Genomic DNA, 288,358 nt, shown 5'->3' on the forward strand with positions numbered 1-288,358 from the left:
TGGATCCATTTTAGGTCATAGAATTGGATATTTCAAAATGAAACAAAATTTAATACAAATCAAATGAATCATCAAACACAAATTATGATATGAATCGAATGCTGGTTAAAATGAATCGTTGGCTGACGTGTTTATAAAGTTTATAACGTTTATAAAGTCCGATTGACTGATGGACTTATCCCTGACTCTTTTGTCTTGCTTAATGCGCCTTAGAAATCAGAGCACCATGTATTAGACAAAAGTTTGAAAATAGACCATTAACATATCCAGTGCGGCCTACGCATAAGAAACCTGAATACGGACCAGAACATGACAATTGAAGATGGTGAAGATCTGACAAAACAGGTGGAAACAGGCAAGGATCTGACAAACAGAAGACCTGAAATTCAGCAACAAAGACAAAGCTGATGATGATTATCAGCGTGACATGCTGTGACAGAGAAAGACAGGAAACAGGACCCAATACAAAACATGAGTGAAGGTAAGGAGACTGAAGGTCAAACAGCAGCTCCTTCACAGTCAGATCAAGAACCCAGAATGTTCATCTGACCTTCAGTTAAACTGTGTGCCTATTCGACTCAACTTCAACCACCCCATCTATGCACTGAAGTCAGAGGGAGATATCACAAATGTTAGAAAAAGAATCCTCCTGGTTTTTTATTATGCGCTGCTGATTAAATTGTTAAGATAAAGTAAAAAGGGCAAACACTGAGTCCTTGGAATTCAAAGCACGTGATCACAATCACAGCAGAATTTATTCCTTTTACTTGCCTTCAGCACAGACGTTATTGTAATTTTTGCTATTAATAAATCTCTCTATCAATAAATAAAAGACTACTGGATTAGAAACAGCCTTGTGATGCAAAAATTTGACAATCTTCTGTTCATGAAATTCTATTAACCTTTCAAAAACACTGGACTCTAACACATTTAGGTTTGAACAAAGTGAAAAGCTCCTTTCATCTGAATCATCTAAGCTGGAAAATGATAAATATTTGTTTTTTTTAATTAAAGTAACACATTTTTCCATCTCGAGGGATGGATACATGTGTTGGACTTAAGTCGAGGTCAACTCACTTGTATTAAACTCATTTTTGTCAACCTGTAATCAGAAACTTTAAAAATTTTGGGTGGAATTAGGATGTGGATGATTTTAGTAACTGTCACCATGATCTCTTTACCTGTTTTAGTTTATCTTTATCATTGTTCACTTTAAGACTTGTTTTGGGAAAAATGGAAAACTGTAAGTTAATTATAAAAGACATACTGTCATAAATATATATGAAGGACCAAAATGCCATCATTTGTTCAGTGAAAAAAAACACATCTTCTTTTATTGCTACAGTTTAGTTTGTTGATCAAATGATTGTGTATTCTACAGCCTTGTGCAGCATGAAAACTTTCTTTTAGAGGTGGGGTTTTAGAGTTTGTTTACCGACCACCGACCACTTTAGCCACACCTGTCCAACATATTGTTGACACAACTTTCTAATCAGCCAATCAGATGGCAGCAACTCACTGCATTTATGCATCTAGACATGGTTAAGACGATCTGCTGCAGTTCAAACTGAGCATCAGAATGGAGAAGAAAGGTGATTGAAGTGACTTTGAATGGTTGTTGGTTCCAGACAGGCTGGTCTAAGGATTTCAGAAACTGCTGATCTGGGATTTTCACCCACAACCATCTCTAGAGTTTACAGAGAATGGTCTGGAAAACAGAAAACATCCAGTGAGCAGCAGTTCTGTGGGCACAAATGCCTTGTTGATGCCAGAGGTCAGAGGACACTGACCAGACTGGTTCCAGCTGATAGAAAGCCAACAGGAACTCAAATAACCACTGGTTCCAACCATCATCTCTGAATACACATCACATCCAACCTTTAAGGCCTGTTCACACCGGGACGAATTTCGCCGGCGATTTTCGCCGACGTTTAACGCCTCGTGACTAAACAAAGGGCACCAATGAGAGTGTGCACACCGACGCGAAAAAACGCCACGCGCCAAAGCGTCAAAAAAAACAAACGCCTCGGGCTCGTTTTTTTTTTTTCGACGCGTCGCGTCGAAATCTATACGACCAATGAGAATGGCGCTTTTGCACACGTGCCTGGAGCTTCTGAAGTTACAGTAAAACACAACTTGGGGGCGCTCAAACACAAAACTGCCTTGCTGAGCACACATACCAGCGAAGAAGTTAGACGCCAAGTAGCGTCTACACTGCCGCGAAGAAATAATGACGGACATTCTTAAATATCCCCTTACCAAGTACCAGTTGGAGCTACTGATGCTTGAAATATTCATGTTTTCTTTGTATGATTCTGACAAGTGCGTAAATACTTGCTCTCTTCTTCTGAGTGAAAAGCGACTTTAAGAATCGTAAAGTTGCGCAGCGCCACCTTGTGTACAGGAGTATTTCTGTTTACATTAAGCGCCATCTAATGTCAGGGAAGGAAATTGCATGTTCGCTCGGCTCATCGTCAGCGAAAATCGCCTGGGTGTGAACACAAAAGACGTGGCGAAAAACGCTGGCGAATAACGCCTGGCGAATATTCGTCCCGGTGTGTACGGGCCTTTAGGCAGATGGACTACAGCAGCAGAAGACCTCCTGTCAGCTAAGAACAGGAAACTGAGGCTACAAGTCATTTGCACATGAAGAGAAAGGTTGTATTGAATTGTACTGACTAACCTTCAGGGTTTAGAGGCTAATGAATCAGAGTGAATGCTTCCATTTTTGACTGTTTAAAATAGTTGAAACCTTTTGTGTTTTTAAAGACCCAGTCTGATGAAAATTGAGTTTTTGGTGTTTTTAAAACATTCTTGTTGTATTTTTCTGACGATGGAAGACATATATGAAGAAAATCCATCTGAATATTGCATTTTTAAGTGTTTCTTTATTCAAATCATTGAGAATCTGGAGCAGACGAAAGAATTCAGTTTAGAAAAAGAGCTCATTTGCGAGCAGAAAAAACTCTGCACTACAGTCCCGCCCACAACTCAGAGGAGAATTTCTAATAAACTCCTGTCGCTCTGCAGAAACTATGTCATAGAAAACGACACAGGTTGTAAAACTTAGGCTAAAAACATCATAATCCTAATTAAAAAACCACTGGGAACGCTTTGAGAATAGTTTAAAATATGATTGGAGGGGGACTTTAAGATGCTGTCATGATAACAAAGGCATTCTGGATCTCAGCATCTGTTTGGAGGTTTTTGTTTTTTCTGGGCTTGATGAATCTGTTTGTTCCAAACTCTGAATGTTGCCTTCGCAGAATCATGGGGGAATTCTTCATCACGTGTTTTCATGATGGCTCACACGTCTGTCCTTACACTGTCAAGTACTCTAAGTGCTAGAGGGTAAGAGTGCTCCTTATCCTCCTGTAAAAAGATGAAATGGGAGAGAGAACCACCACCAGAGGAACCAAGAGGACGGTGTCCTTTGAGATGCTGCTTCCACGTATTGGCTGTTTTCTTTGAAAGCTGCAGTTTAGTGTCTGAGTGCCGTTTGCATCAGAGCAGCTGGACTCTTTGCCCTTAAGTGGGGGGCCATGAAAACTGTACTCCCACCTTTGACCTCAGGCTCTCAGGGAGCCGCTGTAACTGTTCACATTCTTGTCTGTAAATGGAGGAGTCGGCTCACGGGACCAGCTGAATTTCAGACAGTTGATCATCGCATATTCACATCATAAACTAAAATATCACATCAGCAGAAACACACCACAGCAGCTGTGAAGCATGGAAGGTGATGGGGGGCTCATCATTTGAATGTTTTCAGAGGTCAGAGGGATTTTTGTTGCCATTGTCAGTGAAGTGAACAAAACTGTTTCACGGACTAAGAATTTGCTGCAGTGCCAATGTGCCAATACAACACTTAATAATAATAATAAACTAAAATAATAAAAATAAACAGTAATGAGCCAAAAAAATTGACACAGAACAATAGAAATAAAGTCTGAATAGAAAAAGATTAAAAATAAATTCTGAAATAAATAGAAATAAATTCTGCAGTTGCATCATCGTCGTGTGCAAAGGATCCAGTGGGATTGTTGACCATCGAAGCTTTTCTTTCAGGGCAGTGGCCCAAAAAGCATGTGGAAGGCAGAGAATCGTCTTTCTTCCAGACTTCATCGACATTCACGCTTAAACTTGATACGTTGACAGTTGAAGGTCTGTCTGGAGACAGATGTCAGCATTCAATGCCTTTTCTCCATCCGGCACCAGCAGGACACATATTTGCTTTAGCGAGGCTGAACTTTCTGTGGCTTCTTTCTATTTTAGCTGCAGTGTTTTGACCATTTGCACTTATCGACTCGTCTGCTTTTTCTGCACTGGCCTGGTTCTTCTTTTCCATCCTCCATGACAAAAGTCTACACTTCCAACACCAACAACTCTGAGATACACCAGTCCAGCAGATCCAAGAAAGCCTGTTGTCTCCTACAAGACAGCCGGCAGGTGAATGTCACCTGAATCTGTCGTAAATTCATTGAAATGTTTTCAGTTTTATGTTAGTTTTCAGGTCACCAAAGATTCCCATTTATGGTATTTAATGATAATTTTATTGTGTCATGTGTTGTGAGGGAAACCTGTTTCCTGCAGGAGTTTGACATTCTGCTAATTTGAGATCAGAAGGACAAATGTTACTCGAATTAAAAAAGTAAAATCTTTGTTAGAATTGGTCAAAAATCCAGATGACGTTGATTTTCTCCAAAGTTCCTCTTATTTTCTGAGGACAGCCTGCCTTGTGACTCAAAGAACGAGAAAGTCGGTTGATGAGTTTGGGAATCAACCAACTCACCATTTTAGAACAATGTCTCCTTAATAACCTGAAAGTAACAGTGCAATCATTCATTCTGAAACCCCAGGAATGTATACCAGGGGTCAGTGGATGATCTGTAACACAGAAAGTCCTGGAACAGAAAGACTTTATGAGGTGGGAACTGTGAGAAACTGCATGCCTGCTGGCGGCGATGAAGTCACGCTCGACAAAGCAGGAGTCTTTCATTTCATCGGACCAAAAATGAGACACATTGGCTCTTGTGTGCTTTTTAATTTCCCAGCTGTAACCCCAGTCATTTTCATATTTGACCTACTTGTACATGAACTTGAATAGCTTCTGACATATGGAAGAAAATGACATATTTGAGATGAGATCTATCACCGTCAAACAGCCTCTAATGGTAACCCACCTCTGGACTATTTGCTCATCATTTCTTTCCCTCCTGTCATTTTTCTGTGGCTGTCCATCACAGAAAATGAACTCGGTTAAATCCACAATGACGTCCATTGGGAAATTGAAAGGCAAGTTTCTGAATTTTGGTGCTTCTGATATGTATTTCTGATAGATGCTGCATGAATTTTCCTGCTCTGTAACATTTTCCTTTCAACTTGTCTAAACAAGTTTTAGTTTGTGTGAGAAAAAGACTTGAAGGTTAACGGGAATCAAAAGACGAGCTGATTCTTGATCCAATATATTATAAGCATTTAGGCTCAAATTTAAAACTGCATGTTGATGTGGATAATGATACATAAATAAATGGTATATAAAGAAAAATCAACTGTCAAACCCTTATTAATGGAATAAACAAAAGCACATTTTCTTTAAATTTCATCCACAGCTGTGAGAAAGTGTGAAATATGTTTGTGTGTTTTGCAAACGATCAACCCTTTAACCGTTTGACATTCTTTGAAGTACTGTGACTCTCCAGCGGAGAAAAGCAGGTTTGCTGCTCTCTGAGAATGCTCAGAAATGAGCAGAAATTAAAATACCGCTTTGCGGTTGTTTATAGGGAGGAACATTATAAAGCTTAAAAAGTTGATTTTGCACGAAACACCCGTTAAAAAGATCAATAAAACCAAAGAACTAATATAAGCTACTAGGTGAACATCATAAAACACAATTAAACATGTTCTAACATGATGAGAAAACACAAGTAAAATACATTTAAAAGATAAGAAATGCCAGCTCAAAGCGTCTTAACTTGATTTTTACAACATTTTACAGAGTTGATCTGATGCAGAGACAGAGGGATGGCGTTCCAGAGTTTGGGAGTAACTTCCTCTAGTTTTAAAGCCAGTGTTTGGAGCTCCTAAAAAAGACTGCAGTTATAAAGACAAAATCTTTTTAAGGTTCTCCATGGTTTTTTGGAGATGATACTAAATAACCTCTTGGCTTTTGGGGCCTTCAGCACTGACTCCTCCACAGTGATGGGCTTCATGAAGGTTCTTATCTGACAAAGTGAACCTGCAGACTTCATTCGATACAAGATCCATTTAATGCAGTATTGTCGAACAAGAACACTGCGAATTTATTTATCAACTTGGCAGCGGTCCGTAAAGAGGCTAACAGCAGGTTGCTGATGAAGTCAGCTGAAGCTTCAGAACTTCAGATGCCAAAAGGGCCAGCGGTTCAAGAGCTGCTTCACTGAACCAAACTACCTGTTGACCCACAGCAGGAGAGTTGAAAGCTCAACTACGTGCCAGCAAGACGTCTGCTGAATATGTGCCTGGCTGCTTAGTGTCAAATGAAAATTAATAGACCCAGATGTATTCCACAAGTTAGGATAATTAGGAAGGCCTGAGGGCAGCGGGGAAAGAAAACCACAGTCCATCTCCTTAATTCAAATTCAGAGAGGTCACTCAGAGGTTCTGCCTTCACATCGGCAAGATTTTAATCGGAAGTCTGCTCAAGTCTGCATTAATAGGATAATGGGGGCTGTGACGGCAGGCGTTGGATATTAATATGGCACCTCACTTGGAGATAGACTTGTTGCTTTCCTGGGTAAAGCTGGTGAAGAGACCTGCTCTGCTGTGAAGCTGAGGGAGGAAGCAGCAACGTTTGACTTTCACATCCCCACACATCGTCTCCATCAGCAGCAGGGCTGTTAATATCATGCGCCGCAACACAAAGCACGAGGGAGATGTGAAAAGTCTTTAGTGAGCTTGAGGTATTAATTTGTAGCAACTTCAGTTCATGATTAATCTCATAGTTTCAGAGCTAATTAGGAAGGTCTGCATAATAACAGCAACAATCTGGTGAGACTCAGCGTGTGGTTGCATCTGAAGTACAAACGCTCTGAAGCTCACGCCCCACTTCACACCTCCAGCACTGTGAGTGTGCACGTGTGTGTACGTGTCACGAGCACGTTACCGCCTCCGCGTGCACAAATAGGAAACTTTCTGTTGCTGCAAAGACAGGGATGTTACTCTGAAAAATGAACTGTTGCCTCACGAAGTCATTGTGATGACATGAAATGATATTGTTTGTTTTTGCGGGTTTTTCCTCGCGCCCCAAAACGGGCTCCGGTTTTCAGCCCAGACTTGCCCTGACAAGGCAGCCTTCAAACAAGGGCGCCGTTCCAGCAGCTGTACTGAATAACGGATCAACTAAAAACTGTTTTGGAAACCTAACATCTATTGAATTAACAATACGCTCAAGATCAGGAGGACCAAGCACAGACAGATCTCAAAAACTCACAGGAATGCATATGAAGGAATTCAAAGGCGTTCATTAGGAAATGCCGCCGCTTTGCTCACTGTTCTATAGTGTGTCAGTGGTGTGTTTTGATTATTTTATCCATCAATTCATTTGTTTGCTTTTATAGCTGTAAGCTCTTAGGAAGCTAAAGTCCCCCCCCACCCCCACCTACACACACACAGAACCTGATGAGAATGCCGGGATACAAATTTAATTTAGCTTTGAATTCATTATTTCATATTTCTGTTTTTGTTGTTTAAGGTTTTTATTTGATCAAAGATACTGAAATCTTTCACGTCTTCTCTCTCCTCATCTCTCAGTGCATCTTCATTAATTATGCTTTCATGTTTTTTCTGGTTTATCTTTACAGAGTGCTTGTGTTTGTATGTATTAATGGGAGGGTGGGATGGTAAGTCTCAGATTTTATTATTGTCAGCTGCAGTTTATAAAGTGAATGTAAGAAATGTCATATAAAGGAATTTCTTTGGTGATAGAACTTCTTCTTGATTTTAGGTTTTAAAGTTCCACTTTGATCATCTTTTGGTCTTTTAGTTATAATGATTATGTTGTTTTAAGCCCCCCCCCAAAAAACTGTGTTATATTCTAGGACATAGTTTCTGCAGACCGGGAGGAGTTCATTGGAAATTTGCCACTGAGTTTTGGGCGCAACTGCTGGAGTGGAGCAACCCCGCCCCCCTTCCCCTCTCTGTCAAGGAGAGCCTAGAACAGGGAGCTTGGGGCCCGCTCAGTTTATTTTCTACATCACAAATACGATTTTTTTATAATTTTATCATTTGCTTGTGATCCACAAAAATGTCAGTATAAAAATACTGATAAACTCAATTTTAAGCTTAATTTTCTTTATATCTGTCCGCCATCATTGCACATTTTGGAATTTTGCTAAGTTTTAACGTTTTAACAACAGTTTTTGGCCTCTTCTTCCGTTGCCAGTCAAACTTTGACCAATCAGGGACTCCGATTTGGTAATGACGTATGGATTTGGTTTATCTGGTGAACCCAGACACGGCAATGAGCCTAATGATGTCTGCTTTTGTTTTTCTGTCAAGATTATTTCTGAAAACACAAGACAGTGGTAACAAACAGAATCACAAGTCAAAGTAGGATTTCTCGCAAGTAGAGCAAAAGACAGACAAATACTTAGTTACATCTGCCTAACTACTCTGAGGTTTGTGTGGTCGCCCTCCTCCTTTTATTCAGTTTGTGTCGCCCTGTTTTACATGAGAGGGGTTAGTCTAAGGATCAATAATTATTAGTACATACATTGCTTCAAAGCTTGGGTGAAACCATGTTTGCCTCTTCTTGCTGCAGACACAGGTGGGGTCAGTTTAGGGTCAATGCAAAGGTCTTGTCTTGTTCAGTTATGTTTTTAATCGTCAATAGCTGCACTGCAGACGTTTCCTGTTGTCAGGCGATGAGTTTCTCCCTTTTTGCACACAAAGTAGAACTTCAAGCACTTTAGGTCAAATTCGATATAAAAGTAAAATAAAATCAAATCACAGGTTTAATCAGCAGTTAGAATGATAATAAAGGAATGAAGTAAATACATTCCTTTAACATTTTTAAGTAAAGATAATCCAAGGCCACTCGCCTGACATGGTGGTTATCCATATCTGCCATTGCAAAGACGCTACCAATGAACCAAACTGTTTCTGTTTTGTGCTCAAATTGGGAGATTTGTATCCCCATGGCATTTCACACCAAGCCTCTTCCAACTGTAGGTGGGGGACATGCGCTAGTAAACAGGAGAAGAAGGTCCTTCCTGCTCTCCAGTGTGAACACCACAGGCTATAATGACTATCGCCCAGTGGCCCTCACACCAGTCATAATGAAGTGCTTTGAAAGGCTGATGCTCCAGCACATCAGAGACCACCTCCCCACTGACTTGGACACCCACCAGTTCGCATACCGCAAGAACAGATCCACAGAGGACGCCGTAGCCGTGGCTCTCCACTCCGCACTGAACCACCTGGAGCAGCAGCAGAGCTACGTCAGGATGCTCTTTGTGGATTACAGTTCTGCTTTTAACACAATAATCCCGGACAGACTCTGCAATAAACTGCTCACTCTCGGCCTCCCACCCCTCACATGCAACTGGATTAAAAACTTCCTCACAAACCGAACACAAACTGTGAGACTTGGCCCCCACCACTCCTCCACCCGCACACTGAACATTGGGGCCCCACAGGGCTGTGTGCTAAGCCCCCTGCTGTACTGCCTCTACACTTACGACTGCAGTCCAGCCCACAACAACAACTGCATCATAAAGTTTGCTGACGACACCACGGTGGTCTGACTCATTCCCAGGGGGGAGGAGTCTGCCTACAGAGAGGAGGTCCTGAAGTTGACAACCTGGTCCTCAGAGAACAACCTCACCCTGAACACCAACAAAACCAGGGAGATCATAGTCAACTTCAGGAAACATGGCGCGGACCCAGCCCCCCTCCTTATTAATGGGGAGCATGTGGAGAGGGTCCACACTTTCAAGTTCCTCGGCATCATCATCTCTGCAGACCTTTCCTGGACAGACAACACCACTGCCATCATCAAGAAGGCTCAGCAGCGTCTGCACTTCCTGAGGGTCCTCAGGAAGAACAAAATTAAAACCAACCTGCTGCTGACCTTCTACCAGTCATCCATCCAGAGCCTGCTCACTTACTGCATGACTGTTTGGTTCGGCAGCTGCACGGCCGCGGATAAAAAGAGACTGCAGAGAGTCGTAGAGACAGCTGAGAAAATCATTGGGTGCCCTCTCCCCACCCTGACGGACATCTACTCCGCGCGCTGTCTCACTAGGGCTCAGAACATCATTAAGGACAGCTCACACCCCGGCTCAGACCTGTTCAACCTGATGCCCTCCGGGAGGCGCTACAGAGGCATCAGAAGCAAAACGAACAGACTAAAAAACAGCTTCTTTCCAAAGGCAATAACAATCCTCAATTCCCGAATGCACAGATAAGAAACAAAAAAAAAAAAAAAAACATAAAAACATTCCTGTTAACTCTGTCCACAATCTGTCCACAGTGTCATCTATCTACCTCATTGCCACCTCTGCACTTTGACATGTCTTTGCACAGTTTTTTCATACGCAATTTTTGCACAATTATCTCGGCACTCTCCAATACAGTTTACAGCTTATATTGCACACTTGTATATACTGTTTGTTTGCTTGTTTGATTTTATTATATTACAATGTTATCTTTACTACTTTTCCCTTCCTTACTGTTCTTGCACTGATGGTGATGCTTAAATCTCATTGTACTATGCACAATGACAATAAAGCCATTCTATTCTATTCTATTATTCTAAATGTGCGTTCAAAAATGCGCATCAAATGCCTGGTGTGTATGTAGCTCCACAGTCAGGCTATGTGAAAGGAGCCAACAGAAATGTTCTTATCACATCAACAGCACTAACGGGCTCCTTGTGCAGTCCACAGGATTTAGGGGGGTTAAAAAAGAAATCTGCCCGGTATGGCGGAGCGCGCCCGTCCTGTGGCCTGGGGGTCCTGACATTGGGCTCGCCTATGCCTCCCAGTGTCGGAGTGGCCCCTGTAGGGGGGCCTCCTCTGCACCTGGCTGGGTGGGTGGTGCCCCCCCCCCGCTCAGGCTGCGTGGGTCCTGTTGCTGGGAACTCTCCAGGCCCGGGGGTCTCCCCCTGTCTCCTGGTCTAGCTGGTCTGGCTGGGGAGGACCTGCTTCCCCTTATGATCACATGGTTCACTTTGGCAGTGTGCATGTAGCTCCACCCCCACGTGCACGTGCACACTGGCACACTGCTCCCTGTCTGCTTCATCCCTGCTCCTAACCCACAGTGTATCGATGGACAGATGTCTTCTGCTTATCTTAGTGTCAGAATTTCACGTTTGGATGTAATATTTGTCTGTTTCTGCAGCTCTAGCATAAACGTTTCACAACTTAAAATCCTAATGGATTCAAATTAGCAACTTGGCACTTGTAGCCCCTCGGTTTCTCCCCCTCCCTCTTTATTTCTTTTTCTTCTACTCCCACACACACACACACACACACACTTTCCCCCTCTTCCTCCCCTTTAATAAAGAGAAAATGTAACTAATGAAAAAATAATAATAAAAAAAATAAAAAAACAGGAAGAGGTTTATACAAACGTACATCCTGGCTATCCGAAGATTCATAACCCCTTTTTGTAATATTAAAGCATGTCCAACACAAAAGGCCTTCAGCTCTCATCTGTTCGCTCAGTTGTTTGACAAAACAGGCTAAAAAAAATATTTTAAAAAATCTGCATTTCAGGCATGTGTCTCATATTAACTTAACCTACCTGCAGACAGCCCATATCCACCTGTAAGGACAGATGTGACTAAGGCTTTAGAAATAGACAAAACTCTGAAGAACTGATGGGTAGAAACCCCAAACCAAGAAGGCAGCAGTCTCAGTGGACGGAAAGGACTAAACACGTTTGATGGCCTCCCCAACATATTTGTTTGTTAACGTTGTGGGCTTTGAACCCAAAATCCTGATGTTTAACACCCAAACAACAAGGGTTTTTCTCTGTCTGATTTGACAGATCATAATTTATATCAATATTTACCTCTGCAAGCAAACCAAAAGAAGTTCAGGACCTTAGAGGAGAAGCCTCAGATGACCTCACAGAAGAGGATTTTATGTGGAGCGGGCTCATGTTTTAATTACTTACTTAAAGCATCCTGCTGCTTCCTCTGTAAACTGACTCTGGTGCATAGAGGAAATAAAATGTCTTTCGTCAGCTTAGACAGAGTCGGTGCAGATAAGAAGATTAGAATAAAATTCCTCGCGTTATCTTGGATGGAGTAATCCCAGCAGGAGCCTTGGGCATTGATATTTTTCCCTTGGACCCACTTCCTGATCTATAACCATTGGACCTCCTGAAACAAACAAAGACGCTACTAATGAACCAAATCTGGTCCTTCTGCATGTTGTATACGCCTATGTGTATGTGTGTGCTTGTGTGTGTGTGTGTGTGTGTGTAAGCATACTGATGAACCTATAGGAGGATAAACCCATGCAGCCAGATGAAGGTCTGAACCCCTCTGAACCATTTCCAGCCAAAGGACACTGACCTCTTTGACTCCAGCCAACTCTCCTCAGAAAGCCCCCCAGAGGCCCCCTCCCCCCCTACAACAAAGCCCTTTATGTTCATAAAAAGGTGATTTAGAGATAAGTTATTTATAATAAAACCATAATAAGAGTTTTGTTTCTGCTTTCACCAGCCAGGTCTTATAATAAAACTCAGAAAACTTAGTATTTTGATCACATTAGTCAATATCAAAAATGCTGAAAGGAAACACATTTATACATTTTCTGCCTCAACAGACATACACTTCTTCATTCCAAAAATCCCTGCTGTGGACTCTGGTGTCTCTGTAATAAGGTATCATCCAGGCAGAAAAACAGGATTTTTGTGTTCCCTGCTCTCCTCAGGATTGCAAAGTGATGTGTTTAAATAAACAGCTTATTGTGGAGTGAAGCCAATGAGGATGTTGAACATGTAAACACTGATCAGGACTGCTCCATGGAAGTCACAGACACCTCGCTTCAGACAGACAGGTCACACTTTTATTTCTCTCTGCTTCAGGCGCAAGTGCAAATCTTCAAAGCTGATCATAAATGAAGCGTAACAATGAAACTAGAACGAATAATTGGAAACTCATCTGTGAGTTTTTCAGGCAGGATCCAAAATGAGTAATTTCAAAAGTTTGACTCGGTCATACATTCCACTAAAAACCCTGCTGCTAAAATGAAAAGAACAGAAATAGCCATGAGAGATGATCTGCCTGTTTCTATTCACGGAGATAAAATCTGCAAGGGGTCGACATTTTGAAAAATAGGGGCTGTAATAGCTACCAAACTGAGAAGTCTGTAAAATTAGCTCATGAAAACGGTAAATCATTGATATAGTGTGGTAAAAAGTAATTTAACATTCAGAGATCTGCGTTGACTAGTTTCAAACAAAAGTCCATTAAAGGTAATTCGTAGAGATGTTTCCTAAATTTAGAAAGTTCACTTTGTGTTTTTGTATTGTGAATTAGGCATCCAGAGGTGGGACACACAGCTGCAGTTTACCAGAAGACAACACACTGACTTTCACAGTGACGCACATTAAAACACTGAAAAAACTGAAAGCAGCTGAGTTTCTAACACAACATGTGGTTGTTGTCTAGACTTGATAACAAAACTTAAGGTTGAAAAGGGAGTGGTTTCAGATCAGCCCCATGCAAACCAATGGCTTTGTTTAGCTCATATACAGTCAGGTTTACCTGAGACCAAGTCTGCAAGACTAAACCTTGTGTTGCTGTGATATAACTGGAACCATTCAAGTCATCATCAACAATGGCATAAAGTGCTGCAGATTCTAGTCAAAGAGGGATGCATATTATGCAACTATATATACAGAATATGAATAAAATGAATACATGCTGACAGACAGACACAATAAAATGATGAGGATTATTTATTTTTATTTGATTTTTTTTTTAGAACAGGTGCCAGTGCTAGCTATTAGCTAATTTTCAACTGTATTCCCTGAGAAGGTTGTAGGTTTGCCAACAACAAACACCAAAAGCACATAAAATCGACAATAAGAATGATTAATAATAGTTTATTCAGAAAAAGTTTACAGATTTAGTTCTACACAGTTAATCAATAAAGACATTTCTATTGATAAATTCTAACAATGAAACCCCTTGCACTGTCAAAATTTGATATGCACCCAACGGTGACATGCAATATATACATAGAGGTTCATGCAGTTGTTTGACATAGCCTCTTCAAGAGAGTGAGCATTGTTGTTTGAACTTAAGCCAAATTTTAAGTTGCTTTTTAAATGCAGTAAAAGTTAGAAAGTTAGGGTGAGGAGTACACTGTTTCAGATGTTACAGCCCTTAACACACAGAGTACTGTAGATCGTCCAAAATACACAGTCACCCTTCACCGCAGACTTAGTGGGTGCACCAGCACTAGATTTCTACTGCATATATTCCCTTAATGGACCAGGTGCAAGTCCATGAAGGATTTTGTTTATTGTACATGCAAATTTGAAGTATTTCTAATTTTCATAATTAAACAGAACGTAGGTTTTTAAGATAAAGCAGTGGTGATACGAAATTGGTTTCGTAGCAAATATTGTCAAAACCCTTTTGTACAAAGATTCTCTCTGTTTGAGAGTTATGTCACTAGTGAGTGTCCAGATTGTGAGAGCACCATGGCATGCTCCTAGATGGTCTGATGTGTCTGACATTTTGCAAACTACGTTTGATTGTTTTTGAGATTTTCTGGACTTTGTTTTTGAAAATATAGTAGTAGGAACATTTTGTTTTATTTAAATTCTTGATCCAGTTCAAGCTCCTCGTTTCCTAGAAAACATTTGAGTTGGTGAAAGAAAAATGTGTCAGGAAAAGAAAAAAACATGGATAGAATCATCTCGAAGTGCAGACATTGAGTCAGCATCTTAAATTTAACTCAGCAATACAAACACAATTGAAAGGATTAGGAAGAAATACAAAGTTTTTCTGTCGGTCACAAAAACACACTTCCAAAACATCACCAAAGTATCGTATCGCAGAGATGCTGTTGGTATCGCAGAGATGCTGTAGTATCGCGAGACCCAGCGAGACGAGTGTGGTGAGTCGACTTGGCGGCGCGTAAGCATTTGAACAAACATTTTCGATCTTGTTTCATTTTTCCGCCATATTAAAATATTTCCTGCTAACTAACACAACCTGTTAAGAGTATTAAGCTTCTGTCAGCCTGGAGGACCTGGAGAATTTCATTGACGAGTGTTTTAATACCTGCAACATGGTGAAGCCCAGAACCGCCACCACCACCCCCTCCGCCAAGCGTGAACGGCCAGAGGACTCTCCCGGGGCTGTGTCCTCTCCAGGCAGCGGAATGAGCGATATCCTGGATTCGATTGACAAAAAGCTCTCCAGCTTTGATGGCCGCCTCAATTTGCTGGAGATCCTCCATAGAGAATTTCAAGGTCTGCGGGAGTCTCTGGAATTCAGCCAGCAGCAGGTGCGGGAGCTCGCAGCGGAGAACCAGGCCCTCAGAGAGACCGTGAAGACCCTGAGCAATGACACCGCCCGTCTCTCCGAGGAGAACCGATCCATAAAGGAAACCCTCCTGGATCTTCAGTCGAGGAGCATGAGGGACAATCTAGTGGTCGCGGGGGTTCCAGAGGAGGTAGGAGAAGACCCCGAGGCCACCGTTAGATCCTTTTTACAGGTCCACCTGAAGCTCCCCAAGGAGGAGGTGCAGAAGATCTCCTTCCACAGGGTTCACCGCCTCGGAGGAAGAAGGTCCGACCACCAGCGCCCGCGTCCTATTGTGGCTAAATTCGAACATTTCAAACAGAAGGAGTTGGTGAAGGGCCGCGGACGGGAACTGAGAGGCACGCATTACAGCGTTAATGACCAGTTCCCGGCAGAAATCCTCCGCAGAAGGAAGATCCTGTTCCCGCTGAGGAGGAAGCATCTTGCTGCTGGTTCGAGAGCGATTGTGGCCGTTGACAAACTTTACGTGGACGGCCGGCTGTTCCGGGACCCGGAGATCACCCCCTGGCTGTGCTGAAGGCTTTCAGATCCGCGCTGAGAACATCTGCGCTGCCCAGAAGAAACCCGCTAAACTTACTTCAATGAATGGAAAACCAAATCATCAATAATCCACACCTCGATCTCAGGAAAACAGTCTTTTTTTTTTCTTCGTCACCTCAGTCCCACTGATGTTTCTATTGTTGTTTTGTTGTTGTTTTCGTTTTCCCTTCTATCTCTTTTTTTCTTTCCTTTACTCTCCTCCCCCCCTCTCCCCCCTCATTATATGTAAATCACCTGGAAGCAACTCATCCTCGGTAAGTATTTATTTATGCACGGAGCGGGCGCGCGCACACACAAGCGCACACAGGGGCGTGCACATGCGATCCCGCACACACACGCCGACATACTGCAAACACCTCACACAGGCTCTCATAGGACGCACGCGACACGCAGCTCACGTAGCCAGAAAACGTTCACGCGCACAGCGCTTCTCAATGCGGGCACGCGCACACGGACTGGTACACAAGCACTACTTAGCTTTACACCTTTTCAGTCAGAGCAGTTATGAACAGTCTTAACATCGTTAGCTGGAATGTGCGTGGACTTGGCTCTGAGCCAAAGAGACTGAAAGTGTTAAATCACCTGGATGGTCTAAAAGCAGATATAGCTCTACTGCAGGAGACCCATTTATCAAATTCTTTGGATCACCTTATGTGCTGCTTACAATTTCCAGTTATATACTCTGCCAGTTACAACTCCAAACAACGAGGAGTTGCTGTTTTAATTAATAAAAATCTTAATTTTACTCATAAGGATACAGTTACTGACCCAGAAGGCAGATTTGTAATCATTAATATATCCATTCAGAATAAGGACTATTGTATAGCGAGTGTTTACGGCCCTAATGTTGACGACTCTTCCTTCTTTCACAGATTCTTCACCTCACTCTCAGTTCACTCTGACTCCACAATCATTATAGGAGGAGACTTCAACCTTGTTTTGGACCCTGAACTTGACAGACTCAGCACAGCAGCAAATCAGCGTACATGGCGATCTGCAAGTATTCTAAAGCAGTACATGAATGATCTGGGTCTCTGCGACGCGTGGCGCTCATGTCACCCAAACACTAAAGGGTTCACCTTTTTTTTCTCCAGTTCACTATTCACACTCCCGTTTGGACTATTTATTAATCAGTAACTCTCTTTTAAAAAATATTCAAAGCTCCAATATCCATCCAATTATTATCAGTGATCATGCACCAGTCTCTGTAAACATTTCTAGGGAAAAATCCACACCCTCTGGTACAACCTGGAGGTTTAATACGTCTCTGTTAAAGGACCAGGAATTTCTTGAATTCTTTAAAAAAGAGTGGGCAACCTTCTTAGACTTCAACAATACTCCAGACATCCCACCGTGCGTTCTTTGGGATACAGCAAAGGCAGTCATGAGAGGGAAAATCATTTCTTATTCAACGCACAAAAAACGCAAAGAGAAAGCAGATTTATTAGAATTAGAAAATAAAATCAAAACCCTGGAGACTGCTTATGCTGCTTCTGCACAGGAACGCATTCTGGGAGATCTGAAAAATTTAAAGCTGCAGTTAAATGACATCATTAATAAACAAACACAATTTCAAATACAAAGGCTACGACTTGAAAGATTTGAAAACTCTAATAAATCTGGCAAACTTCTGGCTAATCAGCTTAAAATTAACAGAGAAAAATCATCAATCACCTCTATTATGGACCAAACAGGAAATGTCACCCATGACCCGGTCAAAATTAATAACGCATTTGAAAACTTTTATAAAAACCTGTACACACCGCAGATCAATCCGTCAGAGCAAAGTATTGACTCATTTCTTAATAATGTAAACCTACCCAGGCTAAATGAGGATCAAATCACAAACTTAGATTCTCCGCTCTCGCCGTCTGAACTTCATGAAGCTCTGTTACTTATGCCCAATGGTAAAGCACCAGGGCCTGACGGCTTTCCTGCTGAGTTTTATAAAGAATTCTGGGAACAACTGGCACCAACATTTTATAAAACTGTCACATCTATTAATGAGAGCCAATCAATGCCACCTAACATGAACTCAGCCAACATAATTCTTCTTCTAAAACCAGACAAAGATCCCACTAGTCCTTCAAGCTATCGCCCTATTTCTCTAATCAATGCAGATGTAAAAATTATCTGCAAAGCACTAGCACAGAGAATAGAAAAAATCACTCCTCACATAATTCACTTCGACCAGACTGGATTCATCAAAGGCAGACACTCGGATGATAATGTCCGTAGACTAGTTAATATAATAGACTTTGCCACCATTAAAAACCAGGAAATGACGGTACTATCGCTGGATGCTGAAAAAGCCTTTGACAGAGTTAATTGGAAGTTCCTTATTGCTGCCCTCCAGAAGTTTGGTTTTGGAGAAGCGTTCATCAATTGGATCAAAATATTATATCACAACCCCAATGCATCAGTTAGAACTAATAAACAGACTTCAAACAGGTTTTTTCTTGGAAGAGGAACCAGACAGGGCTGCCCACTCTCTCCTTCTCTTTTTGCTATATTCATTGAGCCTTTAGCTGCAGCAATAAGACAGAATGAGAGCATTATAGGAATAAAAACCAAACACAGCCATCATAAAATTAGTCTTTATGCGGATGACATATTACTGTTTTTAAGGAATTTACATTCTGTAAATGAAACAGCAATGATCATAAATGAATTCTCCTCCATATCAGACTATTCCATTAATTGGAATAAGTCTGTTTTATTACCACTCAACAGGAATATGGAACAAAGACTCACAATTCCAGTTAAAACAGGAAATATCAAATATCTGGGTATCTACTTTTCCCCCAAACTATCAGAACTGGTGCAGCTAAACCACACCCCATTACTGAAAAGCATACAGGACGATCTAACACGCTGGACCAACCTGCCTTTGTCCCTTATGGGTAAGGTAGCCACGGTTAAAATGAAAATCTTACCCAAGGTTAATTATCTCTTCTCAATGATTCCCACACAACCGCCATTAAAATGGTTCAAAGCATTAGACTCATCCATATCAAGCTTTCTATGGAACAACAAACCTGCAAGAATTAGTCTAAAAACTTTAAAATCTGCAAAAAACTGTGGAGGATTAGAATTACCTAACTTCCACAAATACTTTCTTGCAAATAGATTACAATACATCTTAAAATGGTTAAAAAATAATCCAGAAACCAACTCATGGTTAGACTTGGAACAGGCGTTATGTGGAAAGATCAACCTGTCACAGCTACCATTTATTAGCCAAACAGTTAAAAAACAGGATTGTTTCAAAAGCATTAATATAAATGCCACCTTAACAGCCTGGTGGGAATTTCTCAAAATATCAAAATCATCAATTCAACCGTGCAAAATGACACCCATCTGGAACAACCCGGACATCCTTATTAACAAAAAAATGATTCACTTCCCAGCTTGGCAAGCAGGGGGCATAAAACAACTAGAGCACGTAATTATTGATAGAAGATTCATAACCCCCCAGGAACTTCAAGACAAACATGGAATAAATAACTTCTTGGAATATCAGCAACTTAAATCAAGTATTACTAAAAAGTATAAAATTAAAGACGACGATTTAAAGCTACCAGATGTAGTTACCACTCTGATTAATTTTTCAATGAATAGAACTCTCTCCAAAATATACAAACTTTTATGTAATTTAGATAACAATATTGCCCTTCCAACAAAAAAATGGGATGCAGATTTGAGCATCAGCACAGATGAAAGCTTCTGGTCAGAACTTTGTCTAAACACCTTTAAACTGACAAAAAGTCCAAATCTGCAGCTAATCCATCTCAAAACTCTTCACAGAATTTACTACACTGGACAGAGGATGTTCAAGATGGGTCTCAGTAACTCAGACATTTGCGAGCACTGTGATAATAATCTACCCGACAGCTACATGCACGCACTGTGGTTCTGCACTCCTGTCCAGGCTCTCTGGCAGCAGGTATGTGCCGATTTATCAGTCTGGCTTAAGGTTTCAATCACTGCCTCACCGTCACTTTGTGTGCTTGGTGACATGAGTGCCATCGATATAGAAGAAGGATTAGCTTCTATCATTTTCATAACTCTTTGTATTGCCAAAAAAACTATTTTAATAAATTGGAAAAACAAGAAAAATATAAACATAAGTCAACACAGAAATCTGCTGTTTGATCATATCAGCTTGGAAAAAATGTCAGCCCAAAGCTCAAGTAACTTTGAAAGAATTCAGTCTCTCTGGTCTCCTGTGGTTGACTCCGTGACTTAGGGGGTGGGGGGCTTGGTCGTCGCTGCTCCTTGCCCTTCTGCCGTGGTTTGGGGTGGGGGTCGGGGCTTCCGGTGCCTGGCGGGGGCGGTGGGGGGCTCCGTTGGTCGGGGGGTCGGGTCCGGTGCCTGGGTGGGGCGGGCTGGGGCGCTGCGTGGTCCTCTGGGCTTGGGTGTGGGGGTGCGTGGTGGGGGGGTGGGGTGGTGGTCTGGCTTGGCTTGGGGGGGTGGTCCCTTTGCCTGTGCTGGGGGGGGTTGGCGGGGGGCCCTGCTCGGGTGGGGGGGGCCCAGCGGCGCCGGATGGGCTGCCCATCTGCACCTGGGGCTGGGATCGGCCCTTCCCTGGCTCTGGGGCGGGACGGGACAACCCTCTCGGGGCCCCCGGTCGCTCTGGGTGTCACCCGCTTCGGCTGCGGGGTCTGGGGTGGGGTGGGGTGGGGGGCTTGTCGGCCCTGTCCTGTGGGGGGGCGTTCTGGGGGGGAGGGGGGGGCCATTATTAGTACGGGTCGGGGGGGCTAGCGGGTCGGGGTCTCCGCTGAGGCAATCAGTGGTTGCCTCGGCTGGTTGGCCTCCTCGGTCCCGTCGAGGCCTGACCAGAGCTCTTCTAGGGCCGGCGTCTGGGGGTGGGGGCCTGGGCTTGCTCCGGGGGGGGGCGACGCTTTCTGGCTCCTCTCTCTCTGTGTGGGGTGGGTGGTGCCGGGCCTGGGGTGTCGGCGCCTCCGGGGGTGGGCCCCTGGGCTGGGTGGCCCTGGCCCCTTTGCTGGGGGTGGGCTGGGGGACGGCTGTTTGACCACCGGGGGACAGTCTACCAGCTGTCCCCAACTTACCCCCTTCCTTATATAACCTCATATTAGGGTGAGGGGGTGGGGGGTCTAGCCTGCGATGCGCCTTGGACATGTAGGGTCCTTGGTAGGGGGGGTGCTTGGACATCACTGCAAGCAAGCAGCAGATGTCCTCCTGGCACCCTACCCGCCAATTTTAACCGCACCTTAGACATTTAGGGCCCCTTGGTGTGGAGGGTGAGGGGACATCACTGTGAGTAATCAGGAGATGTCCCCTTAGTGCCCTACTCGCCAATTTTAACTGCACCCCCCTTAGTACACACACCCCTCCCCCTTCAATATATACATTCAAACATAAACACACACACATGCACACAAACACCCTCTCAAACACCCATACACGCACACACATTTTACAAGGAAGGTGGGACCTGGGTCCATCTGTCCCCTACCCCTTCCCTGGTGGGGGGTGCGGGCCCCTTGGCGATGGCGGCCGTGTCCCTTGGGTGCCGGCTCCCTGGGCCCGGCGGTGCTCTCTCCGCACGGTGGGGGGGTTCATATTACACCTGAGCCGGGGGTGTTCGTGTCCCTGGGGGGTGGGTCCTGGTCCTTGCCCCTGGGCGCTGGGCCCCGCCAAACTTCCAACATGGCCGAGCCTGGTCGGGCCATATTTATAACATCCCTTGTGGGCCGCCCTTTTTTCCCCGGGGTTCCCCCCTCCTGGGCGGGGGCGGCGGGCCCCTGCCTTGCTCCTACCTGGACCAACCGTGGGCCGGGTGGGTGGCTGCCTGGAGTGCGGAGCGGGTCTCCCTTGGGGGGTCCTGGCTCGTACCTGGGGTCGGGGCGGGGGGATGCCCGGAACTCCTGGGTGGTGGTGGGGTGCTCGTCTGGGGCTGTGGGCGTCCCTCTCCGGTGGGGCCCTGCGTTGGGCTCTTCCGGCGCGGCGGGGGGCTGCTTTCCTGGCTGGGCTGGGGCGGCGCTCTCTTTCCCTCTGCGCCTCCCTGCTCTCTGGCTCTGGGGGCCTCGCGGCGGTCCGGCTGGCCCTGGCCTGGGTGGCGGTCTTGGTCGCCCGGGGGGCGGTTGTTCCCTGCCTGTTCCCGTGTGGCGTTGAGGGAATTCCGGCTGCCGCTGCTGCTGCGGCGGGGGTATGGGTGTGGGGGTGGCTGGGCGCTCCTCCTCCTTCTTTTCACATTCCACCATCCATTTTAGAAGAACATAAACACTCACCTGAGCACAGGTGTTAGCTCACCTTTGCACTAATAGTTTGCATGATTGAATGAATGAAAGATTTCACACTAGTTGGTTTAAAGGCATAGGTATGCGTTCGTGAACACTATCTGTTTTGTGTGCATGTTGACATGTGGACATTTTTGCGGCTAGCAGGTGTGTTGATAATATTTGAGTGTGTGTGAACAGGCCCCGCCCTTTTTGTACTACATTTGAACCGTACCGTAACGATAAACAACCAGTAAACCTGCCTGCTCTATGCTGCTTCATGGTCTTACCCCCCTTCCCCTCCTATTATCACCCTCCTACCCCCCCCTCTCTCTAACGTCCCTCTCTCTTCTTCCCCTCTTTCCTTTTCCGTCCGGTCCAACACCAAAGATTTTCAAACATGATTGAAATTAATAAATTTTGGCCTCAATTACAAAAGGGGTTTATTCAGACATACCTTTGGTTTGTCTGAAGATGAATAACCCCTCTTGTTAAAATAAAATATGTCCAACACAAGAGGCCCTCAGCTCTCATCTGTTTGCCTAGCTGTTGGACAGGACAAGTTAAAAAAAAAAAAAAAAAAAAAAAAAAAAAAAAAAGAAAAATGTGTCAGGAAAAGAAAAAAACATGGATAGAATCATCTCGAAGTGCAGACATTGAGTCAGCATCTTAAATTTAACTCAGCAATACAAACACAATTGAAAGGATTAGGAAGAAATACAAAGTTTTTCTGTCGGTCACAAAAACACACTTCCAAAACATCACCAAAGTAATGTACCATGCACCCCTTTCAGTTTCTGAATACATTTGTTGACTTCTTATGAGGCTGTTTACGTGTTTATTTTTCCATGCAAAATAACTCCAGAAGTCAGCAGCAGGTCATTCTGCTCGCTGGAAACGAAGGTGTGAAGTGAAAGCTGTTGAAACAGCTTTTCTCTGAGCAGGGGACATATTTTGATATTGATTGCAGACTATTGTTGCATTTAAAGTAGATTAGTTAAATTACTTTGCCCATAATTGGGACTTGCACTTAAGTAGAGCTCCACAGTGAGAGAAGATTTAAAATTCCATTAGTGTCAGTGACAGCCACGGAGAGGCTTTAAGACGACTCTCGTCTGATCAGCGTCCAAACGTTCAAGGTAATTGATGATGGAAAAATTAGCCGCCACTGCAGGGTGATTGATACCAGTGACTTCTAATTACAGAGCAGAGCCTGTGTAAGAGGCCCTGGCACCTCCTCGCAGTTGGAAGGTTTTTACCCCATTTCTTTGAACTAAACGATGACAATTTTCATTTACAGTGCAGGTATGTGGTGTAATCACGTAATGACTTCTGAGTCACTGACTGACTTTTTACCGCTTCTCTCCCCCACCTGCTTAGCCTAACCATTTGTATTGGAAATAAAGTAATGTGTCTTTTGTCTAAAGTAATGTGTCTCATGTAAAGACAATGTCAAGTGACAGAAACACCTTTTTTCACTTTTAGATGAGAACACCTGTTGTACTGCATACCAGTCTCTGTCTGCACACCTTCCTGTTCATGAAGGCCCATATCTAACAAGTCTCTGACATGTCTCTTTTGTTTAACCCTTGTGCTATCCTAGGCACTTTAACGTTGGGAGTTGGGTCATCTAGACCCACTAAACAGTGCGCTGAACCTTTTTTCTTCAATGATTTGTGATCTTCACTGGTGTCCATGGATTACATGAATTCTTTCCACCTTTATCCACCTTTGTCATGGTAGGAAGAACACGTCAATAAGAGGGCGGAGTCATAGGATAGCACAAGTGTTTATAGCAGATGTTGCAGTGTTTCTTTGTTTATCCCTTTCCTGTCTTCTAAAATATTAGCTGGTGGCAGCAGAAGGTTCTACTGAAGGTTTCTTCCTAAGTTTTCAAAATAGAGTAAGTTTTTCTATCCACTGCTGCCTTTTTCTTTCTTCTTCCCTGTTCTGCTCATTGCTTATATGGGTTGCTATCACACAATGAAGACAATCTGGACTCAATTAGATTTCTACCACTTGAACCATTGTGCTATCTTGTGGGGTCCAGATGACCCCACCCTTACATTGACGTGTTCTCCCTACCATGTCAAAGGTGGATCAAGGTGGAAAGATTTCATGTAATCCATGGACACCAGTGAAGATCACAAATCATTGAAGAAAAAAGTTTTTGTCTTGTGGGGTCCAGATGACGTGCCTCCAAGGCGCATTAACCTGGGAGTGGGGTCATCTGGACCCCACAAGATAGCACAAGGGTTAACTCCACTGCAAAAACAGAATCTTAAGAAGGTAAAATTACCTTAGTTTTAAGGAAAATTGTCTTATTTTCTGTTTGACAAACAGACACAACACAATTTTTAATAGTAGATTAATCATAACATAGGAAAACATTTTTTTTGTGACAGATTTCTTTTTCTCAAAATAAGAACTTTTCTCACCCCATTGGCATATTTAAAGAAAATTTTCAAAATGTAAGATTTTTCTATTTCTAGGAGGCTTGTTTTAGCATTGTGAGGCTTGGTTTGTTGTTTTTTTGTTTTGAGAGGACCTTGGTTGTAAACTGATACTATAAAAATAAGCTTATTGCATTTTAGACTGAATTCTACACATTTCCTGGACAAACTTGTGAGTTGCTGGATGAGATAAAGAACACTATGAACTAAGTGCTTTTAGCGCTTCTCCCTTATAACATCTATGAAACTTTGAAATCATGTTCTCATTTTTATTTAAAATTAGTTTTTTTAAATACATTTTTAGAAAGTCCTTGTTAAATCTGATTTTAAGCCAGTCAATTTCTCTCTTTTGGTTGCTATTTGTCAAAAATTCCAACCTATGCTCAGTTCAGTCTGTGAATATTAATTGAGCTTCAAGTATTATTTTTTAGTAATAAACACCAGAACAGGAAATGAACACAGGCAGTTTAAACTAGCAGTTACGCATTTTATTTTTTATCTTAATTTTTTATCTTAATCTTTTCATTCTCTCCCATTCTCTCTGCTTAGTCAGTTAATTGGCTGATCATATCAGAGTGGAAGTTTTTAATAGTTTCACACTCACGTTTCCCTTTTTATGGGTTCACCTGAAATATTGAAGATAACTTAACAATTAATGGAGACTCTAAAAAAAAGCATGTTTTTACTCCTCTCTACATTCAACCTGTCAGAGGTTGAGTGGATTGGATCCAGCAAACCTCAAGGCATTTCTTAGGATAAAGTGGATGTAGCTGATGAATGGCCACAAAACCAGGTTGTGGGGTTAAAAAGAGGAGTAAAGTTCTTTAAAACTGCAACAAATTTTATTCTGTCAACTGCTGTCTTTTTCATGTTAATGGCTGGAGACCAGTTTTGCATGAGTACTACAGTCTGTGGGAGGGGCTAAACTTGTTTCAGCATCATCTGTCCCTGCTGGTGGTTGCTTCACAGCAGAGTTCATCACAAAAACAGAGGACAATGATGGCTGTCCCTTAGGGGTTGAGGTGGCTCGGGCATCTAGTCCGGATGCCTCCTGGATGCCTCCCTGGGGAGATGTTCCGGGCATGTCACTGGGCCGAGGCCCCGTGGAAGACCCAGGACACGCTGGAGAGACTATGTCTCCTGGCTGGCCTGGGAAAGCCTCAGGGTCCCCCCAGAGGAGCTGGAGGAAGTGGCTGGGGCGAAGGAAGTCTGGGCATCTTTGCTTAGACTGCTGCCCCCGCAACCCGGTTCCGGATAAGCAGAGGAAGATGGATGGAACTACTACTGTGAGAAACGGCCAATCTTCTATACCTGCAGGTTCAGCTTTGGTTTGGCACAGCAGCTTACAGAAACCTTATAGCACCTCATTGAAAGTTATGGGGAAAGAAAACATGTTTTAGAAAAGCTAAACAAATGTCACATTACCCGGGTTTGTACTTCTGGTATCTTGGTTAAGACATCAACAACCAAACACTATTCTTCTCTAACCACTGCAGGAGAACAAGGTCCTATATGCTGCTTGATTTCACACTTCACTTACCACAGTTTTCAGTCCGCAGGACCTCCAAGTCATCGGAGCCCCAAACGGCATTGAAAAATATGCTGATGCTCTTGTGATCTCTGAAAAGTGGCGAGGAGGGAGCACACTCACACCGTTATGCACCAGTTTTCTTTTTAAAGGCCAAACTATTTCCCAAATGAGACGTGGCTGAAACATCTTTAGCAAAGTGGGTATGAATTTCTCGAGAGGAAAATACCAGCAGGGCAACAAGGTGAGGTGAAAAACAAAGAAGTGGAATCAAGCATAGCGGTGGGATTTCAGAGGTGTAAAAGCCTGGCTGCACGACCGTGTAAAGCGGCAGATGAGAAATAAGGCATTCCATAAATAATGGAAGCATTTTCCAGAAAACTCACTTTTTTTACAGTTGCTGAACTCAGTTTTACCTCAGGGTCACATAGGGCCCCATTTTACCATTATGTATCCCCACACACCTTTAACCACTTTGGCAACAATTAAATATTGATAAGAAGAGCAGACATCATGGTGAAATATTTACAGATGGAGTGTTTCGGACATGGTGTGATGTTAACAAACCTCAGGGACATGAAGTTAACTTCAGGTCAGTTTGTCTACAGCTTTTGTGGAACATCCTCATCTCTGGTGATATGATACAGTCCGTGCAGAAATGCCACGCCTGCCATGTATTATTAGCTCGTGTCATACAAATGGTGACAGTTTGCATTTGTCTTTGTTCCCAGTTGATAATGTGAGTTTTCCAGGCTCCTTTTAAGCTACGAAGTCTTTTCTGTTGGACTGATGTGATCCCTTTTGTTGCCTGTGGCATCCAGACAGCGGGAAATGAGAGCAAATTGAAACGGTGCTGTGAGTGACAGAGGCATTATAGTCCAAAGGGTCGGCCGTCAGGAGCCAAGCTGTCGTCAGCAAAGAAGAAAAAAGACGAATAGCAGGGGTTCAACTGCTCTGAGCCATTACGATAAGCACTTAGTGCAGATGTAAACAAGTATGAATATATTACATGCAGAAGCCCATTTTGCCTTTGAGTCAGCCGACTGACTTTGAAAGCCCAATTTGGTGTAGCACACCCCTTTGAGGTGGATCTACTCCATAAGAGGAGGAAATTTCTACGCAAGTTCACCAGAAAAGTGTGGCTACAGGGGAAAGTACAGCGAAGAGGTGTAAGATCATAACTACCACTCTGACATGAGGAATGGCTCCCACTTCACCCCTGAAAGAGTGCTGTGGTCTCTGGCACAAAGATGTTTGCAGCACGTCCTTTAGGGCAGGGATGCAAAACCAGCTTCCACAACAGATTTCAGTCAGAAAACACCTGATCCAGATATTCATCAGCAGGTAGAGGTGGGGGGCTCTGAAGCTCTTTTGCTGAAGGCCCGATGACAGACAGACAGGGGCTGGGATGTTTAGAATCCATATAAAAAGGCTGGTTAGTTGGGTGTGAGGGAAAAAGACTGTGACTAGCTGCAGATATCAAAATCTGATGTGTGTCCAACAGATGTGAGAATCTGAGATATTAGTTCTGTTTTCATAGTTTTGTCTTCTTTGCTCAGGTCATCTAAATTCCTTTAGTTCAAATTCTGTTTCTGCTCATCCCCTGTGTTACACCTGGCTTCACTTTGTAATCAGCACAGCTGCCTTTCTTTTTGTTAATTACTTTCTCCAGATTCTCTTTGAAGACTGCATTGTAGATGACGAGACGTTCCAGTTTGATGTGTAGAAACGTGTTTTTTATTCTTTTACAGACTGTAGAGCACATGTATCAAAGTCACACAAGTTATATTATTGTTATTAATGGTCTGTCTATTTTTATTCATATTTATGTAAAAAAGAAAGAAAGTTTTAAAAGTTTAGTTTTATTGTGTTAAACAAAATGTCATCCTTTCGGCATGTGACCTTCGGCGTGTTTTGCATTTTGGCCCCCCGAGCAAAAACGCCAACACAAAAAGGACAACTGAAGCCATAAAGTTGAGTTCATGGAGAAATCTCTGTGTGTCAAAGACAAGGCTGTAGTCATTGGGCCCTTAGAGGACGCTGCATCAGTACTGAATGAATAAGGCCATTACTTCATGATCCAGTAATACTTCCAGAAATCTCAATACTCCACGTTCTTTCATCAGAAAGCCAAGTTTACTCAAATGTAGCTTGCTGGTGAAAGAAGTTTGGTGGACTAGGAGTCATTTTTAGGGTTCTGACCAGAAGTCCAAATGTGATGTTCTCATTGGTAATTACAGTTCATCAAGCTACGTTCACACCAGGCATGATTCATGCGTCAAGTTTATGTCGGCCGCTTCTCTTTCGACGTGCAGTGACATCGCTGCTCGATGCCTGTCAAAAATGTGTTCATAGGCTTGACAGCCCAGCCGTGTGTGGGAGGAGCTACCGCCAAATGTTTTCAGCCTGATCAATAAATGGAGCGGTGCCTGTCTATTTCTCATTTACATTGCTGCAAGAGCTGAGTCTGAATGACTGTCGGCTTCCGTGGTGTTTCCATGTCTCTGTGATCCAGTTTGAATACTTGCCGTCCCACTTTAGTCCAAGAGGAGAAAAATTAAAATTAGAAAGAAATTTGAGACCCTTTTCTATGATTGTCTCAATGAAATTAAGAAAGGTATCATAAGGTTCAGGAGACCCGAGCAGGCTACCTCCCCATGCTGCAGCAGCTCTCTGTCTGCCCGCCAGTCAGCCTCCTGGGGTCTGCCATAGCGGGCACAATTACACCATCCCCATGACCATGCAACAGGCTGGCGATCCGGCCTGGGTGTACCCCGCCTTAGAACAACAGTAGCCAAAATAGGCTCCAACAACCCCATGACACCAAAAAGGAAAATAGCGGATTGAAAAAACTGATGGAAGTTCAGGACGAGATTGGTCGGATCGATCGTCCATATTGGATTTCGACTCCACTCACTGATCAAGTTACTGAAGATTTCACGGACAAAGCTGAGTTACTGATTTGTTGATGCAATGCGTCGACCTCCCCAAAATATGAACTCTGGATGCCCAAATCGCACCACAGGACCTCTGATTACATTATGTACATAGACTTTACTATGAAGCTGGATGCCTTGACCGTGTGAATCACGTTCGGTGTGAACACAACTTCATACTTCATACAGACTGGTTATGTTTTGACGTTTTTGTGGTGTTTTTACTTTTTTTTGTTAGTTTTGTTTTTATTTTTGGTGGACCCCAATCTGTGGACAACTACTGAGTTCTTCTGCAGCTCGCACGTTCCTCACTGTTCCTGGCCAGGCTCCGCCCTTCTTTTTGTCCAGGTACTGTCTGCTTGTATTTGTCTTCAGCTGAGGTGTGACTGCCGACCTTTGGAGGCTTCCTGCTGTTTCTCTGTTTGTTTGACATGGTGGGAGGAGCCACCCTGTGTTTCCCTTTTAGGGTAGGCTGCATTTGCTGGAATATGGAGGTGTACAGCTTCCTCAGTGACCTGGTCTTCACTTCATCCAATGTCTATATGTTCTTCTTTATGGTTTTTTTTTTAGCATTTGGGTTTTTTTCTGCCAGCTTTACAAAAGAAAATGGCATCAATATAACCTTATTATGTTATATTATAAGCTCAGTCTTATTTGTAAGGTTCCTCAGCTCCTCTGTGTCTATAAATTCTTATGATTCTTCACATTCGCTTACTTTCAAACTGAAAGTCCAGGCAGTTCCTCCAGCATTCCAGCAGTGACTGGATGGGTGCCCATGACATTTCGTGAAGGCCGTCATCATTCTCACAGAAGTGGCTTTAATGATGCTAACATTGCTTTAATGTCAGACTTGACAGCTTTCATTCATCGTGTAAAGAATGTCAGCCTCCTACTGATTGGCTGAAACAGTCAGCTCTCATGAATGAATTCTTTGGCTAAATACCTTCTGAGAGTTTCACAGCTGTGACGTAGTACTTGAACAATTCCATGAAGATGTGCTGACGCCAGCTGCTTGTTTTTTAAGACAGGTGTGTATGTCAGCACCTCAGTCACGTTTAGTTTCAGTTGAGAGGCTTACTCTGTCCCATGTGGACTTACATACATGTCTTTGTGTTACCTGTTGATGTTGGGCTCTGGTGGTGAAATAGCACTCATTCAGTTAACTTGAACTGAACTTGAATGCCTTTTCCAAATCTACAGGACACACATGGACTGGATGAGCGAACTCCCATGAACCCTCCAGCACTCTAAAGAGAGTGTAGAGCTGGTCCATTGTTCCACAACCGGTGTTGTTCCTTAATCTGAGTTTCGACTATCTGACGGACTCTCCTCTCCAGTAGGTACCTGTCACTTGCTTGATTGGTAGGACACCTTCTACTGCTGGTGTCCACCACCGGGTTCAGGGGTTACCGCTGCAACAAGCACTAGATACCTTGCGTCCACAGCTCCGAGCAGCAGCAGAGACAATAGAGGTGGAAAACTTGGTCCACTCTGATTCAATGTCTCCAGCCTCTCTCTGTACCCGTTCAAACCTCTCCCGGATGTGGGAGTCAAAGACCCTCAAAGTACGTTTGGGTCTCCCAAGTCTTTCCGGCCTCCTTCACTGCCAGCAAATCCAACTTACCACCAGGTAGTGATCGGTGGAGAGCTCTGCGCCTCTCTTTGCCCGAGTGTCCAAGACCCAAGGCTGAAGATCCCCTAAAATGACTACAAAGTTGATTATCAAAATCCTGCCTAGGCTGTCCTGATGCCACGTGTATTGATGGAGTCCCTTGTGCTCGAGCATGTTGTTCGTCATGGGCAAACCATGACGAGCCCAGAAGTCAAACAACAAAACACCACTCGGGTCCAGATCAAGGAGGCCATGCCTGCAAATCGTGCCCTCCAGGTACTACATTCATTGTCTACGTTGGCATTGACACAGAAGTGTCAAGGAGGACAATGGAATCCCCCGTTGGGGCACTTTACCTTTGATAGACACCAAGAAGGCCGGAAGAGCTGTTTGGCCCGTAAGCCTAAGCCACAGTCAGAGACTTGTCCCCCACACGAAGGCAGAGGGACGTAGCCCTCTCGTCTATCGGGGTTAACTCCAACACTTGGCTACTAAGCTGAAGGCTCAGGAGTAAGCCCACGCCAGCCTGCCGCCTCTCAGCATGAGCAACTCCAGAATGGTAGTGATTCCAACCTCTCTTGAGGGACTGAGTTTCAGAGCCCAGGCTGTGTGTGGAGGTGAGCCCAACTATATCTAGCCAATACCTTTCAATCTCCCACACAAGCTCAGGCTCCTTCTCTAGAGAGTTGACCAGAGAGGTGATGTCCCAAAAGCTAAGTTCCATGACCGGAATTTGGGCTGCTGAGGGAGCCACCTTCGACTGGCACCCAAGCAACATTGCACTGGCCCCTTTTGAGCTCTCCTACAGGTGGTAGGCCCATGGGAGAGTGATCCCACGTCATTACTTCGGGCTGATCCTGGCCGTGAACTGCCACCATAACGTGGTGGAGGGGTTTGAGAACTTGTGTGATCCCAGGAGCTAAGCTTTCTGGGGATTTTACCTCTGGTAGGGTCTCCCGTGACAGACAAGTCCTTGGTGACGAGTCAGACAAAGAGCGATTTAGAACCCCCTATATGAGAAGAAGAACAAACAATGATCCCTTTACTTCGCCCAGATTGGAGCCAGGCTTCGGGTTGGGGTTTGCAGGCAAGCGCCTGGTGACCGGGGCTCCTCCCACAGGCTCCTGACTTTAATCCACGTTCAAAACAAACTCAGATAATTGTTGATGGCGGTTTTTCTTGGAAAAGAAAGCAGATTCTTGCCTGACAAAAGGATGAAGCGAAGGACAGAAGGAAGAGTTCAACCTAAAGGTCAGCTATTAATTCACTTCTCCCTGAGGACAAAACTGCCAGCATCATGCAGCACCAGGGTCCTGGATGCTTCTCACCTCTGAAGCAAATGAGGACTGTGTCATTTTACATCAGGACAAGCTGATTTTCATTTTCTTTAAATCTCTACTTTCACTGAATTTTGCAGGATCTGCTATAGGACAAACCTCTTCATGGAATTTAGTGTCCAGTTTTTTCTTTTTAATCCTTTTATTTGTTAGTATAAACTTTTCTTTTGCTGGATGGAGGTCTGAACCAGCCTCTGCAACGTTAGCCCCATACATGTGCTGAAGCTTTGGACTTCATTCTGAATGTCATTAGTATTTATATTTAATATTCACAAATACATACATAAATAGTGTTCTGTCATTCATCACACATGTTTTACCATTTTCCTTTTTGATTACAAAAAGTATTACAAAGGAAAAAATTACTGTAATTGAATAACTTTTGTCGGTAACATAACGGATTACAATTCAAATTTTGGTGATAAATTACAAGTGCTGGACTGCAGAAACCCTCATTACTTTGTTACTTAGGTTTTCTAGGCTTTGACATTTTCTCTTGGTTAAATGAAACAAAAGGAGATTAAATATAAAAAACAGAATAACTAGCGCAGAGACACGCTAATCCAGATGGATATCGGTCAAAGTACAGACAAGCCCTCATTGCAGCAGTCATCGCTTAAATTCAAAGTCTGATGGCTCAAAGATGAGATGAAGAGAGATGCTGTGAGGAGCTGGGTGCAACACTTTGCAGGAGGGAGAGAGAGCGGTGAATCAAGAAGAATCAACATCCACACTGAAACGTGAAGTATATGATTGACAGCAGGAAAAGGAGCTAAATCTGAACCATTTCACTTTTATACAGAATACAAAGGCAGAATAATTTAATCTAGAATAGGCTCCAGAAACAAACCTGAGAACTAAAAGAAAATCTTTTCCAAAACAGGATCATTACTGACTGAAGAAAGCAGAAGAGCTTTACAAAGCTGAGACACTTTTTAAAGCCTTTACCATGATTCATTCAAACCCTTCTGTTAGTTTTTTCTCTTTGTTTTTCTACATTTTAATTTCTATTTTGTGTTGTTTATGTTTAACTTTGTTTCAATTTATAAAGTAAAAAGTTAAATTGTAAACAGTTATTTTTTAGATTTTAGCATTCGCTGTTGACCTTTTATTTGGTTCTAGCCCCGTGCCCTGTACAGTTTTTGCATTAGTTTGTGTTTTCAAAAGTTTCAGATTTGATAGTTATGAATGTAACTTTATAGGCGTTTTTTTTTCCACATCGCACTTTCAGCAGTGGCATAGACCACAGGTGTTGTAACTTCTTTATGTGTGATCTTCACATTGCTGTCTGATTTCTAATGAAGCCAGGTTATGTCTTAAACCAGGTTCATACTGCCACAAAACAAGCAGACAGCTGGTTTCAATTGGTTTTATGAGCTCAGCTAAAAGTCCACAAAGCGGAATCAGGGTCAGGCAGGAGGAGCCAATCAGCAGTATGAGAGCATCAGAGAAGAAACAGGAGAAGTCAGGATCCAGGCGAGATTTGGGGCAGGCAGAACACTCGATAATGCAGGCAGAGTGTGGCTCAGTCCGGTGTTTAATTATACTGTGAGTGACTGTACATGAGAGTCAGGTGTGTGGCATCCAGGTAGTGTGCGCTGGGGTTGCTGGGAGATGTAGTGAGGTTAGAACTCTGGAGATGGATCCTGCCAATAACCAGAGGGGGAGACAGAGTTCTGACTTCGGACACGTACTTTGCACAAGGTCACTGCTTCAAAAATAAAGTTAAATGAAAGACAAGGGGATCTTACTTGTGCTGTTTTTCCCTTGAGAATTTGTAAGAGTGAAAAAAAAAATTAAAGTATTGAGTAGTGAATTACTTTTTCAAATGAGTAATGAGGAAAATAATTTAATTACAATTTCACCCAGTTAATAAATTACTTCTTAAAAGTAATTTACTGTTTAAAAGTAATTTACCCGACACTGAAAATGACCAGCAATAGGTGAAATTGCAAAGTAGGACTATTTTGCAGTTTTAAAGTAGGTTCACAAATGTTTTAAGGCTGTAAACTCCTCACTCCACACTTTTGACACTTTTAGGGCCACCGTACAAACGCACATTCCTGCCCATCCACATGAGTCCACGGAACTGTCCCGCAGAGGAAGTCCGTTTATTCTTCTTTTAAACTTGGCCTGACTTTAATAAAGGTGTTTCTTCAGCGTGCAGAAGTGTTTGGTTTCTTCTAGTATTCCCACAAAGATGCTTCATAAATGGATGCTTGGTTTTCTTGTGTAACACTATTATTTCTTCTGTTGTCATGTTGTTGTGACCCATTAGGCTCTGATGAGTTGATTTGTCAACACATTGTAATGTGCCAAGTGAAACTGGTGGCCGGGCATGACGTTTATGAGGATAATGGAAGACCGAGGGGGACGTGAAGTCACCCATCTAATAGCAGCACTGACAGTTTTCTGCAGCCTGGAATCATGAAAGAGGCGCAGCTCGGTGACGCAAACTGAATGTGGCTTAACAGAAAACCCCTTTGAAACCATTAAAGTTGATGCCACGACCTCTCACAGTTGTGTAGCATCACTCAAAAGAATTCAAGGTTATTTAAAGTATTGTTTTTTTTTTCATCAGCAGAGGAGAGTTATGAGAACTAAATGCAGAACTGGATCTGTTCCTCACTATTTACATAATAAATAGGATTGCCTGTGAACTGTTTTATAGAAAGTGGCAGGTCTTGCCCGAAGACGAAGCTAGCTTATTCAGATTTAATGCTGCTGAGTTCCCATTGCTGCCACCATTTCCATGCATCATTGTAAAAGTGTGAGAGTGCGGCCTGTGCAGGACCGCCGAGCCCCCCCTTACAGCATGACAGATTTCCTGACGGCATCAACGGCTTTGCTTCATGTTTGATCTTCACCTCCCGTACCGATGGAGACTTTTGCCGATAGCAAAGAGACACGTGCAAACTCGCCGTGACAGCAGCGATGAAACTGAACCGGTGTTAGCTGCTGCTGGAAAAGGAGGCCTTTGATGGCTAATTAGTGCAGGCAGCTGTCAGAACACTGATGCCTGAGATTGGAAAGTTTGGATGCTATAGTTGTGTGGATGCGTTCACAGCTCCGTGCTCTCCCGGGGATTATTGGGTTGCAGAGGATTGCTGTAAAAGGGGAAGGAGAAGAGGGGAACATCATATTTCCTCCTCCTCTGCTAGATGTGACCGCATTAATTATAGATCCTGTGAAGCTGCAGCTACGTTCCTTCAGCATATTTTAGGAGTATGAGAGGCTGATTTATGTCTTTAATCAAGACGACAGGTGTCAGGGTGCTTCAGAAAACAGCAGCTGAAAGCTGTTTAAAGTTGTCTGATGGTGACATTTTAAGAAGCTGAGGTGCAAAGTGTCTGTTTGTGAATATTTTCCTCAAGCGCAGGTGAAGGCCTCCCATGATCCAGGTGGAATCCTTGATGATGTTGTAAACACTTGTATCATAACCAGTGCCAGAGCTGCAGTGTAACCCTTGTGCTATCCTAGGCACTTTAACATTGGGAGTTGGGTCATCTAGACCCACTAGACAGTGCTCTGAACCCTTTTTCTTCAATGATTTGTGATCTTCACTGGTGTCCATGGATTACATGAAATCTTTCCACCTTTATCCACCTTTGTCATGGTAAGGAGAACACGTCAATGTAAGGGTGGGGTCATCTAAGATAGCACAAGGGTTAAACTGCTGTTGGACCAAAGCGTGTGCAGGAGAGATGCCAAGTTGTGAAGAAACAGGGATCATGGGAAATGGAGTTTGCACACCAAGCCCCAGTCCTGCAGTAGCTGTGAAGAATAAACAGAGACACCTGAGGACCGTGGAACCAGAACTCAATCAAACGTCTTTAACCCTTATGCTATCCTATGGGGTCAAGATGACCATTGACGTGTTCTCCCTACCATGACAAAGGTGGATAAAGGTGAAAAGATTTCATGTAATCCATGGACACCAGTGAAGATCACAAATCATTGAAGAAAAAAGGTTCAGCGCACTGTCTTGGGGGGTCTAGATGACCCCACTCCCAATGTTAAAGACCTAGGATAGCACAAGGGTTAAAAGAGCCAGCAAGCGTGTGCACAATGTTTGCAGTGTGCTGATAACAAACTTGAACCCTTTGGTCAGTAAAAGAGAATCCTGGGCTTGCTCCAGGGGGGGGATGCTTTCTGGCTCCTCTCTCTCTGTGTGGGGTGGGTGGTGCCTGGCCTGGGGTGTCGGCGCCTCCGGGGGTGGGGCCCCTGGGCTGGGTGGCCTTGGCCCCTTTGCTCGGTTTTATTTGCACCTTAGACATGTAGGGCCCTTGGTAGGGGGGGTGCTTGGACATCACTGCCAGCAAGCAGCAGATGTCCTCCTAGCACCCTACCCGCCAATTTTAACCGCACCTTAGACATTTAGGGCCCCTTGGTGGGGAGGGTGAGGGGACATCACTGTGAGTAATCAGGAGATGTCCCCTTAGTGCCCTACTCGCCAATTTTAACTGCACCCCCCTTAGTACACACACCCCTCCCCCTTCAATATATACATTCCAACATAAACACACACACATGCACACACACACCCTCTCAAACACACATACACGCACACACATTTTGCAAGAAAGGTGGGACCTGGGTCCATCTGTCCCCTTCCCCTTCCCTGGTGGGGGGTGCGGGCCCCTTGGCGATGGCGGCCGTGTCCCTTGGGTAACGGCTCCCTGGGCCCGGCGGTGCTCTCTCCGCACGGTGGGGGGGTTCATATTACACCTGAGCCGGGGGTGTTCGTGTCCTTGGGGGGTGGGTCCTGGTCCTTGCCCCTGAGCGCTGGGCCCCGCCAAACTTCCAACATGGCCGAGCCTGGTCGGGCCATATTTATAACACCCCTTGTGGGCCGCCCTTTTTTCCCCGGGGTTCCCCCCTCCTGGGCGGGGGCGGCGGGCCCCTTCCTTGCTCCTCCCTGGACCAACCGTGGGCCGGGTGGGTGGCTGCCTGGAGTGCGGAGCGGGTCTCCCTTGGGGGGTCCTGGCCTGGGGTTGGGGAGGGGGGATGCCCGGAACTCCTGGGTGGTGGTGGGGTGCTCGTCTGGGGCTGTGGGCGTCCTTCTCCGGTGGGGCCCTGCGTTGGGCTCTTCCGGCGCGGCGGGGGGGCTGCTTTCCTGGCTGGGCTGGGGCGGCGCTCTCTTTCCCTCCGCGCCTCCCTGCTCTCTGGCTCTGGGGGCCTCGCGGCGGTCCTGCTGGCCCTGGCCTGGGTGGCGGTCTTGGTCGCCCGGGGGGCGGTTGTTCCCTGCCTGTTCCCGTGTGGCGTTGGGGGAATTCTGGCTGCCGCTGCTGCTGCGGCGGGGGTCTGGGTGTGGGGGTGGCTGGGCGCTCCTCCTCCTTCTTTTCACATTCCACCATCCATTTTAGAAGAACATAAACACTCACCTGAGCACAGGTGTTAGCTCACCTTTGCACTAATAGTTTGCATGATTGAATAAATGAAAGATTTCACACTAGTTGGTTTAAAGGCATAGGTATGCGTTCGTGAACACTATCTGTTTTGTGTACATGTTGACATGTGAACATTTTTTGCAGCTAGCAGGTGTGTTGATAATATTTGAGTGTGTGAACAGGCCCCGCCCTTTTTGTACTACATTTGAACCGTACCGTAACGATAAACAACCAGTAAACCTGTCTGCTCTATGCTGCTTCATGGTCTTACCCCCCCCTCTCACTATCACCCCCCCCTCCCTAACATCCCTCTCTCTTCTTCCCTTCTTTCCTTTTCCGTCCGGTCCAACACCAAAGATTTTCAATCATGGTTGAAATGAATAAAGTTTGGCCTCAATTACAAAAGGGGTTTATTCAGTCATACCTTTGGTTTGTCTGAAGATTAATAACCCCTCTTGTTAAAGTAAAATATGTCCAACACAAGAGGCCCTCAGCTCTCATCTGCCTGCCTAGCTGTTGGACAGGACAAGTTAAAAAAAAAAAAAAGAAAAGATTTCATGTAATCCATGGACACCAGTGAAGATCACAAATCATTGAAGAAAAAAGGTTCAGCGCACTGTCTTGGGGGGTCTAGATGACCCCACTCCCAATGTTAAAGTACCTAGGATAGCACAAGGGTTAAAAGAGCCAGCAAGCATGTGCACAATGTTTGCAGTGTGCTGATAACAAACTTGAACCCTTTGGTCAGTAAAAGAGAATCAAAACCACAAAAGTTGAACAAGCTGTATGCAATGTTTGATGACATCACTAATCCTCCATATCTAGTCAATAGTCCATAAATCCAAATGAATAAATCCATGCAATGATGGATTAATACACCTGCAGGCTATGACGCGCATTTCCAGCTCATGTTTGAGTGAAACCTTTAAATTGCTAGCATAAAGCAAGAAGAGTCACTTCTCCAAAGCGAGTGTAAAAGTTATGAAAATCCTGCAAATAAGTGCACCAACCTGCAAAACAATAGAATAAATGACGTGCAGTGTTCCCTCACTGTACTGGGGTTCATCTTTGGCAGTCACACTATTGGCTAATTATTATTCAGTAAACTTTTTTTTTTTAGTAAACATTGAGTTTTGGGTTCTGATTGGCTTTAAACCATTGTCAATCTCCTGCGTGCCGTGTCTTCTGTAAGGAATGTGTTCAGCTTGTCAGAGTTACGTAAATATCGAATCGTGATCAGATCTTTGTTTTCATTCTATAATACTGGACTTATTTCTCTATGAAGGTTTAAACTTTGAGAGTTTAAACAATAGACAAGTGGGAAAATGTTCATGTCTGTCTGAGAATAGTGAATAAAGTGTGTAGTGAGGAGTTTTACAGCCCTAAAACAGCTATAATCCACCTGTAAGGTTTTTTTTTATAGAACGCAAGGGAACACTGTACAACACATTCCTCTGCCAAAAAAAATCAAAGGCTACTGAACATGTCTGGCCCATGTCTTTCAAATGTCTGTCACAAAGGGTCAGATATATTGCACATTAGTCAACCCAGTTATTAGCATTGGGGTTGCTGCTTACATGTCTTTTGGTTTTTGCTGCTGCTTGAACATTTTACTTCCTCACAAAGCTGACATTCTTCACATTTTGAACTGTTTTGTAAACTTTACTGTTCTTAAATAAGACAAAGATTTTTTAAAAATGCACCATTGTGATATTTTTTTTAAATTTTAGCATAAGCCTGTTACAAAACCCACCAAAGCAGTCACAATTTAAATGAGCTGATTAACAGGGATTATACAGAAAACATAGACTGAAAAAAATCAACCGTGTAAAATACAAGTTCAAATTCTTGATTGGAGGAAAGGAATGAAAAACATCCATCCATGTTCTAAACCTGAACCCCTTTTTGGGGTCACACGGTTGCTGGAGCCTTAATTGGTTGTCAAATAAAGGCAAGGTTTACCCTGGGCAGGTTACCACTATGCTGCAGGGCCACACAGTCACACACCTAAAGGACAGTTCACCGATGAACCTTTGAATGCTTTTGGACTGTAGGAGGAAGCTGGAGTGCTCTGTGAAATCCCACACATGGGGAGAACATGCTCCCCACAGAAAGGTCCCAGCTGGGATTCAAACCAGGGCCTTTAGCTGTAAGGTGAGAGGGCGAACCTCTACCCCACATGTGGTCAGCAATAAAAACACCATAGTTTGTTTTACAGAAGTAACAAAGGCTGACCAGGAAAGGCGATTATTCAAAGGAGTTTGTGACAGCCAAGGTGAAATGTGACTCTGATGTGCATTAGAACCGTCACTGGAGGTTGGTCCTGACGCGTGCTTTCAAAAATGTGCTGTGCATCAAAAGTCTCTTTGTGTGGATTTTCTTCCCAGATGGATCGGATGACGTTATGCCGATTCCCCGTGCCGTGTCTCTTTGTCTGTAGTTGATCCATTAAAGTGATTAATGGGCAAGAAATCAACTTTTCCGTTTCTGCAGACACAGAGGGACCCTTGCATTCTCACATGGCACCTCAGAAACGATGAGGCCATTAAGACTTGGCGGGAACATGATACATGGCAGCGTGTTTAGTCCAGGGATTCAATAAACTCATCTAAGAACTCATTTGCAAAAGAAAAGGATTAAGCCCCGGCCTTTTTCCTGGTGTTTAAGTGTCACCTTCAGTGGTCTCCTCTAAATTTGGTGCAAAAGGATCAATACTGTGAGCAGAGTAAAATGGCAGGTGACATCCTCTAAAGAGTGATAATGGATGCCGCAGCAACCCTGAGCCCAGCAGCATGTCGGCGGTCCCTTCCCCTGATCCGTCCTGCGGTCTGAGCATGGTGTTTCATATCAGCTGATTGTTTTCAATGTGACTTTGATGGATATCAGATCCATGCTGTTGTCTGGTTCACCAACCAGAAACTGGCTAACAAGGGCTATCAGTTACCCTCAAGTCCCCACACTACCTGCACTACAACCACGTGACGGCACCGCAATCCCCACGTCTGTTCAATCGCACCATCAGGGAGAAGTCAGATCGTAAAGATCAGAGCGACTGAATGGATTCACTCACTTCTGACAGATCAATATCCCCTTTTAGGACTTTATCCTGCAGTCTGACAGCTCAGCTATTAGCTTTTTGTATCTCCATCAGACAGTTGTTTTTTTCTGCCTTTTAGTCCAGAGATGGAAGAAAACAGGCTCCGCTGTTTGTTTGTTTGTCTTAGGGACTGGAAAGGGACGTTAAAAAGGGATATTTGTGAGGATGTGTGGGTAATGGCTGCAGGAATGTTTGAGTACAACACGATGCAGGCAGGAGTGGAGCATAAGTGCAGTAAAAGATACGGTATGAGACATGGTGGCACTTTCACTGAGTGAAAAGTTGTGTTTGGTTTCAGGAATGCAGTTGTTTGGTGTTTTAAAGTTGTATTAACTCAGCGTCGCTGCTTCCCACCCATGATTCAGGCCCATCACCGACACTCCAGCAGCTCGGTCACTGCGTGCACATAACATGAAGACAGTGTCATGAAGAGTTTTCAGCTCATTCAGGATCAGAAAACTTTGCTTTGGTCTTTTAACCCTTGTGCTATCCGAGGCACTTTAACATTGGGAGTAGGGTCATCTAGACCCACTAGACAGTGCTCTGAACCTTTTTTCTTCAATGATTTGTGATCTTCACTGGTGTCCATGGATTACATGAAATCTTTCCACCTTTATCCACCTTTGTCATGGTAGGGAGAACACGTCAATATAAGGGTGGGGTCATCTAAGATAGCACAAGGGTTAAGGCCTTCCACCAAAGCGGGCACCACTGTTCAACATCTACTTGTCACCGCTCTCATTCAAGACAACTCCAGAGAAGAACAAAGTTCAACCCCTCCAGGGATGATGGTTCCAAACCCAAGCTTAGGGTCAAAGCTTGGGTTTGTCACTTGGATCATATCCAGGAGGTGTTTTCAATTTTATTCACAGTATTTTATCAGTTTGTGTGCAACCACAGGATCACAGCTGTGATTTCAGTTTTGTTTGTCACAGCAGGGACTTCGGTTTCAAACTGGTGGCGCTTGACGGAATCTGTAGGCCTGGATCCTTCTGAGACACCTTCACCGTAACATACATTCATGGAAACAAGACGGAGTATTTGGACCTCATTCACAGTGTGGATTAGTATAGAAATCTTATGGAGATGCTGGAGGTGAAACCTTTGAAAAACTTCACACTCAGTCTTTTCTGCTCACTAGTTGTCTTGTTAAGCTAAGCAGAGTCCCATGATGCAACGGTTTTGCTGTTTATAGCTGTGCACACGAGGAGAATTTGACAACCCGGAGCACGCTGACCAAGCCTTATATTTTTCTGAGGGGAGTGTGTGTGTGTGTGTGTGTGTGTATGTGTATAGGGGTGGGGGTGTTCAGATTGTATGAATGAACAAAAATGCTGTGATTCCTATCAGTGCAAACGCCTGCAGATTGGAGGAAAGCTGCATCATCCCTTTGTTTGTAAGGATTCCCTTACAATTCCCCCCCCCCCCCCCACACACACACACACACAGCCTACCCCCGACATCGTCCAGCAGGAAATAGGCTTTCAATGCTTTCGAGATGACTTCCTGAAAGAAGCGAACGTCGTACAGGAGGGGGGCAATGAATAATGAGACGCTGGAAGGATGTGTGTGACCCTCAGCTGCTCACTACTGGTTCACAGTTGAAGACTGTAATCACACCAGGGGGAGAGTGACGGCTCAGAGCGTTTTTCCTGAAAGGAAACAAATTAGTTTTTCCTGGATGCACATATATCCATGGGATAAAGGTGGACCGCAGTCAGGAAATATGGAGAATTGTTCTTCATCCCTGGACAGACCATGCATTTTGCATTCATGCATACTGCAACAGCCCGCTCTTATTTTCAATTACAGCCTTTAAACAAGTGTTCCAGCATGTGCAGTTGTGGGAAATTAAACTAAAGAAAACTGGTTTGCCCCCACTCAACATAATACACCTCGACTGTAATTAAATGCAGATCTCCTCATGAAACAACAATACAACAAGAATGGAGTGCACCATTTTCTCCCCGTGCAGCCACTCTGCTGAAGGGGAAGCATCTCAGCCCCGTGGAGCAAATAATCCACAGTTGACAGCAAATCCAGCTGCACGTTTCCAGAGGAACATAAAGGCAGGAGTTTTGAAACGCTGCTTATGTGAGTCACATTAGCCTCAGCAGGAAGGCTGGGGATAGAGGCCAAAAAAACCATTAAACGCGCCATAAAAAATCCTACAGAAGAAGAAGAGGACGGAGCCCTCAAGCTGCTGCTGCAATTCTGACATGAAGGACTGTGCTGGTGCTTTTTAAAATCGCTCTAATCCCTTTCAGCGTGTAGCAGCCTCTCCCAGGCCTCCAGCCCTGCAGGCTCTCAGAGAGTCAGAGTCTGCACAGGTCTGTCAGGGAGGAAGAGGACTGTTTCAGAGTCATCACAGCGGCAGAAAGCAACAGGATGAAACCACACACTGTGCTGCAGGGCTACACTTACCCTCTGGGTGTCGGGACGCCACCAGCAGCAGGATCCTGTAATCACTGAGCTCTGCCTAATCCCTGGACTGTATTTTATGTCAGAGTTTTTCATCGAGGAGCTTTGAAGTTCATTTGGATGCATATGATCACAGCCAGTGTGGTGATATCGCTGAATGCGGGGTCAGTGACCCGCATTTACGCACCATTGATTTTGTTGTACGACAGAAGAAGACACAAGGCGTGGCTTTGCCTCATCTCCAACAATCCCACTGAGGCACTGCAATCCAGGGGGGAGGGGGGCACAGCGAGGTGTGGAGCAGCCCAATTATGTCTTGATAATAAAGTATTGTTGTCAGAGCAGCTGCGGGGGCCCTGGGGAAAACTCCAATACCGGATCATGTTGTGGGAGTCGCCGATTCTGGTCTAGAGTTTGTCTCAAACTGTTGGGAGGAGCAGCAGATGTTTGATTGAAGGGAGGCAGTGATCTAACAGGAGACCAACACGGACACTGTCCTATGGGACTGCCCCATGATGCAGCAGAACCCGCTCTCAGGACAATGCAGAAGCTGTAATATTGATTTAATAATAATCTTAATCTTTAATCTTAATTATCCTATCCTTATTTTTAGACAATAGTCATTTTAAAGTGAGACCAGAATTAAACATAAGATTAAATTCGGGCTCCACAGTACTGCAGGGGTCAAGTCCTGATTGAAATCCCAGCTTGGTCTTTCAGAGTGGACTTTGCGTGTTCTCGTTCATGTGTGGGTTTCCTCCCTCACTCCAAAATCATGCTTCGTGGGGTCATGGATGATTCTAAATGGCCCTCAGGTGTTACTGTTGATTGTGTGGCCCTGCAATAGACTGGTGACCTGTTGAGGGTCTGCCCCGCCTTCATGCAACAGTAGCCGGACAAAGCTCCAGTAAAGCTGTTACCCCCTAAGCAGCTCAGGAGATGGATACATAAATAGATACATTTGTCCTAAAAATTGAGCGTAAATGTTGACTTTTAAATGTGTTGTTAGTTGTTTTAGAGCTGTTTACACTTAGTTTCCCAAAATCATGCAAGTCTGTTTCTTGAAATAAGACCACACATCATTTAGAAATAAAATTTCAGCTTAAAAATATGATGTAAAGCAGAAAAAAAAATAGTTTAGAGATTTTGATTGAAATACGATGTTTTCAAGTTCAAACATATATTCAGGACTCATTGTCTTAACCCTTGAGCTATCTTAGATGACCCCACCCCCCCTTCCATTGACGTGTTCTCCCTACCATGACAAAGGTGGATAAAGGTGGAAAGATTTCATGGAATCCATGGACACCAGTGAAGATCACAAATCATTGAAGAAAAAAGGTTCAGAGCACTGTCTAGTGGGTCTAGATGACCCAACTCCCAATGTTAAAGTGCCTAGGATAGCACAAGGGTTTAAATAACTTGTTCCATCATAGTGAAAAGTCACTATAGTTTTGCCTTAAGTCAGATGTAATAAGACATTTATTTATTTATTTATTTATTTATTTATTTATTTTCTTCCTGTTTTCATGTCTGACACTTTCCTCATGCTGTTCCATGAATGCCGGTAGTTTCAGCTCCTCTTCTCTCCTTCAGTATTGAACATTCATTACAGCAGCAGAATCTGCAGTGACAATAAAAGGTAATGAAATTAGACCGCAGCTAATGTCATAAAATCATGTAAATGATGATAATGTGGAGCTCAGGATGAAAGTCATCTAAACAAAGCAACGTATAAAAAACCATCAGTCTCATTCCCAATCCCAAGGAGGAAAAACATCGATTGATCAGAGTGTCTTCATCATGTTCATCGATTACGCTTTTGTTTGCTGAAGATTAAAGTCGTATGTTCGTCCTCTCGCATTTAGAGAGGAAGGGAAATGAAATATGTGGATTATTATTGAGCTGGGAAAAAAACAAGTATTTGAAAATATTGGCCTGTAGCCGATAGACTTCTGAAACCATCATTATTTATGGAGCAGGGACAAGCTGCAGAAGATGACCCGGCTCCTGCTGCTCAGCAGTTTTCATGCAACAGGACACCAGTCGATGGGTCCAGTCTCCCCGTACGGGCTGCACCGGGAGGAAAAGTGCATGCGGCATAATGCGTACAGAAAGTGGGATCAATAACCAATCTACGGAGGGAACAGTGAGGGTCAGGTATGAGGAGGTTACTGTACGCTCTACCTCCAAACATACAATGAAGAACCGCAAGTAGTTCCTTTTTTCTGCAGCGCAGTCATTGCAAAAATGCATGGACTCATTACATTGTTGTTTAAAGCAAACATTGCAAATCTTAAGCAGATTTTTGAGGTAATTAAGCTCCACTGATGCTGCACCTGCACTGCAGTGAGGATAGAAACATGTTCTTGCTATTCTGCTTTAAAGCAATATTACATTTCATCTATATTGAGGGAATTGTACTTTTTTTTTTGTTTTTTTTTAATCAATCCATTTTCTAAAACGGCAACTACAAATTAAGTTTCCATATAAAATATGTTGTCTGAAATGTTTTCATGAATCCTAAATTTGAAGTGAAAGTTTTGGATCAATTTTGTTTCATGGAAAGCAGCTCAACTGACTTTGACATGGACTGATTTATAAATGAAAACTGATTGATCCCAAATCCAAAACTTCACCTTTGAGCTGCAAAACATGACACAATACAAAATACATGTGAAACAAATGAACAACATGACATGACAAAAGCTTTCTCCACAGCTGAACCACTTCACTTTACTCAGGTTCCAATCGGAATATCACATTTTTGGGAAGAAATATGACAAAAAGTTTAAAATAGTGTGCTGCAAACAACAAATAAAACCATATTGTTTTAAAGCTTTCAGTTTCTGATTTCCCTGGTTTAGCTCTGCACCATCATCACATCAAATGTTCATCTGTGATGACTTCAATGCTGACACGAGTCTGAGCTAAACTGAAATCAGTATGAGATGTAAATGTAACAGAGCAGCACAAAGAACTCATTCAGTTAATTAAAGCAGGAGAAAGATCAATAAAGTTTTGGTCCCTCTTTCCCGGCTCCTCAGTATTAATTAAAGATCCTGGCTTTGAAGTTAGCTCCTTTTTCTCTATTGTGTATCTGCTTAATTAGAAACTTTGAAGCATTAATTGCTCTAAACTAGGAAGAATCGGCAACTCTTTAACCACTTTGTCCTGGAATCCACCCGGATCGGAGTCATGTAAGTGGATCTGTCAGTTTGGTACCACGAGGATGTGGCGTCGGCCGTGGATTTGAAGTTTTTGACTGATCTGGTTTTGCGGTCAGAATCTAAATGACGTGTTTGGGGTCTGGGACAAAGCAGCGCTGCCCTGAAATCACTGGACATTTGCCTCCAGTGCAGGGATAAGAGGCGAATGGCTTCCACTGTGTCATAACCTTGACCGGAGCGACCGCTCCGCTCTGAGGTTTCTGCCGTTGATGCTCTGGAGGGCCACTTTGTGCCAGCATGAGCTCTCCACGTCGCCCTGCCATCACAGCGCAGAGAGCCCGGCGGCAAGGCATTATAAAAGGAGACGTCAAATCAGAGGCAGAACAGAGAATGGACTTCACCGCGGGGCCCCCGTTTTGAGTGAAATGGAAAAGTGGATTTACTGCTGCTGGTCTTTGTACTGAGCGGATATGCAGCAAATTGAGTCCATGAAATATGAAATGAACTAAAGTCATGCTTCTGATGGAGAGGTTTGCCGGCACTAATTCCTATTGTTATAGGATGCAAAAGGAGAGTTTAGGCTAAAAGAAGAAGCGCTTGGAGTTGCTGCAAAAAATTCATCAAAACCTTGTAAATTATGGATAAACATAAAAAATAATTGGAAACAGAAATATTCATAAAGCGGTTTTAATGCTAATTGCATAAAATAAAAGTGGTCAAACCTTCCTAACCAAACATTCCTGTGAACTTCACTGGATTGACTAAGAATATCGACAACCCAACGGAAGACTGAACAGCCCCGAACTGCCAAAAAAATCATGTCGTTTCAACAGCTGCTCATCTGTTGGTGGTGTTGTCTGAAAGCAGGGAGAGGAAAAGCTGCTCATCCTCTGAGTAACGTCTCTGAAGAAGCTCCTCACTGCACCACAACCACTCAGCAGACATTTCCAAACTTCTGTACCATTCCTGCTTCTTCAGATTCCCTCAGAGACTGTTTTCTTTCCCTTCTAACACATGAAGGTCATCGCCTCCCTTACGTTCTCCTCCTCACTTTGGTTCTCCTCCTCACTTTGGTCTGTGGAAGGTCTGTTTGCATTCACACTGAAGTGAACTGCACCAGAGATCACCTGAGCTTTCACACCTGGCAAACCCAGAAGACCACCAGAGGACACCACATCTGGATCAGTCCAAAACAGCCAGAGAGAACGGAGAATTCCTTTTGCCTCCAGGTTTAAACTAATTAATGATCTTTTCTTGAAAGGTTTAAGGCTCACTTAAAGATTAAGAAAACATTTCCTCACCTTTGACCCTGAGGGAATCCTCTGGGAGAGCTGTAGTTGTCATGGCTAGAGAGACAAAACAGACCCAGGCGCTGGAACCAGGAAGGAGACACAGGTGACTTCTGAGGTGAGTAAGAAAAGGTTTTAATGTCAGTTCTTGATGTTGTAGGCTGCAGGCGGAGCAGGAGTATCCGAGGAGGACCCACGACGAGGATAGATGGTAAGCTGCGGCTCGTGGTGGATATGACCGTGGCTCGTGTCGTGACTGGAGAATTAGCAGAGGCTCTTGGTGTGACTGGAGGAATGCAGAGGCTTGGATCCGGGAACGTAGATGACTCAGGCGACCACTCCTACTAATTGAATCCTGAAGACAAGGTAGAAAGCGAGACTTAAACAAAGGCTTAGTAACTATGGCTATGTACGTGACGACCATACTATGCACCATCAGGGGCAACGAACTGGCGATGAATACTGGTCCTAGAGCTCCTTATGAAGGCAGGCGGGTGATGAGGTAAGTGGTCGCAGCTGTGTCGCATCAGGAGCCGAGCAGAGAGGGGAGGGGGGGAGAACTGACAGAGGCACCATGACAGTCAAAGACCTCAAACAAATTACCAGTTACAGAAGAGTCAGAGATTCTTCATTTTATTCCTTTCTTTAATTTTATAATTTAAAGAAAGGTAAGCCATCTCTATTTTCAGAATCCTTCTCTACCCCAGAATGACAACAGACAACCAAAACATTCAGGAGCAACACCAGCACGAGTTTCCATTGTCTCTACATCCTCACAGATACTAAAGGACTCGCTGCCAGTTATCACAAATGGATTGCAGTAGTTGTTTCTAACTGTGATACAAAGCTGCCACCTTTTCTACATCACCGTTTCATGTTTCATCATTTCAGGGATTGGACACTGAACACATCTGTGCTTTGAATGGAGCCCACTTTCTTCTTCACCGTGCGGATAAAAGGCAGCACGGTGGCTTTTCTGAAGGGAACAAAACAATGGAATTCATGATTCATGTCTGACTGCGAGGCTGATGGAGACGTCACACGATGGAGGCCGTTTCTGCCTGCTGCTGCTGTCATTGCAGTGATGGAGCGCCGCTCAGATCCTGATGAGAAAACTGTCCTGACTGAGGTCTAATATTTGCGCTTTAAGTCTCAGGACACTGTGACCTTAGACTCCTGTTATAACCCTCCCATCATTCAACCGCTTTTAAATGACCAATATATCTTATGTGTATTGACGTTTTTCTAAAAAACTATTTGCTTTGTTTTCTAACATCGAAGTGCTTAGTGAGGACAGCCAAGTTAGCGGTGTTAGCTGTGATTGGCTAAATGTTAAAAGCTGCCTTAACACCATACACAATTCACACATTAAATTTGCCTGAAACGCTTCTTTTATGACGCGCATCAAATTTGTTGCTTGCCGCCTGTCCAAAAAATGCGCCTGATGCCTCAGACACCTGCGGGGGGAGCTACCACCAAATGATTTTGTTACATGTCACGGTGTGTGTGTATAACTAATGGAGGAGGTATAGAGATAGGGTTTGTATGATGAGCTTCATTTCAGCGGCCGGAGCTGTGTCTGAATGTTGGCCGCATTCTGTCCCACATGAGTTTGAGAGGGGAAAAATAGAAACAAGAATCAAACTAGAGGATCGTGCAGTGCTTGATAGAAAGCGGATGCAAGACCTGAGAAAAAAACTTTGGACATAAAGTGTGTGCCTTGGTCTTTTTGACTTACCCATGGGAGTCCAAACAGTGTGAAGAACTTGACTAGGGCCTTAGACACTGCAGTGGCTGTTGTTGTCCATAACCCTTGTGCTATCCTAAAGGAGTTCAAGATGACCACTGACGTGTTCTCCCTACCATGACAAAGGTGGATAAAGGTGGAAATATTTCATGTAATCCATGGACACCAGTGAAGATCACAAATCATTGAAGAAAAAAGGTTCAGAGCACTGTCTAGTGGGTCTAGATGACCCAACTCCCAATGTCAAAGTGCCTAGGATAGCACAAGGGTTATCGGAAAAGCCTCATGGAAACGTAATGCTGTGCACATAGTCAGGAGAAATTGATTCCCAGACTTGGTGTGAGGAAGTGGACCCACACAATCATCAACCAAGACATACTCGAAGGGCTCCCCAACAGCAGGAATGGGATTCAAAGGAGACCTAGGAATGGTCTGATTAGGTTTCCCAACAATCTGGCAAACATGGCAGATTTTACAGTACTGTGTCACATCAGATTTAACATCCGGCCAATAGAAAGTGCCGTGTCACCCTGTCTAAAGTCTTCCTCATACCCATTGGCTAGGCAAAGAACCTTGGTACGAACAATGACTGGAACAACAACCCGAAACAAACCACCACAGCTGTCTTCACAGGTTATCTCAGGGGGCAGCCATTTCCTCATCAATACACCATTGCTAATGAAATAAGCACGGAGGAGTTTCTCCACTTTGCCCTCTGAGACAACGTTGTTAAACAAAGAGGATAAATGTCCGTACCCAGCTTTAAGATCCTCATGAAAGGGAAAACCGTCACCGCATAACACCTATCACTCACTGCATATAGAAAAGATGTACAAGAACTTTTCCACTCTATGAACTCACTGAATGGTCTAAACCGTGGTACTTCATAAGGGCCACATGCGTGTCCCATACAGGTTTGCCCATTTTGCAAAAATGGTATCCACCCTTAAGGGCAGCTGTAGCAAAGGCCTCTAACATGACCTTCCTGCAGATGTTTTTAATATTCGTTCATAACAAACGCTTTTAGCCCCCCCAAACACACTTTTCTCATACAACTTTGAAGCATGAAACGAGGCTCATGACATTTGTTTGTTATGAAGAGAGCAACTTTTTGAGTCTGTATGAACATTTTGGATGAAAGGTGGAAACGTTTTTACTGCAGACAAACTGAGAGAAATTCCTGTGTTTTATTCTGAAAATAACTTTTTTTTAAATGTAGATTACTTATTTTGAAAATGTTGGTTTGCTTTAGAAAGTGGAACTTCTATGCTCAGAGGTACTGCTAGGCCTTCAGCAGGAAAATATCCACTGAGACCTATGGAATAATCATAAACATGTGTTGTGACAGTGGCGTTCCTCCCTGCGCTCCTCTTTATTACCCGTGCCCCCCACCCACCCCCTCCATGTCTTCAGCTCCAGTTTCCAGGACTTCTGAAGCTGCTGCTGACCTCCTGCAGACCTGGGATCAGTGCGCTGTGGGTCTCTAATGATCATCCCTGTGCTCCTCCAGAGAAGGTGATCATAACAGCGAGGTTTGTGTCTCTGAAGGATGAATCAATGTGGCATGAAGAAGAGAATTTCCACCCCATTTCCCCCCCGATTACCCTTCTACATGCAGCTCCTCAATAGCTAGTTGTGGCATAAATCTCAACATCACAGATGTCTCCTGCTGGACGTCTCATGTGTTGAAGTGAAGCTGTTTTATGTTTGTGGGGGTGTCAGTATTGTGGAACTGGCTCACTCCTCTTTAAATCATAAGATGTGGTTGATGTTCAGGTAAATTGAGTCAATTTGGATGCTGTTTAAGAAGACCCCCTCCTATGAAAATTGTGTTTTTTTTCTGATGATAAAGGACATTTTTTAAAGAAAATTAGAATCAAAACAGCATTTCTGATTATTTGTATTTTCAAATAGTTGTGAATCAAGAGGAGCTGAAAAAATGCTGTTGGAAAAAGAACTTATTTGTGGGGTAGAATATATGCTGGGCGAGCCACAAGCTCACTTCTCCGAGCTCTCAGCGACGGGGATGGGGGGACTTTGCGCCAACAGCCGAGGCTTCGCAGAAACTATTTCCTAGAAAACAACAAGGCACCATTTTAATTAGAAGACTACCGGCAACACTTTGACAAAAGATGAAAATATGATCGCTGTGGGACTTCAAATCAAGCAGAAGCTGAATTATAAATCAGAGGTAAAGGTGGGTTTACATCAACCCTGTGGGCCTTCAGCTAAATGTTAAATGTGCTTTGACACAACCTCTGCTCTGCCTTTACATTTGCTGCATTAGATATTTCGCACCTGTTCATTTCTGCGTGTTCACATCCAGCAGCTCCTGTCTCCACGCCGCTGCCCCGTTTCTGTTGCTTCCCAGGGAAAACGCCGTCTGTGCTGCACTCACACCACTCTAACTGGATTCACAGGCGCCGAGATTTTCCTCCGCCGCCAGTGCTGCATATGCAAATGTGACAGCAATGTACCAACTGGTCATAAAGAGCAGTGGGAGAGCTGCGTGCATTAGTCATCCCCGCAGAATGAACCGCACTGACACAACCACTAATTAATGGTTAAAAAAAGATTTAAGAGAGATTTCCATCCAGCTCTCCTCCACCTAATCAGTTTATAATAGCGCCTTCGTCCTCTGGGGTGATAATATCTTCTCTCAGATGTCTCCTTGCACTGTTATTAAGCTCTAGTCGGAGATAAAGTAGTTTTTTTTGTGTAGATACCTTCACTTGAAAGAACACGGTAAATAATGCAGGAAAGGGAAAAGGTTTGGATAAATAACACCCAGCAGAAGCTTGTGTTTGTCCCACATTTGTTACAGTCTTGGTGCCATTAAAAGTGTTTACAGGAGAACTTCATCTTCAGGCTTTTAGCTTCTCTGTGTGACTCCGAGTCCAAATTAGTCCCACCGTTTCAAAATGGGACAGTTATTTTCTGTCCAAACTCATCAACAAGAGGAGTTTTCAGTAAAAACCCAGAGTCCAAACAAAACTCACGAAACTTTGAAAACATTTTTTAGATCCAAACTGTTCCCATAAGAAGAAAACTGGACTACTCTCCAGAGAAGACGTATTTTTTCAGACATTGAGCTGTAAAGAAATCCACAAAGACTGCGGTTTGATGTCCTAAACCCAAGTTGGGAGTCAACCCCTTTTTCAAATGACTCATCAGCCACGATCTGCACATTGACAATTGGGACTTTTCCTCGGTTTTATGCAAATTTGAGATGGCTAAATTAGCATTCTGCTTTTCCCCAGGCTTCGACATGTTTATTTTGGATGATTTAATTTAAACCAAATCCAAAAATTAATGAAACATCTCAAATCTGGAACATTTTCTCTGAATAAGTGAGAAAAGCTTTCACTCTGAAAACCTTCAGGTCCAGAATCAAAATGTTCTATTAGCTCAAAGGTCTGCAGCGGAACGTTTTTGGTCTTTTTCATTCATATTTTTAAGTGATTTCAGAATTTACTGTTGCTGTCTATATGCCTTTAATTTCTTTCTTTCTCCCTCTCTCTCTAAATGACCTTGTGCATAAATTCTGATCCATAAAAACGCCAGCCTTGCCTTCATCATGTAGTTCTGCAGGAAACACGATCTGCACTGTAAAAAATGTTTTTTTTAGTTTTGGTTCTGTGAGGAAAGGTCGCTTCTTTTTTTTCTGGAGGAGTGCTGTGATAAACCATCCAGGGTGTTACCCTACCTCTGTCTGACAATGGCTGGGATAGGCTCCAACATCATTGCGACATTAAAGGGGATCAGGTAGATGCATGATGGGTGGATGGATAGAATGCTGTGATTGTCCAGTCTTCAGCTGTTCAGGACTTCAGGTTCTCCCATCTCCTAACAGCAGGAGAGTCTGGGCTCCTCTCCTCAGGACGGGCTTCTCCTGCTGCCTCCTGCTCGCAGAGGATTTGGTTTTTGGAGGCGGTTCTGATGGTACAGATCTTTACCAACACAGAGGAGTTTCAGTTCCACTCAAACAAGTATTTTCAGTTTTCAGTGAGCAGTCAATCAAAGTCTGGGAAAAGCCAAACTGTTTCAGGCTCCTGTAGTCTGATTTGAGTTCAGCAGTTAGCAGTTTAGTTGGACATCAGAGAAAGGCATGAGTCAGAGACATGACTCAGTTCACATCCACAAGATATTTTGGTGAACTCTCTGGACAGCAGGGTTGTAGCCCACCCATCCTTAGTGTTTTTCAGACCTGAAAGTGATTCTTTCTGATTTCATCATTAACTTTAAGAAATACTGCTGCATTGACTGCAGTGTAAATGGCAACTTCGTCATGCAGCCACAGCCTCACCGTTGACACAACTGTGACAGTCGAGAGAAATAAAGGCCATTGGTTTAAACATTTCAGTGTTTAGGCTGATGCCCCCCTGAAAAGAGTGAAAGAGTCAGGAAGCGTCAGGAAGATCTCTTTCAGCTTCTTTTTTTCCTCTGATTTAGTGGATCCACAAAGTCCGATGTTTCTGTTCTGATCATCTCCTGTATTTTTATGATCATTCATAAGTGCTTCATTTTCCATCAGCAGAGTAAAAACATTGTTTTTCATCACGTTGTGTGATAAATTCCTGTTTTTAGGCTGTTCTTTCTGCTTTTTCAAGTATTTTTACTAAACACGGAGCAATGCATACACACAAACCCCTTGATGGCTGTTTTTGAGATCATTTCTCTGAATCTTCTCCATCTATTTGAGGGGAAACCAAGAAAAAATGAATGACAGCTAACGACTCATACCCCACAAGCATAGAGTTGTCCCTGTTGAGAATTAAAACATGTAAAACGGATTCTGGTGTTAATATTAATAGAATTGAAACTAATAAAGTCTGTTGCATTTTAAACTTGTAAAGCAGAGGCAGAGAAAGCCGCAGAGCCGTCACACACTATAAATAAAAGGGCAGGAGCGTGCGATCATTCACTGTGAGTATCATTAACCTCAATAAATCACACATTAATTAACTTTATGTTTGTATGACATGAATTAGAATGAATTGCTGAGGCAGAAAGAGAAATGTGCTCGATTAGGACATGAAATGCAGAGCTGCTTCTGCTTTGTTTGCATGCACATGAGCACACGCAGGACTGACAAAATCAATAATGATAACAATATCCACGTCACTTAACAGGATTTGTTCCTCGAATTACTGTCAAAAAAGTTTACCGAGCTTTTCCAGTTTGGGAAAACCAGAGAATACCGGGTTTGTTTGATGAACTTAAACATAAAGGAGGTTTTTCATGATGGACTGTATGAAGATCTGCTTTATAGACATTTACTGTGACAGTTATAAACCACAAAATCTACTACAGAGGCTTCACTTAAAGCTTTATAGTCTTACGGAAATAAAAAACAAAGATAGATAGATATTTTTCATAATGTCCAGCTGAACAACGTTGCTGCCCTCCCAATTCATTCAAGCACTGATGAGTTTCCTGCTTTTTAAGCGTTGATGAAAAGTCACAGAAATCCATTGTTCTCATCAAACTTGATGTTATTTTTCACCAAAGGTATCTAGCACAATGAAGCAGCTGTTCATATCCTAAAAGATCTATATTTTGTCTTTCTGAGTAAAGCAGCCTGTCTGGGTCTCGCCCATGAAAATAAACAACATGGCAGTACAGACTCTTCCTGGAAGGGGCTGTTCTTCACTTTTTAATGTCACAGCGTCAGAGCCACCTTGTTTTCGTGGGTTGGGAGGGGCTGGTCCTCAAAGATGAGGTTTTTAGAGGAATTCTCAGAAATGCATGAATGGATCAAAATCTGACTTCGGGGTTGTTCTTTGTGAGGATGAACATAATAACACACGGAAAAGCTCAAAAAAAGGATTTAGCATGATAATCAAATGAGAATGATGGATTTGTAAATGGAATGTTTTCAGATGCAGCAGAGTTGGTGAGCCTGAGCCATATCTATGGAATGTTTCCATGGAACAGCCGTGTCCTCTCCTCTGGCTTCTCCAACAACGGAGCCGTTTGCTTCTCCTTTTACCTCCCACCTCCCTGCTCCTCCTCCTGGATGGGCAATGAAGTTTAGACAGTCAGTTCCATAGTCTCTCTGTGATGCTTTGGGTTTCTGATGGCAGGCGGATGAAAGCATGTGATGATAAAACCTTTGAAAACTATTTCATTTGATGAAGAATTTAATGTATGTCTGACTCCAAAGGGGAAAAAAAAACCTTCTGAGGAAGCATGGTGTCTGCAAGCCTCCTTAGCGTTGCAGGAGAACCTAGGCAGATGGTCAGAAATGGTAGAAGATATTTGCACTCTTTGATCATCCACCAAATAAACTCCTGTGGATAAGGCTGGACACCACATCACCCCAAAAATGACTTTATTTTGCTCTGGGATTGTTCTCATAGAGGACATTTGGTTCCCCTGAATGTCAGGAAGCTTGTTACTATGATGACGCAAGCAGCCTCGGAGGAGGGGGAGGGGGGCAGTACAAGCACAGTAGGGTTGGGTGTATCAGCATTCACTTTGGAAAAGCTAATGTTTCAACTGAGCTGTGTAACCCTTGTGCTATCTTAGATGACCCCCCCCCCTTACATTGACGTGTTCTCCCTACCATGACAAAGGTGGATAAAGGTGGAAAGATTTCATGTAATCCATGGACACCAGTGAAGATCACAAATCATTGAAGAAAAAAGGTTCAGAGCACTGTCTAGTGGGTCTAGATGACCCAACTCCCAATGTTAAAGTGCCTAGGATAGCACAAGGGTTAAGAGGGAAGCCACAGTGTCTTGCTCTCATCAAAATACTAAAAGATAGTTTCTAAAGATTAGATATAGCGGGCAGCAGTGGATGCAGTTTATTTTTCACTGATGGAAATGTTGCTGTGGAAGATTTTTATGACTTTCCTCCCTCATAGAAAAAGACTACAGCTGCAGTGCTTGAACTGGCCAGGAGTTTGCTGGAAAGAAGTCCACCGTACTTCATACTCTGAGTGACCAAACACTAAAACGAGAAAGTTCTCATTGATGTGCCCCGCCCCCCCTTACTGAGACAGAAAATGGTGGTGAACCTATTGTTAGTTTTAGATAGTATAAGAACTACCACTGCTGATTGGTGAGAATGGTTGCTTTAGAAACGTTGACTAAGACAAACTCGTGCCAAACGCTGCTTACTGACGATTTGTGGAAAAATGGCGACTGAATTGACGTCATTTGGTTGGAGCCAGAAGTAAACAGTTTTCTCTGGGTGACGACACACTCCAGTTCTCATGATCAGTCAATGGGTGAACCCTGCTGCTAACTAGTGCATCAAGCAATGCAAAACATCAAATGTATGTCTCTATTAAGCTGGATGGGACAAACAGCAGACAGCCGTGTGCTGCTTGGTTTTGGCTCCTTTAAGCCAGTGAAGGTGTTGTCTCCCTTGGGTGGTCAGTAAGTGGGTTTGGATGGACTGAAGCGAATCTCCAGTGGATCCGGCTCTTTCTTCATAGAGAGAGAAGGGCATAAAATGTTGACTTGGCTGCACAGCATCACCATTTGAGCTGGAGGCGCTAATCTAGTAACATTTTTCATTGTTAAGTAACCTTTTCCCCAAATGATTTTAACTCTAGCACTTAAAGTGAGACGTCCTCATGCCTCTGGCAGTAATTTTACACTTTTTAACGCTGAATCCTCCCATGTGGTTTAATCTCACTTGCATTAAAGCCGGAGACACACAAAAAAGTCTAATTGACAGCAATTTGTGTTAGAAAAAGGTTTAGTCCAAATGTCAAATGTGATGTGAACGGGAAACGTTTCTCTTCAGGTTGTTTCCATGAAGAAGTGAAGCCAAGTGAAAAAAGCTCACCTTTAATGGTTGCAAACAATAGTTTGTCTTTTCAGAGCGTGGCTTCCTCTGACACTTCAGCGTTTGTGTTTTCAGATGGGTGGCAGACTGAGCAGCTGAGGGCATCAGTTAGAGTTCATGCAGACTGACGGACAGTGATGGCTGAGCTGCCCGCCATCACAGGCTGCTTACCTCTGGCTCTGTGTGCTGAACAGCCACCCGCGCCCCCTGACCTCCGGCTCGTCACGGGGTTTTGATCCAGCAGTCAGCCAGTGGCAGGACAGCTGTAGCAGCACAGGGAGCTCTCCTCGGGCCCCAATTAGGCTCCCAAGAAGCAGCCGGTCCGCCGTGGAAGCCCTCCTCCAGGGAGCTGCAGGCTTGACACTGATGTGGCTTAACAGCAGCTGAAGGGGAGGGCAGCAGGAGGTGCCACCTTTGAGGCAATGCCAATGAGTGGTTTAAAAATGTATGGCACCCTTGTCAAACTTTCATATCGTGGTACCATGGCAACAGACTTCATCTTATGGCCTAGTGGAGGTGAGGAAAGAAAAAGAGAAAAAGTGAGATAAAGGAGGTCACATTTCTTTTTCCTAACACACTGACAGACATTTTCCTTTAATATCCACATGAACTGCATGTACAAAGCTGAACTTTAAACTAAAGGAATGGATGATGTGTAGTTTTTCCTTCTTTTCGGCTCACGCATGAAGATTTGGAGATGAGGATCAAGCATTGTGGTTTTCGTGTCACAGCCCACCAGACTCTTGTTGGTGTAAGGAGTCAGTTACCTTCCTGAAATGTCAGAAGCTGGTTTCAGATTCACATCCATCCCAACTAAAAGCCCTTTTCCACCGGTCCGTCTGCTGGGCGTCTCTGTTGCGTTGACACAAAAAAAGAGAAAGTTCATTATTCAATCAGAATGTTTCCATCGCCTCCATCATGTCTGCTTCCCACGTCTGTCACCGCAAAGCAAGCTTAAGCTTCAAACAGGAGTTCTATTTCTGGTCCATGGACGCGGAACAGCTACGGATTTCAAAATAAAACCTTTTGTCATACTTTCAAAATAAAACGTTATCACGTTATTTTTATATAAATGGTGACATTAACTCTGCAGATAACAGCAGCATCCAGTAATTGCTATGGAAGTTCAAAAGCATAACACCATTTATGACACAAAACATTCATTTTACAAGGACTCAGTGAGGAGGAAGAGGGCCTGGGGCCTGATTGCTTGTGTTTTAGATGAGTGAAAAGAACAGGACGAGCTACCCAACACAGAGGTGGCAGGGCAACGCTTTCGGGAGAGGGGGAACCGGAGTTGCAACGGAGACAAAGTAAACTAACAGAACGTTGTGAGATTGACTCACCATGCAACGAAACAGAGATGCACCAAAGAGTTTAAATTTGGGGTTAGCCAAAAAAATCAAACTCCCACACTGCAAAAGGAGGTCCTCTAGATCAGTGTCTTTCAACCTTTTTTGAGCCAAGGCACACTTTATCCTTGACAAAAATTCTGCGGCACACCAGTCTGTTGTGGTATTAAGACGTTTAACAGGGAAAACCCATTGTGCATGGAGACGCTGTCACTTTAACACAATGCATCATGGGAGATGTAGTGATGCCAGAAAGACTCTCTTCTCTGAGCTTCATGGTTTTGTTCACTTGTTCCACAGTCTGATACCGGATTCTGTGGAAAGCTACACCACTAAAGAAGAGCTTTAGCTGGAATTTTTGTTGGAACTGAGAGACTTTATGAGCTAAAGCGGAACAAGGAAGTGAAGACTTTAACCACTTCTGATTGGTCAGACTGATGACGTGTGATTAAGACTCCAAGAATGATTAGTGGAGACAGCTAAAGGGGCGGGACTTTTCCAAAAACAGAGCTGAAGCTGCAGCCAAATCGCGGTACCGTCATTCATATCAAAATGTCTTTAATAGAATCAAATTAACACGAAGAAAAACGTATTTTCCACTCTCTCATATTCTAACTACTCAGTGTTTTATCCAGCCTGTTTGGATGAACACAGAGCTGATATCCTGTAGGTGCGTTTTTAAAAGTTGGTGCTGAAGCTAAATCTAATTTAAAGCCAGTTTTGGCCAAAGGAAGTTGAACTCCAGATATTTGGCATCATGTAGCAGCTGTTCATCTGTTAACCAAATGGTAACATTTAACACATTCTTCTTCAAATCCTGAGGTTTCACTGATTTGTGCTCCTCCTTTTGGTCACAGTGGCAGAAACGCGGTCCTCCTCCTGCATGAGCGAATGCTGCAGAAACGGCGAGTCTGAGCTTAACTCCTGCAAAACTCATTGGAAAAATGATCAGTGATGTAATTTTTTTTTTTCAGAGTCAACATTTCTTCTCCAGGCAGGTGAGGATCTGCTAGGATTGTAACCCTGAACATTTTGGTGATCTAACAGTTGGGATGAGCCGTAGCACATTCCAGACTGGAAAAACGACTGAATTCACAGATTTTCAACGTCCACTCTGACACACATTAGGAAATGATTACTTCAACCTCTTAGAGGAATCTGGTAAAAATAGTAGCGTTTATGGTGTCTCTGCTCTTTATCCATGCATGGTGTGCACATGCAGGTACATGACTATTTTGCAATGCTATAATGTGATGCTCATGGAAATGAATGCGGCTGACAGCAACCACCAAGCTTATGTTAATGAGCGTCTCCCAAGCTGAATTCTGGCCAACAGGCTGGCAGTAAGAAGGAGTGAGAATCCGTGCTGTCAATTATCCAGTGTGAAAGTAGCCTGCTAGGACAGCTTGTGGCCTCATCGCTCAGCCACTAAAAATAGTGCTCCTCTCCACCAGCCCCTTTAGGACACTTGTTAATGCACACGGGCTTATTTAAATCAGGCCTGAGCTCGGCAATCGGGGACACAACTCTTCACAGCGACATTCGGTTGGACTTTTGAGGCGACAGTGGTGTCCCGGGGACGTTTCAGATCAATGCAATATGATTCAGTAATTGTTTGGCCCGGAGCTAAAGTGTCAGGCTTCCCATGCACCACCCTGCAGCTCACACACCAACACACACCTGACAAAACCCACATGTCAGAGCATCAGTGATGGAGGACTTCACTGGAAATCCCGCAGATGTCACCTAACTGAACCACAGAGGTCAAAGGTGAAGCCAAAGAAGTTGGATTGCTATTTGTGTATTTCCCACTGATGTCTATTCTTCAGTTGCAGGAGTGGAGACCTGCTTTAATGAACTTGCATGCTGCTCTGCAATGTCAAACTGGGAAAAGGAGGAAGTCCTGGCACCTTTGTGCGGACTTCAGCTACCTTTGAACACATCCATTCAAGTCTCTTTATGTAGTGGTTGTAAACCTTTAACAACCTCCTGGTTGTTTTCTGGGTTTAACCGCAAAGGGAATATTGAATTTGAGCTTCTTCGAAGCCCATTTTTCCAAACACAGCCCGCCTGTGAAGACATCAAGGCTCTCGTCAAGGGTTGAGAGTTTGGTCATGGTGGTCTTATCGAACTCCTGCAGTCCAACTGCTGTTCAGCTGGGAAGCACGCTCCTCTGGACGGACCCTCAGTGGGTTCAACCCCCTTTGTCAGATTTACCAGTGCTTTGTTCGTTTGCAATTTAGCTCTTTTTGTAATGTATAATTGCATCAGAGGAAAGTCAATTGTTTCTCTGGGATTAAAATAATTGCCTTTTCAGAAAATCCTTCTTGAGTGTTTTGGAGGACAAACGAGGAGGGGGTCACCGATTCTATGCTGGATCCAGAGTTTTAAAGGTGCAGGCTGCAGTTCCAGGAGGAATCTTCCCCCCCAGAAAACCATGAAAGGACAACAGAACAAGAAAATATCAAGTGGACACAACCTGTTCAAAAACAGCTAAACATAAACAGGACAACTGAAGTGAATAAGAGGTGGCCATGCAGATGTCTGACACTGAAACACTGTTGTGGGTGGGTGAGAGTGGGGGGGGGGGGTTATGATGTGAACTGAAATGACACCTGAGTGAAGAAGAAACAAGACTAAGCTTATGGGTGTGTGGGGAATTGGATGTGGACAGACAGCAGTGATCTGCTGCAGTTTCTGAATGTTGTTTTGATAAAGGGGCGGGGCTATAGCCGGCTCAAATCCCGGCTGGTTCTCTCTGTGGGGAGTTCGTTCTCCCAGTTTCCCTCCACAGTCCTAACACAGCTTTCCCATAGGTGACTGTGTGTGGCCCTGCAACAGACTGGTGACCTATTTAGGGTGTACCCCACCTTGAGATAGGCTCCAGCAACCCCATGACCCTAAAAGGGATTCAGAAAGAATGGATAGTTAAAATCTTCAATTGAAATTAGGTTATAGCAAAGACTGAACTTCAGTAAACTCAAGCTTCATGTAACTTAACTGAAAAGATGGATTGAAAACATTGTCAATAAATTACAGACTTCCTGTCGGTTATTCTTATTTTTCACACGTTTAATCAAGATTTTTAGATTTGCACTTCCTTGGTTTGACTGAACAGGACTGGTCAGCTCCAAACCTCCTTCATCTACCAAAAGCTACAAGAAAAGGTTTCCGTGAACCCAACTGTTTTAGGTGTCATTATTGTTCCTGTTAGTGTCATGAGACTTTGTGTTTTACAGGAGGAGGCAGCAGCTGGACCTTCAGCCTGTTTGCTGGTTCCTTGGCTTTGGTTTGTGTCGTGCTTTCCTCCATAGTCGTTCAGTTCACTGAAGAACAGAAGGTTATTCTAAGCTCTTGGTTTATATGAAGGTTATCTCTGATGTTAACATGAGAACATGAGATCTACAACCTAAGGTGGCATCCATTAACATTTCCTTGATGAACCATAGCGACACAGACTCAGGCTTTAACGACTGTGCTGTTCCTTTTAGTTTTTGCTTCTTTGGTTTTATGGTAAAGTTCCCACATCTGTTTTTCTCTCTAAAACTGCAGAAAACCAAACCTGATTGCTGTTGGAAATGTGATGTGGATGTAGGAGTTGCTGAGTGGAAGATTTCAATGTGGTTTCACAGGCAGACGAGGGAAATGAAAAGTTAAAGAACTTTAATATTTTAATGTAAAAACAAACATGAGGCCTAGATGAGGCAGACAGTTTAAAAATGGAGCAAGAAGCTTCCAGCGCCCCAGAAGAGTCCAGATGTTGTCTCACACTAGAGCAGAACACCTTTTCTGTTCCCAAAACATGTACAACTACAAGAAAAAAAGTAATAAGGTTGGTTAAGCAAATGGAAGAATAAGCAAAAAAAAAAAAAAAAGACATTGAAATGTCCATGAAAAATACTAAAAACATGAAACCATGGACTCCAAAGCAAAACAGAAAAAAACAAAACACGATGTTTGTCGTGCACTGAACAGTCAAAGCTGTCAAACACAAAATGGCGTCTGTGATGCTGATTTTAAATCTGAGAAAGTGTCAGATAACGTGCAGTGCTCAAAGACAAAGCTGCTCGCTGTAGCCTTTGTCAGCTTTATCTGATGCCTTTGATGGCGGTCGGATTGGCGGTGACACCGTCAGGTGTGTGAACTGCCTCCTGTCTGTGTTTAACCTTTGTTTGGCAGCGTTCACATCTGCCTTGTCTCCTGCTGAAAATGTTACGCAGATTGCTGCCATGTAACAGGAGTCGAACTCCAACGCATGCATCTTTATCGTACTTCTGCAGCCAGAATCTGCAGCCTTACTGTTGACTGTCAGGGTGATGACTGAGGCGCAGGAACACCCAGATTCTGGTAATTGAGTTATTTTAGGAGCAGACTGGATGTCTTCCCTCACAGTTTGAGCCTCTGTTAACATTTAAAACCACACCTTCTACATTTGCTTTTGATGATTCCTTACATTTTGTTCAAATTGGTATTTTTTTCTGAGAGATGGAGGAAATCTACATTAATGCATTCAAATGAAAGTTGAAGACGGTCTTTGGTTCTGTTTTCAGTAGAAGGATGAAGAGCCTGATCTCTGCAGCAGCTGTGTTTTTGGAATTCTGCTTTCCGAGCCCCTTTGGTATCTCTCTGACTGTTTATGTAATTAACCTAACTCCAACGGACTCTGAAGCAGACGAAAGCACTTTTTCTCCACGTCAAAGTAAGTTGGTTTACGTTAATTGCCTAAAAACGTCCCTATTGTAAAGTCTTGAACATCAGCACAAAACAGTTTAACAAACATCAACACCTCAAGCCAAGCTAAAGCTCCAGCGTTCAATGGTTAAAATGACCGTGGTTAACCCTTGAGCTATCTTAGATGACCCCCCCCGTACATTGACGTGTTCTCCCTACCATGACAAAGGTGGATAAAGGTGGAAAGATTTCATGTAATCCATGGACACCAAAGAAGATCACAAATCATTGAAGAAAAAAGGTTTAGAGCACTGTCTAGTGGGTCTAGATGACCCAACTCCCAATGGTAAAGTGCCTAGGATAGCACAAGGGTTACAGTAAAAAAAGATCACTTTCTTTCATGAAAACAGAATGACAGTGAAGCCAGTTTCACTCTCAGAGAAGGAATATTTTTCCTTTGAGTTTCAAATCTGTTTCAAGGAGAACATCACGTAAAGCCTTGAGCTCCAGTGGGTCTGTGTGCTGTGCTCTGTGTGGGCTGAAACCGCAAAACATTCATAATCCCACATTCTGCAGCCCAACAAATCTCTTTTGGAGAACAAGAGCTACAACTGGGACAGCAAATGTAAAGAACCACCTTGAAAACCTTTAGGTAGGTCATTAAGAAGAAACCCACTTCTGTTCCCGTGAACATTGTCAGGGCGGAAAAAAAAACAAAAAACCTTCATTTCACCGACTCCTGTGTAAGTGGGACCGCTCTGGAAGTCCAGGAGAACTTTTTTTTTTTTTTGCCTAACATACCCCTGAGATGTTGTTATTTTTCCCCAAGTGATTTATTAAATGGGGACGGTTGTAGAACAGCGTAGGGGGGACCTGCTACCAGCTTCCCCGGAGACCTGAGTGCAGACAGCTCAGAGACAAATTAACATGAGGAAGTTGTTTCAGAGGCATCATGCGGAGGAGGGGGCCGACTCCTCTCAGCCGATTAAAGTCATTTCCCCGCCTCCACCAATGGATGCTCAGCTGACCATTTAGCAGCTCAAATGGGGGCAGTTTAATTAAAGAGAAAACTGAATCACCAGGTTGTACCTGCTCTGAATCTGGCCTGCTATGCAGCATTTCTGAGCGACAAATGAAGTTTCTCCACTGGTGAGGAGAAATGAAAGAGTCATCACCTGGTTGATGATTAAAACCATCACCCTGTGATTAAAACACGAGCCAACCAAAAGACCTGCAGAATAAGCTTCTATTCTAGTGTGTGCGTTTGGATCAATGGAGCAAAAACATGTGAACTAAACTAATCTGTTGTGGATCTGTTTTTTCAGAATTTCTTCCTTTCTTTGCACAGTTATTTATTTATTTATTTATTTATTTATTTATTTATTTATTTATTTATTTATTTATTTATTTATTTATTAGATGCAATGGCGAGTCTCTGCCACCATTCTAAATACTCCAAGAAGTGTCTGCATATGATCTGCAGACACAAAAGTGTCCAAGTTATCATTCTGGAACTACAGCAGACAATGTGGAAAGCTGCAGAGCTTCACGGATCACACCAACTGTGGTCAGATCCTAATAGAACCAGGACTTTCCAACAAACGTACGTACCTCGGCTCTACCTGCAGAATGTGCAGACTGCGATCAAAAGTGAAAGCAGGCACATTTTGACTAATCAGGGACCGGCCCCTTCCTCAGGGACTTGGGAGTGACGTATGGGTGGCGTCCTTTCCAAAACACAGAAGTACTGACTGTTTGAAAATTGATCATTGATTTTTCTTTTTTTTAAACATGAAAACATGAGATCAAAGAACAACCTTTTTTAATTTTCAATGAATGCTATATACACTTACATAGATTTCTATGACTTACTGAAACGCTCAGACCAGAACTTTGCTTCAATAAAACCTCTACAAGTGACGGTCAGGATCATGTCTTCACTCTGTCCTTCAGCACAAAACAGGAGGCCCGTTTTCCAGCTACTGCTGGGGATTTCTGATACCATCTGCTCACTATTCAGAGGTTGTTTTAGAAAATACATTCTGAAAGCTGGAACGCTGCATGAGAGCGTCTGCAGCTCAGGTGCAGCTTCGCTTTACTTACATGCAATCGATTCGTCAAACACGCGACCTTTCTGAAAGAGCGTGTTCGACAGGAGAGTTTTCAACGTCGTACACACTGAGAGGTCAGAGTGCTCGCAAACGGAATCATTTTCAAATCTTGTGTCCAATCAGGAATGTCAAAACCAAGCAAAACGCAACAAAAGAGGAACGCTGGAAATAAAAGCAGGCCTGAGCCAGAAGCAGAAGGTCAGCCTGAAGAGGAGGACGGAAGCCGGCCAAATCCTCGCCGCGAACAAAAGGATGGACGGACACACAGCGAGGGGGCCAGGAGGTCTCTGTCCTTTTATTCGGGGGAAACCAGGAGAGAAGAGCATCGACAGTTAAATCAGCGACGAACACCGTGGTGAAATGCTAACGCTCAGACGTGCTCGGACTGGGGATCATCATGACGCCTCTGAAAAGGCAGAACGCAGACTAATTCTAGACTTTTATACGAACCAGTAATAAGGAAAAGTTCTAACAAGAGAAACAAAGAGGAATTCTTGGTAAAAATGTCAAATCTTTAGTTCCATTTAGTGACTTTGGGCCTAGAAGGATTTTTTGTTTGAAAACTGCGCTCCAGCAACACCACAGATCCTTCCTGCTCAACATTTAGTCTCCTTTATTGTTCCTTTGAAAACCTTTATAACCCTTGTGCTATCTTAGAATGACCCCCCCTCCCCCTTCCATTGAGGTGTTCTTCCTACCATGACAAAGGTGGATAAAGGTGGAAAGATTTCATGTAATCCATGGACACCAGGGAAGATCACAAATCATTGAAGAAAAAAGGTTCAGAGCACTGTCTAGTGGGTCTAGATGACCCAACTCCCAATGTTAAAGTGCCTAGGACAGCACAAGGGTTAAACTTTACACATATTCCAGCCTGTTCCCAACATTCCCAGCTATCCAGACTGTTTGTTAAAAGATTTGAAAAGCCTTTGTCAACAAATTTCAACATTTTAGACACCAAGACAGCTGCAAACTTGAATGGTTGTCATAGAGACGTTAACTACAGGTTCATTTGTCCTGCATTGGATTTCACAGATTTTTCGTTTTTTAATTTAAGCAAAGATAATTTATTCAGTGCAGTTTTATTCTGAAACTTGGGCCAAAACAAACATGACAAAAGTGACTGTTTGACACCTGCAGTGGAATATAAAGATATCTGTCATCATAGATGAAAATATTGTTCATCATAGTTTACCGACTTTTCCTGTCAGATACAGAATGTAAATAAATAACAAATCCAGGAAAGCACATTGTTTCATTTTAAAAACTTTTTTTGTAACGTAGCAGAAAATCAGGATTTATCTCCAACAAACAAGTATGATTTCAGTTCTTCAAAGACCGGTTAATTCTTCTTTAGAAGATTCTCCACTCATTACCAGTTTTATTATCACCTGTTTAAACTGGTCATCTGTATTAAAAACACCTGTCTACCCCCTTAAACAGTCAGACTGCAGCCTCTCCACCATGACCAAGACCAAAGAGCTGTCAAAGGCCACCGGGGGCGAGATTGTAGACCTGAACAAGTGTTTTCAACGTCACAAACAGGATCTTTTTCCAACAGCATTTTGTCGTCTGCTCCTGCTTCACAACGATTTGAATAAAGAAATAGTTAAAGTGTAATTTTTCTTAATACCTGTCCATCATGTTCCAAAAACATGTTAAAAACACCAAAACCATTTTCTTAAGAGTGGTCTGTAATAGAAACAACATGCCCGTCGTGTCCCTGGTGATGATGTAACGTTTGTGCTTTTGGCCTGTTGAACTGATCAGGCCTGAGAGGGAAAATGAATGTGACCAGTTTTGACGGGCCGGTTGAAAAACAGCTGAGCATCTCTTGAAGAAACCCGTGACTTTTTGTTTATTCCATTGGAGGCGTCTGGGACGCACAAAACTGCGTCTGTGCTGCAGCAGGACCTGCAGCCACCTGCAGCTGCTGAAAGCACTCTGTCATTATGTTGATGTCGCTGTAAGTGGCAAGAACATGCCACTGTGAATTCCTAAGTGCGGTATTTCTCTGAAGCAAACATGCAATCACAGGTAAAATGGATTTGAAGCAGTACGACGCTTGTTCTTCCCCGACACAAATGCTTATCATTTTCTGTTTCAGCAAAGGTGCAGAGACTGAAGGATGAAGCTTGAAAGGGCAAACTCATCCCCTGTGCTTCCAGGTGCTCCCAAACAGCCAGGAGACTTGGTTCCTCCAGCGTGTTCTGGCTCTTTAGTGGGTCATTGTTGTAAATTCACCACCCTGTGCCCGTAACGCTCAAGTTATAGTTATAATCTTAAACACTGCAGCTGGAAGAAAAATGGGCTTCAGAGTCCTGGTGGGACTGCTTCTTCCTCACAGCTCACAGGTCTGTCAGGGAGCATGACCCCTGCAGGGAAAATTTAAACTCTTAATATAATCGGAAGAATCTGGGTTTAAAGTTTTAAAGCAGACGAACGGAGAAGCCCTGGAACGACTGCATGAAGAGATCATTGATTCTGAGCGGAAGGATAAATTTAGAGGAGCCGTTGGTTCATGTGGAGACGCTGAAGGAGTTCCTTCACGGCCTTCGACCTGTTCAAAAACAACAAGCCCGTCTGATTGTGTTCATCTGTGCATGGATCCACAGCGGGGGCACAAACAGATGGGCTTTAATCTCACACATCACACGGCAGAGAAACGGCTTCAAAGTGGAACGGCCTGAAGGATGGAGGAGGAGAAAAAAAGAGCGGCGGCGTTTACATGAGGAGGAAGACGCAGCCGGAGCAGCCGTGCAGCAAACACTATGCAGCAATGTGCAGAAGGTTCCAGACACAAACATGTCTGATCTACAACCAGTATTTTAAGGGCGGATCGAGGTGTCGTCCTGTTAGCGGGTTCTGAAAACGGAGGAATTGGATTCATTCGTGACTTTGTCTTTGATCAAACAGACACTTTTGAAAAGTGTTTGTGGCATGAAAATATAATTCCCAATAATGAGGGTATTTGTTGACTTCCTGGTCTCCGTGGACCCAGCATCCCCTTGGAACCCACGGAACCAGGCAGACTTTAGACCAGAACAGCTTAAAGATGTTTTTGTTCAAACAAAATGATACAAGACCTGATTATCAAAATTAGGATCAACTAAGGTCAAGAAATTGTGGCTCATTTTCTGTTTGTGTGTGAGGTTTGGACTGGAGAAAAACTGGGCAGAACACATCAGTCCGTCCTTCATCAGTCCGTGCCTCATCTTCCTTTTCCTGCACATTATGTAATTCAAAATCTGTTTCTCTGCTCAGTTTCTCACCTAAACTTGTAGACCCCCCCCCAAAAAAAACAACAACAACAACAACAAACAAAACACTTGGAAAAATACAAGCTGGCATATAGAAAAAATCTGTCCCTGCAGATCCACAGCCCCAGCAGTGATCGATCTTGATCAATATCAGCACAGCTTGGGGGGGGGTTGGGGGTCAGACAGACCTGTGGATGGTACGTTGATGGCTGCTTCCAGTGGAGACACAGCAACACTTCAGCATCGATCTGGTCCTCTTCATCTGAGCCAGATTAGGACCCTTCTAGTTAATTACAGAGCCGGCGGCAGGAAGCAGCTCGTTAGGATCCTCGACGTTATTGAGAGGAGCCATGGATTTTACACCACAACTGCATTAGGCAATTTGAGCACAGGTGGGGGCAAAGCCGGTCACCAGATGCTGTCACACCCATTTTTAAGCCTCTACTCCTCAGAAAGGTGGATCCCACCAGCCTGAGGGGCTTTAGGTTTGCTGCCGTGCTTCTGTCAGGAATAGTGGTGGAGGAGTGAGACTGGAACTGAGAAGAACCTGACCCTGAAAACCCACAACCATCAGGTTCAACGAGCTGAGGGAGCAAAGGAGAACCGCCTGTGGACGAGCATCCAATGAAACCTGGTGACTTTGCTGGAATTCTGTTTGAATTTAGGTTTATATGTTTGTTACATTAATAAAAAACATCATTTGGTCATTTCTAAAGTAATGGACAACGTTGAAATTGTTCTTTCCTTGCTGGAAACTGCTCTTTTGTGTGTAAAAGCAGTACAGTAGTCACAAACATCAACCAGAACCACTGAAGCAATAACCCGCGGAAGAACGACACGCTCGTGATCAGGCCTCAGGAGACGTTTTCAGCAATGCAGCTTTTTTATTTTATTTTTTTATTTTCTGTGGAATGTATTCCCTGGGATTAAGATTTATCCTTCATGTTGTGATTGTTTTTTACAAATATTTCTGGACCAAATTAAAAAACGAACGTTTTAAAAAAATGAACATAAACTGTTTAAAGACCCACTCTGATTAAAATGTTGTTTTCGGTATTTTTAACATGTTCTTGTAGCATTTCTTTGTGATGATAGAGGACATGTTTAAAGAAAATTTGGTTTAAAATTGCATGTCTAAGCATTTCATAATTCAATCTATTGAGAATTAATTTATTTTCTGAGCTCTTGGCAACAGGAAAGAGTTTGCTTCGCACAATTGCTCCGGCCTAAAAGTCATAGGTGAATTTTTCAAAATTTCCAGCCGCTCTGCAGAAACTATGTCCTAGAAAACGACACGTTTTTTTTTTGATTGTGTGTGAAAACAGCATCATCAAAATTAAAAGACCACTGGGAACTCTTTGACAATAGATCAAAAGATGATTGGAGTGGATTTTAATCAGGCACCAGACCACTACACTCACACTGCCATGTTTGTGGAAATGTAATGCTTGCCTTATGTGTTTGGATGTGACGGGACACCCACCTATCTGTGTAAAAAGGATGCTGAGGAGGTTGTTTCCATGGGAACAGGAGGGTTTGACAGTTGTTCATTGTTTGGTTTCAAACAAAACTTTCTTTTCTTGATACACTAAACTGTTATTCCTGTGTGTGAAAATAATCCTTATGACATTAGCATGCAAAAGAAGAGGCGAGGAGGGAGGGGCTTTTTCACAGAACTTTATTTCAAAGTTTTTACTGCAAAAGCAACATTCTGCTCAAAAATCGAATCATTTGATTCCGGAAAAAGCTGCAGGGGCCGGCCTTCAGCTGTCTGGGATGCACACAAACATGTATCTGCAGTAAGTCAAGCGTTGCTGGCCTCAGAACATGAAGCAGAAGCTCCACATTCTGCTGCACACCAGAGGAGCGGTCGGTGTTGTTCCGATGAAATTGACTCGTCTAGCTCTCAAAGATCACTACACCCTCTTTGTATGCATTCCTAATCAAATAGGCGGCGCTGGCTTTATTAACTTGGACAAGCTCGCTTCAGATAAGCCTGTCGCTTTAAGCCACTTCAGAGCGGGAATGAGCCCCCAGAGGTGATGAGAGGTGACTTGGAGGGGGGGCTAGGATCTGAGCTTTAGGTTGCCGCATTATTGTCTGAGGCTTGGCCTGCAGCTCCGCAGAGAATCACTTCCTCTAATGGAAAACTATTGTCTGCCACTGAGAACATACAGGCGTGCAGAATACAGATCAGCCTATCTGGACTTATGCACAGGACTGTGTGGCAGGAAGCTATTTCAGAGCTGCTACATCCACTGACGCCCTTTGTTATTAAGCAATACATCTGAAATGGAGTCCTCCTGTGTGCGCCTTGGAAGGGGGGGGGGGGGGGGGTGTCCTGGCAGGAAGAATAATGCTTTTATATCTTAACACCAACAAGGAGACTAAACATCAAGCTGCAACAATGAGGCACTGGAGGTTTTCGTGAGAACAGAGGTGTCCTTGCAGGAATTCTGATGTCTTTCCTTTGATGTGCTGCATTATTTATGCCCCACCCGCCCTGCCCTCCCTGCCAGCTGACAGTTGAACATATCAGGCACACTCTTGCCCCCCCCCCCCCCCCCCCCCTGTCCCCCCCCCCCTGTCCCCCCCCCTTGCCCCAGCAGAAATCACAACAGGCACTTCGGGTTCACTGCCGGTTCATCCTGTGTGGAACGCAGTCAGAAGCTCTGAGGGAAGTTTTCTTCCAGCATCCCCGAGGAAGAGGAAGTCCCCCCCCCCCCCATTCTCTTCTTTCTCCGGACACTGATTAAGTGGGATGTATGTAACAACTATTCCACCCTTCCTCTGGATCTCCATCCTGGTGAGTTGGACTCGTCCCACTGCAGGATTCACCTCAGTCCAAACTGTGGGAGATCGAAGGCTCTTTGTTTTTCTTGTAGGGGGGGGGGCTGCTTTGCATCCAGTCTGTTTGGGCTCAAATGTCTGGACTGAGCTTTAGTGTCTTTCCTGACGCCTGTTGGAAAAATGAAAAAGAGAAAGGAAGATATAAGAAATGGAGAATGTGTTTATTTACATTCATGCTTCAATCAGACGGACATTGGATTTGCTCTCTTCTAATAGGCTGGGGGGGGGGCGGGGTTGCGCTCAGACGGTAAACAGTGTTTTTGGACAAAAGGAGGAAGAAGTCCTGATCCCCTTCAGGGGATGGGGAGGATTTGAGGGTTCAGAAAAACGGCTTCTTCCTAAACATCTATCATGAGGAGATCAAGCTGCTTCAAAGTGCTGTAAATATTTGATGAATCGTGATAAAGCTGCATCCCCTGCAGAACTTCTCACTTTGTGGCTTTTTGGATCAAACCTGTTGACCATCGTTTCTCTGCAGGGTCAGACGTTCACCTTGTGACCCCACCACAAAGTTAAAAAACATTTGAATACCAAAAACCAACGAATGCGTCTCCAACACATAGAAGACGGATCAAGCATGGAGATATGTTAAGCCTTTCCTTTCTAGAGCAGTGATAGTTTCCTTCAGTGAGAGATGCTGGTTGTTGTTGGTAATTAACTTTGCTTTAAGAAACACAAATGTACCAACTGTCCAAGGACAACACTAGGAAATTAACCTTTTGGTGAACTCTGGTGTTTTTATAGAGATGCTTTTTAATGTGCAATATAAACGTCATTTAACTATTAAAATACCAATAAAATAGGTGAGGTCAGTAAACGTTGAATCTCACAACAAGTTGAGGACACATTGTAGTAGAATTGTATCAAAACTGTTGCTTTTTCATTTCATTCAGACTGACTATGTCAGCATTCCTTCACTACATTATTTACATAATGGTTACTCAGAGGTGACATCACGGGCTGCTGTAGGCGCTTTAGCCGTGAATAACGTGTCAGTAATTGTCGCTGTATCCTCTTATCTTGGGGAGTAAACTACCAATAAATAAAACAGAAGAAGAAAACATTTGTAGTCATTTGCAGGACCGAGCATTCCTGAACTGTTACTTTTCTTTTTTCCTTCGTTTTTTCTGTCAACATTAAGAAAAAAATAATAATCCAATAAGCGTTTTCATAACTTATATTGTCGTTAACATTTGAAGACATACTCTGACTGTAAAACGCTTCAGCGGAAGGGGCGTAATATTTGCACATGTGCAGACTGATCAGGTAGCTGTAACAAATCAGTTAGCAACAGTTAGCATCAGCCAACAGTTAGCATCTTCCAATAGTAAGTACCATGCAAAGCCACTTTTGTCCACTTCAGAGGTGCATGAATGGTTGAAGCGTTACGGTAATTCAAAGAACATCAACACTGGAAAAGCTCTGGTGTTACAGGGTCAACTTATATTTAAATGGTACTTTATGTTGGCATGTGCGTGCATGACCTTGCTTAGCCACCAGAATGTTCTGCCTGACCAGCTATTAACCCTTGTGCTATCCTAGGCACTTTACCGTTGGGAGTTGGGTCATCTAGACCCACTAGACAGTGCTCTGAACCTTTTTTCTTCAATGATTTGTGATCTTCACTGGTGTCCATGGATTACATGAAATCTTTCCACCTTTATCCACCTTTGTCATGGTAGGGAGAACACGTCAATGTAAGGGGGGGGGTCATCTAAGATAGCACAAGGGTTAAATCTGCGCACGAGGCTGCAGCAATCTCAGATTCCTTCGTAGATCACTAAATCAGTGTGTAGTATCCATGCAAACAAATCCAGTGTTTAAATAGTCCACAATTTTGTCTTTAACCTGCTTCTTGAATTTGTTCTATCCGTGCAGTACAAGTTGGGATATTTTCCGGGTAAAATGTGCAATTCCTCAAACCACTCGTCAGTTTTCTACGGTAAGTTAGTCGGTGTCTCATTTTGACACTAGTCAAATTTTTGTTACTGTATTCTTCACCTCCTGCAAATTTCAGGCTAACTAAAATGCGGTGGGAGGATGTGAGGAAAAGGATTCCCAACCCCCTCCCCCCGTCTTGGCCTTTTTTGCCGTGTTTCATACACACTGACTAATGCTAAGGCTAATGTGCGATACAACACCCCAACCCGCCGAACAGACGACAGCAAACATACCGCCTTGATGTGGCACGTCGGGGGACAGACGGCGCTGAGCAGCCGGGTCCTCAGCCTGGGGAGGAACACCAACAGAGCCGTGAGCATTCAGGTTCACCGTGGGACACCTGTTCAGCATCATCATGAAACACAACGTGGGCACAGCTGATCCTTTTATCAGTGTCTTAGAACAGAGTTTACTGCTGAAATATTACTGCTATTTATCTGTCTGCTTTAGCTGCTTTTGATTCCACACGTCTAATTATGGATGTGGCTGAAACATGACATTACACTACGGTTTAGAGGGTTTATGAACATCTGTGTTAGGGGAGGGTTAACTGGGTCGGCTTGTTTACCTGGTGGGACGGAGGTCTGTTAAAACAGCTACTGCCATCCTGCCTGCGGAGGTCAGCTGGGGGTCAATTTAACGGACCGGCAGGGTCGCATGACCAGAGGACAGCAGAGAGATCAAAACAGAGAAGGAAGAGAGAGAGAAGCCCCACCCTCCTGCCCTTCACCTCCCCCAGTCACCCCGCCTTTCACGCAGGTGAACGCTCAGAGGTTGGGGGTTTTCCGCTGATGGGGGTTTTCCGGGGATGAAGGTTCGAGACGCCGTTAACCCCCCCAGACCTCAGGCGGAGAGGTTTCCGGTCAAAATGAAGCCAGAATGGAGTCTAGCCAAAAACAGACGTTTGAGGATGGATGCTGCTGCTGCTCCGCCTGTGTCCACTCTGGGATCGACGCTACAACTATCAGGACCGCTTCTCCACACATATTTATGTTAGTTTAAATTATGAAGCTTTTTAAGAGACCATAATTATTCTCGTCAACACAGGAGCTTTGTTTGAAAAATGTTTATTCAGCATCAACAAAGAAGGAAATATTAAAGGGCTTACATAAGCTCAAAGCTCAACTAATCCACAGACGGACGGATGTTTAGGATCCTAAAAATTAATATTAGGCCGTCAAAAGTTAGAAAGGTTTGCTATTTAAAAGTTTGGAAAACAGAATAACATTAAAGTACTTATTTAGACAACCTAAGGAATGAAAGCACAGACATGAGGAGGCTGGGACTGCGCCGCAGCTCAGAGGACGAGCAGCACTTCTGCACAGCTGGATGTTTGGGGAGGATGGATGGATGGATGGATGGACACAACTACAACAGGCTGCTTAGAAGAAAACATTAGTCAATATCCACAGTGGCACACCATGCTTTTATAAGCCCCTTAACAGACTACTATTTTACAAAAGAGGAGGATACAGCAATACAATATGTGTACAGACAGACGGGTTTCTCTTTTCCAGTTTGCAGATATCTCATTTACAGGGGACACAAGTTTCACCAGTTACTGAAGTGTAGTTCTGCGAAGAGTCTACCCAGAACCGCACTGTCCTAAGCTAAGCTACTACATTTCAGAGGTCTAAAGGACAGAGGAGGAAGAGTTCTGCTGCGCAGAGACTTTCCTTCATCAGCCGACTGCTGCTAGCCGGGAAACATTCCTCAACATTTACAGAGCTGAGAGGAAACGTAACCTACTGTGGGCTTTTCTTTCTTATTCTTCTGATCCAGTCATATCTCCTGGAGGGGATGGGGGGGGGAGTGAGGGTTTGATGTATTTAATTATTCAGGGGGATTCCAGTTTAGTCTTTTTTATTTATTTTTTTTACTAAATTATTTTCATTTTAATTCTAAAAAGGTGGGAGCGTCCATAAAAAAAAATCCATTACTTGGGAGGGGGGGGGGAGCTCAGGTGCGGCTCGTATAAACAGTTCAATATCTGGAGTACGGCTGGTCTCTGTAGACTCCCTTGGTTGTTCTTGCTGGTGGGGCCTTGCTGCGAGAATTTGCCCACTCTTCCTGACCTGATTAAGAAGAAAAGAAAATAAACAGATGGGGACCGATTACAGAGGCGCTTCATTTAAATCATTCAGTCACAACAAGCCTGGAGGCTTGACACACAGGACGTTCTCCTCCGCTGGAGTGGAGGACGCTCTGTCTGGGTATGGATGTTGCTGGCGAAAAAACAAAAGCGCTCTTTCACCAGACGCCTCGCTCTCACCTGGAAGGATTCATCTCAGATAATTGAATCAGAGGATCAAATAGCTACTTGAAAAGGACCCATTTAGTGGCTCCCAGCAAAAAGGTCACAATTACCATTAGCCCGAATCAGGCCTGTTCACCCGCTGCTCCTGTCAGTGTGAAAGTGCCAGTATTGACGGGCCCTTTGTCTGATCTTCAGCCAGTGCTGAGACTTCCCCACAGCTCAGGCGCACAAAGCCTGCTTTCTTTCCTCTCTGCTGGCAACACACAGCCAATCGGCCTTAATTAAAGCTGTCACCATTCCTGCGACAGTCACTTTGAAGAAACACACCAAGGTAACCTTGTGTTTGGAGAACAAGAATGCTCATCAGCGCTGTTTATCTGTTGCCTTTGAACTGTCCGCTCTCCTGCAAGAACCTCACAGCATCCTTAGAAGGCTTTTTACTTGGGCTGATCCAGACTCTAATGAGCGTCAGGAAAGTTTGAAAAGCTTTGCACTTTCTACTGGGTGAGGTGGAGGGGGCAGTTTCAGAGCTGCTTTCCTGAAATGTTCATCACTTTCTGACCAGGATCAAGCCTCAGCCCCTCCTCTGTAGTCTGAGGAGCAATGGGTTCAAAGAACATTCAGTCAAACAGCTGCAGCGGTTTGGATTTGTTCAGGTGTCCCACAGGGCCCTGTGCTCAAACCCTTTCACTTCTTGAAGTTCTATTGACTACAAAGAACAGGAAGTAAGCATATTTTCTGATGTCACTAAATTATTTTTTATCCATCAAATCCAATAGAACATTGGTGGGGAAACATACAGGTTTACTTTGATTTTTCTGCCAATACTTTTACCCTAAAGCTGTTTTCATCGTCTTTTGTCTGCTTTGGTCTACACGTAAAATATTTCAGACTTTGAATCAAGTTTCCATGAGTATCTGATGGTTCCTACAGATCATTTAGATGATGCAACATCTGATGTTATTTCAGCTTTTCCGTATGGGGAGGGGCAGTCCAGTGAATGCTTTAAACAAAGACTGAAACCGTAGAACAAATCAAAAATAAACAGGAAGGAAGAATTACAGTCACGTGTTGATGGTTTCAGTAAAAGGCTGAGCAGGAAAACTGAAATGGTTTCAATGATCACCCTTTGTTCAAACAGGAATTTTAAAAGCTAAACTGTGAAAACGTGCAGACAAACAGGTGTAGTCAGAGACACAAAGCAGCAGAGAAAAGTAATGGTAAAATACCCAGAGAAGCAAACTTCACACTGATTTCTTTGTCTCATTAAGAGCTAGGATCTAGTAATCAGGCAATTACTAATAACATGAGTTAAACTCTCCACAGTAGAAACATTGATTCAAGAATAACAAAACCTCAAGTTTCACTGTAGTTTTTGCTTCAATTTTAACATCGATCGTCATTATTTTGGACACAAAAACGTGGCTTCATGTTCTGTGAATAAATGCTACTTTTAGATTTTATGAGGATTTATTTTAGTAAGATTCTCATTTTGTTCACTTTTTGTTGTAAAATAAGTCATTTCCATATAATACACTAGTTTTTGATCACTGTCATCGAAATGAACTACAGTTAGCCACATACTGTAAAAACTCACAAAATTAAATAGAAATTGCTAAAAACTAAAAAACAATACTTATTACTTTTAATTTAAAGTAATTCTATCTTTTTATCTTAATTTTTTTACTTTTGGAATGCTTTTGAGGAACTCCTTAATTTAATCTCAGATTTCTTTTTAGGTCAAATTCCTCGCTGCATTCATTTTCCTACTTTCTAGTGATTCTTCTTCTTAGGATTAGTGTTCTTTTCCTATTTTCAGGCTTCCGTGATAATCTGGTCTGAGCGGTTCTCCTGTTCTCCTTTTCTCTGACCTCAGTTAGACCCTACTAACATTTTTTCATTTTTCATTTCCACATCTTCTCATCACACATCAGCTGTGAATACGCATCTGTCCTTCCCTCCATGACACCCTGCTTTCCTCTAAAATGAATTATACATTTCAGTAATTCAGTGGGAGAGTCTGACTGTCAGCTCGGCATTCTTGTCTTTGCAGGCACACCGGGATAATTTTAGAAAACCACAAGCAAACAGCGACTGACTGAAGTTCACCTAAAGGCCACAGACTCTAAAAGGAGAAGCCACCTTGAGCTGCAGAGCAGCGGCGTGCCGGAGCGGCGGGCAGGAGAGCGCCTCTGCAGCAGCTCTGACCTTGGCCCACTTCTCACTGTGTCCTGTCAAACGCTGACACAGGTCTGCTGAACGCTGTCTCCGTGGTTAGTCTTATCTGAACCGCACCGAGGCTCCTTTCAAACATGATAAACCACTTCTAAACTGGGGGGCAGCTATTTAAAATGACCCCAAAAAAGCTGTTATTTGATTTACTGATACAAACCAAATCCCTTCCTGCTGTAACCTGTGAGCTGCTGGCATCAGGGAATTTCAATGAGTGAGAAAGAAAAGGCATAAATGTCAAACAGGCTGTCGCTTCGGATCCATTTTCATCTTTGCTTCACAAATTCCAGAGCAGCTCAAACAACACAACATTTTTCAATCTGACTTTAACATTTACAGTTTTACTTTGGTGGAGAAACTTGCAGACTCGGGTGTTCATGCAGAGGTCGTCGGTTTCCTATTGTTCCACTCAGGCACATTCTCATAGTGCTGTGATCCTGGCCGGTTTCCATGCGGGGAACCTTGGCCTCCTCCATCCTCCTTCCAGAAAACCAGCTTTCTAAAGCCTGTTCAAAGTCTGCCTGACTGCCTGCTGCTCCTCAGCCATATGCAAAGACAGCCCAATACAATCATCATCATGGAGTTTGAATGATTCTCTTTAGCATTTTTATCACCACTTGCTTTACATCCAGTTAGTTCAATGATTTCAGTTGGTTTTAAACAAAGAAGAAATCTGACACTGATAAAAACATGTCTAATTTGACAGTTTGAGTAAGAAAAATCTCCAAGAACATTTAGCAATTAAGGGAAATGCTTAATAACTCAGTTTTCATCCAATTATCCAAAAATCTAGGGGAAAAAAGAATTTAAGTTTTTCTTTTAGTTTCTCTGAGTGCGTCTGAAAGTCCACTATGGCTGAGAATTTGTGATTTTGAGTGCTGCTGCTCCCTCCTAATTATACAAATGAGCTGAAGAGTTTCTAATTTGCAAGAAATTACTTTTTAACTTATTCATTCAGAATGTTTCTACACCAAAACTCCATTAGCCGGGCGCCATGGCAACTGAGAGGAAGCCTGAAAAACCCCAGCAGAGCCAGGAAATGGAAAAAGATCTAATTGAAGCTTTAAACACTGGAGGAGGAAGGTCTGCGACTCACCGTACGACTCATACGACTCCCCGCTGGGCCCGTATTCATAGTAGTCATCTGAGCTGCAAGGAGACAGAACATTTGGGTAAATATATCTGCACGCAGAGACAACTACAAGAAACACTGAAGAGTGAGAAGTGTGTTTGTTATTCTCTTTGAAAGTGAAGCATGTGAATGCAGCTCTCAGTCATTTAAAAGTTCACCACATTTGCAGAAACGCGATGTGATGCTTTCCTCCTTTCTCTTTCCACGGCTGCGAATGGAAACGCGTGAGAGGTGGCAGCTTTAATGAGAAACCAAAAGATGGGGAGGCAGGCGGCGCGGCGTTTCATCTCCCCTGTTTATTTTTTTATCTAGCGGTCACCGGTGAGATGCTGACAGAACAATCCGCCGTCGCTATCACTCCGTTACAGCGCTATCATTCAGGAGAGGCAATTCATCATAAGGCTGCCACGGAGCCGTCACAGCTGGGCCCTTCCTGTCAGCCTGTCAGCCACTCTCTGCTCCGCAGATTAGAGCGCTGAAACCCAACCCCACCTGACAAACGCCGCGCAACCCCACCTGAGCGCCCGGGGCAGAGGGGTGACAGCCATGACACCGCTGGGACAAATACCAAAAGTATGTTGAGCTTGTGCTAACTTCATGTTTTTTCCTTGTAGAAAATGTCTCTTTATGAAGAAAGAAAACCACACCTTTTCCAGGAGATCCGTTCCTCCTGTTCAGTCAGCGTTCACTCTCAGAGGCTACAGCAAAGCTGCTGTTTTTAAATGTCTGTTCAGAACCTGATCTGGATTTGTCCAAAAGTGAGATCTTCTTCCACTTTCGGCTTCTCCCATCAGGGGTCGCCACAGCGAACGAGTCGCATGGTAAATTTGGCAATGTTTTACGCCGGATGCCCTTCCTGACGCAACCTTCTCAAACCGGGCTTGGAACCGGCAGAGGTAGAGAAGGGAACAGGGAGCAGCCCGGAGTCGAACCCGGGTTTCACGGACGGAAGGCGCCGCAAACCAGCACGAGCTAAACTGGCTCCCTTACTGAAATGTTTAAACCAATGGCCTTTATTTCTCTCGACTGTCACAGTTGTGTCAACGGTGAGGCTGTGGCTGCATGACGAAGTTGCCATTTACACTGCAGTCAATGCAGCAGTATTTCTTAAAGTTAATGATGAAATCAGAAAGAATCACTTTCAGGTCTGAAAAACACTAAGGATGGGTGGGCTACAACCCTGCTGTCCAGAGAGTTCACCAAAATATCTTGTGGATGTGAACTGAGTCATGTCTCTGACTCATGCCTTTCTCTGATGTCCAACTAAACTGCTAACTGCTGAACTCAAATCAGACTACAGGAGCCTGAAACAGTTTGGCTTTTCCCAGACTTTGATTGACTGCTCACTGAAAACTGAAAATACTTGTTTGAGTGGAACTGAAACTCCTCTGTGTTGGTAAAGATCTGTACCATCAGAACCGCCTCCAAAAACCAAATCCTCTGCGAGCAGGAGGCAGCAGGAGAAGCCCGTCCTGAGGAGAGGAGCCCAGACTCTCCTGCTGTTAGGAGATGGGAGAACCTGAAGTCCTGAACAGCTGAAGACTGGACAATCACAGCATTCTATCCATCCACCCATCATGCATCTACCTGATCCCCTTTAATGTCGCAATGATGTTGGAGCCTATCCCAGCCATTGTCAGACAGAGGTAGGGTAACACCCTGGATGGTTTATCACAGCACTCCTCCAGAAAAAAAAGAAGCGACCTTTCCTCACAGAACCAAAACTAAAAAAAACATTTTTTACAGTGCAGATCGTGTTTCCTGCAGAACTACATGATGAAGGCAAGGCTGGCGTTTTTATGGATCAGAATTTATGCACAAGGTCATTTAGAGAGAGAGGGAGAAAGAAAGAAATTAAAGGCATATAGACAGCAACAGTAAATTCTGAAATCACTTAAAAATATGAATGAAAAAGACCAAAAACGTTCCGCTGCAGACCTTTGAGCTAATAGAACATTTTGATTCTGGACCTGAAGGTTTTCAGAGTGAAAGCTTTTCTCACTTATTCAGAGAAAATGTTCCAGATTTGAGATGTTTCATTAATTTTTGGATTTGGTTTAAATTAAATCATCCAAAATAAACATGTCGAAGCCTGGGGAAAAGCAGAATGCTAATTTAGCCATCTCAAATTTGCATAAAACCGAGGACATTATTTTGACAACGAAAGACATACTGAAATTCAGGTAGAGTTTTTTTTTTCAGTCATACTTTAAAATAAAGAAAGAAAATGTGTTCCGGTAGAATATGGAGATACGTATCGTACTGCCAGATTCTTGCTAATACACACCCCTAGTAAATAGAGGAGAACGTGAATTGCAAAATCTTTTTTTTCTAAATGTCAGTGTCTCCTTAAAGAGGCCTCCAACTCCAGACTTCTTACTGTTTCACACATGCAGAATGAAAGCCAACTTTGTTTAGTTGTTCTGATTTTAACCCATCTGCTGAGGACCCTTCTGCGGAGGGGCCCCCATGCTCCTCCCAAAGAAACAGCTGACTCCGCCTCCAACATCTGTCCGGTATATACTTGCTGGGTCATTTGTTTTTTTATGCGCTGCCTCTTCCTCCAAAATCACTGAAGTCTGAATTCTTTAGTAGATAAAAGGCTGAGACGAATAACAAAACTTTCATTTTCCTGGTTTTGCAAAACACAGAAAATTCCTCAGTTCTTCTCAGGTTAGAGCAGCACTGATGCAGTCCGGGGCGACGCCTTCAGAGCACCAACAAGAAGAATGCAGCCTAGGCTGTTAGGCGCCTCTGATCTCTGCCTGACATTTCGTCAATAAAACTACACAACTTCTCCCCACAGGTATTTTCTCCCTTCAATTAGACGGACCGGGGGTGCAACCTGAAGGTCACGCATTCCAGGGAAAAGCAGAGCGAGCAGCAGGATGAGGCGTTAAGTCGGCTCCGATATTTGTTGTACAAAAAAGTTCTTTCCGTTTGATGCTAAACATTCGATTTAGTGTTTTTTAGAGGATTATTTAAGTTTGCTTCGTTCCTGTTTGCTGAAGGATAACAGCAAGGAGAAAGGAGTGAGAGCCAAAGTCCTGACCAATCAGATGATATACAGTAAACCCTTGTTTTTCGCAGGGTTACGTTCCAGAAAGAACCCGTGATAGGCAAAATCCGTGAAGTAGAAACCTTTATTTTTTTTTACAATTATTATACAATTAAATACTCTATTATACATAGAACAGAAAGAACAAACCATTTTACAGGCTCTAGCATTTGTTTCACAAATAAAAGTACTTTAAAAACGTTTTTTTCAACAAATAACTTCTGTACTTTACTGTCAAATAATAATTTGAATCATCAATGTGAACAGAAGGCTTCAAATTACGGAGATTAGCCCCGCCCACCGCGACCCGAGTAATTGGATTAAACGGGAGAAAATTTAAAATGATTCTGAAAAAAATACAAAGTACAGTGGGACAAATAGTGACTCAGGTGTATTTCACTGCTCTACAGACTGAGCCGCTGCATCCTGACTCCGCTCTGCAGTGTTTTCTTCTTGAAGCCCGCGGTGCAGCTGTGTTTGTACAGGAGAAGAACATAGTGATAGGCAGTTGTTGCTATTTTTTCTATGGGTTTTAGAGAAACTCGAAATTGCAAGAGAATTTGCATTTACGTGTTGTAAATTTGGCAAGCTGATTTACGTACGTGTACATATTAAACTGCAACGTTATTGACGCACAGGTAGAGAAGAAGCGGAGGGACTTTTTAGCCAATCAGAATGCAGAACACAATGCACGATGCAAATCCGTGAAGTAGCGAAACCGTGAAAAGTAAACCGCATAGCGAGGGATCACTGTACAAGCAGTTCAAGTGAAATGGAAAACAAGGGGAGGGGCTGTTTCAGACCCGAAGGCCGTCTGAACAAAGTGTTGCTTTAGAAAAAAGAGAAACAGGACAATGGTTGTTTGATCAGAACAAAGAGGAGATCTGCTGTTTTGAATCTAAAGCAGGTAGGCGGTGTGGGTGGAGCTTGTTTTCAGCGTCATCCATAAGCTTCACAGTCAGAACTTTTTCAGGACAGAAACCACCGTATCTTTCATCATCCTGATAAGACGCTGGTCTGGTGCTGAGCTGCAGTCCTATGAGCTCCCTCCTCCTCTTCCTCAGCAGTGTCTGTTGCATGTCCTGATTGGGGTGGAGCCTAAGCTTTTCTGGGCGGGGCTGGTCCATCCCCCAGAAAGTTTAAAAGTGTCTGCTTTCCACCTCTATGCACACCTGTCGTGTTCTGGTTCTGAATTCAACCCTTTAACACTGGAGCTTATGTGTCGTCTGCAGGGTGAGACGTCTCCTTCTCAAAAGCTGTCACATAAACTTGGCTTACATATGTCATATTTTAATTGGACAGTCACAAACAGAAGATCTTCTGCTTCCCGTCTTCTAAAGTCCAGAAATAAGCATGGAAAGGAAATCATTTTGGAATAAAGCAGTGGAAGAAACCCGTGTTACAGAAGTGTCTCTGACCCCATCGTCCCAAAGCGTCCCGTCTCAGTCGTTGGTGTAAATGCTTCATCTTAAACACTGACACTGCTGTAGCAGATGGCAGAGTTAAATCTGAATGATGTAGTACACGTCCCATGTGGATTTTGTTTTCCGTACATCGCCATTATTCTTCCCGTCCTCTGTGATGAATACGAGGGGATGGAGCAGGGCATTATGGGGGGGCAGCAGTGGTCTGAATCCACTTTTTCTCCCTTCCTGGTCTCGCTGCAAACCCTGGATGCTCCTGGTGAAATGTTCCATTGATTTGCCAGACAAGGCTAGAAAGTGAAATGCAGATGAAAAGTGCCCCACATCGAATGCTCTGATTACAGCGGCTCTGTGATTTCCACCACAGACAACACAACAATGAAAATAGATGGGGAGAAAGGAGGCCAACCCCCCCATACACACACACACACACACCCCAACCTCACAATTGTGTGAAATGAAGCCCACATAATTTCCAGTGAATAGCTTCGTTATGGATGGTGATTGCCAGATGATTGCAAAGCTATTGCTGACCCCCCCCCATGGAGAAACACAATAAGGGACAAAATGGCCCATGAAAAAAAATGGACTTTTGAAGTCTTCTTTCCAAATTGGTCGAACGTTTCTGAAACTTTGTTTCCTTTAAGAAAAAGCTAAGTGGAAAGAGGTTTGGAGGAACATCTGCTGGGGGGATGTGTGTGTGTGTGTGTGTGTGTGGGGGGGGGGTCAGTTTTCCATCAAATCCATCATCTAGAGGCTGTGACTCTGTGAGACACAAGGTCACCACATTTATGAGGGATGCCTCGTCTCCAGGCGGAGTTCTGTCCCCCCATCCCTTAATTTCTGCAGCTCTGCCTCTCAGTCATTTTGACGAGCTGTCTGCTTTGAAAGCGGCATCTTGGAACAAACGCGCGTGAAGCCACCGCGGGGGTTTGCAAGCAGACAGCTAACACGGCTTACCTGCGCCGGGAGGAAAAACACTCCTGTCTGCCTGAGGGCCTCGACAAGGTAAACGGCCCTCTGTGTCAGCCCTGACAAAGGCCTCTGAGTCACTCAGTGTTGTTGAAAAGACTGTAACTGCCGTCCCCAGTGACCGCTGACAACAAGGAGACTCGATGCAGCTGGAGTCATCAGCCAGGTAAATATGAGGAGCAGAAGAAAACCAAAACAGAAATATTTTCTATTTTATTTTATATATTTTAAAATATATTTTAAATATTTTCCCCTAGAAGGATTCTATTTCCTGCAGGAATTTTATTGAGTCATGGCTGAAACCTGTAGCTGCTATCGCTAAAATGCTAACATTTCAGCTAAAAATCTGGAGATTCAAAAAAAGCTCGAGCCTAAAAGAGGCTTAATGCCAAATCAGCTTAACGTTTCTGCAAATATTGACATTAGCTTATGTGAAAACTAATCCATATCATATTACCTGAACAAGGTGTGAAAATACTGAATTGTGCTGGCTAAGCATTACTATCTCCATCCTTTTCTGAAATAACAGGTCTCAGAGTCAGATGACTAAGTGGATGTAACAGTGTAGCGTGTGTGAAGCCATTCCCTGCTGTATAGAGTCCAAAAAAAGAAATCGTACTTTGAAAAGCTGCAGGTTAAGAACCCTGAAGGCGTCCAAAAACTAAATGGAAGGTTCAGATTCCTGCACCTCAACTGTACCTCGAAGATTAAACAATGTCTCTCCCTCAAATCTCATTGAGGACTATTATAAAACACTCCAGGTGTGTTCAGACTAGAAACATCTTTTGGTCCTGACCGAGTCCACGTAATTTGGACTGGATCAAGTCCTGAACCTTGCATTTGGTCTGTATTCAGACTGTCATCACGGGGACTCCCATGTTCTAGACCAAAGCTTGTAGACAAAACCATTTAAATAAAGATCTTTTCACTCATTGGCCAGGAAATTACGATAATGGAATTCATAATGGAATTACCGCGCTTTGCAATCCTTGGATAATTTGCTTATTCAAATGTTATATTTCGTCTGTATCAATGTCAGGTACAACACTTTGTACTTTAGTCCGGTGAAGACATTCTGCAAGGCGGTTACTGAGGAAACGCTGGCTGTGACGGTACGCTAAGAAGTCTTTATGACGGGAAAACAGTGCAATGTGTATCACGGTAAAAGTTGATTTGATCACCTGAGCCATGTGAGACCCTCTGTGGGGGGGTTGATTGGACATCACTGCCAGCCGGCAAGAGAATCTAGTGCCCTACACACCCTTTAAACCACAACAAAATACACTTACACATACACACATGAATTAAGAAAGGAAGGTTGGACCTCTGATCTTTCTGTCCCCCACCACATCCCTGTTTGGGGGGCCAGAGTCTAAGCAGTGGTGGCCATGCTGGTTTCCTGTGCCCAGCTCTCTGTGCTCCTGTGCCCCCCTGCTCTCTGGCGTTGGGGGCCCCTATGGCTAATAATGAATGAATAAAGTTAACTCAGCAAATATTTAAAGATTGATGCATATTAGAAAACAAACTGAAGGAATGGCAAAATTTGCTCAACAGGCTCAATACAATTTGAATTAAAAGGGTTACTCATGACCGACAGTGATTTATTTTACTGTATGCTGCAAAAATAAATTCATTTTTTACAGTTATTCAGAGAAAGCCATCATTGCAGCATCCACTGCTCTGCGGCTGTCAGGGGAGAGTGTGCTAAAGGGAGAAAGGACAGACGAGACTGACAGTAGTTGGAACACGCCCCAAAAAAGCATCACTGAGCCAAGGCATCAGCCGTCACCTGTCAGTCCAAGTCCAAATCATTCGGAAATAGTTTTTAAAATGTTTGAATATAGAATTTTTAACTTTAATATATATAAAAAAATCTACAAAACAGAGATTCTTCAGACCACCGAAACCACTGCACTGTTGTAGAAACTGAATATTAATGACACATAACTAACCTTTGTAACAAACATAAACATTTACTATTTCGAATGTTTCTTAACTAACTGTTTCCAGTTAGAGAACATTAGTGAATGTCACATTAGGGATGAAAAAAAACTTTAAGCAACTCAGCAAACAAAGAACACACTGTCCCTGTAACTGTCACATTAATAAAGTTCTTCATTCCTTCAATAGGCCACGCCCTCCATCCATGCTGGAGCCTATCACAGCCACTGGAAGCAGACAGTAAAACAGTGTTCACTTATTATTAGTTAGGGTTACGTTCTAAAAATAAGCTGTGGTAGGGCTAGGATAAGGCTGTGAAACTCCTCACTGCACAATTTCTACACTTTTCTCAGACAGACATGAACATTTTCACACTTTTCTCTCATGTTAAACTCTCAAAGTTCAAGCCTACATAGAAACAGAGGAGTGTCATGGAATGAAAACAAAGATCTGGATCATGATAGAAATTTATGCATCTGGCAAACTGAACACATTCTGTACGAAGACGCGGCACGGAGGAGATTGACTGACAAGGTCAGTCGGGACACAGAATTCAATGCACTGTTACTCAATAAACTCAATAAAGCATCTAAAAATGTGATGAAACAAATCTGCAAACAGCAAGACCACAAAAGGTGAACTGCTTTGATTATCTCCCTGACTAATTTCCCTGTTGTGGGATCAATACAATTTTATTCTATTGTACTCTACAGTCTGCAAAATATGGAAGTTTTTCTGTAGCATAATTCAAAATAAAAGTCAATACCAGAAATGCTTTTTTCATTTTCAAAATGAAGCTGCTCAAAATTAAAATGAATAAGCAATCCTTCCAAATGCTTTTTCCTTTTTCCTTTTCTTTCTTCAACACAGCTTTTTCTGTCACTTAATGAAAATAATAATGAAAATGGCATTTGACATTTCAATTTCAAAACATTCTTTAGTAAAGTAGTTCCAAAAATCATTTAGAAATGTCTAATTTTGTCAGGTTGGGAGGGCTGGTCACCATGAAGGACCTGAAATGCAGAGACGGGAGGCACACGGTTCCAGGGCAAGGGGTTTATTTAACAAAAGGCGCTGCAGAGAAGGGTAACAAACCAAAACTAACTGTGGGCATAGCATGTTATGGAAGAGACGTTAATGGACCAGCACAAGAGGAAGGCAGAGACAAGACTTAAATACAGACACAGGTGAAGATGATCAGGAGAGATTGGAACCAGGGAAGTAAAACTCAAAAACATGACATGTGGGGAACCTTTCAAAATAAAACAGGAAACAGAACTCAACCATGACAAAAAACAAAACGGAAAGCAAAAACCAATACAAGGAAACCCAAACCATGACAAATTTGATCATTAAAATGAATTAAGAGAAATGCTTTTTCATTTTCACAATGTAACTCACGGTGGCCCAGAAGGGTCACAACACAACACATCAACTTTACACACAAGTGTGTTAAGTTAATGGGTTGTGTGTAAAGTTAATGTGTTGTGTGTAAAGTTAATGTGTTGTGTGTAAAGTTAATGTGTTGTGTTGTGACCCCTCTGGGCCACCGTAGTAACTGCATCAATTGACTCAAAATTCAAATGAAATGTCAGTCCGTTGAAAAGGCTTTTTCATTTTCTACTTCGACATTGCTCATTCAAATCACCCAAACTATGCCCACCCGCCTGAAGCCTTTTTTACCCGCAAATTTAGAACCAAAACCGCCCAATCTGGCAACACTCCCGGGAGGGTGAAGAGCGCAGATGAACAGTGAGCACTGATGTCATCCTCCCCCCCCCTGGAAATGCACACTGGTATTGACTTATGCTACACATTTTGTGGGGTTAATTTGAAACCAAAAATGCAATCTCCTCTTTACATTTTTGCTTTAATTATGTCACAGAATGAGAGATGTTAAAGAAGAAAATAAAAAGTATTTTCAAGGAGTGACATTTAATTTTAATTTTGAGTCATTTGATGCAGTTACATTTTGAACATTAAAAAGAATTTCTGTTAATCCATTTTAATTGTCAGATTAGACATTTCTAAATAATTTTGCTAAAATTTTTCAGAGAACTTTTTGAAAATGAAATGTCCAATACCATTTTCTTTATCATTTTAATTAAGTGACAGAAAAAGAAAAAAGCATTTGGAAGGATTGCTTTTTCATTTTGAGTCATTTGATGCAGCTTCATTTTGAAAATGAAAAAGCATTTCTGGTTTTGACTTTTATTTTTAATTATGCTACAAATAAGCGTCCATAGTAAAACCCCCTGCTGTCATTACCTGGTGAATTGAGTCCCGGGTAGTTTGGTTATTACATCACCTTCAAACAGGAAGTGAGAGCTGCTGTTTGGTTCACAGTCAGTGAACGTTTTTTTTCCAGTTTCCATCCGACACACAAACACAAATGTTCATGCAGTTTCTATGTTAGAGGGAAGTTCATGGTCATTTGTTCTCCTTAACCTTCTTGAAGGTGTCTGCTTCAGATTCATCAGTGTTTGTGGGCTGGGGGGGTTGGGGGGCCTCCTCCATGTTCATAGAGCATCACTCAGAGTGCTTGCTCTGGCAGAAACGCCTGCTTCGAGGCTTTTCAGATGAAAGAGTGTGAAGTGCTGCTCCATGCAGCTTTGAATCGTTGCCACTTCTCTGGGTTTCCCTCCACGAGTCCCTGTTGCTTCTCAGCTGGTGCGGCCGCTGCCGCACAGCCGTCCTCACAACTGCAGACCTAGGATCCAGCAAGGAGGACTCTCAGGTGTCAAATAAGATATCAAGTCTGAAAAAATGCTTTGATCAACAGCTGAGCTGGGAGGGCTCACCTCACTGCGACCCCTCCAAACGTCCAACATGCTGTGCTGGAGCTGTCAGTCCTCTCATTTCCCTACAGAGACCTCCCCTCCTCTTTCCAGTGGAATCAAAGAGCCTCTCCACATAAGTGCCCCCCCTCCAGCCTGCTTGACCTTAGAACTAGATTGATAGCTAAGTGCTGCAGCTCTCTACAGCTGAAGTGATAAAACCCTCAACAGCCTCTCCAGAGAAGATGATAGCTCTGTGCTGGATGAAGAGCGGACTGTTATGGTGGAGTCTGAGGGCCGACTGACCCCCCCCCCCTCCAGGTATCAGCTCCCTGCTCTCAACCAATGGAAGCTGCAAAGCCCACAAAGACTTCAGAGGATTTCTCATGATGTTTACTCTCCAGGAATGCTAGCAGTAAGGAAAATGGGGACTTGAACCTGTGACGTGGACTTGAATGATAAGTCTTTTTCTCCAGAGAACTGAGTTTCACATTTTATGAAATGTGATTGTTTATTTTCTTTGTTCTGATTTTAAAAGATCCTTCCTGAAATTATCAAACAGCTTTCATGTTTCTATTTGAACACAGGGCCTTCGGACATTACCTGTTGGTTGACTTCAAGCAGCTGCTGAAGTCACTCTAAGTGTGTTCTGACTGTTTTCTGCTCGGACAAAGTTCGCTCTTTTATTCTAGAGATACACACGTTTTTCTAAATTTGAATCTCCTCTTTATTTTGCAAAGATAAAAAGGAGTTAAGGCAGCGAGCGGCGCTGCAAGAGCTGCCAGCCCCCACCCTCGCAGCCCCCACCTGACAGGGGCTGAGGGGCCGCCAGACGCCTCACATTCTCCCCTCTGCTGAACGTGACAAATTCCCCAAAAAAATAATAAAAGAAACTCTTTCAGAATGGGAACTTTTCTGTAGGTTTCATCTCCATAGCAACCGTTTTATGGTTTGGTTGGTCTTTGTAATTTTTAGAAGAGTTGACAAAAGTAAATGATTGGATTTCCTTTTCAACAGAGGTTGATGGCCACGCCCACATATCGTATGTCATTGCGTTCAGCTTGGACCGAAGATTGATGTATTCTGGTGAAAAGTGTGCAAGCAGCTGGGAGACACCACTTTTGCAAGCTCGCCACGCTAACGCTGTTCAAAATCTGCCAACAAGTGATGCCGAGGTCAAGGTCAAAGGTCACTGGTTTTGTTTGTAGACTTAACCTGGTGGTGTGTGGGGAATTTCATGTAAATCTCTCCAGCAAAAGTTTTCTTTTACCGTATTGTGTGAAAATGTCACACTATGCCGTAGGTCCTGCAGTCATCCCAACCCAATCATTTCTGAACTTCCTTTGGACACCCCCGACAAATTTTGGCCCCCTAGATTTTTTGGGGGATGTGGTGGGTGTAATGCCCCAAATCATTCTTTGTGTGTGCAACTTTTGGTGAGTTTTTAGTAGGAATGGGCCAATATATTTTTTTCTGACCGATACAAATAACCGCTATTTCTTTTCAACTGTGGCTGATATTTGCCGATACAGATACCAAAGCATCTACGGTAACACAAAGTTTAGATTTCCGTTTTATCAGACGGCACTCCAACGGCACCTGACACTTTGATACTACAAGATTTATCAGAAATGAAATGCACAACTTTTCTTTTACTGGACAATCACGTTGTCCTTGACCTGTTTAACATACAGCAAAGGATCTCATAGGAACAAGTATCACTTTAATACTTTTATATAAATGTATCTGAAAGCATTCAGAGCATTTATTGAATATTGGACATAACTGCAAACCATATTAGGAACATGTATCTCCATTAAAAAATAACATTTACCTGAAAACAGTCCATTACTGACATGACTGTTAACAGAAGATTCCCAATCAATTGGGAACAAGTAAACATTTAAAAAATAAAGTGTTTCTGAAAACAGTAACAGGAATATCGGTAGATTTTCTAACACCGCACCAATAAACTCAAATTATGCAAATATCGGCTGATGGCACCGATGTACCGCCCATCTCTAGTTTTGAGCATGTGGAGGGGGCAAAAAATTAAAGATGTGTGAAAACAATCAGGTCCCTCCAATCACGTTTTTTTATTAGTTATTTTCATGATGGCGCTCAGACCCCAGAAGAAATAAACATTTAAGCAACAGAAACCTGAAATATTGACTGTCTTTATATACAGAAACAAAGCATCCTGATGAAACTCCAACGGCAACCGGACACTTTTGAGACTACAAGAAGATTGATCAGAAAATTCATTGATGGTTTAATGATGATGGTGACGACACCTGCTTCTCCTCGGGGAAACGTCTCCAAAGGCAGGTCAGACAAAAACAGATTAGGACTGAAATCATCTTTCATTAAACAGTTTGGATTTACTTTAGATTAGATTTGAACATTTCTGTGTGTGGTTTAAACAAAAAGATTTTCATTGAATGAACCTTGTACTACAGCCCACTCTGAGGAGGGAACTGGAGCTCTGAGTCTCTGAAAATACCATATATTATAAATATTAGACAGATCCATTTCAGGAGTCAATCCAGCCAATTCTGTGTCTGATATAGGAATATATCTAGTCTATAATGGAGGTGTAAATAAAAAGTGTGATAAAAGTGCATTCCCATGGGTTTCTCGTGAGGATGACGCCTTAAAGGAGGCAGATAAATTCCATTGATCACCTGCAGCTGCTTTCCTAGTGTTTGTAATGGGATTTATTAACAGTTCATTCACATGTATGATCTCTGGTTCAGGAGCTGCAGACCGGCTTCCTGTGTGAGCCTCCGGGGTAAACGTGTGACAGGGAGGCAGTAAATTGTTGTGCTTGTTATCCAGCGGCAGCTGAAAGCCTGCCAAGCAGCTGCAGCTCAGCCGGGCGACGGAGCTCTGCAGGCAGCAGAAACGTCATTAGACTGTCTGTCCGTCAGCTCAGGCAGACAGACGTCCTCTTTAGGGCGCTGCTGCAGCTGGGACCTGCTGGGATTCTCCTCAGGCTGGATGAGAAAGTAATGCACCTTTGTCCATGACAGTTAAATCCAGCTGAAGGAAGAGGTCTTGGAGTAAAAAGGCAGAAGCACGCCTTAGATCAGGGGTCAGCAACCAAAATGTTGACAGAGCCAAATTGGATGAACAAAACAAAAAACAAATATGTCTGGAGCCGCAAAATATTAAAAGCCCTATTTAAGCCTTATAATGAAGGCAACACATGCAATATGTATCTATATTAGCTATATTAGCCTACTATCAAAATGACTAAGTTACTACAAATACATAATGAGCATTAGCAATTGAATGTTTATTTGCCCTGCAGTGCATTCTGCGGAGAACAACGCGTCACGTGACTACTATGCTGTGCAAGTTTAACTTCATTACAATATTGAAACAACCCAGCCGGGACATCACTTTAACGGCGAAGATGAAGCCAAACTGCAAGCATAGTGGCTTCATTGGAAAACTCTGTGTTCCCCATACAACGAGCGACCCCGGATAGCCTCACGCAGAAATCAACAGGAAGCACACCAAAATTCCTTTTCAGCATTAAGCTCATATAGTCTAGCACACATTAACAGCCGAAAAAGCATGGAAGTCACTTCAATTCACAACACGCTCACTCAAGGTTTTACTCCAAAACTCCCCACTTCCCATGAGCCTTAGGGGCTGAAGGCGGGGCTTACCCCCGGGTCGCTTCAATATTAATGAATTATGTTTCATTGCTTTGATAAAATTAAAGAAATGTAATAAAGAAATCCGATTTTTGATGTCATTTTTATTTTGAGGATTCGAACAGGGCTGCACGGTGGCGCAGTGGTTAGCGCTCTTGACTCACAGCAAGAATGCCCCTGGTTCAAGTCCCGGCTGGGGGACATGAAAAATACATCAATTTCTGTGTGGAGTTTGCATGTTCTCCGGGTTTTCTCCGGGATCTCCGGCTTCCTCCCACTGTCCAAAACATGCTTCATAGGTTAATTGGCAACTCTAAATTGTCCATAGGTGTGACTGTGAGAGTGCATGGGTGTGTGATTGTGGACATTCTACCCTGCGACAGACTGGCGACCTGTCCAGGGCATCCCCTGCCTACGCCCAAGTAGCCGGGATAGGCTCCGGCAGCCCCGTGACCCCGAAAGGGACAAAGCGGTACAGAAAATGAATGAATGAATGAATGAAAAAGGAGTTGAACAAAAGAATGCTCCCCTGGCATTTCTGAAGTTTAATTTGTGTTTTGTATTGTACTTTCGTTTTGTACAATAAAGTTGAAAAAAAAAGTAATATTGTAGTGGCGGTCATGTGCATTTTAGGTCTATTGGCAGCAGGGGATTGTGGGATGCGGTCTCTTGATCTAATTAGGGCTCAGCATGAGCGTTTCTGTTTGCCCACGTTTCTTTTCATGTGGCAGTTTTGTTGTTCCACCTTAGTTCATTCTTCCTGTTATGTTGTTTCTTTATGTTGCACCATAAGTGTGGAAGGGGGAGAGGTTGATGACTCCTGTGCAATGTTCGCTGTGGTGCGTGCTTTTAGTAAAGGGGCTTGTGAGGCCAGAAAGGAGATTATGCCCTCAGCTAAGCTTTCTGCCTGCTCCTCTCTGAAACTGCTCTGAGACACACCTTACATGCGACACGGAAATTTCTCCAGCGCAGTCTTTTGACTGACTGCTCAACCTCCAGATACCTTGGCTCCCATTTTGCCCTCTGCAAGTGACGTACCTGCTTTGCGTTACAAAGTATTTTCTACACATTCTTACAGCATTAGAAAATGTTAATCTTTGTGTCTTGTTTTTCCCTCCTGCAGAAACCTTATTAAATCAAAAAAAATATTTCTCTCCCCCATCTTTTTACATTTTCAAACATTTTTGAAAATGCTCCAGGGAGCCACTAGGGCAGCGCTAAAGAGCCGCATGCGGCTCCTGAGCCGCGGGTTGCCGACCCCCACCTTAGATCATCAGGTCTGGATTTGGATGGACGTTAGTCAGTCAGGTTTCTTTCTTTCTTTTCCAGCTCTGAGGGTCAGAACAAACAGAAAATAAATGTGGAGTTCATCAAAGCTCAGGTTTGGACCCTCTACTGCTTTTAAAACTCTATATTTTGAAAAGAAACAAACATCAGAACCCAAATGTATATGAAATGTAGAGTTCTACAACGGCAGACAAACAATGGCAGTGCCCAAATTCAATGGCCGCAGCCTTCCCTGTAGGTAGGCCGCATATTAACGGCTGTGAATTTGGACGAGTCTTGCCTTTAGATAATTCCAGCCGTTACAGTGGCGAATGTCTTGTCGCCTAGCAACCGTGAGTCCCAAACAGAGAGGAGTAGTGATGCATGGAACTCAACATTTTCTTGGCTTATTTGATCCAACTTTTAATCTAGGAGGAGTAATTTTAAAAAGTAAAGACAAAGGTGTAATTATTTGGTTTGGCTGCAATGCATCTTGGGATATGGACAGCATAGAAGGACACACAAGACCAATAATTGAAATCGGGAAAAAGAAGGCCGTTCTCGTTGGTTTCTTTGCTTGAACAGCAAAGAAGCTTGAAGCTAAATGAGGAGATTTTGTTTTTGTTACAGTAAAAAGAATCAGAATCGTTTTCCTCCCCTTGCTGCATTTAGCCGTTCTTTCTGCTCAGATTTCCTCCTTCTTTCATCTATTTTTAGTCGTGCGTGTGAAGACGTCTTAGGATTGCTTCTTTCATTATCCAGCAGGAAAAGTGCTCTTATTTCTCTTGTTGCTAAATTGTACAACAGAAAATGTCTAAACAGACTACTTGGTCTTGATGAATGTAATAAGTTAACTGTTTTAATTGGTTAAATATTTAGAGTTTTCTCTTTGGTTCTGAACTTTGGAAAAAAACTTCATGCATAACCAGGAAGTGCCTTAAGAAAGAGGCTTCCTTAAATAATGGCTGGAGAAAAAGTCACTTTAGGCTCGATTTAGGAATACAAATACATTCATTAGCCCTACATTGTGGGAATTGCTTTGCTTTAGAAATTACAGTAAAAGTCATTAAAGAGAGAAAACAGTATAAAGACAAATTAAATAGAATTTCAAACTACAAACATGCTTGGGTTAGCACTAGGGGGTGACTGTGTTTGGGAGAAAGAGGGGCCCTGGGGCCAGAGGATTGAATCATGTGGGGTTTCACTGTATATAGTTCCCAAAAAGAAGTATTCAACCTTACTATTGAAAACACCACAAAAACACAAAACCTCATCACATTTTTTTGTCTAGTTTGAATATCTGACACTAAAGACAAAACTAACTTACTAGTAACTTTTAACTGAGATGTAACGACATTGTAATTCTTAATTACTTGGCTGGTCATTGGTTCTGAAAGCAAATTTTCTCTTGTAAGGAGTTTTTTGTTTTAGCGTTGTATAATAGTTTTACGTTTGATGTTCTTTGTGAATCCCACATTGCAAATGTATGTTACCACAGCAGGACAGATGTCTAAAGGGGACATACTTTCCCATAAAACTTAAGACTAAGTGATCCTAAAATGTGTTATTTTGGTCTCACTTGAAGATGATTATGGTCTGGACGTAAGAGTTGCTGGACTGTTGTAACCCCTAACATAGGATATATCTGGGGAAAATGTATAGGTATATTTACATTACAGATATAAAAACAATAATGTTCATCTTCTTATAACAATAGATTGGATTTTCTGCACTTTTCCAGACGCTCAAAGTGCTACAATGTGCATCACATTAAAAGCATCAGTGCAATGATTCAGATTTAGCCCAGTGGTTATTTTTCATCTGTAGTGCAGACAAATGTTTGAGTTGTCGACCTAAAAAACGATCAACAATTAAAAATATCAATAATATCAATATCAATGTACAGTGAAAATACAATCATAACACAACCAATTAAAATACCCACGAGTTATTGATGACAATGAACAGAAAATTGCATAGACAAACAGGGAGAGGCGCACATCGATTTCTTTAAATTCCTTTGATCTTTTTATCATCTGCATTATTTCTAGGGGTGTGTATTGGCAAGAGTCTGGCGATACTATACATATCCTGATGTTGTACTGGAACACATTTTTTCTCTTTTTCATTTTTTTAAATATGACTTAGGAAAACTCTACCTGATTTTTAATATATCTTTCATTGAAATACAATTGTAAAATTCAGTTTATTTAATGATCACAATATTAAGCACTGCAACTGGATCTCATACATAAGTTGCGTTTACCAAAGCAAATTCATAGTGCATTTATTTTGGTAACTTAAATTATATAAAGGGACAGTCAACATTGTCTGATTTTCATAACAAAATATTTTTCAGTTTAAGAAAAAAAAAGGAATGAATGTTCCTTAACCAATAAGGTTCTAAAGTATGATTGATGAAATAAAGTACTGTAACTGTTACAGTACAGTACTGTAGCTTCCTCAGTACTTTTAAACGGAGCATGAAACAGGAGCCTGAATGGCGCTTCAAAAGTAAAGAGGGAAAAAATACTAATTCTTTGCAGAAACATTAAAGTGTGATGATGAGGCAGCATGACAGGATGAAGGAGACGCTTTAATGTGGCAGAGATGCTTTGTTTACATATCAGTCTGCACTGCAGCCACGCTTTCTCACACACGGAGTAAAACAGTATCAGTCATCGCCACGACGTTGGCCCTTTTTCAGAGCGTTGTACACATCAGTCTGATCCATCAGGTCTCTAAACTAGAATCTATTGCTGTGAGGTTCTGCAGAACTTTGGCCCGCATTGCTGATAGCATTGTCGCTGATGCTAAATGCATCAGACGCTGTGAAGCTGCACTGCTTCCCTCGTTCTTATCTGATGGACACTCAGAAATAATGAAATAAATATCGTCCTGACAGCATTTTGAATCGATGTCGCCAACAGAACTATCGCAATATATTGCAGAATGGATCTTTTCTAACACCCCTAATTGTTTCTGCGAGTGTTTCTGGGCTTTCTGTTTTTTTATCTTTTGTTTTTGTAGCAGTGCCCTTTTATGTACCCAGTTTTACTCGATAAAAGGCAGATGGAAGCCCTCAGACTAACCTGAACTCTTTGCTTTTCTGTTTCTGTCAGACACAGCTTAAGCAGAGGATCCAGATAACGGGACAGAGAATGAAGATTTTAGCAGAGACTTTACCGTTTCACCTGTAATCAACCCAAAGTGCTTTGGTGCCTCATTAATGTTTTCCTGGAACCCCCTCCCACCCCCACCCCCACCTCAGCCTTTCCATATCCTGTGATGAGATGATGCGCCCCTCTCTCATCTTCTGCATTCATTTGCTCAGGACAGTTTTTCGAAGTGAAACGACATGTACTGGATTAAATTAACTTCAATATTACAGCTGGTGTTACTATTTTCTTTCCTTTTTGAGACATTTTTAGAAGTTTCCCACTCTTCCTTTTTCTTTTGAATGACAGTAATAAGATTTGAAAACATGTCCGGGTTTGAAACATAAGGCAGCTTCAGCTGGACATGTGTTTGCTGTCAGGCTGTAGAAGCTGCAGATTTTCAGCCGAATCCTGGACACAAATAAGGGGAGAAGTAAGTGAATCAGCTGTCTCTGGAGGCGGGGGCTTGTGAGTCTGGGCCCTATTAGCTGCTTCGTTCCCCTCCAGACAGCAGACATGAAAATCTCTTTGAGTCCCTGCAGCTCTCCTGCGAAGGACGCTTTTTCTCCTGTGCAGTCAACAAAGGCGGCACCAAAAACACACTTATTTACAGAAAAGAGCTGCGGGTTCCCGAGGCGAACCTCCACAGCGAGCGCCTGCACACCCGACACGCTCCAAGACAAAAACCCCTTCATGCTACAGGAGCAGAGGAGCCGTCTAGACCAGAAAAAAAATAACCACGGATGAGGCCTGAGTGATGTACAACCTGACACCTCCACAAAGGAAAACATCAGCTAACACAAGCCTCAGACGGAATTATGCGGCTTTTCTCCTCTCCAGAAGGTTTTTGTGCCTCCAGTTCAAAGTGGCAGCGAGCCTTTTCTGGAAGATGAGCAGGCGAATTCCACATCACTCCACACGCTTGAGAGTTGTGATGAAAACAGTGGAAGACAAAAAGCCTTTGACCTTGTGCAGCATGGCTGGTGTGATAGCTGCATGGACAGAAGAAAATCAATATTCTGCATTAATCTCCTCATGACCCTCTGTGAAATGGACCGCCACGGTTCTGAGACGGGCCCGACATCAAGAAGAAGGCCAGGGAAACTTCAAATGGGAGAAATGATTAAAGCAGAACAAGCAGCAGGTAATTCCCTGCAGGAAAGCCTCACTGCTCGTTTGCTGGGAAGCTCAAACTTCCTACAACACCATCGTATGTTCCAGTGTTCTTTGCTGATCTTAGAGGAACACTAAAAGGTCAGATGGAACATTTCATGCTTCACGAAACGCCTCGTCACGGCGTGCGTCCTCTCGCTTCAGAGCGAGCAGCAAAGCAGCGTAGAGACTCCATAAAGCAGCTCTGTGCATCTTCCTCTGCTTCACCACAAAGTTCTGCTGTCCTTCACTTTGGAGAAAAGCATTTTTTTTCTCCTTCAGTATTAACCTTTTAAAGTCCCACTCTGATTACCTTTTGGTACATTTTCCCAGCGGTCTTTTAATTATAAATGTAAATTTGAGAAAACTTAAAAACAGATACCAGCAAGAGCAACAACGAATGAGCTGGATATAGCTAATGATGACTCTGTTTTATTAATTTAATAACTGAAGGGGAAACACACACACACACACACACACAAAAGCTCAAATGTTGCCAAGTTGATGAAGCAAAAAAGTGTGCATTACTAGCTCAGGCGGTAGAGCAGGTCGTCTAATAACCGAAGGGTTGGTGGGTCGATCCCCACTCTCCCCAGCCAGCTGTAGCCCCCCGAGCGCGGCTAGTCTGCAGCTCACCGCTCCCCCTAGGGGATGGGTTAAAGTGCGGAGAACAATTTCCCCATTGTGGGATGAATAAAAGTAAATAAAAATATATTTTTTTAAAACGTTGGTGAAAAACTTCAAATTGCTGAAGATGACAATAATGTCTTCAACTCCTGAAGATTTTATTTTTTCTAATCGACTCAAAGTTATAGCTATAGATGTGTAACGCCTAAAAAGAACCACAAGCTAAATGTAAAAAGCCATCCACCATCCACATGTATCAAATACCTGACGTTTTCTAGGACATAGTTTCTGCAGAGGGGCAGGAGTTCAATAGAAATTCACCTCTGATGAACTCTTGCTGTGTGGGCAGGACTGTTGGCAGGGACTAACCCCGCCTCATTTCCCATCATCCCTTTGTTTGCGTTCTCTCCTGCTATCTTACAGCCCCTCTCACCCTCAATTAAACATGAGCGGTGCAACAAAAATGGCGAGCAATTATGGAGCCATCCAGCCGTCCAGTTTGGAGCCACCAATTTGTCTGAGTGGATGCATCAGAATGGAGCGGAGCAGGAAGCTGACTGATTGTAGCACCTATATCACTGCCAAGAGTATTTTTCGTCTGCTCTTGATTCACAACCATCTGAAGAAAGAAAGACTTTACTTTTTTTTATAAATGTCCTCCATCATGTCACAAAAATGTCACAAAAACATGTTACAGACCCTCTGCAATGAAACTTGTATTGTAATTAAAAAGATTCAAACTGCATTCTTTTCATCCACTTGCAGACTAATCAAAGAGCGTGTTAGTTAGGTGTTGCCGGCAACATGTCTGGTTAAACTGTGTGTTTTTAAGAGTCGGTGGAGATGAAACGTTGTCCTGCATGCACACATCCCACTGCAGGACTGTGAGCAGAACACTTACTTTTGTCCTTGATTACTGTAGTTGTTGTCGTACGACTCATATCCCTGGTCGTCATAGGTGGTTCCATAGCCGTCGTCGTATTCCTGAGGTAACAGAAAGAACCCAGTTAGAACAAAAGAAGAGTCATAAATGTAGAACCCCCCCCCTCATCGATGCTGGACCCCAGCTTTTTTCTGCTTCTTGTCTCCTCCCCGCTCTGAAACCATCTGAGGACGGCCACCTTCATCATCAACACCTCTGCCCCTTTCACCTCGGTTGGTGCTCTGACGATCTGCCCCCACCCACGGCATCTGACGCTCCACCAGAAGGAACATCAAAGCTGAGAGGAGCCACGCCCGTTCTAATGTAGGATAAATGGCACTCATGCCCCACAGAAGCGCCAAGCCCTCGTGACACTGTTGTCATCGCTCACACGCTTCCCGGATAATTCCAGCTGTTGTTTGTGAGTCTGAAAGGCACAGCAGAAGAAACGCTCATCCCATCGTTGTTAGCGCTCTAATTCCTGGTTAGAAATGTGCATTAGCCCAATAGTTGACTTTTATCTTTAATCCTGCAGAGACTGTGAAAGGCTTCTGGGTAAAAAGCAACAATCCTCCTGTCTGTATCGGGAGAGGTGTCTGCTGCGTTCAGGAAAGCAGCATGTTTGTTACGGAGAGTTTGTTGATTGTGTATGAGAACAGCAGCATAGGTTTTTACATCAGATCTCTTTTTTTTTTTTTTTTTTTACATAAAATCAGATGAAGGAACCAAAAGCCTCTGCAGCCGCGTGACTTTGGCAAAGATTCTCTTACTTTTATTGGTTAACAGAAGTCTGTTCCCTGCTCAGTCGTGTTTAGGAAACTATGAAATTGAATTTTATTTAGTGATCGTTGGTAGCTCAGGTTGATTGGGGGGTGGGTGGGGGGAGTCAGGCAGTCAGTTCTGAGTTTTTGCTTTCATTTACCTTCCGGTTCTTATTTGTGTTTCTGTCCTTCTGTCGTTGTTAGTTTGGTGGCATGGCCGTCCGCGGCAGACCCCTCAGTGTCTGCTTTCTACTTTGACTGACAGCTGTCGTAATCAGGGTTGATGGATCTGTTAGTTTGGAAGATTCCAGAGCATTTACATAAAGGTTCTGACCCAATGGCTCCTAATTCTCCTAAAAACACAAACGAATCAGCATCATTAAATCTGCTTCCTTGAAATGATCCTTAACTTCTGGCATGTTTATTTGTAATTAAAAGAATAAAATCCATATTTTCCATCCACTCAGGTCTCTAAGCCAAAGTTATTGTCTCGTCTTGTTGTTTTATCAATACAATCTTGTGTGGCAAAACCCTGAAAATGACTGTTATTTTGTGTGTCTGTGGACACATTGCAGGACATTGGAGGAACACCTTTTAAAGGTACCCAATCTGACTGACGGCACGGGCTGCTCTATGTGGATGGATGGAGGAATTCAGGGGAAAAGGCGATGGAACCAGGAACTTCTTTTGCATTTCAAGAGTCTTGTTCTTCCTGCTCTGCTGACAGAGGGTTAGTGTTACCTGAGAAAAGATCTGAGGGACTATTAGAGACATCTCCAGCTGTTCTGTCATTTCAGCTCCATACAAACTCTGAAGAGCAAAGTTTTGTTGAAGCTACTGAGTCCAGAAGAAAACTCAAGTCACAGCAAATAAAATTGTGATGACCAGAGATTAAAAACAACTACAGAGGATTCCCACAAAAAATTCAATCTCCAGTGAAGGATCTCAGCAGTAACAACATCTACTGTGATTCAGATCAGCTCTGCTTTCTGAGACCAAAGGAGGAGATTCTTACTGAGCAAAAGTGGACCACAGAGACACTGGTGGCTTCTGTTCTTATGGTGAAAATGTCTAATTCTAAATGGTGTAATGTGAGAAACTTTCAGAGAAGAGGGTAGATTCATCCAAAAAACCCTATTCAACAGCATCAACCATCTCTATGTGAGCCAAACAGCATTTCCAGTCCAATGTCAGAAGATGGAGAGAAGTGTCAAATATCAAAGGAAAACTCTGACGCAGGGAAATCTGAATGCAGGAGTGATGAACATGCAAACAACGCACTGATGGCTGAGACCTTTAATATCCTGCATCCTTTCACAGAGAGGGGCTGGGGCTTGGTTAAGCAGGCTGGAGTGCATGCTGAGACCTCCACTACAAACAAACAGAATCAATAAAGTTGATCTATACATCATGCATCCTCACCAAGACCAAAATGGCACAGAAAACTGGATCAAAGGCTGAGAAGGTGAAGCTTTGGTGCCGTAAGAGCCGTTTCTGCCTTTGTCACAGTGATCTGCAGAGATTTGCCCCAAAATAGTTTTTACTGAAGCAGGAATCTGGAGACCAAAAGGAAGGTCCAGTCTTTGGGAGGATTGGTGCCTTTGTAAGGATAGCATGGTTTTCTTGGACTGTTTACCAGGTTCCAGCTGCTGATAGTTAAACACCCTCAGTCCTCCTGAAGGTCTTCAGTCTGATCCAGATCTTTTACGTTCCGTCACGTTAAGGTTTTACGTTTGTGACACACAGATCAGTAACGGATTCTTTTCTCTTTGACTTCTACGTTTGTTCTCCTCAAAGTATAACAGGAGGGGTACAAACTGCACTTGCTAGGAAAAAATGATCCTATTTTAGAGCTTTTGAGGTAATTAAATGTAAATACCTCCAATCATTTCCAGCAGAGAGATGGAAACAGAGATCATGGCAGTTAAATTCACAAATGAGGTGTTTAGCCGAGCTCCGACTCTGAACTCCCAATGAACAGTGAATTGAGGAAAAAAAGAAGTTTCATTACAGTCTCACTTGGCTGCAGAGCAAACGGATGTGGAAAAGTCAACATCAAACATCTGATTGTGTTTGAAGCCAAGCATTCAGCAGTTAATGACACAGGATCAGGAAATGTTTGCTCTGAAAAGGCGGGTCTAATTAAAAATAATGAGCTGTGTGGGTTACAGCCGACCGGCGGCAAACCTGCAGCGCCGTTTCAATCCGACTGCGCAACAAACCCAAGGTGCACCCGGGTCAGAGTTCCGGGGGGGTCCGGCGACAAAGCTGGCGTCTCTCATGAAACCCCAAAAGGAAAAGGGATTTCAAATGAGCTGCTTTGAAGTCAAAGAGATGTGTCTGTGCTTTCAGCTCCTGCGTGTCTGCGGCTGACAATGTTCTCATGACAAACTGGAGGATTTGATTTGCTCATCATCAATAAACTGAAGAAAAAGTTCAGGAAAGTTACGGCCACAGCGGTGAACAAAGGTGATGCCAGACTCATGTAGCTGCACTTCCAAACATCCACACAAACACAAAGAATCAACCTTATCACTGTGAGAACGCAGGCCTGTAAGCAAAACCACGTGACTAACGAGCTCTTCCGTCATTGGCCAGGAATTTTGGGGCGGGCAAAAGAACAAGGGAAGAAAAACATGGAACTCCTGCGCTTTGCAATCCCTGTCGATAAAGTTCACTGATTCAAACTTTATATTTCGCAGATTAATTCTGACCGTCTGTATCAGGTACCACAATGACTTTTTCTACTTTTGCACGGCGAAGGCATGATGCAAGGCCGTTGCTGAGGAGACGTCGGCTAAGGAGGTACGCCGTTAAATGTTTACAGCATATCGATTGTGGGGAAATTAGTGAGAAGTACGTTGGATTTCCAGTGTTTGACTGAAACGAAGCAGCAGCCCAAAGACTTTTCTCAAATCAGTGATTCGTGGTGAGAGTTAGAAAGTCCTACATGACTCCGTTCCTGAATTCACCACGTTAAACCTTTCAGGATCCACTCTTACTAATCCTACCACCATCTTACCAGGTCAAACAGATCTTTGGACTCCAGTGTGTCATCAAATGTAATCCAAACAGGAGACTTCAACACCAGTCCAGACAATTCCAGTCTTCCCTTTGCCAGCCACTTTGCCCTGTGACTCCAGCAGTAAGTGAAAATACACTCCAGGTTAAAGGACACTCTTTGGATTTGGGCTGTCGCTCTGGTGTTGCCTCCTCAAAGCGTGCAGCTGATAATTTCATATTTCACACCATCTTCTTCTTCTTCACTCTGCCTCTCTGTACTAAAACTCATCAGGTCATCTCATTTTGGACTAGGAGCATTAATATTGATCCTCACCTGCATTTTCAATATTTATTTCCTTGATTCTGTGACTTCTCTTGATGAACTGGTTCCTCTGCATAATCATGCTTTAAGCTCTTTGGACTCCACTGTAAAAGACAAATGTCATCAGCTGCAATGTTTATGGAGAAGTACTTTGGATACAGAAATGTAATGACACCTCAGCCTCCAGATCAGCGTTTTTCAACCATCTTCCACGAGATGGGAAATGAGGGAAATTGCTCTCATTAACTGATCTAAAAACATTTCCCATCTCCAGGACATCAGCTCTTTGTTCATCCAAACAGGTCCTGATAAAACACTGAGAAATTAGGAATATGAATGATCATAAAATACTTTTTTCTTTGTGTTTATTTGATTAAATTAAAGACATTTTGATAAGAATGACGGTACTGCGATTTAGCCGTAACGCCAGCTGTTTTCTGAAAAGTCCCGCCCCTTTAACTGTCTCCACCAATCATTCTTGGAGTCTTAATCACATGTCATCAGTCTGACCAATCAGAAGTGGTTAAAGTCCTCACTTCATTTAGCTCGTAAAGTCGCTCAGTTCTAACAAAAATACCAGCTAAAGCTCGTCTTTAGCGGTGTAGCTTTCCACAGAATCCGGTTTCAGACTGTGGAACAAGTGAACAAAACAATGAAGCTCAGAGAAGAGAGTCTGTCTGGGCTTTACTGAATTTGCCACTTTGCCTAGTGGGAGATGCACTACATCTCCCACGAGGCAAAGTGACAGCGTCTCAGCGCACAATGAGTCTTCCTTTGACGTCTTGAAACAACAACGAACACACATCAAACAGTTTTTAAATCTTCTAACTGAACTTTTATTACATCTTTTAGAAAAAACAGCTGCAGCTTCCAGCTTTTTCTGCCACAATTATCACAAAAATGCATGTGAGATCATGGAAGGACTGTAGATCAATACAGACTATGAGTTTCCCCTTTTTTATTTTTGGATGCTGGTGTGCCGCGGGATTTTTATCAAGGTTAAAGTGTGCCGTGGCTCAAAAAGGTTGAAAAACACTGCTCTAGAAGCATCACACAAACCAAATCCAGTAACTTCTCTGGTGTCCTTAACTCCAAGAAAATAATATTAAGACCTTCTAGCATTCTGCTGCTCTGCCCCCTGGCTCTGGAATTTACTGCCTCCTGACCTCCGAATCATTGGCGCTCTCTCACAATTCACCAAGACACTAAAAACACAACTTATCCAGCTTGCATAAAATGCATTTCCTACTGTACATTTTATTACTTTTCACTTTCACTATTATATACAGCAACCTTGGGTTCCTAGAAAGGCGCCTAACAAATAAAATTCAGTATTTTTATTGTTTCTATGATCTAGTAAAGTTTACAACAAAACTTTCAGATGACGGTTGCAATACCCTTTTACTGTTTCTTTATGTCAAATTTCATAGAAATGATGAAGAACTTTGTTTTGTCCCCACACCATTCTGCATCTGAAACTGGTCCAATCCTGCCTCCTCAATCTCATTTCTTTAATTTTATCCTTTATCCACACTTCACTCATCACTAGTCTTGTTTCCTCCACTTAGAAAACAGCCACTGTCTCTCCTTTATCTGCTTCAGATTCCACAAATTTAAAATCCTTCAACCTTCAAGTAAACTCAAGAATACTTGAAATTTTGGACTTACTACCACCTCACCAAAATCTTTTTAATGAGCAATTCCAGTGTATTTCCATCCTAACCACTGCACAGAAACCACCAATGACCTCCTCAAAACCTCCTTTCTGTGCCATTTGACTGTTTCAGGACCACGGAGAGCGGAGCTTTCCGCCGCTCTGCTAACCCTAACTCTTTCAAAACCCTCAAAATGATATCCCTTTAAAGAAATTCTACGAAAAAAAAAAAAAAAAAAAAAAAAAAAAAGAAATTCCCAAACTCATCTGTTTAGAAAAGATTTACTGTAAAAGTGAAACTCTTAAATTCTTTCTACATTTCACCTGGTTGTTCAATTTCAAATCTCATGCTCATGATTTGGTTGAAATGAATTGAAAATGATTTAACATGGTTTGACTCTGATAATCAAGTTTAACTGTGGAGTCGTTTGTGTTCAATCAATAATGTAAACAAATGAGCAGTTTATCAAGAATCAATTATAGTGAGGTTTAGGTAAAAATCCTCAAAAAGTGTTTTTAAAAGGAAGCAATATGACTCCCATTGTCCCATTTTTAAACACAATCCAGAACCTAAAAGGATTCATGAATGACATAGTTGTTGATTTATTATGCCAAAGTTTACTGCATTAAATATGTGTGTGTGTATGTGTATGTGTATGTGTGTGGGGAGGGGAGGGGGGGGGGGGGGGTAAAACTCTCCAGTGTGGGAAACTGGAGTTGATCTCAGGATAGATGACACCATCTGTCTGCTTCAGAGACATTTCTTTGTGTTAACATGGGCTTTAAATAGACGTCACTCTCTTTTCCTCAGATGTACCTTTACCTGTTTTTTTTTCTTCCCACACATCCACAAACTGCTTCAGGTTTTCTTTAAATCAGAAGCCTTGAATCTGTCCCAGCCTGAAGTGAGTCAGACGTGCGGCGATCAAACGCACGAGTCAGACGGTCGCTGATCTGACTCCCAACGTGGTCTTAACCTTGTTAGTGGCTCTATCTAGGAGCTGTCCCCTCACGCTGAAGGAGTCGCATTAAACTTTAACAATGGCGTGTTATTGGCATTTATCTGAGCAGCTACTCCATAATTGAGTTACACAGAGCAAAGATAAGGCCTGGCCTCTGAGGCACTCAGGACTAACAGAGGCTTTGGCACGGCGTGCTGCAACAGCACTATCACCGCCGCTCCTCTGTGCTCGACAACAGCGCTGTAACAGACACCGGGGCAGAGCGCTCAACAACATTCACCTGCGGACGCTCCTCACATTATTGGCCCAACATTATGCGCTCCAGCTGCTGCCATTAGCAGGAAGGTGTGGTGAATACACAGAGAGGGAGCAAATGAAGGAGATGAATGAGCGAGGCAAAGCTCTGTTCATCCCCGACAGCGTGTCTGCTCCAAGACAAGCATCTGTGTGAAGCGTCGAACAATAAAAGCAACACAAATCCCACATATTGCTCTGTGGAGAGCAAATAATCCAGAGGTTGCAACCCTCTGCCATTAATCATGGTCTAGATTTTATAAAAGTAGCTTTTTGTCATTTCTTCAGCTCCTCCTGCCAGCATTTTTCAGAAAGCTGAACAGGCTGAATTCTGCTGGAGCTGTTTTCGCTGCAGGGTACAAATAATACTCACACCATCAGACGGAGAATGCCAAGAATCTGGGCCTCATGCATCAAGTTGAAGTATCACTTCCTTGTGTTTTGTCTGACTAATCCCTTTTTCCTGTCCAGCTTTCACACGTTTGGTTAGGATCTTAGGAGAGGTTTTCTACAGTCTGTGCATGTTTGCCAAGCATAACCTCAGGAAAAAATGATCCTGCAGGCATCCATCACTGACCCCTCTGTCTGTTTCCACCTGCCGGTCCTGCGTGGAGACAGGAAGCCCTGGAGCTTACCTGAGCACAGACGCCACACAGGTGAAGCACCCCCTCATCATCTGCCTATGATTTAGAGAAAGGCTGATCTAGTGAGGCTTCAAGAAGGAAGACTCGAAGCTCCAACAAGAACAGACCACCACAACAGAACCAACTCTAAGAGGGGGGTCTGGAGATTTAGCGTCATTCCTGTTATCAGGAGAGAGCCAAAGAGTGAAGCAGCCTAAACCAAATACTGCAGCTCCAACAACTGATCATTTGGGGGCGCCGTTGTCTGAGGTCGCCTCTGACTAGAAAGCAGAAAAGCAGGAAGTACGACAGCAGCTAGTCCCATTGTTCTCCACTGATTATGTATGAAGAAGCTCCTCCCATTTACCCAGCAAACTTCCAAACCTCTCTATGATTCCTGCGTGACTTGGTCCCATTTCTGACCAAATGGAGATCAGGACAGGACTAAAGTCAAAGCTTAAAGACAACTCAAATGGCGCATGACCTGGAAGTCCACTGGGAATCCACAAAATCTGCGTTATTGAAAACCTTCACCAAAAAAGGACTCTATTTGAATAATTTAACTCTTAGTCTCATGCAGCTATAGGAGTGCTGCAGGTTTTGGGTGGTCTGTTTGCTGCGTTCACACCGAAGGCGATTAGTGAGTTACGTAAATTCACGTCGGCCGCTGCTATTTGGATCCACGGCGAATTCTCTGCTCGACACCTGTCAAAAATGTGTTCATGAGCTTGACGCCCCAGATGTGTGTGGGAGGGGCCACTGCCAAATGTTTTTAGCCTGATTGATACATGGAGCTGTGTCTGTGGTTATCTCATTTACAATGGATGGAAGACATGGATGATGTTCAGAGATCAGGTTTATTTATTTTAAAGAGCTCTACACAAACATCGGTAATCACGTCTGGATTCATGACATCTTTCAGAGACTGTCTCACATTATCCCGAGGGGGAAAAGAATAACTTTGGGGAATTTTTATTATTGTCTTGATGCAAATAGGAAAAATAGCTTAAAGTTCAGGTCGAGACTGAGATGCTGGACTGACGTGCTGCGCCCGACTCTCAAATTACACTGCTAAACATCAGATCGGGTCTGTACATTCACTTAACATTGAAACTGGGCGCCTCTGCTGAACGGACCGCGTTTGGTGGGAACACATCTTTGCAGTTTCCTTGTGGCTCATGTAGGGACCTCATGAAAATGGGACGTACTATTGTTGCAAGTTTGGTAAGTGTGTTGTTTAGTAATTGTAAGTTAAGTTACACGCACTTTATGGCGATTGAATGACGCTGTCCTACGGTGTCCTAATGCCACACTTTAGTCATTAGAAAGGTGTGAGTCCTGGCCTTTTTACTGACCGTTCGCAAATGCTGCACACATGGCGTTCTTGGGATACATAAGTGATGTGTCTGATTATCCAATTTCCTCTTTTCCAACAGTCTGACTGCATGTCACACACATTTATCACATAAACAGTACTAACGGGCTCCTTGCACAGTCTGCAAGATTTGGGAGGGGGGTTCGAAAAAAAACAATCTGTATGACCTGCCTGCACCTTACCCACTTCCCCCTTACTTAACCTAACGTGTTGTCCAGGTGTTCACTATGACCTGTGGCACACAGCATGGCTGTAGAAAAAAAGTGCATGAATATTTTCTCTGTTCTGGTTCCCTGAGTGCTCTACGGCCGTAAAATTTCCTGAGGGCCCCCTGGGTCCCCATACAGATTTGACCACAGCCCATATCCACCCATATGGGCAGTTGGGACAAAGGCTTTAGGGGCCACATCCAAAAATTCTCAATCAGATGTGTGCCTAAGGGAACTTCTTAAAAAGTGGTCAGCAGCTACAGACACTGAATAAACACTGAAATATCCAAGGACCAGGAATTCCAGGGAATTTTAAATAATTTGCACCCAAGGCTCAGAAAAAAAACAATACATTGTCACTGCAAATCTTACGTGGAGCTAATTTGACATTTTACATCATATTTTAATGGTTTATAAAACTCTATTCTATTCTAGAAACTGAAATCTTTTCTCAGCCAGAGTGTTGCAGGACATCAAGGACAGGATCTTAAGTAAAACCTCCTCAGAGTTTCATTCAGTCTCACTCAAAGGCAGACAGACCCAGCTTCACAAAACCCCTGTGGTCTTTTTCCATATCAAAGATGCTGGAATGAGGATTATTAGTCACGCCGCCTTGTTTCCACAATGACAAATATGACAGGTTTAATTTCTCTCTGGTGGGATTTGCTGCAGGTAAGACAGAAATCTTAATGTGCCTAATGGATTACACCAAATGAGGTTTGGCTGCCATCATAACCATTCAAGACCGATGGGGAAGCCAAGATTGGATCAATGGATAATAACATTTTCTGCTATTTTGTTTGGCAACAGTTGGATTGAGGGTAATTTGCTGCTGATTCAGGCAGAAGCTTGCAGGAAAGTTGATCAGCAAACCAGCCAAAGATGAAGCGTTTATGCTCATCCAGGGTTCCTTTGTCTACAAAGGTGGAGGAGAATGCGTTTTTTTGTCCAGCTGGGTGGGGGCCGTGGCCTTTCGACATACATTTTCTGCAAGAAAAGACTGAATAGACGACAAGCAGAGAAAATGTCCTTTCACCAGCGATTAAAAAAGCTGTCAGAGAGCACCGCCCTGTCTTTGAGATTCATTCATATAGCACAAAGCAGCTCATTCAGCAGACAATTTGCAGCAACGAGGCCAGATTTATCATGCAGCAGATGTTGGGGGTCTCCTTCTTCCTCCCATCCAGACGCACAGGTGCAGGTGTCGAGGGACGCAGTTTACCACGGCGACAATGATGGGAAACAGCTGGCCCACGACTCATTCTGCACGACCTCCGCACACTTGATTTGCAACCTCGGAATAAAGCTGTCAGACGTGGTTATGGGGGCTGTGGGGACTGCAGGGGCAGCTTCTGTGCTCCTGCAGACTAAACGTGTGTCTCTGGGGACTTCGCTCTGACAGAGTCCCACGGTTTCATATGCGGCTCCAGACATTTTTGAAGACGATGGAGCAGCAAAAGCTCCACGACAGATCATCATGCCAAACGCGTGTTCACATGATTCGTGCGTGTTCACATGATCCATATGTGTTCTTATGATCCATGCGTGTTCTCATGATTCAAACCAGATGAAGCCCAACAATACTTTAGCAGCTTCTATAATCTTAGGCGATCTCAGAGTTTTTTTATCAACTACTGCAGGTGGTTTGCGACAGAGAGGACCCCACCCCCACCCCCACCCCGATTAAAAAAACTGGAATCAAAGAGCAAAGTGTCTTAGAAGACTGCTGCATGATCAGTAGCTGATCAAACTGAAGGATTATTTTGGTGATGATGGAAAAAGCTCAAACTGTGATAAGTTGTGGATTCAGTTTTAATGAGGCTTTCTTCCAATCCACCTCTAAGAAGCAAAACTCTGATGTCTGACAGCAATCGGCGCAGACGAGGACTCGGGTCTCCGGCGTCTGCACTGCCCGACAGCAGCTGAAGATGCAGCTAATGTTCTGTTTTCAGAAAAGAAAAAATAAATATAAAGACTCATCTTCTTCTCAAGGAGGTTTGTGAAGATTCCTTTGGTTACAGTCTCACATGTAGACGCTGCAACGCCATCATGACCGGAGCCGTTACAGGGAAACAAATGATGCAAACAGGAAGCCGATCACTGTGAGCTCCCATCAGGACTTGTTCTAATCGGGATGATGGTATCAGAGTTTAATCGCTTTTGTCTCTACAGATCAGCCAGAAACCAATGAGAAGCTTCCAAATGTTTTCTTCAAAACTTTGATTTATCATTTTGAACATCAGTATGACTCATGGACTTTCAGATAAGCGTCATAATGTTTGTGTCTTGACATTTGGTGAGGAAGCATCACCCATGTAGGACGTTTACATCACTTTACCACCCCCCCAAATGGTCTCTTCCCTTGTTTATACTATGGATCCGGCTCTGGATCCGGCTCTGGATCCGGCTCTGGATCCGGATCTCAGAGTATTCACATGGATGGACGGGCTTTGGACGATGTACTCACATATTCACCGTACGTCTCCTGCACTATGGGGGGGGCTGGCCTGTAGCCGGCAGCGGGCAGGGCGCCTCGGGCTCTCTGGACTCCTCTCGCTCTGGAGGAGGGAGCCCTGCTGGGGGGGGCTCCTCTGGGGGCTGCTCCTCGAGGCACGGCTCCGTGGAGAGGGGGAACTCCTCCACGAGTCCTGAGAAAACACAAATCGGACAAAAAAAAAAAACTGTCAGGATAGGAAGGGCTGCTCCCCGCCTCATCTTCTTCAGCAGGATTCATAGAGGTGGTGAGTGGAAGGCAGGTTACAGGTGTGGGTGGGGGGAGGAACAGGGGAGAGGGAGTCAGGTTCATTACTCAAAGCCCAGCATGTCTCAGACCTGAGAAGCCTCCGGTCTCTTCAGAATAAGAAAATGTTTCTTTGTGCTTCGGAGGAAGCCTGAAATGCTGAGGAGATCCGCTCTGTACAACGCTGTCACTCAGCTTCCTGGTTGAACCACCAGTTAAAGGATTTGACGAGAAAAGAGGAAAGAAAGTCCGGCTCTCCAACCCTTTTCACGCAAACATAACTTTCTTCTGAAAGGAGTTAAGTGCTCTGACAGAGCAGCAGAGTTGTTCTTCGCATCGCTTGCTGTCTATGTTTTCCGTTTTAGCTGCTTTCTCTGCGTCTGTGTTGAACCATCCAGCATTAGGGCAACGGAAGAAAAAGACGAAACCCAAATCGTCTGACTAATGGGGACAGCAGGGAGCGTGGCGGGGAAAAGAAAACGCACGAGTGACAGAAGAGTCCCCTTTAAAAAATGGGCATTTTTATTTCAGAAACAGCTCAAGAAAAAAGAAAGCAAAAGCGATCTCTACTGATCAAAACCATGTGACCTTCCTCTGGGACCTTTGCATCCCGACACTCAAACCACACGCAGTAAACGCTAATTAACAGTATCATTTAAAACACAGCCAATTATAATCCCACTCACTGTGAGACAAACACTTCATCTCTGTGACCTTGTTTTTCTTAAATTCTGGAGACCAATATTAGAAACAAGAAACTGTAAACATCACTGAGCTTCGGAAGCACAGAAGCAGAGCGAAGAGCATCTCTGCTTTTCCTCAGGAAGTGAGGGAAGGAGGCAGTGATTCCTAATTCAGATGAAATGCCAGCTGGAAATCAGTTTAACTGGGGAGGGGTGTGTCTGTGGAGGGTTGGAGCCATGAGGAAGACCTGCATCCAGACGTTGGTATGCTGATGCATTCTGAATGACTTTCATAGGAGAAAAGAACGCCCCTGAAAAAGTCCCATACCATCATCCTCCCTCCACCAAATTCTCTCAGGTTTGAGAAGGTTTAGGAGAGGGTTTTTTTTTTTTTATCTTGCAGGAACCTTTCAGTTCTCGACTTTTAACTATTAGATTTTAGGTAGGTAAAATCTACTTTTCTGCAAATAAAAGTGGCGCAAGGAAGGAGCAGAACAATGTGCATGTACACAACAGCAACACAACATGTTTTCTGCAGGCTCCACTAGACTCGACCTCTTCTTCCTTTGCTCCGCCCCCCACCCCTCTATCAGTGGTAGGATTGCATGCACACCATGTTTTCTGATTGACGTTTTTTTTTTATAGAGAAACTCAGCTTTGAATGAGCAAACAGGAGAAACATTTGAGCAACGACCCCCATCAACCAGGACACGGAGCGCCATGTTCTCTGTCACGTGTTCTCCTCATCATGGCAGGAGGGGGGTGTTGCACTTTGAGCAGGTCAGTTTAAATGATCGTTCATAGAGTTAAAATACTGACATAAAGTTCACTGCACATCAACACATTTATTCTGGTGCAGAAATCAAGCGCATTTGCAGAATTTTACGTTCTACACGTGAGGATATGTGCTATCTATAAGGAGTGTCCAATTCCACTCCAGGGTGGGGGGAGGGTGGGGGACGTCCTCCACTGATCCAGGTGATCAGCAGCAGGTGGGACAGCGATGAGAGGGCTGTGACGGAACACCCCTGTGAACACTGATGGTATCTTCCATGGCAGAGCTGTGTAACATCGTAAGGTGAAGTTCATGCAGCAGCAAGGATGGAATAACAAAAAGGAGCTTCACCCCCTAACATGATGACCGACATTATTATTAAACATCCAGCTGGCTGTGATGAAGGCACAGATCACAGTTTGAAATCTTCTTTCACAACCTGTGAGCTGGAAGAACCATAAGCACTTCAGAGATGCAGATCCGGTTAAAAACAAAAAACAAACATCTGGTCTCTTTGCTCCACATATTAATCCTTTGGTTTAAATGACAAAAAACGTAAAAGAGAAGGGAAATGGGTCATTTTTAACCAACTGACAGGACACACACACTATATTTATTGTACAACCTAATCAGTGATACAAAAGGAATAACTTTATGGAGTTTGTGTCATCTAAAAGTCTTTTGTCATATGACATATGTAAAATATGTAACTGTGATTTTAAACTCTAATCTGATCAGTGTTTTATTTTGAAAGATCAGTTGGGTCACACAGCAGTAGCCCCAGCTATGACCCGTTTCCTGTTTCTGTCCAGAATTCAGTGAGGTGGATTCAAACTGCTGATTGGATCTGTTGTTTGTCTTCAGGCGACAAAACAGAACAAACAGAAAAAGTGAAACTTAAAAAGGAAAATATCCTTTTTTTTGTCTTACCAGGAAGTCAATTATCTAGGATTTTCTTTCTGTGATTCTCGCTGAGCTTTGCACGCCGTCAGCACTGACGGAGACAGCGTGGCTCATTTTTCAGCTCACAGAAGAAGCTGCATAATGCCGCTCATTCTTGTAAAATGTATGAAACCGCCCCCGCTCCCACAATGAAGGGGGGGCTCTCAATTTTAAATTGCTTCTATCAGAGGAGGGACGGGATCGTCGTGCACCGCTCGTAAATTTTCCTCCGTCTGCTTGCAGAAAAGCAGGTTTTATGCGGGTTCAGATTCCTGCCATGGTTCACGGCGTCCGAGTCACATCCTGTTCGTGACGGAGCCGATGTGGCCTGCGAGCGCAAATCTGTGGAGCTCCATAAGGCTCTTTGCTTTCAGCTGAAACCATCACACCAGCCTGATCGCAGTTCAGATGCTTAGATCTAGTGGTTTTGGTGCTGAAGAGCATCGGACAGATGCTCTGTTCCCATCAGGATCCAGCTTGTGTGTTCAGGTAGGATCGCCATGCTTCCTTCACATATTCAGATTTCACATTAAAAGCAGACACTTTGTGTTGCAGATGAGGGAAATCAACATTTACAGGAGGATCACTATAAAAAAAGCAGAGACGCATGAATGTAGATGGAAAGATTGAGTGAGATTTCTGCAGCCTCCTCTGCTCAGACGCCCCCGCCGCTGTTTGTGACGCGCGGCCCATTGTGGTTCTGCCGGATTGAAAAAGGTAATACAATCTGCTGTGGTCAGTTTAGCACAGAAAATTGTCTTTTCAGGTGGGAAAATCGAATTCTTTGTGACTTTGTGGGAAGTCACAAAAACGCCTGCGGCTGGAAAAATCACTTCAAGCACACAGATTTGTAATATTCAAGCCACAAAAAAAGAAAATATGGAAGATTGTTGGATTTTTGAAAATAGAAGTGAAGGTAGGAATATGACAAAAAGAAACAGTTTTCATGGAAACAGGAGGAATGGCTCAGGTAAAGCATCTGTTTTTCTACAGCATCCTCACTTCCTGTTCAGCTGTCCTCCAGCTGCTCATCTGCAGAGCCTCAGCTTCCAGGAGAGAAGGATCCGTGCGGAGGACGTCCTGAGTTTGGGACAAAACTCCCGCTTTCTTTCAGAAATGACTTTGACTCTTTTATGCAAAAAAGAGATACTTGTTGTGCTACAAATCCTCCCATCCTCTGAATCCTTCCCACTTCTTTCCAAGAAGCTCCTCTTTGGTCTTCTACTGTTCTCACATGTCCACACTATAAGAACAACCAACCATTCCCACTGACCTGGAAGAGCTGAGCTGATAATCTGTTAGGCGGAGAAACTGACATGTCACAATTTCTTCAGGTGTTTTCTGTTCTCCTAAAGGAAACATTCTAAAGATATTTGACAGAAAAAGCCTAAATAAATGCAACTGCAGTGAACTATGATTCTTTACCTCAAATAATCTGACGGGTCTTTCAGATTAAATCCTGAACAAATTCAAAAGCCTCTTAATGTGTCGGGTCACCATCAGCCTGATGGATATCTGCTGTCTGGGATTTATCCAGAAGGCGCTACATGTTGGTTCCCCGACAGGCTCCTGATTTTCCCGCTTCCTCATCTTTGCTTTAGCTTTCCCTGCAGCTGATAGCTTTCCTGAACCGAAAAGCATCTCTACAGCCTGGTGGCTCAAAACTTTCAGCCTCGTGGATGAACTTTTTTATAAAAAAAAGAAAAAAGTTACTTTATTTTCCATCTGATGTATTTTCTTTCAAGAGAACGTGAAAAAACGAAATGAAATCCAAACATCCAAAATATTCCCACAAAGGAGAACCATTCTGATTCTTAGCGTGTATTCAGACGGGAAATTCGTTTGTTTCAGAGCCGATCTGCTTGATTTGGTTCAGATTGAGATGTGAACCCTGTATTTGGTCTGTTTTCAGAACTCCATCAAGGGGACTTTCCTGATTCGGACCAAAGATTGTAAACAAAACCATGTGACTAAAAGTCTCTTCAGTCATTGGACAGGAATTACGAGGGCGGGGCAAAGCAACTAGAGACAGAAGTTATGGAAGTCCTGCACTTTGCAGTTCATTCAAACTTTATATTTTTCCGACCAACCATAAAGGCCTGTATCAACGTCAGGCTCAACTCTTTTTACTGGCTGGATTTGGTCCGGTGGAGACATGCAGCAGGGCGGTTACTGGCAAGAAGACGACTAAGAACGTATGCTGATAAGTGTTAATGACATTTAGATTGTCGGGGAAAAGTGAGAAGGAAAGTGTATCATGTTAAAAATTCTTCTAATGATCCTGCATTCATCTGACCACGTTTCAATGAGTTGCTGTGTCTCATCGTTGTGGACTTATGGCATTGTTGTTAAGAGGATTCTGTTAAGGATGCCGCTCATTTAGGATGACGTCATAACAGCGCCTGTGGGTCGCACGCCGTGTAACAAGACACAGAAAAGTGTGTTAGAAGAGTTTTCAGCTGTATTAAAATAAATGTTCCAACAAATTAACAGTTGGACTATTTTTCTGTTTAATAACATGACAATCATTGTTTTACATTTGTCCACGGCTCATCTGTTCCTTCATTCTTACTCTGTTTACGTTGAATTAGATTATATTCAGACTGAAGACTCTCAGAGTGAACCGAAGCTCAGTCCGATTGGAGACCCGAGACCACCTCCAAAGATAGGTCCGAGAGCGGTTCCTGGACGCAGGCCAGCGTCCGTTTGGGTGTATTCAGACGGAAAATTTGCTACAGATTATTGGGGGAAATGAACTCTTAAACACCTCTGCGGCTTATACGTACAATTGACCTCGTTTGAGATCTGATTTATTTAATACATTAATAAACATTTCTGTCAATATGCCAGAGTTGGCCAAAGGGCCATTTTTCCTCTGCAGTGGCTGGGTAGATGTTAAAATCACCATAAAAAGATCCAAATAAAATTACATATTTACATAACATTACATACATATATTAAACAATGCATTCAATAAAATTAGCAGTTACCCTAAAAACAAATTGGTGATAAAACAATCCAAAATCAGACAAATTTAAGAACATATGCACATATAAAGGACAAGATAGAAGCGAGGATTGGTGATAGGAGGTTTACTCAGTGTTGACAGCTCTGATTGTCAATGAGCCAATTCTTTAATTGTGTCTTGAATAAATTATATGTATTTTGATTTCTGATAGTTACGGGTGAGAAGTTCCACTCAATAGCAGCTCTAACAGAAAAAGCATTCATTCATTCAATCATCTTCCTCCGTTTTGTCCCTATCGGGGTCACTGGGCTGCTGGAGCCTATCCCGGCCACTTGTGGGCGAAGGCAGGGGACATCCTGGACTGTTCCCCAGTCTGTCCCTGGGCCACAATCACACATCCGTTCAGTCTCACACTCACACCTAGGGCCAATTTAGAGTTGCCAGTTTACCTATGAAGCATGTTTTTGGACGGTGGGAGGAAAAGCAGTCTGACCAAAAATGCTTTTTCTGAAGGGAATGATACAGTCTCCTCTGACTGCCCTCTGCTCTGACTGTCTAACTTGAAAACATGTTTATCATGATTAAGATTTAATATTTTTGTGGATTTGACCACCCTCTACAAATATAACGTAAAAACCGGCTGATTACATACTAAAGAATGGAGTTCTGCTTTGAAAGGTTTGGGTTGTGAACTGAGCTTCCTGCGTCACTCCATCAAACTCCAACAGTAGGGAGCGGCTTGACTGCTGAAAGCCTTTCCAGGCACCGCTCCACATGTCAGGGTTTTGGTGGGAAACGTCAGTTCTCTGCAGAGCCCATCATTACTCCAGGTTAGCGTCTGCTGCTCTGCCTGACTTCCCTGTAAACAGGAAATAAAAATACCTCCATGGAGGCAGCAGAGACACTCCACAAATGGAAGGAAGCTCTGATGGAATAAAAGCACAGCCGCTGCATGGTAGGCTAAATGCGGGGTCCATGTTTTGTCACACAGCAAATGTTCCAGCCAGAGAACATTTTCTCAGCAAGGATCTTCCTCTTCCTCTTCTCAAAATATTTTCAACATTTTTACCCTTTTTGCTTCTTGGAAAATGAAACCTCGCGTTCAAATACAGTATGTCTAAGTTTTCCTTTTATTAGCAAAATCCCATCGTCTTTCATTTTGCGTTTGTGGACCCGGTATGAAAATAAAGAGTGCATCCTGATGTCTGTAGATGACAGCTCCTTAATGACCCCTCCATGCAGAACCCCACCCTTTAGCCTTCATTTTCACAGGCTGGGGGGTGGAGCTAAAGCTCAGGGGTGACGTGGGATTGGAACACAGTTGTGGGCCACCTGCTGCTACACGGCTGATCTGAACCTCGGGTCTGCTCTCTTTAGTGAGCTCCACAGTGAATGGGAGGAAAAGACTGTAGGAGTTCCACACACCATACCATGATGCTCCCTCCACTATCCCTTAAAATTGGCACAAAGCAGACAGGAAGGAATTGGAGAAACAGATTTTTCAGAATAAAAGCCAATGTGCATCAGTGCTGATTAAAATACTAAGAACAGCATTAATGCAGGTGGGCCATATGGATGTCTACAGCAGTGGGCTGATGCTGTGATGACACCCCCCCCCCCCCATTTTGTTTTGTGTTGATAAATGCTCCTATAAACAAAAGGGAAAGATGAAGTTTCTTGGTTTGTAACGGATTGTTCGGTGGCAGACATCCTCAGGATGACCCACTTTAAAGATGTGGCAACAGCAACCTAATTCTGCTGTGCACGTGTTAAACACAGGTCACACGAAGAACAGACGACAACCTGAACGAGAAGAAAGCCTGAGAGCAGAGAGACCGGCTCTTTGTACGGACTGCAGCTGAAGAAAAACCTTCATGACATGACTGACGCTGAGGTCTGAAGACGCCCCACAGGATGAGGGAATCTGTCTCTCTGATAAACTTAGCAAAGGAACAGAAACAAGAAAAAAAACTTTTAGCGTCATCGGACACAAAAAAGCTGCATCAGACGCGTGCAGAAGCGGGGCAGGTTACCTGGGGGGCCCTGGAGCAGGCGTCCCTCTTCCACGCACGGCTGACTTGCCCCTGACCGACGGCACCTTGGCGTCCTCGGAGCCCCCGTTCAGGTACGTGAGCTCCTGCAGCTGGGCCTGCCTGATCTCATCGTTGTAGTCCTGCAGACAGAAGCGTCACGTTCACAAACTCCTCCACTGTATCAAATGACAGGCTTGGTCTGCAGGGCTGCAGCCCAGGGAATATCTGATGAATGTTCGTTACAGGACGGCCGTGTTCCTGAAGCAATATGAAGTCAGATTTGTTGATAAACTGCGTCCATAAAAAGGATTTGTACTTGTCAGAAGAAATTGTCCATCTGCAAAAATGTTTTGTACTTGTAAGAAAAATGTGAGCGTCTGTAAAACTGTTTCATAACAGTAGAAAAAAATGCTTGTCTGTAAAAACGCTTTGTCCATGTGTGAAACGTCACATACTCATGCTAGCATGCGCATTGATCTGAAATGACAAATGTTACAAGTACAATTCTTTTGCTTTTTAAGGAGCCCCCCAGGTACTAGTGGTTAAAAAAAAAAAATCTGCTAAACCGTTGCCCAAGAATTAAACAATTGTGTTTGTATTGTTGCACAATCGTGCGCACGCACACATTGCCAAACACTTATTGCAGGCCGAACTGTTTTGGCCTGCGACTAATGGTGACGTCACAGTATTTGATTGGCTGTCGGTTGGTCTGATGACGTGTGAGATAGTGATTGGTGTCCGGACCGTAGAAAAAAGAATTGTGCATTCCGTTGTTAACAAACACAGCTCTTAAATAAGGCGAGATGATCTTCTAAAGGGACTTTTATTATTGTTATGATTATTATTAAGTGCATGTTCGCTTATAGCTTTTTAAATCCATGCTTTATTCTTGACCGAACTGACCCAGAAGAAGGGTTAGGATAGGCTAATGTGTGCTAACAACATTTAGCCGTGGATAAACTTACACTGGAATGACCATCAGCCTTTATTTTGTCTGGAAACGACTGGTAACACAAATTCACATGATTGTTTACACGTTTTCTCAGGACTGTTCATTCAAAAGCCGCCTCCGCCCGTCCTCTGCTTGGAGATCCAAATGTCCCGGGAGACATGATTTTTCTGAGTCCAGCAGCTCGCTCACACAGAGCAGCTGGACGGAATGCGGTCAGAAGCTTGTGTGTGTGTGCGCGGGCGACACATTATGCGTGCACAACAGTACGAGCACACTTCATTAATCTGTGGGCACAGTTTTTCAGACTTATTTCTTTTACCACTGGCACCTGGGTGGCTCTGTAGACTCTTAACAAAGCAACAATTCAGCAGCTTTTGACTGTCACCCAATCGGTGCGCTGCTTTGACAAGCCTATCAGATGCACGATAGCCATGCCAGAAAAACAACAAAAACAAATTGTTTCTTCATTCAACACAAAAGAGAAAGAGACAAGACAAAATGGAAGAAAATACCTGAAATATGGTGATGGATGTTTTTCATTACAACATCAAAACCAAAGTGTTGACCATCGTTTTAGAAAATTCTGCTGATATCTTCCACCATTGTGTCTTCCTTTGTTTCTCCTTTTCCTGTTGTGGCTTTCATGCATCTGATTGGCTGGTCACCGATTGGGTGACAGTCAAAAGCTGCTGAATTGTTGATTAATGGAGAAGCGAAAGAACTGTACTTGTAACTTGGGTTGTGTCCTTGTAGATTAATACGTGTGCTCACGTGTGGGCATGGCGTTTCACCTTTTTACAGACGCACACATCTCTTGTTACAAGTGCGTAACCTTTTTCTGGACGGACAATACTTTAGCAACAAACTAAACTTCATGGATAAATCCTATCTGGGTCTCAATCACTTTCCTCTGAAGCTGTCGTTTTTTCCACTGAGGTCATTCACAAGCCCCTCCCACACAGGTGAACAGGGTTTGCCACGAGAGCGCGAGTTTGGGATGTGTCTGCATTTAAAGCAGCACAAATAAAGAAACAAAGGTTTTGTTGTGTTTATCTGTCAATCTCTCTCCACTTTCTGTGCAGCCCAAATGTCAAAAATAAAACCCATTTTAATAGAATTTAATAGCCTCAAATATAAAAGGGGTTTATACAAATATGCAACCTTTGTGTTTAAGCGCCAGATAACACTCAGTTTCTGTCTGCTCAGCTGCCGCGCAGGATCAGTTAGAAAAAGATGACAGACTATCTGCTGAATGTTCTTCACAGGACGGCCGTGTTCCTGAAACAGGACTGTGTTTCAGATCTTCCCCTCTTAAATCCTCTCCGGACCTTAATCTGCATTTTCTTCGGATGCTGCTGTTTTTACCACGGAGGTCAAACATGATAATTCCCACACACCCACATGAATATGCATGGGCAAACGAACACTTGCATGCATGGATGTTCACGTGAGTCCAGACATGAAGGTATGTGCACACTCACAAAGACACACACACCTCATCCAAAGGCAGAAAACCGGAGTTCAAAAGAGAAATTGCTCTTTGCTGTTACTGACCGGCTTCACCGTGGAAAATGAGTCGGCCGGGCTAGAGAGCACTTCCAGGAGATTCAGGATGTGACACAGAGAGATACAGGGGGAGATTGCGTGTTGCGTTGTGTGTGCGTGTGTGTGTGTGCAGAGCGAGGGAACATACTGGGATGAGAAATTTCTTGATCTCCTCCAGAGCATGACCCATCCGTGCGTAGGCCTCTGCCGGCGGGGCAAACACCTCGATAAGGACGTGCAAGTCCTCGTTCAGGTGCTGGTACTTTGCCTCGCCGCTCTGCCGCAGCTCCTCCTCCTGATGGAAAGGGGAGAAAGCCGTTTTGTTGCACGGGTCATCCATCTCCGGAAAGAGAATGAGCGAACTGTCACAGCCAGGAATATTTATTGTTTTGTTCTCCAGCAAAGATTTACTGCAGGGAATTTTTCCATAACTGTTAACATAATGAGTTGTGATGTTTCCGTGCTGCAGACTTACAAACCGGCAGACAAAATATTGATGTGCGTAGTAGACTTCTGCAAAGAGGCAGTCCTTAACATCCTTTCAATTGCAGCTGTCACAACTAACTGATGGCTTTTGTCTACACTAAGCTGCCACTCCACACAGCAAATAAAGCTGAGCACACACCTCCACAGTCTTCTCCATCATTGCTGCATCTGAGCTCATGTCTGCAGCTGCGTTAAGTAGGAAAAAGCCAAATAAGCCTCATTTGGAGGATAAAAGAGACTGCAATCTACACTGTTGTGATATTCTTCCCAAAAAGTGTGCAGCCATTTGGAACAAACAGCCAATGATGGAATACCAGTATTTTCTAACATTATTACTCTTTTTTTTAATGGGTGCAATCTAATAATATGTTATATTCCTTCTAGTCACTGTTTCTGTTAGTCATAGCAAAACTAAAGAGATCTTTTCTATTTATTTTGCTACAACATTTAAACCTGACAATAACTTTAGGACATGTGCACCCCATCTCTACCAAATAGCCAGCAATTCATTTCCTAATGTCCCAAGTTTTTCTTCAGGGTTCAGGGATAAAGAAAATCTCAGACTGTAATGCACCAAAGAGACCACAGGGGGCAGTGCCGCAGCAGTGTTGGTTTTCGGATTGTCTTTGTTTGCACATCAGAGGTAAAAGCCCAACTTCCTGTTGTTGTTTTTTTCAGATTATAGTTGAAATAGGAAGCAGTGGATGCAGTTTGATTTCAACAAACAGAAGCGCAACTGTGGAGCTTTTGTTTGTTTGAGCTCCTTCAGAAATAAAAAAACAACAAATTCAGGAAGTTAGGAGCTGGGATCTAGAAATAAGGAAACTATTATAACCGCGTCTAAATCATTTTGCTTTAAACATTTGACAATAGAAAAACTTGATTTAAATAAAAAATAATGTGTTCATTTCAAAGGATGTTATTTCAAAGTTCAATAAATGTTGACTGGCAAGTCAGACTGGCATTCACTGTTTATTTTGGACACAAAACATTACATTTGTGTTCTAAGAATAAGTGCTAATTTGAGATTTTATAAGAATTTAATAAAATGGACCAGCTTCCCATTTTGTTCTAAATGAACTACAATAAGTTAAAAAATGCAAACCATTTGCTTACAATTAACAAAAAAATACTGTTTATTTAATTTAGTTTGAAGCTTAAATGCTTGTTTAGAAGGAAAAGAAAGTTATAGCACTTTTTTGGAAAAAAAAAACACTAAGTACTTTAAAAGGCATAATTAAAAGGGAATACAAATGTAATCAAATGAAATAAATAAAGCATCACAGGTAAAATACAATAAATGTTCAAACAAAAGGCAGTCACAAGCAGAAGTTAGCTAAAAGCACATCTGAATAAAACTTTCAGATTCAGCCACACAGAACTCCTTGTGTCCCCATATGAATATCTTCTGCATATGAGTTCTTATGAAGTAGTAGTTGCTGCATGGACAGATCATTTCACTACTTTCTAGTGATTTTTTCTTCCGATGATTCCTGCTTTTGCTATTTTTAGGCTTCCTTGTTTAGCAGCGTGAAGGAGCGGTCAGAGGATAAATGTGTGCGTAGACGAGTTTCATTCCTGGTGTTCACCACAGTTCTTCCAAACAACATCCAAGTCCAAAGGATGTCTTTACCTTCCAGCATTATGTTTCTCTTCACTGTCTTCAAACACGCTCCTGAAGTTGCTGCTGATTCGTCTGAACACACAGACCCCCCCTCCAGAATCCCGCCGACTTCTGGTGTGAGCAGAGGAAGGCCAGACCGGACCGCTTCCGCTCCACAGAAGCAGGCCAGTATGATGTTACAGATGCAGAGAAATAGGGCAACAAAAGCCTGAAATGTCTTCCAACAAATCACACAAAGGAACCAGCAGGTTCGCTGTCCCAGTTTTCCTATTTTTTAAACAAAAACTGTGGAAAAATCCACTCTGGGGCCTCTCCAGTGGTAGAAACCTCTTCTATCCCGACGCTCCCTTCAACACTATGCAAACCATTGTCTCTGATGTCACTTAATTATAAATAACCTTCTTTTAAGAATGCTTGTAGTATGTTAACGATATGTTAATTTTCCTCATAAATCTGTGCTTTTCCTCTGTGGATAGAAGAGCTGCCGGTGTGGGGAAGAGTGCGAGTGGGAGCAGGGGTGGTGAGGGGGTGGATCTGTTCTCCTGCTCCATTTCATGTGTTTGCTGCTTCCCTTGCATAAGTAAAATGTAAAAAAAACAATCATTACCAAGTCCTCCAAAATAAAAACAGACACATTTTGCATATTTTGTCCTCTGGACCTCCAAAGATGGACTCTGCTAAGTCTCAGAGATTCACATCTCCTCCAGGACGGTTTCATGTGTGCTGACCCTCTCTGCCATGAAAAGAGGAATCCAGGAGTCCTGAAGCAGCAGCACACGCGGCAGGTCGATGAGTCCTCAATATCTGCAAGCCTGTTCAGTCTGCAAGCAGCTCTGTGCTCAGATTCTTCTCTAAAGGGAATGTCGGAACAAACACTGCAAAGATCTGTTATTCTGTCTGCATGACAGGTGATGCATTTACCCAGATAACTGCTCTGTACAGACGTCTTCATCTGCTCTTCTGACAGCCAGAGGAGCTGAACAACATGAAGACGCTCCCCTTTTTCATCACGCCATGCAGGCGTGCAGCCCCATTATGAGCTGGAAGGAGGTGTGACACCTCAGAGCTTCCGCTGTCCAGCCAATGCAGGTCATCCTACCGTACTGTCATCGGAATTCAACCCCTCCGATACATCAACGCTGCTCATGCTCCCATGGTGATCAGACTTCACTTAAAAAAAAGGAAAATATTTAGAATGAAATTCAGGGAAGAATTCAAAGAAATAGATAAAAAGAAAAGACAGTTTGAGAAGGTGACTGAAATGGCTAAGAAAGACATTAGTTCAATTCAACTCGTTTTTTTTAAACACCAAAACGTAGTAAAAACAAATCTCTCAAACTGTGTAAAGCAAAAATCCAACAATGTTCTTTAGGTTTGTTTAATTCTCTTTCAGACCATCATATATGGCACCGGTAACTTAAAGCACAAGAAAAATATTTGTTCCAAACATGTTTAAGGAACAAATTAAAAAAAAAGAAAAAAACATTTACAGATTTTTTTTGCGAGGGTTGGAAAAATCCACACTTAATCACGTGTTAATGAATCTGAATTGCAAAACACGGACGCTGTTAAATCATTCTGCTCTGACAGCAGCAGGAAAACAGCGGTGCCATAACCAGGCGGTCTGACTCCGACAGCTCGCAGCCTCTCTCTCAGGCTCCCTGCATCCACGCTCCTGTCAGCTGCAGATCAAGCTACAACAGGAGCAAATATTTGTGCAATTATATCAGCTCTTGCAGAGTCTCTGCAAAACGTCCTGTAGTCGCTTAAAAAGGAGTTACAGCACATTGTGTGGCTTTACAGCTCATGCAAACATTTTTCCTGACATGTCTTACAGGGTGAAACTGTAAATTGTTTTTTTCCTGCCAGCCAGGTGCTGCCCTAAAGGACAGGAAATGACTCCCAGAATAAACAGGAGTGTTAGAAAACTCAGAGATTCAGAGGCCATTAAAAGTTGACTTCTTTCTTTTTTTGTGAAACAAATCCCATTCCACTTTTATCTGATATGCAAAGGAAAGATGAAAATCCTGAGAAGACGAATATCTTGGCTCTCACCAGTCAGTCCTGAAAGACGCTGATTCAGCTGCTGAACATTGAAAACAACAAAAAAGCTGCAAAAAATCTCGCCTGTCATAAAAAACTGCTGTTCAGCATCTGTTTGGTCTGAATCTTTCCAGAACTACAGTCTGAAGACACGTTGAAGTGAAGCTGAGGAGGCTGGGATTGGTTCTAGCCAACGATGGCGCTGAGTCAGCGCAGGTCCTTGTGTCACGCTATCGGGTCCGACTCACGGGTAATACGTTCCCCATAGAAACTGGTTAAGGAAACCAAACTAGACGTCAACATTGGAACACCACTACAGGGGGCTTGTAGTCAAACTCTCTTTACACCAATGTAAACATAGAAACCTTTTCATGCATGAACCAATTTGGTTCCATGTGTGAATAAAGAACAACAGTTCCAGGGGCCAACACCTTAAATTTCCTTAAATTTTTCATTTAGAATCCCAATCGTGGTAAAAGAAAAAAGAAGGGGGGGTGATCATCAGCTGTGAAATAGCCTTACTGGACGTAACCAAACCACTGTCACACAGCTTTGTCCCATCTATTTGCTAATGCTTCATAAAGACAGAGGTTGAAGCAGACGATGGAGCTACAAGACCTCAATCGTAAACAGCGGTTGGTCCGGTCCATTAAGTAGAGGCCAAAGTAGAGGTTTCAATTATTGGTCCACACATCCATAACTAAATCCCCTTTGTCCCGTTACGTTGCTGGAGCCTGCCCAGCTACTGTTTGGGGTGAAGGCGAATTCACCCTGAACAGCCTGCTAATACATTCTAGAGCTAAACAAAGACAAAAAAATACACTCACATTCACAGCTAAGAGACATTTATTTAGCAATGAACATGTGAAGCCTGTTTTTTGGATCCTGGGAGGAGTTCAATGAGGCCATGGAGAAGGGCCGACCTCAAAGAGATTGCGGTAAACTGTCTGGTATGTCCATAGTCTTCTCCAGGATCTTGGCTCGGTAGGACATGACCGGTAATTTTATCCAGTGAGACATCTAGAAGGCATGAGGAGCAGCGGCTCTACTCCAAGCTCCCTCTGGGTGACCGAGCTCCTCATTCTATCTCTAAGGGGGGCATAGGTGAGTATTGGAACAAAGATCAACCGGTAAGTTGAGAGCTTTGCTTTCTGACTCAATTCCCTTTTTACCAGACCACTTTAGTGAGCAAATGACAGCAGACTATTCACCGACCCACCCATCAACCTCATCGACAAACTATTTTTCTCTGGTTAGGAACAATGGCCTCAAGAGTTAGCAGTGCATTGGAGGTCCTTGGCTCGATTGAGTCAACATGGGTCTCTCCTCTCCAGTACTCTGGACGAGACTTTCCCAGAGAAGCTGAGGAATGTGATTCCCTGGTGGTTTAAACAAACCATTCTGCCCCACTTCTTATAAAGTGAAACCGTCTCCACAGTCCACCAATCCAGCGGTACTGTCCCCGACTGCCACGCAATCACAAGTTGATTTATGAGCCAAGACATCATCAAAGAATCCAGAGACTTGAGGCACTAGGGTGCCTCTGTGGTGCTTTGCCACCACGGAGCTCCCCAACTATCCGTTCTCTGTTTCAAAACGAGATTGCCACAAAACCGTATGTTATCTCATACTGGAACAGCTTTGGATGTAGAATTCAGTGAGAAAAGGTTTGGTCTCTGCCCCAAAAGTATTTCATCACCAATAAAATCAGAGAAATTTCTTTCAAAATTCTTCAGTGAAACACTTTTACCAAATTTAAAAAAGACCTGGACATAATTGGTGATTTCAGCAATGCCTCAATGTACTCCAAGCCACTGCTTCTTCGACAGAAGACGTGTCAGCAGGGATGAGAAGATCTTCACATTTTTCCTTCTATCACCTAACAGTATCCCAAGTCAATGTCAACAGCTCCACACCAAAAACGGTGCCAGCAGGAAACCGTCTCCCTCTCCTGAGGTGCCAGACGGTTTGTCAGGCCGTGTGACAAACTGCAGACACAAAGCTGCAGGTTGAGCTTCCAGAGCTGTACACGTCTTTAGACGCTAAAAATGTAGGAATTTACCTGAAACCAGGTTCTTACACAACCAAGAAAGAGTGGGAATACCTCATATATACATTTTAATGCATCAATTTTCTTTTTTTTTATTTTATCTTGTTGTCTCACAGAAGAAAACCCTCCTAGTATTTGTTATTCAAAAGTTTTTTTTAACTTGAAATGAGGTAACTCTTTTTTTAATATCCACTGTTTACTAACATGCACTTAATGGAGATTTTAGGCTTCACTAAGCAGATATGAAAGTGATCATCCAGAATAATCCAAGGGGGAGGAGAACTTTTAGTCAACTTGGGATGACTAAAGAACTGGAGAACTGTGGATGCAGGCTGTGATGGAGCTCCATGCTCACAACAAAGGAGTGGGCATTGAGTGGTGATGGACACTTTCTCTGCTCCAGCTCTTTCAGCTGACCTGACTGGAGCTCTTGCTTTTACTAAAGTGAGTCTTACTGTGACATAGATCCATTTTTCTCTGCAGCCTGCAGTTTGGTTTTCATGTTCGTCTCCTGGAGGGAAGAAACATTCAGATTTGGGATCATCTTAGTTTGGAGCTTCACACGCTGGTTCAACCAAAGCAGATTCAAAATCACGTGATTCCTTTTCAGCCTCATCCAGCAACAGACGGCCATTATCTGAAAGCGTCGGCTTCATCCCGCAGCAGACGACAGATTCTCATCAGTCTGGACTCTGCAGTGAGCAGAGGTGGACATGAAGCTACAACCACAGCCTTCGGTAACGGGCATCTCAGGCTTCCAGGTTCAAAACTCTCACGTTCAAATGTCACAACAAACGATTTAACGACTGCTATCGAATGCATGTTGACAGTTAAACCAGGTCGAGCTTTGACCAATCAGGGACTTGGATTTGTGACATACGAAGTGCCAACCACTTAAAAATTGATCAAGGAGGAGGAATTAGGAATTGCAGTTTGTGTCCTTTGTACGGCTGCACGATGTGAGGAAAACTCGCGATATGCAATATTAGTGATCAATAGTGCGATATAATTTGCGATACATAAACAAATAGCAAAAAAAAACAAAATATTTCCATTTCACTGCAAAAATTTTAAATAAGAGTCAAAATACCTTAAATGATTGTCCAAACGACCCTCGTCTAATTAGGAGGGCAACATCTAATGTAAAAAGCTCCATCCGATTGGTCAACAACGTAAAGAGCTCTTTCTGATTGGTCAAATGCATAAAGGGATTATTTGATTTATTAAATACTTAAAGCTGCCATAAGATTGTTTTAGCACATTTAAGGTTTACCACTTATTGTGATTTTCACTGACTCTTGCGATATGGATGTTGCACAGCTTGAAATCGGGATAACGATGAATTTGCGATTTATTGTGCAGGCCTAGTCCTGTGACACTAAGTCTTTCATTTATCGGAATAGAGCTGTGAAAGAAAAAGCCTGGAGAAAGATTCATGATATTTACACCGCTTTGACACTTCACACCAAGACTCTTCCAACTGCAGGATGGCAGGTATGCACCGGTATACAGCAGAAAAACCAGAAGAAGAAGTGCACGTCCAATGTGTCCATAGCGTGACACACAGGCTGTCATGTTCTTCCAGCACAGGTCTCTCATATCACGTGTCTTTAACACTAGGACTCACATGCTCACAACGACAGCAGAACCCCATCCTGGAGGAGCTGAATTGGAGGTGGAGTCAGGATAGAGACTAGATCAGCGTCCAAAAACCACACAGTCCATGTGCTGCTTTAAAGACACAATACTCTCTTTTTATCATAAATGAAAAGCAACTGTGACTTTGCTGAGCCTGGTCCATTAGCAGCTTTTTTGGCGCTGCATCAGCCTAACAGTAGAAAAATCTCCGTTTTGCTGCTGTTCTCCTCAGCCACTGTTTACCTGATTCCCATAAACCCTCAGTCTGAGTGGAAAAACTCCACCACAGAGCTGTTCTACAGGAGGGCCCAGGCATCATTTACTGATCACAGCAATCTGAAGTGATGAAAGAATCACCGTCTCTAACAAGTGACCTCTGACTGACTGAGCTGAGGAGATTTATTTCCACTAAATGAGTCCAAAGTCAAAGCCCTTAAAGTGAGCCTCTGAGGACTATCATATCCACAGATTCCCACTCACACTTCCCACTTTTGTTGAAGCCATTTGCAGCCTGAGTGTGAATTTACATGAAAACAAAACCATCAATCCAGATAATGTGTTGTTCTGCGTGTGCCCTGCTCTCCATCTCCTCGCTGCCACAGAGCGCCGGCTTTGAAGGATGTCAGCCGTGTTTGGTGATCCCCAAGATCATTCTCATTTCCATAAACTTTGAAATTTGTTTTCAAGCTCTAACTGTTTTTTGGCAAAGCCTCAAATCAGCCGAGCGTCTCCAGAGCTGTCAGTCAAATTTCCTCTGAGGCACACGGGGTGACCGCAGCCGAGCAGATTAAAGCCAGGAAGCTCTGGGTTTGGTTTCTCCACGATGTGAAGACGAGAGCTTCAAAAATGAACAACTTTAATGATTTTAAGTTTAACTCTAATGAGCAAATTAAGTACATCAATGAAAGCCTAATTAAGATCCTTTCAATGGTTATGAGGATAAAAATGTCCTCAAAGAAAATATAATAAAGAGCTTGACCAGAAAAATGGACCTGATAAGTGAACTAGAAGACATTTCTGAGCCGGCACTTAATGGAGCCAAATGAAAACATTCTTTAACACCAAAAAGGAAAGAAACTTCTGACACCAATAACTGAGAGGAAAAAAGTTCATATCTTTAAAAAAAATACAGCAGCGCAGGTAAAAAATGAAATATCAGACAGCAAGGTTACCTTCTCTTTGTCTCTCATGGATCCTTTTCCCAGGATGGACATCTTTGTGAGGGTGTCCTCCTGCAGCCTCTTTAACGAGTTCCCACGCGGCCCCAGGAGTTTGCCCACAAAGTTAAACTGCAGCAGAAAGAGATGGGGGAGAGCCTCGTCAGTCAGAATCTGCATGAGGCTTTGTCATGTCAGCCTCATGTGACCCGGAGAGGAAAAACCATCCTGTTAGGAGACATCTCCTGCTTTTCATCTGTGGAAACATCCAACAAATGCAGAATCAAATGAAAGCTAGTAATGGGATCTATTCAACAAATAAAAAAAAGAGTGAAGGAAGGAGTGTCCTGTGCTACACTACCCCCCCCCCCCCCCCCAGACTCACACATCACAAAGTCCCCAAAATATGTTTTTAACCAAGGAGGGGGAAAAAAAGAACATTTTGAAAAGGTGAGCCATCTTTTAAATCTAATGTAAAACCCATTGTGGAACAGCCAAGCATGTCAGTGGTAGTGTGATGGTATGGGGCTGAACCTGAGAGAATTTTCCTGCCATAAAAAATATCATCAGCTTCAGATTTTCTGGGATTATAGATACTAAAGAAGAGTCCTGGCTCTGTGTACCTTTTTCTTCTTTGTTGCACAAGTTGTCTGCAGACATATATAATTGAGTAATATTGATGGGATTTCTATCGCTGGTAAAAACTTTCTTATAAGTCAACTGGCAGATGACACCACATTATTCTATAAAAACTCCTCACAGGTTCCCAGGGTTCTTCAAGTTATAGAAACATTTTCAAAAGCATCGGGACTTTATCTACACCTAAAGAAATTATTTATTTCCTCTTAAACAATGTGCTCTAACATCCATAAATAGTATAGTAGTCAAAGAAAAAGTCACATATTTGAGATTGCAGATGACTAAAGATAAAAAAAGAGCTTATTAACTATAATCCTATGATTGCAAAAGCACAAAATAAGTTTAACCGCTGGCTGAAAAGAGATCTTTCACTAAAAGTTTGTGCCCTCTTAGCAAAAGCAGAAGGAATTTCCAGACTAGTCTACTTTGCTTCCTCACTATCTCTGGACTGTAAAACTGCAAATAGGATTGATTGGAGACTATTTAATCTCCTTTGGAGAAACAGAATCCACTATGTACCAAAATCAGTAGTAATCAATTCATCAAAAGACGGAGGACTTGACTTTCTTGTCTTTTCCACTCTAAACAATGTCCTCACAATTAAATGGTTAAAAAAACATCTTAAAAAGTGAAACCTCATTTTGGAATTTCATACCAAAATATATATTTGATAAGCTTTGAGGTCTGCCATTTTTTCTATTATATAATTTCAAAACAGGGAAAAATCCTTTAAAACTGTCTAATTTTCATAAGCAGGTTTTGTTAACATGGACTTTGATCTACAAACATCATTTATCTCCTCATCCCTACTATATTTGCAATAATGCAGATATTCTACACAAAAACAAGAGTATTTTTCTTAAAAATTGGTTTGAAAAGAACATTTCTCTTGTGATACAGCTGATGAATCCACAAGGTAACCTGATGTCATATGTTGAGTTTCTGTCCACTTATAGTCTACATGTCTGAGTTTGCATTGGTTACTGGAGCATCCCAGGTGGTGTTAGGCTTCTGCGTAGTAGTTCTCCTTCTAATACTCCATGTTCTCCTCCCAAATTAACAGAATTGTGGTGTGGAAAGAGATGTTTTTCAGCTAGCAGGAATAATCAAAGTATCCGTATGTTGTCTCATACTGGAACAGCTTTGGATGTAGAATTCAGTGGGAAAGGGGTTTGGACCTTGCCCCAAAAGTATTTCATCACCAATAAAATCAGATAAATATCTTTCAAAATTCTTCAGTGAAACACTTTTACCAAATTTAAAAAAGATCTGGACATAAACTGTTCATTTTGTCATTTCTCACCAGAAACTGTGCCTCATCTTTTTTGGTTTTGCTCCTTCACTCAAGTATTTTGGAAAGATTTGATACATTTTATAAGAACTCATCTACAGTATGTGAAGATTATAGATTCTTCTATAAGCATTTCATTTTTGGATAATTTACACAAGGGAGATTTAATGCAGAGAAAACATATGTAGTTAATTTACTTATAATTATGGATAAATACTTTATACAAAAGTGTAAATATGCAAACAAAAACCAGTATTTTATGTAGGAGGAAATGATACAGTATGTAAACAGTATAACATCCTCCACTAACAAAATAGCTGTTAGAACAGTTGAAACAGTCTCTTCTGAAACTTTAACAGATTCCTTTGCCTTTATTTATTTATTTTTTAATTTAATTAATTTAATTTTTTTTTTTTTTTTGCTTAACCTGTTTTAAATTGTTTTTCTTATGTTTTTTTTTTAATTTTTGTTCATTTTCCTGGCGAACGTGAAAATTGTCTTTTGCATGATTGAATGAATGAAAGATTTCACACTAGTTGGTTTAAAGGCATAGGTATGCGTTCGTGAACACTATCTGTTTTGTGTGCATGTTGACATGTGGACATTTTTGCAGCTAGCAGGTGTGTTGATAATATTTGAGTGTGTGTGAACAGGCCCCGCCCTTTTTGTACTACATTTGAACTGTACCGTAATGATAAACAACCAGTAAACCTGTCTGCTCTATGCTGCTTCATGGTCTTACCCCCCTTCCCCTCCTATTATCACCCTCCTACCCCCCCCTCTCTCTAACGTCCCTCTCTCTTCTTCCCCTCTTTCCTTTTCCGTCCGGTCCAACACCAAAGATTTTCAGACATGATTGAAATTAATAAAGTTTGGCCTCAATTACAAAAGGGGTTTATTCAGACATACCTTTGGTTTGTCTGAAGATTAATAACCCCTCTTGTTAAAATAAAATATGTCCAACACAAGAGGCCCTCAGCTCTCATCTGTTTGCCTAGCTGTTGGACAGGAAAAGTTTAAAAAAAAAAAAAAAAAAAATATTGTCTTTTGCACCCACTGTGGAGTTTTGTATTTGGTATTTCGTATGTGCAATACTTGTTAATAGAATAAAAAAAGAGCCAGAAGAAAGAGGTTTTTAGTGTCATGTCAGGTTTGCACGGCTGAATTCTTCCATGCATCCTTCTTCTAAATTTACTCAATGGTTTTCCCGGATCTGGGTTGCTGGAGCCTATCCTATGTTGGGTGAAACAGGGTTAGCCACAAAGACATAAAGGCCATGTCATACAGCCATTACATACATTTTGCGCATGTTGTACGGATGAAAATTAGCATATATGAATATACATGGAATAAGTGAAAAAGGTTGTGGTTCTTTTCTCAGATGAATCACAAATGAACCACATTAAAACCACCAAAGAAGAACAAAAGAAGAACACGTAAATCAAGGTAAATCATGAACCGTGCGTGATTATTGCGCTGTTTATATGCAATGCATTACTCGATTACATAGTTTGAATGTGACATGTGTGCTTCATAGGCAATCTGAATGTTATACATGGGTGGTTCATGTGTGAAATGTCCTTTAGACATACCGGTATGTGGAACGGTCTTGGAAAGCAACAAATATGCGTATGCAGCTCACAATAATCCCACACAAGATTTATGTCAATAATTGCATATTAACAACGTAAATATGCATAAACTTTTTAATTCCCAAGCGACCAAAAAGGTTGAACAGCTCAAAACTGAATTGACGTTGACAAAATCAAAAGATCCGTCGGCCGAAACCCTAAACGGACATCTATGCACATCGACGAGCGCAAGAAACACTTATGATTGACGCATATCACACATGTATCACGAAATACAGAAATTAACGTGTGCAAAATTAACGTAGCGGCTGTGTGACACGGCCTTAAGGAACAACTTACTGAACCTATGAAGAACGTTTTTGGACTGTGGGAGGAAGCCTAAGAAAACCCACACAAGAACGTGCAAACTCCACACAGAGAAGACCAGTTTGGGATTTGGACCTCTAGTACCTAGTACAGGGACATTTCTCTTTCAGGTGAGGCGTGCCAACCACTACACCACCATGCAGCCCAACTAAAATGTTCCTTTAAATGTAAAATCAGACGTCTATCATATCTGTATGGTCAGTTTTCCAGGAAAAACTCAGACCACTTATAACTTCTGAAATCAACCACTCAAAAGTCATAATTTTGAAATTCATAAAAATGAAACAACGTTTAGGACTTTTCACTGTGAATTTGATTAAACCTGTTAAACCATTTTCAGCCATAAATCCGTCATTTCAGTCAGACAACTCATGCAGTAAAGAAAATGTATTCCATATGTCTTTTAGTTTGGCATAAGGATCCGATCAGATACATAAAACAAATATCTCCACAGAAAACTTTGGGTATTAAACTACCCCTAACGGGGCTAACAGGTGGAAGCCGGGGAGGAGGGTGGGGTGACGAACGCAGAGCTCGCGGAAATGGAGAAGAGGGATTGGACCGCACACCTGGAACTTCAGTAGGACGCTGAACAGGTGATTAGACTGAACCGCCCGCGGGGAGGAGTAACCAGGTAAACGCACTGCTAGAGTTGTCTGCCTGAAATACTCCCAGGGTCGTTCATTTCTTTTTATTGTTGATACAATTATTTCTGTTTATGGCTTTTTTTTAGGAATTTAAAGCCATTTTAATTATCAAAAATAATTTGAAAAAGGCAGTTTGGCTGTTTAAACTATGTAGAACTATGGCTTTGTCAGTCTTTGGATCAGTATTTTCTGTGGCCACATTAAGGTGATGGCGGATCCATTCCTACTGTTGACATCCTTTCATGTCATTTCATTTGTGAGATCAATGCTTCCCCCCTGGAGGCTTGAATATATATTTTAATAATGATTTGTTTTTATGTTCAAACATTAAACTCCACCGTTTCAACCTCCCCCCTCTCTCACACACACACGCGCGCACCCACACACACACACACTAAACTGGCTTTGTTTTCATAGTGTTTCCGTAGACCCGTGGGGGGGCCGCTCTTCCTCCTCCGTCTGCCTCGTCAGTGAGTGAGCTGCTTTTTGCTGGGTTTCAATCCTGAACTCTGACCTTTTCCTTGGCGCTTCTTCAGCGTTTGGACGTCCAGCCCATCTGTGACCGGACGTCATCAAAAGTACCCCCCCACCTCCAACCCCCAGCTCTGCTCCCATCTAAAGTAAATCCTTCCTGCTACTTGCAGCCCTGCATTAGCAAGCCGGAAAAGTTATGACCTCAGATATATGAATATGTAAGGCGCGTCGCTGTGGACTTTAATGTTTTAATATTTCAGTTCCAACCGTGTCATTTGCTCTTATTTTAACCTCCTGAAAAAGTGCTGCATCAGGAAAAGTCCTCTGAACTTAAAATGTCTTTCTTCTCATGTTTGACTTTTTCAAAAGGACAACAGGAAATGTGCTGACTTTACTGATGCAGCCATCAGCTCCACCTGGAGACGGCCTTGATCACTGAGCTGTGCTGGCGCTCAAACAATGATCCTCCTCTTCACACAGATGACTGAGCGTTTGTACTGCGCTCGTGCAGCCGCTCCACCCTCCTGACAGGCGGCGTGTCCAACACCATGTCCTGCATGTTTGCAGAGGAATCTCAGTCTGGTTTCACAGCAAACAATGGCTGAAAACTGCCTGGACAAGCAGAAAAGCTTGTTTTATGCTGGAGAACAGAGCATTTACATTCTGCATACGAGCATATAGGCTTTACGACCTCGAGAAGACAAGCACGGGCGGTTTTACGGGAGACAAAAACGCTGTGACGCACATTTCAGTCTGATATGCAAAGATTTCTGAAAGCATTTCACAAGAGAGGAACATGCGACCACAGATGACACGTGTGAAAATGAAATGGAAGAAGTTCCCTCAAACTCCTGAACTCATCATGACATGGAGCCAAATCCAGCACCAGTGGATTTATTAGCATCAAGCTAAAGACAAACCCTTCCTGATTGTTTATCCTTTACATTGGGAAGCTGCAGAGCTGTCACAATGGTGTTTGAAATGAGCAGGTTAGTGCAAAACCTGCAGGAAAGACACGTTTAGTGCAAAACATCTGCAGACTCTGATGCTGATTAAAGGAATACGTCGATAAAGATTTCAACCTGTTAGCATGAGGCTAGAAAACAAAGTTTCCTGGATTCATTTCTGAAGATGAAGTTTAATAGGAAGATGTCAGAGGTGGAGAAAATCTGACAGAGCTCTGGAGGAGATCACCAAGGCAGAGCAAAAAGAGGGAGAGGAAGAACAACGCCAGCGAAAGCTGATGAAGCATACAGAGTCATCAGATCAGATCAGACCAGGACTCAGTAAAACCACCTGAAACACATGTGGGATGTCCGTCAGAGACATAGAAATCACCGCCAGCTCCACAGAGAAAGTGGGTGTGTGTGTTAGCCTGGGGGCGGAGCTGGCAGCTCAGACTCCTCCTGGAAGGGGCTGTTCTTCGCTTTGTGACATCACAATGTGGGGACCCAATGGTTTCCGTGGATTGGGAGGGGCTTGTGCCCAGAGCGCAGGTTTGTAGAGGAGTACTCAGAAATGTGTGAACGGATCAAAATATCTCTTTGTGGTTGTTTATAGTGAGGAATGGCGTACACTTGTGTTTTCTACATTCCTCGAGGGTCCTAGGCGCTTTACAGTCACAGTCCCATTCACATACTGATGGCGGTTCCGCTGCTGAACACTGGCGCCAACCTTCCAGAGGCAAGGAGGGGTTCAGTGTCCTGCCTAAGGACAATTTGACATTGGGGTGGGCAAGGCAGGAATCGCACCAGCAATCTTTTGATCACAGGTCGACCACCTTATGGCCGCATGGCAATGGCTCAGGCAGGTCATTTAATGATTGACGGGTCAACAGGTTCAATCCCCACTCCCCCTAGTCAACGTTTGTTGTGTCCTTGCGCAAGACACTTCACCCTCCTTGCCTCTAAGTTGCACACAAAACTTTCTAAGTTGCAAGTGAAAATATTAAATATTTGCTTTTCAATAATTTTTTATTATGCTCAGATTTTTTTGTTTTGCTTTCAATTTTCTTGTTTTGCTTTCAAAAACTTTTTTTTTTGCTTTCAAAAACGTTTTTTGTGTTTGCAAAACACGTTTTCACATGCGTTGTGTCAAATCTTGTTTTTGTCTTATCTTTGACCACTTTGAGCGCGACTTAGCGTGATATGACTGCCACTATTGCCAAAGAAGAAAACGTTTTCGCATGCGTTGTGTGTCATCTCAACTTTTTTCTATCTTTGATTTTGCTGACATTGGTTTCAGTTTAGCGTGACAAAGCTGCCATCAAACAGCTGCTGATTGGTCCAGATTCTAACCAATTAAATCGCCTCATTTATCTAACATGGTGTCTGCTGCCGAGGCTCAGAAACCAAACCAGTTCTCTTTACCATCAATTTTGTCCCTTTGGAAGAAGACATTTTCATTGTTATCATTTTAACAATAATTCATACTTTCTTTCTTTTTTTATCATTGGTTAATTTTTATGAAGTAAGATTTGATTTATGGCTGAGGATCTCCAGAAACTGTAAAGTTGATCTGCTGACATTAAATCAAGCTCTGTGTGAGATCTGTGAATCCTGCAGAGCAAATTATTGGTAAAAAGTGTGATTTTCCTTAAGGTCTGTTTGTTAAAACAAAACAATAAAAAATTTAAAGCACATATTAATTTATGCTGCACACGTGTTTGGGATCAGATGAACAGCAATAATAAGCAAAAGAATGATGGCTCACCAAAGGAACCTCAATATATTTAATAGAAGAAGCAATTTTAACTTTTATGTTCATTTTCACAGACAGTGTCTCATGTTTTAGAACTCGTGAGCGTTTGTCCAAAGTTTAAAAAAATGAGTCATAAAAAATGATATTTTCTCTTAATATTTCAACATTTATTGATTAAAATAAAACAATAGTTCAGATACAAATCTTAACTTCCGGCTGGAAGGAGTTGGAGCTCGGATATTTTTTTTTCTTCTGCAGACATTTTAAACACGTTGGTCTCTACACTGAGATAAATAAATACTAAACCCTGTATTATTTTAGCTGCTTTGCTGCTCCTTCTGGGTTTTACTCTAAAAGAAACGGGCCAGAATGGTTGAAAACGGCAGAACCCCATTCAAACAGAACCAATAATTGTGAGCGCTTTGAGTATCTGGACAAGCGCAGATAAATCGAATCCTTTATTATTATTAAAAAATGCTAATTGTCAATGTTGGTTTGTTTTGCAGTTGTGGAGGTTTCTTTAAAACAGAAAAAAAGTTATATTTAGTTTTTCAGTTAAATTAGTTACATTTTTTGAATATCCAGAAAAAACAGGTGCTGCCTCCCGTTTGTCAGTGTGATCAGGGGTTCACTAACACGTCTGGACGGTTCTGTCAGACCGCTCTGACTGAGTGTAATCGTTTCCAAATGAAACGCCACATGCGGACGGCGTGCGTCACAGGTCCTGATCAGATCTGCGTCACCTCACTAACCCTCTACAGAGACCTGAATCAGAGGAAACGTCTTCTGAGGAGCTAAAGTTGAAAGCGTCCATTGTTCCTCTTGTGAATGTCGAACATTTCCAAACCCAACACCGTCATTTTCCTGTTCTCCTGACCTGATGCCGAGCAGGAGAACCAAAGACTCGCGCCAGCAGGGGAGCCAAATGATTTATGATCTGCTCCACGATGGGGAGTTTGCTGCTGAGCTGCATAAACCAGGTCTGTGCCGAACATCGCAGCTAGTTACCAGCTATGCTGACCTAAATGGGGAAATGTTAGCCACGCGTGCGCTCGTCAGCTGTGCACGTGAAACTCGGAGCCATGCAGGAATGAAAGGAAAACATTTTTAAGTTTCATTCTCATTTCTAACACAAAAACAAAACCCTTTTCTGTCAAAGGTCAAATGAAAACACATGAGAGGACTTTAAGACCCACTCCAAAAAAAAACTGAGGTTTTGGTGTTTTTAGCATTTTTTGATGATGATGGAGGACATAGATAAAAAAAATTCAGATGAGTATTTCTTCATTGAAATCATTTGTGAGTAAGGAGCAGAGAAAAAAAAATGCGAAATAGATGCATCTGAGCTGGAATCTGGATCCAAACTGTACAGCTGGAAAGCTAATGAACCCTTGCTGCTCTGCAGATACTATGTCCAAGAACAAGACAGGATATGAGCATTTTGGAACAAACAACATGATCATTTTTAAATGGGGACTGGGAGCTATTTTAGAATAAATCAGAAGATATTCCAATGAAGGAAGGAGCTGTGATGTTGGGAGTTTGTCAGAAGAGCAGAGACTCAACGCGAGTCCACAGATCCTGAAAAAAGACGAGGAACATTTTTCACTCCACACCATCATAAAAAAGCTCAGAACAACAAGTTGAAGAATTATGAGGATTTGAACTGACAGTCCGCTGAAATATTCAGATAAAATTCAACAACTGAACTATGAGAGGAGGAGGAAGAAACTCCAGCTTCTGATGCAGATGAGCTCATGTTAGCCCAGCGTTACGCAGCCATGGCAACAACTTCAGATAGTCCACCCGTTTAACTGGTAATTTACTGACTAGTTGTAATGGTATTTGCTAGGAGCTAGTTTCAGAGTAGTAAAAGATAATGCTTCACATTTGTTTGATTATTGCCTGTAAATGTCAGCGAGAAGTCTGACACCTCAACCATCAGCAGCCACCTTCTGCCAGAGCCTTTTCATTCGCGCACGGTTCTTCCAAACAAACCTCGGTAATCCCTGCCGTTTATCAGATATCAGCATCTACTCTGATTGATGCTTTGGTTTTTGCTAATGCCTCAGTTATCAAGGGGGATTATGTGATTACAGGAGCTGCCAGCGACTCTGCCATGAGGCTGCAAGAGAGGATTTCCAAAGAAAAACCGATGTGTGTAATCACAGGTTGGAACCTGCTGCTGTTAGTTTAAGGAGAAGTGTATGGAAACGTAAATACAGCACACAAACACCGCCTGAATGCACACCAGCAAGCATGTTCATTAAAAAGAAAAGAGTCACGTGAAGAAAGGAGGCGTGATGTATGGGGAAGAGGGGAACATCTGACTTCTTCTCATCATTTGCTGAAAGGATGGCGTGTTCACGGAGAGCCAGCGCGGCGTAATTGTGCTGAGGACAGCAGGACAGGAACAACAGCAGAGGGATAAATCACCACTCCCAGTGCAGAGAAAGCCACAGCCCAAACTGGAAATGAACCAGTGGGACTCCCCTCGCCTTGCTAATGACCTGCAGCGCTTTCGGCCAGAAGCTGCTCTCCGGGTGACGCCCAGATATCCTGCAAAAGTGCAGACCGTCCCTAACATGAGTGCATGGCGGCGGGAAATGGTGTTGGACTTTGGTACAAAGCAGGATTTCTCCATGACTTTTACTGCAGATGAGGCGGCACACACAAACACCGTCATCCGTCAAGGTAAAGTCTAAAGATACATCAGTAAAATCATTAGGCCCAGCTCTCTTTGTCAGAGCCAGCAGCCTGGAACCAGCCACATGCTGCCCTTGCCTGCTTCATTTTGATAAAAAGCCATGTTTCCAGGCGATGGATTTAACTCCTTCTAAACGGCTGTTCGGGAGACGTCTGAGCCGCTTCAGCGCCAGAAGCCAAAGGTGACGCTCACAGCTCAGGAGAGAACCCACTCAAGTCAGACCCATCACTCCTGCCATTGCTACCTGTCAGACAGAACAAATTGAATTTGTCTTCCTTCAGTGGCTTGTTGGAGCTCTAAACAGCATCTTAGTGGCTCCACTTATCAAAGCTGTCGACACAAACCAAGGAGACTGTGATCCCACCTGCACGGCCATGTTTGTTTAGGCTCCAGCCCCGGAGGAGTCTGGGAACTGAGACTCCGCCCCCAACTTTTCACAGTTTTTATGAAAATCTCTGGTGAGTGACTTCCTCTTTCACAGTTCAATTCTATCTAGAACTGTGGCCTTAAAAATATATTCACATCTTTTTATATTTACATTTTAATATGTACCTTTGGAAAATGATTCATTAGGTTTTTTTAATTTCATTTTTTATTTCTGGTACATTTGGTGACAATTGTCAGACAGAAATGATGATAGGCTGGCTTTGCAAATGATTGGAAACAGAACTGCATTTTTATGACCTGATGTTTTAGATTTAATTGAAAAATAGAAACGGGAAAGTCTGACCGTTTTCAGAGGCCTGTCATGATAGATGTGCCAGCAGAAAACATGAAAATATTGTCCCACATTGGATGAAGGATAAATGCTCATTGATGATGGACTCATCGATGGAATCATCTATGATCTCTTCAAACAAATGAATGGCTGAACGGCTGGCTAGCCAATGAGGTAACAGCTCATCAACAGTTTTGATCCTCTTCCAACTCCTGTGTCATAGCGCTGGTGAGCACTAGATGGCACTACAGGCTCTCTTGTTGTAGCTGTAGCTGCAGTGACAGGTTAAAGTGGTAGATATGCGAACTTTGAATTGTGTTTGTTCAGTGCACATCTGAGATGTATCAGTGCGCTACACAACAGACCTAAAACTGAACTAAATAAATTCATTATAATCCCACATAGTCCAGATCGTTCTGAAACAGCCGGATTATAACCTACAGGAGTAAGCAACAGATTTCCTGTAATCCAGCCTGTTGCTGTTTGTTAAATGATGCAGCCTTAATCTGTAAATATCTGCCACAGATAGTAAGTTTGTATTTTTTTCCCCCACATTTAAATGCAATTTGCTGAATAGACTAGACAAACATAGCACCTGTAAAAAAACTTCTATCTGCTGAAGGTCTAAGATCCCCTTTACAATGTCAGTCACATGTTTATTCAGAAAGAACAGACTTTATTGGTACTAAATCTTCAGCGATATTAAAGATTACTGAACGGAACCGCAGCAAAACCAACTAATGAGTTTCCTTTAGTGAAGCATTCAGGTGCGGGCAAAAATAACAGAACATTCAGAAGAGAATTCACTTAGAAGGATCTAAAAACAGCCATGTGGACTTAGATGGAGCAGAAAATGAAAAAGACCAAGCAGTTCCATCCCAAAGTGGGTTTTTGTGAAGAACATTCACAACATTCAGACCTGCTCAGTTTAAAGGGGAAAACAGACGCACAACAACAAAGCATTTCAAAATACATATGAGGTCATAGCTACGGTTACAAAAAGATACACTTGGAAAGAATTTTAAAAGCAGTAAAAACTAAAAATAAAGACACTGTTCAGGTAAAACAGAGGATTTTGGTGAAGGATTTCAACGTTCTTTAAGAATCCTTCAGCTTCAGACTGAGGAGCAGCTGCAGCAGACGCTGTCGCTCATTTTCAGCAGCAGCTGATCAGCTGACCTCCATGTTCCGGAAGAGACCAGCCCTTCTGCTGGGGGGGGGGCAGAGCTTTCAAGCATTTGAGGCCAATCGATAAAAGCTGAGGATATGGTGCTGCAGTCAACAGCATGATGTGCTAACATGACGCTGCATTCAGAACCAAAAGAACACATGGAAATCTCGTAAACTCATTCAGGATTTATTCTCTCTTTAACACGTAACTGTAAAAGAATACGATTTTTGAGCATGTTTGTGTTCCCAAAGCCAATTGAATCATGGGAGATGCTGGGCTGAGGCCACATCGAGGCTTCAATGCACAACCTTCTACTGGACTACCCCCCTTTTGTCACAGACCTGCAGACAAAAAGGTGAATGAGGCGGCGACCCAAATGGAATTTGTTTGAGGGGTCCAAACATGGAGCAGAGAGTGGTTCATCCACTGTTACAGTCCTCTGCCCAAGAGCACTTCTGGTAAATGGGCGTGGTCAGTGAGGAGCGCCAGTGCGTGGAGATTAGCTTGATTAGATTGTAGCTTGTCAACTCTTATAGCTGCCAACACTGAAAGCTAAGCCTGTTTTGACGTGAATAAATGTTGTTTTCATGGTGTTAATGTTGTTTTAAGTTGATGTTGTATTTTATCTATCTGCATAGTGTTTGTGTATGGATTTTGTGTTTATGCTTGTAACATCATGGCCAGGGAACTACAGATGAAAGCTAGCCTTTGGCTAATTCAAGCTTTTTTAACATGTTAATCATGTGTGTTCAATAAACCATTACTATTGATCTATTATTAGTTCTTCATTCAGCAAAGTTCACAAACACTACACAGAACATTTGTGATAATGGTTACATTTTGTGGTCTGGGCCTCTAAAAACAGCAGCAGAGGCCCAATTGGGCTGTGTGAAACCTAAAAGCGGCATTTTGCATCAATGAACATCATGATCTGCTGATGTAAACCAACGTCTATCATCAGGAAAAGTCGCCCATGTAGACGAACGCCAAAGCAAACCAATGGCAGGGAAGAGAACTGTAAATGTTGGCGTTCAAAAGCTGTGATGCTCTTTAGACAGCAGTAATATGTCTAACTAGCTGCACCCCAGTTCTGTCAGCCAGCCCCCCACCCCCTCCCTTCAGCAGAAATGCTGGATCTAATAACATAAACCATCAACAAAAAGCGTCAAGCAGCTGTTGGGAGGAATTCCAGTCAAAATCAGACGGGTGGAGTTATCTATAAATAACCCCATCTGAAATTCCCATCTGTGAGCGGCACGTTCCCGGAGACGTCTCTGCTGCTCTGCTACTTTCTCACTTACTTTAGGAAACTGCTTGACTGGAATTAAAACTTTCTGGCCCAGTTTCATGTTCTTGTTGATGACGACGTCGATGAATTTCTCCTCCTCCTTCCCCTCGTCTCTCTGATTCTTTTCGATCTCTGCAGTGAAAGAAAAGAGAAAGACAGTGTTCATTGGGTTTGCTGCAGGTCAGCAGCTCTGTGGTACATGGACAGACCTTCAACAATTCTGTCTGAACGCATTCATGGTGGAAGAAGAGCTTTCAGAGAATATGCAAAAAGCCCTCAATCGGAGTGAAAAAGGACTGAATGGATCTCCTACAGAGTGGTTCCAGATCTTCACCTGGTCTACAGGTGAAGATCCTGTAGACCATGAAACGGTTTGCTGCAGTTTTCATGACTGCTTATTTCGAGAGACGAAAAGACTTTACTCCGAACAACGGAACCCCAGGAAGGCAGAGAGATGGGAAAATAAAATTTCTATTTTCCATAAAAGTAAATCATCAAAAAAAAAAAGAAATTTGAAATATTCGTCCCAAACAGCTGTTCAGGTGGTGAGATTGACCACCACTCTACACTGTTTCTCAATTTTTAAGGAGGAATAAAAAATTAAATAAAAAGTTATTTATCCCTTCTTATGGATTGATTTGAAAGTTTCTTTTCCACAACTTTCTGCAGCAACTACAGGATTTTTTCTTTTGCATGGGATCAGCACCGCGCAGGTCTTTGTCCTTCAGCCAGAACGGGAACCGGTTCCAGTTGAGCAGACACGGCGTGCTGGACTTTCTCCTTCTATAAAACTGAACGCTGGAACAGCTGAGCTGGCACCTCCAGGCTAACAAAAGCGCTGGCTGTCATGCCGAGGTAGACTTTGATGTATTGGGAGATGTAACCTTGAACGTTTAATCAGATGGATAACATCTGTGTTTCACTGCCAGGAAGATGGTTGTGCACAGAGAGGAGCAGCAGCGAGGAGCAGGGAGGTCTACCACAAAGGCTCCAGGCTGAGGCCAAAACACCCCGTTTATTTCTCCCATTCAAAATGACATTGCAAGAAAACTGAAGAATATTCAGATTTCAATGAAAAAACCTCGTCTTTACTTCTGTTTTTTTTTTTACCAATCAAATGTGATGAAGTCAAAACGAGGTGAAACCAAAGCCTCAGTCTTAATGGTGATGGCGATGCTCACCACAATGAGAGATCTCCATGTTTTTCAATTAAACCAAGCGGAGCATATCAGCACAGACAAACTCAAAAGGCAATTGTAGCATCTCAATAAAGCTCAGCAGCCCTGCCTTACCAGGATGTAATTAAAACCTTTGATAGGAGTTTTAAGCAGGATAAAAGAGGTATCAGTGAGAATGAGATATCTTTAAGCCTCGGTTTATCCCAGGGGGGCGCAGAGAGCTGGCGTTGTGAGGAAAGATAACATTAATATTAATGCATCGCCTAGCAACATGCCACCACAGACTTTCCCCCTTCCATCAGGCGTTGTCCTCCAAACCTCCAGGCTCTGATGTCAACAAAGATTGGGACTGAGATTCGGTCTAAAGGCTTTTCTACCTTCCATCCCGTTTTGCCCCAAAGTTGAGCATTTTTCGTCATTCCCGTACCAATGGAGGAGCGTTAACACTCAGCCCAGCCTAAAGGATGCAGCACAAACCTCGGAATGTGAACCAGCTCAAAATTCAGCACTGGAGTTTTTTTAGAAGCACTAAAAGTTGCTGCTTTTATTTATTTATTTTTTTTATGGAAAGTCTTTCATTCAACAGCAGTGCTGACTCCACCAGTCTGAAGAGAATGGAGGAAGTTCAGCGGGAACATAAAAGCCCCAAATGTCTCATTTCCTGAGGGGCGTGAGGGGAGAGAATAAGCACAATAGCTGTTAGTCCATAAATAAACAGATATATCTCATGATGCCAGATGTTTTATTGTTCCTCTTTTTAGGTTGATGCCAGCATTTCATTTCAACTCCTTCTTTATGTCATTCAATGAAAACAGTAATAACAGTTCAACATTACATTTAAATACGAATGAACAGACACAGAAAGAAGCATAATGTCATTCAGTACTTCATATTTCTGCTCCTCCGCTGCAGGATCTCCTGGATCTCTAAGGGACCAGCAGGGTTTGCTCACACTGCAGTGTTTACAGTTCAAGGAATGAAAAACAGGAAAGATTCCGTTTTCTTAAACATACAGAGATAATCGTATGTCAGGCTGTTTATATTTCTACATGTAAAGCCACGTTTCTGTGGTAGTCGATTATTGAAACCTCCCCCCAGTGGTCATTTGAGAAACTACAACACAGATCTAAGATCCAGGAGATCAGGCTTGTGAAGAGATTTGAAATGCTTCATAAATGAACTTAAACATGAACACATTTTAAAACAACGAAGAAATAAAAAGTTTGACTAAGGAGCAAATGACCTGAACTGAAAAATAGCCACTTAAAGACCCCCTCCAATGAAAATGGTGTTTTAAACGTGTTTTTGTGACATTTTTCTCATGATGGAGGACATTTATAAAGAAAAAGAAGCTGTTTGTGAGTATTTCTTCATTCAGATCTTTGTGAATCAGGAGCAGATCAAATAATAGCATTGGTAAAGCTTGTAGATGTAACGTGGGTTACCACGACCTGCTCCATTCTGATGCATCCACGGCCGGATGGCTCTGATATTGCTCAACATTTTTGTGGCAGCGGTTATGTTAGGTTAGGGTTGGGAGAGGCTGTAAGCTAGCAGGAGGTAGTGCAAATAGATGGGTGATGGGAAATGATGGCTCCAGCCCAACAGTCCCGCCCTCAACAAAATCCTGAAGAACTGCCATCACTCTGCAGAACGACACCGTTTTTGGATGTTGGCTACAAACAGCATAATCGTCTTTAAAAGACCACTGCGACGACTTTAAAATAGATCAAAAGATGATCAGAGTGGGACTTTACATACACCGAGGATGAGGAAAAGAAGAAAAGACACAAACAAAGCAAACAAAAGGGCAGAATCCTCCCAGGTGGTTCCAGTCTTCAGGTATACTCAGAAAACTGCTAGCATGAGATCGTTTTGCATTGTGGCATCCCTTTCTCAGCATTTACACATTCCTTAACGATGATAAATACAATACAGCCCTAATGTCTCTCAGGTCTTATTGCTAACATCACTCCATGACTTCCTTATCTTTAGAAATGAAATCCCCTCACAAGGGAACAAAATTTCCATTTTCAACATGTTTGTGGGCTCCATGGAATCATAGAGCAGGGAGTGTTGGAGTCCAGCATAAATTGAAGTATTAGAAATTCAATATTTTATTACTTCATTCTGTATGGGCATCTGCACAGCTAAGAAATAGGAGCTAAAAGGCTGATGCAGTCAGTTTTTCAGACGAGCTGAAACTGTTTCTGAACTGTGTTGCTTAGTGCTTTAAGTTTTGGAAGTATGAAAAAAGCAGAACGTTTTTTTCTCCATTTCCTTCTGCTCTACATGCTTTAGAGGTTTCCGAAATTCTCTTTCTCATTAAACACTGCACAAACTCCAAAGATATTTTACCGTCAGTGAAAGCCATTTGGCTGGATGCTGACACCCCGCAGCCGCCCGCTCTCACATATTAGAAACGGAGTCCCTTTAAAGCCGAGCTGTTATTAGGCCTTCCCATTTAAAATTCATAAGTTGGCGAGATTTTGTGGGATTATGCATCTCTTCAGTTGCATGCTGGAGAGTCATTAAGTTTACCAATTTCACATTGGGGTAAACAGCGTGCACTGTGGGTGCACCGCTGCTGGACAAGACAAAGAATCCAGCAACCAGTGGATCATGAGCTGTGCATTTAAATGAAGCTAAAAAAAACATTGGTTTGTTTAAGAAATATTTACTTATGTAGTTTTGTTTGTTTGAATATAAAAAAAATGATACTTTTTCCTTGTGTCGTGCCTTAAAACTGGTGCTTTGAAAAAGAAACAGTTATATGAGGTGGTCTTTTTTTTAAATGCCTTTATAACGTACCCTTCACCATCTCTTTACGTTTTTTTAATACGAATTTTTTTATTTTATTTTTTACTGAGAAAGTCCAAGCATCAAAACAAACTAAAATATAACATTAAATTCCATCTTTCTATACATTTGATTTGTTTCCATGCAGGACATTTTTCCCCACTTTGGTTAATTTCGTCTGTATATTCCACTAAATTTCTATAAATTGAATTTTAGGGATTTTTGAGTCACACTGTTGTACAACTTAAGACATTACTTTAGGTCAACTTTATTGTACCAACAATAAACTGCAAGCACTCTTTTCCTGAATTATTGTTTTTACTTTTGTTGTTAAAACAGTTTCTTTATTTTTAAAGTTTCTAAACCCCTTTTTTAACTATTAACTTTACATTTAATTAAAGCAGTTTTTTCTGTAAAAGCCCCAAATTCCCCAGATGATGGAGGGAACGAGTTTGTATTTACAAAGTGGGCTAGAAGGCCAGCATGCTAACTAGCTTAAAACTGCACGTCTTCACATCAAGAAAAGCAGACATTTTTTTTTGAACATTTACCTTTGATCACTAACCAGATTAAACACCAATTGGAAAACAAATTTTTCCCTAAAGATGATACTTTTTAGGCTTTTTCATCCACGCTGCCGCGCACGCCAAATCAGCCTAGTTAGCGCCCCCTGGTGTAGCTCACCAGAACTGACCAGAACTCCATCTTTGTTTATTTTTAACCAAATAGCATTTTTGCTCTGATGTACTGATGAGTCTTTAAAGCATTCTAATATACTGTTTATGGTTGTGCATAAGGTCGTTTTTATTGTTGAAATCTCATGGTCATGTGCCTGTCACACAACCCCAGAGTTTGATGGATTTGCAATCAAAAAAACATTCCACCTTAAAATCTGTAGAGAACTGTTTGACACTTGAATTTATGGTTTGTTTAATGCAGAAACAACACCAACCTTTATTTACCAAGACTTTACCGGACTGAACTCCAGGAAGCTCCAACTGAAGCTCTTTAAAACACATTCAGAGACGATCCAATGCTTTTTTTTAAAGAGCAAAGACATGTCGTCCTCTGTTGGGTTATGAACAATTAATTCTGAAAAAGATCATCTTTCTTGAATAAAGATAAAAAATGTAAACCAATTAAAGAATAAAAACTGGGGAAGGCATAAAAAAGTCCTGGCATGTCTGAGAGAATTAGTCTCTGGGAATCAATAAAGTTCAACTTGTTTGTAATAAAACTTACTTAAACAGCCTTTATTAAGACTGTAAGAGAAAACCCCGTGTTACAGCAGCCGATAATACAAATAATAGAACGATAGATGAATAATAACAGAAAACAAATGAAAAATCTTGGGATAATTTCCCATTTCCATGTCTAAAAGTTAATCTTCAACTTTTTTATTCTTATTAGAGCGCAAAATGTCTTATTGGTAGCTGGGAGCAGCTTGTCCCACTCAAATGCCTATTTTCACTAAACAGTTGTGGGCGGAGTGACCTCTAGTCAATATGCCCCTCCCACACCCCTGAAGTGAGCTCATTGGTCCAATCTTAGAAATGTCAATGTTTTCTGGATCAAAGATCAGACTGGAAGGATGACCCAGAAATCGGTTCTCTCAAGGGGGGTCAAAGGTGAAGAACATAGTTCACGCATGTGTAAAAAAACATAACTTTAACCTTTGGGAACCACTCTGACTCCAGTCACTTAAGTTTTAACCCTTTAATCCTGGAGCTATCACTGGCAAAACCTAAAGAGCTCCTTGACAAACTGAAACTCTTGGACCATTTAGGCGAGAGAAAAACGGTGCTGATAACTTTGCATAACGCCACAAAGCCACTTTTCTCTGCGATAGATTCAGTAGTTTCCATAAAGAATTCACTACTAAAAAACAAGGCTGGGAGAAATCTGTGTCTAAATAGCTTAGCATGAATTCAGCCGTAGAGTCTCCCTCGATGCTAACCCTTAAACATCCTGGGAGCAGGATCTTAGTGAAACCATTAGTGAAACAGACTGAAACAGACTTGGGAAAATATTGTGAGGAACATTAACTCATCTTCAATGTGTGCAAAACACTGTCTACTACAGTTTAAGGTTATGCATCGTGCTCCCCTCTGTAAAGCCAGATTAGCTCAAATGTATCCACAAATGGATCCACTGTGTAACAACAGATGCAAATCATCAGAGGCCACATTAATCCACCCTTTTTGGTTGTGTCCTAAAATCCAGTGCTTGTGAGGAAATATCTGTGAGGCACCTAGCTGCATGATGAGAGTCAAACTAACTTTAAACCCACTTCCTGTATTTCTGTTTGGAATAAACAGTGGGGCTCCGACATCGCCTGCAGGTGGTCAGAGGATCATTACCTTTTCAACCTTGCTAGCTCGACGCCTCGCTCTTCTTAAGTGGAGGGATGCTGCCCCCCCCCCCCCCCCCCACTTTATCACATTGGATTTGAGATGTGCTTTACCATCTTAAACTTGAAAAAATAAGACTTACAGTGAGACGATTAGAACATACATTTTAGAAGGTATGGAGACCATTTCTCAACTTCTACAAGTGTGACAGAATGATGCCCTTTTTTTTTTCTTTTCTTTCTTTATGTGTGTGTTGATCTGTTTGCACTTTACTTGTTATTGTTTTGGGTTTTTTATAAATATGCTATTTTACCTATATTGGGACTAATTTTATATATTCTCTTTGCTTATCACATGTACCATTTTATTTTTATTTTTTATCTTTTACTAAATTGATATTGGTGTATATGCAACTGACAGCGGGCGGGGGGTGGGACTGGGTTTTGAATTTGTTTGTATTAGGTTTAAAACTGAAAACTTAATAAATATATAAAACACTAAAAAAACAAGTCTGCTTTTCTCCACTTTAGAATCTGCTAAACGTACACACTTACAACGCGTAAACGGATGAGGAGTTACGGTAGGCGAAGGAATTTGCTCTTAAAGAACTTCTACACTCATGAAAAGCCGGCGTTACCGTGGATACAGCCACTCAGTTTCCTCCTACAGCTAATTTGCAGCCTGTTTTCAGTCAGATTTCAGCACACCAAAGTCCAATGACCAATTACCCCGGTTAACAATGGTCTGACGGCTACACACGCCTGATGCAGCTGCTTCCACAAACCGTAGCTCTCAAGAGAAGAATTGAAACCAAACGTAAGAATAACAGCAGTAGACTTCCTGTGATGCACTCATCAAAAACGTAAAACAGGGTGAATTGCAGCCAATCAAGAACATGCCAAAGGTTTCGATATTTAAAAGGTTTATTGGGAGCGGCCTAGTGGTCCTCAGGTTAAAGCATCACCTGAGGACCACTGATCGTCTTTTTCTGATGTAAAATGTTGGCTGTTGTTTCCTTCAAGATCTCAGCAATTCGGCTCCATTTTCTGTTTTTCATGAGTGCCATCATCATTGGAAACACGCCGGCACAAAGCTGCAGAGAGCTTAACTCTCAGTTTGTTTCTGCTTCAAAATATAATTGAACAGAAAAAACGGAAAGACAGAGAGCTTGACTTTTCCTCCAACAATGAGGTGACGTTGGGTCTGAATGATAGGAACGTTATTGGACGCCGGTCTGCTGCCGTCTGCCACAAACAGACTCGTTATGTTGTCGTTCTGCAGCTGTGGGTCAAATGAATCAAATGCTGCTCCAGGAAATCACATGAATATTTTCATTTAAGGTCTGTACCCAGGAGGGCGGGATAATGAAACCCAATCAAACGGCTTTGGGCCACACAGGAAGCTGAAATGAACATATTTCCTGCAGAAATTCTCATCTGACCTCCAAAAATAGTTTTTTTGTTTTTGTTTGTAGCTTTAATTCCTAGTTTCCCTGCACATTTTTTCACGTATCACTTCATGAACTTAATGTTAGGAGCAGAATGATCAGATTTTGGCAAACATCATGCTTGAAATATCCTTACTTTTAAACTTAATTTTTAATATTAAGTTAATTTAAATATTATGTATTAATATTCAAATATCAATACATATTTTTTTTTAAACATCTCCAATGGTGTTTTAATTCTGACTATGAAGTTTTTAACCAAAATCCCACAACCTAAATGTCTTAAAGCCATATTCCATGTTTATCTGAAGCCTCTGTTTCCAAAAATCTCCTCTACATGGGCGTGACCGTTGGTGCTGAGCTGAGTAGCTCCGCCCTTGACCCCTCTTTTCTGCAAGCTGCGTCTTGCATGAGTGATGAGCTTAACACAAGGTGGGAGGGGCACAAAAGACACTGACTGACAGTCTCAGAAACGGGGAAAATTGTTGAATTCACTTGCAAAGCAAATGAAATGCCATGAAGAAAATGACTATTCACACGTCATTTTCCAAAAAGGTGCCAGGGTTTTGTCTTGGCCCACCCTCCTTCGCCCAACAGGACCTGTAACCAGGTTCTGTTGGGCGAAGGAGGGTACACCCTGGACTGTCTGTCACAGGACCCCTGGGGCTGGAGCGATCCCGACCACCATGCCGGCTCCCGGGAGGTAAGCTGGCAGTCAGACAGAGACCCGCTGTGGGACGGGGGGGGGGGGGGGGGGGGGGGGGGGCAGCCTGCTCAGGCCTTCTGAACTTTATCATGTTTTTCTTATTTTCATCAAGCCAATTTTATTATTTTATTCTTGTTTTTAGTTTTACTCTCTCTGGTTGATGCAGGACAGCAACCCTTCAAACTCGGTCAGAGAGAGACACATTTGGGATTTTAAGTTTCATTTTAAATACGTGCCGCCAACAACAAAATCCAACCTAACTTAAAATACGTTTGATCTATTTTCAAAGAATTCCTAGTGGATTTTTTCATTAAGATGATGCCATTTTTGGCCAAAATAGCGGCTGGGTAGCTCGGTTGGTAAGGTGGGAAGCTACCATGCAAGAAACCAGGGTTCGATTCCCGGAGGGGAATGAGCAATGGTACTGGGGGCAATTACCATATCAATGGCGAGCAGTTAACATCACCCAGTGAGGGTCCTTAGGCAAGACCCTTAACGCTACTGCCTCCCGAGCGCGGTTTCGGCTGCAGCTCACCGCTTCCCAAGGGGATGGGTCAAATGCGGAGAAAGAATTGCCCTTCGTGGGATAAAATACAGTGTATAAAAAAAAAAAAAAAAAAAAAAAAATCAAACAACCTGTGTCTTTCTCTAGGACATAGTTTCTGCAGAGCGGAAGGAGTTCATCAGAAATTCACCTCTGGGTTGTGGGCGGGGCCATTGGCTGGACACTCCCTCCCACTAGCTTCCAGCACCTTACACCCCAACCTAACATTAATGGTGTAACAAAAATGTTTAGCAGTGTCAGAGCTGTCCAGTGGATCCATTCATGGATCCATTTGTTGAATTGACCGAATGGAGCGGATCAGGAAGCTTGAAGACCGCTGATTCTGGCACCTACATCACACCCACAAGCTTTTTCAAGCTTTTTTTTTTTGTCTGCTCCTGATTCGTGATGATTTAGGTAAAGAAATACTCAGAAATGCAGTTTTAATCTCAGATTTATTCATTTTTGTCCTCTATCATCAGAAAAATGTTTAAAGAAGAAGTAAAAAATATCGACAAAAACACATATGTCAAAATTGCAAATTAACAAAATTCATAAATTCCTTTGCTTTACTGCAAAGTGAAATGTTGGAGGTAACGAGCCTGAAACAGACCACTTTACTGCAGAAAACATGAATATGCTGTCAGTCCTCCTGTAGTGTCTGACTGAACCTTGGAGCTCTGCTATCCGGCGGCACTCCAGACATTTGCAAAGCGGTTAACCGCTGGTTTGATTCCTGGTAACAGCATGAATGTGTTCATGACTGCATTAAGCAGAGGGGATAAAGGTTTTGCACACCAACCAAAGCGGCCCATCATTTACTGGCCTCTGAGGGGGGCAGTTAATATCGTCTTGTTGTTCTACAGGAACTCTGCTTCCTCACTGTTTCAGAAAAGAAGCTTCAGGTCGGTTTCAGTGTGAACCGCAGCGTTCGCTTTGACCTCTGATGGAGAAAAACGATGAATCCTGTCCAGAAATCTCAATTTCACTCTGGCTCCTGCACAGCCTCGACAAGGTCAGGCTGGCAGCAGGAATTCGTCTCGCTCCCCCTAATCTGGAGATTACATTCTCAGCGAAGCCCTCCCTCTTTCGCTTCCCCTTTCTTCCTCTCTCTGCATCGCTGCCAGCCTGGCTTTCTACTGCGAGGTAACGGGCCAAGACCTGCTTACAGCGAAGAGATAATGTCCACGGATTAAGACAGAGAGCCTCTGGAGTGGTGCCTCTTTCATTCCAGCATTTGGCCTGTGAAGCGTCATAAATACACCCCAGTCAGTCACAGTCCTGTGAAAGTCAACCAAAGTGGATCTGAGCAGCGTTGGTCCAAATCCGCCAACCTCAGTGGCTGCAGCATTAGAAAAACACAAAAGGAAATTTTCACAGCTAAACTTGCTGCTTTTCTCCTGATGCTATTTTCATCCCGAGGGTGAGTCACTTATCTGAAATGGTTGTATAAGAATATTCAAGTACCCTGAAGATCCTCACGGGTGGCTGGGACGTCCACTCATGAAGAAAGCCCAAAAGGAGCCAGAACCGCTGCAGAGTTCTACCTGAGCAGCCTGATCACTCCGTTCTTCACGGTCTGAACACTTTCAAAGATTCAAAAATAAACCTTAATGATATTTATGCTCTATTTTTACAACAGAAAAGCAAATACTGTTCATTTCCAGAAGTGAACAGCTCATCCCAGCTGATCAAGCTGCCATATTAGTGACATAGTTCTATCATTAGCCACAAAGGAAAAGCAGAACTGCTGCTGTTAACCTGCAGCATCACTGCAACTACTGCAAACATCCATATGAGCATTGCTCAGGTTTCCTCAGTGTATAACCCAACATTTTTCATGTATTCAGTGATTAATAGCTCTAAAGATGTTCTGGTCCATCTCCACGCCAAACCGCACGAATGTGAGCGATCCCGTTCAGAGGAGCAGAATCTGGAGTCCAACTGGAGGAGACTGTTTATAGACATGGACAGCATCATGTCATGTGACCTGGTATTTTGTATGGACGGTTACTATGGTACTCACCAACTGAGAGCTTGATGATAAGATTTTTTTAGACTACTTTATCGTCTGTTTAATGGAACAGGAAGTCGTCTTTCAACATAAAAAGCAAAATAACTGATAATATCAAACTATGAGAGGGACAAAAATGAAACTATTCAAGTGCTATGAAGAGCCACTGAAGGCAGTCATTTCCTATGGAATTAAGGACTGCTTTGGTTATGTGTATCATGTAAAAACTCTAAATGAAAAACATTTCCAAACCCAAATTAGAGTACATGTTCTTGATATATTTTAAGCAAAACCTTCATTTTTAAGCATCTTCCATTAAATCAATTGAAACTTAAGAAGAGCAGATGATCATGGAGCTCCTCAGATGTTCCTGCGCCACATCTCCGTCCAGAGACGATTTAGTTTGCACAAATTAATTCTTCAGAGGGAACGTAATATTATTTTGTGGGAACACAATATTTATTATTTTTCGAATGTCAGTTCCCGGGCTCAGGAATTTGGCCTTGAGAGGGTTAGCAAACATAAATACACATTTTTTTCTGCCATGACAATAATTACCTGTAAACTGAGAACTTGATATTTTTTCATTTAACAATGTTGTTTTTCCTCTCGAGGCTAATTGGAATTAAAATAATAATTCTGAAGAAACTTTAGCTCAGCGCTCTATAAAAGAAATTAGTTTCACGCAAAACTACATTTATAGGGCATAAACATTTTCTTTAAAGTGCAAAAATGACTGTACTGTTTTAACCTCACCCTCTGTGAGAGAGGTGCATTGTGGGACTTCACTACTTCTCTTGCTGTTGTTTAGCTGTTACAGATGAGTTTAACTCACCAAGTTGTTTTTTTGTGTGCAGTGTCTTGTGTTGTTGGAGTTTGTGTTAGGAGTATCTTTAGTGTTAGTCACATGCACACGTATGCTGTAGGAGTTGATTTGTGCGAGCGCTACGAGATTTTAGGTGGTTCGCCCCATGGGGGGTTGTAGAGAGGAGCGAGCGCAGGTGTGTGTCTTCACTTGGGGCTCTGACCGCCACCTTAAGGGACGTCATTGTCGTGTGGTAAGAGCTTTGTGAAGGGATTCTAAATTAGTTACACACACTTATTACACTCAGGTGATAAAATCCATCAAATGTGTCTGTATCATTTAAGTGTTCACTACGACCTGTCGCCTGCAGCATGCCCCTAGAAAAAAGGCTTGAAACTTCTGGCTCTAGGCGGTTCTACAACCTTGATCATTTTTGCACTTCACCTGTGTGTCCCCCCCAGGTTCACCATCTTTTGCCTGCAGACAGCCCGTATACACCCTTAAGGGCAGTCGGGACAAAAGCTCTTAAAAGACGCTCCATGACCGCGTGTGGAAGCGCCACCTCTGGATTCTTAACCATCTCAGCGGATCACACGTGCAAACATTACCTGTTAGACTACACTGATTCTACAGGTGCACTGAGACGATTTTCAGATTTGCACTTACACCACAGGAGATACAGTAAGATAGAGCTCACAAAGAAGCATATGGAGGTACAAAAACAAACAAGCAAACAGCAACAAAACCAACAAAATGAAACAATTAAGTAAAAGTGAAAAAAACAGGGACATGATCCTTTCAAACACATGGCATCATTTTAAATAGTGCTGGGTTTTTGTCTGTGACAATTCCAACCACTAAGATCCCAGGAACCCCAGTCCAGGATGAACCGAGGAGACCTTCACACCGGGTGGTTCCAATGAAACGGCTACATAAACACGTGCATATGTGTGTTTTTGGCTTCCATGTTCAAAACGCTCACGTTCCCAGATCACTACGTACGTTTTAAAAGTCCGTTTTGGGGCTCTATGTAGAAAACGTGCACTGAAAGGTAAACAAGTTGAGCATTGACCAATCAGGAACTTGGATTTTGTAGTGGCGTGTGGGTGGCGTCTTTTTCCAAACACAGAAGTACCAACAGTTAAAAAATTGATGATGAAGGAAAAATGTATAACTGAGTTCATATGACATCAAGTTTGTTCGTATATCGGAACAGAGCTGAGAAAGAAAAAAAGCCTGGAGCAAGATTCAACAGATCTGCACTGATCGGACATTTCACACTTAAGCCTCTTCCAACTCTGAGTACATATTGGGTAGTCCAGTGGGAACAACGTATGCTAGAATCGTCTACAAAAGCTTGTATTCGGCGTGTTCTTGAACGCCCCACACATGCCTGGTTTGAACGTGGCTTCACAGCTGAAGCACAAATGCCATCATTTTTCCTTTTCCAAAGGTTTTCTTTGGTTCACATTGTGCTTTGGGGGGTTTGGGATTGCCCTGAGACGTAGCCGATAATTTTTTGGTATTTCAAGTGTTGTCTCAGCTGTGTCTGTACCATCACAGCTGATCCTAAAACCACAGAAGGACTCATTTCTGAACCTGCTGCTGAGCCTTCCACAGCCACTTACATTGCAAATTCCAAAAGTTGAAGAAAAAATGCATAATTTGGAATGAGCTTCCTGCTATGTAGGTTAATAATATTCTCAAATCCATAATTCAACATATTTCACATTATTAAATATTTAATTTTCACACAATAGACTAGAAAGCCTGAAAGTGTGGAGAAGCTCTCTAAAAGCAGCAGGAATTTTCCTCCTCATCCGGCTTGTGTTCATGAATAAAGATGGAGCTTTGGAAAGTTAACTTCAGGCCGCGAGATGCTGAGATTAGCAGAGCTGCGCCTCTTAATCGTTAGGATGTGAAGTGACCAAAATCCTAATATCTAAAATGTTGGTAGAGGCGCCGTTTCCAGCTTTCCTCATCAGAGTAGAGCCTCTCCTGTGTGAGTAACTCTGAGCTGGACACGCCCCAGAGGCTGATGGGAGGAAAGACGTTTCTATGCATTGTTATAAACATTTATCAGATACCAATCAATCCATCAATCAATCCATCAATCGTCTGGTCAGAGCCCGGCAACGATTTTATCAATATTACGATAACTCAACAGCTTTGTCCTGCAATTACACCTGATTTTATCGTCCCGACACCCCTGTGCCTAAGGAAGGCTCCCATAAAACTATCATAAAGCGGGGTGGGGGGGGTAGGTAGACAACACAAACCGCAGCAGAACTCATCCTTATCTAAAACCACTGACTGACCAGAACTCACGATGATTAGAACCCCGCTGTTTTCCACATCCATCACCACTTCTGGAGCTTCACAGAACAAGTCATGGATCAAACACGATGCTGAGGAGCGAACCTCTGACCGATCCTACCATGAATCACACCAGGCTGTTCCTAAACCCACCCCCATCAATTAGCCTGCAGTCTGTCATCTTTTCAAGCCGTTAACGTCAAATATGTCAAGACAGACAAAGATCAATGCAGCAAAAAAATTCAGCCGTTATCCAGCAAAAATAAGTTCATTTAAATGAACAAAATGTGTTTGACATTGAACACGAGGGGCGAACAAAGACACATCCTCTGTCCTTTTATTACCCCAGATCAATGGATGATGCACTGAGAAGACCAGCACGCAGCAGATGATCATGTCAGAATAGTTTACTCCTAAGAGCTTTGGATGCTTCTTTAAACCTATTATCTATATCATCAGAGAGCAAACTAACCTTGACTTTACTGCAGGTTCTACGTTTGACAGAACTGCTGCAGCTTCACACACATCTCCACCTGTGAGGAGAAAACCCGCTTTGGTGTGAGCATGCATGTAAGCAGGACCACTAATGACCAATAAATACAGCCAGGATTTCACAAAACCAACTCACTTATGAAGACCATTTGTTGTGACTTGATAAAAGAAGTAGTATTTGATTTTTAACCTGCAGATTTAATGAAAATTTTGATTTTATACGTCGGAATTGATAAAACCTTTTAGAAATTAAGGATTTATTTAAGCTCTGACCTTTGCAGGCCTGCAGGCATCAGTCAGTGTGTGGTCTGTTTTTATAATGGAAAATGGTCTACAAAGACTTTAAAGGATCTATTTTCAGCTATTTATGACCATTTCTTTCCAACTAGTTTTTTTTTTTTTTTTTTTTTTACGTTTTCGAGTTTGATGGAGAGGAAAAATGTGATTTTCCAGGGGCTGAACCCTCGCCGGCGTTCCACTGCGAGCTGCCTCTTCCAACACGACCGTTTGAACACACACACACACACACACACACACACACATTAAAGCTTCAAACAAACACTAAAGTCCTGACGAGAGCTGGCTCGCTTTGGTCGGCCTTGTTTTGGGGTTTGGTTTGTCATCGAGCTGCTGAGAATGTGACCCCCCCCCTTCCCCCATGCAGACTAACCCTCTCAACAGCACCATTTCAGAACTTTACCCCATTGCATGACAGAGAAATAATCAGTAACGCTTGAACCTCAGTTTGAGAAAAAACAGGTCGATTAGTTGAATAAAAACAACAACATCCTAAAATAGTTTGTCGTGGGCCTGAACAGGTAAACTTTAAGCATAACAAAGATGCAAAGAGAAAAACTGTGGGGATTTGTGCCGCTGTGTTGTGATTCCGCCTGCCGGTCAGATGATCCTGGGAAAGGCGGATTCATCTGTGTTCTAACAAAGCCTCCACCTTTAAGGAGGTGCTCTGACTAGCTGACGATCAATTAATCAACTGCCTTTAATTAGCAGCATCTGCCTGGAACAGATGGTGGTCTGTGATGAACCTTTTCACTGACAGCATTTCCTTCCTTTACCACCTTCCTCTAGGCGCAGTTCAGGATCAAACGGGTTTTTGCAAAAGCTGGACGGCGCCATCATTTCAATGAATGTATTTACTCCTTCTCATGACTGCAGAAAAGAATTTTAGCACAGATTCATTCTGTCTTGAAGATTACTACTGTCCTGTGTGCATTTGTTCCTGGTTTTTTAAATGGTTATATCTAATGTAGAGTAATTTAAAGTGTGTGTGCAATAGTCAAGCTGAAAAATGGGTTGTTTTCTTCCGATCGGGGGCCCTGACATGATGTATATTAGGACAGATTAATGATCATTTGATTGAATATATATTGTTGTTATTAAATCCTATATTGTCTGGTCCAAATTGGTCTTTGTAATGTGTGTCTGCTCTTCTGGACACGCCTTTGTTGCCGGGTAGACTAATGTGAGGGTGTAGGAGAACACCGGCAAACACTTAACATGTTTTACATGTTTTTACTCATTTATTATGAACTCAAAGATGGTTTAGAAATATGTGATAAACAGAATATTCTTCAGGAATTTTTGGACTGATGCAGAAGTGAAACTCCTGGAAATAAATCTGTATTAAATGTAAAACACACTGTTGGGGTTTTTTCTTGATGGCGCCCAAACATCATTAGCCAGAAACAGAAGGTCATGCTCCACCGTCGATGAATAACTACCTAATATTTTTCAGTTTTAAGCATTAAAACTGTAACACGGGTCAAAGCCTGCTGTACTCTGACCGTAACTCCTTACATGATCAACATGAATCAGCTGATCGGCAAAAATAAGCAACACTTTAAAGCGGCTCTTCACCGTTATGCACATAAAGTGTCACATACCGCCGCCAAGCCGCTGCTGTCCACGTCAGAAAACCATTACCCATTTGATTGGCCTCTCACGTCACACGTCTATTTCTCAGGCTGAGATACACTTACAGTTACTGGTCTTTACAGCATTAGTCACATGCACCCGCGCGGGGTTAAACGGGTGCTGTGGGTTTTTGGCACTGACCCCCTGACCGCATGCAAATGCTTTACGCACCAAACATGCACATAATACACAAGTGCCTGCCGCATGTGGGATGACAGTTAAATAATAATGAGCTTTAAATTTAGTTTAGACACCTTTCTCAGTTGTTCAGTTCAGGGCCCCAGAGTGTTGGGGGCCCCAGGCAATCAGCTACCTTTCAGTAATGGTTAGTCCCCCCTTGTTGTGAGTAAGGCTGAAAACAATACGTTGCGTTCAATCACACAGCCTTGAGAGTCTCATGGAGGTCGGTGCAGCCGTTTGAGGGATGCGCAGGAGGCGATTACATCACTAGTTTGCAGATTTGGAGGAAACACAGTGACACGAGCAGAGACAACCCAAAGTACCCTTGATATCCATGACTGTGAGACCGCAGTGAGACAGAACCTTTCTGGGCTAAAACTGGGACCAAATAACACACAGTAGATATGTATATGTTCGGTGTAACAAGATCTAAATGTAAAAGGTTTTTAACAATCCTGGTTTTGTGTTTTCAAAACCAAACGGTTGATACATACTGTAGTTCTGTTACGGTGCTTTAAGTTTTGTGTCTGTATTGTAAAGTAGGCTAATCAATGGTGTAATTTTGTCAGAAGCATTGACTGTATCAGAGAACTGGACTGAGCGACGCTTCACCACCTTGTGTTCCAAACAGGAAGTACCTGATGGTAACAATTATTTATCGCATTTAGGGTTGAAAAGTTACTGTTGTCAAAGGAATAAACACTGGAGCTAAATATCCAGTATAACATTTTCACAAATCTGAACACTTTTGTTTATATCCCTGTAGAAAGGAATTAAACGATTTCCCTTTTTTGTAAAGCATTATGCTGCATACTGAACCATTTACCCACAATAAAACGTTTTAACAAAAGGTGCTACAATTCTGAAATACTGTAGCATTTCTGTTTCTGGCTAATGATGTCTGGACACCATCTTGTTTGCAGCAACATTAATATTAGTGAGTTAGACATGTTGCATTACACTAAATGCAACACAGCTTTAGCTTTATCCTAAAAAAAAATAATATAAAATAAAAAACTCCCCACACACTTCAGCAATAGTGTTTTGGCATAATTGTCAACAGCAGCCCTAAATAATCCAGGCGCCTAACCACAAAGTGAACATTTGAAATTACATTTAATAAAGCTTTGACTCTAATTGTTTGTCTCAACCTGTAAATCTGTTAACCATCAAATGTCAATAATGATTTCTGCTTTTTCTTCCAAAAATGTTTCTTTGGTAAATGAAAAAGTGATGAAGGCAAACTTTTGATTTATCAGTTATTCTTTCTAAAAAAGCCTGGTGTTGGATGATTAGCTTGCAGAGTAATGATGATTGATCAGCAGCTGCGGCTAAGCGTGTTTCCACACGCGTGTCAGCTCATGTGTTGTACAGCATTAGCAGAGAGGGGATTTTGGCTGAAAAGGTCTCATCTCTTTGTGAGGCGGTCTTTAGTAGACCCTCGCCTCACGGACCGACCGCAGCAGAGAAGAACTGACGTTAGTCATCTTTGAGGCTTTGCCAGATGCCTGAGAAGGATTTTTTGCCTCTAGCTGCTCAGAGAGCAGAGCATGATGACTTTTACGGTTATGAGGAGGAACCTAATGAGTCTCAGAGGGCTCTGCAGAGGGAAGACTGACTCCACACTTCTGTAACGGAGCTGCTGCACGGATGACGTGCATCCAGGGAAAAAAAAAAGAAGTTATTCCTGCGTTTTCTCCTCTTTTTCTTCATTTCATCTCCATTTTCTTGGATTGATGAAACGCCTAAAGGTGGAGATTTCAGTTAGAAGTATTGGTAAATGCTTTTTGAAAAGTGTTTTAAACTTTGCTCCACAGGGGAGTAAAATACACAAACTTTATTTTTCAGACAGTCTAAATACTTACATAAATAAATAAATAAATAAATCGATGTTCTGCTTTAATGTTGGCTAAGAGAGAGTAAATAAGAGATGGTCATGTTATTCAGCCTTTTTGACAAATCCTGAATCATTTTATCGCCTTATATTCTTTCAAGGAAAATTTGCTTTATCGCTTTTATTTCTATATTAAACTGTCCTGAAATGATTTTGAAGCAGAACAAAAAGAAATAATGTTTTTCTTTGTTCAAAAGGAAAAGTTCTTTGGTTTGTGAATGATGGCATTCAAAGGCAATGTAAATGCAAATATTCCTTAATGATTTCAGGAACTAATTAAATAGTTATGTGATATGTATGCTCCATATTCTTCTTTTGCAGAACCTTCATTACATGACTGTCAAAGGTTTAATTACAAAGGGAGATTAAAAGGATCTGGTGATTATCAAATATTAACACGGCAGTCTGATCATTTCTCTTTCATAATAGGTTAGCAAGCATTAGATTTTTCCACTCGCATATTATTCGTCTGCAGGAGAGAAACGGCTGTGGATGAAACTTTTCTCTGAAGCTGTGAGATGTTTAAGGAGACGCAGAGCATCCCAGGTGACCCCCACACACACACACGCACACAGGGAGGACAGCAGTATCTGCTCAGTGTCCCACGACCTCGTCTAGAGTTACAGAAAGTGATCCGAGTGCGCGGAGCAGAAAGTGAGACGCGCTGCTGCTGCTGCTGCTGCTGCTGCTGCGTCGCATGCCGGCGCACACAGCCGGCTTTGTTCACGTTCCAACAGCTGCTCCAGAGACGGCAGACCAGCTCACCGCCACAAGCTGCGTCATCCATGACGTTACACATCACGGAAACGCCATATCACTTCACCCGTTCGCTCTTACCTGATGTGTCGTGACGGAAAGAAATCTAAATGGAAGATGATAAAGCATCTTTTTTACTTTGTTTTTTTTTTAGGTTGTATCCACTGACAATAGAACACATCTGAAGTAGAAAGCAAAGAGAGTGAACCTCTGAAGCAAGACTGAGAGGTACTCAAAACTGAGAGCTACTCTTTCATGATCCATTTAAGGTTTTGACTGATTCACCTGCAGAAAAGGGCGGAGCCTGAGCGGTGGTTCTGCAAAAAAGAATCAGCCCCCCCAGACTGAGAAAGAAAATGTTTTCTCAAGAGAGATGTTAATAGATGATAGGATAAAACTCAGAAAAAGTCCAATTAAGGTTCAAATCAGAGATAAACGAGAATTTACACAATTTACTCTGATTATATGAACTGCAATAATATCTGTAGTCAATTATTTGTGTGTGATATAAAAAAACAGTAAGCATAAAATCCTGTATTTATTAGAAGTAAAAATATGTAGGAATCCCTGAAATGTTGTTGCTTTTAATGTTGTTGTTTTTTTACTCGTGTTCGTCTTCCATTATCAGAAATTTGCTAGATCATCGGTGCTTCAAACTCCTTCAACCTTCTGCAGATACAGTTCACTTCGTCTGCAGCAAAGCCTGTTCAAGCAATAAAAACTCTCATGGTTTCTACGACTGTTTTCAGGCTCTACGTACGGAAACACATGCCCACCGGACGCACACTGAACGTTACTCCAGGTCGACCTTTGACCCATCAGAGACTTGGATTTGGCAGCATCTTTTTCAATTCATCTAAGTAACAACCGTTTGAAAATTGATCATGGAGGACAGATTAATAATTGTGGTTTCATGTATTGGAATAGAGCTGTGAGAGAAAATACCAGGAGCAAGATTCACCAGATTTACACCGCTAGGACATTTCACACCAAGACTCGAAGTAGAAGAAGAAGCCCCTCCCTCCCTGCCAGGGTGGACCCCACGAGCTGTATGCACATTCAAGTGTGCACATTCAAATGGACATTGAGCACAGTTTTAAACGTGCATCACATGCCAGTATGAAGGCAGCTTCAGTTCTGTCTGCCTTCAGGTTGGTTTGGTAAAACCTGACGGTTTCTTTACATCCAGTTTTACCGTCTTTAACCCACATTTGACCTTTAGAATGATCAGAAACGAACCGACTGAAGGAGTTTATTGTAGGACTTTTTAAATCTGCATGTTTTGTATGGCTGTTAAAGCTTACCTCAGCACTTTTTACTGTGTTTTTAATGATCAGGAAATGTGCGGCTGAGCTTGTGTTTTCAACCCTTCTGAGGTTATTGCACCAGCATTTGTCGTCTCTGAGCGTTCCCACTAAGACGCTGGTTCGTAACACATCACTTTTCATCTTTCCCTCATCTGCTTGTGCTGCAGAGGATCAGGTCTGATAAACGATGGGGTCTGGGGGAGCTTCCAGAAAGCGGCACAGTTTGGCAGCGGCTCCACAGAAGGAGGGAGGATGGAGGAAACGGGTGGAATGCATCTGGGTCCGTGCTGAACAGGCAGCAGCCAGGCTGATGGATTACAGCGGCTCTCTCCTGGGTAAACGGACACCAGCCCCCTCCCCTCTGTACAACGTCTCAGCCTGTACCGTCATTGAAACGTCTCCAAAGATGGAGGTGAACACGCAGCCGGGCCGCTTAATCTGAGAAGCTGCTTTTCTACCACAAGAGTGGATTTGAGAAACTGCAAAAGATCTTTTTCTAAACAAGTCTGGTATCATTTTCTACAGATGCCAATATGATCTGCCAGGCAGGAGCTGTGCTGAAAAACAAGACGACAGAGCCGCTCATCGATTCAGTCAAGACTAATTGCCGGGAAAACAGCCGTATTGTTTTCATACACATCTCCACGCCGGCGTTGGCCGTGCCGCGGCGAGCGCAGCAGCTCCGGTGCCCCAGCTTGACGTGTGGTTTTACAGGTTATGACACCGAAGATCTGAGGCGTTTTACGAGCCGCTGATGGCTCTGCGCGCCGGCGGTGAGGGCTTTGCCTAAAAGGTCACTGTGCCAGAGAGCACTCTGACTAAATAAATAATGAGGAAAGGGAGAGAGAACGCCGCTGCAAATGAAGCCACAGACACTCCCCCTGTCAAATCTGCTGTCACAGTGTTTGCTGCTCGGGTTTCACAGGTACAAAGTGAGTCCTCAGTAAAGCCCTTGACATTTTCCAAACCTCTTCATGAAGCTTTGAAGACCCTGTCTGAGCTGCAGACCCTTCTTTGCTACAAATCTTGGCTTGTTTGAGCTGATCTTTCACTAATGTTAATAATTAAATATGGTAAATTGCATATACTTATATAGCTGTGGGACAAACTGCTGACCTGTCCAGGGTGTACCCCACCTTCCCCCAACAGTAGCCGGTAACCACGTGACCCCGAAGGTGCGGGTTAAGAAAATGGATGGCCGTATACTTGTTTAGCGCTGTTCTAACTTCTTAGAAGTTCACGGTCCCATTCGCACATAAACACACACTGATGACGGCTGCGCTGCCAAACACTGGCACCAATCTAGGACCACCAGGAGCTAAGTGGGGTTCAGCGTCTCGCCCATGGACACTTCAACACATGGGTGGGCAGGGCGGGAACCAAACCTGCGATCTTCTGATGAGAGGTTGACCACTCTACCGCTGCACTACAGGATAAACATAGAGGATGGCCAAATCTCTTTGCAATAGAAGCCCCGCCCCCTGGTTTGACTTGGCACACCTGTTCTTGAGGTCATTTTGAGGACATACCATCATCACCCATACCATGCAATGGTTTACTTGATTGACATGCAGAACGTGTCCTGTGTGGCATTGAGTCACAGGCTTTCTTGTGGTGTGGGCATCCCTGGTCTAAGGGCAGGGATGCCCACTTTAGCTTAGTCTGTTTACTTTAGTTCAGCAATTACCTATTGTGTAACTGATTTGATGTTTTTTTGTAATTACTGCTGGGAACAACTGTGTTGTGACATTTGGGCTATTTAAATTAAATTGAATTGAATCCCAGGCAGCAGTGGATGCAGTTTATTTTTCACAGACCTGAACGTCGCTGTGGAAGTTTTTTCTTGGTCATGCTGCTTCATTAAAATCACCAAAAACGGTTTACGTCAACAGAAAATAAATATTTTGTATTTTCCACACTACAGCGAACACCGGCTTATAAAGACCGTCCATGAATCGCCTATTTTCAAATGTTTGTCATATATTAGGCACACTGAACTATAATGCATGAAGCGAAACCAGTCAGACTGAGTTCATAGTTATTCTAGAAATTGTTTGTGACATGATACGTGTTAGCTGGGTTAGTGCATTCATAATACCTGTTAGTAACACAAAGAAAACAGACTGATACTGCTAAAACAAACGTTACCATGACAACACTAACTCCCAACATTGTTAGTAACACGTAAAAAACACGGAATGACACCGCCACACGTTAGCCGTGTGAGCAGATTCACGATAACTGACCAACAAATCGCTTCAACATCAGTAAACACGACTAAATCCAAACCACATTGTTTTGAAAATAAAAAAAATTAAGCAATTCATTTAGCCTTATGTCCAGAATCAATCTTTAAGGGAAAAAAAACATAAAACAATACTGATATTACACTTTCCCCACAATTCAGTTCAGTTGTGTAACTAATGGTCAGGATTTAAAACCGAGAATTGTGTCATCCATCCGTAATGTGAGGAAAAACCAACCTTCATCTAACCAAGCCCTTTAGAAAACCTGAGCTTATAAAAACATTTCAACATTTTGCTTATTCAGATGTAGAGCTAATATTTCAGTTTCGAGTCAAAGCTGCTGTAAAACTTTTGATAAAATAGTCATTTGTGAGAATTATTGTCAACTATATCCTTGAAAAATATCCTTTAAATAAAAATCTAATCCGATGAGCACTTTGACAACAATAAGCAAAGCAAACCTGCTAATTTTAAAGCACTTTTCATCCCAAACAGAAACACAAATGACGGTTAAACTCACTAATGGATAGACTCGCACTTAAGACCCTCTGACAGACTTTGTTAGGAACTTTTTACTTTCGTCTTAATCAAATCCATTTTTAGCTGTTGTTGCTCATTAAGTTTAATCCAATTAATGCACTCCTGACTTCTTCAGCAGGGAAATGAAACACAGAATGCTTCAACCAAGTCATAACCCATTATCACACATCCACAAAGGGGCGGAGCTTGAGACAAACAGCCTTATTAAGGAAACAACACAAAAGGACAAAGCACACAAGGGAAACAAATCTCCATTGTAATTCACACCCACTGTTAGGTAAATGGAAGTCCATTATTCACTCTGCTTTGGGCCTATTTCTGGTTTCTCAGGTCTGGGGGGGGGCATCTGGCTCTCTTGGGGGCAGCTGAATATGAGGCAGGCGGTGTGCTGTGGATTTTCAGGATCAGCTGGGTCGAAACAACGAAAGCATGATGGAGCTTAGAGGCCAATCGGACATGTTCTCCAGCCTGTAGAAGAGTGCAGCTGTTACTGAAAAACCTCAGCCGTTTACCATCAAGCATCTGCTGGACACACAGAAACCCCTGACGCCATCATTCTGCAGGAACATGGCTCTAAGATGAGGTTGGTGTTGGATTTCTTCTTAAGCTGCAATGGATTTGCATTAAAAAGACACTGGACTCAAATGTTTGCCTTCCTGATTTACTGAACTTTGGTCTTAACATAGTTGAAGACTTTAAAAAGGGAGTTAAGGAAAAAGCATTAGGTCGAAATTGAAGTCATCTGATTGAAAAAAAGAGGAATCCATCATCTATTTCAGATGTAATGGTAATTTTACCTAAAAGAAAGTTTATGTCTAAGTTTAATAAAAGTGGTTAAAGACCCACTCCAATGAAAATGTTTTTTTTTTAAATGTTCATGTTGCATTTTTGTGATGGTGGAGGACGTTTATACAGAACATTAGGCTTAAATTTGCATTTCTTAACATTTTTTCATTAAAATCCTAGCAGAAGAAAAAATGAGGGGGGAAAAAAGATTTGTTAGATGGAAAACACACTTGGCGAGCCAAAAGCCCCCTGCTCTGAGCTCTCTGCAACGGGGAAGGGAAAGGGGGTGGGGTTGCTCCATGTCAAAGGTCAAGCCCACAACTCAGAGGTGAATGTCTGATGAACACCTGCCGCTCTGCATCACACTCTGCATCTGAAACGCTGTCCTAGTAAATGACACAGGTTTTTTGATTTTGGCTAAAATGTCATAATCATAGACAGACAATAGATCAAAAGATGATCAGAGTGGGAGTTTAAACCTAAGTGATTCTGGAGACTAAAGACATTGGTATGAGATTTACCTCAGGGTTTAATTGTAGCTCAGGTCACAAATGAAAGCCATAACATCCATGAAACGTTGATTTAACAGGTGCAGCCGGGTCGAGGACAGACTAGGTTTCTGTGTATCTGCTACTTTGCCAACTTATTTCATATTTGTCTATTGCTTCTACTGAGGAGCACCAAGTTATGTTTCTGAGCGAGGAAAGAGCTCCGGAGTCTCACCTGGATGAGCAGAAGATTGAAGATGAATGGATTTAACTGATAAATCGTTCTCTATTCCTGCGATCCAACCATATCAATCTGTCTCAGGCAAGGTGATAAAAATATCGATCTATGCCATCATAAACTGTTTTAAAATGAAAATGATTGATGACATTGTTTTTAGAAAATTACCATTTGGATTGAGACATGGTGTGTTTATTTTACTATAATGTAAAAACAACCAGGTCCATCATAGCAGACACACACACATGTGATGTCATTAAAACTTATCAGTCCATCATTCCAGTCCAATGATTGGAAGCACTTTGAATAAAGTCATGTGACCATCCAGTGTCTAGAATGTTCTAAGAATGTTCCCTTTGGATTCTTTGGATGTGGAAAAACAACAGTGGTGAACTTTAGGAAACTAACATGTGAATGGATTTGACATTCATTCTAGTTTACTTGTTTGTTTGGACACAGATTTCATTTCCACTTGATGATCAGGAAGAAATCCAAGAATCTGGAAAACTTCACTGTTCAGTAGCAGGAATTTCTCTCTGAGTCTCACTGGAGAATATTTTGGATTAAGATGTCCTGGAACGATCTAATGGTTCAAAATGAACCAATATGGACTATGAATCAACTACAAATTATGATATGAATTGAATCATTGTTATTGTTACACCCTTAAGGATGAGGTCTGGTCCCACCCCAGACTCCAGAAGCTGAGGTAACGTTTGCCCTGGAGCCTGACTTTAACTTGAAAAAAGGCCTAAATTGAAGCTTTTTTTTCAGGCCTCTGGCGGTTGGCCACTCCTCACTGCTGATACCTCGCTTGTGCATGTGACAACACAGCCTCCTGATGGAGCGTCAGCCTGACTTCATCAACACTCACCATTCTTTTTAAGGTATCAACAAGATAACGTCTTCCTCCAGATCTATTCAGTGTGACAGACTTTCCAGCTCTGATGATCAGCTGAACTGTAATTCTGCACAGGACGCTCAGCAGCAGAGAAGAGTGAAAATGAACATATCTGACGAAGTAAGAGCTTCTAAAGACTAGAACAGAGCCTCCCTTCATTCTCGTTCTGACGGATTCCATCAGTTGTGAGGGCTTATCTGGGCTCCAGGCTGCTGCTGATGGAATAACAGTCCCAGCCTGTTGACTCTGTTCGCTGAGTCACTGTCCGTGCAGCGCCATTACCAGATCCTGGGACAGCAAGTCAGAGCCGGGACTTTATGAAACGGATCCGCGGACAGAAGCCAGCTTGTGACGGAGCCACGGGAGGGGAAATGAGGAGAAGTAAGAATGCGCGTCTTTGTGAGGCTTCCGTGAAGCTTAGGAGGCCGTCCAGCCCCAGGGCGCGTTTGCTATCAGGCTCATGGCTGCAAACACTCTTAAATTAATTATCTTAAGCTGAGCTTAACATGAGGTGGCTTCAGCATCTTTATTAAAGATATTGAATTACTGAGCCATTTTCCGTCCTGCGGTGGATTTCCTTCTTTCTCCGACCCCACAGAAAGAGATACGTGTGATCAAATAGCAGGCAAACTGATAGAAAATACTGAGTCGGTGTGTTGCTGGACCGGCCTGTGGGCAGGGATTAAAGAAATGAAAAAGAGTTCATAGTTATTCATGCCGCTCTCCCAGTCTCATTATCGACCACACACCAGAGGGGATGACACTCGCTCTCCTGCACCTGCGTCCTCGCAGCCGCTCTGACTTCGCCTCGACTCCCAGCAGCATCCGTGTGGAGGAAATGAAAGCTGTAACTGAAGGAGGCAGGGGAGAAAGCTATAACTGCAGCGCTCGCTGGAAACCTTCACTCAATTGACGGACAGCTTGATTGTTGAGCGCACACTGGATGTGGAGAGATGCCGGCTTCGGTACAGGCTTGAGTCCATAATGACGCGTGAAGGTGCACAAAGAAAACAGCAGATTGGTTTGCATGCCGCACACCCGGCCTCATTTCTATGGGAGGAGGTGGTGATGTGGGGCCAAAGCTGTTAAAGACTGAAGCAGCTCCCCCGCTGCACTTTCCTCCACCGCACAGCTTCAAAGCACGCGTGGACTGCAGCTGCAGCCGCCGTTCTGCGGGTCCATTCATTCTGCTGGTTGGACTTTTTGTTCCACAGGCATTTTTCAGAGGGATGGTCGCTCTGCAGGCAGCTTTGTTTACCGGGGAGGGGGTCACATCTACAGAAAAATGAAATGATAAAAGCAGGAAGGCTTGGTCTGTCCGTCATACCTGAATCAATACTGCTGATGAGATGCAGGGCAGGACAGAACGTCACACTTCCAGTTTAACGCAGCTCTGCTCAGTTTACCTCATTGTTAAAGCTGTATTTAAAAAAGAATCTGTGACAGACTGGTGACCGCTTCAGGGTAGACCCCACCTTCACCTGATACCAGCTGGGTTGTCTCCCGTAACCCTGTGACCCCAGACGGGATTCTGAAGGTGGTTGGAAGAATCTACTGAAAACCAAAATGAAAAGCCGGGACCTACATTTAGTCTCTAGTGATTTGGAAAATGGGTTTTAAGGAAATGTGCTTTTAAGGGCTGCTGTTAAAGTTTGACCTTTTGACTTTTACACAACTAAAGAATAAAAAAAGAAGAAAAGAACTCAAAATAAAGTCCTAATTAAGGTACACTTCCAGTTGTCCTGAATGTTACCCATGTGGAACTCCACTCCTAACCTTTAGCATAATAAGAGACGATTTTCCTTCAGGACTGTCAAAAGTGTTCCCACGTTAATCACAAGGGATATGTTCCAAAAATAACGCGATATGTGAAAATCATGAAGTAGAATTACATGTTTAAGACTATGAAACTCCTCACTGCACACTTTCTCCACTTTTCTCAGACAGACATGAACATTTTCACACTTTTCTCTCTTGTTTCAACTCTCAAAGTTCAAACCTTCATGAGGAAATAATTTCAGGATTATAGAATGAAAACAAAGATTTATGTAACTCTGGCAATCGGAACGCATTCTGCACAGCAGACAGGGGAGATTGATGGACAAGGTCAACAGCCAATCAGGACACAGAACACAGTTTGTGGTGTAAACTAAATACTGTTAATAAAAAAGCATGGAAAATTGCACTGAACAAAATCCACGAAGCAGCGAGACCACCAAATCTGAACACTGTACACCAAGATGTGCCTTCACTCTACGGTCACCAGCACAGTCTGTCCTTTGGTGACACTAGATGTGCAAATTTGTTTTACATTTTTATATCTTTGTTTACAAGTTTTTATATGTCTAGTCCTGATTTGAATCTATTCTTTTAAACACACTGGGAGCATCATAATTCATACAATGACAATAAAGGAAATCCTGATTCCGGTTTAAGTCCTGTATCTCTGGAAAGCATCAAGTATAGTCAGGAGCTGGATGGATTCCCGATTTCCTCTGACTCATGCCCCAGAAACACTGTTGAAGAGGAAACATTTGTCTTAAAAATACACTTATTGCACTGTGATACATGAAGACAGCAGGTCTGAGCAAAATATGCAACAGAACTGGAACATGTAGTAGTAACAGGATTTGATGTTTGGATCTGTAAAAACTCTATTATCCTGTTTGAGTTTCATACATGTTGGAATCTTGGTTTTTTACATCAAGTGGAGGCTAAAGTTTCACATTCTATAAACCCAAATCTATTTAACCATAAAACACAACTTTTTGTGCTATTAAAAATAATAAAATGACCAAACTCCCAATAACTGCTGCATCCTTCCATCTACCCCAACATTAACGCTGAGGTGACATCCATATAGAGACCATAATAATGTTGTGGGTCTGTGTCCCTCCATGAAGTTTCCCTTCACTTTAGCAGATGCGATGTGGGTGCAGATTTCTGCGGCGCCTCACCTCATCTACCACCATGTCTGACGTTGCCTGGAAACGGGAGCTGCAGGCGACCACGGCTCATTTCAACTCGGAGGGTATCTAGCTGACTTGGAGAACAGTCAGAGTATTTTTTTTTCTAATTCCTGAACTAGTTTCTTTAATAGATTGTGCCTTTAAGGATTTGCATTCTCCAAACATGTTCAAAAAGAGCGACCGCTTTTCTTTGAGGGTGTGAAATGCTGAGCCGCTGCAGGAAAAAGTGAGCGATCCAGCATCTTGGCCGAGCCTGCAGAAAGCGCGGGCTGACAAAGACCTCCGTCTCCCAGCGGCTGCAGCCGCAGCCAGCCTGTCAGGAAGATGAAAACATGCCCGGCCTCATTTAGTTCAGTGGGGATCCTGTGGAGAAAAGGGGGGCAGGTAAAGCTAATGGACTACTCCAGGACACAGCGGTCTGTCGACTCAGCATCGCCGCCGGCTGCCTCCCCAGCACGCACTGTTTTCATGGCGTGTTCTCCAAGGCCACAGAGGCATGCGGGGGCCGAGGAGCCGTCACCTCAGCTCCCAGGTTGAGGAGGATTTACAGTAAACAAATCAATTTTCATGGATATTCTCTGTTTTTTACAACAAACTGCTGAAATTAATCATGGGAGCTGCTCTGCTCTCAAGCGAGTCCTTCACTTAAGAGGAAAACAGACTCTTCACACAAGCAAAGGCAACATTTCCTGATTTAAAAATCTCTCTTAATTAAAAAACTGCAAACAAAAGTGGTGTCTAGTTTGGTGAGTAGAATGCTGATGTCGGAATGCAGGTCTCACTTCCATTTGTGCATGTGAAATGCATCGTCCTAAGTTTCAGCTTGAACCTTCACGAGCTGTCAGTCCGTGGCGGGAGACGGCTCCTGATTGACAGAGGAAGATGAAGCGTCACGTCAAACGCCTTCAGCGCATTTTCCTCCACGTTGTCCCCACGTGCAGCTGCAGCGTGGAAACCCAAACCGTGAGGGAGGGGCATCCGAGGAGATCGCACACCGCTGGGTTAGAAGTCTGACCCGAGCGACGCGGCTCTGCCTGACGCTAACGATCCGCCGAAATGTGCCAGCAGAGAAGCTGTGGGAGGAGCCAAAGCAGAGCGTGAAAAGACACAAATCCACTTTTGGATGCTTGCTCCCTGTGAGGAAGAGGATGTGCGGCTCTTTGTCATCTAAAAGTGAGAATCTGTTCTCACACCGTGACAGAGGCGTCACCACCCACTGCTCATCATTAACACAGCGCCTCAAAAGGCACGCTGGACCTTTTGGAGTTCAGCCTGAACCTGCTGGGAGACATCAGCGGCTGAAAGCGTGAAGGATGAGGACATGCAGACACCTTCACCTGCTGCTGAAAATGCATTCTTCAGGCCCCACACGAGCACAGAGGAGCAGGGTCCATTTCATAGAACTGAATCCTTCTTATTCTCCGGAAATGATGGGACTTTTCAGGGATTCCTCAGGTTTTCTGGCTGCAGCGTTTACTGAGGTTTTGCTTTGGGTCAGCTGCATGTTTGCATCTTTTTCTCCATTCAAAGCCATTTCACCAAACGTCTCCTCTGACATTTTTATGAATGAACCTTCTGAACTCAGGGGTCAGTCAGTTCCAACAGAGCACAGCGTGGACGCTGAAGGTGTGAGCCTGACATGCAGACCTCAGGTCCCGGCTTGTAGCAGACAGCTATCACACACAGACACACAGCAGATCCATTTCATCGGGACGTTAGCTTTGCCTCAGGACCCCTTCGTGTGCATCGCTCGGCTTGTTTCGTTCCCAACTGTCTTCTTCTGAGGAGCAACAGCTGAACAAAGCAGCTCTGCAGTCTGCAGAGCGCTCACACAGATGAAACTACCACAGTCCAACATCAGTCTGCCTCTCAGATGAACTCTAAAACTCAGATTTCCTTCCTTTTTCTCTCTGAAAGCCTACAAGCCAGTTGGAGAATAAGAATCTGCTTTCACACAGTTGGGCTTGTTGGTGAAAAACAGTTAACACCTCATGATGAGAGTGGGACCTTCAAGTGGATTAAAGCTCCATCGGCTGCTGGCAAAGTGAATTCTGCAGAGCTTCTGAAGATAAAAGAACACATCCTCAGGTGAAAAGAGGAAACCTCCTCATACAAAAAAGGCCTCATTTGAGGTGGCATAATTCCTTCCGCTGCCTAAATGAAGATGAAGACAAGAGCTGCAGCCCAAGTTTTTAAATCTCAACCGATTTACTCTTTGATGAAATCACCGTTCAAAATGTGTCCAAATCATCTCCAACATCTACAGACAAATGAAACCAGCAGAACATTTTCATCTCTGGAGCCGGAAGCAAGTCTGAAAAACTTTGAATAATTAAAAACTAAAAGATCAAAAAGTTTGGTTCATTATTTTTCACAGAGGAAGTTGGTCTGTTTGAATGAGTCATTATTGCCTGTAAGTTTGAATAAAGTTCTTCCAGACCTGCACGGTCTCCATGATGCCATCTGCACCCAGAAGAACACAGACAGATCCAAACAGCCCAGTCCACGACCTTTGTCACACTCAATCTAGTGCGTGTTGAAGGAGGACACGCCTCCAAGGGCTTTCTGGAACTGCTTGGAACAGTTCCAGAAAGCTAAGACTCCAACGCTGACAGGGAACTCAGCACAAACTCCGCCCCTACGGTCAGTCAAGCACAAACAGAAGGTGAAACTGTTTCAGATAAATCTTCAGGAAAAGAAGTTCATGTGGTTGTATGCTTAAGCCTCATTCACGTGCATGCGTACGGGGATAGACACGAGCTGTTGCATCGTAATGGGAGCGCAGATGTGTCTGGCAAAGGACATCATAAAAGTGAAAAGATTGTCGTGTGTGTGGAAAGTGTATCATGACGTATTCTTAAGGCCAATGGTAGTTGTGACGTACGGGTGACCTTAGCCACAGTCTAGTGGGAATGCCTCACATAGGGGGTGGTTACATGGTAATGTGAGTGCTCATAGGACGTCCACACAAACTATCTGATTGTCCATTTCCTCATTTCTAAGCTGCAAAAAGGAAAATTCTGAACGACACGCCTGCATCTCACCTAAGGATGCCCGTAGAAAATAAAGTCCAGGCGGACTTCTGACCTTGATATTTCCTGTGGATCACCTGCATGCCCCGTACAGGTTTGAGTATTTTTCACCCGCTGACAGCTGTATCCACCCGTAAGGACAGTTGTGACTAACACTTTATTTATAACAAACAAAAAGAGGCTTCCTGGTTTTCCCCTGGTGGGTTACTTGGTTTCCAGAATGAATCCCATTTTGCGCACCATCTGAACTACTATAGCGTAAGACTCTTGCTGGGTTTGATTTTATCCATGAAGTCTGGCTGACTGACACAGTTGGGTATTTTTCTTCTATTCTTAAATCTCATTTTGTCTGAAGTTAAAAAAAAATCTAAATACCAGAGCCCATCCACATTATGATGCAGCGTCTTTGTGCCAACATGTTCATTCATTCCATTTCTTTGAATCTGCACTCAGCCACTGTAACTGCAGAGATCTTCTCTGCTGAGGTAACGTGCACTCAGTTTTTTTCTAAGGCGACGCTCTAATTAAACCTCTAAAGTGAGTGCAGACTGCTGCTTTTGTCCTCTCAAACATGCTACATTTCTCTCTTGGTGAAGTTTCTCTCCATGCCATGTCCCAGCAGACCTCCTCCGGTGTGCGGCACAAGCGCTCATTTCATTAATTACGTCTCAATCGGAGCTCCCAGACATTTGACTAGAAATAGAGGTGATAAAGCCCACTGCTGAAGCTAAATCAGACAGCAGCGAGATGGCTCATGTGGGGCGGGTAGCAGCTACGTCTGGGGGGGAAGTTAGTCCTAATGTACAATCAATTTCACTTGTTTGGGATCAGTGTTTCCTTTTCTTTACATGAAACTGAAGGACACGCAAAAAACAAAAAGAACCTGGATGAGGAGATGAAATCAGTCACATCGTATCAATGAAGCTTTCCAAAAGGTTGGGAAGGTCATGATCCCTTTGATGAACAAAACAGTGAAACTCAAGTTGTCGCGAAGGCATCGTCCAACCCAGACGGGGCGGCAGACAGAGCTGAGACCCGTTACCGATGCCAGCAGAGACAAAAATGTTTTCTGCCTTTGTGCAAACTAAAGAAACATAACCATAAATTTGCAAGAGGCAGATCAATACGGCCGAGATGCTGCCAAGTCCTGAGAAACGGATCCAAAGCAAACCATTCGATAGCTATTAATCCTTCTATTAATCATCCACGGCCAGCCATAGGCCGGTGACCCATGAGAAACTCTTTAAGCAACAGACTCTCCCGGTAAATCTTGCAGTGAAGGTAAAGCCACAGAATCGCAGGTTTCTTTGTGAATAATTGTAGCAATCATGGTTCCTCATCAGATGTGGTCCATTACAGTGGTCACATTACGAAGGGGCACACAGCAGCCCAAGGCTTCCACCAGCAGGACTCTGTAGAGTGTATCATTATGAGGAGGAAAACTATTCAGTATTTCATCTGGTATTGCTTACATGACAGCTCATTGATCGCTGGAGTTGGATTTCCAGCATTCTCTCCACAGGAGCAGAGGCGGCTCCTTCTTTTTCAGTCTGCACTTCTGGAATGTAATGAGGAAATTATAGTAATCTAAAACTATTCTTAGTTAGAAACAAAAGAACTGCTGCTCCTTCTCTGTTACCGACAAGGACAGGCCTGTAACTTAGCTTAACAGTAATGTTCCCATTATGCACAGCAGCATCTCTGGAGACGACCCTCAAATATGGGACCACTCAATCATGACCAGAAGAACCCATGTTGGAATGAAATGGGTCATACGGTACTTTAAATAAATATGATAATGAGGCAGACAGTCCCGATTGCCATGGGGGGGGGGGGGGGGTGCAGGGAATGGTAGGTGGACTGGAACTGAATAATGGAGCTACAGAGGATAAGTGGAGAGACTGGAAAGAAGAGTGACTCTAGCTGGGAGGTGTTATTATTACAGCATACGAAAAGCCAGATTAGTAGCATCATGGAAAGAGAGTTTTCTTGGTAAGCGGGGAAAAAGATATTCAGGAGAAGAAAAAAAGCGCCTCGCTGTCGGGATCAGTTTGCTGTATTTCCTGTTGGTGTTAGTTTGTTTGCTTTAGTTGGAGTTTTGACTTCCTGTTCTGTTCAACCCTGCTTCCTGTCAAACACCTCCTTGTGTATTCACCTAAACCAGTGCGAGCAACCCTTTGACTTCCGGATTGAGGCACATTTAGAACAAAAGTAGCAGGAGCCAAGTCAGTTCACCAAGCAACTACTAGGTAGCTTTAAGCATTCAGTTAGATAACCCTTGAACACTGGAGCTGTCACCAGCAACAGCAAAATAAAAAACGCTTTTTGAACTACTGTAACTCTTTGACCATTAATACAGTACCTAATAATTCTGATGTGGTTGTAATGGTGTTGCTCGAAACAGCGCAACGCCGGTTTTCTCTATGACACAGAATCAGCTGGATTACGTCAATAGCATAAGCACTTCACTACTGAAAAGTGTTGCATATCAATTCAAAGCGGCTTTTCGCTACTTCAGAATCCATCGGAATTACCTGAATTGAATAAATGGGTGAGGAGTTCCACTAGTTCAAAGGTCAACATTGGAGCTAAAGCTCTGGTGTTAAAGAAAAGAACAGTAAACACCATTTCACATTGTGGTCCTCTGGCACTGGCCTCTTAGTTGTTCCTAAGATGAGAACTAAGAAACACTATTAATTTATCTATCTTCCCTACTTAATACATTTTTTACTTTTATAAGGACTGTTATTTTATTTTTTATATACCATCCTTTTTATTACTATATTTATGATATTTAAGGTTATGCTTTAAACATTTCTAATCCCTTTTATTTTATTTACTACAATTTAGGGTTGGGCGATGTCCCCTAAATTGGCAGTTGACGATGTTTGCAGTCAACCATCGGGATGGACGATGGTTGATGATCGTCGGGGGGGGGCTATTTTTAATTTTTCGTTTTCTTCGATAATTGCTATTCGTTATTTTACTTTATTTATTTTATTTCCCAAATAATGACTCATCCGCGATGATCCAGTCTAAACTGAGGGCAATGACTTTAAAAAAAAATAAAATAAACAAAATAGAAAAGAAGTGGTCCGGTCCTGCGTTTGATTAGACCGGTGGAGCGAGCGACCGTGTCTCTAGCAGAGCAGACGGACTTACAGTTTTGTGTTTTAGGGGAAGTAAGGATGCTTTGTTACGTGTGGGAGACTTGGGACTGTGATCCGTCCCGCAACTCTACGTGAACGAGCAACCGGAATATAGGAGAACCAGGTCTCCCGGTAAAAGTGTGTGTCGGGGCAGAGCTCGGAGCGCTAGCTAACGCAGTGTGCAAGCATCGAAGCAGAAAGGCCGCTCAGTCCTTAGAAACCGTTCAAACAATCACGTGGATTTGTGTTTCCAGTCGTGTCCCGACAAAATAAAGGCTGATGTTAGTCCCACATATTTACGTGCAGCCAAGATGTAGGTTGCAGCGTTTCACGCATGGATTTATGTTCATGCTAATGTTGTTAGCCCGTGTTAGCATACTGCTAATCCTGGTTTCCGGCTCAGTTTTTCAACAGAAAAAGCACTGACCACACGGATTAAAAATGATGAGTGAACAGGCGCTTCATTATAACCGTAACATTAATAAAAGCAAGTTTAGGAGATCATCTCGTATATTACCGAGCTGACGTATATATGTATGTAGCCGCTCGGCGGAACTAAGTTTCGCTTCCGGTTTTTAAAAACACTACTGCGCATGTGCGAATGATTTATTCCGACCGAAAGTGTGACCCATTTGAACGTTTTTTATAATCTGAAAAAGTTTTTCTGAGCCCATCTACACGGTTGGATTCTAATCCGACCAATAATCCTTATAAAGATATTTTGCACATGTAACCGCGTCTTATGGTGTCGACTCGCAGCGTGGCGGGGGCGTGGCATCACGATGGTGTCTCTCCATCGGGATTTCAGTCACCTATCACGATGAACGATGGTATCGTCCATCGGCACAACCCTACAACAATTATTGTTGTATCTTATTTTAATATTATTTCATTGTTATTTATAAACTAATATCTTTGTTTGTTTTTTTTACTCCAGTGTTTCCTCTTGGGGATCCATTGTTCTGTGGCACTACCGGCTTCACCTGTAGGGGGCACTGTTGCTGCGGCGCTCGTTCTCAATAGGCCGGCTGGGCTCCCACTCTGTGGTCTAATAGCCATGGAGTGGGCCCTGAGCTGCTGTGTTGGGCGGGCGCTGTGGCAATGACCCCCGTGATCGGGCTGGGCCTTGGAATGAATGGACCCCCATTATACTGTTTCTGCGCAGCAGAACCGAGCCAGACTTCCTTTATTCTGCAGTTCTTACGTTTCTGTTCAGGGTTATATTTGGAGAACTGGATGGGTGGAGGGAGGAATCTGGTGAGGGAGGGGTGCAAACTGTGTGTGCATGTCCTGTGTTGTCTGTTTTAGTTCATTTTAACATTTTATTTCTATTTTATTTGCTTTGATGTAAAGCACTTTGTGTTTTCTACTGGAATGAAAGGCGCTATACACATAAATAAAGTTACTTGTTTAAAAAGTTAAAAAGTCAAATCCTGAGCGGAAGAAAACCTGACTGACCTCTTCCAACAGCTATCAGGCTTCTTCATCCTGTTACTGGACAGGTCCGAGTTGAGTGACATTGAACATGAACACACTATGTCACTTTATGTTTTTAATTGTTTACTATTTGGCCTCGTATTGAGAACTTATAGTACTGTAAAGTATTGTTGTTGTTTTTTTTAATGATTCTGTGTGATGTAAACTTCCAAGCCCGTTCTCCAAATTAAAAAGAATTGCCCCCCAGGGATAAATCAAGATGTTTGTATAGAATAGAACTGAACGGGTCACGGCGGCAAAGATGTTACAGCTTAAACGTTAGCTCCATAACAGCCCAATCCAAACCAGAAGGTCACATGACCACCAGCTTCCTGCGTGAACAATGTGCGATAAGCGATCAGTCTTGAAATAACTTTATAATCTGCAATACATTAACAAATAGCAAAAGAAAAACACAATTAATAAATCATTTCCATTTCACTGCAACATTTTTTTTATTTAAGTCAAAGCAACATAAATGATACTCCAAATGACCCTCGTCTAAATAGGATTGCTTACCTACATGAAAGGGTCAAATGCTAAAAGAGTATATTTGATACATTAAGCTCCCATGAGATTGTTTTAGCATGCATGAAAACATTAAAGGTAATCATTTATCGCAGTTTATGCTGTCTTTTTGATACACGTATCCCTCAAGTGATGATATTGTGATAAATTTGCCATTTATTGTGCGAACCTAAGTTTCACCTCTTTTAGCGTTCAGTCTTTCTTCTTGTTTTTCATTCTTCTTAAGAAATATGGTTGACTGAGACGACTGGGCTTGGGTGTCCTGGTCAAACGATGGGCAAAAATAAGGAAGAAGTGGACACAAGTGGTGCAAAACCCAAAAGACAAATGATTAGTCCTGGATAAAATGAAATCCGTGGAAAAGGTGGAAAACAGCAAAATAACAACCAGGAACCAGATAAAACAAGAATCAAACATCTAGAGCAGTGTTTTTCAACCTTTTTTGAGCCACGGCACACTTTAACCTTGACAAAAATCCCGCGGCACACCAGCCCCCCCCCCCCCGGCAATCTGACGTGCATTTTTGTGATAATTGTGGCAGAAAAAGCAGAAAGTTGCAGATGTTTTTTCTAAAAGATGTAATAAAAGTTAAGTTACATACAAACTGTATGTTCGTTGTGGTTTCAATCCGTGTAACAAGGACGACTCATTGTACGCTAAGGCGCTGTCCCTTTAAGCCAATGCATCATGGGAGATGTAGTGTGAATACGGCGAGAAAACGTCAGAAACACTTGCGTCTCTGAGTTTCATGGTTTTGTTCACTTGTTCCACGGTCTGATGCCGGATTCTGTGGAAAGCTACACCGCTAAAGACGAGCTTTAGCTGGTGTTTTTGTTGGAAATGAGTGAGTTATGAGCTAAATTGGAACAAGGAAGTTTAGACTTTAAACACTTCTGATTGGTCAGACTGATGACATGTGATTAAGCCTTCAAGAATGATTGGTGGAGTCGTGGAGACAATAAAAGCTGCGGGACTTTTCAGAAAACAGTTATAGCTGCAGGTAAATCGCGGTGCCGTCATTCTTATCAAAATGTCTTTAATAGAATCAAATAAACACAAAGAAATAAGTATTTTATGATCTTTCATATTCCTAACTACTCAGTGTTTTATCAGGACCTGTTTGGATGAACAAAGAGCTGATTTCCTGGAGATGGTTAATGTTTTTAGATCAGTTAATGAGGGCAATTTTCCACGGCACACTTGACCATCTCCCACGGCACACTAGTGTGCCGCGGCACACTGGTTGAAAAACACTGATCTAGAGGAACTGAGATGAGGAGATGATGGCTGACAGCATCAATACTTGTTGGTGTTCAAAGCCAATATTTTCCTGAGGTTTTTCTGCTTTCTGTTTAACATTAGCTGTAGGTTAAACTAAACCCGGTGTGACCGACAAGGAAAAACCAGAACACAACAAAAAAGAGTCCTCACATCCACATTCCATTCATTGTCTAAAGAACTCACACACTTTGGATAAAATGTGTGTAAACGTTTTTAAGGGCACCAGTAAGTGTGTGTTTGTGTGTGTGTGTGTGTGTGTGGGGGGGGGGGGTCTGCTCTACATTAGACCCTCCCCTTTCGGTGGCAGTCACAGTTGTCTGAGTCGTGTGTTTAACAAGCAGCTCATCAGCCCCGGACATGAGGCGGAGTGATGTCACTTCACAGCGGCGGTAAGATCCGAGTCCTGATGTTTGGCTTTTGTTCCAGAGAATGTATTGATCAGAGGTGGGATCCTAATCTGGAATGGGAGTGTTTGTGTGGTGGGGGGGGGGGGGGGGGGGGGGGTAATTAATAACTGTCTTCAAAGTGCTGCATGCTGCTCAAACATCAGCTTTCCTGTTCCTGGATGGATCTGCAGGAAACAGGCACCTCACATAAAAAGTGCTGCGAGAACCCCTGTGTTTGCTTTGTAAATCCATGCCCCCCCCCCCCCCCCCCCATTGATTCTGGACTCTCCTGGAGCGTGCAGGTGTTTCATTTCTGCTGCAAGGTTATGGCTGCTCTACCCTGGAGTTGAAGTAAAACTTGTGGATATCTCCTCCAGCTTTTGTGCCCTTCAAACATCAGATCTGGCTGTCACTGAAGTCATATCGCACTCGGAGAAAAGCTCCAATCTCTGGTCCTGAAATGCAATCCACTCCTCCCTGAATGAGCCGCCCTTATCAGCCGCTCCAGGATGAGCTGCTGTCAATACAACAACCACAGAGAGAAAACCCCGTCTTCCCCTCGGCTCCTCCTATCGGAGCTTCGCATCTCCACACAATCCCAGCACCGGTCGGTCAGGCGGCAATTAAACCCCCCACTCCCAGGACGGAGGGGTGAGCAGACACGAACCACAGATCTATAAACTGGATTTCTGAGCGTTCACTTCTCGCAGGCTCCCATCGAGCTGAAGAGGCGTCGCCTGTGTGGACTGCACGCTCGCTGTAATTACAATCATCTCTGCCAGAGATGCATTACATATGACAGCCAAGAATTGAGCTGTGATGCCTGTGATCCCGTCACTAATGAACGCGCTGACGGCTAAATAGCTGCAGACGTTCCCTCTGGAGCTCCAGCTGATAAATATAACTGCTGCGGCAGAGACGCTGCAAATCATTCACTTCAGCAACAAGATATGTTTTATTTATCCCCAATAAAAACCACAAATTGACCAAAACCAAAAATAAATAACAGGACTGAGGATTACAGCGTTTATCTGCCGATGCCTAAACCTCCTTCCTCATCGCCACAGAGTTCCCGACAGGCCGTAAAAGCAGCCACACCGACGGACACCGGCTTTACCGGGATTAGTTCATGTGGAGACGAGCCCACATGCACCACCCAGATGCTATAAATACTCCACAAACGCTGGAACTATTTCACAACACTTTCAGCTGGAGCTTCAGACTTCCAGTGTGTCCTCTGCAGGCTGCAGCGGCACGCACACACACACTATCATTTCTGCCTGGTCTCAAAGGAGCAGAGAAAACCTGTTTCAGTCCGCAGGAAGACCTTTTCTGGGAAAGTAAAGCAGAAATCAAGAATTTTAGTTTTTTTAAACCAAATTCAAGCTATGAGACAAATCTGCTGACAATACACTCACACACGTTTCCACTAAAACACTTTCAAAAACTATCTTTCTATTCATTAATGTCTCTTTGTAATTTCATTCTATTGATTTCTGTCCATCTATTAAGGTTTACTTATTTGGTCATTTATATCTGTGTTTAGTTTTATGTATTTTATTGCTTTTCCATTTTGTTTGACCTCCAGTGTTTTCCTCAGAAGGATCCTCCACACCAGTGGCAGTGGGATAGCCCGGGTCTGGCTCCCAGCTTTGATTGGGGGAGGGGACCTGAGGCAGCGTCCCATAGCATCCTCTGTAGATTTGAGTGGGGTGGTCATCAATGTGAAGAAGTCCCCAAAATATTGTTTCCTCTCTTTAAAATCAAGCCGCATTACTGTTTCATATCTCATTCACATATCGTTTTATGTTTCATAATCTTGTGTGTGTGTGTGTGGGGGGGGGGGGGGTTGTGTGTGTTTTCGTCAAGGTCTTTTTTATTGCTTTTAATTTTTACGTTGAAAAATGTTTTTATTATTTAAAGCATTTTGTGTTAAATATGTATGACAAGTGCTTTATAAATAAAGTTTGATTTGAATCTGGATGTTTGTGTTCTTGCAAACAGCAGAAAGAATATCAAAACTGTCCAATTAAGATGGTTTGATGTCTTTTTAGTTTTATTTGTTTTTTCTTCATTTTAGATCAAGTTGGGCTCTTATCCACTCTCATCCTTTCTGCAATGTAATTCAATCACACCCTAAACAAATGACCTACAGGTTACACACACAAAAACACACACACAGAAACACACTGAACACAAACACGCACACAAATCTTTAACAGAACTATGTTCCACAAAATGTCAGCTTCGTGGATGAACTGTGACATCACAGGCCGGGATAAGACCAAGCTTTGTGTTCAAGCAGGACAGCAGACATCAACCAAGAGAGAACTGTAGCCATTTCTTTGCTGTGTCTGTGTGTGTGTGTTTGTGTGTATTAGGGAGGTTAATATGTGTGAATGTTTACTGCATGCAAGTGTGTTTGTTAGAATTTCAAGTTGTGTTTGAGATCTATGTGTAAAATTTTATGTATCGGATCTTTTCGACACCTCTAGACCTCTGAGGAAGGGTCGTCCCCAAAAGTTATGGCTAAAAAAATGTCTCCATAAAACATTAAAACCCGAAAGCGTGTGTGTGTGTGTGTGTGGGGGGGGGGGGGGTCAATATTTACATTTACTCAAGTGATTAACTAATTTTAGGTAGGCAACAGAGTGAAGGGTTAAGGATCTACAGTGGATGCTGTTAATTGCTCATTATATCAATGGGAATCGAACCCTGGTCTCCCGTAAGCCATCAAGCTCGATCTATTTTCAGTCTTAAGTGTTTGATGTTATAAGAGCTCAGGTTTCTGAGTTTGTTTCTTTGATAGGCAGGTGGAGGAGCCATCAAAGACACCGATTAGTTGCTTCTCTTTTCTGCAGCGTGAAGATGAAGCCTCCTCCTCCTCCTCCTCTTCCTCCTCTGACACCTCTATCCGCTGTGCTCCTCCATGCCAGGAATGAGGCTTCAGCCTGTCTCTCTGCAGGCCTCATTCCGCTCCTGGATGGAGGACACTTCCACACACTAATGATAAAGTCACAGACATTTAACGAGAAGACACTTCAGGCTTTAACGAGACTCAACGACAAAATCCAACTGCAAACTTTAACAAGGAAAGCTACCAAAGGCCACAGCAGGGGGGGTGAATGTTGGAGAAACTTTATTCTGATAACATCACTAAGTCATTTTCTCATCCATCGCTGGAAAAAGAAATTCTACATCAGACCAAAGAAGAAAAAAAAGAAAAGCAGCGCAGGAAATATTTAATTTCTTAAAAAAATGCAAGTTTCAACGTTTCATGAGGATGGAGAAGGATGCAGAGCACTCTGGATGCAGGTAAAGGGGTTACAGCACCAGCATCTTCTTAAAACAGAATAGAGGGGGCAACTTCCCTTCTCCAAGCCTGGTGTTTTTAGGGAAAACCCAGAAGTGATGAACGTTGTGGCGCCGCATACCCTCACTAACCCCTCCTCCCCTTTTTTCTGTTCCAAACGGAGGAGCAGGGTGTCTAAACCCCTCCACCAAAGCAGATCAGTGCACCCCCTGATAACACTGTGATGGGGGCAGAAAACATGGCGCGTCCTTCTTTACTCCTTTATCAATTGCAGCACCCATGCATGAAGGGTGCAGCATGCATGAAGGGTGTACACACCGTTTGCACCCAATCCTTTCAACCACTTGTTGAGCTGCAGCATCTGCTGCTGCTGGCTGTGCTTTCCTCGCCCGTGCAGAGGTCCCGCCACCAGCAGCCGCGGGACTCGAACCCGTGACGCGCTGCAACAAAGCGCTACATTGAGAGGGAGGAAAGAGACTCTGGCTGCGAAGCCCTCAGACGTGTTCCAGTGCCGAGCGCTCCATATCTCATGCAGAGGATTAAGACTCGCAGAAGTAATAAAGCTGACTGCATGCAAACCTAAGTCTCCCAAGATCAGAGGGTGTGAGGGACCGAGACGCTGCTCAACTATAAATGCTGCCGCCAACAGAAGAAGAAGAAGAAACTTTGGTTTTAAATATCTAAAAATAAATTTAAATATCTCCCTGCAGTGACATCTCAGACCCTGAACCTGCAACGTCATTCAGTGGGCGTGAACTTACAGCATCTGTTTACAGCGGAACGGGCCCGTGGCCCCTGGGCTTATCTCAGCGGAGCCGCGGCTCCTCGGCACCGGGGACACGGAACGATAAACATAATTAAATTGAGTTGGATTACACAAAACGGATCGGATCAGTAGGGAAGGCGGAGAAGCTAATCCACTGCGAGCTTCTCTATAGAGGTGCCAACCTTACAAAACGACATAAATAGGGGGGGGGGTGTCACTGGGAGACGCAAAACCGAGTCCTTGAATGAAAAGACGTTCCAAAGTCAAATATTAGCTGTAATAAAGCGGTTTTTAAGGGAAAACACGTCTAATCCTCTGCTCATCTGCACAGGAAAACACCAGTCAACCTCTGTCATTACAAGGGAAGCTGCTGCAGGACGGCAGGAAAGGTGACAGAGACAAAGAAGATTTCCCCGGGGAAAGGCACTCCAGCCCGTCCAAACCAAACAGGCTTACACCCTTTAGTTTAACAATCCTAATCCACTTTAATCCCACTCTGACTTGTCTTGGACAGAATTGTGCATTGCCACATATAAGACTGATTAATAGGTGTTGGAGGGAAGGGGATGTTTAGGGACGACGTTCATCCGTCACCAACGTCCGAGGGATCGACAGCGATCACGATCAAAGTAAACTCCAGGAAACAGGAGGACTGATCTCCACGGCAGGAAGATGCCAGCTTTCAGCGTTCTCCCAGCCCCCCACCACCGAACTCTGCATCGTTCCAGCTGCTTTCATTCAGCCGCTGCAGGAAGGACACCAACGCAGGTGCAGGAAAACCAGAGTGAAAATGCATGTTGGACATGGAAATCTGTCAGACGGAACATGAGATTCTGAGCTTCTCCTCAGGTCATGTTATCCCAGGATTAGGTTCTACTGGGGAACTTTTAAACCAGAAGATGTGAGGCTGCTGAGAGGAATTCAGGTCATTCCTGTATGCCCCCACCCCCCACCACCAAGCATCTGGACATTGACCGACTGATCAGACCTAGAATTAGAGCTGAAGGTTTCCTCTGGTGGTTGTCCTGGTCAGCTCAATGGCCTTGTGGTAAAGTGTCCACCCTGGAAGGCCATCAGTTCAAAAACAAGCCAAGTCATGCCAATGAGACCCAATGCCTCCTGGGGGCTAATGGTTCCCGCAAAGGATGGGTTAAATCCAGAGTGTAAATGTCACACACCTATAGGTGCGTGATAACTCATGGGACGTTTGGTCCGGCAGGTGTGAGCGCTCACCCTCTGTTCATTTTAGAGTGCAGACAAACGGGCTGCCAGCAGGAGAGAACCTGAGAGGGAATCTGTGACGGACTTCCAGAGTGTCTCTGAGCCAGGAAACAAGACATGAGTGTAAGGCTACATTCTCACTGGGCATGTCACATACATTCTAGAACGCAGTAAAAATGGGTTCTTGAACGCACATTTAGTGTTATGGCGTTCACACTGGACGAGCAGGGAGGGGCTTCTTCTTTGTGCTACCGTTTACGGACACATGTCCACCACCTGCAGTGTGAGGAGGCTTGGTGTGAAATGTCAGAGCGGTGGAAATCTGGGCTTTTTCTTTCATGGCTCTATTCTGACATTAGAAAGACTTGTTGTCACAGAATTCCAGCAGGGAACAAACCCCAATTATTAATTTCTCCTTCGTGATCTATTTTTAAACTGATCTATTTTTTAAACATGAATTAAAAGTGACGTCATCCAAACATCACTACCAAATCCGAGTCCCCAATTGGTCAAAGTTCAACTGGTTTAACTTTCAACCCGTGTTCCATGGCAGCCCGTTTTGCAGTTAGAGGCTGAAAGCTGTGGTAGAACTTTGTGAAGCGATGTGTGGATGTGAGAGTTCTGAACGTGGGAGCCCTCACCCTGCTCGCTTATGAACGCATGTTTTTACCCGTGAAAGCCTGTCGGGCCACATGGGGCGGTAGGGGGGGGGGGGGGGGGGGGGGGGGGCTTGGCTTTCATTGCCTCATGATTGGTGTCACAGGAGAACAAGCCCTCCACAGAGCTGTGAGCCTCAAACGTCTCCCACGTTTCAGAGATCTCACCTGCTCAGGTTCTGCGTCTTGATGGCTGCTTTAGCTACAGATGTATTTTTGATGTTTGGGGGGGGCGTGAATAATGTGAACTTGCACAGAGAACGCAGAGGGAGGGGGCAGGTCTCTGCTATATCAGATCAGAGACATTACGCAGAAAGACTTGATTTCCTGGGCCTTTTAAGCATTTTCCCTTTACTTTATCCCAATTCTGGTGCAGTATGGAGGGGGGGTGGGGGGGCAGAAATCCTTCCAGAGTGAAACAAAGAAAAGGCAGCAGGCAGGAGAGTAACAGGTTATTAGCAGCATTTCTGCGGCTGGCAGCTGAAGTCAGAACTTTACTATAAAAAGTGCCATTTTCATTTGAAAGCTAGAGGAGGAAAGCTTCCTCCTGACCCCGCCCCCCCCCCCCCCCCCACACACACACACACACACACACACACAAACACAAAAGACTGCACCCCACCCGGACACCCTGCTCAGAGGACACTGCAGAACGCTGCTCAAACAACCCAACCAGCGGAGGAGGCAGTAAACCAGAGGAAGGCCTCTGATGGGATCAAACGTTGCCGTGACGACAGACAACCATCTGCGGTAAGGAAACCTTCAGCCGGCTGAAGCTCTGCCTATCTGTAACAGATGAGCTTCCGATGGAGACTTCACAGATGCGTCATCTGGATACGGAAGGACTTTCTGAAGCTCTGCTGATCTTTAAAGGCCGGGTTTGTCTCGGCTCGACCTCATTCGAGCGCCAAAGTCAACCGGATCTACTGGATAGAGGAGGACCGGTCAGAAAAAGGAGAAACGCCGTAAAAAAAATAAAAACATTTATGCTGATTTCTGTGAAGTAAAAACCTGCTGCTGGTCCCAAACTGGGATATTTCCATCTGCAGAAAAGCTTTTCTCCTTTTCTCTCCAAGTTTTCCACGTTGGATATTTGAAACGTTTCGGATGTTTTACAGACGAAGAGCGTCTTAGCAGATCGATAACAGTCGAAATTTGTTTCTAGATTTTAATTCTCATTTAGGAAGATTTGGATCCTTTGAAACGGTTTAGTCCCATTACAAAAACTTAATACTATTGAGGTATACTGCTTTTTTAAAACATTTGTATTACTTTTATTGATCATTTTTAAACGGATGTTGCATTTATTGACTTTTAGAAGTGTTTAGGATTCATGAATGTCCTTTTCTTTTATCTGCAGCTCTTTCTTAGAAAGGAAACGATGCATCTGCTGCTTCTTCAGGTTCATCCCAACAGAACTCCCAAAAGTAGCATTTAAGCCAAATGATCGGCCGCCCCGACCGCAGCCTCTTCCTCTCCCTGCAAAGCTTTTCCACCTAACGAGGACAATCCAGCCGGCGCGTCTGCTGTGCGCTGCATGCGCGAGCAGGCGCAGCTGCATGCGTGAGCAGGCGCTCCTGCATGCGTGAGCAGGCGCAGCTGCAGGCGCACCTGCATGCGTGAGCAGGCGCAGCTGCAGGGAGCTCTTTCACAGCGTTTTCCCAGTTCGCAGCCTGCAGGGCTTTCCTAACAAGCTTTCCTGGAGGTCCGGACAGGAGCGCGGCGCTGCAGCCGTGGCCCTTTGTGCAGGCGGAGGCCAATCTTGGCTTTTGAGGGGAGGGACGGTTCAGACCTCGGCAGACGTCTTCTGGTATCAGAGGTGGATCTAACTGAATACCAGAAGCACTTGCTGCTTCTCCACACCTCAAAGGTCTGCATCCACATCCCGCAGAGGAGCAGCGTCCAGGAGCTGTCACGCCGGTCGCTCCGGTTCTTCTCCGCGCTTCTCCTGCCAGCTGCACAATCTGCTCAAGAAGTCAACGCCGGCAAAAAGAAACATCATTAGGCAGCGCAGCGTTCCATCTGCCGCATACCAGACAGATAACAGGATTTACAGTTTGTGGTGTGCTGTTCACGCCAAACTTCACACAGCGTGGAATCTGATTACTCTCAAAACCTCACCCATGACTTCTGCCAACCTCTGAGCAAAGATCAGGAGGGAACAGGAGTCAAGGGAGGAGGAGGAGGAGAAGTTCTGCTCACTCTCCTCACGCCTGAATGACAGTCCAAAAAAATGACAAACGACAAAACAATCTCCAAAAGCAAAGCTGGTTTCTGTTTCCCAGCAGCACTCGCTTCTGTTCTTCGAGCTGCAGGATCACATGAAGCCCAGAAGCTCAGCTCAGCTGTGCCCCTGTCCTGAAACTTCACATCATCACACGGAAAAATAACCGCATTTCCACTCACAGAGCTGACAAATGTGTGCAGCCTTTTGAAACACGAGTCTGACACTTCTTTGGAGGACGGCGGGTTTTCCTGAACATGAACAAACTGTGGGAAACTTCCTGAAACGCATCCATGTTCATAAACAGAGCGATGGCTTATTCTATTGAAACGCCGCCGCTGGTGTGCATGTGGACGTAGTGCTGCTGAGCAGAGAAGCTCAGGAGTCGCACCTGCAGCTCAAAGGTCAGATGGAAACCAGAGACACTTCCAGGGGGAGCAGATGCATCTGTAACATTTCATTCCTCCTAGTAACTCTTGCTGCTGGGGGAAGAATCGGAAAGTGTGAGCAGATGTTCTGGTTCTGAGGGACGGTTTGATACCCAGTCAAACCCCCCAGTTTAACACCCAGAAGAGCCGAGCCGGAATGGAGCCAGACCGGCTGCATGTGAGGAGCATCGTGGCAGACACGCCTCCAGACTCTGGTGAGTTGGCTTTCCAGCCAAAAGCATCTGGACTGAGAACAGGAGCCCCCCCACCCTCCAGCAGCACAGAGGACCACGTCCACAGAGCAGCTTCCCCATCATCCCCCCTCAGGATCCACGCAGCCCTGTCACAGCACACTCCGGGCTCGCGCTCGTGCGTGGATCATCATGTCAGCCTCATCCACAGACTTTCGCCTCACGGCGGGCGGGTTTGACTAAACTTTAGAACATTCTGACTGAAGAGGAGCCTCCTTCATCGCGGGAGGCTGTGAGCTGTGAGGGGGGTCAGAGCGAAGCCCGGACTCACCTCGCTCCAGGAGCCGCAGACAGTGCTGGAAGGCCGGGTCCAGCGCCTCCTTCTCCGCCTGCAGCTCCGGTAGGATCTTGTCGGTCTCCATCTGCGCTCCTCCTCCTCTTCCTCCTCCTCCTCAGGTGTTCAAACAAAAGCTGAGAATGTGACGAACCCGCGAGCTCCGCTGTCTCCGCGCTCGCGCTACAAAAGCATCCCTCCGTCCTCGCGCGCACACAGAACGCGCGCTTAAAAGAGCGCGGCAGCTTTCATCCTGTCCGACTGCCGCCGCTCCGCCTCGCGCCGCATACAGACCCCCCCACGCCCCCCGCCCACCTGCGAGGAAGGAGGCAGGCGCGAGCGGCCATTGGTCCGCGGCGACATGTCGCTCGTGTAAGGGGCGGGGCTTCATCTTTCTGCAAAGAGACGTCTTAACAAAAAAGTCAATAAAAAAATGCTTTTATTTGATTAAAGTGTAAATAAATGATGAAACACGTCTTGGCCCCCCCCAAGGCTTACTCTGGGGGGCGTCTTATTCCAAAGGAATGTTGGTGAAGTGACTTTAATGAAACACAGAAAAAAGACAGAGTTTAGGAGGAGAACAAGACTTTCAGAGATGACACACACTAACGCACTTTGTAAACACGTTTTAAAAAATAGACTGTCCAATCATTTTAGCCAAGTTAAAGCATTAATTAAAAGAAAAAAACATGTTTGTATGAGAATAATATTAAAAATGTGTTTTTGTGATTTAGCTGCAAATATGAGTCACATTGAAAAACCAGAGAATGACTGTATTTTGTGGGAACAGACACCAGACTCAAGGATTTTTCCACAGTCACTCGTTTCAGTGAAGGCAGGAAAAATGGATTTATTGTCAGGCTTTAAAAAAACAATGACATTTGGAATGAAGAGCCTCTTATGAGCTGCTTTCTGTTTCCTTTAACACTTCTTGGTTTGGGAAACAAATTGAAAATCAGAAGCTAAATAAATTATTACTTTCTGGGCAAGACCAGAAACTTTCATTAAAGCAAAAGGAGGGAAAATGAGACAAAAACAAAGCTGATCAGAGCAGCATCTGTGCCGAACTGCATGATGAGGCAACAGTCTTCAAACTTAATAACATTTAGAAACCTGCAGGGCAACATTAGGTAATAATAGAGCTTAATATCATATCTAATGCAGTGCTTTAGTGGTGCAGATCAAATAAAGAGCAATATTACATTAAGATGGGAGACTGTCTTCCAGCAGACTGGCAGACTGCTGGACTGATTTAATCAGCTTCAGAGGTCGAGGGCCGCTCCACCCCTGCATCTCTTTTCCCGCTCTAAAGAGATCGTTCATCAGTTTCAACTCTGGTTTTCAGATAGAAATTGACTGATCCTAGCTGTTTTTACAGCAGGAGGAGTGCTCAGCGTCGTTTGTAATCCAACCCGTACGACCCCTTTCTGCAAAAGGGGGATTGATTGTAAATGATTGATTTTTCAGCAAAAAAAAAGGAGAAAACTGATCCGTTCTCCAGTCCGGCGTCTGTCTTTCCAAAAAAAAATTAAAAAGTATGAATGGCAATGACAGCTGGATGGAAACAAGCCGTGAAGTCACACAGTGACTCAGCAAACAGGTGATGTTGTTTTGCACATTATAACAGCAGCAGGTGGAGGTTTCTGGTTCTGCAGGCAGCCGTCATGAGACAACCATGCAAATAAACTCAGGTGAGGAAAACATGCATCACTTGGGGGTGCGGTGGGGGTGCATAACTGTCCGCCTCAGTCATTTAAACAATTGATTGGGTCCTGGGATCCTCGGGCTGCTTCAGCTTGTTAGGACAACCCTGTCAATAGCTTTCAGGAAATCCATTCACCTTCTTCCAGGTCAACTGTGCTTCCTCCAGGGCGTGTTCAGGCATTTATTAAAAGAGGAGAAACCCGGTCTCAGAAGGGTGGGGGCGCAGAACACCCCAGTTATTATTAGAGCTCCTATTTCTTTACAGGAAAGACGCTGAGATTCCTAAACCTGCAGCTTCCATGAGGACAGACGATGGGGGCTGGCACACCGAGCTTTGCATTTGCCTGGAAAATAAAGATAAGAGTTGGCTGATATGAGTGAGGATGCCTCAGGTGGGTGGTTATCTGTGGGCCGATCAGCACGGCTTATATAATTGAGATTTTTTTCTTCCATTCTATTTCAATAACTTGGAGAAAGTGTGACCCACAGGCTCAACGCAAGAAGCTCATCTCCCTTCTCCAGCGCTTATTTCCCACAAACTGCTGCGGGCATTAGTGCTGACTTTCTCCAGTGTAAACAGGAAACTCCTCTTCCACAGTGATAGCAGAGCTCAGACAGGCTCCCATTCCTGAAGAACGAGAACTGGTGTCATAACAGTTCCGGTCTGAGTCATATCTGAGGATTGTTTGTCTCTGATTCACAGCATTATGAAGCAGCCTCCTCTTAATCTCACCCAGAGACCATTAAAACGCGGCTCAAACGCACTAATCTGCTCTTCAGAAGAGAGACTTATTTATGGATATGGCCGCCATCTGTCACTGCCTCCTCCTCCTTACGCGAGGACCAGGTCAGACCTGCAGGCTCCTTCCTGGACGCGCGCAGAGACGGGCTCTAAGTGGCTGCCATGCATCAAGTCATGCTGGAAATCATTATGGTTTATGGGGCCACTTTCAGCGCACGTGAAGCAGAGGGGCAGCAGACGTAAACAACCCCGTGAGGGATGTTGATGGTCGTGGCTGCGGGCTCTTATTTTGACAGAGCGCTGCTCGGATCATTGGATGCCTGCTGCCCCGTTTGTCGCCCGTCCAGGCCGCTAAATATGACTCCACCCGGGGCGGACCCCTGCGCGCCCCAGGGTGCTGCGCGCGCACACGCCCTTCTGCTGCAAGATCAAGAACTTGGAGCAAATGTGGTTTGTCTTCTTGGCTCTCATTCTTTCAAGGATGCTCCAGTTTCAGGAGGAAAATCTCATTCTGAGGTACCAGCTCCGCGTGCGCACAGCGGACAGCCTCGCGCGCGTACGGAGCTCACGGAGGGACAACACTGCCTCCCCGTGACCGCAGCTGGGACACGCGGCGCCTGGTCTTCCTCAGACCCCCCACCTCTTCTTCAGCGCCAAGCTCAACCAGAAATTCTGACAAAAAAAGAATACAATCTTTCAATCTTTCAATCGAACAGAGATATAGATATTAAAAACTCCACAAAGTAGAGGAGAAATGTGTTTCTCTCCAAAATAAATAGGAACATTTTCAAGTATTTCTGTCATTTAAAAATAAAGCAACATTCCTTCATCTAGCTTTTGTTTTCTTTTTAGAAACAATGCATAAATAAAATTCATACATTTATCTTTAACTCGTTTTTTATTTTACATAGAAAAGGTTTGGCAAAATGAAGCTCAGAAATGACGGCATTCATGTCAGTCATCGTTAGTGTTGAGCAGTGAAAGCAGAGACTCAGCTGGGATTTTGTCACTTTGAGCCACAGCAGCAACAGGGGGAGGAAAATAATCCTGATAACTGATCACAAAACCAAAAACCTCTGGAGTTTTAGAGAGTTCAGCTTAAAAGCAACTTTTTTGGAACAGCAGCATCTTCACTCGCTCAGAAGAAAATAACCAGATTTCACTTTTTTTTGCTGTTGATCTAATGATAATGTTATTTTCTTTGCTCATCCATGACTTTCCTTCAATTCTTTCTTATGGACAAAATTTAATATGATTGAAAAATTAGGACCACATGTATGACCTGATTGTGACAACAGCCAATCACAGAGCTTGGAACATTGAAGTGGCAGAATTTTGTGGCTCAGGCCAAAAGCATGAAACAAAATGTGCAACCGATTTAAAATGTTGCTTAGAAAAGAACAAATGTCTTTGTAAATTACATTTCTAATAAAACTCAAACTAATAATTAATTATATTAAAAATGAAATTAAAAAAATCCGTTCTGCAGTTACGAATTTTAAGAAATCGTACATTTTGTTTTTACTTTATAAGAAGCAAATAGTTTTGACTATTTTTGAGACAAATTTGTTTACAATCTAGTTTTTTTTTTAAGACAGAACATTCTGCAAAAACCTTTATTAAGTTTAAAAGATGTACTAACATTTTGATCCCAAAGGGAGGGTAGATCAGATGAAATTTAAATTAATATCCAACATTTTTTCTGACAGTCGATTAAAACAGTTTCTCCTGTGTTCAGGAGTAACTCTACCACATCTCCTCTGTCTCCCAACAACACTACCTTCACACTAAAGGTATCTTATTGTGGTCTCTGAACTCCGTTAAGAAGCTATTTGGCAGAATTATGTTACCAGCACAGATCTATGAGGCGCATTGATCAGGTGTGCCGGCTGAAAGTGCACACTCTGGTCGCCTCGCCTGGAAGTGTTGTGCAAAAGAAACCAGATGAGAAACTGTCAGCATCCAGCAGGTAAACAAATCAATGGCCCCCGCCAGAGACCCAAGGTTGAAGCACGCCCACGGTCACACCCATGAGCACCCACGGGCGCAGCACAGCCTGACTCTGTGGTGGCCTGGTGTTTCACAATTCTACTTACAGGTAAAATCATCAACTTCAACCCTTCATCCTGATCATTTGTGGAAGTCAGACTCCTCGGTCACTTCCTGCACTCACACAGTGACCCCCTCAGGGGCATCGGGGGCAAAAGTGCTGTAACAGAGGAAAAGGCTGCGGTTTTACAATACTTGTCAAATGTCCTGTCATCCTTTGTTCTTTGACGGCGGCGCAAAGTCATGTTTGCGAGAACGCTGCACCACCACAGCGGCAAATGCGGATCAACCGGATCGAGGATCTTCCGGCCGGGTCTGACCCGTGGCTCTCAGAGACAGTCAAGGTCAACAGCGGTAATTATTCTGTGGGAAGCGTGCTGGTCTTCAGTTGGTGATTTCATTTCCTGTCATTAGCCACAGCGATTAAGCAGCAGAGCAGAGATAGTGCGATAGCATCAGCGCAGCAGCCTCAGGCAGCTCTTTAACTGTCGCTTCATGCACGTGCATCCTCCCACTCTCTGGATCAGGCAGGAACATGCACGGCTGGAACAAATACACTTTACATTTTTTTTTTTCGTTTTCTCTCATTGTTGGTTCCTTTGCCGTTTTTATCAAGGCCACTTTGGCTGAAACCGCTACTGGTGTTGGATCTGACTCTGATGTTCTCTGACCTTGGAATTGACCTTCACTGCCTTTACCGGTCGCTCTGTACTCTTTGGTTTCCGTCTCTTCAGTTTGTCATCAGTTTTCTTCTTACAGACACGGCAACGGAGACAGAGACTATCGGCACCTCTGAACAGGCAGACTGACATGCACAGGTTTGAAGAAACACGTGAGGCTGATCGGAGGACACGTCTGACTTACATATTTCCATGATCTTTTCCAGGAAAACAAGGTTTTCTTTAATAATTTATTTGAACAAAAACCAATTCTACATTCCACATCACAAAAAAGCTCTTTTTCAAACAGAATACTTTCGTCTGCTTCTGATTAACAACAATTTGAATAAAGAAATACTCAGAAATTTAATTTCAACCTTAATGTTCTTGATATTTGGCGTCCATCATCAGAACAATGCCACAAGAACACGTTAGAAACACCAAAAACCCAATTTTCATCAGAGTGAGTCTTTTCAACAGTCATTTAAAAAATCATCTCAGTTCAGAACCGAGGAGCTCCTTCGGTCACACAGAAACAGAAACATGAAAAACAACACGGTGAGGGTTTCACATGAATTTGATCAACAACTCTCCTTTGAGGAGCTCTTTCAAAACTCCCCTCTGAGTGAGGATGAACAGAAAACATGAGTTCATTGCTGAGCATAGCAGTCAGAAAGACACTTGGATGAAATGAGTGTAACCGTTGTGCTATCCTAGGCACTTTAACACTGGGAGTTGGGTCATCTAGACCCACTAGACAGAGCTCTGAACCTTTTTTCTTCAATGATTTGTGATCTTCACTGGTGTCCATGGATTACATGAAATCTTTCCACCTTTATCCACCTTTGTCATGGTAGGGAGAACACGTCAATGGAAGGGTGGGGTCATCTAAGATAGCACAAGGGTTAATAGAAATCTCATAGACTTTCATGCTCATGTCATGCAGTCTGTTGTGAAGTTGTTCTACCGTTGTTAAGCTCTCAGAAGGCGGAGCCACAGAAAACCCTGAAAGAGCGCTGCGACACATGGTCAGGAGCAGAAAGTTTTTATACATGTCTGATCAAAAAAGCTGATAAAAGTTATTTCCTGTGCAGTTCAGGCAGGATCATCAGACAGGAACATGCCATGAAGAGGGAAAGAGGACATTTTTGGAAATTCATGTAAAAACGGATGCAAACAGGTAGGATTCTGACGTATTCCTGCTTAGCCACGCCCACATCCAGCAGAGAAGAATTTTGTCCTGTGTGAAAACAGACTCATCCTTTTCACTTACTGTCAATAAAAACCTGCATCAGATCACCTGACCTGTGGGTTACCAGTCCAGCATTGACGAGTTCGCAGACAAACATGACCAAACATGACCAGTCCCTCAGCTGTGCATCAGTCGTTGCACAGCATCAACAGAAGCGCTCACAGTTCTCAGCTGACTGTTTTTCACACTGTGTAAGGCCGTTTTTGCAGGGCAGCAGGAGATGTATGTGTTTGTGGAGGGGCTGAAGCCTCCATAGTCTCCAGATGCCCCACAGCTTTCTTCTTAACCCCTTTTGGTCACATGCAACCATGCAGTTGTCCGAGTCTGTGGAGGGTCAAGGAGAGGAGCATCCAAACAGGAGTACAGCTGAGACTTTCAGTTCCCAATAGGGTCGTTCAGCCACCTCAATGGACGTCTGGAAAGTGGAACGTACCACACTGTAGTTAGTAAGATGCTTCAATGGCTCCTTATTAGCTGTGTTTACATGGACAAAAGTGATCGGAATAAACGCCTGATCTGAAGAAAAATCGTCTTGTAAATGCGCCTTGTCAGAATACTCTGCCCCGATCAGACTCCTTCAGATCAAAATTTCTTTCCGATGGAGATAGGTGGGTTATGCTGATTGTTGATCCGATTGTTGTTCATGTAAACAGTTTATTCTGATCGTGTGTCACTACTGCTCTGGTTTAATGTCATGCATATATGGTGTTTCGCTCTAGAGAAAGCTTTGAAGCGCAAACAGGGCACCTGGTGGGAAGCGCCGCCCCGCCCTCGCCCTGCCCTCGCCCCACTGGCTCTTCGCCTCTCTCCTCTCTTACAACCCTGACGAGAGGGGTGCGGGGGATTAGAGCTTCGAACCCCGTGACATCTGGACCCTGCGGGGCCCGGGCTCGGGTGCTGGTGGACCGAGCGAACTGTATCTCTGAGCAGAGCAGCCGGGTTTATAACTTTGTGTTTGAGGTGAGGGAGGATGCTTTGATACGTGTGCGTTTTGTTGTTTTGTTATGTTTGGGAGACTTCGGACAGCGATCCGTCCCACCGCTCTGGGTTAGCGGCTGCCGAACGCAGGAGAACCGTGTGTCCGACCAGAGCTCGGACTTCCAGCTCACAGCAGCTTTGGGGCGGTATGTGAGCTTTTCAAAGCAGAAATGTCGCTCAGTCCTTAGAAACTGTTCAAACAATCACGTGGATTTGTGTTTCCAGTCGTGTCCCGACAAAATAAAGGCTGATGTTATTCCTACATATTTACATGCAGCCGAGATGCAGATTGCAGGATTTCCCGCATGGATTTTATGTTCATCGAAGGCTAATGTTGTTAGCGCGTGTTAGCCTTCTTCCAGCTCCGTTCTTCCACAGAAAAAGCACTGACCACATGGATTAAACATAAAATGATGAGCGAACAGGCGCTTCATAATATTCATAACAGTAATAAAAGCACGTTTGGAAGATCGTCTCATTTGTTACCGAACTGCTGCATGAATGTATATGACAACTCAGTCTGCCATATACATTTCCTTTTCTGGTATTTTTAACACTACTGCGCATGCCCAAATGATTTATTCCGACTGAAAGAATGACCATGTGAACGTTTGTTCTAATCGGAAAAAGTTTTCTGGGCTCATGTACACGGTTGGATTTTAATCCGACCATTGATCCGATGGTCGGATTAAATAGCCGCAGTTACATGCGCAAAATATCAAAATATATTGACTCCTTATCGCATGCACAGGATGTGTACATGGTTGGCAAATAAAAGGTACAGAGGAGCTTGTTGGATGTCCACACAAACTCCACTCTGATTTTCTCATTTCTAATGGTCAGGCTGCAGGCAAGGAGAACACACTTAGCTATAAAACCGTAACAGGCTACTCGAGCAGTGCACAGGATTGGGGGGGGATGTAAACTCAGTACAACTACCCTGCATCTCCCCTACGTTATCCTTACTTACCGTAGAAACAAACACGCATGAACATTATCTTCCCGCTTGTTCACCGAGTGATCTCAAATCCTCGTACGGGCCGCCTGCATGCCCCATACAGGTTTGCCCATTTTTCACCCGCAGACAGCCCCCCTAAGGGCCGTTGTGACTAAACACTAAGGGTAGAACACAAAAACAGCCCCCTTCTGTACCTGCCAGCCCCTTTGCCCCTTCTGCAGAGGCGACTCTCCCACTGAAGCCTCCTCAGTTTGTACGCTCATTTTATAGTTTTGCGAGTTTTTTCTTTTTGCAGAAGCAGTGGAAGAAAATAATACTTTCACCCAGGTGTCACTACTAACAAGTCCAAAAGATTAAAATATACAAAACTACAAAGTAAACGTGAAAAAGATTGATAAAGAAATCCCGTTTTGGCTCCTACACCCCCTGAAAAGAACCTTCCTTTGGCTTCAGATGAGCAGGCAGTCTGTCATGATGAGCCATGACTAGAACAGACCCAATTGCTGGAACCCGGAGTGATTGAAGTTGTTTTTATTTTCCCCTTGGATGTTGATGAGAAGTTCCGTGGAAGTTGAAACTCAAAGAGGACGAAGGCGAGGTGTGGTCCAGAAGGTAAGAGATCTTCCTTGAGAGAAAGAAAACTTTTTCCAGGGATCCACCTCTTTTCTAAATGTGCAGAGAAATCCGACGGAGGACAGGAAAGTAGATCCAAAGTGAAAATAAAAAATGTGAATAACAATATTCATGTCAGGTTTCATCAAGTATCCAAACACCTCAAGGTTTCATCCTGTGACCAAGAGGACAGGAAGGTCACATGTTCGATCTCCACTCCTGTCTATATGCCTCACTGCGACATCTGTCTGCATAACAGAGTCGGTTACTGCAGTGGCCGTCCTGCCACGGATTCATTTCAGCAGAAGGAAAATCGTTACCTGGAATTCACCGTTCAGCATTAAGAAAGAGGGACTGGTCTCTGTGAAGAAGCTCCAGTTACATCAGCAGCATTCTCCTCTCATCGTTAAACTAAAGAGAAACTCGGATAATTACCATGATTTCTAGTCATGTTTAGCGAACATACTACTGGACTGCTTTATTGAAATAATGAAAATGGAGAAACTAGAGCAGCAAAAGTCATCCGGGGTGGGAGGGATTAGAGGGGAAAAATATCACAATTATTAATGATAATAACAAGTATTTTAATGATACTTATGTAAGTAGTTTTCCACCAGTTTGAAAGTGGCCTTTTCATAAAATGGAACATTAGACTTTCAGAAGGAAAGCCGGCAGAAGCAAAACGGTGAAGCTGCGGTGCTCATAGCATCTTTCTGGGACACGGATGTGTGGAACGTTCCGGATGATTGGACTCCAGAATGAGAGACCTGCTCACAGGTTTCTGTTCTAACCGTCAAAACAAACTCCCACTGTTGACTGAAAGCGGAGCTGCAGCAGGAAGCGCGTCTTTTTGATGAGGAGCAGCAGTGAGTGGCAGGGACAAAGCAGCGCATTCCAACCTCTTCTCAAAGAGGTAACGCCAAAGCCCTGGGGTCATGGCAGCCTGGTTGACAGTGTGGATGCATGTCAGGGATGGGAGTGAGAAACCAGACACCTCTTCCACGTGCAAGGCGATCCCAGGATGAAAATCAGGCTGGAAAGGTGACAGATCATTGAAATGTGTAATTATAGGAAGGATCGAAGCATCCCGGTTCTGTTTCACATTAAGAGCGTTATTGCTTTTCATTGATCTCGTTACAGCAGAGTGCTGACGGTTCTCCGTGGTGTTGGTCCAAAGTAAAATGGTGGAGAACAGGAAACCATTCATCATTTCAAAATAAAAAATAGGGATTCATTTGAAAAGTTCATGTGTGCTAGAAACTATGGCGCTTGTGACCTGACATGGGGGAAAAAAATGACTAATTTGTTCCCTCAAAATAATTGTGACTTTTTACACCCCCCGTATTTTCAACCGGAAATGCTTCTGGCTACACGTTTAAATAAGATTTAGAAATAAGATAAGTGGTTTAAAGAAAATAATACAAAAATAACATTTGTTTTGCCGTTGCATCGTTGTTGTTTCCATTGACTATGGCGAGGTGATCGCTACGGTAGGCGGCTGGCTGGACGGCAGACAGCTGTACCTATAGAAGGTTTTCAGTACATCTGCTGATATTATTTACAAGTTTCAAAAGCAATAAACATCAACCTGAGCGAGGTTTCTAATGGCCCGTATGATTCCGATTTTTACACTGACTGTGCGTTTTTTTTTCAAAGTCACAGGACAAACTCTGAGTTGTGGGGGGGAATTTTGGTGTGGAGCAAACCCCCTCCCCCACTTCCCATCACCCATTTATTTTTTATTTATTTTAAAAATGTGTTTCAAATTAAGTTGATGATAATAATAATAGTGATTATAATAATAATAATACAGAAACATGTCTGAAATGGGGGACGCAGAAGCTTAGCTTATTGATGTGAATGTCATTATAATTAGTTTTATTGCTTACTAATACATAATATCTTAAATTCAAATATTTTTTGTATTTTTCTCACATCATTTGTTTGTGAAAGTATTTAAACTTTTGGATATTTTTGTATAGTTTTTGTCCAAGTTGTTCCAGCTTTCTGGTGCACACACGGAGACAGGAAAATCTTTTGTGGTTGGCCTGTTCTACTGGTACCTTAAATGTTCCTGTTCCTCTTAGTTGTATAAGAGGAATTAATTATAAATAATTTCTGAATATTATATGGTAGTAACTAATTAAATACCTCATATGTTACTAATGGGGGCAGGGATTCCCAGTTTAGTTTAGTTTGTTTAGTTTAGTTTATCCATTACTTATCGATATGTGTGACTTCATGTTCTTAATGATTTCATATTTATTGTAAAATTACCGGTTTTAAGCCCATTAAGATGACTATTGATGTAAAATTGGCTATATGAATAAAATTAAATCGAAGTGAATAATATTAATAGCTTTTGATATTGTCTTAAATTCTGTAATTGTAATAATTTAGATGGTATAAAAATTGGTTGTTTAAAATTGTATAAAAATTGTTCTAAAAATCCTACTTTATGGTTGCAGATAGCCCCTCACAACTCCAACCAGACATTAGTGGTGTGAGCAACATCAGTTATCCAGTTTAGATCCAGGTATCAGTTCAGACGAGGAGAATAAAGACGTTCATGGATCTGTTTGTCTGCTGGTGGATGCATCAGAATGGTGCAGAGCAGGAAGACTGTGGTTCTTCCATCATATTTTCTACATCACAAATGAATTCTTTTTCCAACATCATTTTTCATCTGCTCCTGATTAACAGCGGTTTCAATAAAGAATTATTTGGACGCACAATTTTGAGCTTACTTTTCTTTATATATCTCCTCCATCATCAGAAAAATGCCTCAAGAACATGTTAAAAACACCAAAAACACTGTTTTCATTGAATTGGGTCTTTAAATGTATAAGAAGTCTTTATAAAAGTGAACAACCAATTATATTGAAGAGTTTGTGATCCCTCTGAATGGAAAATTATGAAGGAACCCTCAGAAGTAGCAGATAGTGAGAGGGTGGGTGTCTGCTGTGAACAGTCAGGGTTCCAGAGGACAGGGAACCCTGTAACTTGTTAGACAACAGAGGAAGATTAGTGAGGGGACAGGAATACACGAGCAGAACATCTGCCAGAAGACACAACGTGAGTCAGTGGCTGCAACGGTGACATCTGCATTCGTGGAAAAAAGGGGAGCAGACAGAAGAAAGGTGAGGCAGGTCCCTACCACCTGGGATTCAGACAGGAAGCATTCTTGCTGTGAGGCACTAAACAGCTCAGTCTGCAGATGTGAGCTCTCGGGGTCGATACTGAAATCTCTTTAACAGTATAAATGTGTGAAAAGTCTCGACTAATTTAACTCAGAGCTGAAAAACAGCACACATCAGGCATGCTCCTCAGAGGAGCTGGCTTAGGCTCAGCCAGCAGGTTTCCTGAAGACTCAATCTAGAACTCCACAGACTCAGGTTTTGGGTTTTAATCTTGAAGATTTACAAGTAGACAGGAACTAAAAAGCCCTGGAAAGTGACAAATTCTCCTTCTTACAGGAACTAAGACAGAGCAGGTTTCTATCTATGATCTCCTGAGCGCTCCATGCATCGGCGCTCTCTTTAGTCACTTCAGATTTCAGTCCTCTCCACAGCAGCAGAGAAGACAAAGGCAGAGCACTGAGCAGCTGCCCGCTCACAGCCTCAAACTGTTCAGGACTGTTCCACTGTCCCACCGGTGCAGCGTTTGGTTGATGCCGTGCTCTCACATGCGTCACACGTCTTTTCAGCCACTGTTGTGGTTTGACCACGCGGCTCCTTTTGATGGAAAATAATCAACAATCTTCTTTTCTACTGGTGATATCAATATCAAATGTGTGTTTTCTGCTTTGCTTCTATAGGATTATCCACCCATATCGTCCAACTACAACATGGAAAGAGGGAAACAATCCAACATGCTGCCTGCTCCGTTACCTAGCTTCATCCCTGACTGAGCACCCTAACTGTGGTGATCTTGAGTAACTTGCTGATGCAGAAGCTTTTCTCCAGGGGCCATCGACTCCAGCAAACCCTCCCTTGTTTATAGAGCTGCAGTGTGGAAAAACTGCACTTGTCTTGTTTTTGAATGGAAGAGGTCAATTGAGGAGGTGTGTGTTTAGATGAAAGCTATTTCGGGCACATGGCGGCTAAATGAAACCAGCAAAAAAAACCAACTTTTCTTTTAAACAGAAAGTGTTTGAGCTTCTATGGATTTTTTCCTCTTCCGTTCCAAGGATGCATTTCTAGATGTTTGCGAAGGGACATGTGAAGACAAAAAGAACAGTACAAAACCTAAAGTGTGTAAGAAAAAAAGATGACAAATTGTCACAAAAGAATTGTTAAACATTTTCTTTTGGTTTGGAAATCCAACAACTGTAACACATGTAACCAAAACAGGCTTGTCTGTTGAACATGTCAGAGTCATGTGACAATTATGAAACTGTTATACGGTTAGGGTTGGAGTTGGGGTTTGGGCTAAGGTTGGAGAGACATGACTACTGACAGCTTTTTAGACAACAAGTTTGAGGTTTTGGTGCCTTTTATGTTCAATTTTGTGGGTTTTCCTGAGGATATTTCCTCAGGAGGAAGTCACTTTCACATTTGTGTTTATATTTCGTGGTTCCATTTTATTCACCTTATAGATTTTGTTCCAGGCTCAGTCTTCGTTCATTTGTTTAAACTCAAACTCAAACTTTATTTATTTATATGGCGCCTTTCATTTCAGTTAAAAACACAAAGCGCTTAACGTAAAAGCAGACAAAACAGTCATAAAAAATGAAAATTGTTAAAAACAGCAAACAAAGGACAATCACACAAAGATGGGACCCCTCCCTCACCACCACCCCACCCACCCAGTTACCCCAGTAGAACCCTGAACAGAAACAAAGAACTGCAGCTTAAAGAAGGTCTGGCTTGGTACACTTTATTCAAGTGTTTTAATTAATTCTTTCGCTCGTTCATTCTCTCATTTATTCGGTCAGTCGTTTGCTTGCTCATTTATTCATTCATTCCTTCAGTCACTCGTCCATTTATTCACTCAATCATTTGTCTATTTATTCACCTGTTTCTTCATTCATTCACATTCTCATTCAATTATAAAGTCCTGTAGGTTTTCAGAGACAGTAGATGACCCTCAGTCAGGTTCTTGGTCAGATCTTGTTGTTATGTTTGTGCTGTTCTGAGCAGATTTTACTGTTTATTTGCTCTGTTTTTGTCTGTGTCATGTGGCCTTTTAGAGACTCAGGTTTGTCCTCTGAATGCTGGAACCCTGAATCGCTTCAATCAGGAGACTAACACCAATAAATATTGTTGTTTTTTTTACATCTACAGGACTAAAATGATCATAATGAAGTCAAATCCATATTTTTTCTTAGATATTAATACCAAAGACAAAATACCTTTATCTCCTGGTAACCATAGACTTACAGTGAACAGCAAAATGCCATATTACCCGGCTCACATGGTGCCGCGCTATCATAGACCCAAGTTGTCCCTCCCACACCAAAACGTGGAGCAATGTGGCCGACACCACCCTGCAAACTTCACTGCTGTCCTTCTTCAGACACTGTAGCTCCCGCACAAAGAGCAGGAACAAAGTTATGCAAAACAGAAATTTTTGGGTTTTTTATCTTTACATCTAAATTTCTATGTCTTTGTTTCTCACCAATCACCCTGACCTGGGACAGTGGAGAATCTTTCAGGGTAGTTCATCCACCTTAAAGCTTCTCACAAACCTTTAAACATTTATGAGAAAAGCATCAGGTCAGAGTTTGCAGTTCCTCTGTGAGTTCTAGAAGCTTGAGCGGACAGAAAAAATGACATTTATGAGCAGGAGACTGAACCAACAGGATGACAGCACGAGCCATGGAAAGCAACCTTCTCGCAGGTGCCTGTGGGTCACAGGCCTGCACCCATTAACCAAAAGGATCTTTAGCATGACAGAACGGGCTTTACTTCCTCTAAAGGTCGGCGCTGGACTTTTCTGAAATAAACCTGACTGACAGCCAACTGTCTAGGCGGTGGAAGTTTTTTCCTGTCATGAACTGGAGCTTCCAATATCCATTACCCTTGTCCTCTTCAACCTCTGAGGACAGAGGCCCGTGTTTCCGTGTGAAAGGACATGGCTCCAGCATCAGGCGGCACATCCTTCTCTGTCTCTGCAAGGCCTGCTGGGAGCTCTTATGTGGCAGCGTCACTCGAGCTGCGGGGCAGGGCTTCCTCCAGCAGGCGCCTTGGCCGCCTGCCCGCCCCCGTTCCTCCAAGTTCGATGGGCATTGATCCCCAGCAGCGACACTGTGTCCCAGAGAGGGGTAAGCAGATACACCTTGTTGCCTCCGACAATCATTCTGCCCCTGTAGGGACAGTCGTTGTAAATGAATAGTGTGCTTGCAGCGACTAGATATTGGGAATGTATTTGCTATTGATGGAGTGAGATAACATGAGTAGCTTCAGCCTTACTTAACGGCAAGCATAAATCCTGTGAAGCCACTGCGGGGGAGACGCACGAGCAGAGAACGACTGCAGGCTTTTAATCCAAGTGACAAGCGCAGATGGAAGATGTTTTACTTATTGATCTCAGTGTGATCCACACAAACGCAGGCGGGTATTAAAGGAATAATTTAACCTCCTCCGATAAAAATATCACCGTCAGTCACTGGATGAAAGGTGAGCTTCACCCAAAACTTAATGCCAAATCCACTTGATCCTTCTTAAGAGCTGTCACAGAGCTACATATTCACCGTCTGAACTCGCTCCTAACCTTTTGATTTAACAGGCTTTGGTTCGCTGTAACAAGACTTATAGGACTGACCTACTTTAGGCAGATGAAGGAAGTGAGTTGGTCCAACAGTGAGGAAGTTTGCTGTTCTGCAGTGTGTTCAGACCCTAAAAACATGTATTTTCCAGCTGCAAGTCAAAACCTCTCTAAAACAACTTGATTGGAACACGCTTACAGTCAATGAGGATCTACAGTTTGGAATGTGTCAGAGGATGGATTTCATCATCCGTGTTTTTCTTGAGCTCACAGAGACATGAAAGGGTTGCTGAGCCTGCTGACCAAATGATGCTTTTAGCTAAATCTAAGGCTGTTACCCCCCCATAAATGTGTGTCATGTGCAGAATATGTTCCTAATGTTTTGATGTCATGGAAGGGACATCTCTCTCCCACATTTGTCATCAGTCTGCAGAAGGGCACAGTCTCTCTGGAGGTCAGATTCCTGATCAGTTTGGTCAAAGCAACAGAATACAATCTTTGTATTCTATGTTGACTATGACCAAAATGGACCTGCGGGGACTCAGGTGATAAAGAGAATATGTGAATATTGATTTGTGTGGTCAAGGCGACGTGGGGTTTAATAGCCTGTGAACAAACCATCAGCGCTACAAAATAGTTTTCAAAAAGGAAAGCATTTTTTACAACAACACCTGCATGGGCCCAGAAAAGCATGAAGCTGCCACATATCTGCCAACGCCTGGTGCCAGACACCAAATGCACTTTGAGAGCCCACGGTTCAGTGGTTTGGACTGGCAGCACGTGAAAAACCAATAATACATTCTGCAGAAAATCAATTCATTTTCAACATGCACTTAACAGCAGGGGGTGGGAAGGAGTGCCGTCGGAGAAGGACAGCTCTAACTAAAGCTGTTGCATGGTGAAGCATCTCCCTTAGTGAGCTGGGAGGGGGGAGGGCACAAACAGAGGTGTTGTTTAATCCAACATCCATCTATCCATCCATCCATTTTCTTACATATCAGGTCACCAGGTTACTGGAGCCTGTCATGTGTGCTGATGGGTGTTGGAGGACCACACAACCACTCCCACCTGCACACCTAGGAACACTTTAGAAGAACCTACAAAGAATGTTTTTGGACTGTGGGAGGAAGCTGGAGTGCCTGGAGAAAACCCAAGCATGCAGGGAGAACATGCAAACTCCACTCAGAAAGGTCCCAGCTGGGATTCAAACCAGGGCCTTCTTGCTGTGAGGTGAGAGCGCTAATCACTGCTCCACTGGACAGCCCCTGCCTACTCCAGCAGCCATTTGCTAAATTCCTGAAGTACATTCATTTACTGTTGGAAATAAATGTTATTTTTTTCTTCACCATGTACTAAAACACATTTAAGCTTTGTTTCTTGTATAGTGAAAAACATTTCGTTGTGACAGCGTTATGTTACAACAACTTGTGAAAAACTATTTTCTAATTTACAAAAATAAAAGCACTTTGAATTTGTTTGGGTAAAAGCAAGTTTTAAGTGAGATGCAGTAGCAGTGCTTGATGCCCTGATAGTTCAATAAAATGTATTTTCTACAATTCTATTGATGTGAAATCTGTATCAGACAAAGATTTTTCAAAGTCTTCACTCCTAAAAGATTGTGACATATTGTCTCGGTTACGGTCTTGGGTTTCATCGGAATTTACACCATGGTCCGGGTGAATACTGGATTCTGATTGGCTGCTGGGTGTGGATTAAAACCTGATAACCGCAAGGTGAAAAAAGAAGTTCCGGTCAGCTATCTTAAATGTTTTGTATCACCACGCCTGCTTCATTAAAACAACCTTTTGCTTCATCATTTGGACAAAAACAAGCGGTAAGAGGTGAACTTTCTCTCTGAACTGATGCTTTATTTAACACATCGTGACGATCTGCATTTATATTTCGCCGAATCTTGACTGCAGCTGTGATGCGGCGCGACGCGGACTATTTGTTTCGTGATGCGGCATTGTGGTGTTAAAGGCACCACAACAATCTGAGAACATGATAGTTATTTAACTAAACCATGGAGCAGGGGTGCTCACACTTTTTTGGCGTGTGAGCTACTTTTGAATCGACAATGTCTTGAAGATCTACCTATAAATATATATATATATATATATATATATATATATATACATATATATATATATATATATATGTATGTATATATATATATATATATATATATACATATATATATATATATATATATTAAATACTATTAGTAAATGTTTGTTAGTTATGTTTATTAGTTACATGTTTATTTGAACATTATTGTTTATGTACTGATGAATAAAAACAACACAATGAGATTACACAAAGATACTTTTGTAGTAACAGATGAGGCGTTTTATTACAAAGACAGAAAGCAGCAGCCATCGTATGTCATGCTCTGCTGTAAACCGTGCAAAATGGGGAGCATGGCGTTTCAAAGGCGCTGCTGGCTCTGTTCGAAGCGCGCGCCACGTAAAAAACAGCTTCCTTAATGAGCTCGTACTTATCGGGCGAGAACTGCAGAGCTGGTAGCAGGAGGAGACACTCGGCGGGGTGGCGTCGATAAACACTCCGGTTGTCTTGAGTGGTTCTTCTGCCGGGAACTTGACGTGCCGCAGCGCTGGAAGCGACAGTTTGCGCTCTGTGAATTTAAACTCGCGTCTGCAGTGACGTATGTATCAGAGGATGTCCGATTGGCCAATCTGCATGTCAATCAAGTCTAGTACTTCTCAGTGAGGATTTTGATTGGCTGGTGGATTTTTAAGAAGTATTTTTTTTTCTTTTCTGGCCCGCGATCTACCCTCTTGCCCTTGAAGGTCGACCAGTCGATCGCGATCGACGTAATGAGCACCCCTGCCATAGAGAACCGCAGCACATGGTGGAAAGAGCCGCATTTTGGACCATTTAGCTCTTTCCGCCTTTTTATATCTTTGGGAGCAGTCCTGTGTGCGCGCGCCGCTTACTGTCTGAAAAACAGCCCCGCCCCCCACGTACACCAATAGCCAGACATACCTCTCCTCTTCAGCAAGAATAGCTAAATTAATTTTCATCATTTATTAACGGAAAATTGACTGACTTGGTTAAATATGTCAGATAACGTTTATATCTTGTGGGACACACAAAAAAAGCGGCTCCTCCAGTGCCGATAGCAGAACCATTGAGGTCAGATCTTAACGATACAGCGTTCTTAAAGAATGTTGCCCCGGGGCTCGTTCAATACCGGGGCTTGGTACCCATCCCTAGTAGAGGGGTCGTAATGCAAATCCGTGTTGCTTGACCCACGGTACCGGTCCGTGGGTCATTTGGTACTGGGCCACACAGAAAGAATAAATAGCTTACATGACTTTCATTTAATTTATTTCGGAATCTGAAAGATGGTTTATTTTTAAAAATTGCCCAATTCTCTGTTACATTCGTCTATGTCACTCTTGACGCAGGCCAAGGCGCTCTTCTTTGTCACGTGATAGGTTACCGCTAAAATAAAACCCAGGAGCTAGCAAAATGAGTAAAATACAAACGTCTTTGGAAAGTTTCTTTGCCAAGGGGAAAAGGCCCAGCCAGGAAACAGAAGAGGAGCCTTTGACTACCAAAAAAGAGAAAGCTACATTTAATAGACAGTACTTCTTTTTTGCACCATGAGTGTGGGAAGGGGAGAGGATGATGACACCTGTGCGATCTGCTATGTCAGATGTGACAAAATGAAAGCTTAGGTTTCGTCTTGTTACGAATCTGTGCCCCCTACACCGTAGCGTAATGACTCTCATATCTTAAAGACTAAATCTTAAAGACGGGGTCCGTGACAGTTTTGTGCAACGTTATGGTCCGTGGCGTGAAAAAGCTTGGGGACCACTGTTTTAAAGATTTCTGTCAGTTACTGGATGGTGAAGGACCCGACATACAGGAAACCAGGCATGGTGACACAAAATAAAACATTTAATAAACGGGAAAGGACAAAAACCCATGGAGCAACAAAAATGTGACACAACAGAGCAGATGACCTGACAAGGATGACCTCAAAACCAGACACTTAAATAGGCTGAGGGCAAATAACTAAAATGACAACAGCTGTGGATCATGATGGACTGGGAAACAGTGTGACTGAGGGCAACTTAGAACATGACCAAATCACCAAATCTGTTTTTTTCACCTTTTCGTTATTTAGCTCCGTTTCCCTGCGCACCTGCTGCTTCGTTCTGCTTTCCCCAAAACTTTGGAGAGTACGTCCAATCAGAAGATCTGAAAACTGTGATGTTGCCTAAGCCTGCTTGAAGGCCCTGCTGACAACTCAAAATATGATTGGATGAAAGAAATGAATGACTGACAGATTTTGCATTAGGGAGCCCTTCAGAACGGATAGTGAAGGCCTCTTTAACTGTGACCCTGCCTAGCAACAAAGGACAGCTGAAAGGCGATTGGTTAAATGCTTCAATGTGAAAATACGTCTGTCTGTAAGCAACATAAACATCATAAACACAATAAAACAGAATAGATAGACCATTTGAAATGATTTCATGAGTATGCATGGACAAAATATAATTAACGCCCACCACTGGTCACCACTAAGGTGGAAAATAAGTGACAAAACAAATTCAGGTTTCAGTCTGAAAAAGCATGTAATGGATCTAATTTTATTCCGTTTAACAAGCATTAGTTCATGTTTCATGAGCGATGATGAAGTGCAGCAATTCATTTCCCTGCAGAGATGCAGATTTAATGTAAAATTACTAAGCTTACAGTTAAGTTCTGATGTCGATTTCCCATAAGTTGGGTGAAAATGTGACTTAATTTTGAGATAAAGGCATTATTCCACAACAAATGAAAAAAAGGTTTATATCACAAGAACAAAACCAGAGTGAAATTTGTCGATGATTAAAACAGAATTTGTATATTTGTTAAAAGGGCATTTAGCTTAAATGTTTCAGTTATGTTTGAAAAAACGATTTTAACCTTAATGAGGTTTCAAAATTAACCTTTTTTTGTTGCAGAGGAATATAAAAGTGCATGCAATGGTCAGAAATGGTCATGGGGTAAAACAAGACATGTTAGATTATCTGACGGGGCTTAACGTGTTTTGGAGATCTGCCTGAGAACACATGACCACATGTCACTTTAGCTACACCGTTTCTTACTAATCTGTTCACATTTTGCAAGGGGTTCTGGGAGAAAGTGTTCCACTCCGCTGCACACAGAAAATAAGTCTCTCCCTTAATAGCTCTGGGCAATATCAGTCCACACAAAGTGACGAGGGAATCAATTTAGCTGGTTAGGTTATAGATGGATTTTCTTTACCTGCTTTTTTCAGCAGACATAACTGAGATTTATTATAAGAATTATTGACAAAGCTTCTAGAGTGTTGTGCACAGAACGATCTTCAGTTTTTCTAAAACCTGATGAAAACATGTATTATCATGCATTCAGATAATATTTTAAAATCGTTCGTTTGCTGATCTTGCTTTGCATCATTGACCCTAGAGCTGGGTACTTGGAGCGATCCATCCAAAGCCCAGTTATGCTTTCAGCATTTAACTGCAAATAAACGTCACAGATTATAGTCAGAGCTCACACATCATGCAGCTCCGCTGACTAATGATGAGGCGCTGGCTCCACGGATCCAGACTGACCTCGTGTGGAGTATCAACCACAAAGCAGCTCCTGCTGTATTTTTCCACCAAAGCAACATGAGAGGAGGTTATTAACTATGGGAAGAAATTAGACTCTGTCGGATTTGTGCGTGCGTAATTCTTGATTTGTGCGTAAATTAGGATTTGTGTATGCATATTCTTGCTTTGTGCGTGCGTAAATTAGGATTTGTGCATAAATTTGGATTTGTGCGTGATTTGTTACTCACATAATACGTTTTGTGTATAAGTTAAAAAAATATGAAATGAAAAAAATACAAAATGCAATTTACGTATGCACAAATTAAGATTACAGCAGCTTGAAACTACTTACACACACACATCTTTAAAAAAACACGCACGAATCCCTTGTTACACACACACAAAGCCAAAGTTACGCACGGATCTACCGTGAGACTGTTTTCACGTCTCACAAATTCGTCCGTGGGTGCTGCGTTTAAATACCAGTGGAATGCTCGGTCATTAGAATTTTCCTATCAGCCTACCCTTCTAAACGTATTTCCTTCAGTGGGTGTAGCAGGGCTTTAAATAAACTTTAAAGGAAAATACAAATTATTATCTGAGAGTGTGACGTTCACTTTTAAACGCTAATATATATATTAAAAGCATATTATTCTCCGAGACACCGAATTGACACAAAATGCGTAACAGGAACGACCAGTAGGGGGCCCTGTTTTTTTTTCTTCCGGAAAAATCAAAGGCAGTCAGACTGAGAGAGTCACGGGAAGAATGGCGGCCCATCTCGGTGGTCAGCGCCCCGAAGTAAGTAGCCTCTATGTTCAACACTAACATCTACTGTCTTCATGTATTGATTGAGTCATTGTCTGGATACGTTTAGAAGGGAAGGCTGATAGGAAAATTCTAATGACCGAGCATTCCACTGGTATTTAAACGCAGCACTTACGGACGAATTTGTGAGACGTGAAACAGTCTCAGTGTAGATCCGTGCGTAACTTTGGCTTCGTGTGTGTGTAACAAGGATGCGTGTTTTTTAAAAATGTGTGTGTGTAAGTAGTTTCAAGCTGTTGTAATCTTAATTTGTGCATACGTAAATTGCATTTTGTATTTTTTTCATTTTATATTTTTTAACTTATACACAAAACGTATTATGTGAGTAACAAATCACGCACAAATCCAAATTTATGCACAAATCCTAATTTACGCACGCACAAAGCAAGAATATGCATACACAAATCCTAATTTATGCACAAATCAAGAATTACGCACGCACAAATCTGACTGAGTCTAATTTCTCTCCATAATTAACAGGCCTTGTGAGATTTTTCCCTGAATGGCAGGAGCTCAGGAGGTGAAGCAGCCATCTCTTAATTAGAAAGCGGTGAAGATGAAATTTTCTGTATTTTTCAATTTCTTCTTTGGACAAACATTTGTTGAGGACTTAAAAAAACTTTATGTCAACAGCTGTTTTTTTAATAAAAAAAGTGATGCATAGGAATATCTGAAAATAGAAAAATAAAAATGTACCAGGATAGTAAAATGTCAGAAGTTGGCATAACGGTGGACGGGTTCGGGGTGGTGGAGAAATTGGTGGCTGAGGTGGTGGGAGGATGGATGGCTGAAACAGTTGATGGCCCTGATGCCTGAAACGGTTGATGGCTGGATGGCTGAAACGGTTGATGGCTGGATCCCTGAAACAGTTGATGGCCCTGATGCCTGAAACTGTTGATGGCCCTGATGCCTGAAACTGTTGATGGCCCTGATGCCTGAAACGGTTGATTTCCCTGATGCCTGAAACGGTTGATGGCCCTGATGCCTGAAACGGTTGATGGCCCTGATGCCTGAAACTGTTGATGGCCCTGATGCCTGAAACGGTTGATGGCCCTGATGCCTGAAACTGTTGATGGCCCTGATGCCTGAAACGGTTGATGGCCCTGATGCCTGAAACTGTTGATGGCCCTGATGCCTGAAACGGTTGATGGCCCTGATGCCTGAAACGGTTGATGGCCCTGATGCCTGAAACTGTTGATGGCCCTGATGCCTGAAACGGTTGATGGCCCTGATGCCTGAAACTGTTGATGGCCCTGATGCCTGAAACGGTTGAAGGCCCTGATGCCTGAAACGGTTGATGGCCCTGATGCCTGAAACGGTTGATGGCCCTGATGCCTGAAACGGTTGATGGCCCTGATGCCTGAAACGGTTGATGGCCCTGATGCCTGAAACGGTTGATGGCCCTGATGCCTGAAACTGTTGATGGCTGGATGGCTGAAACGGTTGATGGTTGGATGGCTGAAACGGTTGATGGCTGCATGCCTGAAACGGTTGATGGCTGAAACGGTTGATGGTTGGATGGCTGAAACGGTTGATGGCTGCATGCCTGAAACGGTTGATGGTTGAAACGGTTGATGGTTGGATGGCTGAAGCACTGGAGGGCTGCTTGTTTTTCTAACCTTGGTTTTTCCAAAGTTGAAATGATTAGTGTGTTTGTTTTGCTGAGACATGACCAGATCTGCTGACGGTTCACAAATGACAGATTCTAATCAAACTAGAGTTTATTCAAATTGAAGATGTCGTGTCATCAATTTCCATAAATAATGAGTAATAACAACAGACTGAGATGAATGTAAACATTATTATTGACAGTACCTAATATAAGGCTTTCATCCGGTCAAAGCATGTTTCAGCTTGATCAGGGAACTTAGGGCCACTTGGGGAGCACAACAGGTGTGCGGTAAGAGACACGACTTTTGACAGGTTTGGCAGCAAAAAAGAGCTCATTGCCCCAAAGCTTGCAGTTTTTCCATCTGAAAAATGATCATTTTTATTTATTATATCCCCATCATCAAAATCCAGATCATCATAGAACACTGTGATAAGATCAACAATGAATTACAGATGGTAAGTGGTGGACAAAATTGTTGGTACCCCTCTGTTAAAGAAAGAAAATCCACAATTTCTGACTGAAATGATTTGAAACGTTCAAAAGTAACAATACATTTAAATTTATTGAAAATTAAATAATCAAAATCAGCCATTACTTTTGAGTTGTTGATTAACAGAATAATTTTTTTTTTAAAACTAATGAAATAGGGCTGGACAAAAATGATGGTACCTCCATAAAAGACTGAGAACTAATTGCCCAGAGGGTCATGATGAACTCAGGTATGTCCTTTAATTGACATCACAGCTTCTTTCAAACCCTTAATCAGTCAGTCTGCCTATTTAAAGGGAGACAAATAGTGAAAAGGTGTGAACCACACTGAACATGGACAACAGAAAGCGAAGGAGAGAATTGTCCCAGGACATTAGAAACAAAATTATAGACAAACCTTGTAAAGGTAAAGGCTACGGGACAGAAGCCAACCTCCCTGGACGTGTCCAAAAGAGGAATATTGATGACAAATTGAGGAGACGAATAGTTGGAACTGTATCCAAAGAGCCCAGAACAACCAAAGACATTAAAGGTGAACTCCTAGATCAAGGTACATCAGTGTCAGATCGCACCATTCGTGGTTGTTTGAGCCAGAGTGGACTTCATGGGAGACGACCAAGGAGGACACCACTGTTGAAAGGAAATCATGAAAAAGCCAGACTGGAATTTGCAAAAATGCATGTTGACAAGCCACAAAGCTTCTGGGAAAATGTCCTTTGGACAGATGAGACAAAACTGGAGCTTTTTGGTAAGGCACATCAGCTCTATGTTCCTAGACTCAAAAATGAAGCATCCAAGCAAAAGAACACTGTCCCTACTGTGAAACATGGAGGAGGCTCAGTTCTGTTTTGGGGCTGCTTTGCTGCATCTGGCACAGGGTGTCTTGAAGTTAAAGGTAAAATGCAATCTCAAGATTATCAAGGCATTCTGGGTAGAAATGTGCTGCCTAGTGTCAGAAAGTCTCAGTCGCAGGTCATGGGTCTTCCAACAGGACAACGATCCAAAACACACAGCCATAAACCCCCAAGAATGGCTCAGAGAAAAGCGTTGGACTATTCTGAAGTGGCCTTCTATGAGCCCAGATCTGAACCCCATTGAACATCAGTGGAAAGAGCTGAAACATGCCATTTAGAGAAGACACCCGTCAAACCTGAGACAACTGGAGCAGTTTGCTCATGAGGAGTGGGCCAAAATACCTGTGGACAGGTGCAGAAGGCTCATTGACAAAAACAGAAACCGTTTCATTGCAGTGATTGTCCCAAAAGGTTGTGCAACAAAATATTAAATTATGGGTACCATCATTTTTGTCCAGCCCTATTTCATTAGTTTGTTTTTTTAATAATTCTGTCAATCAACAACTCAAAAGTAATGGCTGATTTGGATTATTTATTTTTAATACATTTTAATTTATTGTTACTTTTGAACGTTTCAAGTCATTTCAGTGAGCATTGTGGACTTTCTTTCTTTAACTGAGGGGTACCAACAATTTTTTCCACCACTGTACATACCAATACAGACACTTCATCACATGTGAGGCTTTCTCTTTCGGCCTGAAATCTTTGTAGCCCGCCTTACACTTGGACATTTTGTCAGCCACAGCGATCACCACTTTGCAGTTGATGGAAGAAGTTGTCGAGCCTCGTGGCACCTTGAGCTGAAAATATGAAAAGCAGAATTTTTATGTCTCCAGTTCCCCATTCTGATAAGATGTGGGGAAAATATTCCCATAATATTAAATGTCTATTGTTGTTAATTTTACAATGAAATTAAGGAAGCAATTAGTGACGTCCAGTTTTCCACACCAGTCTAACTGTTATGTGAGAATGTGCAGGTTATTAGTTCTTAATTTTAAAAACAAAAGTTATTTAAGAAAAAGGTCACGGAGACATGGTTTTGAGTTAAAGATGTCTTGCCTCTTAGCCAAGATGATTTCTGGAATAAAACTGGTGTTACCTTTCAGCCTCAAGCTTTATACCATAGTCGAAACCGCTGTTGTTTCTGGTCCTGTCCCAATCGGGACGTAAATGGGAATTAATAAGACAGGACACTGTTGCACTTGAACAGGGCTAGTTGCAGTTTATTTCAACTCCAACACAACTGTCCGTAAACCCACACATTTGGGGTGGTGGGAGGGGGGCAGGCTAAGCTGCTAATACTACCCCCACTCTGGATGACAGTGAACCTAACTTCACTCCAGCACTCTAATTAGTAATTAGCAGATTTCTCTTCTTTACAGAAAGCAAAACAAAACTAGCAATTTCTGAGGTCAACCTCAACTTTTTCCTTTTTTTCTCTTAACTTAATGCCCATCCTACACAGCAAATTCTACCAGGCCGATTCAACTCTACAGGAGTCAATTTCAACACTTATAAAGTGTCTATATGGGTCCACACCACAAAGTGTCAAAATAACTCTTTTGAAAGTGTTGAGCCTATTACACTAAGATTGAGTTGTTTTTTTACTCTGTTAGTGTAAAGAATTTAACACTTTCCAACTCTGGTCAGTGTTCGATTTTTTCAACACTTGTACATAGAGTTAAAAATTAGCACTGTCGAGAGTTTTTTTTATTAAACACCAAATAGAGTTACCAATTTGAATCTGTCGGTTTATTTCAACACTTTTGAAGTGTTTATTTGAGTCCACACCAGATATTGTCAATTTAACTTTTTTGGGGGTGTTGGTAAATAAGCACAGTCATTGAAAATTGTCACAGACCTACAATAGGTGCATTAGATTACTAAAATAAAGAAACAATGTTTAGTTGAAATGCATTTATTTTAACTGCATCACAAAAATTATAAAACAATCTTTATAACATATAGCAGTATGGAACAATGTATGCTCTTTCATTCTCATTAGCACATTGCTTATCAAAAGGTCTATAATAAGTAAGCTGGTCAATACAAATCAAAGCATATTTATCACTCTGCTCTTCAATGCAATATGCATGAAAGTGTTCATCAAAGTGCAGTGTGTTGACAGCACAACCTATTATAAAAGCATTACATTAGTACAAATTTTCTTAAACTCAGGTAAATCATGGGATGTTCCAGTACACAGAAATAGACCAAGGTGGTATTCAGTACCATAACTTTTTAGCCAATTTGTAGTTTGGACATTTGAAGATAAATTCAAATCTAGTATCTGACATAACAAATTTCCACCCTTCAAGTTATCAAGAATTGTTGTTTTTAAAGGACCAAATTCATATCTTTTAAAACAATAGTTTTCATAGTAAAAAGCCATTTGACGCTGGTGTTGTTTTGCTAAAGATTTAGGAAGATTTTTGAAATTTTTTACAGACTTTTTAAAAGATTTGTGTTTACCTTCGAATCGCATACACCACACATGAATAAGTGGACCAATCTTTTTCATACATCTTGGATAATGGATCATTAGGTGGTGTTTAGGAATTAGTTTTTTATCAGGGAACAACGTTTTGAACATGTTATGGTGATCACAGATTAGATGTTTCAAATAGCATATCATGCCATCAGTAAGGACAGTTGAAAAAACAATATCAACAATCTGCATCAAAAGAAGCAAAAAGTTCCAATATTTATTGTCCCTTTCAACTATGTCACCAAAGATGAGGGGAGTATTCCGGAGGGTACACCACGACTGAATAGCGTTTAAACCTAAGTGCTTGCTGCTGTCATCAATTTTTAACCCACTTGGTTTGTTTTTACGGTCCACGTGACCATAATTAAAACTGTTTATCCTGTCAAGTAATGTATTCATAGAGATATAACCACTTTTAATCAGGTACTGAAAAACCAACTTAAGCTCATACTGTACGACCCCTTCCAACAAATCATGCATTATATCAACAGCATAGTTGTCACTGCTATGAAAATATTCCAATGAATTGAGCACGCAATATTTTTTAACACCATAAATGGAAGGAAGAGCAGGATCTTCCCTAAGAGCATTACAATGTTCAACAATAAGATCTCTAGAACGCAGAACGAGGCTAGGATTATTTTCAGTGAACACTGACTGAATTTCTTCTTTGTTTGTTAGACAGAACCTACACCAGTGGGTTGCACTAAATGATTCGACAAAACCTAACAAGCTATTTAAAGCAAGATTATCACCTGTAACCTGAATTACAGTGCCAAACAATGGTTCTTTAAGGAAAGGAAGTTGGATTCCTTTAGTTTCTAAAATTTTTAAATCATCAATTAAAGGTTTAAGTATTTCTTCAAAACCATATTTTTTTAAATCTTCAGTGTAGAAAAGAACTGCTAGATGTATATTCATCAACACAGAGTTTAATTTGGGCGGGAGGCTTTTTAAGGTGAAATAAACACAACCAAGTTTGTGGATGCTCTTTTTGGACCCCAATGGATTAGCCATTTCAAAGTCGTCATAATATAGCAAAATCTGTAAAGCATACTTCTGCTTTGAAAATAGAGGATGGTTTTGAAAATAGAATCCGTCACTTGTGTCAATGTATGTCCCACTTTTTCTGCATTTCTCTTGTAAGAAACCCTCCCTTATTTCACTATTTTTGAAAATTAAATTTAACGTGCCTAAAATTGGTATATATATGAATTTGTCTGTAACAGGAATTTGACTGTAAACACCTGTTTTTCTACTTCTGCGTGTATCCAATCTCACACCAAGAACAAATTCTTTAGGGTCAACTATTTCCCATTTTTCAGCAAAATATTTTTCTCTTTTTTTCTCAGTATTAAATGAAGTAAACGGATTATTTCTTTGGTTTAAACTAAGCTCAACTTTTTTGTAAATGTCAGATTTTTTATCTTCAGAAGAAAATGTCTGAAACGCTGCTTCACGTGCTTGCATATGTACATCATTCACAACTTCCTCCATTGAGGAAACTATTGTTTGGACTGTATTTTCAGATAGACCTGATGCCTGTAGTTGAGCGACAATTGAGCCACACATTCCAACAAGAGGGTTTTGTGTAACATTTGTAGGAAACTGCAGCATAGATGCTGAAGTTGTTGGCTGATCAACAGCAATATCTTCAGCAGATTGATGCGTCATTTCCTGATTAGATTCAGACTGTCCACTAAACTGACAACTGTGTACAGTTTTAAGATGCTTTCTGAATCCACTGTATGTACAAAAAGATGAAACACATCCTAACTCCCCACATTTTAAACGCAAATTTTTTGCTGGGTATAAACCATGAAAGAACTTTAAATGCTTGCAAAGATTTGAACAAGTTTTGTGGTGCATTTTACAAACAAAACACGAGAACATTCTCAATCTGTTAACGGTGTTCTGACCTTAAATCTGGTGTCATGCTAACGCTCTTGCAGAAGTCGTGCTCTCAGTTCCTTGACTCGTGGGCTTTCCTTTGTGTTTCCAACATCAATGTTATACACTGTGGTTTGGATAAATGCGTAGAAACTGGAGAGGGCTTCATCGTAGGAGATGCTGAAGACAAAATGTGCTTTAAACAGCACATCAAATGCAGCCACTGATGTCAAGGCACTGCATGGGATTGGTTTCTGGTCCACCATGATGAAGAACCTCCGGATTTCTTTTCTTTGCTCCCCAACACAGAGTAGGAAGGGCTGCCTAACATCAACCTTCTCCAAAAATGTATTGAGACTGGCTCCTTCCTGCAGTTAAAGACAAAGATGTAATGCTTGAATATTTGCATTTTTCTAAACAAAGAATAAGTAGCATACAACACCAACACACAAACATTGTTAATTTTGATATCTTTGCTAACGGAACACACCTTTACAAATCTTACAAGACGGTGGGCTGCCTGTGCTGAGCTGATTTTGGCTGATTTCTTGTGGCCTTTGGATGTAGGAGGCAAGAGATGCAGCAGCAGCAGAAGAGCTGATATATCACTGTCCCAACCTTAAATAAAAAGTACTTTTTTAAAGTACCTATTGGTATAAAAATATTTTCATCACAATTTTCTTAATCTTTTTTGAACATATCTAAATTCTATGACTTTATTGACAAAGAAAGAGAAAATATCTAACCAAGCCTAAATTGACAGAACCCCTGTAACAAATTCATAAAGCTGCAACTGTTTAATAAACTGCCCATGTTTACCAAAGTAATTCTCAGCTTTGGGGTCCATAGATGCCAGTAACTCCTCTAGGTAGGAACTCGATGGAAGACGCTGGCTTGCAGCAATCACTTTGTTCTTGAAATAGGATGGCCACTTTGCCAGAAACCTTCCTGATACTTCATCCCCAAACATCATGGAAAAGTCCTGGTCGATCTTTGAAGAAACAAACATGAAACCTAATAGGTAGGATTTTAATTTTGTAAATTTTTGGAATAAACTATTGATTCTTACCAACTCTGGCGTGTCAAGGAAACGAGGGAAGACTTCAAAGACTGACAATGTTGCATCTTGGTCATGAATCAGCTTCTGTCTGTACTCAAAGGTGGCTCTCATCTTCTCTTTAATCACAGATTTATCTGTAGAGTGTCTTATTATAGAGAGAGCCTCTCTGCACTCCTCACCAAACAGCTGTCCATCTATTAACACAGAATCTCTTTTGGTTCTTGGACTTTCCTGGTATTCAGGCCTTGAACGCAAATGAGCGCCAACATTGGTGTTTCGCTGGACCGTCTTCAGTCTCCAGGCAAGATAGCCAGAATTGGCGTCCGGATCATAATAATGTTCCTGCATTTAGATGAATAAACACACATGGACAGAGTCACACAAAAGTTACAAAAGACTATTACTACGATAAAACGTGGACAACAAAAGTCTACAGAACTTACAAATCCATTTTTTGAATATGGATCTTGAAGATAGGGAAAAAGGGTCACAATGCCCAGAGCATAGCTGGTGCGAGCACTTATCGGTGGAATCCTCCTATTAAAAGAAGATACAGCACTAATTATTTACATTGTTTCTCAACCACATACCACTGTAGTGCATGATACCTTACCCATATGCAGATGTCATGTCCGCAACCAGAATATTCACCATCTGCCTTCGTGTTGCATCTGACAGAGTTTTAGTTTTGTCATACTCCTTGAAGATTTCCTCTCCCTTTGGGTTGGACCTTAAGGCTGAATGAACCATCTGGAAACAAAACATAGATAAATAATACAACTCATTCCCACATACTAACAAACATGTGCATTTAAAACAAACATACTTAGTAAAGCAAATTATTTGAGGAAAAATGTGTATCATGATCACATATAATTTAACATCAGTGTTACAATTTTTAATTGAAGATGTATTTATCAAATGGTTTAACACTTTGCCTGCTTAGCTTGATCCCGGTCCATCTCTCTCACGTCCTTTCTTTTGTTTAGCACTGATGGGAGGATCATAGTTGAATCTGACGAAGTGGAAGATGCTGAAGAGTTTGATATGGAAACTGGTGATGGTGGGGGGGCTGATAATGATTCTGGATCTGTTGTTTGTGATTCTTCTGCGGTCAAATTAATTGTAAGATCTAAAATGAACAAGAGCAAGAGCAGAACAGACATGTTCTTCATATTTTAAGATAAATTAAAACTTTAATCACATTAATAAACATGACAAAAAATAATTCAGAGAAGCAATTTAACATGCATCAACAAAATATACAATTTATATACCAGTTATTAAAACTGCATCACTTTAGTGCAATAAAACGAACACAAACATTGTATTATATCATATCAGTGCTAGAACAGTTCAGCTAAATAAATAAAAATACTAGTTTGATGAAACAGTTTGTAAAGATTATTATAATATTTTTTTTTCTAAATAAGGAAGACTACCGGTACTCACCTAACACTGGCTGCTGCTTGTATTTGACTTTAAAGTTTTTGACCCCAGACTTCAACAGCTCATCAAATATGTCCTCATCCACTTCTGTTCCAGACTGATCCATCAGAACAAGCACACCTTCAGTCAGGAGCTGAACCTGCAGACCAAATTTGTCCGCTACTGGGAAAGAAAATACAGACAGTGGAAGTTATAAATAACAATCCATAATATGCCTTGATCCTAAAACTGACCACTATGGTTGATTTAGTAAAAAATAAAATGGCACAAACCATCTTGAAGAAAGCGGGTAAAGTCGAAGCATTCTTCACTGCGTGGAACTTTGACATATTTTTGAACTCCACCATATTCCACAGTTCCCAGCATATCCTGCTTTTGATTTAAATAAAGGGCGTAGAGATTAATAATGTAATATGCGTTGAACGTACTTCAACATTTAAATAACGCGATGAGAGTCCACCATTGCGCGGCTTGACTGTGGGATTTTTTTTACACGCGAGGTTAGCTAAACGTCATGCTAACATTTCACAAAGTGTGCACAACCACCAAACATCAAGTTCAACTTCATTAAATTGTATTTGCTTAACTAAAAATGTTCTTGTGTGTCGTTTACCGTGGCCGCAGTTAATTACTACAGTGTAACGCATGATTAATTCGACGCCTCCGTCCTACTACCACCAATTTGCGTGGCTGACATGTATCTGCGTTTAATACCGACATAAAATCTGATGCAAACAAATGAAAATCGATCAATTCACCAACAAGAAGCATTTAATTTACTTACCAACTAGGTAAACCTTAAAACCACGGCTTCCAACGGTGTTCGCATGCAGTCCGAGCAGTGCAGAGGGCGGTAAAAGGTACACTTCAGGTGTTATAGGAAACGTGGGAGTTTAGAGTGACGACTTCAGAGTTAAAATTCTCATAATGACACTGACAGATTTATTTTGGAAACACGTTGATTTGACACTCATTTTCAACTCTACTCTTTTTTAGTTTAGTGTTAAATATATGGGATGCAACTCAACAAAGAGTTAAATTAACTCTTATATTACTAAAATTTGATCAACACTCCAAAATCAACTCTTTTGAATTTGCTGTGTAAGAGGTAATCTCAGTCTCAGCCTGAAGTCCTGATATTGCTAAGACAGCATCATCATCCCTTGCTTTGAACCCAATGTGCCTACTGTGGTTCTCTTAAAGAAGATTCCTGAGGTTCTCTACAAGAACCACAGGAACCGGTATGCCAGATTGTAGCTTCTTTTAGAAGCTATAATTTTAACATGAGCTTCAGACTGGAGAAGGTACCAGTCCTCTGAAGGATTTCCTGCCTGGTTCCGGTTCCAAAAGTACCTCGTCCTTCGGAACCAAACCACTTCACCCTGTCGCCTTAACCTCCCACCTGATGAAAACTATCCTCAGCCACCTCCGCACTCAGGTGAGCTCAGCACTGGACCTGCTACAGTTTGCATATCGACCAGGCATTGGGGTGGATGACGCCATCATCTACCTGCAGCACCGGGCCCTGTCTCACCTGGAGTCCCCTGGGAGCACTGTGAGAGTCATGTTTTTTTATTTCTCCAGTGCTTTCAACACCATCCAGCCATCACTACTGAGGAGGAAGCTGGAGGTTGCAGGCGTGGACCAACATCTGGCTGCTTGGACCATCAACTATCTCACAGACAGGCCACAGTTTGTGAGGCTGTGTGTCTGATGTGGTGGTCTGCAGCACAGGGGCACCTCAGGGGACTGTGCTCCCCCCTCTCCTGTTCACCTTGTACACATCAGACTACACCCACGACTCCCACCACTGTCATCTGCAGTAGTTCTCAGATGACAGTGCCATTGTGGGCTGTGTATCAGGGGGGGACGAGCAGGAGTACAGGGGGGTCATCACTGACTTTGTGTGCTGTTGTGAAGCAACCACCTGCTGCTAAACACCAGCAAGACAAAAGAGCTGGTCCTGGACTTCAGGAGTTTCCCCTACACCACACTCACTGGTGAACATCCAGGGTTCAGACATTGAGGTCGTGGACACTTTTAAATATCTGGGTGTTCACCTGAACAACAGACTGGACTGGTCCAACAACACGGATGCTCTGTACAGGAGGGGCCAGAGTCGCCTTCACCTGCTGAGGAGACTGAGGTCCTTTGGCGTGTGCAGACAGCTTCTCAGGACCTTTTATGACACTGTGGGGGCCTCAGTGGTCCTTTATGGAGTTGTGTGCTGGGCGGGGGGCAGCACAAACAGAGACAGGAGGAGGCTAAACAAACTGGTTAACTAGTGTCCTGGGCTGCACACTGGAGTCCATGGAGGAGGTGGCAGACAGGAGGATGTTGGCTAAGCTGACATCCATCATGGATAACCCCTCCCACCCCCTGCACCAAACTGTAGAGGCACTGACCAGCTCCTTCAGCACAAGGCTGTTGCCCCCACAGTGCAAGAAGGAGCTACTGCAGGTCATTCCTCCCCACAGCCATCAGACTGTACAACACCGTGTTACAGTGACACACTACGGTCTCAGGGGTGTTTTTTATTCAGTCGCTCATTTTATTTATTTTTGCAAAATGTTGTTGTTGATTTTCAGTTGTTTAATGGTTGCTTTTGCGGTGTATTTTTACTTAGTTATTTTTGTTTAAATTTTATTTAATTTGTCATAGGGTATCTATAATGTTGTTTTATAATTTCACTTATCTTTAATGTTGTTCTGAAGGTCACTTTATCCTCTGGGTATGCCAATTCTTTTGCTGTTTGTATTTCTGAATATCTTTTTTGGAGATGGCTCCTTCATCATCCTGATTTTTATATATTGTTTCTGTAGTTCATGTTATTCAAGTTATACACTGCCCAATCAGATGCCTTAATCACAGTAGATGGTCTCATATTGAACAATTTCAACATTAGAATGACAGATTTGGTTCAAGTGGTAGTGGTGTGGTGTGACCTTCCAACAAGCTCTCTCTTGATTGGTGAGAGTGGTTGCTATTGAAATGTTGACTCAGACCGACTCGGACCAACCCCTGCTGATTGGCATCATCTGACTCCAACATGGCGGCATCTTTATGCGGAAAAGAAAAACGGTGACTGAATTGACTTCCTTTCGATGGAGCTGGAGTTAACGATTTTCTATGGTTGATGTCACACTTGCTCAGTCCAGTCCTCATGTACAGTCAATGGGTCAGACCCATCATCAATACTAGAGGAAGTCAGGAAAATTCATCTGGATCTGTCTTTTGACACAACAGGCTAGTTTTAGCACTATTTTATTTTCTTGATTTAAAGCTGCTTTTTCAGACAGGAAAAACCAAAGTAGTGAGTGATGCTAAGGACACAAACACACACCCACACCTACACACCCAACAAGACTGCATGACCATTACATGGCATCATTGGATAATAGCCTGATATTGCTCTACTTGAGTTTTAAACTAGAATACATTTTTTTTTTTTTAATTGCTAACTATACAAATGAATAGAAAATATGAGAAATAAAAAAATCAATAAAATAAAAACAAGAAGTACAAGACAACCAATTCAGTAAAATAGCGAACAATTCTTTGAAGGTAATTGGAGGTGCTCCTCCTCTTGGTCAATCATTGTAACTTCTCTTTCTGGTTTTATTTTCTTCCCTTCATGTAAAGGTTTCCCAGAGGCAGCGGCGTTTCACGGTTCCGGTCTCTCTTCACGTTCGGTCAAGTTCGGTTACGTTCGGTTACGTTCGGTGATGTTCCCTGTATGTGTCCGGGCTCGCAGTGGGAGGGACTCTGTTGCCATGACAATGACGTCAGCGTTGGTGTCAAGTAACCAAAGGTCAAAATAAAGACAAGTCCGTGAAAACGGAAGGAAAATTTGGATGCTGAGCCCGGAACTGGACCGAACCTGGGCTGGCAGCTCGAACCTCGAACCGAACCACCGCTGCTGCGAGCTTCACGCGGGTTTGTCGGAAAACAGCCGGTAAGGGGACGTAAGGGGGGGGGGGGGGGGGGTAAGGGGGGTTCTGGTGGCGAGCTAACAGCAGCTAGCTTGAGTGTGCTAGCCGCAGCTACACAGGATCGGGGCGCCTCTCCCGGCCGGCCCACAGCAGCTCCCTCCCCGGACGGCCGCCGCTGTCCCGGCCGGCAGAGCGCTGGGGGCGGGCAGCCGCTCCGCCTGTTCCCGGAGCGGAGCGGGCCCTGCTGGAGTCCGCGTCCGGCTGGGAGTTCACCCTGCTGCGGCAGTGAAAACAAAGATAAGCTGCTGTTTCTGTCCGAAAACTCACATGTTTCCTTCTCCAAACTCAGCTGAGCGGCAGGGTTCTGTGCAGAACTGATCTCCTCTGGACCTCAACGGGAGATCTGAAGAACTTCCCAAACTTTACTGATCAATGTGGGCACGTGATTCGGTGGAGGAGATGGCTCCTTCTCATCAGAAACACAGCCATGTTAGTTTTAGTTTTCACATCATTTCATTTGTGCTGAGTGGAGTTTTGTTCACTAGATTGTCATGTGATCTGGAAAGTGGTTTCTCCAAACCCCTCTCCCAGAACCAGAACCGGGTTTTCTTGTTGTAGATGGGAGACGTTCATCCTGCTCGTGTCTGTCAAAGCTGTCCGTCCTGTGACGGTGGAGGATGCTCCCCCTGGCTGGAAGGGGACGACGTTCCGCAGATGGGCCGGAGGTCACACTTTGGCACTTTGGGGTTGTAAACATCCCCGACTGGAAGCTGTGTCTGCGCAGAGCTTTCAGTCTGATGTTTGCAGCTGCAGGTTGCTCCGTTCTCCACAGACACCCGTGTGCGTCGCAGGCCTTGAAGCGTCCGTGTTGAAGGTCGGCCTGTGGCGATCGATGGCGGTTCAGACTCAGGTCCTGTAAACATCCTACACTCAGCTGGAATCAGCTGCAGAGGTGGCTGAGGGAAGGTTGTTTACCTGCTCTGGTTGAGAGTGACCTCTGCACGGCCAGAAGACGGCCAGGACAAAGATGGCGGCGCCAGTGTTTCCGCGGAAACAATCCTGGAAAGAATCAAATGCTCCAGTATTTTGTTTTTTTGCGCTGTGGATCCGGTGAAGTGCTGATGATATGATGGGGCGGTTTGGACCTGGAGGGGTTTCTGCTCTCAAGCTGCTCCCGGCCTCTCCAGTGTCACCGTTTCCCAGGATGAGTCACAAGGTGAACACAGCACCTGCTGCTCTGCAGCTGCTAATGAATACAAATGTATCTGCGTGTTTGGATTGTTATGCTGGTGTTGTTGTGCCCCCCCCCACCTTCACAAAGGAAACGTTACACGGTCGGTCCTGACGCTGCTGTAAGTGTGAAAGCTGGAATAAAAACACTGAAAGTGTGGGTGCTTCTGTCTTCATGTCCGCCCCCACCCCGATGAGGTGGTGGTTGGTTGACCTCGCTGGATGTTTCAGAAACCACAGCAGTTAAGGCTTTTAAAACGCTCAGACTCTTCTTTTTCTTCAGATTTTTCTTTTTCTAAACATGTTACACATGTTTAGAAAAAGAAAAATCTTTATTCTTTAAAAAATTACTGTAACACAAAACCTTTACCCGTCCATCCATTTTAACCCTTGTGCTATCTTAGATGACCCCACTCTTACATTGACGTGTTCTCCCTACCATGTCAAAGGTGGATAAAGGTGGAAAGATTTCATGTAATCCATGGACACCAGTGAAGATCACAAATCACTGAAGAAAAAAGGTTCAGAGCTCTGTTTAGTGGGTCTAGATGACCCAACTCCCAATGATAAAGTGCCTAGGACAGCACAAGTGTTACATGAACTGTTATTGATACCTGTAATAGTAGAAAATAATGGTAGAAGCAGAACTGTACAAAGTGACTAAACTTTTATTTTTAGTCTTCAATCAAAGTATACTTTTACCTGAGAACTGCGTTCTTGTACTTCTTACTACAATGTAAGAAAGGCGTTCCACCTTTTCAATATTAAAATAAAACAATGAATATTATAAACTTGCATAAAAAAATAATATTAGTAATTTTTTGGATGGAAATATTTGTGCTAAAATTAATACCTTATACATTTGGAATAACATAGCGAAGCCTTTCTGTCATGTTTTTGTTTATTTGTAATTATAACTGCTAAACCTTTTCCTCTTAAACAGAAAACTTGACATTTAACAAAAAAAATAGAAACTTGTAAAAGGATTTTTCCCTCATAATACTGCCACCTGGTGGTTACACTCTGCAACTGAAAGAGAAGTGGATTGAATTTTAGAAGTGGAGACTTGACAGAGCAGGGTGTTGAAACTGAATGGGTGGGGTTACAGAACTGATGTTTGGCTTAAATGCAAACAAATACAAATCTGTAAAAAGAGCCTGAAAAGGCCCTAAAACGTCTTCATGTCTGTATGATGAGACTGAACAGAGAGCCCAGGTGGGGGGAATCCTGAGGTGAGATCATGTACTTTTATTGAGGCATATGATTGGTCAGTTTATAACCTGTGCTACAGAAAAAATGTCGTGAAAAAAATGAGGATCATCAAGGACATGAAAATAAAAGGTATCAGATTCAGAATAGAGTAATGACTATGGGATTTTGGCTGCTTGGAACCAGCGGGTACTTCCTGTTTGGAACACCAGGGGGGAGGGGGTCACTCTGCTGTGTTCTCATATGCAGTCAGTGCCTCTCAGTTTAGCAAATGTCCTCATGTTATCGATAGACGAAGACAGCAGACAGTTGAGAAGAGGCCGTGGATGAAGAACACTTCATGAAGTAGTGACTCTGACATGAAACTCCTTCAAAATGATCTTTATCTTATTTAAACAAAGATGTGAAAACAGCCAGATCTCTTTTATCTAAACATCTTTTGAAAAAAATCCTTCATTACCAACGTATGCTATTGACAATATCATCTTTGGTCTCATAATTAAAGACAAAATGTTATTCTAAGACTTGCCAATTGCAATACACAGATAAAAGCACCCTGTACCCTTTACCCTTTAGTACACACACCCTTTACCCCAAAACAATTTACTTTCCAACACACACGCACACATACAAACACACATACAAGGAAGGTTGGAACCTCTCATCTTCTGTCCTCTACCCCATCCCTGGTGGGGGGAACCAGGCCCTCTGCAACTGGGGGCGTGTCCTTTTAGGTGCTGGCTTCCTGGGCCTGGCGGCCCTCTCTCCATGCAGGGAGAGGGATCCCTGAGTTTTCTGGCAAGACCATGAACCGGAGATCACATGTGAGCCTGGGGGTGTCCGTGTCCCTGTGGTGTGGGTTCTGGTCCTTGCCCTTGACCCCTGGCCTTCTCCAAAATTCCAACAGTAAATAAAAAAATTATGACATCTTTTCTAGTGCTCTCTTTCAACGCAGTGTACCTGTTTGTTCATGTTAGTGAAAAATTATCTACCTTCCTTTTCCACTAAGCTGCCTTCCGTTTTAACTATACTTTTACTTAAACACATTTATACTTCTCTTACATACATATATATTTACCTACATACATATATATTATTTTAACTATGAATGAGAATCTACTGTATGTATATGAGAGAGTATCTTATATGTCTGTGAGAGTAAGAATATATGTATGTGAGTGGTTCATAGTGAAATATATCTTGTACAGCCCCTTAAACACAAGTGCTTCTTGTGATGGTCATTTGTGCAGAGATATTCGTCAAGGCTTTTTACCGACAGGTCTTTACAAGAATTTGGTTTTGAGCTGTTCAAAATCTTAAGTTGGTTGAGAACTAAACAGTTTAGTTTTTTTTAATGAAGTTTTGATGCAATTATTACATAAAGTTTTCGTGATTGTGTGTGATTTTTGCAAAACTTAAAGAAGCAAACACAAATTTGTGGCTTTTCACAAACATTCCACGTATGTCTACGTATGTCTAACAGACTTCACCAATGTAAAACGTTTATATTGCGTAAACAGCCCACATATCACATTAACATTATGTAATCAACACACGAATCAATAATGAATTTTATATAAACAGTGCAATATTCATGCACAGTTCATGATCTACATTGATTTACGTGTTCTTTGCGTGATTATCCGTACTTCTGTGGTTTTAACACAGTTCATTTGTGATACGTCTGCGAGAATTTCACATAAAGATGAAAACTTTTCTCACTTTTTCTACGTATATTCATGTACGACCTACACTGGGAGGGTTCATGCAAAGTGACGTATAAACTGCATGTTACAGGAGGACAAGATAGACAACTGAGGGATTCATGTAGATCTTTTGAAACGAAATAATACTGAGAAACATGTGGTTACTTATCCAGGAGCTTCTGGATGAGTTACAGTCTGTTATAGTACATACATAGTGATTCCATTTTCTCCTTTTTCCCAAAGGAGACATATTTTTCCTTTGATGTTTCTTTCATGAGTCCTCCTCTGTACTCTTCTTTCTCTCTGGGGTGGTGGTGAAGAACCCTGACCGTCACCTGAACCCCATCTTTCATCCCCCCATGGGGACGTTAGTGTCCATCATCAGAGGCTGCAGAATGAGAGCTGCAAAGACCTCATGTGTACCTTATGCCTGAAAGACTTCAGCTCATCTTCAGGACTTCAGACAGTTCGTTTCATCCATTCCAGCAGCTCTGTGATCTTTGCTAGCAGTGTGGTAACAGTCTTTTATTCTGAAACTGCAGATTACATCAAAAATCAGTGCATGTTTCTCTGTGGCCTAGACACACAGCTTTCTTGAGTTTTCTCACAATCACTTCTTTTTTTATCTGCGTACATACTTTTCATATCCAGAAGATGGCGCCAAGCTCTTATTTTGGTAAACGACTCTAGGATCGAGAAGCCTCTGGCTGTAGTGTGCAGACCGAGGCGTGCCTCAATTTGGGTGGAGTTAAACTCTTTGAGGCAAGCCCACTGTATGTGATTTATCCTCACAGCAAAGGTTGGCATTCAAAAATACTAAGTGTCTCAGCTTTATGAAGCTGATCTCTGTTTAACTGAAACCTGTCATAAACCTCTGGATTGTTTCTGCCTCAACCAAGCCCCTCCCTCAGGACAAACCTAAATGGCCACACTGAAGGTCGTGGTCGGGGTACCGCTGTCATTTATAAAAAGAACATTAAAATCGCTGCTATATTTTTGCCAACAACAGACTCATTTGAACATACAGTCTTGAAACTACCTGACCCTGCCCCCATGTTTACTGCTAATCTATCGACCACCCAAACCAAACACCACTTTCCCCTCTGATTTGACTGATTTGTTGACCTTACTCTCTGCCATATCACCATCCATCCTCCTTTTTGGTGACTTTGATGTTCACATTGATGGCTCGCGCTCTAAATCGGCTTCAGATTTCTTTGATTTACTGCAGTGTTTCAACATCATTCAACATGTCGAATTCCCCACTCTTATCTGCACAACTGGCATCTTGGTTCATAATCCTTCCAGTCAAAACTTTCATATATCTGATATAAGCGCAAGATAACCTTTCGCAATCTGAAGTCTGTCTCTACTGATGCACTGTCAGCCTCCCTTGCTGATAAATGTCTCTCCTCCTCCCGTCTAATAATCCTACTGAACATGTAAACTACTACAGTAGCACACTCTCCTCTTGTCTCGACCAGTTGGCTCCCACTAAAACAAAAAATGTCTCCTTTACCCACACAGCACCCTGATACACCTCTGAACTCCGCACCATGAATTCCCACAAACGACAGTTTAACCCTTGTGCTATCCTAAGCACTTTAACATTGGGAGTTGGGTCATCGAGACCCTCTGAACCTTTTTTCTTCAATGATTTGTGATATTCACTGGTGTCCATGGATTACATGAAATCTTTCCACCTTTATCCACCTTTGTCATGGTGGGGGGAACACGTCAATGTTAGGATGGGTTCATGTGGACCGCACAAGATAGCACAAGGGTTAAGACTGTGACAATGTCACATTATACTGATGTGTGCAAGACATAGTTAAGAAAATTCTTTTGACATGGTGCCGTCAGGAATTTATGTTTTGTATATAAAAACGTATGTATGTACTCCCGCTGTGGGGAGAAAAGGGTTGCCTGTTTTTTTCATGTAAATTACTCGATATACAAAACAGAATCAAAACTAAATAAACGTCATCAAAAGACTATATAAGGGGGTGATGACGAGACCGCGCCTCCCAGCTGACTTCCTCGAAAACGCCGATGAGGGGTGTGGCGCGAGGATTCCCCCTTTCACCTGCAGGCCGCGAATGACAGCTCCACAGGTGGATGTTTGGAGTGAATTCTCTGACTTTTTCGGATGCTGATGGCTTTAGCGGAAAAAGAAAGAAACCCACTGGAGCCGGATATTTAGATCGACGGAGGAAGCATTACCGGGAGGCGCGGTTCCTACAGCAGACGTGTTTCGTAATCGGGAGCAGGAGAGTTTGCTGCGAGAGGCCACGTCAGCAATCCTGGAAGAACGCTGGTGAGATCCAACCATAGTTTTTTTAGTTACTGGTATACCAGAAAATAGCGATCGCTATAGGGCTATTTTTTTTTCTTTCTTTATTGACTCTCCTCATTTTTTGGAATTATTGACTTTCCGGAAGAATTGAACTCTATGAATGACTAAGGCTGAGCACGACTCATCATCTGAATGTTTATTTTGGAATGGAACAATGATCATATTTTTTGAACTGACTCTACCTTAATTTTGGCTGTTGATTAATGCACGGGTTGTGTCTGAAATTTTCTGTTATCTGCAAATTGTTTCTCCGCATTAAGACGCTCTTTTGTGTTTAACCCCCTTTCGTGTATTTATTTATTAGTAACAGGACTAGTTATCCTAGTGAATTGTTACAAGAGGCTGCATCACAAAACTAAGGACAGGACTAAAGGCCCGTACACACCGGGACGAATATTTGCCAGGCGTTATTCGCCAGCGTTTTTCGCCACGTTTTTTGTGTTCACACCCAGGCGATTTTCGCTGACGATGAGCCGAGTGAACATGCAATTTCATTCCCTGACATTAGATGGCGCTTAATGTAAAACAGAAATACTCCTGTACACAAGGTGGCGCTGCGCAACTTTACGCTTCTTAAAGTCGCTTTTCACTCAGAAGAAAAGACCAAGTATTTACGCGCTTGTCAGAATCAAACAAAGAAAACATGAATATTTCCAGCACCAGTAGGTCTAGCTCCAGTTCCAGCGATGAAGAAATAATTCTTCTGTTGAATGATGAAAGACACCGGAAAAGACGCCGATTTTGGGTACATCCCATAGTTATGAGAAGAGAAGAACATGGGGAGTATTATCGACTGGTACAGGAGCTGAAAAGGTATCATGAGCGTTTTCGGGAATATTTTAGAATGTCCGTCATTATTTCTTTGCGGCAGTGTAGACGCTACTTGGCGTCCATCTTCTTCGCTGGTATGTGTGCTCAGAAAGGCAGTTTTGTGTTTGAGCGCCCCCAAGTTGTGTTTTACTGTAACTTCAGAAGCTCCAGACATGTGTGCAAAAGCGCCATTCTCATTGGTCGCATAGTTTTTGACGCGGCGCGTCAAACCAAAAAAACGAACCCGAGGCGTTTTTTAAAAAGTCACGCTTTGACGCGTGGCGTTTTTTCGCGTCGGTGTGCACACTCACAATGGTGCCCTTTGTTTAGTCACGAGGCGTTAAATGTCGGCGAATATCGCACACGAAATTCGTCCCGATGTGTACGGGCCTTAACTGTACATCTCCAGATGTACATTGATTTCACTCACCAGTACAAGAACACCCTCAATACTGCCCGGTCATCCTATTTTTCCAACATCATTCACACCAGCTCCAATAATCCCAAAACTTTGTTTTCTACCAAAAACAAGATCCCAAACCGTAATGACAACTCTCCTTCATCTTTCACTGTGGCAAAATTTTTCAGTAAAAAACATAAGTAAAATGCTGAAGAACATGTTTGCTTTTAAGTTGGCTATCTTCTTCCACTTTCGGCTTCTCCCATCAGGGGTCGCCACAGCGAAACAACCCTCCCACAAGGATGAGTCGCATAGTTAACTTGGCAATGTTTTATGCCGGATGCCCTTCCCGACGCAACCCTCTCAATCTAACCAGGCTTGGGACTGGCACAGCAGCAGAGAAGGGAACAGGGAGCAGCCCGGAATCGAACACTGGTTTTACGGACGGAAGGCGCCGCAAACCAGCACGAGCTAAACCGGTTACCATGTTTGCTTTTAAATAATTCAGTATAATTGTGGCAGCATTTTAAATCGATACAAGTATCGCCAATTAAAATACTACAATATTTCACAGAATTAACATTGTCCTAACCCACTAAGTCAGTACTTCAGTTGTCTGATGAATCATCTTTAACTTCTGTCCTGTTCTCTAAGGTCTTCCAGAGGAGGATGGACGGTTCTTTGAACTTCTACAGACACTGTGATTATTATAGGACAGGCTTTGGTTCTGCTGATGGAGAGTTCTGGCTTGGTGAGATCGGAATTCAAACCGAAGCGGTGATGCTAACGATGAACAAGTTAAAGTTTAAAGAAACTTTATGGACAAAAGTGGATCTAGAAAGCTCCCAGAGATTTCTTTCTACATGTTCCTGTGTTTCCAGCTCTGTTTGAGGAAAAAACACGAGCTGCTGGTGGACATAGAAACCGCAGCCCAGGACAGGAGAGGCTGGAGACCTAGTAGACACCCTATGCCCCGACAGGAGTGAAGAGGATTAATGAATAATGAATGCTGGTGGACATGGAGGACTTTGAAAGAAAAAAAGGCGTACGCTCGCTACTTCTCCTTCTCCGTTGGTCCAGAGGTTGAAAGATACAAACTTGAGGTGACGGGGTTCACTGATGGAGGAGCAGGTAGGTCTAGGATGAGAAACATTTGGACAAGAGGATGAATGGTGTTTTGAGAATAGCAGAGCTCAAAAACTTTTTGAAGGAGCATTCACAGCATCAAGATGACCATTATCGTCACAAAGAAACAGAAAGTTTAAACAGTTTACACAAGAAAAAAGATTCTGTAGTTTCAACAAAGTCTAGAGCTGCTCTGAATGCAGGAAGATTGAAAACAAAGTGATAAATGTGTGTTTGTGTGTATGATGATTCTTCAAGAGACTCTCTGAGTAACCACAATGGGATGAAGTTCACCACCTTTGACGAAGACCAGGATAGGACATAAGGGATCTGTGTCACATTGTATTTAGGGGCATTATTTAGGGGTAATCAGACTGTTCAGTTAGAAAGCAACACTGACAATCAATTTCACCTGTTTTTGTGCAAATGGAATAGACAACAGGTGGAAAAATAGGAAATCAGCAAAAAACCTCCAATAAAGGAGTGGTTCTGCAAGTGGTGACCACGGACTACTCTGTCCTTATGTTTTCTGTTTGATTTTTTGGTGACTTTTGTCACTCCAGCAATACCATAAGACAGCGTCTACAACCCACACAAGTGGCCCAGGTACTGGGACTCATCCAGGACGGCACATCAGCTCGCACTGATGTGCCGTCCTGGATGAGTCCCACTGATGTGATGGTATCATTGTCTGGAGGGTCCAGATTTCGAAAATAGATTTTTCAACTATCTGATTGTCCAATTTATAAGCTAAGAACCATGTGGATTTTCCATCTCCCTCATAATATGTTTGTTTGAGACTTGTTTTTCTCCGTGTTCACAGATCCTGTTTGTAAGATGGGGCAATACTGTAAACTGTCAATAGTGCCATGATTCAGAGATGACATCATTCAGTGATGACATCATTCAATGATTACATCATCAAATAATGACATAGTGTAATGACATTAGATGATGTCATTATTTGTTAACATTACATCATATCAACAAATAATGACATCATGTAATGATGTCATTATGCATCATGGCATGATGGGATTGAAATACATAAATACTTCCCAGAATGCAGCATTGCTTCACTTCAATAGCAGCCAGAGAAATCAGCGATCAAAAATGATGCAACAGGAAGAAAACGTTACAAGAGACTGGGCCTATATTGTTGAGAATGAGAGTGACATTGTCTTGGATGACGACTTTTATAACATGATTGTCTTCCCAGAGGAAAGTTCCAGAGAGGACACGAGTATGGAGTCTCCCATCCCCCAAGACAATTTATCTCAAACCTCTGATGGTGACAGGACATTTAGTCAGAGTGACTTTGAAGGTGATCTGGAGTTCTACAACACTATGTCACCTGACAATAGCTACAGCGATGAGCAGACCGATGAGCACAGTCTGGACTCTCCCACCCCCAGAGAATATCCATTTGGACCCTCTGATTCTGACAGAACAGATAGTGAGGAGGACAATTCAAGTGATTCTGATTCAGAAGACTTCCAAGAAGACTCAACATCAGTGGAGTCTGACGGAGAAACTGATGTCAACGATCTTGATGGATTGATCTCACAGCGAAACAAGTTAAAAAGCTGTTTAGCTAAGAGGGAAAAGAACATTGCAAAGAAGCTGAACCTCATAAAGAAATATGAGCAGGAGGCACTTAAGGCTCAGGAAGATTGGATGTTTTCTGAAAAAAGTATTGAGCTGGAGCGTCACATTAGACAAGAGAGTAGAAAGGACATAAGAGAACTTGAGGAGAAGATCCAAAATGTGACAGAATTCCTCAAGGGGGAGAAGAAACCAAGCTACTCAGAAGGTTACAAGACAGTTTTAGAAGAGACAGAAATGGTAACAAAACAACTGCTTAAAATCAACAGTTTAAATTTACAAATGGAAGATCAAATTGGAAAACAAAAGGAGAAAAGAGAAACTCTTGAAACGCAGTTGGTAGAGATGGTCTTTCTGTCCAACTCTGCAACCAATAGAATCAGCAACCAAACAGAGACAGTTGTGTGTGCACCTCAGCAGAAAGCATCATCACAGACGGAGTTTAATAGACCTGAAAGTGCCTCTGGATTGAACCAAAAAACAGACTCAGCTTGTTTTCAATCACAAAAAAGTATTCTTACTATTGGAGCTGCACCTAAGAAAACAACCAATGGGAGAAGAAAAAATCAGACCATTAGCCCCAAAGCAAAGCCGGACGTCTCTTCTCAACTGCTGCACACACTGAAAGTGAATCCACCACATCAGTTCAGTTGGGTTCCATCAGAAGAAGCGGCCGTTAAAGTCAGCAGCCAGGCTAAATCAAGTGGGTGTGCACCTCAGGAAAAGTCTTGTGAACAACAAAGTTCTTTTACAAAGAAAGACTCGGCATCGGACAAACTAAAAGCCTCATTGTTGTTAGAACCTCAGAGGACTATCTTTACCATTGGAGCTGCACCTAAGAAAACCACCAATAGAAGAAAAAATCAGACCATTTGCCCCAAAGCAAAGCCGGACGCCTCTTCTCAACTGCTGGACACACTGAAAGTGAATCCACCACATCAGTTCAGTTGGGTTCCATCAGAAGAAGCGGCCGTTAAAGTCAGCCGCAAGACATGCAGCAATAATTAGGTGTAAATATTAGATAACATTAGCTTGTAGGAAAACTACTATTGTAGTAGATAAACGTTGATCAGATCCACATAAAATTCAATTTCATGAAGTATTTAGCATTAAACACTTTTAAAAGGTGTGTCATGTTTTTTAATAAATGTATATTTAATTATTTGATATTAAAAATGTTAGTGTGTTTTACTATGATATATGTAAGTTGTCTTTATTTTATTTTAAAGATTTATTTTTTATTTGGAAGTAGAGAAACAAGTCTTCAGTTGATAAATATTTGTACGTCTTTAATTTTATATATTGGGATTTATTTTTTTATTTATTTTCTGTTATTTTTGGGTTTTATTTGTTTGTTTTTTTTCTTTATTAATGGTATAATTTCTCAACCTTCCAATAAACAAAAATTATTCTATTATAACTGCACTGTTTTCATTTAGTAATTTTATTTCTGTTTGACTTGTACCTTTGTTCAGTTTCTCTTGATCTTTGTTTTAAAAAGTATAAATATAACAATTAAAAATATAAATTTACATACAAATATGTATATATTGTCTTAGACAAAACAAGAAAGATAGACTCATAAATACACCTCCATACAGAGATTGCTTTACAGAAAAATATTGTGATACATTAAATGTAAAAAAATATAGAGAGAGATAAAGTTGTTAAACAAAATATGAAAAGAGATGAATAGACAAACATACAAATATATATGCATAGCCTTCAGTAAACTACCACTTTAAAGGTGTGGAGGGGTTTGGGAGCTCCTGTGATCCTAGGAGCAATGATGTCTGGGGCTAAAGCCCCTGCTGTTGTCACCAATAGCAGACAGCTTCTTCAAAGCTTCTTCATGAGAAAGCTACATGAACTTCTGATAATGTTGTCTGAATTGAAGCCACTCCAGCCCCACTGTTACATCCATTTGAATGCATGCTGCTACGTAAAAAGGGATGAATGTGTAACATAAAGACAAAACAAACAAACCCGTGAGGGGTCAGCAATAAATGGCAGCTAGGCCGTTTATTACAAGTATGGCACCAACAAAGAGGGATAATAAAACATGGACAAAAATGAAGGGGGGTTAGTAATTAACAAATTAGAAAGGAAACAAGGAACGACAACAAGGAAAGATCTGTGAGATCTGTGAATCTTGGAGTAACTTTAGCTTTCTTTGATAACAGATGATTATTTTAAGGGCCAAAGGTAAGTTGTTGAGTTTTTCTCTTTTAATGCATGAGTTCATTTTAAAAGTTCATCTTGACTTTAAAATGTTCATTTGTCATGAAATGTTCGGTTTCTTTTCCTGTATTTCAACAAGCATGTGACACAAAAACATATTGTAATGTGCAATAGATTTTAAAGTTAATACATGAACAATTAGTTCAAGTGTGTTTGATCATTTGAAGTCACATGCTGGTTGGAATCCAGGTTTTGCTTCCATGTTCAGTCAAAAAACAAAAGGCACTGGTAGATGGTACTCTGGCTTCAGCTAGACGGGGTTCAACTCCCTGCAGTGTCCTTGAAAATTCTTTGACTTTGACATGAAACATCAAAGTAAGTAGTCTTCCAGAAAAGATGATTCTAGAGTTATAAAGATTATTCCATGTTGATAAAGAATTGTTTAACAATTGATCAATGTATTAAATGTATATCATGTATTCTTTTCTATTAAATTGGTTGCATTGGTTTTTATTATGATTGTACCAACCTGACACTTTTTCCCCTTAAGTTTCAGATGTGAAGAAGCAGCTGCTGTTCCTGGAATTGACTTTCATGTGAAACAGAAGATTAAGCTCCAGTTGAAAAATGCTTCAACATGGGTGGGCACATGACATACAGCACAGATGAAATTACTTTCCTCTCACCCCACAGTGCAAGCAGCTTATAAAATAATAACATGAAATAAATATAAAAAGCAATCTCAATAGTGAAAAAGAGCAATGAAATGGTTAAAGTGACAGTTTAAAGTGGCAACAGTGCTAAGAGCAGTAAGTAGGTGAGTCAGAGATGGCAGGTTTTGGTGAAGGTGATGTTCTGATGCAGGAGTGAAAGGGTTCATGTGTAAGTTTGCAGCACGGAGTGGAGGGGGCAGATAGGATAGGGCAGGGAGGGAGTTGAGTTTCCTTACCCCGTTGTGGAGGAAACTGTCCTTGAGTCTGCTGGTTCTGGCCTGGAGACTTGGCAGTCTCCTCCCTGATGGCAGCAGGTTGAAGTGTCTCTGGGATGGGTGTGAGGGGTCCCCTGCAATCCGGATGGCTTTGCGTGGGGGGGGAGTAATAAATGTCCGAGAGTGAGAGGGACACCGATGATCTTCTCAGCTGTTTTCACAATGTGCTGCAGACGCGGTGCAGGCACCATACCACAAATGGTGCAGCTGGTCAGGATGCTCTCGATGGAACCCCTGTAAAAGGTCTGCATGATGGGGTGGGGGAGGAGCTCTGGCCCTCTTCAGTTTGCGGAGGAAGTACAGGCGTTGTTGGGCTTTCTTGGCCAGTGATGCAGTGTTGTGGTTCCAAGACAGGTCGTCGGAGATGTGCACCCAACTTGGTGCAGCTCACCCTTTCCACAGCAGCACCATTGATGATCAGTGGAGCGTATTGGGTGTGAGTTCTCCTGAAGTCCACAACCATCTCCTTTGTCTTCTCCACATTCAGGTGGAGATTGTTGTCTTTGCACCACAGAGCCAGCCTGCTCATCTCACTCCTGTAGGTGGTCTCATCATTGTTGTTGATGAGACCCACCACTGTTGAGTGAAGAGGTTGGAGCTTGATGTTGGTGTGCAGTCGTGAATCAGCAGAGTGAAGAGAAAGGGGCTCAGCACATATCCTTGGGGGACCCCTGTGTTCATTGTGATGGTGCTGGAGGTGTTGTTGCAGATGCAAACTGCCTGTGGTCTCCCCGTCAGAAAGTCCAGCAACCAGTGACACAGGGGGGTGTTGAGTCCAAGTTGGTCCAGCTTGTGGATGAGCTGCTGTGGGATAATGGTATTGACAGCAGAGCTGAAGTCAATGAAAGGCATTCTGACATGCCAGTCTTTTGTTTCCAGGTGGGTGAGGGCTGAATGGAGGGCTGTGGAGATGGCATCATCAGTTTTCCGTCACTGCTGTCTCTGAAGTGGTCAGCCATCCTCCTGGAGTACTCTCTCTCGGCCACCCTGATGCCACGTGACAGGTTTGCCCTGGCTGTTCTTAGACCAGCTTCATTCCCAACTCTGAAGGCAGCGTTCCGTTCCCTCCAGAGTCTGTGGACGTCTCCTGTCAGCCATGGCTTTTGGTTGGCTCAAAAGGTGATGGTTTTGGTGACCGTGACATCATCCATGAACTTCCTCATGTAGGATGTGACAGTCTCTGTGTACTCCTGGAGATCAGTGATGTTATTAACGGTGGCTGCTTGTTTGAATTTACTCCAGTCAGTGGAAGCAAAGCAGTCCTGTAGAGCCTCAGTAGATCCCTCAGGCCACACCCGAACCACCTTTTTAGCTGGTCTGATGGCTTTGACCTTTGGCCTGTATGCTGGCATTAGCATGACAGAGGTGTGGTCTGAGGCGCCCAGGTGGGGGAGGGGAAGGGCTTTGCAGGCTCCATTGTGTGGGGTGTAAACATTAGCTGCGTTTACATGGACACAAGTAATCGGAATAAACGCCCGATCGGAAGAAAAATGCGTCATGTAAACACGCCGTTCGGAATACTCTCCCTCGATCAGACTCGATCGGATCAAAATTTCTTTCCGATGGAGATAAGTGGGTTATGCTGATTGTTGATCCGATTGTTGTTCATGTAAACAGTTCATTCTGATTGTGTGTCACTACTGCTCTGGTTAAACATCATGGATAGACGGTTTTCGCTCCAGAGAAAGCTTTGGAGCACAAACAGGACCGACAGGCGACTCTGCGGACGCCCGGTGCGACGCGCGGATGCCTCACTCCGCCTTCGCCCAGCGGGCTTCTCTCCTCTCCCTTCTCTTACACCACTTGTGAGAGGGGTACCGGGGTGGAGCGCTTCGTGCCCCCTGATGTCCGGACCCTGCGTGGTCCGGGCTCAGGTGCCAGTGGACAAAGCTAACCGTGTCTCTGATCAGAGCAGCAGGACTTATAACTTTGTGTTTGAGGGGAGGGGAGGATGCTTTGTTACGTGTGGGAGGCTTCGGACTGCCATCCGTCCCGCGGCTCTGGGTTAGCGAGCTGCTTTGGGGCGGTGTGTGAGCTTTTCATAGCAGAAATGCTGCTCAGTCCTTAGAAACCATTTAAACAATCAACGTAAATGTGTGTTTCCAGTCGTGTCCTGACTAAATAAAGGCTGAAGTTATTCCCACATTTATTTGTGCAGTTGGATTTTATGTTCATCAGAGGTGAGGAGGTGGAACAGACCGACTGTCAGGTTTCTTGGCATGCACATCTCCAAGAACCTGACATGGACACTGAACACCTCCAAACTGGTGAAAAGGGCCCATCAGAGGTTTTTCTTTCTGAGGAAGCTGAGGAAGGCAGTTCTGGCTCCGGGACTTCTCAGACAGTTCTACAGGAGCACCGTGGAGAGCATCCTCTGCCAGGGCTGTACAGTGTGGTACAGCAACTGCACAACAGAGGAGAGGAGAGACCTGTCCCGGAAGGTGAAGACAGCGGAGAAAATTGTGGGAGCTGAGCTACCAGACCTAGACATGGTATACAAAGTGCGTCTACAGAGAAGAGCACGGGCCATCAGCTTGGACAGCAGCCATCCTGGACACTCCCTGTTTGTGACGCTGCAATCGGGCAAGAGGTACCAGGTTTAAAAATCAAGGACAAATAGACTGAGATGCAGCTTCTTCCCCAGAGCTGCAGTCTCCATCACCCACCCACCACCACTTTCCATCTCCCATCTTATTCATCTCAGACATCCCTCAGTACAACACACTACTGAATGTGCAATAAAGCTGTTTATTTATCATGACATTTTTATTTTAAACTTCTTAACGTATTTTTTTTTTTCTAATATTGGTTTTTATTCTTTGATGTTTACTTCTTTTTGACTGAGTGCCAACAGAATTTGCTGCAGAAATACAAAAACATTTTGCACATGTAACTGAGGCTACTGTCCAAGATGTTTTTTCCTCATGTGGGGAAGTTGATATGTCCATGGAGTTTTAAAATCACGCTCTTGGGGTTTGCATGGTTGAAGTCCCCGGCCAGGATGAGAAAGGCATCAGGGTGTACAGTCTGCTGCTCATTGATGTGCTGGTGTAGTTCATACAGAGCCTCACTCCTGTTGGTGGTGGAGCTGGGAGGGATGTATGCTGCTAACAGCAGTATGAAGCTAAATTCTCTCGGCAGGTAGAATGGCAGACATTTAATGATCATAAACTCAGCCAGTTGGGAGCAGTGTTGATAAACCACTCTGGTCCGACACCAGGCATCGCTGATGTAAACACACAGTCCTTCACCGTGGGTTTTACCCCCCTTGACGAGCATCCTGTCATCCTGGCAGCATGCTAACCCGGCTAGCTGAATGGCACAGTCCGGGACGTTGTCCGTTAGCCACGTTTCCACGAAGACAAAGACCAGTGATCGTACGTTGGCCAGCATGATTGTTGGGATAGCTGGTCGGTGAGGACTAGCCGCTAGCGTAGCATGGATGCCTCCACGCTTCCCCCTCTTTTGCTTCCTCATGCACCGCCTGTGCAAACACGTCCACTCCAACGTAGATGAAGGGTGGAGACACTTCCAAGTGTTCTTGTGGCAGATCGGCCATGAGCTGTTGTTCTACCTTTCGACGCAACTGTCGACATGTTACACATTTGTGTATAACAGATGCAATGAGTTGCTAACCTCCTATATTCCAGTACCCTGCTGTTCTGAGGGCCCTTTCCGTGAAGTGCCGACCTTGGTGCTTGACTTGTTCGTGGTATCTTCTTACCAGAAGCAGGGAAATGTGACTGTTCTTTGGCAAGATGATGGGATTTCTTTCTATTGTGTTTATTTGAGCATGTTTTAGTCTACCCTAACACAAATCAAGTCCTCTTTCAGAATGGGATTCAGGTTTACAAGTGCACTATTTTTGGGCACAGATAGTTTTGTTTTTAAGGATGTCATCTCTTGTAAGAAGAACTGTTCCTGGGGCTGTTTTGGTTATGACACGTTTAGCTTGAGTTAACTCATCAGGAGTGTGTGGGAGCTTGCAGCAGTGCCATCCTTTGCAATTGCCAAGGTTGTTTTGTTTGTATGTCTTGATTACGTGGATGAGAGTTGCTATTGCCCTGGTGAGTGAATTTATCAATGAAAACCGTTGGAAGCGTGTGGCAAGAACCATTTCTTGGCCTTGTGTCAAAAAGGTTCACTTCACTGTGTATTTCTGTGTCTGTTTCTGGATTCACAAGTTCATAAGTCTCTTTTGGGTTTGCAGGACAGAGTTTTGACTTGTACAGGAAAGCTGGTCCAGTGAACCATTTTTGTGTGTGTTAGGTGTGATGCTGGAACTGACCTGGATGCATGGTCCCCAAGGTTGTCTTGTGTGCAAACATCGAACCACTGGTCTGGTTTTGGAGACTGATGAATGCGCTGGATATGGTTGTGAATGTAGACATGGAAACAGTTGGTCTGATTGTGAACATATTCAAGCACAACTTTGCTGTCACAAAATTACTTTACTTAGTCCAATTTTAGGTATAGTTCATCTTGGATGAGGTCAGTTACTTCCAGGGCGAGTACTGCAGCACGTAGTTCCAGCCGGGGAATGGTAGGCCGAGAGATCGGAGCTAGTTTAGCTGTTCCTGAATGAAGCCCACCTTTACATCTCCTTCAACTTGAATAGTCCTGAGATACGCCACAGCTCCAAGTGAAAGTGTCTGTAGTAGTTACCCTGTTCCCGAACACATGCACCCGCATTCTATAGTCAATGATCTCTTTGGACAACAGGCTTTTAAGGTTAAACGGTTCAAAAAAGTCAGAGCAGACCAGTGAACGATGACTTTGGTCGTCCAGAATCACATACATGTTGGCTTCTTTTTCACGTTGACCTTGTTGATAAATTCTGACCAGACAAATCTTAGAGCAAGATCTACCCGTTTGCCCTGGTCCACAAACTTGAGTGCAATGTGAACTCACAGTCGCATTGGTGACGGTTTGCTCCTCCTCCCCACCGTTGTTTGTTGGGGGAGCAGGCCTTGTAGAGACTTGGGGCAGCATGCTAGCATGCATTGCGGTATTGTGGCGGTCACTGTCGCACTCTGAGCACTTTACCAGGGTTTTGCAGTACTTTGCAAGATGACTGGTTGAGGTGCAGCATTTAAAGCAGATTCCATTTTCTGTAAGAATTGTTTTCCTTTCGATGATACTTTTAGCTCTGAAAGCTCTACATTTTCTTGTTGGGTGTGAGTTGTTGTGGATGGGGCAGTTTTTCTCCAGTCCTTAGTGATTTTTCACAGGCAGATTTGTTGGTGGTTTTGCTCCTGCTGAAACACAAGTTTTGTGAACTGATATTCTGTTCCCAAAAGTCCTCACGGGTGCTTTATGTACTTTTTCATAGTTGCGTGAGAATATGAAGCTCGTGTCATTCCTTCTGCGTAGTTCATCACGATCAAACTGGTGAAATAGTCAAATGGGGGGAACTGTCCGTAGTTTCCTTCCTAGAACTTTGAGCCGACTGTGAGCCATCTTTCCTGAATCCCATGGGGAAGCTTTTCTAGTATGGGGCCAATGCCTCTAGCAGTGTCCAAGTATGCAAGCCCTGTTAAGTAAACTTCATCCTTAGTAACTTGAACTTCCATAAGCATATCACCCAAATCTCTTAACTTGGAGTATTCTTTTGCAGTTTTTCTTGGGAAATCCTCAAGTCTTTTAAACAAATCTTTTTTCTGCCACTTCAGGTGCGGCGTAGCACTCCTGGAGGCGTGCCCAGGCCTTTTCCAGATCTACACTGGGATTTCCAGCGTCCACGGACCTGATTCTTTTAACATGATTTACAGATTAAGTCCCAAGCCACTTAATTAGCAGATCCAACATTTCAATAGCTGTGAGTCCTATATCTGCAGTAGCATTGTAGAATGATGACCGCCATGCTTTGTAACTTTCAGGTCTGTCATCAAACTGGTAAAGACTTGTACTCACCAAGTCACGGCGGGCCAATTAACGAGCCAAGTTTCCAGCTTCAGATGTTATGCTGGGAGGAGTGGTGATACCTTCTGGGTCATATGATGGTGAAGCTGCGTTTAGTGGAAGACCATCAAAGTAATGAGTTGTCTTTGGCTTTGTCTGACATCCTCTTTTCTCGTGGCTGCTGTTTTCGTGATCTTTTTGGCCGGCATCCTGAGCATGCCATTTAATAAAACTTTGATCCAAACTAGGTCCTCTGGATTGTGGAGCTGTGGGTATGTGGCTTTCTTGTGACTGGAGCTGAACTTGTTTTTCAACATTTATTTCCTTTTCCAATTTTCTTGAGCAAATGAATCTGATTCGTCTGATTCCAGTTCCTCAGCTGCTTCTAATGTCTCTGCTTGTGCAATGGATGCAGCAGCCTCTCTTTGGAATTACTTTAACTCTGCTTCTAACTTTGCTTTGCTTAACTGTAGCTCTGCTTCTTTAGCTGCCCTTTCTACTTTAAGCTTAACTTCTTTTCCAGCATATGAAGCCCTTGCCTTTGCTGCTTCTGCTTGAGCATGTGCCCGAATAACTGCACTAGATGCAGAGGAGAGAGAGCTTTTTGTGGTTTTTGATGCTTTTTCTGACTTAGCTGCTTCCTTTTTGTCATCCATCTTCATTTCGTCAAACTCCCGATTTTCTTCACCTTTTCACTAAACTATCACTATACTATACTATACTGTAAAGTAACTTTCAGCTAGACAGCCATCTAAACTTTACTCCAACATAAAACAAAATGTGTCCTCTTTGAAGGTGGTTTAATTAACAAGCTTGTAAACTGGTGTACAAGTGGAATTTTAAAAAATACAGAAATAAAAACAGTCAAATAGCAGTCCTTTTAAATAACATTAAACAAAAAAAAATCCAGCATTTTAGCCTTCATGAAACACACACAATATGCCAAACAGCACACATCCAGCATTGTGTTTAACTTAAAAACTTATCAGTCAGATTTAAATAATTAAAAATTCCTAAAACTCCTTTAAACCCAAAAAATACCTACAGGTGTTGCTTATAGGGGATCAACCAAAAGTTCAGCGGATTTCGAATGCAAAAACCTCAGCTCTCAGCATCAACCAGCGTTTTTTCCTCCACTAATATGCATTCCAGCACGTCCGGCTGATGTGACTTCGCCAAAATAAAAGTGGCGGTTTCATAATAAAAGTCTCTGTACAAATATACCTGAAAAACTTGACTGAAAGGCAGAACAGCTGTAAACATTACCGTGATTCAATGATGACATCATTGAGTGATGACATCATTCAATGATTACATCATCAAATAATGACATAGAGTAATGACATTAGATGATGTCCTTATTTGGTAACATTATATCATATCAACAAATAATGACATCATGTAATGATGTCATTTTGCATCATGGCATGATGGGATTTAAATGCATGAATACTCCCCAGAGTTCAGCATTCCTTCACTTCAATAGCAGCCAGAGAAATCAGTGATCAAAAATGATGCAACAGGAAGAAACCGTTACAAGAGACTGGGCTTATATTGTTGAGAATGAGAGTGACATTGTCTTGGATGACGACTTTTATAACATGATTGTCTTCCCAGAGGAAAGTTCCAGAGAGGACACGAGTATGGAGTCTCCCATCCCTCAAGACAATTTATCTCAAACCTCTGATGGTGACAGGACATTTAGTCAGAGTGACTTTGAAGGTGATCTGGAGTTCTACAACACTATGTCACCTGACAATAGCTACAGCGATGAGCAGACCGATGAGCACAGTCTGGACTCTCCCACCCCCAGAGAATATCCATTTGGACCCTCTGATTCTGACAGTATAGATAGCGAGGAGGAAAATTCAAGTGATTCTGATTCAGAAGACTTCCAAGAAGACTCAACATCAGTGGAGTCTGACGGAGAAACTGATGTCAACGATCTTGATGGATTGATCTCACAGCGCAACAAGTTAAAAAGCTGTTTAGCTAAGAGGGAAAAGAACATCGCAAAGAAGCTGAACCTCATAAAGAAATATGAGCAGGAGGCACTTAAGGCTCAGGAAGATTGGATGTTTTCTGAAAAAAGTATTGAGCTGGAGCGTCACATTAGACAAGAGAGTAGAAAGGAAATCAGAGAACTTGAGGAGAAGATCCAAAATGTGACAGAATTCCTCAAGGGTGAAAAGAAACCAAGCTACTCAGAGGGTTACAAGACAGTTTTAGAAGAGACAGAAATGGTAACAAAACAACTGCTTAAAATCAACAGTTTAAATTTACAAAAGGAAGATCAAATTGGAAAACAAAAGGAGAAAAGAGAAACTCTTGAAACGCAGTTGGTAGAGATGGTCTTTCTGTCCAACTCTGCAACCAATAGAATCAGCAACCAAACAGAGACAGTTGTGTGTGCACCTCAGCAGAAAGCATCATCACAGACGGAGTTTGATAGACCTGAAAGTGCCTCTGGATTGAACCAAAAAACAGACTCAGCTTGTTTTCAATCACAAGAAAGTATTTTTACTATTGGAGCTGCACCTAAGAAAACAACCAATGGGAGAAGAAAAAATCAGACCATTAGCCCCAAAGCAAAGCCGGACGTCTCTTCTCAACTGCTGCACACACTGAAAGTGAATCCACCACATCAGTTCAGTTGGGTTCCATCAGAAGAAGCGGCCGTTAAAGTCAGCAGCCAGGCTAAATCACGTGGGTGTGCACCTCAGGAAAAGTCTTGTGAACAACAAAGTTCTTTTACAAAGAAAGACTCGGCATCGGACAAACTAAAAGCCTTATTGTTGTTAGAACCTCAGAGGACTATCTTTACCATTGGAGCTGCACCTAAGAAAACCACCAATAGAAGAAAAAATCAGACCATTTGCCCCAAAGCAAAGCCGGACGCCTCTTCTCAACTGCTGGACACACTGAAAGTGAATCCACCACATCAGTTCAGTTGGGTTCCATCAGAAGAAGCGGCCGTTAAAGTCAGCCGCAAGACATGCAGCAATAATTAGGTGTAAATATTAGATAACATTAGCTTGTAGGAAAACTACTATTGTAGTAGATAAACGTTGATCAGATCCACATAAAATTCAATTTCATGAAGTATTTAGCATTAAACACTTTTAAAAGGTGTGTCATGTTTTTTAATAAATGTATATTTAATTATTTGATATTAAAAATGTTAGTGTGTTTTACTATGATATATGTAAGTTGTCTTTATTTTATTTTAAAGATTTATTTTTTATTTGGAAGTAGAGAAACAAGTCTTCAGTTGATAAATATTTGTACGTCTTTAATTTTATATATTGGGATTTATTTTTTTATTTAGTTTCTGTTATTTTTGGGTTTTATTTGTTTCTTTTTTTCTTTATTAATGGTATAATTTCTCAACCTTCCAATAAACAAAAATTATTCTATTATAACTGCACTGTTTTCATTTAGTTATTTTATTTCTGTTTGACTTGTACCTTTGTTCAGTTTCTCTTGATCTTTGTTTTAAAAAGTATAAATATAACAATTAAAAATATAAATTTACATACAAATATGTATATATTGTCTTAGACAAAACAACTAGAAAGATAGACTCATAAATACATCTCCATACAGAGATTGCTTTACAGAAAAATATTGTGATACATTAAATGTATAAAAAAAATATATAGAAAGATAAAGTTGTTAAACAAAATATGAAAAGAGATGAATAGACAAACATACAAATATATATGCATAGCCTTCAGTAAACTACCACTTTAAAGGTGTGGAGGGGTTTGGGAGCTCCGGTGATCCTAGGAGCAATGATGTCTGGGGCTAAAGCCCCTGCTGTTGTCACCGATAGCAGACAGCTTCTTCAAAGCTTCTTCATGAGAAAGCTACATGAACTTCTGATAATGTTGTCTGAATTGAAGCCACTCCAGCCCCACTGTTACATCCATTTGAATGCATGCTGCTATGTAAAAAGGGATGAATGTGTAACATAAAGACAAAACAAACAAACCCGTCTGGGCTTGGATGGGGGGGTGCGTGGTGGGGGGGTGGGGTGGCGGTCTGGCTTGGCTTGGGGGTGTGGTTCCTTTGCCTGTGCTGGGGGGGGTTGGCGGGGGCCCTGCTTGGGGGGGGGGGGGGCAGCGGCGCTGGATGTGCTACCCGTCTACACCTTGGGTTGGGATCAGCCGTTTCACTGGCTCTGGGACGGGACAGGACAACCCTCTTGGGACCCCTGGTCGCTCTGGGGGTCATCTGCTTCGGCTGCGGGGTCTGGAGTGGGGGGGCTTGTTGGCCCTGTCCTGTGGGGGGGGCGTTCTGGGGGGGAGGGGGAGCCCACTATTGGTACGGGACCTTGGGGTATTGACGGGTTGGGGTTTCCGCTGAGGCAATCGGCGGTTACCCCGGCCGGTTGGCTGCCTCGGTCCCGTCGAAGCCTGACCGGAGCTCTTCTAGGGCCGGCGCTTGGGGGTGGGGGCCTGGGCTTGCTCCGGGGGGCCGGCGCTTTCTGGCTCCTCTCTCTCTGTGTGGGGTGGGTGGTGCTGGGCCGGGGGTGTCGGCGCCTCCGGGGATGGGGCCCCTGGTTGTTCCCTGCCTGCTGCCGTGAGGTGTTGGGGGTTCCGGCTGCCGCTGCTGCTGCGGTGGGGGTCTTGCTCTGGGGATGGCTGGGCACTCTCCCTCCTTTTCACATTCCACCGTCCATTTTAGAAAAACATAAACACTCACCTGAGCACAGGTGTTAGCTCACCTTTGCACTAACAGTTTGCATGATTGAATGAATGAAAGATTTCACACCAGTTGGTTTAAAGGCATAAGTATGCGTGTGTGAACACTATCGGTTTTGTGTACATGTTGACATGTGGACATTTTTTTCAGCCAGCAGGTGTGTTGATAACATTTGAGTGCGTGTGTGGACAGCCACTGCCCTTTTTGTACTACATTTGAACCTTACCGTAATGATAAACAACCAGTAAACTTGTTGCTTTATGCTGCTTCATGGTCTTATCCCCCCCTCCTATTATCACCCTCCTACCCTCCCCCCCCCCTCTCTCTCTAACATCCCTCTCTCTTCTTCCCTTCTTTCCTTTTCCGTCCGGTCCAACACCAAAGATTTTCAAACATGATCGAAATTAATAAAGTTTGGCCTCAATTACAAAAGGGGTTTATTCAGACATACCTCTGGTTTGTCTGAAGATTTAATAACCCCTGTTGTTAAAGTAAAATATGTCCAACACAAGAGGCCCTCAGCTCTCATCTGCCTGCCTAGCTGTTGGACAGGACAAGTTAAGAAAAAATAAATAAATAAATAAATAAATAAACAAACCTGTGAGGGGTCAGCAATAAATGGCAGCTAGGCTGTTTATTACAAGTATGGCACCAACAAAAAGGGATAATAAAACATGGACACAAATGAAGGGGGGTTAGTAATTAACATATTAGAAAGCCCGGCTATTTCAACAAGGAAAGATCTGGGAGATCTGTGAATCTTGGAGTAACTTTAGCTTTCTTTGATAACAGATGATTATTTTAAGGGCCAAAGGTAAGTTGTTGAGTTTTTCTCTTTTAATGCATGAGTTCATTTTAAAAGTTCATCTTGACTTGAAAATGTTCATTTGTCATGAAATGTTCGGTTTCTTTTCCTGTATTTCAACAAGCATGTGACACAAAAACATATTGTAATGTGCAATAGATTTTAAAGTTAATACATGAACAATTAGTTCAAGTGTGTTTGATCATTTGAAGTCACATGCTGGTTGGAATCCAGGTTTTGCTTCCATGTTCAGTCAAAAAACAAAAGGCACTGGTAGATGGTACTCTGGCTTCAGCTAGACGGGGTTCAACTCCCTGCAGTGTCCTTGAAAATTCTTTGACTTTGACATGAAACATCAAACTAAGTAGTCTTGCAAGAAAGATATAGAGTTATGTGTTTGTGGAGGAAGTACAGACATTGTTGGGCTTTCTTGGCCAGTGATGCAGTGTTGTGGTTCCAAGACAGGTCAACAGAGAGATGTGCACCCCCAGGAACTTGGTGCAGCTCACCCTTTCCACAGCAGCACCACTGATGATGAGTGGAGCGTGCTGGGTGTGAGTTCTCCTCAAGTCAAACAATCAACGTAAATGTGTGTTTCCAGTCGTGTCCTGACTAAATAAAGGATGACGTTATTCCCACATTTTTATGTGCAGGTGGATTTTATGTTCATCAGAGGTGAGGAGGTGGAACAGACCGACTGTCAGGTTTCTTGGCATGCACATCTCCAAGAACCTGACATGGACACTGAACACCTCCAAACTGGTGAAAAGGGCCTATCAGAGGTTGTTCTTCCTGAGGAAGCTGAGGAAGGCAGATCTGGCTCCGGGACTTCTCAGACAGTTCTACAGGAGCACCGTGGAGAGCATCCTCTGCCAGGGCTGTACTGTACAGTGTGGTACAGCAACTGCACAGCAGAGGAGAGGAGAGACCTGTCCCGGGAGGTGAAGACAGCGCAGAGAATTGTGGGAGCTGAGCTCCCAGACCTAGACATGGTATACAAAGTGCGTCTACAGAGAAGAGCACGGGCCATCAGCTTGGACAGCAGCCATCCTGGACATTCCCTGTTTGTGCCGCTGCAATCGGGCAAGAGGTACCAGGTTTTAAAATCAAGGACAAATAGACTGAGATGCAGCTTCTTCCCCAGAGCTGCAGTCTCCATCACCCCCCCACCACCACTTTCCATCTCCCATCTTATTCATCTCAGACATCCCTCAGTACAACACACTACTGAATGTGCAATAAAGCTGTTTATTTTTCATGACATTTTTATTTAAAACTTCTTAACGTATTTTTTATTTTCTAATATTGGTTTTTATTCTTTGATGTTTACTTCTTTTTGACTGAGTGCCAACAATATTTGCTGCAGGAATATAATAACATTTTGCACATGTAACTGAGGCTACTGTCCAAGATGTTTTTTCCTCATGTGGGGAAGTTGATATGTCCATGGAGTTTTAAAATCACGCTCTTGGGGTTTGCATGGTTGAAGTCCCCGGCCAGGATGAGAAAGGCATCAGGGTGTGCTGTCTGCTGCTCATTGATGTGCTGGTGTAGTTCATACAGAGCCTCAATCCTGTTGGTGGTGGAGCTGGGAGGGATGTATGCTGCTAACAGCAGTCTGGTAGAATGGCAGACATTTAATCATCATAAACTCAGCCAGTGGGGAGCAGTGTTGATAAACCACCGGGTCCGACACCAGGCATCGCTGATGTAAACACACAGTCCTTCACCGTGGGTTTTACCCCCCTTGACGAGCATGCTGTCAGCCCGGCAGCATGCTAACCCGGCTAGCTGAATGGCACAGTCCGGGACGTTGTCCGTTAGCCACATTTCCACGAAGACAAAGACCAGTGATCGTACGTTGGCCAGCATGATTGTTGGGATAGCTGGTCGGTGAGGACTAGCCGCTAGCTTAGCATGGATGCCTCCACGCTTCCCCCTCTTTTGCTTCCTCATGCACCGCCTGTGCAAACATGTCCACTCCAACGTAGATGAAGGGACGAGACACTTGCAAGTGTTCTTGTGGCAGATCGGCCATGAGCTGTTGTTCTACCTTTTGACGCAACTGTCGACATGTTACACATTTGTGTATAACAGATGCAATGAGTTGCTAACCTCCTAAATTCCAGTACCCTGCTGTTCTGAGGGCCCCTTCAGTGAAGTGCCGACCTTGGTGCTTGACTTGTTCGTGGTATCTTCTTACCAGAAGCAGGGAAATGTGACTGTTCTTTGGCAAGATGATGGGATTTCTTTCTATTGTGTTTATTTGAGCATGTTTTAGTCTACCCTAACACAAATCAAGTCCTCTTTCAGAATGGGATTCAGGTTTACAAGTGCACTATTTTTGGGGACAGATAGTTTTGTTTTTAAGGATGTCATCTCTTGTAAGAAGAACTGTTCCTGGGGCTGTTTTGGTTATGACATGTTTAGCTTGAGTTAACTCATCAGGAGTGTGTGGGAGCTTGCAGCAGTGCCATCCTTTGCAATTGCCAAGGTTGTTTTGTTTGTATGTCTTGATTACGTGGATGAGAGTTGCTATTGCCATGGTGAGTGAATTTATCAATGAAAACCGTTGGAAGCGTGTGGCAAGAACCATTTCTTGGCCTTGTGTCAAAAAGGTTCACTTCACTGTGTATTTCTGTGTCTGTTTCTGGATTCACAAGTTCATAAGTCTCTTTTGGGTTTGCAGGACAGAGTTTTGACTTGTACAGGAAAGCTGGTCCAGTGAACCATGTTGTGTGTGTTAGGTGTGATGCTGGAACTGACCTGGATGCATGGTCCCCAAGGTTGTCTTGTGTGCAAACATTGAACCACTGGTCTGGTTTTGGAGACTGATGAATGCGCTGGATATGGTTGTGAATGTAGACATGGAAACAGTTGTTCTGATTGTGAACATATTCAAGCACAACTTTGCTGTCACAAAATTACTTTACTTAGTCCAATTTTAGGTATAGTTCATCTTGGATGAGGTCAGTTACTTCCAGGGCCAGTACTGCAGCACGTAGTTCCAGCCGGGGAATGGTAGGCCGAGAGATCGGAGCTAGTTTAGCTGTTCCTGAATGAAGCCCACCTTTACATCTCCTTCAACTTGAATAGTCCTGAGATACGCCACAGCTCCAATGGCTTTGACAGAGGCGTCAGAGAACACACACAGTTCTTTATGTTCGGCTTTGGAGAGTGATGTTGGAATATATGGTCTTGGAAAATGTAACCTTTTAAAATTGTGCAAAGAGTCTCTCCATAACTCCCACTCTTTGTGCTTTTCTTCTGGGAGGGGAGCATCCCATTCAAACTTGTCAGCACAGAACTCTCTCAACAGATGTTTTCCTTCAATGATTAGAGGAGCGAACATGCCTAGAGGATCGAAAGCACTGTTCACTATCGACAAAACCCCTCTGCGAGTGAAATTTTTTTTTCTTCAGATGCTTTGAAAGTGAAAGTGTCTGTAGTAGTTACCCACAGCAGACCCAAGCTGCGTTGTACAGGTGCAGCTTCCCCGCTGAGGTCCAGGTCTTTGAGGACTGCTCAATCTTCCGGTGCAAATGCTTGCAAAACAGTGTCACTGTTTGAAGCAAACTTGTGCAGTCTCAAATTTGATTCGCTGAGGGAAGCTTGGGTTCTCTTGAGGAGGCTAATGCCTTCCTCGTCTCTTCGTGTATGAGCCCATCATCAACATAAAAATGGCGCTCAACAAACTTAACTGTGTCTGGTCCGTGTTTGTGTGCACCTTCTTGGATGGCTTTCCTGAGTCCGTAGATGGCCACAGAGAAAGATAAGCTGTTCCCGAACAAATGCACCCGCAATCTATAGTCAATGATCTCTTTGGCCATATCATTTTCTCTGTGCCACAAAAATCTCAGATAGTGCCGGTTATCACTGCAAACAAGGAAACAAGGAAACTATGGGGCGCCGAATGTAAAAATTAACCTCATGAAAATTTTGTGTCACTTTTACCACATTTAGACATTTCTTTCCATTTATGCTGCATTTATATCACATTTTGTCTATATTTATCGCATTTTGTCTATATTTATCACCAATAAAAAAACAATCTGTGACTTGAGGATATGTACTTTTAGAGGTTAAAATTAAATCTAAATATTAATGATAAATAATAAATATTAATGTATATGTAAATAATAAATGTAAATATTAAATCGAAACACATACCTAAATCCCAAACGTAAATATAAATGTTAAATGTATATGTTATATCTAAATGTAAACCTAAATGTTAAATGTAAATGTTAAATATAAATCTAAATATAAATGTAAATGTTAAAAATAAATGTTAAATATATATCTAAATGTTACATTTAAATGTATATGTGTAATGTAAATGTTATATCTAAATATAAATATTAAATCAAAGACTAAATAGCAGTATAAATGTTAAATGTGATTATTAAATGTAAACCTAAATATTAAATGCAAATGAAAATCTAAATGTTAAATGCTAAATTTAAATGTATATCTAAATGTTAAATCTAAATGGTAAATCTAAATCTAAATATTAAATGTAAATGTTAACTCTAAATGTAAATGTTAAATACAAATTTTATATCTAAATATAAATGTTAAATCTAAATATAAATCTAAATATAAATGTTAAATGTAAATGTTAAATGTAAATGTTAATATCAAAAGTAAATGTAAATCCAAATGTTAAATGTAAATGTAAATGTTAAATATAAATGTAAATGTTAAATGTAAACGTAAATCTAAATGTTCCGCCTAAATGTTAAATATAAATGTTGACTTTAAATGTTTGGGAAATATGCTAATGTGGCCACGCCCCTCACCGAATAGAGCGGTCCTTGTTCAGACGAAAGTTGAACCTTAATCATGGCAAACTCTTTGAGACCTGAGGATATTGAAAGGGCCGTTGTTTCAGGAGTGCGAGCTGCATTGCAAGGTGTCCTGGCACCTACACCTGCTGCTGCAAATCTGGTAAGTGGAAAAGTTAAATAAAATAAAATAGTTCTATAATACTATTATGTGGAAACGGATTTTTAGCTAGCTAAACAGCTAGTCTTTCCAAGCTAGTCTTAATTTTTTTTAGCTAACAAATGGCTAACGTTATCAAGGCATCTTTTGACATTACAGTGTAATAATTGTAGAAAATGTATGTTTTAATATTTTATTCTTCATTATGTTATAGCTTTATCTTTAGTGTGAAGTGAACTCATTTTGAACTCAACAGGACTTATTCTCCAGTGACCTTCACTTGTGCTTTGTAGTTGCAGCAGCAACTAGGACTTCTTTGTGCAAATCTAGGAGTTTCCAGAGACGCAATAAATATGTCATGGACTACATTTCTACTATCTGGGTTGAACACCTTATCCTTGGGAAAGTGTTCAGGTTCGTGTTCTCATGTGGAGGATGAAGCTGACCTCTGATCTCGTGCCTGCGATGGAGTATTCGTTTGGCTGGTATGATTTACTTTGGACCAGAGGAGGACTCCTTTTGATCATGGATTGTGTGCGCCGGTGAATGGCCCCTACCCCTGGAAAGGCGGAGCGGATCTGGACTTTGCAACCTTCAGCTATTGGCCGGTGGAAGCACGAGGGATACCGGCTGACGAATCAGAGTGTTCCGGGGCGGAGGACCAGCGGCCATGATCTTTCCGGAAGGCGGAGATTCAAACACATCTTAAAAAGACTGGTTTTAAAGTTTTCCATTGTTCTTAGGAAAATCTACGAGTAATTCGCATGTAACTTGTGCGTCAGTAGATCTTTACTTGAGAATCCAGATATATCTGCATTAATGTTTTAAACTGTGGTTTAGAACTATTGTCAGGGAAATAAACTCCGTGTATTTTTAAACCGGTTGAATCCTTGTTTGTTTTACCACTCTCGACTATCGAACACGCATGGATGGAAAGAACTCAAAAACAGACGAATCTCTTTCCTTGTAACTTCCTTGACACATAGTGATGAAAGATATCTCTGAGTAGGCCTGCTATGTATGTCTGTGGTATTTTTATGCCACTTTACATCACTGAAACTCTAAATGAAAAAAAGAAAATTGGCGGGAGGGGGGTCTTTTTATTTATTGCTTGTCTTCTTTCTCATTACAGATCTTTCTTATTTGCTAAAATCTGCTACAATCACTTATTTTCAATGTAAACTTTCTCTGTTCCATGCGCCTACTCTACAGGTTAACACATCATCACCATCCACAAGATCTGCCGCTTCACACAGACCGGTAAGACTGTCATCAGTTGTTTTCTTCCATTGAGTACAGTGATTACATTTTTTACAACTGCTGTTTTTTATTTTTATAGTTTAGTGTTTAACTGATTTTTAAAATGTAACAAAACATCCATATGATTGTTCTTCTACCACCGCCCACCTCAGGTCAACACTCTGCCGCCACCCATAGCATCCACAAGTTCAACCACATCTGTAGGGGCTGGCACACCCCAGAGATTGGTAAGAACTGAATGACTTATTTACTTTTAATGAGTATAATTACAATCAATTTTGTTGTGAAAATGTACCTTTTAATATGTTTTTTTTATTTGTTCGGCGAACAGATTATTTTTTGTTACCAAATATATATTTCCTGTTTATATGAGTTCTGTAAGTTTATATCAGAGATGGGCAAACTTTTCGACTCATGGGCAATAGATGGTGTGGAGTGTTTTGGGAATCTGCATCATAATAGAAAGAAATAACTTAGAATATGGACGAAAACATGCTTTAACCTTGATTAAAACTTTATGTCTTTAAAACAGGTTTTATTTCAAAGCTTTGGCTTTTGTTCTCATGTTTGTGCAAATTGCACCCAAGGGTGGATGTCCGTCAGAGAAACAGGCAAAATTAGAGAAATTATGATGATTAAAAAAAAAGACTTTCAGACTTGGAAAACATGCGCAAATGTCTGAAAAAAACATCTTCCAACACCACATGAATGCCCAATAACTTTCTGCTCCTACAAAAAGATCAATGAATTCATATGGGTAGATACCAGGGAAAATAAAACAGTAAGGATAATTAGTATAAGTAATTACAATTTGGCAGGCTTGATTAATCGTTTTTAGCGATGCATATGGCCACCGTGCCTAAGTTTGCCCACCCCTGGTTTATACCTTAGTAATGACTGCTGCTGACCCATTTGGGCAGCCGTGGTGCAGCGGTAGGACGGTCGACCCATGATCATAAGATTAAAGGTTAGATTCTCGCCCATGTGTCGAAGTGTCCTTGGGCAAGACGCTGAACCCCACCTTGCCTCTGGTGGGAGGTTGGCGCCAGTGTTCGGCAGCGGAGCCGCCATCAGTGTGTGAATGTGTGTGTGACTGGGTGAATGGAACTGTGACTGTAAAGCGCTTTGGGCCTTCGAAAGAGGGTAGAAAGCGCTATATAAGTATTTTCCATTAACTTCGATCTAGTTTTGTTAAATTGTAAGTATAAATCTTGTGTCCTCTCTTCTTAACAGGTTCCTTTTCCATCATATTTTCAATCAAGAAGAGGTCGATCAGGATATCAGCAAAGAAAAAATGTGAAAACGTTTACAAAAGACGTTGTATGTTTGCCATTTTCTCCAAGGGAATCAGTTTTCGTCATACCTAGAGGAGAAAACAGAAGTCGCTTGGCTCAAGCTGGTCTAATTGGAAAAATTTCCTTTACCACCGAGTGGTCTGAAGATCAGCTCAGAGAAGAAATTTCTGCTATCTTCAGAGGAGCATTTGGCATCTCCGAGCATGATGTTTTCCCTTTTCAGTTCTTGAGCACAATAAAAGGGTGCAAAAAATTAATGAAGCCCAATGTCACACCCAACTTTCCCTGGGGGGGGGAAAGAAGTTTCTTCTGTTTGCTCAAATACCTGTCTTTACATTATGGCTGAAATGGAATTGCCAACACAGGTGAGCTTGATTATGATAGTACTGGTAAACCTTTTTCATGTAATATTATTTGCATGCGATTTTTGTTAAAATTATTTAAATATGAACATAACTAAGCACAGCATCATCTTTACATGTGACACTTTTTATTGTTGTAAATTGTTTTTGCAATCACAAATTAACTTTGAACATTTAGTCATGCTTGTAATGTCTAAATTACAATTTATATGCTTTTAAAATTGCTTTCTTACACAAAATTTCCACATCTTATCATTCAGCATAGAGTTTTTGACACGGATGACAGTGACTTTGAAAGTCCAACTTTTCAGAGGAGAGGTGGGTAGTTTCAAGGTTAAGTTTATCAACCTGTATTCCATCCAACCCCCATGTTACATCAGCAATCCCACACTACCTGATTGATTTTGATCAACGTATTGGTCATTTCCAGAGTGTCGTTTGCATCCTTTTTTTTTCCAACTATCATTTCATAATGTGTCTTCTGCTCAATCTGTTCCATTTAGATCTTGAGACATTGGAGCAATCTAATGTTGACGGTCAATATGAACCAATGGAGGCAGATGCCACAAATCGAGAACATGAGACCGAACAAGGAGGCACTCGTTTCTCTGATTTCATGTATGTTTTATACTGGATTTGTTAGAAAAACCAGTTCATTTACATTTTTTTCGTCCAATTTAGCTTTTTCTTCTTCTTTTTGAATTTCTTTTCAAGACCACTTGATTTTGAAGAAGAGGAGGCAGTCGAGGAAGCCATCAGACGCAGTTTGGAAGAAGAAACTGTCCAGGTTCCACAAGAGTCGAGGTTTTAATTATTTCAGTATTACATTTAATTAGCCGAAGAAATGTGTGGACATCTGCGATCCGACAATTCAGGCAACCAAGATTTGTTGAAAGCACCGATATGCTGTATGTAACATTTGCCAGTGATGAAAACACCACAGAAGATGCAGAAGATCTTGGAGGTCCCCGTCGAGAATTCTTTCGCTTGCTTGTTAAAGCAATTTTCCAAGAAAGTGGGGCATTTGAGGGTGAATTCTTTTTTATTTTTCATTAGTTAAATGAGAGATTGAAGTTAATAACAGACTGCATAGATAATTTTCGTTTAATAAAATTAAGTTTGTTTAAAGCTGACATGAACATATTTTATTTGATCTGCAGAGTCCCCCAATGGCTTCATTCCAAGACTAAATGTTTCACATGTCCAAAATCGAGTCTACCGCACTATTGGTCAGATTATGTCTACCATCATTGTCCAAGGTGGAGAATGTCCTGCTCTCCTTTCCTCTGTTGTCTTGGACTACCTGCTGACTGGACGTATGTTCGACATCCGCGTTTCTCCAGAGGATGTTGCCGATGTGGAACTTAGAGACAGCCTCAAGACAGTATGTTTATGAAAGTGGTTAAACTCTAATAATTTTATCATTCATTTTCTAACTATTTTTCTATGTAAAGTGTCAGGGAAGGTGTTGGCAATTAAAATACAAATTGATGACATTTCATAAACACATATTTTCTCCATCTGACATTTTAAGATTGATCAAGCAACAACTGATGATGATCTGCAACGAGCAATAGAATCCTGTGAGTCATGGAGGTACCAAATTGAAGGTCATCCAAACCCTGTTACCATGGACAACAAGGATGCATTTGTTAAAAATGCTATAATTTTCCATGTTCTACTACAACGAAAGAGCTGCTACGATCAGTTAGCTGAGGGGTTGGAATGTGATGAGGTAAGTCTAGGCTGACGTTCTTTAGTGTCTGGTTTGTAGGTAAAAGTTGATCAGAAATAAATAAAAATAACTAGATGTTATGTTTTTACAGCTCCTACCACTTCTGAAAGAGAACCTTCCCCTTCGGGTTCTTTTAGAGATGCCCAAGGTTCGCAGTGATCTTACAGCAGATGTGGTTGCTACCCTTCTGAAGCCCAGCTACTCCGTTCTAGGAAGTAACAAACGACCAAAAGAAGAGCTGATGGTGGTTAAGTTCAGAGATTTCCTGAATAGTGTTCAAGGTAAAATAAATAAAGCAGACAAGCCACAATTTGCTCTAATTTGCACTAAGACCTAAAGTCTTATACATTTTTTTTTCTTTTAAATGCTGATTTTCTGTAAGCATTACATTTTAGCTACTGCTGGCATATTTAATTATCATTTTGGAAATTTTAATTTTTCTTTTTAGTATACAAAATTACGAAGGTATGGAATTATATTCAATTCAATAGAAAAATTTTTTTAATATGGTTCCAAATAAAGTGAATAATTTGTCTAAAAAATTTCAGGTAAGGGAAAATGTGGAGTTTAAAAAATAAAAATTCATTAGCACATTTACCCGTCATATTGAAAATGTAAACTTTGTAGAAATTTTAGACAACCAGTTTTGCAGTATTAAAAGAAAAATTTATTGCACTGAAGAACAAGTGAATCTGAATATTGTTTTTTCTGCTTTTTTTTTTCTAATAAAATCTTACAATGACAGAAAGAGAAGTTGAGGAATGTCTTCATGGCAGAACCCTGACAGAAGCAGAGAAGACCTTTCTCAGAAATTTAAATCCTGGACATATTCTCGCCTTTGTGACTGGAAGTAGCAGAGTTCCAGCAGTTGGATTTCAACCAGGTCCAAAGTTAAGCTTTGTTCATAATGAAAACAAGTACCTTCCAGTCGCTCATACGTGCTCAAATGAGCTTGAAATCTTTGTAAATTCCAAAAATCTAGCTGACAATGATGAGTTTGAATATAACTTCCTAGTAGCGCTTATGAATGGAGCAAATTTTAGTGCAGTTTAAATAAACAAGAAAATATATTCTAGGGCAGTGTTTTTCAACCTTTTTTGAGCCACGGCACACTTTAACCTTGACAAAAATCCCGCGGCACACCAGCATCCAAAAAAAAAAAAAAAAAAAACAGAAATTCATGGTCTGTATTGATCGACAGCCCCCCCCCGGCCCGCCCGCAATCTCACGTGTATTTTTGTGATAATTGTGGCCGGAAAAGCAGGAAGTTGCGGCTGTTTTTTCTAAGAGATGAAATGAAAGTTAAATTAGAAAAATTTAGAAACTGTTTGTTTGTTGGGGTTTCAAGGCGTTTCGCAAGGACAACTCATTGTGCGCTGGGACACTGGCTCTTTAAGCCAATGCATCATGGGAGATGTAGTGTGAAAAGTGCCGAAAACTTGCAGAAAGACTGGCGTCTCTGAGATTTATTGTATTGTCCACTTGTTTCACGGTCTGACACCGGACTCTGTGGAAAGCTACACCGCTAAAGAAGAGCTTTAGCCGGTATTTTTGTTAGAACTGAGCGACTTTATCAGCAGAATTAAGAACAAGGAAGTGAAGACTTTAAGCACTTGTGATTGGTCAAACTGATGACATGTGATTAAGCCTTCAAGAATGATTGGTGGAGACAGTTAAAGGGGCGGGACTTTTCCGCAAACTGTCATAGCTGCAGGTAAATCGCGGTAACGTAATCCTTATCAAAGTGTCTTTAATAGAATTAAATAAACACAAAGAAAAAGTAATTTTAAGATCTTTCATATTCCTAACTACTCAGTGTTTTATCAGGGCCTGTTTGGATGAACAAAGAGCTGATATCCTGGAGATGGGAAATGTTTTTAGATCAGTGAATGATTAATGAGGGCAATTTCTCCACGGCACACTTGACCATCTCCCACGGCACACTAGTGTGCCGCGGCACACTGGTTGAAAAACACTGTTCTAGGGAAAAGGGTCCAGGTGAGTAAGAAGGGAAAATAAAGTGGAGAAGAGAAGAAATGTAGAAGAATGGATACGTTATTTGTATTAATCCAAAACACCTCAGGGATGTTTTTCTGTTTTTTTTACTTCTGTTGCATTAATAAATATTAAAAAAATTGTCTTTGTATGGAGTTTTGCTATGTTTAAATGTTATTAATAATTTTAGTTAATTCATAAAAGCAGGAAAATGTGCTACTTGTGTCTTTGTTGAGGATCTGTTTCTGCTGTTTGATGAGCAAATTGTATTTAATTAAACAAAAACAGGAAATGTTGAACGGTTTTCTTTTTTCTGTTTCCATGTAAAGCCACTCAAGACAACAATTAAATATGAAAAGTTACAAAAGAGGAAAAATGGTAAAATATAGATTTGGATCTGTTTGTTCGGGAAACTTATATTTATTTATTTTCTATGGGAAGGAATTGGTAATGTCTGTAGAAAAGTATGCATTTTCTGAACATCAGAGAGAGTACACCCATTATTCCATGTTGATCCATTTCAAATAATAGGTTATTTTTTGAAATGTCAATAGATGTTTGTTTAGCAGAGCAACATGGTTGTGTGTTGAAAGTGTTTGCATACGTTGTCTCACATGTAAAGCCTATTGGATGTTCATTCTTTATGGAAAAGGTTTCAATTACAAACTCAAATGATGAAGCATTAAACAAACAATTAAACTAGATGTTGTGTCATTGCTTTTAGAGTAGACCAAGTCCTTCTTTTCAGTATTTCCTCTAGTGCCCTGACTTGCTCTTACAATGAACTGCAGTGGTGGACAAAATAGTTTGTACCCCTCAGTTAAAGAAAGAAATTCCACAATGCTCACTGGTATGACTTGAAAAGTTCAAAAGTAAGAATAAATTATATTGGATTGAAATTTAAATAATCAAAATCACCCATTACTTTTGAGTTGTTGATTAACAGATTTATTTAAAAAAACAAACTAATGTTTGGTGAAAAAGTGTGTACCACACTGAACATGGACAACAGAAAGCCAAGGAGAGAATTGTCCCAGGACATTATACACAAAATTATAGACAAACATCGTAAAGGGTAAAGGCTATAAAACCATCTCTAAGCAGCTTGAAGTTCCTGTGACGACAGTGGCACATATTATTCAGAAGTTTAAGACCCACAGGACAGTAGTCAACCTCCCTGGACGAAGAGAAAGAGGAAAATTGATGACAAATTGAGGAGACTCTAGGAGTTCACCTTTAATGTGAACTCCTAGATCAAGGTACATCAGTGTCAGATCGCACTATTGGTCGTTGTTTGAGCCAGAGTGGACTTCATGGGAGACGACCAAGGAGGACACCACTGTTGAAAGGAAATCATGAAAAGCCAGACTGGAATTTGCAAAAATGCATGTTGACAAGCCACAAAGCTTCTGGGAAAATGTCCTTTGGACAGATGAGACCAAACTGGAGCTTTTTGGTAAGGCACATCAGCTCTACATTGGTAGACTCAAAAATGAAGCATCCAAGCAAAAGAACACTGTCCTTACTGTGAAACATGGAGGAGGCTCAGTTCTGTTTTGGGGCTGCTTTGCTGCATCTGGCACAGGGTGTCTTGAAGTTGTACAAGGTCAAATGAAATCTCCAGATTATCAAGGCATTCTGGGTAGAAATGTGCTGCCAAGTGTCAGAAAGCTTGGTCTCAGTCGCAGGTCATGGGTCTTCCAACAGGACAACGATCCAAAACACAGCCAAAAACCCCAAGAATGGCTAAGAGAAAAGCGTTGGACTATTCTGAAGTGGCCTTCTCTGAGCCCAGATCTGAACCCCATTGAACATCAGTGGAAAGAGCTGAAACATGCCATTTAGAGAAGACACCCGTCAAACCTGAGACAACTGGAGCAGTTTGCTCATGAGGAGTGGGCCAAAATACCTGTGGACAGGTGCAGAAGGCTAATTGACAAATACAGAAATCCTTTAATTGCAGTGATTGTCCCAAAAGGTTGTGCAACAAAATATGAAGTTATTGGTTCCATCATTTTTGTCCAGCCCTAATTCATTAGTTTTCTTTTTTTTAATAATTCTGTTAATCAACAACTCAAAAGTAATGGCTGATTTTGATTATTTAATTTTCATTAAATTTTTATTTATTGTTACTTTTGAACGTTTCAAGTCATTTCAGCGAGCATTGTGGACCTTTGTTCTTTAACTAAGGATACCTACAATTTTGTCTACCACTGTATGTTGTTAAAAAATGATACGTCTGTATAAGGAATTTTTGAAAACTCTGCAGGGAAATAAAAGACCAAATATTTGGTTATATTTTTTTAATCACAATATCAGTAAACTTGCATAGATGTCAAAAACATTCAACAGTGCTACCCAGTAGCTAGTTTATTATATATAAATTCTTGCACTTTCTGATACAGTGTTTTTCCTTGGTTTCCATCATTTTCTAGTGGGTTCACGTTTGCAGACAGTTCTTGCAAGTCTTGATCAGTAAGTGGTGTGAAGAGGTAATCTGAGCTTTGTCGTGATTCTGGGCTTCTCTCAGTTACCGAAGCACAAGTTGCAGAATTCGGCATTGGAAAACAAGTGTTTTGAGTGAAAAGCTGAACAGGGGTTTTGTTTCCCTCAGAGGAGATGGAATGACTGTTGAATGCTGCCTGAAATTCCTCAAGTGTGCAGTTGATTCTGGGAATGTATACGTAATGGAGGCAAAATAAATCAGTCGGGTTGTCTACATCCAGCATTTTCAGTGATTCTAGCTCATAGAAAATGGGCGCATACACGTTTCGGCAGTTACAGTTCAAATCACGATTAAATCGCTCAACACGTTGATTATGAACAGAGCTCCCTGTCAACACAGAACTTACTCCTTTGTGCACTCTCATGTCCTCCCAAATCAAAACATTTTCCCCTCCATGATCAGTTCTTATGTGCATAGTCCATCCAAACTTGTTCACAGCTTTCCTAAATAGATCCAGGACAGTTGCAGCACGATTGTTGTTAGAACAATGCAGAAAAGTCAAAAATCTGCTGTACCCATCAATTGCAGTATGAATGACTAATTTCCATTTTATGAGCTTATGGTTGCCGTCAATGTGCCATATATAGTTTGGAAAGGGGACAGAGTATGTTCTTCTTTGCACTGCTGATGTTCTCCTAGACTGTGCTCCAGCAAAATCAACCCTTTGCACTTAGTCTCTGAGACGATGTCTTTGAACTATGATGTTCCTGGCACGCAAATGTCCATTGAGCATAACCTCTCCAACATGAGGGTGATTTGATTTTATTGCACGAATTACTTCATCCAGTTCCTGATCGGAAATGTCACTGAATTTTTGGTGTTTTATGCCATATGCTTGTACAACGTTGGTCTTGATATTTCCAAGATTGATGCCGTTTCTGAGAGTGTTGTCCCCAAGAATATTAATCTTTCAATGTCCTCTTTGGAAATTAGGGTTGTTTCAACCTAACACCATAGGTGAAAAAAGGGACAAAAACAGACAAAGTGAATTACTTCTACTTATAACAAAAAATAATCTGTTCAGCGAACAAATAAAAAAACATATTAAAAGGTACATTTTCACAACAAAATTGATTGTAATTATACTCATTAAAAGTAAATAAGTCATTCAGTTCTTACCAATCTCTGGGGTGTGCCAGCCCCTACAGATGTGGTTGAACTTGTGGATGCTATGGGTGGCGGCAGAGTGTTGACCTGAGGTGGGCGGTGGTAGAAGAACAATCATATGGATGTTTTGTTACATTTTAAAAATCAGTTAAACACTAAACTATAAAAATAAAAAACAGCAGTTGTAAAAAATGTAATCACTGTACTCAATGGAAGAAAACAACTGATGACGGTCTTACCGGTCTGTGTGAAGCGGCAGATCTTGTGGATGGTGATGATGTGTTAACCTGTAGAGTAGGAGCATGGAACAGAGAAAGTTTACATTGAAAATAAGTGATTGTAGCAGATTTTAGCAAATAAGAAAGATCTGTAATGAGAAAGAAGACAAGCAATAAATAAAAAGACCCCCCTCCCGCCAATTTTCTTTTTTTCATTTAGAGTTTCAGTGATGTAAAGTGGCATAAAAATACCACAGACATACATAGCAGGCCTACTCAGAGATATCTTTCATCATTATGTGTCAAGGAAGTTACAAAATAGCATTATATTATTGCACTGTAATGTCAAAAGATGCCTTGATAACGTTAGCCATTTGTTAGCTAAAAAAAATTAAGACTAGCTTGGAAAGACTAGCTGTTTAGCTAGCTAAAAATCCATTTCCACATAATAGTATTATAGAACTATTTTATTTTATTTAACTTTTCCACTTACCAGATTTGCAGCAGCAGGTGTAGGTGCCAGGACACCTTGCAATGCAGCTCGCACTCCTGAAACAACGGCCCTTTCAATATCCTCAGGTCTCAAAGAGTTTGCCATGATTAAGGTTCAACTTTCGTCTGAACAAGGACCGCTCTATTCGGTGAGGGGCGTGGCCACATTAGCATATTTCCCAAACATTTAAAGTCAACATTTATATTTAACATTTAGGCGGAACATTTAGATTTACATTTACATTTAACATTTACATTTATATTTAACATTTACATTTACATTTACATTTAACATTTGGATTTACATTTACTTTTGATTTTAACATTTACATTTAACATTTACATTTAACATTTATATTTATATTTAGATTTAACATTTACATTTAGATATAAAATTTGTATTTAACATTTACATTTAGAGTTAACATTTACATTTAATATTTAGATTTAGATTTACCATTTAGATTTAACATTTAGATATACATTTAAATTTAGCATTTAACATTTAGATTTTCATTTGCATTTAATATTTAGGTTTACATTTAATAATCACATTTAACATTTATACTTCTATTTAGTCTTTGATTTAATATTTATATTTAGATATAACATTTACATTTCACATTTACATTTAAATGTAACATTTAGATATATATTTAACATTTATTTTTAACATTTACATTTATATTTAGATTTAGATTTAACATTTACATTTAACACTTAGGTTTACATTTAGATATAACATATGCATTTAACATTTATATTTACGTTTGGGATTTAGGTATGTGTTTCGATTTAACATTTACATTTATTATTTTCATATACCTTAATATTTATTATTTATCATTAATATTTAGATTTAATTTTAACCTCTAAAAGTACATATCCTCAAGTCACAGATTGGTTTTTTATTGGTGATAAATATAGACAAAATGTGATATAAATGCAGCATAAATGGAAAGAAATGTCTAAATGTGGTAAAAGTGACACAAAATTTTCATAAGGTTAATTTTTACATTCGGCGCCCCATAGGAAACAGAGAAACATCTGCTCAATATCTGCAACTGTAGCCACTTGCTCTTCACGAAAACGGATTAAGACCCCTACAAGAGAGTTGTTGAGATCTGGGCCTTTGAGGCGAGCATTGTTAAGAGACATCCCTGAATGCTTTGCGCTGGAGTCAAACACCACACGTATGTTATCTGGTTTCTGTGGGTGAAAAACTCCGAAAGTCGGCAGATACCAGCACTCCTCATTTTCTCCCAGTGGTGGAGCAACCTCTGCATGATTGTTCTGAAAGATCTTATCCATAAACTCAAGAAACTGATCTTTGACCTTTGGTTTTCTTTGGAAAGTTTTTTGCAGTGAGTAAAGTCGAGATTCACGGTTATTGGAGAGAAGCAGAGAAGCTGCCGCTGTGGTCGGAAAGGAAGGGGTGCCACCCAGTGGTTTGAGCCATCCTTGAACATTTCTGCATCCATTAACTGCAAGAAGACTGTGTGGGCCGGGTTTGTTGTCCGAAGCTGTTCCGTTGAAAATGCTCTTTCCTAAAGTTACAACTGATGTACTGTTGAGTTTTCTCCATTCCTCCCCAACTTGGCAGGTGCAGCATCTAAAGCAGATTCCGTTTTCTTTAAGAATTGTTTTCCTTTCGATGATACTTTTAGGTCTGAAAGCTCTACATTTTCTTGTTTGGTGTGAGTTGTTGTGGATGGGGCAGTTTTTCTCCAGTCCTTTGTGATTTTTCACAGGCAGATTTGTTGGTGGTTTTGCTCCTGCTGAAACACAAGTTTTGTGAACTGATATTCTGTTCCCAAAAGTCCTCACGGGTGCTTTATGTACTTTTTCATAGTTGCGTGAGAATATGAAGCTCGTGTCATTCCTTCTGCGTAGTTCATCACGATCAAACTGGTGAAATAGTCAAATGGGGGGAACTGTCTGTAGTTTCCTTCCTAGAACTTTGAGCCGACTGTGAGCCATCTTTCCTGAATCCCATGGGGAAGCTTTTCTAGTATGGGGCCAATGCCTCTAGCAGTGTCCAAGTATGCAAGTCCTGTTAAGTAAACTTCCTCCTTAGTAACTTGAACTTCCATAAGCATATCACCCAAATCTCTTAACTTGGAGTATTCTTTTGCAGTTATTCTTGGGAAATCCTCAAGTCTTTTAAACAAATCTTTTTTCTGCCTCTTCAGGTGCGGCGTAGCACTCCTGAAGGCGTGCCCAGGCCTTTTCCAGAGCTACACTGGGATTTCCAGCGTGCAAGTGTAACACGGTTACCAACTCAGGCCATTGTATTTTTTCCTTTTTTTTCCTTTCCTTCCTCACCTGTTACGTGTGTACGACGTGCCTTGCGTGCCTTGGGTCATGTGACCCGACCACCCAATCAGTAAACTTTATAAGCCGCTACCCCGGAAGCTATCACATTCCATGACAGGAGAGCTGAATAGACCTTTTTCACACTTCCGCATTTTTCGACCGGAAATACGTCAATGACGTGTAAAAGAACTTCCTGTTAGCATAGCGGCAGATACGAAAAATGGCAGAGTCAAAGAATCGGAGTTTCTGTTGTGTTCCTGGCTGTTCGTCATCCAACCAAAAACAACCCTACCTTTCATTTCATTCTTTTCCTGTGGATCCAAACCTGAAAACGAAATGGATACAGGCGATTCGAAGAGATGAAGGGCATAGTTTTACTGTAAAAACAGGTAGCACCTTTGTCTGCAGCCGGCACTTCGCTCCGGAAGATTACATTGGTGGCTGCGTCGTTCGTCGCCTGAAGAGTGGTGTTGTCCCGAGCCTATTCCCTTGGAACAACTTTACTGCTCCTTTGAGAAGGGAGTCAGTGTATGACAGAACTTCCAAACGGCAGTCTATGCAGCTATGCTGTGCAGATAGCGACATTGAAGCTAAGGCAGTAAAGATGGATCACGACTACGTGTCACACCCACCTGCAGGTAAGGTTGTTCATAATGATTTGTTTAGTTAACGCTAGTCAACTATGTGTACCGTTATTGGATAAATGCGTTTGATCAAATTAATGTTTATAATATAAGCTGTTCACAAAATTCAACTAACGTTAGCCTACTACATCTGTAACATAGTCTCATGCTGTCTAGCTAGCTGTAAGGAGCCAGAGATGAGCAGTAGGGGAGAGTGGGGCACAACCTAACGCTTTTTAACTGTTTCTATTTTTGTAAACCTACTTTGGGTTTAGAGTATTTATTTTTCCCCAAAATTAATTTGTAATATGACCATATTACAGTTTAAAATGTAGTATGATGTAATAAAAAATATACAAGAAATCTTAAAATATAAGTGTTAATATAAAATAACGCAATTTTAAAAAAACTTAAACAATTTATTGATGTGGTAGCTAGTAAACACATTAAGTTTCATCATGCTATACATGCATGTGTGGAAGTATTTAAAACAAGTGTTACAACTGGCCCTGTGTTAGGTTATGTCCTGCTCTCCCCTATTTTAATTACATGTATTTGATTACTTTTGAGTATTTTGTGATTTGTATTTTCCTTAACAAAGATAAATGAAATGTAATTTGTAATAAATACTTAAAATACTTTTTGAAACATAATTGTGTTGTGTTGAAAGGTAGCATAAATATGTTAAGACTGGTTTTTAATTTCTTTATCTTTACAGGTGCTCTGGACGAGGCTTTGGATTACATCGACGATTTAGAAGCCAAGTTGCAAAACACTGGTCTACCACCCCCTACTCTCTTCAGCCGGTACTGTGCATCAGACGACCAAATACGTTTCTACACCAAATTTCCATCCGAGAGTGTTTTTACTATTTTTTGGGAGTCGATTGCACCATCTGCACATAGACTGGTGTACTGGACCAAAGCACAGAGGGCGGGTGAGGAATGCTGCGAAGAGCCCAGCCCACCACGCATCATGCCATTAATAGATGAGTTCTTGATGTACTCTATGCGGGTTGCTGTTGGCATGAAGGAGCAGCTCATTGCTGACATGTTTAATGTGAGCGTTGCCAGGGTTAGCAGGGTTACCATCACCTGGGCCAATTATCTCTTTATGATGCTCAGCTCACTTCCCATCTGGATAAGCAGGGAAAAGGTTAAGTCAATTATGCCCCTTAAATTCCAGAGGTACTGTCCCAATGTTAGAGTGATACTAGACTGCACAGAAATTGCCCTGGAGACAGCCTCATCCCTGACTTTACAGTCAGAAACATTTTCATCTTACAAAAACAGGACGACATTGAAAGGGCTAATTGGAGTTGCTCCCAATGGTTTGGTGACATTCATCTCACCCCTGTACACTGGGTGCATCTCAGATAAGGAGATCACCAGGATCAGTGGAGTCCTTCCCTTGCTGGAGCCAGGAGATGATGTCATGGCAGACAAAGGGTTCCTCATTCAAGACCTCCTTACTGACATTGGATGTAAGCTCGTCATTCCACCTTTCAAGCGTTCCGCTCAATTCAGCAAGGAGGAAACGGAACAAACACAAGCCATTGCCCGCCTCAGGATTATAGTGGAAAGAGTGATCGGTAGAATAAAATCCTTTCACATCTGGGACTCTCCCGTGCCGCTCACACTGATTGGCAGCGTGAATCAGATCTGGCTAAACTGCTGTGTTTTGGCAAATTATCAAGGACCTTTTTGTTTTGAAGATTGAATGTTTGATATGTAAATTATGTATAATGTGTAAATAGTATGTAAATAATTTAGTGTTCCCACATGTTCTTAAAAATCTAATTAAATTGTTATCTTAATATTTTTTATGTTGAAATGTGACTTTGACTTCACAAAAAAATTGAACAAATAAAACAATTTTGTTCAAAATTGTGCCTCATTTAATTTTTTGCTATGACATCAACTGATTAATAAAAGCTAAATAACAAACATTTACAATAAAAATAACATTACAGATCATCAACAGTAAGACAGAAGGCTGAACTGATTGTTAAATACAAGATTATTGTAATTCAAGGTATGCATTCATGTATGTGCCATAATAATATAAATCCAATTTCTCTTTCATTTCTGCTATGAATGAGTCATCACGCCAAATTCTTTCCACAGTTATCGTTGATAGGGTATCTGTAACAAAATCACACCATGTCAGTCCTGTGATTGCCAGCTGGCCCTGAACCTGCCAATAGTACTTATGTGAACGCCTCAGACTGGCGTGGCCTTCCTGCACCTTGAGGTGAGCAACCTGTGATGGATCATTTTTTGTGCTGCTCTTCACCTCAACCAAGCCAAAAGGAGGCGACTCTGAAGGGTCATACACACGACCGTCTGGACTGGCCCCGAGATGTGGTGCGTCAGGGTGAATGAAAAATCCTGCTGGTAAAACGTTAACTCTCAAAAGTGCAGCATAGTTTGCCAGCACTTCAGACTCCACTAGGAGACCACGCTTCATTGCAGCTGTTTGCTTTGTGGAGCCTCTGATCATCCGAATAGCTGCAGACTCCAGCTCTGCACGACACGCCCGACTACAACAAGCATCCCAAAATAGACTAGCGGTCAGCCTTGGTCGCCGTAGCTGTGTCCACGCAGGACATTTGGATTGCTGCTGAGTTTCTTTTGCTATCTCGCAGGACAGCTGTGGTGACACTTCTAGAGACTGGAGATGCATTAACTGATGCAAGGTCGGGACGAAATGCAACCTGGGAAAAGTGTGCTGCATCACAGGAAGGGAGGGAAATTCTGGAGCCATGTGGTATAGGAGGAGGTCACTCGACTTCTTGGGTGGACAGTGATAGGACATGGGGGATCCACGAGGGACAGACCCAAATATGGATGGCGACAGCTCCATTTCAGAAACCCCATCCAATACAACAGCCATGAGAGATTGGGGCTGCACCTGGCTTAATTTGCTTCCAGATGCCATCATATCTGGATCTGGCAGTGGTCCTACACAAGACAAACACAAGATTATTGGTCACACAAAAGAAAAGAGATGAGTGCATAACTACAACTAAATTTTATTCATTATACCTGCAGTAACCACAAGTTGGTTAGTCATTACATTAAAAAAAACTTAACTTGCTCTCACAAAGCAACAAAAAGTTAAATTATTCACCTGTATATGCCTTGTACAGTGTGGACCTCAGACCTTCCCGACCAACGGTTTTGGGCTTTTGCACCACCAGCTCACTAACAGGTTCAGGATGGATTCCCTTATAAGTAAAAGGCAAAAAGCAATTAGTCTGTAGTCACTACTGGGGGTGTTTTTATAATAATTTACAGTTGTTATGGATACACATCAGTTCTTGAATCATAATGACAATTTGATCACAAACCTACCTGTGTTCTTGGTCTGTGCCATCTTTGCAAGCCACTCGTGCAGGCCAGGGGGGGTGGAACTGCCTGCAGACCCAGCTGTGAATAATGTGCGGTCTGGTACAGGATGCCAACTAGGTGATTGCAGAATCCTTTACCAGCCGCACAACTGCAGGAGAAAGCCTTCAGGTTGGCACTTTCTGCATTCAGTGATATCTAGACACAATAAATTAAATAGGTTACAATTAAGTTATTCTTATGTTGCTATGTCAATGTTCATTATAACATGAAACTATAACTTTCCGTAGGGTGACCAGATTTGAGTGTGTAAAAAAGAGGAGTAAAGTGAGTTTGTAAGATATTTCATCGAGAGTAATTGGTGTGCAGAGCTGCATGCATAAAGCAAATGTGTTCACATTTCATCTATGTTCAATGTTATTTTATTATATAAGTATCAAAAAAGCGGACATGTCCAGGAAAAGAGTACATCTGGTCACCCTAATTTCAGTAAAATAATAGTAAGTGAAGAAAGTGCCGCAACCGCAGCAAGAACAAGAACAAACACGCCAGAACGGGCAACTTTTGCCAACCGGCATACTGTCTTTTATAGTCAAACCTCCAGTTTGTGAGGCTCCTCACTCTTTCTCATTGACCTGAAGCATCTACCTCTCACTACCACCTGTCCCTGGAGTATATTTGATACTACAACAAAACATTACGTGTTATCTCACATAGAAAAATACACAATTTTACAATAATGTCAGTAACATTTCATATTAACATGGTACAGCTTCACCAAATTACTGGTTGTTATGTTAATCTCATGCATTCGCACTTAAACACACACAAAATATTCACTGCCATGTGTTATACCTTATATTACAAATTCACAACACCTAAGATTAAAAGTTGATGTACAGATTTATACCGGTGATGATGCGGCTATGCTATGGCTAAGCTAGCTAAAGCTTACCTTGGTAATTGTGGATAAACTCTTCATGGAACAATTTATACCCCTTGTCCAATTTGCTCCCTTTAGTGGACGAATGCATCTCCACACTCTTCACCACATCGGCGCTGGTGAACTTCGGAAGACAACTCAGGCTCGTCGAAAACACTAGTCTAGCTGCCATTTCTCCGCCAACAAAGCACAAACCGGAACTGGTTTTACACGTTGATGACGTATTTCCGGTTTTTGCGAAAAAGGTCTATAGAGACGCTACGGGTATGTTTAGTTTCGGTTTCACTTTTTAACGTCGTTCGGTTATGTTCTAATCTTTGGATATGATCAATTGATTTGTAGGAGCCAACTGCCAGTATAACACGCCGCGAATAAGCAGCATATTTGGTGCACTTAGTCGCAATCGGTGAGTTTATACTCCTTTTAGTTGTTTGTTGGTTAGCATTTGCCTCCCTCAATGAATGAGGTGAACTGATTAGCAGCTGCTATCGATGCCAAAGTTCTGTTTTGTTTTTTGTTAACGTAACCACACTGATTATTAATCAGCGTGGGGGCTCTTTTGTTATTGTTTTTCTTTTTTCTTTTTCTTCTTTGGTGTATTATGCACTTAAATGCACTTTAGATTGAAATTCATGAATTGACGTATGATGATGAACTGTATTATGAATTGTAAGATGTTGGTACTTTAAAATGAGATTCATTTACCAAACTGCAATACAATTATGGTTCTATTGATATTTTGGTATTTAACTTGGAGTTTGTGTGTACACACAGTTTAATGTTAGAACCCTATGGGTCATGTTCTTTATCCAGGCCATAGGGATTGATGGCGAGCTAAGCCCGAACCTGATCAAGCGCTGGAGCTCTCTGAAGGAATCACCTCCTCCCTGTCGTTCAGCCCAGGCTGGTAGGAGGCTCCTGTAGCCTAATGACTCATTTAATCAATGCAACTGCATTCGTCCTACAACCCAGAGACACAAAGACTTTCAATCACTTCCCATCACTGAACACTAACCTCCGGATTCAACTATTTCTGTCTGGGTTGCATGGACAATACATGAGCTGATGATATTGAGTCGGATACGACGGATCACTCACTGAACCGTCCATCTGTACATAATCTTTGTAAAGGATATCCTGGAATAATTTGAAATATTCTTTTGTAATATTGGTGTATGGTGTATGTTTATGTGTGTGTCTAAAAATACATGGTACCATTCATAGCAAACCTACAGTCTCCAGTCTCTGCCTCCTCTCTCCCTGAGCCGTCCCTGTTCTTCTGACTCTAGTCCACGATAGATATGCTACAAAATTAGTGGCGAGCTAGCTAGGAGAGAGGTTTGGCAGAACTGTTCGTGTAGTGACGTATCATTGTATTATCACAGTAAATCTACACGAGCATGGAGGTATTTGAGAAATCTGGCATTAAGATTCCTAATGCAGTGGTCATTGATGGGTTCACTAAAACAGAAACAGATGAAGAAATACTTGGGTTTTTGAGCAAATATGGTTCGATTTCAAAGACTCACATTATTGATGAGCCCGATTCTGTGTTTAATCAAAAGCTTATTGTTGAGTTTAATTCTGGCTTTGCAATTGCTGCGCTCCGTAAAATGTTGCCGCATACTTACGTCAGCAAAGATAAAACAATCACATACAAAGTTTCCGAGCTATCAACTCTTTGCGCTGCCCAGGTTGAAGAAAAGGTGACTAATGCTTACCTGTGTGAACTCCAAACCGTTGCGAAACTTACAGGCAAAAATTATGCTGAAGTTCTTAGGGATGTGATGTCCCTGCTTGGCCACTCTGTAGCTGAGCTAGGACCCCAATCCTTGGAAGATGAAGTTGAGACGTCCTCATCTGCGTCCTCTGCTGGAGTGCCACCATTTGCCGCTGGTCCCGATTCGCATGAACCACCTCTGCGTAGTCTACCAGAACCAAGAGCTCAATTTCCTTCCCATGTGCCTGATCTCAATCTATCAGGAACTGATGTACCAGGAGTTCAACGTTATGTGGTTGAGCACATCGTTAAAAATGAAGACACTCAGAGGCTGAGAGTATTTTCTGGTCGACTGCCCCGCCCACAAAATGAAGCTGACTTTGAGACATGGAGGTCTGGTGTCGATCTGATAATGAATGATCCTGCTGTTTCAGACCTGCAGAGAACGAGAAGAATTTCTGGAAGTCTGCTGCCTCCAGCTGCGGATATGATAAAACATCTCAAACCAGAAACATCTCCAGCAGTTTACATCCACATTTTGGAGTCGGCGTATGGCACAGTCCAAGATGGCGAAGAACTTTACGCAAAATTCATGGACACATTCCAGAATACTGGAGAAAAACCATCTGCATACCTTCAACGTTTGCAAGTGACACTCACTGCAGCAGTTAAGAGGGGAGGGGTCCCACCCTCTGAAGTTGACAAACGGCTTCTCAGTCAATTCTGCAGAGGTTGTTGGGACAATACGCTAATCACAGAACTCCAACTCAAGCAACGGAAGTCAAACCCACCACCGTTTTCCGATCTACTACTTCTACTTCGCATTGAAGAGGATCGTGAAGCTTCCAAGATGCAGCGGATGAGACAACATCTTGGCCCCGCCAAAGTCAAGACCCACGTTCAGTACGCTTACTCTGAGCATGATGAGAAACCAGAAACCACTACAATAAGACAACTCTCCAACCAACTAGCTGATATTCAAAGGCAGCTAGCGTCTCTGACTGCTGCCCAATTAAGTTCAACGCCTGAGGGAACAAAGGCCACATCTGGCAGTCACTCTAGTGAGGGTCAGCAGGTGGGCAAGCCTCAAAGAAACCCACCCTCTGCGCCTAAGCCTGGTTATTGTTTCAGATGTGGTGAAGATGGTCATATCAAGCCTCAATGTAGTAACTCGCCCAACTCTGCCCTGGTTGCTACGAAGAGTAAACAGTTCAATGAAAAACACGGCAGGCGGACAGAGTCAAGGTCACCAAAGCACCAGTCTTTAAACTGAACCAAGTTCCTGTTACGGGACAAACTGGAACTGTTTTAAACCTAATCCGTCCCAAGAACCCAGCTACCTGCAAAGAGCAGACTTATGTTACTCCAGCTTTGCAGTCACATCTACCAAGGGGTCTCATTGGTTCCAAATGTGCGAGTGAAGTTGACATCGCTGGTCACATAAGTCACTGTTTACTTGACACTGGTTCTCAAGTTACAACTGTTCCCGTGTCTTTTTATAACAAGCATCTGTCCCGTCAGCCGTTGATGCCTCTCTGTGAGCTCTTACATGTTGAAGGGGCTGGAGGGCAAGCTATTCCATATTTGGGTTATGTTAAACTGACAGTGAAATTTCCCAGAGATTTTGTTGGTACAGAGACTGAAGTATGCACGCTTGCACTTGTTGTTCCTGATTATCAGCCTGAAGCACAATCTCAGGTATTAATCGGAATGAACACGCTGGAGCAATTGTATAACCAGTACCTGCATAGTGACCATGCCAACTTCCAACCAGCTACGTATGAGTACAAGGTTGTACTGGACATACTACAGCTGAGACACCAACAAACGCTGTTGGGTAGTGAAGGAGTTGTGCGACTTACCGGCAAAATGCCAGCTGTCATCCCAGCTGGGCATACTGTTGTTGTTGAGGGAGCCATTCAGCCAAAAGCACCCCCTGCAGGCTGTTGTGTGCTGATAGAACATCCAGCCACTCCAATCGCTAGAGGGCTTTGTGTCACAAGTTGCCTCATTACCATCTCACAACAAGCTCCACACAAAGTACCAGTCACCCTCAAGAACGAATCAGACCGGGATGTGTGCATTCCACCTTGGAGCACCATTGCTGATTTTGTGTCAACCCCTCTAATATTGTCACAAGATGCTTTTGTTTCGGCAGTTCCAGCTACCCAAATTCTTCAACCAGATTTTGGTGAATCGCCACTCTCTGCCGATTGGAAAGAGAGGATTATAAAAAAGTTAAATAAAATACCAGAAGTCTTCTCTAAGCACGAGCTTGATTTTGGAAGAACTGATAAAGTGAAACATAGCATTAGATTGCACGACCCAACTCCTTTCAAGCACCGACCTAGAACCTATACATCCACAAGACATCGAGGCTGTGCGAAAACACCTGCAAGACCTTCTACAGGCGGGAGTCATTAGGGAGTCAGAGTCTCCCTTCGCATCCCCAATCGTTGTGGTGCGAAAGAAAAATGGTGATGTCCGCCTGTGCATTGATTACAGGAAGCTGAACCTGCAGACTATCAAAGATGCCTATGCTCTTCCCAAACTGGAAGAATCTTTTTCTGCGTTAACAGGCTCGAAATGGTTCAGCGTCCTGGACCTTAAGTCTGGTTATTACCAGATTGAGATGGCAGAAGCAGACTAAGACAAAACTGCATTTGTTACCCCATTAGGTTTTTGGGAGTTTAACTGTATGCCGCAGGGTGTCACTAATGCGCCTGCTACATTTCAGCGGCTTATGGAAAAATGTATGGCAGATTTAAACCTAAAACAAGTGCTTGTTTTCCTTGATGACCTGATTGTTTTTTCAAGTAGCCTGGAAGAACATGAGGAACGCTTAATGCGTGTTCTCCACAGATTAAAGGAATATGGTCTCAAGTTGTCGTTGGGAAAATGTAAATTCTTCCAAACCTCAGTGCGATACCTAGGCCACATTGTATCAGAAAAAGGTGTGGAAACTGATCCCGACAAAATTTCTGCTTTAAAATCCTGGCCGATCCCACAGACGTTAAAGGAGCTAAAATCCTTCCTTGGGTTCGCCGGATATTATAGGCGATTTATCAAGGGTTATGCCGCCATTGCTAAACCCCTTAACAATTTGACACGAGGCTATGGAACACCCCGCAAATCTGAGTCGGGGAGTTCAACTACCAAGACGCGAGACGTGAAACAGCCGTTTGGTGAGAGATGGACATCTGAGTGTCAGCATGCCTTTGAAAGGCTGATAGATCAGCTCACATCTGCTCCTGTTCTTGGATTTGCAGATCCAAAGAGGCCGTACATTTTGCACACTGACGCCAGTGCCACTGGGCTTGGTGCTGCTCTGTACCAGGAGCAAGATGGCCATCTGAAGGTCATTGCTTATGCCAGCCGTGGACTCTCATCGAGCGAAGCGAGATATCCAGCACACAAACTGGAGTTTCTGGCATTGAAGTGGTCCATTACAGAAAAGTTTCACGACTATCTGTACTGGGCCAGTTTTGTTGTCATTACTGATAACAATCCACTGACATACATACTTACGACAGCCAAATTGGATGCAGCTAGTCATCGCTGGCTTGCTGCACTCTCCACCTACAATTTTACTCTCCAGTATCGTGCTGGTAAACAAAACCTTGACGCAGATGGTCTATCTCGACGTCCACATGATCTTTTACCGGAAGTACCCTCTGATAACGACCTTATTCACCAGTTCACCCAAGAACACAGTGGTGAAACTGGACAGATTTCACCCGAAGTTATTGCAGCTATCTGTCAGAGCTGTTTTGTCAGATCCGCTTCACAATCTGCTGCTCCTGACACGTTATCCTTCACGCTTGTTGAGTCACTCACAACGTCGGTCAAGGCAATCCCTGAGTGTTACAGCGAGAATCAACATGGGCTACCTGTTGTTCCATCCTTGTCTGCTGAAGAACTCAAGGTAAAGCAAAGATCTGACCCCTCACTTAAAGAGGTCATACACCAACTGGAGACGGGCGAAACCATCCCTACCACAGCAAGACGAGAGCTTCCTGAACTCCCACTGTTGCTTCGGGAGTTGAAGCGCCTTGAGTTGAGAAATGGCATCCTATACAGGAAAAAACGAGAAGGTGATGAGGTGGTGTTGCAACTGGTCCTGCCTGAAGACCTGCTGTCCCTTGTGTTGACAAGTCTCCATAATGACATGGGCCATTTAGGCATTGAACGGACACTCGATCTTATCAGGTCTAGATTCTTCTGGCCTCGCATGTCATCGGATGTTGAGACTAAGATCCGAACCTGTGATAGATGTGTGCGGAGGAAGACACCGTTGGAGAGAGCTGCGCCGTTGGTGAACATCAGTACCACTCGTCCCTTAGAGTTGGTCTGTATGGATTTTCTGTCCCTTGAACCTGATCAGAGTAACACCAAGGATGTTCTCGTGTTTACAGATCATTTTACTAAGTTTGCTGTGGCTGTACCAACGCCAAACCAGAAGGCCAGAACGGTTGCTAAATGTTTGTGGGAAAACGTAATCTCATGTTATGGCTTTCCCGAACGTCTTCATACGGATCAAGGAGCTGATTTTGAGTCGAAGCTCATTAAAGAACTCTGTGAAATATCTGGTATTAGAAAATCAAGAACAACACCCTACCATCCCCGAGGCAACCCAGTAGAACGTTTTAACAGAACGCTATTGAGCATGCTGGGAACCCTCGAGCCGGCACAAAAGAAGATGTGGAAAGAATACGTCAAGCCTCTCGTTCATGCGTATAATTGCAGCAAAAATGAAGTTACTGGGTTTGCGCCGTATGAGCTTATGTTTGGCCGTTCACCACGTCTTCCTATTGATTTGGCCTTTGGTCTTCCTGTCCAGAACAACAATTCAAAATCACACTCGCAGTACGTCGAAAATTTACGATCCAGACTTCAACAGAGTTATCAACTGGCTTCCAAGAATGCTGAAAAATCCGCTGCTAGAAATAAGACCCGCTTTGATCAGCGTGTAGTTCCTTCAAGCCTTGAAGCTGGTGATCGAGTTCTCGTACGCAATCTGAGACTGCGAGGTAAACATAAATTGGAAGACAAATGGGAAAGGGATGTATACCTTGTCCTCAGTCGGGCTGGAAATCTCCCAGTATACACATTAAGGCCGGAAAATGATGCTCGTGCACCCACCCGAACACTGCACCGTGACCTCTTACTCCCTTGTGGTTTTCTTCCTTTTGATACCGACCACGGTCTGGAACTTTCTCCTGTTCGTAGGCCCGTGATTCGAAGCCAGAAAAAACCTGATCCTGTGACATGCCTACCACCAGATGATGAGGATGATGAATGTGAATCACCTTTTGCCGTGCAGTCACCTGAACGCTACTGGGTTGAACACATTGCTCCTGGGCCTGTACTTACCGTTGCTGCTGACCCAGAGCCAATGTCTACGCCTCAACCTTTGCCCTCTCCAGGAAGATCCTCTGCTGCTGTTGAAGCCGTGCCAGTGTCTTCACCTGTCGAGATCATTCCTGAACCCTTACCTCAAGATGCAGAACCTCCTGCCAGGGATGTTCCTAGTGATGACGCAGTGTTCCGTGGCCTAGCAGGGACATCTCTAGACATTTCCGAGACTGCTGCTCAGCCTGTTTCAGGCGACGTCGAACAAGCCATTGTCGAAGTAGAACCTGATGGAGCTATCCGTCGGTCGTCTAGACAGCGAAAGCCGCCTAGTCGTCTCCACTATTCCACTCTAGGTAATCCGTTAGTTTCCATGATTCAGACAGTGTTCCACAGTCTGGTGGATGCCTGTGGAGATGCGCTCAATACTGTCCCAGTTGCAACTTATGGGTCAGATTCGGCCGTACGTGTTGTTTAGCATGCACACGGAGGTGCACGGTCTTAAGGGGGGAGGGTGTAACACGGTTACCAACTCAGGCCATTGTATTTTTTCCTTTTTTTTCCTTTCCTTCCTCACCTGTTACGTGTGTACGACGTGCCTTGCGTGCCTTGGGTCATGTGACCCGACCACCCAATCAGTAAACTTTATAAGCCGCTACCCCGGAAGCTATCACATTCCATGACAGGAGAGCTGAATTGAGACGCTACGGGTATGTTTAGTTTCGGTTTCACTTTTTAACGTCGTTCGGTTATGTTCTAATCTTTGGATATGATCAATTGATTTGTAGGAGCCAACTGCCAGTATAACACGCCGCGAATAAGCAGCATATTTGGTGCACTTAGTCGCAATCGGTGAGTTTATACTCCTTTTAGTTGTTTGTTGGTTAGCATTCGCCTCCCTCAATGAATGAGGTGAACTGATTAGCAGCTGCTATCGATGCCAAAGTTCTGTTTTGTTTTTTGTTAACGTAACCACACTGATTATTAATCAGCGTGGGGGCTCTTTTGTTATTGTTTTTCTTTTTTCTTTTTCTTCTTTGGTGTATTATGCACTTAAATGCACTTTAGATTGAAATTCATGAATTGACGTATGATGATGAACTGTATTATGAATTGTAAGATGTTGGTACTTTAAAATGAGATTCATTTACCAAACTGCAATACAATTATGGTTCTATTGATATTTTGGTATTTAACTTGGAGTTTGTGTGTACACACAGTTTAATGTTAGAACCCTATGGGTCATGTTCTTTATCCAGGCCATAGGGATTGATGGCGAGCTAAGCCCGAACCTGATCAAGCGCTGGAGCTCTCTGAAGGAATCACCTCCTCCCTGTCGTTCAGCCCAGGCTGGTAGGAGGCTCCTGTAGCCTAATGACTCATTTAATCAATGCAACTGCATTCGTCCTACAACCCAGAGACACAAAGACTTTCAATCACTTCCCATCCCTGAACACTAACCTCCGGATTCAACTATTTCTGTCTGGGTTGCATGGACAATACATGAGCTGATGATATTGAGTCGGATACGACGGATCACTCACTGAACCGTCCATCTGTACATAATCTTTGTAAAGGATATCCTGGAATAATTTGAAATATTCTTTTGTAATATTGGTGTATGGTGTATGTTTATGTGTGTGTCTAAAAATACATGGTACCATTCATAGCAAACCTACAGTCTCCAGTCTCTGCCTCCTCTCTCCCTGAGCCGTCCCTGTTCTTCTGACTCTAGTCCACGATAGATATGCTACACAAGGACCTGATTCTTTTAACATGTTTTACAGATTAAGTCCCAAGCCACTTAATTTGCAGATCCAACATTTCAGTAGCTGTGAGTCCTATATCTGCAGTAGCATTGTAGAATGATGACCGCCATGCTTTGTAACTTTCAGGTCAGTCATCAAACTGATAAAGACTTGTACTCACCAAGTCACGGCGGGCCAAATAACGAGCCACGTTTCCAGCTTCAGATGTTATGCTGGGAGGAGTGGTGATACCTTCTGGGTCATATGATGGTGAAGCTGCGTTTAGTGGAAGACCATCAAAGTAATGAGTTGTCTTTGGCTTTGTCTGTCATCCTCTTTTCTCGTGGCTGCTGTTTTCGTGATCTTTTTGGTTGGCGAAAGGAACAATTTCTTGTGCCTTTACCTCCTGAGCATGCCATGTAATAAAACTTTGATCCAAACTAGGTCCTCTGGATTGTGGAGCTGTGGGGATGTGGCTTACTTGTGACTGGAGCTGAACTTGTTTTTCAAAATGAATGCTCTTTTCCAATTTTCTTGAGCAAATGAATCTGATTCGTCTGATTCCAGTTCCTCAGCTGCTTCTAATGTTTCTGCTTGTGCAATGGCTGCAACAGCCTCTATTTGGAATTCCAGCGCCTTTAACTCTGCTTCTAACTTTGCTTTGCTTAACTGTAGCTCTGCTTCTTTTGCTGCCCTTTCTACTTTAAGCTTAGCTTCTTTTTCAGCATATGAAGCCCTTGCCTTTGTTGCTTCTGCTTGAGCATGTGCCCGAATAGCTGCACTAGATGCAGAGGAGAGAGAGCTTTTTGTGGTTTTTGATGCTTTTTCTGACTTAGCTGCTTCCTTTTTGTCATCCATCTTCATTTAGTTAAACTCCCGATTTTCTTCAACTTTTCACTATATTTTCACTTTACTATACTATACTATACTGTGTAGCTTTCAGCTGGACAGCCATCTAAACTTTACTCCAACATAAAACAAAATGTGTCCTCTTTGAAAGTGGTTTAATTAAAAGGCTTGTAATCTGGTACAAGTGAAACTGTAAAAAATACAGAAATAAAAACAGTCAAATAGCAGTCCTTTTAAATAACATTAAATAAATCCCGAATTTTAGCCTTCATGAAACACACAATATGCCAAACAGCACACATCCAGCGGCACACCATTTTGTTTAACTTTAAGACTTATCAGACAGATTTAAATCATGAAAAATTCCTAAAACTTCTTCTAACCCCAAAAAATCCTACAGGCGTTGCTTCTGTAGGGGATCAACCAAAAGTTCAGCGGATTTCGAATGCAAAAACAGGCGGGACATCAGCTCTCAGCATCAACCGGCGTTTTTTCCTCCATTAATATGCATTCCAGCACGTCCAGCTGATGTGACTTCGCCAAAATAAAAGTGGCGGTTTCACAATAAAAGTCTCTGTACAAATATACCTGAAAATCTTGACTGAAGGGCAGAACAACTGTAAACAGTACCGTGATTCAGTGATGACATCATTGAGTGATGACATCATTGAGTTCTGACATCATTCAATGATTACATCATCAAATAATGACACAGTGTAATGACATTAGATGATGTCATTATTTGTTAACATTACATCATATCAACAAATAATGAAATCATGTAATGATGTCATTTTGCATCATGGCATGATGGAATTTAAATGCATGAATACTCCCCATAGTTCAGCATTCCTTCACTTCAATAGCAGCCAGAGAAATCAGCGACCAAAAATGAAACAACAGGAAGAAAACGTTACAAGAGACTGGGCCTATATTGTTGAGAATGAGAGTGACATTGTCTTGGATGACGACTTTTATAACATGATTGTCTTCCCAGAGGAAAGTTCCAGAGAGGACACGAGTATGGACTCTCCCATCCCTCAAGACAATTTATCTCAAACCTCTGATGGTGACAGGACATTTAGTCAGAGTGACTTTGAAGGTGATCTGGAGTTCTACAACACTATGTCACCTGACAATAGCTACAGCGATGAGCAGACCGATGAGCACAGTCTGGACTCTCCCACCCCCAGAGAATATCCATTTGGACCCTCTGATTCTGACAGAACAGATAGTGAGGAGGACAATTCAAGTGATTCTGATTCAGAAGACTTCCAAAAAGACTCAACATCAGTGGAGTCTGAAGGAGAAACTGATGTCAACGATCTTGATGGATTGATCTCACAGCGCAACAAGTTAAAAAGCTGTTTAGCTAAGAGGGAAAAGAACATCGCAAAGAAGCTGAACCTCATAAAGAAATATGAGCAGGAGGCACTTAAGGCTCAGGAAGATTGGATGTTTTCTGAAAAAAGTATTGAGCTGGAGCGTCACATTAGACAAGAGAGTAGAAAGGACATCAGAGAACTTGAGGAGAAGATCCAAAATGTGACAGAATTCCTCAAGGGTGAAAAGAAACCAAGCTACTCAGAGGGTTACAAGACAGTTTTAGAAGAGACAGAAATGGTAACAAAACAACTGCTTAAAATCAACAGTTTAAATTTACAAATGGAAGATCAAATTGGAAAACAAAAGGAGAAAACAGAAAGTCTTGAACTGCAGTTGGTAGAGATGGTCTTTCTGTCCAACTCTGCAACCAATAGAATCAGCAACCAAGCAGAGACAGTTGTGTGTGCACCTCAGCAGAAAGCATCATCACAGACGGAGTTTGATAGACCTGAAAGTGCCTCTGGATTGAACCAAAAAACAGACTCAGCTAGTTTTCAATCACAAAAAAGTATTTTCACTATTGGAGCTTCACCTAAAAAAACAACCAATGGGAGAAGAAAAAATCAGACCATTTGCCCCAAAGCAAAGCCGGACGTCTCTTCTCAACTGCTGGACACACTGAAAGTGAATCCACCACATCAGTTCAGTTGGGTTCCATCAGAAGAAGCGGCCGTTAAAGTCAGCCGCAAGACATGCAGCAATAATTAGGTGTAAATATTAGATAACATTAGCTTGTAGGAAAACTACTATTGTAGTAGATAAACGTTGATCAGATCCACATAAAATTCATTTTCATGAAGTATTTAGCATTAAACACTTTTAAAAGGGGTGTCATGTTTTTTAATAAATGTATATTTAATTATTTGATATTAAAAATGTTAGTGTGTTTTACTATGATATATGTAAGTTGTCATTAATTTATTTTAAAGATTTATTTTTTATTTGGAAGTAGAGAAACAAGTCTTCAGTTGATAAATATTTGTACGTCTTTGTTTTTATACATTGGGATTTATTTTTTTATTTAGCTTCTGTTATTTTTGGGTTTTTTTTTGTTTCTTTTTTTCTTTATTAATGGTATAAT

General features: G+C 42.6%; 3 protein-coding genes, 6 long non-coding RNA genes, 1 other non-coding gene and 1 pseudogene across 13 annotated transcripts; 8 read left to right on the forward strand and 3 right to left on the reverse strand.

The window, feature by feature from the left end:
* Window positions 1-71,391: 71,391 nt before the first annotated feature.
* On the reverse strand, window positions 71,392-192,485 carry khdrbs3 (KH RNA binding domain containing, signal transduction associated 3). 3 transcript variants are annotated; one of them, XR_002874180.1, is made up of 11 exons: window positions 192,190-192,485; window positions 144,332-144,450; window positions 130,741-130,857; window positions 121,876-122,022; window positions 119,231-119,370; window positions 111,557-111,737; window positions 99,866-99,948; window positions 78,889-78,941; window positions 75,244-75,378; window positions 73,537-73,591; window positions 71,392-71,471 (listed from the first exon to the last, which is right to left on the reverse strand). XR_002874180.1 is itself a non-coding variant. In XM_004074250.3 (9 exons), exons 1-9 carry the CDS (start codon window positions 192,278-192,280, stop codon window positions 75,287-75,289), a joined length of 1,023 nt encoding a protein of 340 aa, XP_004074298.1. In that variant the 5' UTR covers window positions 192,281-192,485; the 3' UTR covers window positions 74,355-75,286. The 3 variants fall into 3 exon arrangements, 1 of the variants encoding a protein (XP_004074298.1); XR_002874181.1 differs by lacking the exon at window positions 75,244-75,378; XM_004074250.3 differs by lacking the exons at window positions 71,392-71,471; window positions 73,537-73,591 and having other exon boundaries at window positions 74,355-75,378.
* On the forward strand, window positions 78,876-81,862 carry LOC110015992. The gene is made up of 3 exons (XR_002291248.2): window positions 78,876-78,964; window positions 79,237-79,497; window positions 81,588-81,862. It is a non-coding gene; the product is annotated as an uncharacterized LOC110015992 (long non-coding RNA).
* A 29,606-nt stretch (window positions 192,486-222,091) lies between the features above and the next one.
* On the reverse strand, window positions 222,092-222,857 carry LOC110015964. The gene is made up of 3 exons (XR_002874208.1): window positions 222,679-222,857; window positions 222,429-222,600; window positions 222,092-222,227 (listed from the first exon to the last, which is right to left on the reverse strand). It is a non-coding gene; the product is annotated as an uncharacterized LOC110015964 (long non-coding RNA).
* A 5,918-nt stretch (window positions 222,858-228,775) lies between these two features.
* On the forward strand, window positions 228,776-228,880 carry mir30d (microRNA 30d). Its single transcript, NR_107145.1, has one exon. It is a non-coding gene; the product is annotated as a microRNA 30d (primary transcript).
* A 7,472-nt stretch (window positions 228,881-236,352) lies between these two features.
* Window positions 236,353-239,027, forward strand: LOC110015965 (annotated as a pseudogene).
* An 18,772-nt stretch (window positions 239,028-257,799) lies between these two features.
* LOC111948187 lies at window positions 257,800-259,494 on the forward strand. The gene is made up of 3 exons (XR_002874130.1): window positions 257,800-258,023; window positions 259,233-259,280; window positions 259,433-259,494. It is a non-coding gene; the product is annotated as an uncharacterized LOC111948187 (long non-coding RNA).
* Window positions 259,495-260,513: 1,019 nt separating this feature from the next.
* LOC111948198 lies at window positions 260,514-261,623 on the forward strand. The gene is made up of 3 exons (XR_002874155.1): window positions 260,514-260,940; window positions 261,198-261,255; window positions 261,441-261,623. It is a non-coding gene; the product is annotated as an uncharacterized LOC111948198 (long non-coding RNA).
* A 55-nt stretch (window positions 261,624-261,678) lies between these two features.
* LOC110017660 lies at window positions 261,679-267,295 on the forward strand. The gene is made up of 5 exons (XM_023960225.1): window positions 261,679-261,967; window positions 262,098-262,321; window positions 262,472-262,672; window positions 262,764-262,953; window positions 267,282-267,295. Exons 1-5 carry the CDS (start codon window positions 261,841-261,843, stop codon window positions 267,293-267,295), a joined length of 756 nt encoding a protein of 251 aa, XP_023815993.1. The 5' UTR covers window positions 261,679-261,840.
* A 5,392-nt stretch (window positions 267,296-272,687) lies between these two features.
* On the reverse strand, window positions 272,688-275,094 carry LOC111948229. Its single transcript, XM_023960212.1, has 2 exons — window positions 275,062-275,094; window positions 272,688-274,892 (listed from the first exon to the last, which is right to left on the reverse strand). The coding sequence occupies exon 2, from the start codon at window positions 274,870-274,872 to the stop codon at window positions 273,949-273,951; it is 924 nt and encodes a 307-aa protein (XP_023815980.1). The 5' UTR covers window positions 274,873-274,892; window positions 275,062-275,094; the 3' UTR covers window positions 272,688-273,948.
* A 1,380-nt stretch (window positions 275,095-276,474) lies between these two features.
* LOC111948230 lies at window positions 276,475-277,450 on the forward strand. 2 transcript variants are annotated; one of them, XR_002874183.1, is made up of 3 exons: window positions 276,475-276,486; window positions 276,565-276,628; window positions 277,036-277,450. It is a non-coding gene; the product is annotated as an uncharacterized LOC111948230 (long non-coding RNA). The 2 variants fall into 2 exon arrangements; XR_002874182.1 differs by lacking the exon at window positions 276,475-276,486 and having other exon boundaries at window positions 276,514-276,628.
* Window positions 277,451-283,924: 6,474 nt separating this feature from the next.
* LOC111948242 lies at window positions 283,925-284,968 on the forward strand. The gene is made up of 3 exons (XR_002874195.1): window positions 283,925-284,004; window positions 284,083-284,146; window positions 284,554-284,968. It is a non-coding gene; the product is annotated as an uncharacterized LOC111948242 (long non-coding RNA).
* Window positions 284,969-288,358: the final 3,390 nt, after the last annotated feature.

The sequence above is a fragment of the Oryzias latipes genome, chromosome 11, assembly GCF_002234675.1.
Source record: "Oryzias latipes chromosome 11, ASM223467v1".
In the NCBI taxonomy this organism is placed as follows: Eukaryota; Metazoa; Chordata; class Actinopteri; order Beloniformes; family Adrianichthyidae; genus Oryzias; species Oryzias latipes.

Coding starts and splice junctions, on each gene's coding strand:
- khdrbs3 (XM_004074250.3), bottom strand. CDS start 192,280: ATGGAGACCGACAAGATCCTACCGGAGCTGCAGGCGGAGAAGGAGGCG. Junction 119,371..121,875: donor TCAAGAAATTTCTCATCCCA/GTATGTTCCCTC, acceptor TTCTGTCTGCAG/GACTACAACGATGAGATCAG. Junction 111,738..119,230: donor CCTGCTCCAGGGCCCCCCAG/GTAACCTGCCCC, acceptor GTGTTTTCTCAG/GACTCGTGGAGGAGTTCCCC.
- LOC111948229 (XM_023960212.1), bottom strand. CDS start 274,872: ATGATGGCATCTGGAAGCAAATTAAGCCAGGTGCAGCCCCAATCTCTC.
- LOC110017660 (XM_023960225.1), top strand. CDS start 261,841: ATGCTGTATGTAACATTTGCCAGTGATGAAAACACCACAGAAGATGCA. Junction 261,968..262,097: donor AGAAAGTGGGGCATTTGAGG/GTGAATTCTTTT, acceptor TTTGATCTGCAG/AGTCCCCCAATGGCTTCATT. Junction 262,673..262,763: donor AGGGGTTGGAATGTGATGAG/GTAAGTCTAGGC, acceptor ATGTTTTTACAG/CTCCTACCACTTCTGAAAGA.